General features: G+C 38.4%; 3 protein-coding genes across 6 annotated transcripts; 2 read left to right on the top strand and 1 right to left on the bottom strand.

Annotated features, from left to right (window-relative positions):
• The first annotated feature begins 84274 nt into the window (after positions 1-84274).
• On the top strand, positions 84275-93974 carry LOC121445585 (holocytochrome c-type synthase). 3 transcript variants are annotated; one of them, XM_041647723.1, is made up of 7 exons: positions 84275-84419; positions 84998-85153; positions 87448-87599; positions 87908-88056; positions 88922-89041; positions 91992-92078; positions 92648-93974. In XM_041647723.1, exons 2-7 carry the CDS (start codon positions 85039-85041, stop codon positions 92844-92846), a joined length of 822 nt encoding a protein of 273 aa, XP_041503657.1. In that variant the 5' UTR covers positions 84275-84419; positions 84998-85038; the 3' UTR covers positions 92847-93974. The 3 variants fall into 3 exon arrangements, with proteins under 3 accessions (XP_041503657.1, XP_041503659.1, XP_041503658.1); XM_041647725.1 differs by having other exon boundaries at positions 84300-84406; XM_041647724.1 differs by having other exon boundaries at positions 84336-84482.
• Positions 93975-101439: 7465 nt separating this feature from the next.
• On the bottom strand, positions 101440-188763 carry LOC121445588 (rho GTPase-activating protein 6). The gene is made up of 12 exons (XM_041647729.1): positions 188607-188763; positions 167671-167742; positions 159564-159820; positions 157640-157835; positions 148362-148417; positions 146167-146317; positions 145012-145160; positions 137913-138092; positions 121731-121828; positions 105751-106028; positions 104066-104146; positions 101440-103598 (listed from the first exon to the last, which is right to left on the bottom strand). The coding sequence occupies exons 1-12, from the start codon at positions 188743-188745 to the stop codon at positions 102934-102936; spliced, it is 2322 nt and encodes a 773-aa protein (XP_041503663.1). The 5' UTR covers positions 188746-188763; the 3' UTR covers positions 101440-102933.
• A 36612-nt stretch (positions 188764-225375) lies between these two features.
• On the top strand, positions 225376-234817 carry LOC121445587 (amelogenin, X isoform). Of its 2 annotated transcripts, none has more exons than XM_041647727.1 (6): positions 225376-225429; positions 227249-227296; positions 228688-228732; positions 229076-229441; positions 233041-233085; positions 234788-234817. In XM_041647727.1, exons 1-6 carry the CDS (start codon positions 225376-225378, stop codon positions 234815-234817), a joined length of 588 nt encoding a protein of 195 aa, XP_041503661.1. The 2 variants fall into 2 exon arrangements, with proteins under 2 accessions (XP_041503661.1, XP_041503660.1); XM_041647726.1 differs by having other exon boundaries at positions 229004-229441.
• Positions 234818-261971: the final 27154 nt, after the last annotated feature.

The following is a 261971-nucleotide window of genomic DNA, read 5'->3' as shown; positions in this document are numbered from 1 at the left end:
ATTAGGGAGCTGGGTAGAGGGTCCCCAAAGAGTAGAAAATAACATAAAATAAAACAACTATAGCCCCCCTTAAGTAAACCCATACTTCTTCAAGGTACTTTGTCAGGTATTTCGTCAAAGCAATGAAACAACTAACACATTATAAAAGGTAACATTAACAATGGTTTCATGAATTTGGAAAATGAGTTGAGATATGTGGTTTTTAGATTTTCCTATTTCAATTCATGGTCTAGGGACAGACAAATAGCTCAAATTAGAGATTGCCCTCACAGCTCATGAAATTCTTAAGAACATGTTTATGTGGATTAATCATGCCTATAATTTAATGTCACTGTGTGCTGACTTACAACTCAAATGCAAATACAGCTTTGCATGTTCAGATTGTTAGCTGAATTACCTATGACTTCAGTCTATGTTCATAAGGTACAAACTCTTCAGCCAAGCAAATAGGACCACCGCACTTACCAACTTTTTGCTATAAGCAAAGAATATTATGACAAAAATAAACAGAAGCATACAGACCTAAACCCATAAATTCTGTGGGCTACTGCTTTAACGAGCCGCATATTTGCTCAAGGACTAGGGGAGCTTGTCTAAAAGAGAACATGTCCTGGGAATTCTCTCTGAATGTGATCTATTTTTGCCAACATTCTCTTTCAGTTTAAACAATTCATCTACATATACTTAAATTCCTTTAGATGCTTGACTGTAAAGTTTTACTTCTGACGTACAGAGTTAATATCTTTAGTAAAATGGCAATAAAATACATTAAGACAACTTTCCTCTTTGAATCTACAAATCTCAGACAAATCTCACTCTAAATGTTAAAAGATTATCTGGTAGCATTTCTTTTGAGGTATTTTCTAAAGCATTTACAAGTATGTGTTGTATATACAGCAAACTATTGGAATGTCTGGTTTACTTTAAATGTGTTTTCTTTCCAAATAGTCCTTAACTTTTTGACAATGTAGGATTTTCTAAATTAAATTTATTTTTGTGGTGATGAGGCTTAAACTCAGGCCTTGAGCATACCTAAAGCTATGCCACTGAGCTACAGCTCAGATACATAAACAGTCCCCTTTGACAAATATTTGAAATATCTAATTTTTGTATGTGTACATGCTAGTATATGTCAATACATATTATTGTATTGCAAAAGTAAAATTTCAAAAAAACACAACTGGAAAATAAGGATATTACAGAATCTCAAGGCCACAAATGCAAACAGATATACGTTACCTTTCTGGCTTACTAAGGGGGACAACTAAAAATAAAAACAACCTTGCACAAAATTTGATCTCTGGTGAACATAGCAAAAATTGTTCATTCTCCAGCCCTTGCAATCCATTTTCCACATATCCATGTTTATCATCCTTAACCACCAGAAACTATGTAGTCAATAGTATAAATCAGGTTACTTCATATCCCAGGCTATTACTGAGTGCCCAGAAAGTCTCACATTATTTATATTTCTGTAAAATAATCTTGAGTTCCCACTAGGAGACAACTTTATATAAAATGATATAACTGCATTTTGGGATATAGATCCTATTAGTATATATCATATTAGTATATTATTCCTAATATGAAAATCTCATCTGTTAGTTTAATTCAAAGCTTTACTTTCTGCTCACTTGTAACTTACAAAAAGACATGTTGAACAAGTTAGTTATGTCAATACATGACTGTTAAACCCATGCATTACATTCCAAAAGGATTGAAAGAATATTTTAAATTTTCTGCTTATACTGCTGCTCTGTTAGGATCACTGATCCAATTAAAAACATTTGTAGACAGAACTGTAACTTTCTGTGTTATTTAAATGACAGAAAGAAGTGCACTTCTGGGTAGTTGTCTTGCAAGATTGGAGCTAACAACTCTTTTTCTTATAAATGACCTTAGTACTTTCAATTGGCAACCTAGCACCTACCAAAGAGCCATACCCCCAAAGACAGCACTGCTGTGGGAGGACCTTCGGCTCCTTCAGCGAATAGCTGAAGGACAGCACACTGTCTCTCCTTTTACTACCCAAGGAAACACAAAAGGAAGATCCACTTATTGAGATTGTTATTTGGTTTCTGCCCCATCCATTCCTTTCCCTGCCTTCTGTCTTCTCAGCCCAACCTTCTGTCTCCCGAATTCAGGAGATATGCCTGGTCACTTGGATACCTATTAATCTGTCTTAAATATAACTGGAACTCATTCTCTGGCACTCATACCTGGGTTTGCCCCTCCTTACAGACTTTATGCTCCAGGATTTCTCTACTTAGCCAGCGCATCCACCTGACTGTACCTTGTGATCCAGAGTAGAGCAACAATGGCCATGCCCTGAAGGCACTCTATGTCAGCTGTGGATGTATAACTCACCAATGGCTCCAAATCAAAGCTTTTATTATAGCTGATTCTACATGTCCACCATAGATGCCCTGAACTGCTCCAAAATGCCTTTACCTACAGGCTTCTCTTGTTGGAACATCACTGGCTGACAGACAACAAGAAGAAAATGTGACATATTGTAAATCAACTCTTAAAAATTTTCCTAAAAGAGATACCACATTTCATGACTCATCACAAGTCACATGGCCATGCTTCTTGACGCAAATCCACTCAAGTACCTGTAAAAACAAAAAAAAAAAAGACATTCCTAAGTAGTATTAAGCATTCACTGACACCAACTACAAAACCCTAATTTTATGAGCTTTTTATTCATGACATAGACTATTGACTATAATATTGGTCTATATCTGCTAATATTCACCAGTAGCTGGAAATAGCTTTACTTTTAAGTCAGATATAAAAGTAAATTGTTGATAAGTAAACCCTTAATAGGTAAATGTTGTCTGCTAGAAATACTGTAAACAATAATAATGTATCTTTATCAATAACAACTAATGTTTCATTCATGAGGCATTTTTCTATGTACCAGTCACACCTCTAAACGCTTTACCTATATTAACTCATTGAATTATCCAGAAACACAGTGCTATAAATAACATTTTATTTTCATTTATAGAGAGGAAAATTAGGCACCATGTTTTAAAAGGCAACAGTTCTCATGGTTTGCTTATTTCTATCAGCCTTAAGTTACTCTTTTTTGTCTGAATCTGTTGTCCACTTTACATTTTGTCTTTTTATAGAGTATTTCAAGGTAAGGATTACTGACATATGTTATTATTCAGGAATGTGATTTGCAAGCACTTTGTACAAATACACAGCTTATCTTTTCATTCCTTGAACAATGGCTTTGGACTGTTGGAGGGAAAGAGAGCCGCTTGTTCATTCCTGGCCACCTGGCTACCTTAAACCCAAAATTTAATTAAAGCACTGTCTGGCCCATTAGCTCTAGCTTCTTATTGAACATCTTAGTTTAACCCATTTCTATTAATCTGTGTATCACCATGAGGTTGTGGCCTACCAGCAAAGTTTCAGCATGTCTATCTCTAGTGGTGGCTCCATGGCATCTCCCTCTCCACCTTCCTTCTCCCGGCATTCAGTCCAGTTTTCCCCGCCTACCTAAGTTCTGCCCTATCAACAGGTCAAGGCAGTTTCTTTATTCATTAACCAATAAAAGCAACACATAGACAGAAGGACCTCCCACACCATTGGAGAAAGTACTTTAATTTTTATTAAAGTTATGCTTTCAATGTAACATTTATCAGGTTTATGAATGTATTTTTATTTTCCTAAGATTTTCAAGGGTTAGCACTTGCATGTAGTTCTTTGGTTTTTTTTTCTTTTTTCTTGTTTGTTTGATTGGGGTTTTTTTGTTTTTTTGTTTTGTTTTGTTTTGTTTTGTTTTGTTTTTTGAGACAGGGTTTCTCTGTGTAACAGCTCTGGCTATCCTGGAACTTGATTTATAGACCAAGCTGGCCTGGAACTCAGAGATCCAGGTGCCTCTGCCTCCAGTTGCTGGGATCAAAGGTGTGCTCCACCACCACCTAGCACATATAAGCAATGATGCAGTAATTTTTGAATAGGTATTTAAGTTAAATGGTTCTCTTTTTTTGATGAACAGTAGATGACCAACAGAAAATGAACTTAATGGTACCTTTGGAGGTTTGTTGTTTCATATTATCATGTCAGGGATTTTTCTATGTTTCCCTTTCTAATTCTGCCTTTTTATTTTTACTTTTTACCCTTTGTTATTATAAAAATATAATACGTTTATTTGGCTCTTCTGGTAACTCAGGGCTTCTGATGAGAACCTCTTGGTCTGTTATATTTAAAGAATGTCTCTGTGCAGGCTTAGGAGGGCACCACTTTGAGAACAGCTTAGAAAGAAAAAAGTTGCTAGAAATATGCTAGATTTCTGCTTGTTAGAAAAGAAGATGTGAGGAGAAAACACTATTTTCACCTAAGCACAAAGACAATCTTGAAATGCTACAAAATCCAAGTTGTACAAAACCAACGTGAGAATGGAGGATGCACACACACTCTGGGTGAACTAAATTTCAGAAAGCAGCAAGCCATCAGAGGGAAGAAAAGAGCAGAATGGTGGGTGACAAGGAAATCTATAAAGTACAGAATTTCTAATAACTGTTTAGTGGCCAAATGTGGTGTGAGATTGAGAGACAGCTTAGTCAAAAAAATGTTTGCCATACAAAAAGCGTGGGGATCTCTGCTTACCTTCAGAACCCGTATTTTGAGATTTCCCTGTATGGTAGTACGCTCTTGAAATTCAAATGTTGAGAGATGAGATAGGCAGACTTTGGGGCTTACTTGTCAGCCAGCCTAGACCACTTGGCAAGTTTCAGGTCAGTGAGAGATTTGTTTCATAAAAAAAGTGGACAGAGCTGAGTAATGACACATCAGGCTGACTTCTGTTTTCTATATGCAAATAAGTGTATGCGCGCGCGCACACACACACACACACACACACACACACACACACACACATAGTGGTAAGAATCTTAGCTACAGAACGACCCTACACTGACCTACCAAATCATTTATGGGTTGTCACTAAGTACACAAGAAATTTAGCCAAAGGGAGTTTTAGGCAGAAAAGGATTTTCTCTTTGGATAATTGGGGTCTTTCCCATGTTCAAGTTCTTCAAAACCAGAACTGAAAAAAATATATATAATTAAAGTACACTGGGCCTTGAGGCACTGCGGGTCTGTGGCTTGTCACATAAGCTAAGAAAAACCTGTCTGTAGCACTCCTCAAATTGTAAACGCTAATGCCGTTTCCTCAAATATAGATTGCATAGAACACAGTTAGTATACAACATAATCTCCTACTTCATTAGTTACAAGGGAAATGCAAATTTAACCAAAAAGTTTGAAGGCCGACAATATCAAATATTGTTAAGACATTAAAGGTAACTAGAACTTTCAAACACTTTAGGTCAGAGTGTGAAATAAGGAAAGCACTTTCTTAAGTTCAAATGGCCAAAAGACACTTAAGGTCATGCTCAACCTCCTTAGCAATCAGGGAAATGCAAATCAAAACAACTTTGAGATATCATCTTACACCTGTCAGAATGGCTAAAATAAAAAACTCCAATGATAGCCTTTGCTGGAGAGGCTGTGGAGGAAGGGGAACCCTCATCCATTGCTGGTGGGAATGCAATCTTGTGCAACCACTTTGGAAATCGGTGTTTCGGTTTCTCAGGAAATTCGGGATCAACTTACCCCTGGACCCAGCAATACCACTCCTGGAAATATAAACAAGAGATGCCCTATCATATGACAAGAGCATTTGTTCAACTATGTTCATAGCAGTATTATTTGTAATAGCCAGAACCTGGAAACAACCTAGATGCCCTTCAATGGAAGAATGGATGAAGAAAGTGTGGAATATCTACACATTAGAGTACTATGCTGCGGTAAAAAACAATGACTTCTCAAATTTTGCATGCAAATGGATGGAAATAGAAAACACTATCCTGAGTGAGGTAACCCAGACCCAAAAAGATGAATATGGGATGTACTCACTCATAATTGGTTTCTAGCCATAAACAAGGGTCACGGAGTCTACAATTGGTGATCCCAAAGAAGCTAAGTAAGAAGGTGAACCAAAGGAAAAGCATATAGTTGTTCTCTTGGCTATGGGAAGTAGACAAAATTGCCAGGGAGAAAATTGAGATCTTGGGGGTGGGGTGGGATGGGGGTAAGGGGAGATGGGGAGAGAAAAGGGAGAAGGGGAGAATCGGGGGAACTTGGGGAAAAAGGAGGATTGGGATAAAGGAAGGTTGGATAGGGGAGCACGGAAGCACAATTCTTAGTTAAGGGAGCCACCTTAGGGTTGGCAAGAGACTTGAACCTAGAGTGGCTCCCAGATGCCCAAGCCGAGGTCCCCAGTTAGTTCCTTGGGCAGCTGAGGATAGGGAACCTGAAATGACCCTATCCTAGAGCAATACTGACGAATATCTTGCATATCATCATAGAACCTTCATCTGGTGATGGATGGAGACAGAGACAGAGACAGAGACCCACACTGGAGCACTGGACTGAGCTCCCAAGGTCCCAATGAGGAGCAGAAGGAGGGAGAACATGAGCAAAGAAGTCGGGACCACGAGGGGAGCACCCACCCACTGAGACAGTGGAGCTGATCTATTGGGAGCTCACCAAGGCCAGCTAGACTGTGACTGAAAAAGCATGGGATAAAACTGGACTCTCTGAGCATGGCGAACAATGAGGGCTGATGAGAACCCAAGGACAATGGCACGGGGTTTTGTACCTACGTAATGTGCTGGCTTTGTGGGAGCATAGCCAGTTTGGATGTTCACCTTCCTAGAAATGGACGGAGGGGGGAGGACCTAGGACTTACCTCAGGGCAGGGAACCCTGACTGCTCTTTGGGCTGGAGAGGGAGGGGGAGAGGAGTGGGGGGGAGGGGGAGAAGGGTGGGAGGAGGGGGAGAAGGGTGGGAGGAGGGGGAGGGAAATGGGAGGCTGGGAGGAGGAGGAAATTTGTTTTTTTTTTCCTTTTCTCAATAAAAAAAAAGTTAAAAAAAATTATTTATTTATTTAACTTTCCACCCACACTTTCCCCTCCCTTCTCTCTTCCTAGTCCCTCCGTCCCTCTCCCTCCTTTTCCCCCATCCATGCCTCTTTCTTTCCTGTTTATGAAAGGGCAGTTCTCCCATGACTATCAACAAAACATGGCATATCAAGTTGCAGTAAGACTAAGCAACTCCCCATGTATTAAGGCTGGGCAAGGTGACTCAGTATGAGGAATAGGGTTACAAATCCAGTTAAAGTGTCAGAGACAACACGTGTTCCCACTATTAGGAGTCTCACAAGAGGACCAAGCTACACAACTGTTACATATACGCAGTTTTCAAATTGTTAAGCATCCATGTTTCCTCTGACTCACAGACTACACACTTAAGTAATTATTTAAGATGAATAAAGAACACATGCTCACAAAACTAATTGCTTGTAAATGATCAGAGAGCTGTATCTTATTCATCATAGTTCAACTACATATGCTCAGAAATGTGGACTTGAATAAAATTTTTTTGTTCATATAATCAATTGCTATTCAAACATTAAAAATATGGCATGTCTTGAAGCCTGAATATTCTCAGTAATATTATGCTGAGTGGAAGAAGAATGCAATAGAACATATCCATAAACCCATTTATATAAAGTTCTGAAATGGGCAAAATCACATATGATATGAAAATCAAAACAGTAGTTGAAATGACCAGAAAGGAACACAAGGGAGCTTTCTGAAATTATAGAAATTACATTTTATTTTGTTTTTGATAGATAACACACACAATTGACCAAACATATTTGAGAAAAAGATTTGTGCAATTTTTTTTGTAGCTGAATAATACCTCAGTGTAAAAATATAGGATCATATCATCACTAAGTTAGATATTGAAAACGACTCAGCTCTAATTTAGTTCATGACACAGAGTTAGAAGCCAGGTCCTGCAGGCCACCCAATATTAATATGAAAAAATAAGATCACAATTGATCAAATTTAACTGTTGAGCGAAGACATGACAAAGCTGGGTATTACAAAGGTACTATTACAAAGGTACGCATCAAGAGATCTTCTCCCTTTATCTGTCTCTAATATGTTATCTCATATTGATTCACTCAAACCTGGGATGTGTCACTGCCATAATCTTTCAGTGTCAGACATAATTGCTTAGGGTCAGCACTTAGAGCAGTGGAGACCCTCGTCCATTGCACTGAGCTTATCAATGGCAAGGCTTGCTAGAGCTGTGCCAGGAACTGCTTCATTTCATTATTACCAAATGCTGATATTATGGTCTTTCTGAAAGTCTCTGCGAACACTCTCTCATAAGACGCCTTGGAATTTCAATGAGGAATTTCAATGAAACCACTATGGATGACTAAGGAGAAAATGAACAAGTCTTCTAATGTAAACATTGAAATAGCACTTCTCACACTTTAATGTGCATTCAAGTCACCAAGGAATTTGTCAAAACCCAGATGGCGATTCAGAAGCACTGGAGTGGAGCTCAGGGCTCTCTGTTTTTAACAGACTCTCAAGTTATTGAGAGAAGTTGCCATTCCTTGGAGCATACTGTGAATTTTACAGAATGGATTTTTTTTCTTTGTGACTATATGCTTTGTATCCAGAAATCACCTTTCTCTGTGTGTAACTTATAAGTGTAAACTTATAAGCCAGGTTTGCACACTTGACAGTTTCAGCATCAAAACATACAAGCTGCGGTTCCAGCAGTGAACAGAGCATCTTCACTGTCAGCTTACCAAATGTGGAATCAGAGAGGTAAGAGATACATCTCTAGATGTGTCTATAAGGGTGATTCCAGAGAGATTGAGTTAAAGAGATAAGATGGATGGAGGTGGCTCCATACAATGAACTTGAGTTGTGGACTGAATAAAAGGGGAAAAGGAAAAAGGGGAGCTGAGCATCAGCATACATATCTGTTTCTTTCTATATTTTATGTGTATTAGTATTTTGCCTGCATGTATGTGAGCATACAATGTGCATACAGATGCCTGGTGAAGTTAGAAGAGGGTGTCAGATCCCCTGGAACTGGAATTACAGAGAGTTGTAAACCACCATGTAATTGCTGAGAACAGAAATTGGTTCTTCTGGAAGAGCAGCAGTGCTCTTAACCACTAAAGCATTTCTCCAGTTCTCATTTCTGCTTTGTTTTATTCTTTAAATACTGTATTTTTATTCTCTATACATGAGTGTTAAGCCTGCATGTAAATGTCTACATACCTTCCTGGTCCTCATAGAGATCTGAGAAGGGTACCAGACCATGGAGAACTGCAGTTACAGACACTAATAAGCCACTATGTGGGGCCTGAGAACCAAACATGCATTCTTTACAAAGGCAGCAAGTGCTCAGAACCACACATAGCCATGTCTCTAGTTGCTCATCTCTGAATCTTGACTACCAATACAATGTAACTCACTTTCTGTCCTGCCTTCCCACCATGGTGAACTCTATCCCCTCAAGCCATAAACCAAAATAAACCCTTCATTTCTTAGGTTGCTTTCATCAGTCATTTTGGTCAGAGCAACAAGAGAAGTAATTAGTCCAGCATTTGAGGATGAAAATCAGCATTTTGGAAATCCAGTCTAGGTTTTACCAAGTCAATATCAGTACAACTCTGCTCTGTGTCCATCAATTTGTGCATTACCAATGAAAATTCCATGAAGGACAGATTGTTGAATCTCCAGAATTATCTGAGACAAGAGCAGTTGAATATCAGCCCACATAGCAAGCAAGAAGAAATTGAGTGGCAGCCAAGGAATAATGCATGTCCAGAAGACCCTGTCTAGAATGATCTGGAATTGGCTTCCACAAACAAAAGAGTTTAAATTCCTAATGTCTCTGCTATGTGAACTGTTTCCTTTAAATGACATCAGGGAAGAAAATATTTTTCTTAAACTGACTTTTTGTGCAATGGCACAATAAAAATAATAGAATTATCACTGGGCAGTAGTGACACACACCTTTAATGCCAGTATTTGGGAGGCAGAAGCAGGTGGATCTCCATGTTCAGGGCCAGTCTGGTCTACATAGTGAGTTTTAGGACAGCCAGGACTACACCGAGAAACTATCTCAAAAAAAAAAAAAGATAGGATTACAATGACAGTGTGACATGGAAATATTATAGGGAAATATTATGAAGACAGCTCTTTCCATAAATTTTCAAGAGACTGAAAATACTATCTGTAAGCAAAAACCAGGCCTTTATCTCAAGAAAAATGCACTTTAATCCTTGAATATAATAATTTAGAATATTCATAACCCTAACCATTTTAAGCATTTATCACTTAAGATTTAACTTACCATTCACAGTGAAACTTTGTGGAAAGAAAAAAAATACTATATAAATGTACAAAAGCATAGAAAATAGTATAATAATATGATACTAACAGATAATGGTGACCCCTTTTTGAAGAAAAAAGTAGGATAGAGTGATTCATCAAGAAGTGTGGCTTTGTGGGATGTTTGGATTTTTGCAGGGAGAATGTGCTCATCATAAATTTACAGGAACCAAATCAAGGCACCTGAAAAATATTCTTGAGATACTTGTGACAATGTTATCTAAAATATCTTGCAGTTAATCGTAATTTTTCTCATTGCTTTAACCAATGCCTGATAAAAAACTAACTTAAAGAAGGAAGGTTTGTTTAGGATCACAGTCTGAGAAGATACAATCCATCAAGACAAGGTGACTGGAGCATGAGACAACTGGTCATTTTGGCCTCTTCAGCCAAGAAGCAAAGACATGAACGCTTGTGGTCACTTTCTCCTGTTTATTCAGATGTGGACGCTAATCCACAGCATGCCACCATGCTCATTCAGGGAAGATCATGCACATTTAGTTCCTTCTCTGTAGAAATGGTTTCTCTCACACACACATATAAAGATGAGCTCCTTAGGAGATTCTAACTCAAGTCAGAAATGATGATAAACCACTAAATTATATGTACTATAATTTTATTTACAAAAATCCTTCATATTTCTGCGGGTCATTTCCTGGAACTTTGAATTCCATGCACTGGTGGTAAACAAATTTTATTTATTTCATCCACTGAAAAGTAAAAACAGATTAGAAAGTCAACTTTCCAAGCACTACTAGTTTCAAAGAAACCCTAAGAAGTTTCAGAGATTTTTCTACATATCCCTCAAAAATGATATTCTTTTGTTGGAAGAAACAAAAGGAATCAATGTGAATGAGTGAAAAATACCCTAGGAGAATTCTTACCATCGGTTGAAATTAGATTCTGAGCCCTACTCTGTTGCTTGTACATATGTATCCTCAACATGTATATCAAGACACAAGATGGTTAACAAAAAGTTTTGTTAACTCCCAACATTGGAAATCCAGACTAAAACACAAAAAGATCTCCCCTGACTTTTTCCTATTGGTTCCAAGACAGCTTCTGCAATTCTAACTGGACACCATATCATGAGAAGACAGCAGCCCAAACTGATGAGGACTTTTTATTTATGTAGGCATTTATCAAGGAGGATTAATTTTCTCAGCCTCTACAAATTTCTCTCAACACTAAATGGACCAGATCTGGATTACATGTCCATTATTAAATCAATCACTAGAAAAGAGGTGGAAAAGGAGGTTTTCATTTATACCCAATCATATCACATACTTTGGGGCTGGACCTCCTTTCCTGAATACAGAAAAGCCAGCTTCCAGGATAACAACAGAAGAATTAAAAAATAAAATTACTACCCAACTGCCAAACAACTAAATTTAGTATAATTCATAAGTAAAATTACAAGTAGGATCAAATGACCTGCCTTTATAATATATACTTGAAATATAAGATGAGACCGCCAGTGTCAAGCACCCTAAGTGTTCAATGAATACCACATTTCTGTTTTATCTTTTTCTTCAACAACTGAAGTATATTTCAATCATTAGGAATCATTATACTAGGAAGAAAAGGAAAAAGGTTCAGAGGTGGAGTTTTCTCCATTCAAGTAGATAGACCAACCCAAAACGATGGTTCTCAATCTTAAGTGTGGATCCCAGTACCTGGAGTACTTGGCAAGTCCCAGATTTCTGAGCCCTACCCCTAATGGGTCTGAAGTAAACTGCAAAGGCATGCAATTCTAACAAGTTATCTAGTGTAGTGTGCTAAGAATGCTATTCAGAATCACTCTTCCAGAACCACTGCCCCAGAGGAATGCAATAAGCCAGAGAGTAATGTATAAGCCATGAGCGTGATGCATGAGCTATGGGCATATGTATGAACCACAGGCTTAAGTGATGGGATCATTTGCTTCCTGAATGCCCACCAGTGAACTCAGGCTCAGTCCAGCCAAATGACCTTGAAGAAAAGAGCTGTGAAATATATAGCATTTCTGACATTTCAGGTTGTTTCCTAGTTTCAGAGCCTCAGACAGGAAAGCTTCGTTCAGAGATAGACCTCAAAGATAAATCTGAGAGAACAGGAAGGCCAGTCACCCCCAACTAACTAGCTACCATTATCTCACCTGCCAACTCCACAACAAAGAGAAAGTAAAATAGCAGCCATTCAAATTTGAAATGCTTTTAAGGGCTTAGAAGTATTACAAATAAACCATCCTTCCTTTCTCCTGTGCCTGATAAAACCATCTAAACAGAGACCCCAAATATTTAGAGCTCTTTTACTTCTTTGCCAAAGGACAATTCTTCTTGATTCGGCTCTATCACAAAATCCAGAGCATGGCCCAGACAAACTGGCTAGACAAGTCTGCTGTCAACTGCTTTGCCAACAGTGGACCAAAGAAATGGATTGGAAACATTTCTGTAATTCAATGCAACAAATTTTTCAAAACAATATTTTAATTTGCATACCAAGCCAAATTCTCTCTCAGAGGAGGGATAGAACACATTCCATTGTGTAAGACAATACTCACTCATTCCCACACAGTGATGTCAGTGCTCGGCAAGAAATGCTCTTTCTGACATTCTTTGTCTGGCTTGTAAAGTTTCTATTATAAAATGTGAACCACTTCAGAATCAAGCACGATGTTGCAAATACTTCTGTTATCATTTTCGTAAAACCCGAGGAGACAAGGCTGTCACCAACTGTCTCGCGCGCAATTATTTAATGACTTTCCCCTCCTGGTATGAATAGGATTTCTGAAGTCTATTTTCACTCCCCAGGACTTTCTTCTCAGCGGAATTCTGATTTGGATAGTTTATTTTTGCCAGCTTTTAACAGCCATGGAGCAATCTCATTGTTTACTAAGATAAGAGGAGGTTTGTCAAGGTTGTAGGGTTGAATGCTGGGAGGGGTTTTGAGGTTAATGGGAAACACACTGGGCATTCTGTCTGGAGTACAGGACAGATCAATACATCAATGATGAAGGATGGCATGGAGAAGAACAGCCTGGCATGGACATTTTGGCAAGAGCTTATTTTCACTATTTCTTAAAAGCAAGTTAAAATATCTTATTGATCTCTACCTACCTGTGTACATATATACTGTGAAAAATTGAGAATAAAGAATACAGGCTATGCATTGTAGCACATATCTTTAATCCTAGCATTCGGGAGGCAGAGGCAGGTGAACCTGTATGAGTCTGAGGCCAGCCTGACCTACACAAGTTGCAAGACAGCCACAGCTGCATAATAGAGAGACTAAAAAAATACATGAATAAAAGATATAAAAAACAAACACAAAGAATAAAGAATAATTGAATTCCCATTGAACTATAATCAAGTGCTAGTTTGTTCACTGTAAAGAGTTAAAAACAGAACATTAAGGAAAATACATTTAGCAAATTTTAAATTAAAAGAAAAATATAGCAGCATGACAAAATAGAAATCCCCTTGTTTTGTCATGTATAGTTGTATCCTTACTACTTAATTTTTAGATAATCTTCCAATTATTTTACAACTTTGCTTAATATATATATTATACATATTATTATAGAGAAAATCGTGTATATTTCTAATAACTGCATATTGCTGTTGCTCAATAATTACAATACTATAGTTTGATTGTTTGCAGTGAATGTTGTATTTGGAACCTATCTACATAGATACATATGGTTGTAGAAAATTTTTAATGTTCTAATGGTGGTGTAGCATTCAATTGTAAGTAAGTAGGCAGAGTCAAGGAGATGCCATGTAGCTGTCAAAAGAGACAGATGCCAGACCCTTACTGATAGGCCACAGACTCGTTTCAATACACAGATTAATGGAGATGGGTTAATTTAACATGTAATAGTTAGTTAATAAGAAGCCTAAACTATTGATGAAACAGTGTTGTAATTAATATAGTTTCTGTGTGATTATTCAGGTCTGTGTGACCGGAAAACAAATGAGCAGTCTCCGTTTACAAAATGATGTCCAATGTTCGGCAATGTATATCTACATAAAACCTAAGAAAGCTTTTAAAAAGGGCTTCTAGATTCACAAAAATAGGAGCCAAGTACAGTTTCTTGGTATCTACATGTTTTTCTTTTTTTTCAGATAGGCTCTGTTTGCTGGCAGTGAGCAGAGGCACAGCTCTGTTGTAAGAAGGTTTCCTGATTCAGCATTAGCAGCAAAAACTGCTCAGCTTCTTTATGAAGCAGCTTCATGGATCATGCTGGCAACATGAACTCTGGCTCTTTTGGGAGGTCCTACACTTCAATGGGGTTTGTGAGCAACATGCTATTAGTTGCTTAATGGTGACATAAACCCACTGCATCCCTCCCTGCATCCCTGAAGCTGGGGCAGTGAGAATGGCTCACAGAGGAGGTGAACATCCCTCTGCTATGTTGGATGGGGTGGAGCCAACAGGCAGGGTTGCAGACTTGGTCCTAGCCATGCCTGCTTAGCATTTTTTAAAAAGGCATTTGTGGTCAGAAAATAATTATGGATATGCAATAAAGACATATTCAGATGGAAAAGACATCTAAATGGGTCACAATATGTTTAAAAATGTATGTAGGCTTGGGAGAGTGAAAAAAGAGTATAGACAGTTATAAAAAAGAAATAGTTTAAAAAAAATAAAACTAAGTCTTTAAAGAGTAAAAGTAATATAAAGAGTGCAGACAGTGATAGATTAAAGGAGTAAAGATAATAAAACAAACATTAAAAAGTAATAGAGTAAGAAAAGCCACATGAATTATAAAATACTGTATATTGTTGTGGGGTTTATTTATTTAATTTTTTGAATTTTTTGACTGCAGAGAGACATTTGATTCTGGAAGCTGCTAAGTTATGTTTGTTTAAACATAAAGGCACCTTGACTTCAAAATTTGGGTCTTGGGATATGCTGCTTTGGAAAAGAGGTTCTGCTTTTGTTTCCACAGAAGATGGGAACCTGTGTATTCTTTACAGGCTAATGTGCTTTGATGGAGCAAGGCCTCCTGAAACATCACTGTGAACCCTAAAAATACTTCATTCAACAAACAGCATGAGGTAGTTTGGAGAAAACAACCCCCAAACTCCCAAAATGATTATTTATATTCTTTTCATTTAAACGGGGTTGGTTATAAATAATTAAATGTTCAAAGTAAATATCTTTCTTAAAAAGGGGGTAAGGGGATGGGGCATGACATAGAGATAAATACTTTGTATTGATATGGATCTTGGTCTATTTATACAAATTTAAGGTTGATTAAGTTACACTGTACAGATTGGGGTGAGTTTCTGGCCCACGGCGCCAGCCTGGGACGGGGAGCTCAGGGGTTTCTTGGCCCCCTGTCCTGCTTGGGCTCTCTGCAGGGCCTCTACTCCCCGGGTGCTGCCTCTTTCTTCCTGGCCCACCCAGCTTCCGTCCAGAGCCCTCCCCACTTCGCCCCCACTGCCCTCTTTTGGCGCGTGGCATCGCCCAGCCCAGCCTATCTGGGCGCTGGGTCCGAGTACTCGGGGCTCCCGGGGGGGCAGCAGTTCCTTTGTTTCTGTGGCCTGCCTGCACCAAGCGGGGTAGGCGCTTTGTCTGCGAGCTGCCCAACCAGCACGGAGGCCTGATCTTTCGGCACCAGGAGACCCAGCATTGGGAGAGCCAACATTGGGGAGAGACAGCGTTTGGTAGGCAAGGAGACCTAATCCGGTAAAAGAAGATCCATAGGGAGCATTTGGAAGAAGAGATGGGCCGACGTCAAGGCAAGAATTCGCCCAACAAGCTGAAAAGCAACATGAAGCTACCAGAAACAAGCGACCTCACAACGGGAGGACAAGAACCCCTTAATCAAGAGGAAGGAGAAAAGATTGACTTCATGAAAGTGATTGACACCCTTAAACAGCATGTAAAAAACGCCCTTATAGAAATGGATGAGAAATATAACAGAAAGTTTGAAGAATTGAATAAATCAGTGAATGATACCCTAGAAAACCAAGGAAAAACAATCAAACAGATAATGGAAACAGTTCAAGACCTGAAAACTGAAATGGAGGCAAAGAAGAAAACACAAACAGAGGGCCGTCTGGACATGGAAAATCTAGGTAAACGAATAGAGACTACAGAAACAAGCATAACCAGCAGAATACAAGAGATAGAAGAAAGACTCTCGGATTCTGAAGATACCATAGAGAAAATAAACACACTGATCAAAGAAAACAGCAAGTCCAACAAACTCTCATCACAAAACATTCAGGAAATATGGGACACAATAAAAAGACCAAACCTAAGAATAATAGGAGTAGAAGAAGGAGAAGAAGGGCAGCTCAATGGTCCAGAAAATATATTTAATAAAATTATAGAAGAAAACTTTCCCAACCTAAGGAAAGATTTTCCTATGAAGGTGCAAGAAGCATACAGAACACCGAATAGGCTGGATCAAAAAAAAACATCCCCTCGCCATATAATTATCAAAACACAAAGCATACAGAATAAGGAAAGAATATTAAGAGCTGCAAAGGAAAAAGGCCAAATTACTTATAAAGGTAAACCTATCAGACTTACACCTGACTTCTCCATGGAAACCATGAAGGCCAGAAGGTCCTGGATAGATGTACTGCAGAAACTGAGAGACCATGGGTGCAAGCCCAGATTACTATACCCAGCCAAGCTTTCATTCACTATAAATGGAGAAAATAAAATTTTCCAGGATAAAAACAAATTTAAACAATACGCAGCCACAAATCCAGCCTTACAGAAAGTAATTGAAGGAAAATCACTAACCAAGGAGTCCAACAATGACCACAATAACTCAGACATCTAGAGACCCTTCACCAACACAAAACAAAGAAGGGAAACACACAAACTCTACGACTAAAAAAAAATGACCGGAGTTAACAACCACTGGTCATTAATATCACTTAATGTCAATGGACTCAACTCACCTATAAAAAGGCACAGGCTAAGAGATTGGATAAGAAAACAGGATCCAACATTCTGCTGTTTACAAGAAACACACCTCAACCACAAAGACAGGCACCTACTCAGAGTAAAGGGCTGGGAAAAGGCCTATCAAGCAAATGGACCTAAGAAACAGGCAGGTGTGGCCATACTAATCTCTAACAAAGTTGACTTTAAACTTAAATCAATCAGAAGAGATGGAGAGGGGCATTTTATACTCATAACAGGAACAGTTCATCAGGATGAAGTCTCAATCCTGAACATCTATGCCCCTAATATAAAAGCACCCACGTACATAAAAGAAACATTGCTAAAATTCAAGGCAGCCATCAAACCGCACACACTAATAGTAGGAGACTTCAACACTCCTCTCTCACCAATGGACAGGTCAATCAGACAGGAACCTAACAGAGAAATAAGAGAATTAGTGGAGGTAATGAATCAAATGGACTTAACAGACATCTATAGAACATTCCATCCAAATAGGAAAGAATATACCTTCTTCTCTGCAGCTCATGGAACCTTCTCGAAAATCGACCACATAGTCGGTAACAAAGCAAACATCCACAGTTACAAAAAAATATTAGTAACCACCTGTGTCTTATCAGATCACCATGGATTAAAGTTAGAATTCAACAATAATGCTACCCCCAGAAAGCATACAAAGTCATGGAAACTGAACAGTCAACTATTGAACCATACCTGGATTAAGGAAGAAATAAAGAAAGAAATTAAAGTCTTCCTGGAATTCAATGAAAATAAAGAAACAACATACTCAAACTTATGGGACACTATGAAAGCAGTCCTAAGAGGAAAGTTCATAGCACTAAGTGCCCACTTAAAGAAAACAGAGAAAGCTCACATTGGAGACTTAACAGCCCACCTGAAAGCTCTAGAAAAAAAAGAAGCAGACTCACCTAGGAGGAGTAGAAGACTGGAAATAATCAAAATGAGGGCTGAAATCAACAAAATAGAAACACAGAAAACAATACAAAAAATCAATGAAACAAAAAGCTGGTTCCTGGAGAAAATCAACAAGATTGACAAACCACTATCCAAGCTAATCAAACGGCAGAGAGAGAATTTGCAAATTAATAAGATCAGAAATGAAAAGGGGGACATAACCACAGACACAGAGGAAATTCAGAGAATCATTAGATCTTACTACAAAAGCCTATATGCCACAAAATTGGAAAATGTAAAGGAAATGGATACTTTTTTAGATAAATATCATATACCAAAGTTAAATCAGGACCTGGTGAACAATCTAAATAGACCTGTTAGTCTCGAAGAATTAGAAGAGGTTATCAAAAACCTCCCTACCAAAAAAAGCCCAGGACCAGATGGTTTCAATGCGGAATTCTACCAGATCTTCCAAGAAGATCTAACACCTATACTCCTTAATGTATTCCACAAGATAGAAACAGAAGGGTCATTACCAAACTCCTTTTATGAAGCCACAATTACTCTGATACCAAAACCACTCAAAGACTCAACCAGGAAAGAGAACTACAGGCCAATCTCACTCATGAATATCGACGCAAAAATCCTCAACAAAATACTGGCAAATCGAATCCAAGAACACATCCGAAAAATTATCCATTATGATCAAGTAGGCTTCATTCCTCAGATGCAGGGCTGGTTCAACATACGAAAATCTATCAATGTAATCCAGCATATAAATAAACTGAAAGAAAAAAACCATATGATCATTTCATTAGATGCTGAAAAAGCATTTGACAAAATTCAACATCCATTTATGTTAAAAGTCTTGGAGAGATTAGGGATACAAGGGTCATACCTAAATATAATAAAAGCTATATACAGCAAGCCGACAGCTAACATCAAATTAAACGGAGAGAAACTCAAAGCCATCCCACTTAACTCAGGAACACGGCAAGGCTGTCCACTCTCGCCATACCTCTTCAATATAGTGCTTGAAGTTCTAGCAATAGCAATAAGACAACATAATGGAATCAAGGGGATTCGAATTGGAAAGGAAGAAGTTAAACTTTCGTTATTTGCAGATGATATGATAGTGTACATAAGCGACCCCAAAAACTCCACCAAAGAACTCCTACAGCTGATAAACAGCTTTAGTAATGTGGCAGGATACAAGATCAACTCCAAAAAATCAGTCGCCCTCTTATACACAAAGGATATGGAAGCAGAGAGGGAAATCAGAGAAGCTTCACCATTCACAATAGCCAAAAACAGCATAAAATATCTTGGGGTACATCTAACCAAGGAAGTGAAAGATCTATTTGACAAGAACTTTAAGGCATTGAAGAAAGAAATTGAAGAGGATACCAAAAAATGGATGGACCTCCCTTGCTCTTGGATTGGGAGGATCAACATAGTAAAAATGGCAATTCTACCAAAGGCTATTTATAGATTCAATGCAATCCCCATCAAGATCCCATCAAAATTCTTCACAGATCTGGAGAGGACAATAATCAACTTTATATGGAAAAACAAAAAACCCAGGATAGCCAAAACAATCCTATACAATAAAGGATCTTCTGGAGGCATTACCATCCCTGACTTCAAACTCTATTACAGAGCTACAGTAATGAAAACAGTGTGGTACTGGCATAAAAACAGAGAAGTCGACCAATGGAATCGTATAGAAGACCCGGATTTTATCCCACAAACCTATGAACACCTGATTTTCGATAAAGGAGCTAAAAGTATAAAATGGAAGAAAGAAAGCATCTTCAACAAATGGTGCTGGCACAACTGGATGTCATCTTGTAGAAGAATGAAAATAGACCCTTATCTATCACCGTGCACAAAACTCAAGTCCAAATGGATTAAAGACCTCAATATCAGCCCGAACACACTGAACCTGATAGAAGAGAAAGTGGGAAGTACCCTACAGGAGCTGGGCACAGGAGATCGCTTCCTATGTATAACCCCAGAAGCACAGACATTAAGGGCAACATTGAATAAATGGGACCTACTTAAACTGAGAAGCTTCTGTAAAGCAAAGGACATAGTCAATAAGACACAAAGGCAACCTACTGATTGGGAGAAGATCTTCACCAACCCCACAACAGACAAAGGTCTGATCTCCAAAATATATAAAGAACTCAAGAAACTAGACTTTAAAATGCTAATTAACCCAATTAAAAAATGGGGCACTGAACTGAACAGAGAATTCTCAGCAGAGGAAGTTCAAATGGCCAAAAGACACTTAAAGTCGTGCTCAACTTCCTTAGCAATCAGGGAAATGCAAATCAAAACAACTTTGAGATATCATCTTACACCTGTCAGAATGGCTAAAGTCAAAAACACCAAGGATAACCTTTGCTGGAGAGGCTGTGGAGGAACGGGTACCCTCATCCATTGCTGGTGGGAATGCCATCTTGTGCAACCACTGTGGAAGTCAGTGTTTCGGTTTCTCAGGAAATTCGGGATCAACTTACCCCTGGACCCAGCAATACCACTCCTGGGAATATACCCAAGAGATGCTCTATCATATGACAAAAGCATTTGTTCAACTATGTTCATAGCAGTATTATTTGTAATAGCCAGAACCTGGAAACAACCTAGATGCCCTTCAATGGAAGAATGGATGAAGAAAGTATGGAATATATACACGCTAGAGTACTACGCTGCGGTAAAAAACAATGACTTCTCAAATTTTGCAGGCAAATGGAAGGAAATAGAAAACACTATCCTGAGTGAGGTGTCCCAGACCCAAAAAGATGAACATGGGATGTACTCGCTCATAATTGGTTTCTAGCCATAAATTAGGGCCACGGAGTCTACAATAGGTGAACCTAAAGAAGCTAAGTAAGAAGGTGAACCCAAGGAAAAACATATAGTTATCCTCTTGGCTAAGGGAAGTAGACCCAATTGCCGGGGAGAAAATTAGGATCTTGGGGGTGGGGTGGGATGGGGGTAAGGGGAGATGGGGAGAGAAAAGGTAGAAGGGAAGGAGGGGGGATTTGGGGAATCAGGAGAATTGGGATAAAGGAAAGGTGGATAGGGGAGCACGGAACCACAATTCTTAGTTAAGGGAACCACTTTAGGGTGAGCAAGAGATTTGACCCTAGAGGGGCTCCCAAGTGCCCAACATGAGGTTCCCAGTTAGTTCCTTGGGCAGCTGAGGATTGGGAACCTGAAATGACCCTATCCGAGAGCAATACTGACGAATATCTTGCATATCATCATAGAACCTTCATCTGGTGATGGATGGAGACAGAGACAGAGACCCACACTGGAACACTGGACTGAGCTCCCAAGGTCCCAATGAGGAGCAGAAGGAGGGAGAACATGAGCAAAGAAGTCGGGACCACGAGGCGTGCACCCACCCACTGAGACAGTGGAGCTGATCTACTGGGAGCTCACCAAGGCCAGCTGGACTGTGACCGAAAAAGCATGGGATAAAACCGGACTCTCTGAACATGGCGAACAATGAGGGCTGATGAGAACCCAAGGACAATGGCACGGGGTTTTGATCCTACTTAATGTGCTGGCTTTGTGGAAGCCTAGCCAGTTTGGATGTTTACCTTCCTAGATATGGACGGAGGGGGGAGGACCTAGGACTTACCACAGGGCAGGGAACCTGGACTGCTCTGTGGACTGGAGAGGGAGGGGGGAGAGGAGTGGGGGGAGGGGTAGAAGGGTGGGAGGAGGGGGAGAAAGGTGGGAGGAGGGGGAGGGAAATGGGAGGCTGGGAGGAGGTGGAAACTTGTTTTTTGTTTATGTTTTTTTTTCTTCTTTTCTTAATAAAAAAATTATAAAAAAAAAAAAAGTTACACTGTACATATGTATTTCTGCTCTTGTTTAAAGTATTGTGTTTGTGCAGCTCACTGAAAAAAATGTAATGTATAATTAAAAATTACAGATTAATAGTCATTTATAATAATCCAACTTTTAGTTATGTTAGTTAGGTTTTATAGATACATAGAGATACATTTCAAGTAGATAGATAATCTTCAATACTTCAAATACTTACAAAATATGGCATTTAAAATGTTTTACAAACTTAGACTTTTCTCAACAGTGAGACATGTCTGCCTCTGGCAGCACCAATTTCTTCAAGAGGAAGATGGGCATCAAAGTGTCTCCTTATACAGTTTTCTAGCCATTTGGGCAAGAAACTGCTTTTGTCCAGACTGCTTGATGGTATTCTGTATAAACTGGACATGCAGGATCCACAGAAATGACTGCTAAACTTGCCTAGAGGTAAGACAGTTCTTCAGGGTTCCTGCTTCATGAAAGAGTCTGCCAGATATTCTGTAGGACACAGAAGAAAGTGACTGACAAACTGTCAATACAGGCAGAACTGTTTTTCAAATTTCCTGCTTAATGGAAAAGTCTGCCAGATACTATAGGATGAAGATGGACGCCCCAACATTACAGAAGAACCTTGGGTGACTGCCAAGGCAGTGAGATGTCTCTGTCAATTTTACAGTTTTGGAAGTTGCTTATAATGAGCTTCTTGTTTACTTAGGTAATAATTTATCCTTCTGGGGTCTTTGAGAAATTGAAGACAGATATAACTAAGTTTTGCTTATTTATGATAAAAGATAAATTGGATATAAAACGTTAGACTCACAAGATAGGATAGATAATACAGTATTTTCCTTAGTTTGTCAAATGTAAACGGACTAATTATTGTAACTATAATTCCTGCTTGATGACTATTTTGTATATGTAATTTTACTATGTTAAAGTTCAAACCTTCTTTTTTAATTATACAGAAAGGGGAGATGATGTGGGATGCCCTTCTGTATATATGATGCTTTTATTGGTTGATGAGTAAAGCTGTTTCAGTCAATGGCTTAGAGCAAAGACAGGCAGGAAATATGAACAGAGATATATAGAGTAGGTGGAGTTAAGGAGACACCATGTAGCTGTTGAAGGAAACAGATGCCAGACCCTTACCAGTAGGTAACAGCCTTGTAGCAATATACAGATTAATGGAGATGGGTTAATTTAAGATGTAAGAGTTAATTAATAGGAAGCCTGAGCTATTGGCCAAACAGTGTTATAATTAATATAGTTTCTATGTGATTATTCAGGTCTGGGTGCCCAGGAAACGAATGAGCAGTCTCTGTTTACAGTACAATTTATCTTTTAGTCGATTGATGAAACCTTTGGATTTTTTTTTTGTTTTTTCAGGCTCACAAACATTGTAATGAACAGCCATGGCCATGTTTATTGAGGCAGTAATTGAAACGTTTTCTTGGAATTCTACAAAGTAGTCCTAACATCTGCACATTTTCAATGCTGTGAGTCATCCTCAAAGTGCACTGAGAAGAGAAATTACTGCTCCAAATAGGCAAAAATGTTTTCTGTCATTCTTGTCAAAACTCTAATTTAGCTGGGCCATGGTGGCACATGCCTTTAATCCCAACACTCGAGAGTCAGAGGCAGGTGGATCTCTGTGAGTTTGAGGCCACCCTGGTCTACAAGTTCTAGTTGCAGGACAGGCACCAAAGCTACACATAGACATCCTGTCTTGAAAAATAATAATTAACCCCCCCCCCAACTCTACCTTTCCTAAGCCACTCCTCACCTCCAATCATCCCTTAGAAAACATCCAAAATGAAAATTTTGCATACACATAGAATGATACTGTACTGGTTGCCTTTTTTTGCCCACCAGCATCCCCATTTCTTGAAACACTATGTCTATTTACCGTGGAAAATGGTCCTATTACACAACAGTGTTGTGGGTCAAACAGATATGGAGTGTCACTCTGGTTTCAGTGCTTCATTCAGAGTCTGCATCAGAACATTACCAAACAGAATTGTTTTTGGGTTTCAATATGGCCAAAGGAGAGAAAAGGGATCTCTTTAATGCACTTGAGAAATAAGGGCCAAGTTGTAATTGCCTGCTGAGGATTAAGCCAGGGAAAGAAAAAAAACAATAAAGATTTATAGAAATTCTACTTCTAGGTATACACAGCAAAGAACTAAAAACAAAGACTTCAACAGCTATTTGTGCATTGGTGTCCATTTTAACATAATGAACTTAGGTACTTTTCCTGTTGCTCTGATAAAAATACACTGACAAAAGCAGCCCAAAGGAGAAAGGAAGGAAAGAAAGGAGAGAAGTAAAGAGAGGGAAGACAGAAAAGCTGGTCTCTTTGGGCTCACAGTTTGAAAGTAACTTCTTGGTGACAGGCACGCAAGGGAGTGATGAATGCTGCTGCTCAACTCTTTCCTTATTATTCAGTCTGGGGACACAACTGCAAGGAATCATACCGCCCACATTTAGGGTGGGTTTTCCTATTTCAATCTAATCAAGATAAGCCCTCACAGGCTTCAAAAGAGACTTGTTTCCTAAGTGATTCTAAATCTTGTTCACAATATAAACCATTATTTACTATAGGCATAACATAGAGACTAAAAATGCCCACCAGTATATGAACAGGCTCACAAAAGTCCTCTCTATATATAATAGAATATTGTTCAGTAAAAGAAAGAAAATACTGGCGCCTTTCATAGTGTGGATGAATCTTAAAAACATTTATGGGTTTTCTGTGGCCTGCCTGCACCAAGCGGGGTAGGCGCTGTGTCTGCGAGCTGCACAACCAGCACGGAGGCCTGATCTTTCGGCGCCAGGAGACCCAGCATTGGGGTGAGTTTCTGGCCCACGGTGCCAGCCTGGGACGGGGAGCTCAGGGGTTTCTTGGCCCCCTGTCCTGCTTGGGCTCTCTGCAGGGCCTCTACTCCCCGGGTGCTGCCTCTTTCTTCCTGGCCCACCCAGCTTCCGTCCAGAGCCCTCCCCACTTCGCCCCCACTGCCCTCTTTTGGCGCGTGGCATCGCCCAGCCCAGCCTATCTGGGCGCTGGGTCCGAGTACCCGGGGCTCCCGGGGGGGCAGCAGTTCCTTTGTTTCTGTGGCCTGCCTGCACCAAGCGGGGTAGGCGCTTTGTCTGCGAGCTGCCCAACCAGCACGGAGGCCTGATCTTTCGGCGCCAGGAGACCCAGCATTGGGAGAGCCAACATTGGGGAGAGACAGCGTTTGGTAGGCAAGGAGACCTGATCCGGTAAAAGAAGATCCATTGGGAGCATTTGGAAGAAGAGATGGGCCGACATCAAGGCAAGAATTCGCCCAACAAGCTGAAAAGCAACATGAAGCTACCAGAAACAAGCGACCTCACAACGGGAGGACAAGAACCCCTTAATCAAGAGGAAGGAGAAAAGATTGACTTCATGAAAGTGATTGACACCCTTAAACAGCATGTAAAAAATGCCCTTATAGAAATGGATGAGAAATATAACAGAAAGTTTGAAGAATTGAATAAATCAGTGAATGATACCCTAGAAAACCAAGGAAAAACAATCAAACAGATAATGGAAACAGTTCAAGACCTGAAAACTGAAATGGAGGCAAAGAAGAAAACACAAACAGAGGGCCGTCTGGACATGGAAAATCTAGGTAAACGAATAGAGACTACAGAAACAAGCATAACCAGCAGAATACAAGAGATAGAAGAAAGACTCTCGGATTGTGAAGATACCATAGAGAAAATAAACACACTGATCAATGAAAACAGCAAGTCCAACAAACTCTCATCACAAAACATTCAGGAAATATGGGACACAATAAAAAGACCAAACCTAAGAATAATAGGAGTAGAAGAAGGAGAAGAAGGGCAGCTCAATGGTCCAGAAAATATATTTAATAAAATTATAGAAGAAAACTTTCCCAACCTAAGGAAAGATTTTCCTATGAAGGTGCAAGAAGCATACAGAACACCGAATAGGCTGGATCAAAAAAAAACATCCCCTCGCCATATAATTATCAAAACACAAAGCATACAGAATAAGGAAAGAATATTAAGAGCTGCAAAGGAAAAAGGCCAAATTACTAATAAAGGTAAACCTATCAGACTTACACCTGACTTCTCCATGGAAACCATGAAAGCCAGAAGGTCCTGGATAGATGTACTGCAGAAACTGAGAGACCATGGGTGCAAGCCCAGATTACTATACCCAGCCAAGCTTTCATTCACTATAAATGGAGAAAATAAAATTTTCCAGGATAAAAACAAATTTAAACAATACGCAGCCACAAATCCAGCCTTACAGAAAGTAATTGAAGGAAAATCACTAACCAAGGAGTCCAACAATGACCACAATAACTCAGACATCTAGAGACCCTTCACCAACACAAAACAAAGAAGGGAAACACACAAACTCTACGACTAAAAAAAAAATGACCGGAGTTAACAACCACTGGTCATTAATATCACTTAATGTCAATGGACTCAACTCACCTATAAAAAGGCACAGGCTAAGAGATTGGATAAGAAAACAGGATCCAACATTCTGCTGTTTACAAGAAACACACCTCAACCACAAAGACAGGCACCTACTCAGAGTAAAGGGCTGGGAAAAGGCCTATCAAGCAAATGGACCTAAGAAACAGGCAGGTGTGGCCATACTAATCTCTAACAAAGTTGACTTTAAACTTAAATCAATCAGAAGAGATGGAGAGGGGCATTTTATACTCATAACAGGAACAGTTCATCAGGATGAAGTCTCAATCCTGAACATCTATGCCCCTAATATAAAAGCACCCACGTACATAAAAGAAACATTGCTAAAATTCAAGGCAGCCATCAAACCGCACACACTAATAGTAGGAGACTTCAACACTCCTCTCTCACCAATGGACAGGTCAATCAGACAGAAACCTAACAGAGAAATAAGAGAATTAATGGAGGTAATGAATCAAATGGACTTAACAGACATCTATAGAACATTCCATCCAAATAGGAAAGAATATACCTTCTTCTCTGCAGCTCATGGAACCTTCTCGAAAATCGACCACATAGTCGGTAACAAAGCAAACATCCACAGTTACAAAAAAATATTAGTAACCACCTGTGTCTTATCAGATCACCATGGATTAAAGTTAGAATTCAACAATAATGCTACCCCCAGAAAGCATACAAAGTCATGGAAACTGAACAGTCAACTATTGAACCATACCTGGATTAAGGAAGAAATAAAGAAAGAAATTAAAGTCTTCCTGGAATTCAATGAAAATAAAGAAACAACATACTCAAACTTATGGGACACTATGAAAGCAGTCCTAAGAGGAAAGTTCATAGCACTAAGTGCCCACTTAAAGAAAACAGAGAAAGCTCACATTGGAGACTTAACAGCCCACCTGAAAGCTCTAGAAAAAAAAGAAGCAGACTCACCTAGGAGGAGTAGAAGACTGGAAATAATCAAAATGAGGGCTGAAATCAACAAAAAAGAAACACAGAAAACAATACAAAAAATCAATGAAACAAAAAGCTGGTTCCTGGAGAAAATCAACAAGATTGACAAACCACTATCCAAGCTAATCAAACGGCAGAGAGAGAATTTGCAAATTAATAAGATCAGAAATGAAAAGGGGGACATAACCACAGACACAGAGGAAATTCAGAGAATCATTAGATCTTACTACAAAAGCCTATATGCCACAAAATTGGAAAATGTAAAGGAAATGGATACTTTTTTAGATAAATATCATATACCAAAGTTAAATCAGGACCTGGTGAACAATCTAAATAGTCCTGTTAGTCGCGAAGAATTAGAAGAGGTTATCAAAAACCTCCCTACCAAAAAAAGCCCAGGACCAGATGGTTTCAATGCGGAATTCTACCAGATCTTCCAAGAAGATCTAATACCTATACTCCTTAATGTATTCCACAAGATAGAAACAGAAGGGTCATTACCAAACTCCTTTTATGAAGCCACAATTACTCTGATACCAAAACCACTCAAAGACTCAACCAGGAAAGAGAACTACAGGCCAATCTCACTCATGAATATCGACGCAAAAATCCTCAACAAAATACTGGCAAATCGAATCCAAGAACACATCCGAAAAATTATCCATTATGATCAAGTAGGCTTCATTCCTCAGATGCAGGGCTGGTTCAACATACGAAAATCTATCAATGTAATCCAGCATATAAATAAACTGAAAGAAAAAAACCATATGATCATTTCATTAGATGCTGAAAAAGCATTTGACAAAATTCAACATCCATTTATGTTAAAAGTCTTGGAGAGATTAGGGATACAAGGGTCATACCTAAATATAATAAAAGCTATATACAGCAAGCCAACAGCTAACATCAAATTAAACGGAGAGAAACTCAAAGCCATCCCACTTAACTCAGGAACACGGCAAGGCTGTCCACTCTCGCCATACCTCTTCAATATAGTGCTTGAAGTTCTAGCAATAGCAATAAGACAACATAATGGAATCAAGGGGATTCGAATTGGAAAGGAAGAAGTTAAACTTTCGTTATTTGCAGATGATATGATAGTGTACATAAGTGACCCCAAAAACTCCACCATAGAACTTTTACAGCTGATAAACAGCTTTAGTAATGTGGCAGGATACAAGATCAACTCCAAAAAATCAGTCGCCCTCTTATACACAAAGGATATGGAAGCAGAGAGGGAAATCAGAGAAGCTTCACCATTCACAATAGCCAAAAACAGCATAAAATATCTTGGGGTACATCTAACCAAGGAAGTGAAAGATCTATTTGACAAGAACTTTAAGGCATTGAAGAAAGAAATTGAAGAGGATACCAAAAAATGGATGGACCTCCCTTGCTCTTGGATTGGGAGGATCAACATAGTAAAAATGGCAATTCTACCAAAGGCAATTTATAGATTCAATGCAATCCCCATCAAGATCCCATCAAAATTCTTCACAGATCTGGAGAGGACAATAATCAACTTTATATGGAAAAACAAAAAACCCAGGATAGCCAAAACAATCCTATACAATAAAGGATCTTCTGGAGGCATTACCATCCCTGACTTCAAACTCTATTACAGAGCTACAGTAATGAAAACAGCGTGGTACTGGCATAAAAACAGAGAAGTCGACCAATGGAATCGTATAGAAGACCCGGATTTTATCCCACAAACCTATGAACACCTCATTTTTGATAAAGGAGCTAAAAGTATACAATGGAAGAAAGAAAGCATCTTCAACAAATGGTGCTGGCACAACTGGATGTCATCCTGTAGAAGAATGAAAATAGACCCTTATCTATCACCGTGCACAAAACTCAAGTCCAAATGGATTAAAGACCTCAATATCAGCCCGAACACACTGAACCTGATAGAAGAGAAAGTGGGAAGTACCCTACAGGAGATGGGCACAGGAGATCGCTTCCTATGTATAACCCCAGAAGCACAGACACTAAGGGCAACATTGAATAAATGGGACCTACTTAAACTGAGAAGCTTCTGTAAAGCAAAGGACATAGTCACTAAGACACAAAGGCAGCCTACTGACTGGGAGAAGATCTTCACCAACCCCACAACAGACAAAGGTCTGATCTCCAAAATATATAAAGAACTCAAGAAACTAGACTTTAAAATGCTAATTAACCCAATTAAAAAATGGGGCACTGAACTGAACAGAGAATTCTCAGCAGAGGAAGTTCAAATGGCCAAAAGACACTTAAAGTCGTGCTCAACTTCCTTAGCAATCAGGGAAATGCAAATCAAAACAACTTTGAGATATCATCTTACACCTGTCAGAATGGCTAAAGTCAAAAACACCAAGGATAACCTTTGCTGGAGAGGCTGTGGAGGAACGGGTACCCTCATCCATTGCTGGTGGGAATGCAATCTTGTGCAACCACTGTGGAAGTCAGTGTTTCGGTTTCTCAGGAAATTCGGGATCAACTTACCCCTGGACCCAGCAATACCACTCCTGGGAATATACCCAAGAGATGCTCTATCATATGACAAAAGCATTTGTTCAACTATGTTCATAGCAGTATTATTTGTAATAGCCAGAACCTGGAAACAACCTAGATGCCCTTCAATGGAAGAATGGATGAAGAAAGTATGGAATATATACACGCTAGAGTACTACGCTGCGGTAAAAAAACAATGACTTCTCGAATTTTGCATGCAAATGGATGGAAATAGAAAACACTATCCTGAGTGAGGTGTCCCAGACCCAAAAAGATGAACATGGGATGTACTCGCTCATAATTGGTTTCTAGCCATAAATAAGGGCCACGGAGTCTACAATAGGTGAACCTAAAGAAGCTAAGTAAGAAGGTGAACCCAAGGAAAAACATATAGTTATCCTCTTGGCTAAGGGAAGTAGACCAAATTGCCGGGGAGAAAATTAGGATCTTGGGGGTGGGGTGGGGTGGGATGGGGGTAAGGGGAGATGGGGAGAGAAAAGGTAGAAGGGAAGGAGGGGGGACTTGGGGAATCAGGAGAATTGGGATAAAGGAAAGGTGGATAGGGGAGCATGGAACCACAATTCTTAGTTAAAGGAACCACTTTAGGGTGAGCAAGAGATGTGACCCTAGAGGGGCTCCCAAGTGCCCAACATGAGGTTCCCAGTTAGTTCCTTGGGCAGCTGAGGATTGGGAACCTGAAATGACCCTATCCTAGAGCAATACTGACGAATATCTTGCATATCATCATAGAACCTTCATCTGGTGATGGATAGAGATAGAGACAGAGACCCACACGTGAGCACTGGACTGAACTCCCAAGGTCCCAATGAGGAGCAGAAGGAGGGAGAACATGAGCAAAGAAGTCGGGACCACGAGGCGTGCACCCACCCACTGAGACAGTGGAGCTGATCTACTGGGAGCTCACCAAGGCCAGCTGGACTGTAACCGAAAAAGCATGGGATAAAACCGGACTCTCTGAACATGGCGAACAATGAGGGCTAATGAGACGCCAAGGACAATGGCACGGGGTTTTGATCCTACTTAATGTGCTGGCTTTGTGGAAGCCTAGCCAGTTTGGATGTTCACCTTCCTAGATATGGACGGAGGGGGGAGGACCTAGGACTTACCACAGGGCAGGGAACCCGGACTGCTCTGTGGACTGGAGAGGGAGGGGGGGGAAGAGTGGGGGGAGGGGGAGAAAAAAGAAAAAAAATATATTTAAATAAAATTAAAAAAAAAACATTTATGGTACCTGAAATAAGATAAATTAAGCATAGCAAATGCTATACATTTTCTCTTTGATGAAATATCTAGAATAGGAAAATTCAAAAAAATAAAATATATTAGAACTTATCAGTTACTACTTAATGGGCACAGTTTTTTTTTTTTATTTTGTGACTTGGGCACAAATGCTATGGAAAAAGTTTTGAAAATAGTAGTGATATTTCTGCATCATTACAATGCAATTAATAATATTGACTTGCACTTAAAATTATGTAAATGGAATCTTGTTTGCACACACACACACATCATCACAGTAAAAACTGGAAAACAGCAATTGTCATCAGAGAGGCTTCTTCTAGCAACTGATGGAAACAGATGCAGTCTCACAGCCAAACATTAGGCTGAGCACAGAGAATCCTGCTCACAATAGGGAGGAAGGATTGTAGGAGCCAGAGTGGTCAAGGAAATCGTAAGAAAATCCACAGACACAACTAACCTGAGCTCAGTCTGAACTGATAACCAAGGAGCCGCATGGGACTGACCTAGATCCTCTGTATATATGTGACAGTTATGTAGCTAGGTCCTTTTGTGAGACTCTTAACAGTGAGAGCAGGGACTGTTTCTGACTCTTTTGCTAGTTTTGAGACCTTTTTCCTAATACTGGGTTGCCTTGCCCAGTTTTAATACAAGGGGAGGTGCTTAGTCTTGCTGTAGTTTGATATGCCGTGTTTTGTTACTATCCATGGGAAGCTTGCCCCCTCCTTTTTTCAACAGAAATGGAGAAAGAGTGGATGTGGGGGCAGAGGAGAGGTAGAGTAGGGGCTGAGAGGAGAGAAGGGAGGGGAAACTGTGGTCAGGATATAAAAGAAAATTAAAAAAAATACAAAAGAAGGGAGGGAGAGAGGGAAGAAACAGGGGAAGAAAGAAAGAACAACAAAAACAAAAAGGCAGAAAGCTGTTAAGATGATTCAGTAGTTAAAAATGCTTGCTGCTTGCCAGCAGGTCTGATGACCAGACTTCCATCCCTATAGTAAAAAGCACATGGAAGAAGGAGAGCACTGACTTCCACAATGTGTCCTTTGACCTACAGACATGTGCTGTGGCACATGTGAAACTACACACACACACACACACACACACACACACACACACACACACACACGCTTCTTAATTTTATTCTCTAGATCCCACTATACATAAAACCAGTACTGACTGGTTTGTCTTTAGTTATATAACCAATCTAGTTCATCCTTATTATGAATTGGTTTTCTGTTACGATGAACTGAAATAGTTTTATGTCATATAATATTCAGATATAATTGCTTCCTGTTTAGAAAGAAAATAATATAATCCTGACACCTATTAAAGTTATAAACTTTTAAACTCCTAATGTTTTCAGAGAATCAATCAAATCTTAGTATAATCTACTGGAGAGGGTTAGTAAAAGGTGGAAATACCTTCAATAAATATAATAATTCCCTAAGTTTCCTTAGCTGTTTGTTAAAGGTCTAGTCTAGCCAAAACTGTCAGATTTGAGATATTGTGTTAAGAATTGAGTGATATGTACAAGAAGATACATATGAAAGAGGATCCACAATGATGAGAAGATAGACAGTAAAAATGATTCATTAATTCTAATACCAAACTCCTAAAATAAATGTAATTCTGACATTTCAAGCACTAATATTGATCTGGAGAATGATGCTCCCTCCCAAGAGTCATTATTTTTTTTTTAGAAGAACCAGAAACTCCTTTCTTTTTGTTTTTTTAATAAAGGCATGTTTATTGCTGCTCTATTCACTATAGCTAGTAAATGGAAACAACCTAAATGCCTGTCAAATAATGAATGAATAATGAAAATGTGGTACATATATACTATGAATTGCTATTCGGCTGTAAAAAATGAAACAATGAAATTTACAGGATGGAACTATTAGAAAATGTAGAAAATACTACAGTGAGTAAGTAAGGTGACCCAGACCAACGTAGACAAATCCTACATGTTCTTTGGATAACCCAGAGTAATAGCAGAAACCAGGAAAATAAAAAGGGATCATGATTAGAAGGGAGGGAGCTCTAAAGAGGTAACTAGTAGGATACAGGCACTATAAAGTTGAAAATGGGAAGAACAAAGGTAAGGAAGGGCAATACAGAGGGAAGGAAAGATAAATAACATGAAGGATATTTCCAAAAGTCACAGGGAAACATTTCATGATTAGTTGAAAATATATAAAACATAAATGTTTTTGTATGTATGTATATATATGTGTGTGTGTGTATATATATATATATTAAATGCAGCTATACATTATGAGATAATAATGCATTCCATGAGAGCTATAGACTGTCTAACTAAAACCATAGTATCAGACATGGAAAATCTCACTTTAAGATGTTGGTCAAAGGAGTTCAAGAGACTCCTGAAACAATATAAGCTATTGCAATTGTCCTTGGTTGCCTCTCAGATTTTGAAGTCAACACCCTATTGCTATAGACACCACACACTTCAGACACATGAATTGGAGGAATGAAACAAGAAATGACCTGGAAGCCATGAGAAAAAGAAAATCTCATATCTAAAGGAGTTATACAAGTTGACAATGGAAAAAAGCAATTAAAAGTCCTATTTAGCTATAAATCACATGAACCACAATGAACAGTTAGTGTGCAGTAAGGATACTTATATCTTGATCAAAACTAACATACACCTAATTGAACTAAGTCCTACTCAATAGGAACTCAAACCTGCTACTGCAAATCTAGCCAGCTACCTGCAGCTTTAAGGCCATGAATCAAAAGAGAGTCAACTACTGCCACTTTCCTAAACAATAGAATTTCCAACTGTATTCTAAATATCTAGATAAGTTTAGCCCTCACTTCTTATCAAAAAACCTCTTTTTTGCAGAAGCAGACAGAGATCATCACAAAAATCCACAAATGTTCAAAATCTAGACAACTAAACATAGGATTCTTTAGGAAGATTTTAAGATCCAGAGACTATCTCTGCTATGAGATAGTGTCTTCTGTATACTACAGGAAGGCTGCACCCATGAACAACATGGTTGCTTAAGCAAGCCCTGTATAATGAATGGCAACACTAGTTGGCATACCAACATGGATAGGGGAAATCTCACAAGGCCCCAACCCAGTGATGATGAGCTATAGGGAATTAATAGCTGCTAAGAGAGCTACAATCAGTCTTCTCTAGGGAAAACCCCCAATAGGTAATCCAATCCTAAGTGTTATATCTAAACACATATACATAGGAGCAACACTAAATAAATTACATATTATATTATATGTAACATAATAATTAAAAGAGACCATGAACCATGAGAATAGAGGGATGTAAGAAGAGTTTAACAGGGGAGTTGGGTAGTACTAGCATATTAAATTCTAAAAACAAATTGGAAGTTTAATTAAAAAAAAGGCAGACAATGATTCTCACCTTGAGAATCTCATCATCTCACATTCCTCTGACTAGGATGACCCCAATGGGGTGAGGAAAGAGCTTGGGAGAAAAGAAAGGAGGAGAATTCCTTTCTGACTTTCATCTTCCTGTAGTTTGACATTTCTATTTTCAAATAAATTTGGCAAAAAACAACTAAAATATTGACAGATTAAAGAATCTAGAAGAGTTGTGAACTGAGATGGGTAATTTTATTCTTGAATATGTTGATAAGCACAATCATAATTTGAATCCAATAGTCTCCCCTTTCTTGGAAATTGCACATATGCTACACCCAGCTAAGGGGCCTATGATCTTTTTCATGTTATGATTTAGAATGAAACGAAAACTAAATTAAGTTCCTTTGCAAAGAGACAAGCCATATGTTTAAAAGTATTCATTGTAAAATTTCCCTAAGGATTTAATTATGAGTAGCGGACATCAAAATAGTAAAGGATCCCAGAATAATAAAATTATTGATAGAAATACAGTAGTCTTCAGGACAGGTAACAGAGACCCTGATGAATACAATGGGAAAATTCTATCCTAACAATTTATTTGGCTAACTCTTGGCAATGTTTTCAGGGTGATCACATTCAAAAGCAAGTTATATAGAATAAAAAAAATTAATTTTTTCCACATTAAAACAAAGCTGCAAAGAAAAGGTGGGAAATGAATACTACGGTATCAGAAAGTGAAAGTACTTCCCCCATGTTTCATTTGGCCGCCTCTGCAATAACTCTATAAGAGTTGTAAGTAAAGGAGGGTAAAGGAAGCTGAGGATATCCCAGAAACACAGCATTTCCAACACTTATTATGTTTCTCAGCATCATCCAGTTTAGCCCTTTTTCATTTTCTCAAATTGCCGATGTGGGTACTTTTCATGCCTCATTCTCCTAAGCAAAACACTAGGAACTATTCAGCATTGTGCTAACAACAGGGTGAGGAGACACAAAGCCCAGAGGAGCTCACATTCCAAATATTATGGCAGGGAGCTTCTGCCTGAATTGTTAACATTTCGGGTTCTGAGAAGGAACAGCTGGGTCCATGTGCCATTGGTATTAAAGGCCTTGCAAAAGGAGACAACACAAATGAACTAAAATGTACAGTCTACTCCTTGTTATAACACAATCAGGAAACTAGCTGATGCTTCCATTACACACACTTTGTGGGTTTTCAGAATGTTTCACCAATTGAATAAATAATGCCATAGGGGGAAAGATTACTTGGCAGAAACAAGGAAGGAAGAGAGGAGAAATAATTGACACAGAAAGTCATTGGATATTATCAGTTAAGTTCCAGCGTTGGGGTTTTGAGGATAATTAAAAAAAAAAAATTCCAAGACATTGGTTTGGAAAGTGTTTCTACAATCTGTGTTCTACTTCTATGGTGTTCCAATGAGTGGCATTCCAAATTATAAACACTTTGTTCAAACTGAAGTGTCTACAAATTGGCAAAAACTATAGCTTAATTGGATTGAAGAAAATCCGTCTAATATTGAAGAGGATATGTTTGTTCTGAAAATTTTAAAGGAACATCTATTCTGATTTAGTAAAATATAAATAAGCCATAGTTGTGAATAACTCATTGTATAAGGCAGTTGTGTGACACATTTGAGGGCTCATCTAAGACAGTCATTTCTGTTGTAACTTGGGATATAACAGTAAAGATATTATTAGAAGATGAATTTTTAGAAATCAAATATCCATTTTGTTCAGCTGGTCCTGATGGTGTATGTCTATGCTCAACCTCAGGAGGCTGAAGCAGGAGGGCTGAAGAGTTTGATGTCAGCCTGGGCTACAAGTTGAGACTCTGTCTGAAAAAGAAGGGGAATTTCCCACAGGTTTTTCAAGACAGTTTTTTTTTTCTGTGTACCCTGACTGTCTGGGAACTTACTCTGTAGACCAGGCTAGCCTCAAACTCAGAGTTGCAGCTGCCTCTGCCTCCAAGTGCTGGAATTACAGATGTGTGAAACCATCACCCAACAGGTGGTAGTCTTTTTAAGTTAACGTCTTTTGCATTTGCTTCTGACACTTATTTTCTCCTCATTGAAATAAAGGTTTCATCTTTATTTTGTTTATTGGCACACTGTTTAGAAGCAGAGAGCAATGAAATACTTACAAACCTGTTTCAGTAACTATCATTTAGCAAACTGATACTCTATTACTAAATTTAATTTTTAAGACCATGTTTTTATCTCAATTTCTGAGATAAGATAGTAAAATCCTGAGAAATAGACTATCTTGGTATAGGTTGTTTTTAGACCCATAAATGATAGATACCACAGCAATCTTCCCTGTGTGGAGTCTTCCATGTGTTATGCAAGCTCTAATTGAAAGATGCTGACAATACCAATCATCAAGGGGACTATATCCTACTTCCAACTAAATATTCATGGAGGATGACTAGAACACTTCATATCAGAAGAAAATTATTATTCTTTTTATGCCTAAAGTCCGGATCCCCAAAACATCACCACAAGACCATATCCAATGCAAAAACAAAGACTCATTATTGCAAATTAACTCAGGTTCCCCCATCTGTCTCAAAGGCAGTAGAAGCACTGGCAACAGCAGCATTAATAGGAACAGCAAAGGAGAGACACCCGCTCAGCAGCAAAAACAGGGGGTTTATATAGGGAAAGAGGCTTGGGGAATTGTAAGCCTGTGGGCTTGTGGTTGGTTGCCCTCGAACGGCGTGAGAGGAATTGCAAACTTCCAAGCTTGGGATGGGCTGCCTCCTATGATGTAAGAATATTTCTAGGTATGAGGGAAATTCCAACTGCCAATAACTGCCTGAGGAGAGTTTCTGAGCCTCTAGGGGCTCGGTGATTGGTCTGTTTTCTCTGCTCAGGGATTGGCTTGTTTTGTGTCAGGGGCCGAAAGGGCTCTGATTCTGGGGGCAAACTGTGTTTCTTTCTTTGATTCTTTTTACCTTTTTGACTCTAATTTTGGGACCAGGGCGAATATCTTTGGTATGCTCCGAATCTAAGAGCACAGTGCATTCTTTTGGTCCTGGTTTCAGGGTCCAGTGACTTTTATCTCTCTCTAGGTTCAGAGACAAATTGTTTCTTTTCCCTGGCTCTGGTCCCATTTTCAGGATGTGTTTCTTTCCCTGGCTCTCAATGCAGAGCCAGACTGCTCTGTTGTGCTAGGGCTACTGACTCACTGAATCTGTGGGGGCCTCCCACTCCAAAATCTTACAAATGCTTTAAAAATAATATTCTGGAATTATCCAACCTTAATCCTAAATTAATTAATCCTGTTTGTTGGATATTTCCTTTGTAGCTCCTGTTTAAGCCCTTGATGTCATTTCACTTTTTACTGACTTTTTGGTAAACATACAAAGCAAAGAGTTTGTATTAACGTATTTTAATACATATGTGTCAATATACTTTTTTGCCACCCCAACTGTACCCCCATTCCCTTTGTCCTTTTGTTATCATTTAAATGAATACAGTGGCAAGTACTCAAACATTCAAAGCATATACAAACTTTAATTTTTCATGCTTCCATTGAACTTGTATAGTATAGTAGTATACATAAGAAGGTGACAACATTCTTTTCATTATCCTTGTATGTTTATCTCCTTACTTATAAAAAAATACTTAGTAGTTTATCATTTGACAAACTGAGAAAGAAAAGAGTGAAATCGATCAGAGAATAATCATTTCGCCACTGCTGTTTAGAAGTTCCATTGTAGTTCAGAGAAGATGCTGTGAATACTTCAGTTATGCATTATAATACTGTATGGCCAACTTGTAAATGCCGAGTAAGTCACCTCATATTTCACAGGTATGAAAAGTGAAATTGAGATGTAGCTATCCCATACGTAAAAATGAGATGAAGACTTGTGCATCAAATTAAAAACCTAAAAGGGATATATATATATACACTTTTGATAGGGAAATTGGAAAAAGAATATAAATAAATATTTTCTTATGTGCCTAAAATACATAATACAATATGTCTTTTGTTTGTCCTTGGTGGGACCTCCAGATGAAAAGTTTCTGCATCTCATAAGCCTCTCTGCTAATGGAACAATACAAATTAGACCAAATCAGACTGAATTTTTAAAGAGCACAGGTTTAATGGATAAAAACACTGCCAGAAGATTTTCCAGTCCACCAGAGAGGAGACAGGAAAGGAAGACCGAAAAACTATGCATCTGTTTTCTGGGGGACAGTTCTGTAGGAGTGGTCTTGGGCATCTCTAGGGAAGGGGTTATCATTTGGTGGGTGTTCTGAGATGCATCAGGGTTTGGGGTAAGGTGGGGGAGGGGCATAGGATGGAACTTTTACCAGAACATTCCAGACTCTGGGTATATGGATACCAGGAGCTGGGGTGAAGCTTTCACCAGAACAATTAGCACATATTTTAAAGAAGATTGTCAGATATCATTATAACTTACATAATTCTAAGATGACAATTTTGTTGAGGATTATACTGTGTATATCTTCCCCTTCTCAAAATATAATACCAAAGAATTTATTATGTACATTTAAATCCCCTCTTTCATTTTTTGGCATAATATTAAAAAATATTTTACTATTACCTTTAAAGAATAAAAATGAGGTTAGATATTGTAAGAAATATGATAATAAAACATATAGATATAAAATATTCCAATTGTTTTAAAATCATACAGCTTTTCTTAAGATTTTGTTACTAACTTTTATAAGTCTTTGTAGACATTTTATTTTTTATTTCAGAAATAGGATTATATTGCTCAATAGTTTGCTTTTATTTTTACTAATAAATCATTCACATTCTTCTAACACATAGCAGTATTATAATATTTAGTGACTAAATACTTCATAGTATAATAGTTTGATCAGAAATTTCTATTTTCATAAATATCTTATCAATTTTTAATAATTTTCTTCTAAAAGTGATATAACAACAAATATTCCTCTTCTATTTTATACTGGTAGATTTATTTCTCTAGAATCAAGTCTCTAAATTAGGAACAAGAATAGATGCCCATGTTTAAATTGAATATTGCACAAATCAATATCATTTTATTCTTATCTTAATATAGATATGCATGTCCATAAATAAAAATATTTATATAGATACACACAGTTCAATTTATAAACACGACTCCTTTTTTTTTACTAACTGAGGGAGTCCAGTAGCACTAAGACCACCTAGCACCTAGAAGTAGGTTTCTAATATTATCTCCCAATAAAAAGATACAGGGAGCCTTTGGCAAATGTCTGAGCCTAGGTGTAGGGATAGGGCAATTACAGAAAGAGCCTGGAATATTTATCATGATCAGAATAAGAAAGTAGTGGGAAGAAAGACAAGTCATAATCACAAGAACATATCACAGGGACATAGACACTAGGAAAAGACCTCCAAGTATCCAAAGGTCAAACAATGAAAGCAACAATGTACAGGAAGCAGTTTTGTATCATAATTCAAAGTATAAAATACCTACGACTCCACCGTGATATGAGTAAATAATTGACTGGAGAGTAAGATAGAAAAAAAATATCTCTTCTGTAAAATTATTACAAATAATTTATGTGCATCAGTCACACTGTCCTTTTTAGAGATAGAGAATAATTCTTCACTTCTTAAGCGTGATCTGTATGTAAAAACTTCCTTCTCAATAATATGTGGAGAGGTACAAAAGAGCACCTTTAGAGTGGAGAAACTTGACAAACACAATATAGTCTGATGGTCAAGTCCATCACCAACAGTGAAGGTCATATGGTGATACTTTATCACTAAGAACTGACTGTGCCCCGGCCTTTAGTACAGGAAATTCACCCAGACAGTCATTTAATGTCCATCACAACTGTGAGTTCAGTATTTTTCAATAGTACTTTTCTCTTAATATTGTTGAGATTTATTCAATTGTTTAATTTTGTAATAATACTTACATGCTGTTGTGAAATATTTTATTTTGCAGTATAAAACAAAGAAGAAATCATGCTAATTGTGTTATAAAAAGATTTTCTAAGAAAAATAAAGTTGTAACTAGAAAATGTAAGTACAAAGCAGATATTGTTTGACTTAGTGATATTTAAACTATTTCATAAAATTTAAAAATATACACCTTATAATTGCTATCTAAGTTGCCTGGGAACAATGACTTTTCAGCAGAAATGCTCAGGTCCCTAAATTTTGACATGTAAGTCACAATTTTACAGTGCAAATCACCACAGCTCCTTGAAGAGATAGTCAGTTCCAGGTCTGATACAGGGCTCTGTGAGACTATGTAGGGGTAAAAGGAAAACAAACCATCTAAGAAAAACAGGATGACTTAAAATGGATACTGGAATTAGCTTAAAAAGTTTAGTCTTTAGTACTTAAAAAAATATGAGCATTCACAAGAATAACTGCAGTTAAAGATCCACATTTCAGAAGTAATCATTTCAAACAAAAGAAAGTGTGGTGGTTTGAATAAAAATGGCCATAGGTATATCTAATAAAGATCTTGTTGACTATTCCTTAAGTACCCTTGTGGTTACTGTTTTGTAATTGCCATCAGCTGGTTGCAACAACACTTTTCAGTTTGACCCTCCATAGGAACATAGGTCTTTCATGACATCACTTCACAAAGCCCTGCCATGACCAGACTTTATCCATAGTTTATATACTATATGAGGCTAAACACTAAAGAGTTGTATTGCAGAAGGAAAAACAAAACCTGACAATGGCCACCATGCTGTAGAACTGTGTCTCCCCATCCTGATAACTCCTTATCTTTGTAAGGTTTTTGGGTCTTTTCTTCCCCATAGCCAACCTCTTCTAAAACTCTGAAAGGTGAAACCAGCTTCGGGCTTTCTGTTGGAAGGATGCAAGTCTGGCCTATACGGAAGAAATTATTGAGTAGATGGTTAGAGTCATGGGTTACCTTTGTCATCCCTGCCCCACTATGACTAAAGAGCAATCCTCCTCAGTGGGGATTCTAGCATCTATCTCCACCAACAAAATAAACCAGAAGTTCAACACTAGTATGTCATTTTTCTCCCGAGGCTCAAATATCCCGGGACTAATTTCTGTAATTAAGAGCCAGGGTTAGAATTCCAAGGATTCCTTTTATCCTGATTCCAAAGTCTCAGTGAAAGGAAAGCTGTCCCAAAGCATGTGACCTATGATGAACAGATCACCCTTGATATGGAAGGAGGGGAGAAGAAGGGGAGCAACCAGGATAGGTTACACTTCAACTCCTGCTACCCATTCAAATGGTTCAATTTGACCCAAGAGTTCCACTTTATCCTGTGTTTCATCTTGAAAGCTTAGAAGGCACACTGATGTACTGTGACCTCAGGGTAGGGGAGACTATAGACAGGCAAGGTATTCTCAGCTCTCATCTGAAAAAAAAAATTAATTTCCTCCAGCCATCAGAGGCTCCCTGCTGGCTTACTCTTTGTGTTAAGATAGACAGATCACTCTTTCTCTCTCCCTGCTCCCTTCCTCCCCCTCCTTCTTTCTCTCTGTCTCCTAGTCTGCCCATCTGCCTACCGTTAACTTCAGCTTTAACTTGATCCAGGATTCAGTCAAGGAGAGGTTTTGTTTTCTCTCATAGGACTGGCCTCTGCCCCTGAAGTATCTATGTGGACAACCTTCTGTCTGTCCTCATCTGCAGTGTCCTCAGATGACATCAGAGGCAGCGAAGGGTATGCAAGTTAACTGGAGACATCTCCAGCATCCTAGCTTCAGCGTTATTTCCTCAGGCTCCATTGTAGAACAAAGGACCCATCCTAGTTAACTGGGAATCCTGACTCAGTTCTCTTCGTTAGAGTTCTAGGAGCTGACCTTTATCCTCTACTCTTTAAGTTCGAGAGGTTAACATCTATTCCCCCAACCTGTGATGATATACCTCTTTTTGAGGTTTTACTACCTTTGTAACTAGATGCATTAGCTAGATCTTTTTAGATTCCACAGTGAGAATGTCCCAGTGTTGTTTTGTGTACACCTTCACTCATACACGTGCTTATAAAAGTTCTAAATTAAGGCACACTGTGACAAGGATTTACACTTCTTTGACTTCTTGGAGTGGGTTCCCTTGTACTTGTGAGATCTTTCTAGATTCTCAGACAGCAATGTCTGTGGCATAGTATGGCCATTCATCTGAGTCACTATTGCTTGATGCTCTGAGAGGTCTGCTGAAAGGGGATGAGCTAGGAACACCCTCTTTGATTCTTTTTGTCATGTGAAATTTTATTTTCTGCCCATGGAGATGATAATAATTGTATGGGATTATAATTTTGAGCATTTTATTATTTTATCAATACTTGGCAGCATCAAAACTAGGAAACCACAGGTAAACTTGGTGTTTCTGCCATCATTAACTTAAAATCATTTCTAGTAGTTGATGTTATCTTTCCTTCTCAAACCTGGTCCTGTCTGTAATTTTTCTACTTAGCCACTCTTCAATTGTTTCTAGAATCAGAGAAAAAAAACAGGATGTAATCTAAGGAAGATAGTCAGTACGACTCCCAGCTGTCCTTACCTTATATCCAATATTCTCCCCTGAAGCCATGGACAATAACCCTCATTCTAGCTCTGTTGAGCTGCCTCAGGCTCCCTCAAACCTTTGGGTTTCTTTTCTCTGCCTCTAGACTTAGCCCTGAGAAGAAACTGACTATTTCCCTACACTGCTGCTTAACAAATGACTCAGGATATGGTTCAGACCACATGTCTAGGGAAATCTGTCTCCTTCATTAGCACTATTCCATTTTAAGGGAAATTTCCATGTCCTTATAACTCCACATGAGAACAGTACTGAGACCAGAACAGAGGCACTCAACAGACAAGTACTGAAAGAGTAAATGACTTCGCTGTGAAAGTTAGCATTATTTCACAGCCTAAATGAACTCAACCAAGACTTTATGCCAGATACTCTTTCTTCTGGTTGAGTGAAACATTTTGTCTCTGAAGTGCACTGGAATATAAATGTGAATCATTAGTTTATACTGCCTTGATTATTCAACAGCCCATATATGATAGATGTCTTGGCTATACAACCCTAGCACAAAGCAACAAGCACTTTCTGAAAACATACCCCAACAAGGAAGGGCAGCCAGTAAGACCCTGGTGGCTACAGACGATAATTCCGTTATGCTTCATAGCCTCCAAATTCCTATCTTACTTCTAAGTGATGAGGAATTTCAAGTCTCCAAGGAAGGCATATAACATGAGAAAACTTTTCAGGAAACTACAGGGCCCTGGGGCCAGAGTTTAGAAAACACTTATGCAGGTGAGGCCATTTTTAAGAAGTTTTGACTATATAAATTGCTCTTTGTCAGAGTTACCACATATTAGTCCAAGACAGTTATTACATTTTCTTCTCCTAAGCATGCATGGTGTTCTGCATCTGGCACACTTGCCAAATTGTAGATTTATTCCTATTTCTATACATCTGTTAAAAGAATGTGTATTCCATCTCATCAGGGAGTTACTTGAAGTCACAGGTTGCTAATCCAAATGAATAGAAACAGTGATTAATCTGAGAGATATCACTATTCATGTAACAGATGTCCATTATGATGAGTTACACATTTGTTCTATGTTTATATTAGAACATAAAAAAAGAAGATTCAAGTGTTTTGTAAAAGAAAAGAAACAGAAAAAATGGGGGTAGGAAGGTAGGGAGCTACAAATACTTGAAAATGTTTATTCAGGTGCCAAGTTGGATGCGACAAAGACGTGTAGTTTTCTGGAGGGCGGCAGGTAAAGAGTTGAGAGAAGGTTGAGAGCCAGGGGAGAAGGGGAGATGCAGGAATCTGTATTCTGGCTTCATTTCAGGGTGTGGATATTAACTCAGTCCATCTCACTTGGCTGACAGAAGTACTAATGCCAAAACCGGCAATTTCATCAGCATCAGTTACACAGAAGATGGGATTTCAGAAGAAGGCACGAGAAAAGGGAGAATGATGCATGTGATTCTATTCAAATAATTAAAAACAAAGTTGGCAGTCTATCTTCCTGTCAAGAATAATAAATATCAGACTATGGACTTGGAAGGAGAAGTGCAAGTGGCTTCCTGCTGCTCCATATTAACTTTGGTCCAATACAAGCTTCAGAGTTGACTCTTTGCACACACAAAAACCAGATCTTCTAAAAGATCTTCATATATGTTTTTCTAGCTACTCTGTGAGAAGAACAATAGATGAAGAGGCTATTAGCCCAACATAAGGGTAGAAAAGGACAGGTCTGGGCCACACTAAAGCTATATTCACTTTAATAAAAATAAGTGTACACCTGAGTTACTTCTTTATATCTACTGAAAAGTTTCTAAAATTGGTTTTATATCTTACTATTTGAATCTTGTTCTCATAAGCTCATGCACTAAAGCATGCCCTTACAAAGAAATGATAGACAGAGCACATGAATGTATACACAGAAAAAAATTAACAAATGAAATTGGGCTAGAACCAATGAATGAGGTGTTCACAGAGATATATATTATTAACCAATGGGTTCATTATCCTGTCTGTATGCTATATTCATAGTCAGTTTTTTTTTCATTACTGTGACCAAATACCTTATGTACTAAAGAAGCACAGGTGTATTTCAACTCACGGTTTCAGTGGACTCAGTACATGAGTAATTCCCCTGTGCACTTGGACACAACACCATAGTGTACAGGATACACACAGGGGAAAAGGACTGAGAACAAAGTATAACTTTGAAGATATATCCCCATTGACTGACTTCTACTATCTAGGCCTCACCACCTAAACTTTCCATCACCGTCTAAGAAAATGAAACAAGTAGATAACCAAATGTTCAATATACAAGCCTGCAGGACACATTTATATTCACACCATAACATTCTGTCTTAAAAGGCTCATGACCATCTCAGTGCAAAATGTATTTAGTACCTTTGTAAGAGTCCCCAGAGCCTTCGCCATCCCAACATAGTTCAAAAGCTGAAGTCCTGTCCCCACTGAGACTCAAAGCAAACTTCTAGCTGTAAGGTTCTGTTAAAATCCCAAACAAGTTAAATACTCTAATGGCACAGAAAAAAAAATCCCATTCCAAAAAAAAAAAAAACAGCATGAAAAAACAAAATAGCGTTGGTCCCACAGAAGAATTTTGGCCTGCATACATACTGCAATATCAGATTATATTGGGTTATTAAATAGGGTTACCAACAAATGGAGATGCAGATGTTGATATGGGTGTGGCACAATGGGGGTTGATGATCAAAAGCAGTACAGAATACTACTCTAATTTGCAAACATCTCTGATAAACTTTTCATCCAGTGATTTAATGGGCACAGGCAAAGGCGCTTTCTCAAGGCCTCCTTGAAAAGCCCCCTAATCCACATGTAACTGTGGCTAAATCTGAATATAAGACTTCATTTTTCACTTGAAAAGAATAGTTTGTGTTGTTCTCTTTGGAAAACTCAAGGTCACAGAGGGAAAGGGACTGAAGACATATAGTAGGCCAAATCTCTGCTGTAATACATAAGAACTCTCCAAAGTAGATGGTAGTCATACATGTTTGACAGTAGATAATAAACAGCAGTTCATCCTTTGTCCAGACATCATCCATGTATAGCTCTTTGTTTTAAACTTTCTTACAAGGTGCATAGTATCATACTTTTGTCCTAAGATGTAACTATTTCTCACACATCCAGAATTTATTCTTCCCCCACGACAAGCAAAATCACAAATTCCTATTGTTATTTTTCCTATAACTTATTAGTGTGATTTGCCTTCTATTTCCCCACAATAATTATTTGTTATCCTTCAATTTAACTGTTAAAATATTGTTTTAACTCACCCATTATAATACATAGTGGACAAAAGTAAGAAGAAATCTTATAAATATAAATGTGCATGTCCTTACCCAAACAAGTAAGAAAATACACATGAAAACCTCTACGCACATTGCTACAATGGACTGTGTGCCAATGCTTGCTATTTATCACTTTCTTATTAAGCATGTATAGAAATTACAAATACCCATAATACCCAAGTAGGGTCATCATGTGTTTGGAACACCAAACTCAGATCTACTACCATCATCACTTGGACTCCCCTTCTGTAATTTTTTTCCAGCTCAGAATTCTCCAATATCATGAATTCACAACAGAGACCAAAGTTATTCAAGTCATTCACTACTTGGCAACCTCTTTAACTCAAGAGAGGCATAGATATTGGGAATGTCAAGGAGAAGAGCAAAGCCCATCCATGTTGTGTTTTCTTATCTGTGTATTCTTTCCATTTCCCACCCATTCCATATTTTAACTTTTGAAACTAAATCCCAGACCTTCTGGTTGGCATAAAATTTAACTTTACTTTCTGTTTCTTTCTTTCTTTCTTTCTTTCTTTCTTTCTTTCTTTCTCTCTCTCTCTCTCTCTCTCTCTCTCTCTCTCTCTCTCTCTCTCTCTCTCTCTCTCTCTCTCCTCCTTCTCTCCCCTTGCCTCTCTCTGTCCTTTTCTCCCACTCTCACTCCTCTTCCAATAGAGTTTACAGTGAATATCTTCATTTAAATTATACCTAAAAGGCATGCATTAACTTTCTTTGATCTAAGCTGGGTAGCTCAGATGATTATAGACTAGGGTTGGCAGATTTAGAGTGTTCATGAACACATTTTGTTTTGGACTGAGGAAATGCCTATTTTCAGAACTTCAAAGTCTAACCCCTCCCTATTAGCCAGTTGTCAATGTGTGTTGCTTGTCAATGGTAAGTATAATAGATATGATGGTTCACTGCAATCTTTTCCCATCACCCCAAAACAATGAGGAGAACGTTTCTCCTTTAATGACAATCTTTAATGGGTAAAAGAAAATAAAATTCTTTTTTATTAAAAAGAGAAAATATGACCAAGATGTTAATATAATTTATATAACCTTAATTTAAAAAAAACAGTATTAAAACGTTCTAGAAAGAGGCAACCACTTTGTAGGTATTTTTCCTATCTTGCATGCAGATACACATATCACACACACACGCACACACACACACACACTTCTTAACCTCAATGCAATGAAAATCTCAGGATACTATTGTCAAGTATACTTGGAATAACAAGTAAAGCATTTAGGGGTCAGTGTTACTAAGACTCTTTTAATGACAAACATCAGTGACATATACATATATATATATACATATACATACATATCTATATCTATATCTATGTCTTCTGTGGGAATTCTGACTTGGTGGAATGGACGGAGTTAAGCGCTTCTATGGGAGAGCTTTAGGAAAACAGACAGATTTCTGGACTCAGAACCCAGGCACAGAAACTTTCTATGAGTGGGTTCAAGAAACTTTGGGTCTAAAATGTTCTTTGGGGTATTAGAAAATTTAAACCAACTAATTTAGTGTCTTCCCTTGGAGAAACAGCCAAGATTTTAGGATCAGTTGCTAGATTCTAACATTCATAAGCAAAAAGTCACTGAAATTCAAGCGGAGTTTGGGTTTTTCAGTAGATAGAAACCACAATGAAGGAAAGATAAAGAATAATTGCAGTCAGACAGAAGAAGACTCGCCCTCCTTATTTTTTTTTAATCCTCTACTCTTCTCTCCAAGCTGGCTATAGTCCTATTGGATTATCTAAGTAGTCAGCCAGGCCTTCAAACACTTCCCTTCGCCCAATTAGCCAGCTATATACTTCCGCTGGAGATGTCACTTTCAATTTTTTAAGATAAACATGACATTTTTCTCTTGGGATTTTATTTTGACTTTCCAAATTTCAGAAATGTTACAGGAATGGTAAAATAAAATGTCATATGCCCAAATCCATCCCTTGCTAATATTCAGTCTCTCCCCCAACTCTCCCTTTGCTCTCTTGCATATTTTGGACTGAGACTGGCATCACAGCCCTCTGCCCTAAAGAATACAGCAGATATCTCTTATGAATGTAACCACTTGACCATTTTCAAAACAAAGAATTTGATACTAACAAACCCAACAGTATTTAATGTTATGCTAAATGTTTCAATGTCACACTGTTCAATGCAAGTCTAAATTTATCCAAATTCTGCTCGTTATAGCCTTTTTTTAATCACCCAGGATTCGGTGAGGGGTTACTTATGCTTTGATACTAAGAGAAGTTATTTTTGAGGTCATCTTAGTTCTCTGCTTACCACAAAGGACATGTCTTTCCCTGGTAATACTCTGCCAAGTAATCTATTTTGTCTGAGATGAAGGTAGGCACTCCAGCTTTCTGAGTGGTTTTATTTTTTATCCATTCAATGTGATACTCCTTAATACCTTCAGATTCCAGGGAGCATGTAGCTGAATTGTGCATTTATATTTACTCTACCAATCTTTGATGCTTTTGTGAGTATACATCAATAGATATGTGGGTAAATACAAAATATTAAATTTCTACTTTGGGGAGCATATACTGCTCTTGCAGAAGATCTGCATTTGGCTTCCAGGAACCCTGTCAGTGGCTCACAATTCTGTAGGGAGCAGAGGAAGCCCTGAGTGAGTAAAGTCCTGAGTGGATATGTTTATTGTTAACATGAACCAGCCATGTCAAGTACCCTAGCCTCAGCCCCATGGGGAAATGGTAAAATCTCCCCTCCCCTAAAGGGTGAAGCGTGGATGAATGGTAAAGCTTTCCTCTGCTCTGAGTGACAATGTTGACTGTGTGTGCAAAAATGTCTACGTAGCTTTCTCCCCCTGAATATTTACAGCCTGAAGACTGCTAGCCTACAGAGACAGCTTCTGTTGAGATTAGCTAAACTTGCTTTCTTGTTCATCTGTATATAATAACCCTTGCTCCTTGTTAAGCTGTATGTAATAGCCCTGCTTCCTTGTTTATATGTATGCAACAACCCTACCTTTCTGCTCAACTGTTTATAATAAACACACTGATGTTACAGGTGCTGCACTTTCTTCGTCCCAGAACCCAGTCTACCCAACCCCAGCTTTCCTGTGTCTGTCATTTCCTCATTCCCTCATTGCCTCTACTGAGATCTATTCCTGGATCTGTAGTGTATGTAGCATAACTCCCTATAACTCCAGCATCAAGGTATCTGATACTTTGCTCTCTCACCTCTGTAGATAACTTTACTCACATGTATATATCCATGCTGAGGTACACACAGATACATAATTAAAAAAATAAAATGAAACATTTAGTTCCTGCTTTTTAGTTACACCATTTAAGACCATTTATGTTGAATATAATTAATTACTAGGGTGATCTTGTTAAAACATGTCATCTTGCTATTTGCTGCTTCTAGTCTTTGCTTTTTTTTTCCTTTTACCAGCATTTTGGTTGTTTGTTGTGATTTTGATATCTTTAATTTGTATATTAACTAAAATACTTTGTTTTAAGATTTGTATGGTACATTTGCTACCCTTCTAATCTAGGACATAAACCATTTCTTTCTTGTATAGCATATAAAATTTCCATTAGTACATTTCTATTTCTTCCCTTGAACCCCTTGAACTAACAATGTGATTCGTTTATTTTTCCTGCAATACACACTTGACATTGTAACTATTTTTGTCTAAATATTCAATGATCGCTAAAGATATATAAATAGAGCTGGATGGTGGTGGTGCACGCCTTTAATCCCAGCACTCAGGGAGGCAGAGGCAGGTGGATCACTGTGAGTTTGGGGCCAGCCTGGTCTACAGAGTGAGTTCCAGGACAGTCAGAGATACACAGAGAAACCCTGTCTTGAAAACAATAAAAACAAAACAAAGATACATAAATAGTAAAAAATATATATATATATCTATTCATATAGTAAAAATTTCCAATGGCATTTCCTTAGTGTATTTATTATTCAAATTGGTATGAACTTCCTTTTGCCTGAAAGATTTTAACTTTTATTATGGTGTAAGGGAGCTGGAGATAAGTTCTTTTAGATTTTGTAATTTTGAAAAATTATTTTTGAAATTATCATTGGGTATAGAATCCAAAGTTAGCAAATTCTTTGTTTCCTTAGTCCTTTACACATTGAAAATCTATTACTTTATTGCTCACATTGTTCCAAGTAAGAGATCCCTCATCTTTAGTTTTTTTTTTTCCTTTGTATGTCTCAATTTCTCTAGAAGCATTCATGAATTTCTCTATGATACATATAGACGGCAGATCGGGGTGTCATTGTTTTCATGCTTCTTATACTTTGAATTTACTAGCTACTTGGATATGTATGTATAATTACTGTTTCATAAAAATTAGAAATACTTTTGGCCATTTTTACTGAAACATTTCCCCTTTAATTTACCCTTTTCAGGAACTCCACTTACACACAGGTTAGGCTACACATATTAATCCAGATCATTGACATTTTGTTCACTGAAAAATTTCCCCCATATTTTATTTTATATACATTATATTTTCAAATTCACTGATCTTTATTCACAGTACCTACTCTGCCGTTGTTTCTCAGCAGTCTATTCTTGGCACAAATTTGATAGCTTTGCTCTCCAGGTGTTTTAATGAAGCCTTCCTGTATGGTCCATGTTTCTGCTTAATGTTTCAATCTTTTTGTCTTGGGATTAAGGTCTATTAGGCAGGACCAGACCTTTATTTAATTTACGAATAACTATAGACCACCAGTGAGGCAAGCCCCTTCTGAATATTGAATATTATATCCAACACTCTATGAGTGTGAGGTTTTCCAGGCTTTCATGGTGTAAACAGGCCCGACTTCCATCTTTGTGGAAGTGCTGTATTTTTTTTTTTTTGTACCTTTCCAGATAATTCTTCCTCTGGTCCTGAGTAGTTTCCTCTAGTGCACACCGATTAATACTTTATCAAATATTCTACAGCTCTCCAGTGTTCTTTCCCTGGGAAGTGTTCTTCTCTCTCAGGATTGTCAGCACAACTCTCTGAATCCAAACAGCTTATTGGGCTCTGACTTGCTTCTCTTTCCTGTATGGTGGCCTGAAAACTCTATCCAAACAGTAAGCTTGAGAAATCACAGTGCTTCCACAAGTCATTTCCCATGTCTCAAGGATCACTGTCTTAAATTGTCTGATATCAGTTTCTTATAAACCAGTACTTCATATACTTAATGCAATTTAAAAAAAATATTTATGGCAGAAAGCTAAGTCTGGTCCAGGCTAGTCTATAAGGGTCTGAAGTGTAAGTTGATTATTTCTTATCTTGTTTTATTTTAAACAATAAACAGAAATCTCTGTTTTATAACTTTATAAATAATACCAATCAAAATTTCTACTTCCTCCCCCTCCTCCCACCTGCCTCCTGCTCCCCCCACTCACCCTCCCTCTACCCCTCCAGTCCTAAGAGAGGGCATGATATCTTGCCCTGTGGGAAGTTCAAGGTCTTCCCCGCTCCATCCAGGCCTAGGAAGGGATGCATCCAAATAGAATGAGATCCCTAAAAGCCAGTAGGTGCAGTAGAGACAAATCCCAGTGCCATTATCATTGGCTTCTCAGTCTGCCCCAATTGTCAGCCACATTCAGAGGGTCCAGTTTGATCCCAGGTTCATTCAGTCCCAGTCCAGCTGGAGTTGGTGAGCTCCCATTAGCTCAGGCACACTGTCTCAGTGGGTGGACCAACCCCTCGTGGTCCTGACTTCCTTGATCATATTTTCCCTCCTTCTGCTCTTCATCTGGACCTTGGGAGCTCAGTCCAGTGCTCCAGTATGGGTCTCTATCTCTATCTCCATTTATCACTGGACAAAGGTCCTATGGGGATAGTCAAGATAGTCATCAGCCTAACTATAGGACAATTCCAGTTCAGGCACCCTCTCCTGCATTGCGCAGGGTTTCTTGCCAACCCTAAAATGGCTCCCTCAATTAAGATATCTATCTCCTTCCCTGCTCCCATATTCGTCCTTCCTCCATCTCAACCATTCTACTTCCCTAAGCTCTCCCCAAACCTCCCCTTCTCCTTTCTCTCTCCCCCTCTCTCCCCCCAAATCCCAACCCCATGTTCTCAACTTTTGCCTGGCAATCTTGTCTGCTTCTAATTTCCAGGAGGATCTATATATGTTTTTCTGTGGGTTCACTTTATTACTTAGCTTCTCTAGGATCACGAACTATAGGCTCAATGTCCTTTGTTTATGGCTAGAATCCACTAATGAGTACATACATATTCATATTTTGGGGTCTGAATTATCTCACTCAGGGTAGTGTTTTCAACTTCCATCCATTTGCATACAAAATTCAAGATGTCATTGTTTTTTTTTACCACTGAGTAGTACTCTAATGTGTAGATGTGCCACACTTTAATTATCCATTCTTCCATTGAGGGGCACCTAGGTTGTTTCCAGGTTCTGGCTATTACAAATAATGCTGCTATGAACAAATGTTTTTGAAGAATGATTGGGCATCTCTTGGGTATATTCCAAAGAGGTAGGTTGACTCCCAATTTTCTGAGAAACCGCCATACTGATTTCCAAAGTGGTTGCATAAGTTTGCATTCCCACCAGCAATGGATGAGTGTTCCCGTTACTCCACATTCTCTCCACCATAGGCTATCATTGGTGTTTTTGATTTTAGCCATTCTGACAGGTGTAAGATGATATCTCAAAGTTGTTTTGATTTGCATGTCCCTGACAGCTAAGGAATTTGAACATATCCTTCAGTATATTTTGGCAATTTGAAATTCTTCTGTTGAGAATTCTCTGTTCAGTTCAGTACCCCATTTTTTAATTGGGTCATTTAGAATTTTAATGTCTAGTTTCTTGAGTTCATTATATATTTTGGAGATCAGAACTTTGTCTGATGTGGGGTTGATGAAGATCTTCTCCCATTCAGTAGGTTGCCTTTTTGTCTTAATGTGTGTCCTTTGTTTTACAGAAGCTTCTCAGTTTTAGGAGGTCCCATTTATTCACTGTTGCTCTTATTGTCTGTGCTACTGGGGTTGTACGTAGGAAGTCATTGCCAGACTCTTTTTATGAAGCTACAGTTACCCTGAAACCAAAACCACACAAAGACTCAACCAAGAAAGAAAATTACAGACCAATCTCATTCATGAACATCGATGCAAAAATCCTCTATAAAATACTAACAAACCAAATCCAAAAAAACGTAAAATAAAAAAAATCATCCAACATAGTGCTTAAAGTTCTAGCAATAGCAATAAGACAACATAAGGAGATCAAGGGGATTCGAATTGGAAAGGAAGAAATCAAATTTTCGTTATTTGCAGATAATATGAGGGTGTACATAAGGGACCCCAAAAAATCTACCAGAGAACTCCATAAGCAAGTAAATACCTTCAGTGATGTGGCAGGATACAAGATCAACTCTAAAAAATCAGTAGCCCTCCTATACACAAAGGGTAAAGAAGCAGAGAGGGAAATCAGAGAAAAATCATCTTTCACGATAGCTACAAATAGTATAGAGTATCTTGGGGTAACACTAACAAAGGAAGTGAAAGATCTACTTGACAGGAACTTTAAGTCTTTGAAGAAAGAAATTGAAGAGGATTCAACAGCAGAAATTCAAATGGCCAAAAGACACTTAAGGTCATGCTCAACCTCCTTGGTGATCAGGGAAATGCAAATTAAAACAATTTTGAGATACCACCTTACACCTGTCAGAATGGCTAAAATCAAAAACACCAATGATAGCCTTTGCTGGAGAGGTTGTGGAGTAAGGGGAACACTCATCCATTGCTGGTGGGAATGCAAACTTGTGCAACCACTTTGGGAATCAGTGTGGCGATTTCTCAGGAAATTCGGGATCAACCTACCCCAAGATCCAGTAATACCACTCTTGGGAATATACCCAAGAGATGCCCTATCATATGACAAAAGCATTTGTTCAACTATGTTCATAGCAGCATTATGTGTAATAGCCAGAACCTGGAAACAACCTAGATGTCCTTCAATGGAAGAATGGAGGAAGAAAGTGTGGAATATATACACATTAGAGTACTACTCAGCGGTAAAAAACAATGACTTCTCAAATTTTGCATACAAATGGATGGAAATAGAAAACACTATCCTGAGTGAGGTATCCCAGACCCAAAAAGATGAACATGGGATGTACTCACTCATAATTGGTTTCTAGCCATAAATAAAGGACATTGAGCATATAATTTGTGATCCTAGAGAAGCTAAATAAGAAGGTGAACCCAAAGAAAACATATAGTCATCCGCCTGGATATAGGAAGTAGACAAGATTGCAGGGCAAAACCTGGGAACTTGGGGGTGAGGTGGCATGGGACTAAGGGGAAATGGGGTGAGAAACATGAGAAGGGGAGAATGGGGGGAGCTTGGGGAATAGGATGGTTGGTATAAAGGAAGGGTGGACACGGGAGCAGAAAAAAATATATCCTAATTAAGGGAGCCATCTTAGGGTTGGCAAGAGTCTTGACTCTAGAGGGGCTTGCAGGTTTCCAGGGAGACGTCCCCAGCTAGTACCTTGAGCAACTAAGGAGAGAGAACGTAAAATGACCCTATCCTATAGCCATACTGATGAATATCTTGCATATCACCTTAGAACCTTCATCTGGCGATGGATCGAGACAGAGACAGAGACCAAATTGGAGTACCGGACTGAGCTCTTAAGATCCAAATGAGGAGCAGAAGGAGGGAGAACATGAGCAAGGAAGTCAGGATCACGAGGGGTGCACCCACCCACTGTGACAGTGGAACTGATCTATTGGGAGCTCACCAAGGCCACCATGCACAAAACTCAAGTCCAAATGGATAAAAGACCTCAATATCAGTCAGAACACACTGAACCTGATAGAAGAGAAAGTGGGAAGTACCCTACAACAGATCGGCACAGGAGATCGCTTCCTATGCGTAATCCCAGCAGCACAGACATTAAGGGCAATATTGAATAAATGGGACCTACTAAAACGGAGAAGCTTCTGTAAAGCAAAGGACACTGTCACTAAGACAAAAAGGCAACCTACTGACTGGGAGAAGATCTTCACCAACCCCGCAATAGACAAAGGTCTGATCTCCAAAATATATAGAGAACTCAGGAAACTAGACTTTAAAATGCTAATTAACCCAATTAAAAAATGGGGCACTGAACTGAACAGAGAATTCTCAACAGAAGCAGTTAAAATGGCCAAAAGACACTTAAGGTCATGCTCAACCTCCTTAGCGATCAGGGAAATGCAAATCAAAACAACTTTGAGATATCATCTTACACCTGTCAGAATGGCTAAAATAAAAAACTCCAATGATAGCCTTTGCTGGCGAGGCTGTGGAGGAAGGGGTACCCTCATCCATTGCTGGTGGGAATGCAATCTTGTGCAACCACTTTGGAAATCAGTGTTTCGGTTTCTCAGGAAATTCGGGATCAACCTACCCCTGGACCCAGCAACACCACTCCTGGGAATATACCCAAGAGATGCCCTATCATATGACAAGAGCATTTGTTCAACTATGTTCATAGCAGTATTATTTGTAATAGCCAGAACCTGGAAACAACCTAGATGCCCTTCAATGGGACTGGGACTGAATAAGCATGGGATGAAACCAGACTTTCTGAACACGGCGGACAATGAAGGCTGATGAAAAGCCAAGGACAATGGCACTAGGTTTCGATCCAAATACATGAACTGGCTTTGTGGGAGCCTAGCCTGTTTGGATGCTCACCTTCCTGGTCCTGGATAGAAGTGGGAGGACCTTGGACTTCCCTCAGGGCAGGGAATCTGGACTGCTCTTCATTCTGGAGAGGGAGGGGGAATGGAGTGGGGGGGGTAGCAGAGTAGGGGGAGGGGACAATGTGTGTGAGGAGGGGGAGGGAAATGGGAAATGGGGAGGAGGCGGAAATTTTTTATTTTTGCAACAACTAAAAAAAATAAAATAAACAAAACAAAAAAAGAAAGAAATTGAAGAGGATACCAGAAAATGGAAAGATCTCCCATGCTCTTGGATTGGTAGGATCAGCATCGTAAAAATGGCAATTCTACCGAAGGCAATGTATAAATTCATGCAATCCCCATCAAAATCCCAACAAAATTCTTCACAGAACTTGAGAGAACAATAATCAACTTTATATCAAAAAATAAAAAACCCAGGATAGCCAAACAATCCAATACAATAAAGGAACTTCCGGAGACATTACCATTCCTGACATCAAACTCTATTACAGAGCTACAGTAATGGAAACAGCTTGGTATTGGCATAAGAACAGAGATGTTGACCAATGGAATAGAATTGAAGACCCGGATATTAATCCACAAACCTATGAACACCTGATTTTTGACAAAGAAGCTAAAATTATACAATGAAAGAAAGAAAGCATCTTTAACAAATGGTGCTGTCATAACCGAATATCAACCCGTAGAAGAATGAAAATAGATCCATACCTATCATCATGCACAAAACTCAAGTCCAAATGTATTAAAGACCTCAATATAAATCTGAACACACTGAACCTGATAGAAGAGAAAGTGAGAAGTAGCCTGCAATACAAGGGCACAGAAATCTCTTGAAGACCCTTAATGCGCATTCATGTCTTAACCATCTAATCTTGACCAATATTCTTTTAAATAAACCCATAAATACCATTTAAAATGTGTATTATTCAGAATTTTTTGCTATTGAGTAATTCGTCAAAATGGTGAAGTTTTGCTATAATACTTCACATAATCCCATGCAGAATGAGACAGTATCTTGATTAAGCATGAACTAATTACAAATAAGTCATACATGTGTACTACAACATTGTAAACAAAATCAATGAGTCACAACACTATGAATTAATTCAGTATTCCTGATCCCTGGAATTAATAACATAGTTCCCATATAACTTTCAGTGTCTATTTTAAAAGAGGCTGAACTTACTACAAACAGCATCAAATTGAAGAGGTGGGAATGAAATCAATTCAAACATTTGTGGCTTTTTCTCAGTTTTCTTCCCTTAAGCCTCAAGTCACTGCTGCCAAAGTCAATCTCCCTCCTTCATTTTTAGCCTAAGACAACTCTTACTTAGAGTCTGTCTTTAGCATAATTACCTACATCCTTCTTTATCCACCCCCCCCCTTATAGTCTGGTTTCCTTGCAAACAATGAACCAACCTTCTAGTATACACATGTTTAATAAAGTAAATAAAACACAATGAAATTCCTGATCAGACAAAAAAATTACTGTACCTGATACCAGCTTGCAACAATAATTATACTGTATTTGATTGTATTGCTAGTATATGCTGATCTGATTTTATTTAAGCAGTATGAAGTACATAGTAACCTGCAAATAAAATGTTATGGGACAGATCAATGTGGATTTTTAACTTGTATAAGGGAATGATTGAAGTTAAGCATCTAAAGTACATGGGTTCCACTTTTCCTCTATAATTCTGTGATAGCCTTATTATGTTATTCACCATTTGAAAGCATCAATTTCCTCATTAGTAAAATGTAGATAATTAAAACTTTGTTAAGAACAATTATCCAAATTTGGGCTAAAGTAGAACCAGGAGATCTTTAAAAATCTTACCAAAGTAGTACTTGTCCTTCCTAAAAACTATTTTATTATCTAGTATATATACCCATGATATGACTTTCTGTTTTATGTCTAATTAGAATTCAGATATTCAGGATCAATGTAAATTCAAAGATTTCTATCTGATAAAAAAGAAAATTCTGAATACTGTCATTTCATTACTCTGAAAGATATTAATAAATTTTGACTGTTTTCTTAAAAAACTTTTTCCAAAACTTTTATTCATCAAAATGCCTAAAGTACCAAATTCCTCAAAATGCTCCTGAAATTAGTTTAATTCCTCATGGTTCTCATCATCAATGAACTAGATAAATATCTGACATGTGTTCATGTTCAATTTGTATTTGAATAGTATTTATATTTTTAACTCCTTCTTCAGTATCTATAGGGTTCAGTATCTATAAATTTGACCAACTCTGAGTTTTAAAAAGTGTAAAAACTGCATGTGTACGAAGAACATATGGACATTTTTGTCACTAGGCTCTAAGCAATGCAGCTTATATAACAATTCTATATGTAGCATTTTTATTCTTTAATAAAATGGAGATGGCTAAATCGTAGGGGAAGATGTATTTTTGCTGCATGCAATGTGACACCATTTGATATTAGGGATGAGCATCCACAGATTTTTTTTTGACATCTTTGGGGGTCTGGAACCAATCTCCCATGAGTATAGAGAAATACATTCACATACATATGGAGTTGTCTGGAAGCATAAGTATGTCTGAGAACATCAGAAACATTTCTGACCCCCACATATTATTTCTTGATTTTTTAAAAATTCATTTAACTCTCCTTTGGTTCCCAGGGACTGAAAAATAGCTCAGTGTATTTAATCTGAATTTCAGTCTCTACATTCTTTTGTTTGCTTTTTCTTTTCTTTTTTTTTTATTCTTTTTAAATTTATTTATTTATTAAGGATTTCTGCCTCGTCCCCACAACCGCTTCCCATTTCCCTCCCCCTCCCCCGATCAAGTCCCCCCCCCTCATCTGCTCGAAGAGCAATCAGGGTTCCCTGACCTGTGGGAAGCCCAAGGACTGCCCACCTCTATCCAGGTCTCGTAAGGTGAGCATTCAAACTGCCTAGGCTCCCACAAAGCCAGTACATGCAGTAGGATCAAAAACCCACTGCAATTGTTCTTGAATTTTCAGTATTCCTCATTGTCCGCTATGTTCAGCTAGTCCGGATTTATCCCATGCTTTTTCAGACCTAGGCCAGCTGGCCTTGGTGAGATCCCTGTTTGCTTTTTCAAATGAGTGCAGTAGGTTTCTGCATTCTACTTCAATGTTTGAGACATTTCAAAACGATTTGATGATCCAGGTTCTCTGTGGTTTTGTGTACTGTGCAAAATAAATCCAAGTTCCACTTAGTTCTCTTATATGTGGAAAGTTTGAGCCCTTTCTTTCTGTGGATGCTTTTTTAAAAGAATTATTTTCAGACATTGGTGTAGAAATGAATTGCTTCTGAAATGCTGCTTCAACATTTATTCAGTTATTCAATTGATCCCTCAGGGCCAAAGCTTATTTTACTCCTTTGCTAGTTTCTATAAAACAAACTCAGAAAAAGAAAACCTAAAATCTACTGAGTTCTATTTGAGCAATGGCTCTCAACCTTCTTAATGCTGCAAAAATTTAATACAGTTTCTCATGTTGTTGTGACCCCACCATGAAATTATTTTCGTTGCTACTTCATAACTGTAATTTTGCTGTTACTAATCTTAATGTAAATATCTGATATGCAGGATGTCTGATATCTGACCCCAAGGGGATCATGAACCACCAGTTAAGAGCCACTTTTTTTGAGGATTTATAAACTGAAAAAACTATTTGAACATAAACAGCAAAAAAATTGCTAATGAGATTAGAGACAATGATCTCACTAAAATATTTATGGATTTAATTGTGTGTAAATGTTTGTGAACCTGGATTAGGCAGCAGATCTCTTGGAACCCAAGTTAGAGACAGTTGTGAACCGCCACGTTAGTCCAACAGGTGAGAGCAATAAACACTCTTAACCACTGAGCCATCTCTCCAGCCCAGAGCAGAGTTTTTTGAGGAAAATTACCACTGTTTTCAAGTGATAAACTACATGAAGGAAAACAGAATGGCATAATTATTAAAATTTTTTGCAAAAATAAATAAATAATAGGGGTCAGGCAGTGGTGGTGCCCGTCGTTAATCCCGGCACTCTTTCATATGGCAGAGGCAAGCAGATCTCTGTGAGTATGAGGCCAGCCTGGTCTACAGAGCTAGCTCCAGGACAGCTAGGGCTGTTACACAGAGAAACCCTGTCTCAAACCCCTTCCCCCCCAAAACAGGAAATAAAACACTGAAACCCTAAAAAATAAGATGAAACAGTAAAAAGATACATTTTTATATTCCAAGTTTTAATTTAAAAATTAATAGTCAGTACTTTTAAACATATTTGGAACAATTTGTACAAATGCCTATAAATACAGATCTAGTATTTCTGGTGGAAATTTAAAATACTAATTTTAAAAATACAACAATTGTTCGTTTTTCTCCCTCTCCTGATTTTTGAGACAGGGTTTCTGCTAGAACTCACTTGGTAGACCAGAATGGCTTCAAGCTGACAGAGATACACCTGTCTTTTTTCCCAAGTTCGGGTATTAAAGGCATGTGCTACCACCACCTGGCAAAATTACTATAATTGTAAGATGTGTACCAGATCTTAGGCAAGGGCCTACCACCCTCCGTGGGAACAGGCAAGACCCGACCAACCTCCATGGGAGCAGGCAAATCCCAACTGACCTCAGTGGGAGCAAGCAAGGCCCAGAAAACCTCTGGGAGCATCAAGTGACCTCAGGGAGTGCCGAGCAACCTCTGGCATGACCTGAAGCGTGGCTCCAACTCTACCACGAAGAATAACCATCTGAACCTTGTATCCACTGGCATGTGGAATATTTATCACGGAAAAGCAGTACCAACTATACCAAGTGGAGGAAAAGATGGGTAGAAAACACTGTAAGAACATACTCAACAACACAAAAAGAAACACAGCATCACCAAAAACTAGTGGCTATACAACAGCAAGACTTGAATACCCCAACATAGATTAAGTAGAAGGAAACAACTTAAAAAAAGTTTTGGGAAAATGTTTGAGGAGGCCCTTAAAAATAAAATGAAAATTTTCATCGAAGAAGTGGAGGAAAAGACAAACAAAAAAAATGGAAGAAATCAACAAATCCTTTAAAGAAAACCAAGAAAAAGCATTCAAACAGGTGAAAGAAATGATTCAAGACTTAAAAAACTAAAATAGAGACAATAAAGAACACACAAATCAAGGGAATTCTGAAAACTGAAAATATGGGGGAAAGGATCAGGAACTGAAAATGCAAGCATAAACAGCAGAATACGACAGATGGAAGAAATAGTATCAGGCATTGAAGATACAATAGAGGAAATAGACTCATTGGTAAAAGAAAATGTTAAATCTAACAAAATCTAAACACAAAATATCCAGGAAATATGGAACACCATGAAAAGATCAAATCTAAGAATAATAGGGATAAAAGAAGTCCAACTCAAAAGCACAAAAAATATATTCAAAAAATCATAGAAGAAAACTTTCCCAACCTACAGAAGGATATACCTATGAAGGTACAAGAAGCTTACAGAACACCAAAAAGACTGGACCAAAAAAAAAAAAAGTCCACTCACCACATAATCAGAACACTAAACATACAGAATAAAGAAAGACTATTAAGAGCTGCAACATATAAAGGCAGACCTATCAGAATAACAGTTGACTTTTCAATGGAAACTCTGAAAGCCAGAAAGTCCTGGGTCAATCATTATGCAGACATTAAGAGACCATGGATTCCAGCCCAGACTTCTAGAGCCAGCAAAACTTCGATCATCATAGATGGAGAAAACAAGATATTCTATGACAGAACCAGATTTAAACAATACCTAACCACAAATCCAGCCCTACACAAAGTGCTAGAAGGAAATCTCAAACCCAGGGAAGTCAGCTCTACACAAAAACACACAGACAACAGATGATCTCACAGCAGGAAATTCCAAAGAAACAAAAAGCATATACAATAATAACACCACCAACAAAAACTAAAATATCAGTACTAGCAATCACTGGTCATTAGTATCCCTTAATATAAATGGATTCAACTAACTTATAAAATACACAGACTAACAGATTGTATATGAAAACAGAATCCATCCTTCTACTGCACTACAAAAAAAAGGAAAACTTAAAAGAAATGGAAACTTTTCTAAACAAATTTCACTTACCAAAATTAAATCAAGACCAGATAAGCAAATTAAATAGACCTATAACCACTAAGGAAATAGAAAAGTTATCAAAATCTCCCAAACCAAAAAAGCCCAGGACCAGATGGTTTCGACACAGAATTCTACCAAGATTTTCAAAGAACTAATTCCAATACTCCTCAAATTGTTACACATAATAGAAACAGAAGGAACATTGCCAAACTCTTTTTTTTTAATTTTTTTTATTGCGAAAAGAAGAAAAAAAAACATAAACAAAAAAACAAGTTTCCACCTCCTCCCAGCCTCCCATTTCCCTTCCCCTCCTCCCACCCTTCTCCCCCTCCTCCCACCCTTCTCCCCCTCCTCCCACCCTTCTCCCCCTCCCCCCACTCCTCTCCCCCCCCTCCCTCTCCAGTCCACAGAGCAGTCCGGGTTCCCTGCCCTGTGGTAAGTCCTAGGTCCTCCCCCCTCCGTCCATATCTAGGAAGGTGAACATCCAAACTGGCTAGGCTCCCACAAAGCCAGCACATTAAGTAGGATCAAAACCCCCTGCCATTGTCCTTGGTGTCTCATCAGCCCTCATTGTTCGCCATGTTCAGAGAGTCCGGTTTTATCCCATGCTTTTTCGGTCACAGTCCAGCTGGCCTTGGTGAGCTCCCCGTAGATCAGCTCCACTGTCTCAGTGGGTGGATGCACGCCTCGTGGTCCCGAATTCTTTGCTCATGTTCTCCCTCCTTCTGCTCCTCCTTGGGACCTTGGGAGCTCAGTCCATGGCCTGCCAAACTCTTTATACAAGGCAACAGTAACCCTGCTACCCAAACCACACAAAGACATTACTAAGAAAAAGAATTACAGACCAATCTCATTCATGAACATTGATGCAAAAATACTCAATAAAATACTGGCAAACTGAATCCAAGAACATTTCAGAAAAATCATCCACTATGACTAAGTAGGTTTCATCCAGAAATGCAGCAATGGTTCAGTATATGAAAATCCGTCAATATAATCCACCATATAGACAAACTGAAAGAAAAAAAAACACATGATCATTTCATTAAATGTTCAAAAAGTCTTCAACAAAATTTAACACCCCTTCATGATAAAAGTATTGGAGAGAGCAGGGATACAAGGAATGTACCTAAACATAATAAAGGCATACAACAAGCTGGCAGCCAACATCAAACTAAATGGAGAGTAACTCCCAGTGATTCCACTGAAACCAGGAATAGGACAAGGTTGTCCACTCCCTCCATATCTATTCAATATAGTACTTGAGGTCCTAGTTAGAGCAATAAGACAACAAAAGGAGAATAAAAGGATACAAATTGGAAAAGAAGACGTTAAACTCTCACTATTTGCTAATGATACGATAGAATACATAAGTGACCCCAAAAATTCTACCAGGGAATTCCTACAATTCATAGACACATTCACTAATGTAGCCGGATACAAGATTAACTCTAAAAATTGGTAGCCCTCCTTTATACAGATGATTAACAGGCTAAAAAAGAAATCAGAGAAATATCACCCTTCACAATAGCCACAAATAACAAAATATCTTAGGGGCACCTCTAACCAAACAAGTGAAAGGCCTGTATGACAAGAACTTTAAATCTTTGAAGAAAGAAATTGAAGAAAACCCTAGAAAATGGAAAGATTTCCCATGCTCTTTGGTAGGTAGAATTAACAATGAAAATGGCAATCTTACCAAAAGCAGTGTACCGATTCAATGCCATGCCCATCAAAATCCCAGCAAAATTCTTCACAAACCTTGAAAGAACAATACTCAACATCATATGGAAAAGCAAAAAACCCAGGATAGCTAAAATAGTCTTGTACAATAAAGCAACTTCTGGAGGTATCACAATCCCTGACTTTACAAGTTCTACTACAGAGCTACAGTACTGAAAACAGCCTGGTATTGCCATAAAAACAGACAAAAGGACCAATGGAAATGAATTGAAGACCCAGGTATCAATCCACACACCAGATTTTTGACAAAGAAGCTAAAAATATAAAATGGAGAAAAGAATGCATATTTAACAAATGGTGCTGGCATAACTGGATATCAACATGTAGAAGAATGGAAGTAGTCCCATATCTATTGCCATGCACAAAACTCAAGTACAAATGGATAAAAGACCTCAACAGAAAATCAACCACACTGAACCTCATAGAAGAGAAAGGGGAAAGTACACTTGAACATATTGGCATAGGAGACCCGTTCCTAAATATAATCCCAGTAGCACAGACACTGAAAGCAACAATTAATAAATGGGACCTCCTGAAACTGAGACACTTCTGTAAAGCAAAGGACACAGTCAACAAGACAAAATGGCAGTCTACAGAATGGGAAAAGATCTTCACCAATCCCACATCAGACAGAGGACTGATCTCCAAAATATACGAAGAACTCAAGAAATTTGATGTCAACAGAACAAAAAATCCAATTTAAAAAAAAAAGTGGGGCACAGGCCTAGGCAGAGAACTCTCAAAAGACAAATCTCAAATGGCTGGAAGACACTTAAGGAAATGTTTAACATCCTTAGTCATCAGAGAATTGCAAATCAAAACAACTCTGAGATTCCATCTTACACCTGTAAGAATGGCCAAGATTAAAAACACTGATGACAACTTATGCTGGAGAGGTTGTGGGGTAAAGGGAATACTTCTGTATTGCTGGTAGAAGTGTAAACTTATACAACCACTTTGGAAATCAGTATGGCAATTTCTCAGAAAACTAGGATATAATCTACTTCAAGATCCAGCAATACCACTTTTAGGTATATACCCAAAGGATGCACAATCATACCACAAGGACATGTGCTCAACTATGTTCATAGAAGCATTATTTCTAATAGCCAGAACCTGAAAATAACCTAGGTGTCCCTCAATCAAAGAACAGATAAAGAAAATGTGGTCCATTTACACAATGGAGTACTACACAGCGGTAAAAATATAATGACATGATGAAATCTGCAGGCAAATGGATGGATCTAGAGAAAAACACATTAAGTGAGGTAACCCAGACCCAGAAAGACAAATAAAATATGTACTCACTCATAAGTGACTTTTTGACATAAAGCAAAGTAAAGCCAGTCTACAGTTCACAACCCCAGAGAACCTAGACAACAAAGAGGACCCTAAAAGAGACAAACATGAATCTACACAGGAAGGGAAAAAAAGAAGATCTCCTGAGTAAATTGGGAGCATGGGGGTCACCAGAGAAGGTAGAAGTGAAAAAGGGAGGAAGGAGGGGAAAGAAAAATGTATAGATCAATATAAATAGTGTATATATATATATATATATATATATATATATATATATATATATATATACCAGTCTCTAAGTCACAGGGCCAAAAGAAAAAAAAAGAATATATATACCAGATCTTAAAGACAGCATGAAAAACATTTATGTAAACTATACCATTGATACTTTATGGTGACTATAGGTTAAATGATAAAAATTCCACCAATATTGGGTTATGCCTTAATTTCCATGTACTTCCCATTTACTTTAAAAAAAATGTGACAGACTGTAGGAAATTATGGCCCCTATTCTATGTTTATTAGGCAATATTACTTTTTGATGCATGATTTTCAAAACACAAAATGAATACCTAGGTCCCATTCCCAAAGTCACTGTTCAACTCATCTTGAATACCCCAATGGAGTTGGAGGAGTGTGGTTTTTAAATTCTCTTTTGTGATTTCTCAAATGTTGACAACCATCTTGGGCTAATACATACCCATAAAAATGAAGCATTCAATACTGGACTCCCTAGGATTTGATAACCAATTGACAACATTTTAGTGGAATTCCACATTTTAGGGGAATTAGAGATTCTCTTTTGATGTTTATTTTGTCTTGAGACAAGATCTTAGTATGTAGACCCTGACTGGCCTGGACCTCTCTTTTGTAGTCTAACCTGGTCTACAATTTGTGGGAATTCTCCTACCCCAGTCTCCCAAACTCTGGGATTATGGGTGTGTGCCACCACACACCAAGATCAGTGGTACTTTTCTTAATGAAAAAATAAGAAGCATGATAGCAATAGAATGACACCTAATGACATGTTGCTATTCCCATAGATCAGTGTATTACTGAACTCTTGTCAGAGAAGCTACTTCTGGATAGATGGGAAGAAACACAAAGACCCATGACTGGACAATGTACATAGAATGAGAGACGCAGGAATACTCAGCTCTATCTGCGATGTCTTTATCAAAGTCAATCCCTCAAAGTGCAGGTATCTATATAGAAAAGGAGGCAGAAAAAAATTTAGGAGTCCAAGGTGATGGATGACTCCAAGGAAACATTGTCTTTTATATACAATGGCACTAGTACCTGTGTGAACTCACAGGCTATGTCAGCATGCACAAGTAAAACCAGACAAAAATCTCAGGATTGAGGGTGCAAGAGAACACAAATCCAACCACTAACAAAGAAGTTATTTGCAATTGATACCTGCTAGGAAAGAAAATATCAGTTTTCTCCAAAGGAGTGACACTTGGTAAATCAACCATACTATCAGGGAGGACCCACACCCTGGAGCAATTAACCAACAGAAAATAAAACCACTGACTTTTTTTTGGAATTTTTCTTTTGTTGGTTTATTTTTTATTTTTTCTTATTTGTTTTAGTTAGTTAGTTAGTTTGGTTGGTTGGTTGGTTTGGTTGTCAAATTTGGGGGTTTTGTGGGGAAAGGAAGAGAGAAAGAAATAGAAATAATGTGAAGTTGGGTGGGTAGAGAAGTGGGAAGTATCTGGGAGGAGTAATGGAAGGAAGAAAACATAATTAAGATATATCGATGAACATTTTTATAAAAAATCATCTAGCTAGTGTTATCTGTCTGGAGATTGGGGTATGTTAGTATTCTTCCTCAGCTTCAGACAGAATCAAACACACCCAATCACCCAACCCAAATGAAATCTGACCTCCAGAAACTGGTCCCAGTTTCTTCAGCAGTGAATCTCCTTAAGTGACATGGTAGATCTCAGTCATCTTAGAATAATCTCCTTTATAGGTGGTTTAAAAGATTGTTCAGACCTAACAAGCCACACAATGAGGTGATTAACTATCCTGGTTTGCTCAACATTGTCAATTGTTTGGATTTTAACACAAAATAATCCATAAATTGGGCAGGTGGCCATCCTATTTGAGGGAAGTGCATTCCTAACAAGCAGTCCAAGTGGCACTCAAAAATAGTCATAGGAACACGACCTGTGATAAATGATCTCGAATAATTTTTAGTGTTATTCTTCCTATATTAACCAACTGTCCTACCCACAAAGAGCCACTGAAATTATAGGGTCAGTCAGCTCAGCACCTGATTAGGCACATTAGCTTACTTAATCACATCATCAAATTGTTTCACTCTATTTATAAACATGAAGAAAGAGACTGCCTTGGTAATCCTGGTGGGAATGTTTACAAAGTCTGAAATTTAACAGACACCAGGGAGACAAAGTAGGCATGCGGCACATTATGCTAGTCCTGTCTTTAACCCAGGGCTTGAATCTGTTGTTTGCTGTCTGACATCACTCTCAAAGTTTCTTAACCTCTCTGGGCCTCAATTTTTCATATACAACGGATGAGTAATTGATATCTACACTAAGAGGTAGCCATGAGAATGAATAAAATACATCACATCTGACAAATCTCAGTTAGGGATAGTCTACAATGTTCCTGACCAAACTGTCAATGTCATCAGAAACAAAGAAAATCTGAGAAACTGTCACCACTGAGAAAAGCCTAAGGAGATATGATAATCAAACGTAAATGTGATATATTAGATGCAATTTCTATTAGGTATAAGCACAATATCCAGAAGCACAAGAGAGGGGAAGGAAAGTTTATATTGGCTCACACCTCCAGACATTTCAGCTCATAGTCAGTCTTGTCTTCACCGCTTCTGCTCTTCTGATAGAGCAAAATGCCATGGATAAATTCTAGTCACCTCTTAGTGAACAAGAAGCAGAGAAAGCAAATGCCTCCGGGAACAAGGTATAATCTCTGAAAGAAAGTCCAAGTGACCTGCTTCATGCACTACGTCCCACTTCCTAAACTTTCCCCAAGTATAATGTCCTTACCTAGTGACCAAGTGTTCCACAGATTAGCTCGTGGGGAACATTGTATGTTCAAGCCATAATGAGGATCCTGAAACAGATAAAGACCATTAGGTAAACATCTATAGCAGTGTTTCTCAACCTGTAGGTCTCGACTCCCTGGAAAACCCCTATCTCCAAAAAAATATTTACCTTATAATTCCTAACAGTAACAAAATTACAGTTATGAAACAGCAACAAAAATAATTTTATGGTTGGGGGTCACCACAACATGAGAAACTATGTTAAAGAGTTGCAGTATTAGGAAGGTTGAGAATCACTGACCTATTAAAACCGAAAGGCAGTATCGATGGTATATCAAAAACTTTACTGCAGCCTGGAAACATGGAGTGCATTTGATATTCATATGGGATAAACTCACTTACAGTCCCGGTGTTGGAAAATAATAAAGCAACAATTTAAAAAATAACAAAAATAGTTATTGCTTAAAACACATGCACTACCCTAATGTAAGTAATTAACAACAAGGAAAAATGTGTGGGAGTACATGTGGACTCTGTGTATCTGCATCCTTTCTGTAAATCTCAAACTATTCTGCAATCCAAAGTTTTCACAAAAATAAAATGCTTTAAATAGTAATGCCCAGCCCAGAACTACAAAGTTTAATATGTTAGGATTGTTGTAAACCGTACATTATGAATGGCACTGATATGATGAACATCATATTAACACATTGATTCAAGATGTTCAAGACATGCTGGGAGCTTCGAGCCAGGGAGTTTAGAGTGGAGTAAAGAGACTGGAAGGGAAGGTGAGGGAGAGATCCAGCTCCTTTTTTGTCTGCAGCCTGCAAGCTTGTTAGTTCTGTCAGTTTCCATCCTAGCCTTAATTATATTCTGTAATGACTTTATCCATTTGGAGTTCTAAGCCTAACTTCTCCTTTGCACTAACACATCAGCTCGCTGGCGGTAGAAACCTCACTTCTTGTTGTCATTTCTTTAGTCATCTTACCTGCTCACAGTACGGGCATCACATAGAGACTATGTGAATTTACCAGTTGAATAAATGACCAAGGAAGCATAAAGAGAAAACACTCTACTTGGACTAGAGTTGGAATCCTTTCTTGTTAGCGTCATCTGTAATAAGTTTGCTCATCCTGGTCTTCTCCAAGTTTCCCTGCCTCTTAAAGAAAAGAAAAGAAAAAGAAAAATAGAAGCAAGCAAGCGAATAAGCACATACATCACTCTATGACCAAGTAACAACCCTTAGCAGAAAAGAGAGTGCATCACTTAGATCCAGGTTTGCTGTCTTCCATGGAAGGCAGTATTTGCAAATATAAGAAATCAAGTAGAAATAGCTTAGTAATTATTTCTAGTATATCACACCGCACGGTTTCCATTTAATTTAAGCCTTGGGATTTTGTTATTATGTCAGGACAGCTAGATTTGTCTGTTTTGTTTTATCTCTATTTAAAGCATTTTTTAAGAAGAAAAATTAAAAAAAAAATTCGGTGGCCTCAGAATCCACACAGCTAATGGAGAAGTGCATTAATTTGCAGGAGTTGCTTAAAGTGCTACAGCGTGGGCCTGTTAAAGACGGAAATGCACCATGCCAAGCGTTGCAGAGGCTCAGAGTCCAAGAACAAGGTGTAAGACAGGTTGCTTTTTGGTGAAGGCTGTCTCCTGAATGCCCCATGCCCTTATAAAGCCATTCCTCTGGGTGTGTGTGCAGCGACAGCCACAAAGAATGGAGGAAGCACATTCTCTGATGTCTCTTCTTCTGAGTACACCAGTCCTATGATCTCATTTAACCTAAATTAACTATGTAAAGGTCAAATCCAAGTCCTGTCACTTGATGGGTGAAGCCTTTGGCAGTGGCACAGGGCAGCCGTTTCTAGGAATGATCTCTGACTAGGGATAAGAAGGTTAACTGGCAAGACGAGAAGAGAAGAACTAAGAAGTAAACAAAGGCCAGAAAACTACAATCACCCAGCCAAATCCACGGACTGTTTTTATTGGCAAATAGACTTTCCTGAAATCCCAACCATATCTATTTCCTATTCTTTATTCCTTGGCTGTTTTCCTGCTTCCGTGATAGAATTGGGTAGCTTCCTCAGAGACAATAGCCCTTACTCACCCTTCCCAGGAAAGGAGGATTGTGGGGGTGGCAATTTCTGAGGTAAATCAATGTGTGATTGTCTCTTTTATCCTCAAGAAAATGTCAGGAACTCAACATTCTGATCACTTCACTGAAAAAGAACCATTTAATAGCCACATCCACACAGCTGGCAGGAGGAAAACCCAGAGCAACAGCTTAATGATGCTCACCCTTCATGGCTGCTCACACAAGGCCTAGGGCTTTTCTCCTAGGCTGTGAATTGTATGTGGTGCAGCTGTCAGGCCAGAGCTCTGAGTAAAGCATTTGCTAGAAATGATAGTGTCTTACAGTCTCTTAGCCTTAAAGGCCAACTACTTTCACTCAAGTCAGAACATCCCAGTGGCACCTTCACACAGGACCGCATTCACACCTTTATCAACAGGACCTGTAATTATTATAGGTTCTAAATTTCTTCACACAGGATCGCATTCACACCTCTAAATTCCTTCACACAGGACCACATTCACACCTCTAAATTCCTTCACACAGGACCGCATTCACACCTTTATCAGCAGAACCTATAATTATTATAGGTTCTAAATTTCTTGAAAACTGGTTGCATTTCCTTTAGTGCTTTCTGCCAGGGCATGTGTTTTATATGACTAGGATTTACACAGAAATCAGAGTTCTTACGTTAAGTGAGCCTTGCAAATAATTATGTAGACCTTAAGGGATTTCCCGGGATCAGTCTGAGACTCTTAATCCCAAATGTGATTGTTGGTCCTTTTCATTATTGCCTAGCGTGGTCCCTTCTTGGTACTCAGTATTGATATCATGGTACTTTTCCTCATGTAGAGATAAAAGTGGCATGTAGCCACAATGTACATTTCCATTTATAAGCAGTGGTGAACAAAGGAATCTTTCCAAGACCCATTTTAGATTACTAGAGGCTTTTCTCAAATTAATTACCTAAGAATCCAGAACCTTCTAATTAGGCCTATAATAGAATCCAAGGAAGCAAAACTGCAATTTTATTATTGACCAATGCATTACTTATTAGACAGCAAGTTTACCTTCCTGTCCATACAGATGAGGGCGGTTAAGCTTGACTGTCATCCTGTTTGGATTGGGAGGCACCTAGGAGATTAAAAAAAAACACACGTCTGCATGTGTCATTTCCAGAGAGTACTAACTAGCATGAGAAGAGCAGGCCTGAATGTGGGCAGCACCATTCTCTAGCCTGGAGCCCAGCTGAAATAAAGAGGGAAAGGAGAAATAGAGCTACCAAGAACATTCTCCTTCTGCTTCCTGGCAGCTACAATTTGAGCCGGTCTGCTCTGCCATGGCATCCTCACTATTATGAATGGAAACCTCTGAAACCTTAAGCCCAAATAAATGCTTCCTCTTTTAAGCCATCTTTAAGGGTATTTTATCATAGCAACAAAATTCCTAACACGGTGACAAGTTGTTTGCCTACAGATTCTGGATGCTCCAGTCCAGCAGGCCTATGTTCTTCTGAGGAACATTCTCTCTGTCATTTCATGTGACGAGATGTACTATCAATCACTGTTATCTATATTTTGCTAATTATATTACTCTTTGTTCCATAAACACACTAGCTGATCCAGCAAGGGGAAAAAAGGCGACACGATCAGTGAAGTCTCCAGAACACTTAAACTGCTGGGAGAGAGTCCTTCTAGCAGTATGGTCTTGAACTGATGCAGACAAAGCTGAATTCAGCCCTAGACTGTCAGGGATATGAACAAAAAATTCCCCTTTTCTATTTAAATTTGCTCAAACCGGATTTCTCACTCAACCCCAAAATGTCTTTACTTTAGCTGACAACTTGTAGGTCTATGGATGTCCTTTAGCAGTATGTATCAACAAGTTCCAGAACACAAAATAATAAGCACAAGTTCCATGGGGCCTCATCTTAGATGCAATCATTGAAACCTTAGTTCAACCCATGCCAGGATGACAATAAGAAATGTACAGCCTGGGCTGCACGGGATGCACCATGATATCTTGGATCTATGGATGCCTTTCCTTAGGCACAGGAGTACATTCTAGACTTCATTTCATATCTCTGCCTTTTGTCCTTCTTGGAGTGGAATCAGGACAAATCCTTGTGCTGAAGACATTTTCTTCATAAAAATCTTGAAAAAGAAAAGAAGATCAAGTAGGATTATTAGTTGGTCCTCTGACACTGATGTTTCATGGAGTGTGCTGGCTAAATTCTGGTGCCAGAGCCAGACTACAATTCTGACACCTATTCCTAGTACAGCTGAGTAAATTTGGAAGAGGAAGTAAAGTTCTCAGAATTGCATCAATTGGCCACAAAAATTATTCCTGCGGTAAAGATGTATATTTTTAAAATTATTTATGTATGTGTGAGCCTGAGTGCTTGCTTCTCATCATATGCAGATGAAGAACAGAGGACAACTTGCAAGAATTAGATCTCTCCTTCCACCCCATGTGTCCTAAGGATTGAATGCATGTTGTTGGGCTTGGTGGCAAGTGCCTTTAACTACTGAGCGATCTTGCCAGCCCCCTAATTTTTGCTTTGTTTTTCATAGGGTACTTTTTTGAACCTGCCTAATTTCCCTTTATTAGAATTTTTAAATGTCCCAGAAGTGTTAACTATCATTCAGAATTCCTTATGACAAACTCTGTTGCTTCCCTACCTTCCCCAATGCAGTTACCAACTGAGGTCCACACACAGCCGCCAAGGCCCTGTTCCAAGTGGTGTCTTAAAGGCATTTAAACTGAACTCAGCGTGTGTTTTCAAGTAATTGTAAATAAGCACTCTTCTGTCCTCTCACTTCTTTGCAGTGTAAAGCGACTTCCCTTGTTTCAGACTGAAGGGAACTGAAGGAAATTCTAAAGACCTTCAGGGAAGGCAAGTTTTTGTGTTGAAGGTGGTCTCCCAAGGTGCTAATTCTAGCCTTGGTTTGTTCCCCCCGCCCCAGGACTCTGTTTCTCATCCAGGAACTGCCAAGAGCATAGTGGTTCACACGTCCAAATTCCAACTTTGAATAAATAAACCAGCAGAAGTGCTTGCTTGCCTCGAGATCGGCAGGGCAGTTTCTGAACTTCTATCGCCCCCAAGTGGCAACATTGGAGATTTTTCTTACTGCTGAAATTTAGGTTCTGGTTCTCCTCTCCAAACGTGTTTCTTTTTCTTTCTAGTTCTCCCAGGTGACATGATGAAATGTTTCTGTGGAGGTGTGTTAGTGGTGTGGAATGAACATCTATTGACTCATGGATGGAGCACATATAGTATATACTTTCATGGCTTGCAATATGAAAGGTTTTAAATCCTGTCTCTATCGTGACATTCAAGACTCAGAAAAGGGTCTAATAACCAAATCATTAAACCCTTAAAACTCTCGTTAATAGCATCAAAGGAACATATAAAACCAAGATGCATAGAGTAGAAATACTAAGCCTGCCTTCCAGTGCTAGTCTGTATCTTCTTTGGAACACAAAACATACATCCTGGGAAATTCAAAAATGTATTGAGCAATATAGAGTGTTTTTGTTTCCTACCCACAAAACACTTCTATGGCATGAGAAATTCACAAATTCATGTTAAAAAGAACATTCAGGGGCTGGAGAGATGGCTCAGAGGTTAAGAGCATTGCCTGCTCTTCCAAAGGTCCTGAGTTCAATTCCCAGCAACCACATGGTGGCTCACAACCATCTGTAATGAGGTCTGGTGCCCTCTTCTGGCCAGCAGGCATACAGACAGACAGAATATTGTATACATAATAAATAAATATTAAAAAAAAAAGAACATTCAGTGAGTTTTGTAGCATTTAGGCAAAGAAATCCAGAATACAAGAGTTATCTTCAACTTCAAAAACAGAAAGTGCTCAACATTCAGTCCACAATAGGGTTGATATTTAAGTTTATTTTTTTCCAATACAGCAAATCCCCTTGGTTCATCACCTGCTATGCTCCCACACCCTGCTTAAATCCCAAGCTTGTAGTCTTTCAAATAGTTCTAACCGGTTCTGAACATTCGCCTACACACCGAGTATTCTTGCCAATGCTAAATCCCAAGGGGAAGCAGGTGTGCTTTACCTTCTTTATTTCAACGCTTTTCCTGTTAGAATGGTCTTCATCTGAGGCTGCTTACTCATGTCCTCTCTGAAAGTCATTTTATTTTTTGATGTTGTTGATGAGATGGAAGCTCACCATATGTCATCCCAGCTGGCCTCAAATTCCTAAGCTCATGTGATCTTCCTGCTTTAGCCACCTAAGTGGTTGGGACCACAAGCATAGATAACGAAGGCCCGATGTGAAGACAACTTTGAAATCAGTTGTGTTCAAAAGTTATAAACTCCAGTCACTTGGATCCTCACTATCGATGCCAGAGTAGGTCTTTCTCTTTCAGTGTGTGTATAGCATAATAGCTTACAAATGGGAGATATTCAGAAAAAGCAAAGGAGAGGAAAAAGCAAAGAAATGAAGATGGAAAGAAAGCAAAATCATTCTTTATAATAAATTTTGGAGATCAGTCCTTATATCAGATGTGGGGTTGGTGAAGATCTTTTCCCATTCTGCAGGCTGTCATTTTGTCTTATTTACCATGTCTTTGCCTTACAAAATTGAGTATTACTTAGCTGTTAAAAAAAATGACATCATGAAATTCAGAGTCAAATGGATGGAACTAGAAAAACAAATCCTGAGTGAGGTAACCCAGAAAGACAAACATGGTATGTGCTCACTCATAAGTGGATACTAGCTGTAAACTAGGATAACCAGATTACAATCCACAGCTCTAGAGAAGCTAGGAAACAAGGAAGACCCTAAGAGAGAAACATGGATCATTATGGGAAGGGGAAATAGATGATATCTCCTGGGTAAACTGGGGGCGAGGGTGGTGGTAAAGGGAAGGGGATGGGAGATGAGAACTTGAGGGAACAGGATGGTCGAGGGGGAAGAGGGATGGAGTAGGAGAGCAATGAAAGAGAGATCTTGGTAGAGGTAACCACTATGGGGTTAGGGAGAAACCTGGTGCCACGGAAATTCCCAAGAATCCATTTTTTCATCCTTAAGAAATGTCCAAGATACATTTCAAAAGCTCTTTGTCAAGATTTTTATTTAACAAATACATGTAACCTATTATGGTCAATAATATCTTTCACAATAGTTCTTATGATATTCTGTGGGTTTGCACAGAGGTTTCCCCGCTTAAAATACTTGTCTGCCCAGGATTAAAATCATCAATTATCAGACACATGTAAATGAAAATCACAATGATCTATTCCTTAATACTTGGTTAAAATGAGCATCATGAGAAAGTCAAAAGATGACAAATGTTGGTATGAATGGAAAAGAAAACCTTGGTGTATTGTTAAATTAATACTACCATTACAGAAAAGAGCTTCTTCCAAGTGATGGAATCATATTTTAACTTCAAAAATTAAAATAAAAAGAGAATTGCCATATGATCCATCAATTTCATTACTAGATGTATAGTCAAAGGAAATAAAATAAATAATTAAAAATATCTACTTTTCCATATTCACTGAAGTGTTGGTCACAACAACCAAGACTGATGCATATATAAGGAAGTCATGGTTTATATGCACAGCAGAATACTGCTAAGCTCTTAAAATAAGGAATCCTGCAATTTGTGACTATTGAGATGAAACCAAAGGACATTGTGGCAAGGTATTGGCATGGCAAGACAAATAATACATGATCTCACTTAGATGGAGAATCTCTAAACTATATGAAGAGCAAAAGGGTGATGACCTGAAGTCAAAGGGTAAGTGAAATTGAAAGAGACGGTCAAATGGTACAAACGCTCAGTTATAAGAGGAATGCATATATAGGAGTGAGAGTATATGCCTATAATCCCAACACTCTAGAAATGAGACAAATTCAGGGCCAGCCTGGTATATATTGACTTCCTAGTTATCCATTTGCTGAACAGTAAAAACCTGTCTCCTGCTAAAATCTGTCCAGGGAATTTAATGTATAGCATGATGATTAATATGATGATCTTAATATGCGGCATACTTGAAAAGAAACTATGTGAGGTGATGTATATACTAATTATGTTATCATGGTAATCATCCCACAGTGTATCAATCATCTTTTGTAATCCTCAAATAGATTCTTGTTCTGTCAGTCAGTCCTCAGTAAACCTGAGAAAAGTCATGACAAATAGGTAACATTTAAACGTATACCTAACTACCAACATTTAAACAAAACTTATTCCTCTTGAGCCAATCATCTCAATTCTAAGAATTACACAAGTGCTGACCTAGTATGAGTGCTGTTAAAAATTAACCATTATACTATTATTTTTAATAGGATGGTACTGGAAGTTCATGACTAAGAGGCCAGTTATGAAACTATAATAATTCTAATAATCTATAACTGGCATAGCATACATTTATTAAGTACAAATGAAAAGGAACGATATATGTACTAATATGAAAGATATTTTAAGTGAAGAAAAACAATGCTAAAATGCTGTCATTTGTGGTTTTACAAAACGAATCCAGGGAGACAGTAGCTGGTCTATAGCATCTAGAAAAGTTTACTATCCAGGAATAACCCCTGCATTAGCCTACAAAACTTAGTTCATTGTGATGTGTATATAATACTGTGGATAGACTTAAAGCCACTGAATTGTTCAATCATAATGGTCAAAACTGTAAAATAAAAATGAAAATTCTGTGTTGGAGAGATGGATCTGTGGTTACTTTTGCAGAAGACCCATGTTCAATTTTCTGAGCCCACATTGTGGTTCACAGCTATCTTTAACTCTAGTTACAGGGGTCTGACACCCTCTTCTTCTGTCTTTCCTGGGCATGAAACATGTTCTCTCTCTCTCTCTCTCTCTCTCTCTCTCTCTCTCTCTCTCTCTCTCTCTCTCTCTCTCTCTCTCTCTCTCTCTCTCTCTCTCTCTCTCTCTCTCTCTCTCTCTCTCTCTCTCTCTCTCTCTCTCTCTCCTCTCTCTCTCTCTCTCTCTCTCTCTCTCTCTTCTCTCTCTTCTCTCTCTCTCTGTCAAAAGATCCATGCATGTTGCAAGGAGGTCATGCTTGTTTGCTCCCAGCTGCCTGACTAGCTTAACCCTGAAATAACCACACAGAAGCTGTATTAATTAAAACACTGCTTGGCCCATTAGCTCTAACTTCTTACTGGCTAACTCTTACATATTAGTCTAACCCATCTTTATTAATCTGTATATCACCACGAGGTCATGTCCTACCAGCAAAATCTCAGCATGTCTATCTCTGGCGGTGGGTCCATGGCATCTCACTGACTCTGCCCTTCTTCCTCCCAGCATTCAGTTCTGTTTTCCCTGCCATTTGGAACAGAATAAAGATGCACACTACATTTTCTTTACACTCCAACATATTTTTTATAAATCAACAACAAAAAAAAATGAAAGTATGTGACACTGTGTCTGTCTTGCTACCTGGAGTATTGATGAGCAGCAGGAAATATCATCCATGCGTGCCCTGGCCTCAGAGTATAGCACCACATCTAACACATGTCAAGAATTTAGGAGATGTTTGTCTGCAAGCCTGCGCCCTAAAGGTGTTACACTTGCTGGCCCCCATAATGGCTTGAGCCAATCCCTATAATTTATTTTAAAATACATATGTGTACACATGCATGTGCACATGTATCCATACCCACACATAAATGGTTACAAAGAACCCTGAAATAGTTGATAAAACAGATCTGGAGACAATAGAGTGTTCCTAAGATAACCTCATGGACAATGCTTCCCAATAACATTGTTACCTCTCTTTCAGAAGTAGCACAAGAACTATTGGCACATTGGTGTAACATGAAGGGGCCTGCTAGTTGTTGGGGTTTTCTGTCCCGCCCAGTACCCCACAACTGTTTAGGCTACTTCCAGCTGGTTGGGGGCGCTGATAATCTTATGGGGACCTAAAGAAAATTTAGAGTTATGATCAAGTCCTGACTGAAGTATCCTGTGAGTCTTGATCATCTCAAGCAGCAGTCTTTAATCTGTTCTGGATGTAGAACCCAGACAGCCAGGCCATCTGTTCCTACCGGAGATTTCTCAGGTGGTCTTCCTTGATCAAAGCTGATTTTTCTTAACTCTGAATAAATCCACAGCCTCTCATTTTCTGTGGAAACAAAAGCAAAATCTCTTCTCCAAAGTAACATATCTTTTGACTTCAATTTTGAAGACAAGGTATTTTCAAAATACCTATCTTGGATTAATTCTGCAGCATTTATAAGCAAATATATTTTAGCAGCTGTTGCTCCTTCCTCAGCATTCAAATAATTTAAAGACAGTATAATAGCATACAGTATCAAGAGTCTCTGTGTATTTTCCATCTTTATGAGGCTTTATTTTAACCTCTATTTCTTTTATTTTTACTTTTAACTTTTGGCTTTTTGAGACAGGTTCCCTGTATATCTTTGTCCTGGAATTCCCTCTGTAAACCAGGCTATCCTTGAACTCACAGAGATCCTTCTGTCTCTGCCTCCCAGGCTTCTTTCTTTCTTTCTTTCTTTCTTTCTTTCTTTCTTTCTTTCTTTCTTTCTTTCTTTCTTTCTTTTGTTTTTTTTTGAGAACTTTAATCTTTAGCCTGTATATATTTTTAACACAATGTAAACCATTTAGAGGTTTTGTTACTCTCTGAATCTTTCTTTACTGTATATCTCTCTTTTTCTGACTACATGGGGCTTTAATTTGCTAAGGAATATGGAGAGGTTTTTTTTGCCACAACTCTTATGGCGTTTTAAGGTCCTTGCCAGGAAGCAAGCTGCAACAGTGTGTAAACAACACTGAAAAGTTCCTATGGCATTTCAAGGTCCTTGCCAGGAAGCAAGCTGCAACATTGTGTCCAGAGCTCCATAGTCTAGACCACCTGCTTGAAAGAGTCGGAGTTTTCCCTGGCAGGATGGGCAAGAAAGGCTGCAGTTTAAAAAAAAACTCAGCTTTTTTCCTGCTACGGCTGAAAATTGAAATGCATTACTCTAGTCTTTACCAAGCTTTGTCAGGCTTTCTGTGGATGCAGTTATCCACATGGGCGCCATTCTGTAACATGAAGGGGCCTGCTAGTTGTTGGGGTTTTCTGTCCCACCCAGTACCCAACAACTGTTTAGCCCCAAAGAAAATCACACATAGGTCTCCATAAATTAGCTAACTCTAACATCTTGATTAACCCATTTTTCTGATCTATGGTAGCCATGTGGCTCAGTACCTTTTTTCAGTGGGGCAGATAACATCCTGCTGCTTCAATGATCTGGGCAGGAGTGGGAGGAATCAGCTTCCTCCTTCCCATAATTCTCCTGTTCTCATTATATCATTTCTACTTCCTGTCTGGTTTTCCTGCCTATATTTCCTGCCTGGCCAATCAGCGTTTATTTAAAACATGATTGACAGAATACAGACAATTTTCCCACACCACATTGGCAGAAAATTTCCAGAACAGAAGGGGAACTGGAATGTCTTAGCATTTCTTGAAACCATTTCATATATCATAATTTATAATGCATTATTTTGAATATAAAGTGTTATATTGCTATTGCTACCATATGTGTGTGTATGGGGGGAAGGGAGAAAAAGGGAACAGACAGAGAAAGAGGGGCCATTTGCTATATTTTGATTCTATTTTCCAAATACTTGTACCAATAACTTTTCACTTAAATATTGTATATATATATATATATATATATATATATTACTGCAGAGAATCTACACAATAGAATAATACCACAAACATCTGTGCCTATGAAGATTTGAGACTTAAAATATGAATTTCAATATCTCCCAAAGTTCATTTCTTCGGAAACCACATTTCATGTGGCGGTGGTAGAGAATGGCTTGTCATCTTGTCTTCTGTGGCTTTAATCCTTCGATCCTGCTTTAGAGTGGAGTGACTCCAAACCACTGGAGCACCGTCTCCCCTTTCCTCTATAGCAAATTCTACCTCACCTTCTCGATTTTCCTTCCACTTTAACTTATCTTCTTTCCAATTTACTAATTCACAGTGCTTATAATAAGAGGTAAAACCACCAGAGAAAAAAAGATATATTTAAGTTGGCTAGTGATGCAGTTTTTTTCCTAATAGGGAAACCAAACTAAAGTCATAAGGTTCTTTCGAATATGGAATGAAAACAAAGAAGACCAAAAGCCTTGAAGGATGGTGCCATCCATTCTTGTGGCTTTAGCATCCAACCATATGTGATGAGTTACATTTCCTTATCTGTAACCAATTGCATTCTTTTGAGTTCCAAAGGATATTATGAGCTGCTCTTCATATTTCTCAGCAACAACTACTGTTACAACTTTCATGGACTACTCAAACTTGATCTCACTCCACATATAAATCTATTCAGTTCTCAAAATTAGCAGTCAACTGTTTTGCTCCTTTCACACTATTCCACTCTTAGCTCTCTCATCTTTTCAAGAAAATTATAATTTCTGGCAACTGTAGTATACCACGATGGTTCACGTCAAAAGAATAAGCGAGCTTACTGGGAGGTAGCCACTGAAAATTCACAGCATCAAAACTGTCCCTCTTCTCGTGATCATCACTGAGCACTAGCAAACCTGATCTATCACTAAGCATATCCTCAGTGACAAAAAGATTGGATCTCCACTCCTCTAGGCAAAACTCTACTATTATTTCCACTTGGAGCAAGGGAAGCTTTAGTGGCTCTATGAGGTTCTCTCTGAAGCAATGCTTACTACATCCACTTTTACCAGTCCTTTTACCATGTTTTCCCACTCATATTAAATGCTGCCACCCATAAAAAGCTCATGTGCAACAACAAATGAATCCGCAACTTCATCATAAGGACATCAATATTAATAATCTTATTCCTAACCTACATACCATTTGTTGCCCATTTCAGTTTCATGATGACTGTTGTAATAGAAATAAGTTAAATTACCCCAATGTAGTTACCTAGTGTTTTTCTCTGTCTCTGTCTCTGTCTCTGTCTCTCACACCCTCTCTGTTTCTATCTCTTCCAACTGTGAAGGTCTATACTTCAGCTGTCAGTTTGGGTCCATGGATTTCTGAATCTAGTGTTTCTCCACACTGACACTGTTGACATTGGACAGACAAGGACAAGGGTACAGTGAAAGCCCTTTTTTAGTGAAGTGACTGTATGGAGGAGTCTCTGTAAATATTAGAGCTTGCCATCTGCTTATCAGCTGGGCCAGTTATAGAACAGAAAGGCGGGGCAGGAAGGAAAGAGGCTGAGTTTCTTTTTTTGGTCCACAGTTGGCCATTGCTAGGAATAACCAGCAAATTGTCAAAGAATGTTAGGTAATCCATAAACATCTTTGTTCTTTGAGATGAGGTTCTCACTATGCAGCAATGGCTTGTTTGGAACTCACTATATAAATCAGACCAGACTGGCCTTGAGCTGGCTGAGATCCACATACCTCTGCCTCCTGTATGCTGGGATTAAAGGCTAGCTCTCACCACACCAGGGGTCCTTTCCAAGGATCAGGAATCTAGGAAAATAAGCTATAGCAAGTTATGTAGGTTCTGGGGTGATTATTACTGTGGTTTCAAGAAACTGACATCATTTTAATAAAACTGGAGGAACTTTTCAAAATAGCCATGGTGGTGGCTAATAAACACATGAACCCAGATACTTCTCTATTACAAGATCTGTGTGCTTTGCGATATTCAACAGTATCCCTGGTTTCTTCCCACTTGATGCTACTAACAACCTCTGTCACCAGTATGACCATTGAAAATGTCTCCAAATATAGCCAAATGCCCCAATATAGGAGCAGCAAAAACAACTTTCAACTGAGAAGACCTACCTTAATGAGAAGCAGAACTTTGCTTATTATAATCTTCATACGTGTAGATTCCAAAAAGGAAGTTGGGCTTTTCCTTGTCATTTATCAGCAAACAGCCTTCAGCTTTCAGAATGGACCTGAGTTCAACATTAGCATTGATTAGTATCCACTTGTAAGGTAGACCTGAACTCAACAAATCTGTTGTAGGGTCTGATATTCTGAATTTGAAATAGCTCCAGATAGAAATCCCCTCTACATAGATCAAATTTTCAATAGTGGTGTCTCCCCCTCAGTCTCTGTCAAATAATATTTCAAATCAAATAACATGAAATTATATCTGTTTAGATGTATTTTATTGTTAGTTGACCTATAAGTTACTTAAATATAAATTCCTGAAGAACAAATCCTTTGCTCGGCATTTTTATATTCCTAGCAATTTTTACAGTACCTGATATATTATATGTTCTCCATAATTATCATTGAATTAGGGATATCGTTAAGGATTTACTGATTCTAAACTTCCAGATAATAGACTTAGTTACTGGTCCACATTTAGATAGGAATCTTGTACTAGGTAAAAGTCTCCTATATCACTAAGCCCTTGCTAGGGATGACATGTTTCATAGCAACACATTTGTGATGAAAGATGTAATAATTTTAAGTGTAAGCTCCTATCTCATAGGAGACTGATCATAGAGTGTAAACTATCACTCCCTGGTGTGACATATTTTAAATATAATTGACAGGATTTAAAAGCTTAATAAAGATATATATTCTAACTTCAGTAAACCCACATGTAGGTAAGAAAATTACACTTAAATGGAAAAGTAGAATTTTCTTTGTCAAGATTAATTATAACTAGGGCATGCTCCTCTTTATGAGCTCTTCCTCACTGATGCAACTTTCTTTTCCATGTCCTCATACCCAGGCCATATCATTTTTCTGTTCTCCGGCCATGATCCTGTGTGAGGTCTCCTGCTGCCTCTAATCTTGGAAAACTCTGGAAGTTCAGGACCCAGGAAAGGTGATAATCTTGCAATAAATTGTGAAAGAAAAGTAAGAACTGCGGGCGCTAACAGGAAATGGTGGTGAAGAGCTTGTGAGAGAAGGCAGAAAGTAAGAGAAGAGAGACTGGTGGAACAGAATGGATTAGTGTGATACAACAAAGAATTTCAAATAGGAATGTGAAATTTAGGAAGGGACTAGGGACCTGGAAAAAAGAAAAAAAATATTCTGAAAACGGGAAACTAACCATGTAAAATGAGAGAAGAAAGACTTGTAGAACATATGGAAAATCTTAAAAAGATATAAATCTATGTTATATAAAAATATAGTACATATTATCCAATACAACATGATTAGACCTGAAACCATTTACACACAAACTTCAAAAAAAGATTTGATGGGCTGGATTTTATATACACACCTTAGCACAATGGTTCTCGGTCTATGTACAAAATGTTACAAAAATGTAACGGGTGAAATAACTATCCCCCATCTTCTGGTTTACCACACACAAATTATATGAAAACTTATTTTACTTTATATGAAATATAATACTTATATGAAAACTGTAATTCCTTGATTACATGGAGTACACTCACAACAGCTGCTGGAGTCCTGAAAGGATTAGGTAAACAAAGTTTAAGCGTAGGTACTGAATTATAGTATGTTATTCCGTAAATCCACACGAATACTATGTGTCCATTAAAAGATACAAACTGACCTTTCAAGAACCTAAAGACAGTTAGTTGCTTGGGGGCAGTTTTAAAATATTGCCCCCTTTGGGGGAAGTATACCATGAAACCCATGCCACCATCTGGTGACACTTCTCCAAGAGACTGGAAACACGTAAGGACGCGCATAGTGACAGTGAAAACAAAAACAAAAACAACCCCCCAGCAATTTGACAACTCCAGGGCGCCCCCTCTGCTCCCTAAAGCACACACGCACAAGGAACAGAGTAGCTTTCTCCAGCTCCACTGCGGCCTAGCCGCCAGCCGAGTTGAAAACACCGCCCAGACCGTAGAGGCGGGGTCAGAGAGAAGGCGTGGACGGCTATAGGCCTCGAACCGGAAGGGGTGGGCCCCATCCTCCCTGACTGACAGGGCTTCTTCTCAGTCGGCGGCCTGCCCCAGTGCTTCCGGAAGTTCCGCCTTCGGAAAAGGAAGTCAAGGGCGCTCGAGAAAGCCGGCTGTGACCCGGGCATTAGCGGTGACCCCCTTTGGGATAAAGAGGAGGAGGAGGCGGCTGCGGCGGCGGCTGCGGCTGCGGCGGCGGAGGTTGGTCGCTGCCGTGAGTATCCGGCTTGGCGGTTCGACGCAGTGGCCGCCCGGGCCAGTCCGAGGGGAGACTGAGGTGCTGAAGGGCGTGCGGTGGGCTTTGGGGACCGCGGACTGGTTCGGGTGGGACGCACATGGACAGGTGAACAAGATCGGTGGCGTGCTGCCCTTCTTCGGTGCGCCTTGGCCTCCCAATTTGGTGACACTCCCCTGTTTTTTGAACCTCCCCGTCTTCTCTGAGACCGGGGGCCCCCGAGGACAGGGGTTCGAGTCCGGTTCCGTATGCTTCGTCTCCCGGACCCGTGTCACCCCCTCCCCCTCACAGGACCCCACCACCAGGTCTAAACACGTCTAGAAGACACGGTTTCACCTTACGTGTTTCCAGTCTCTCAGAGAAGTGTCACCAGATGGTGGCATAGGTTTCACGGTACTTCCCCTAAAGGGGGCAGTATTTTAAAACTGCTCCCAAGCAAGTGTACTTTCCCATCGGATGGGGAAGAAGAATGAGGTTCAGCCAGTGTCAGAATGACAAGGGGCTGATAGTCTGGTTGCTAAGTCTCTGCACTGAAATCGGACTTATTGCTTTGGCAGGTGGAAATTTGAGACCGGGAGTCATCCCTGTGGTTCCAGCCATGGGTTCCTCCACATCTACTCCTGCTGCTGCAGTGAACACCTCAGACGGTTCAGATCTTCAGCCCCATTCACCGCCTTCAGGATGTCCGATGCATGAAGCCCGGAGGAGGAAAGGTAGTTTGCTTGTTGGCTAGAAATTTGAAAGAGATGTAATGGTTCTAAAGGAAGAGGCCTGTAGTTTGCCAGTGAGGCTTGTAAGCCTGGGAGTAAGGCACCCTGGGACTGATCCTAATTTTGCTGCTCTTTAGCCATTATCATAAACAGCTTCTCTGTGTCTTAGTCTGTCATCTGTAGGTGTAATGTAATATTTTTCACAGGATTATGATGATGGGTGTCTGAGATCATGCCCGGAAACCCAGCAGCTGTTCCACAAAATGGCCTCTCCAAAGTTTCCCTGTGTCTCCATCAGGGGTTTTTAGTCGTGGATGAGGAGAACCATCATTCAAGGGGACATTTAATAAATAGTTTGCCTTTTTACAACTGAGACATATAGTGGGGTGGGACCAAAGATGCTGCTAAACATCCTACCGCCTTGGACATGGATGGAATCTTTGGTTGCTAAATAATAAGAAAGCCAGAGCTGAGAAAGCTCAGTCTAGCTATGTCTCAATAAACTACTCCCGTATCAGCTGTAGTCTTCATCTAGGTCAAAATAAGCCTTCACCAAGTGAATTTATAGACCATTATGTCAGTGCAAGGTTGGAAGCATAAAAAGTTCTTTAATTAGTGCCTGTCTGCTTTTGATAGTTCAGATTGGGGCAGTCGGTATGCTTATTGCATATTCATGTTTCCTGCATGCTCACGGATCCTGTGCCATCATTCTTTCTCTGGGTTAGCCAGCCTAACTCCAAGAGGTCAGCACTTACTCTCTCTCACAAGCAATGCTGGCTTTTGTTTCTTGACTGAGAGAGAAACAGCAATGCAGATTGTAGACAAAAATCCTTTGCCTGATAGGGCTTACATTCTCACCTTTATAAACCTGTATGGGGATTGATTTTCTGTTTTTTTTATAGTCAAGGAAACTAAAGCTCAGAGAAACTAACTTCTGTACTCCGAGTCATTTAGCTAGTAAGTTCTGAAGTTGGTGAAAATGTTGTGACCTTGGACAAGGACAGGTCCCATGCTCTTCCAGTATTCCTTCTTCTAGAAATTGAGAGAAAGCAAACAAAGCAAGTGTGGCTTGGCTCTCAGCTTCTGTTCTCTAGTAGTCCTCTTTATTATTTTATCTGCCACAGAGACTTGTGATCCTGCTTTATTTCTATAGTAAAGAATGTGAGTCTTTCTAGGAGACTAATGGGCCTCTAGGTTATATAATGTGGAAAGTATAGCACTGTTTTCCTTCTGATACCCACCTGGGATCAATGCTCTGGGAAGATTAGTGTTTTACTGTCATAGAGAGAGGTATTGCAGTTATGTTTTCACCCCTAAAGTGAACTGCTTGGGGTCTTGGAAAATGAAGGCCTGGGAGGAGGGGCTAAGGAAGTGAAAGAAACCGTCTTTTCTATGTATGACATCTAGCATTCAGCATATTTTGTATTTCCTACTGGTGCCTGGAACAAGGGAGGATTCCATGACAGAAGCAGCCATTATTCTGTGACATAGATCTTTAAGTACCTTCCTGATCACCTGATGTTTAAACAAGCTTCTCGGTCCCCACACCTGCCTGGATCCGCACCCTAGGAGCTTGGGCATTGACTGCTACTTGTGCCCCTCTGTTTATAAGACTCAGAAGCATGAGTCTCTCATGGTATATTTCCTTACAAGTCTGCTTTCTTGATGAGCTTTTATATCCGCTGACAAGGACTAGACCTCAGATGAATAGGGATTTTCTGTGGCTTACTTGAGTCTTTGAACAAACATGAGCAGAACGGAATGTTTTTCTTTTAGTCTTTGTAAAGTCTGCTCATTTTCTGCTCCTGTGCCCAATATTTGAGGGGGTATATCAAGAATAGATGCTTACATAGTGGCTGCTACTCCATTGACTTGTCAGGAACTAATGGCTGGAAGTCAGAGAGACCCAATAAAGTATGGCCAGCTCTCACTTAGGTTCCTCTGTCAGCTCCCAGCTGCTGGTCCAAGTAGGAACTTTGTAGGACATTGCTAATAATATAATGGGCAACACCCACTGTTGAATCTGCAGAATGATTTTAGCTTATTTTTTGCTGGGGGCATGATAGAATTAGAGAATGTACATATTTTTCTCTTAAAGGGAAAGTATATTTGTAGCATCTTGTCATCTTTAGAAAGTTAACTGGCTTAGTTCTTGGCATCTTTAAGTAGAAGAAACTTAGTTTTTCAACTGTGTTGGTCACAATTTTAGCTCTTTAAGGTCTTAACTAATAGTACCTTCTTCCACTGTTGGTATGTTATCTTAACAGTGATTGTTTTTTAATACTTGATTATTTCAGGCTGTCCCATGACTGCAGTAGCATCTGAACCAACTGGTGAGAGCAGAGCACACTCTGTGCCTGCCCACCAAGATCGGGCCTATGAGTACGTGGAGTGCCCTGTTACTGGTGCTGCAGCTAAGAATAAGGAGAACCTAGATCCTTCAAACCTGGTAATCTCCACTTATCTCTTCCAAAGGCATTTTATGTACCCCTGCATTCTCCACCATGGTCAACTGTGTCTTCTCAAACTATGAGCTAGATAAATCTTTCATAAATTTTTTTCTTGGTGGTTATTTCATCACAGCAACAACAACAAAAAAGTAGTATGACCAAAAATGTCAGAGGTTGAAAGTCTGATGTTGCTGGTTTAATGGGAATTTGTACTTCTTATATGGTGAATAACTTTCCAGGGTGTACTGACTATTTTTTGGTTTATATCATCGTACTGACCTTTAAATACAATACTGATTTTCCTTAGATGCCACCGCCTAATCAGACCCCATCCCCAGGGCAGCCATTTACTTTGTCTACCTCAAGAGAGGAGTCATCTATTCCAAGAGCAGACTCCGAGAAAAAGTGGGTTTACCCTTCTGAACAGATGTTTTGGAATGCCATGCTACGGAAAGGGTAAGTGAGAATATTATTTAGAAGATAATTTGCTTACCACATTTATCTCAGAATTAAATGTTAACGTTTTTTTTAACCTCCAAAAATACAGTAATTTTTAGTGAGTTTATCAGTTTATAATAGAATTTTCAGAGTTATCAGAATATAAGTACAAAGCTAGTATTCAAGGTCAGTGTTTTTTAGAAAAACATAAGTAACAGGGCAAAGGGGTGGTGGAGTAGGGGTGAAGTGTTTAGGAAGACATTTGTTATAAGGAATTGGTTCCCATTATCATGGATGCCACCAATAAGTTCCAAGATCTGCTGTCAGGTAGTGGGAGACCTGGGAAAGCCAGTGATGTGGTTAATCAGTCACACACCCTGAGAACCAGGGGATCTGATGCTAGAAGTTCTGGTCTGAAAATTGGGAAGCTTAAAATCCAGAAATAACTGATATTTAAGTTCAGGTTGAAAATCAGGTAAAGCCTAATGTTGTAGCCCAAGCAAACATTCAGGAGTTCCTGTTTGCTTATGGAAAGGACTGCACCTTTTTGTTATACTTAGGCCTATAACTGATTGAATAGGCTCTACCTGAGCCGGACAATCTGTTCAATTCATATCACAACAAATATATTTTTAGAAATATAAAAAGAAACTCTGTTATATAAAGTGCCAGGAAAAAGTTGGTAAATCATTTATCAATGGTACTAAATTAATAATGCTTTGGTGAATTAGTATGCTTGGAGAATTCCATGAAATGAGGTTAAGATGAACCATTAATCTTTGATTTCAGTGTGTAAAAAGTATAAACCATTTTATGAATACATGAAGTAACTATTTTGGCTTTATTAATGATATTTGATAAATTTTGGCACATTCTTTCTTAGGTGGAAGTGGAAGGATGATGATATTAGTCAGAAAGATATGTATAATATCATTAGAATTCACAATCAGAATAATGAGCAGGCATGGAAGGAGATTTTGAAGTGGGAAGCTCTTCATGCTCAGTAAGTATGTTATCTAAAAAAATTCCTGCTTCTTTCTTTTACTGCATATCAACTTTCCTACAGTGTTAACATTTAAATAATTTGTTAGTCATTTGTGTAATAGTGATGATTCTTATAGTGTAGACTATACTTTCTTACTCCCTGAGCTTTATGTTTATAGAGAATTTGAAGCAAAGATAGCTCAGCTGTGCTCCATGCTGACTTAGGCCTCAGATGATCAGGACATGATCAGAAATGGCTGCTGCAGAGCTGTGGGCTAGTTTCCTGAAGCCATGACCCATGAACCCCCATCTAGCAAAGGGGTACCTGCTCACAGTCTCTAAATGTGGCTGTCTCAGCTGCCTTACCTCACAGTGGCTAGGTTCCAGAGGCACCAAACAGAAGCCAAATCTCCTTTTCTGACATAGCTAGAAAGACTCAAGTGTTTCAAGCTTGACCAGATTGAAGGGGTAGGTGGAGCATCATCTCTCAGTGAACGAAGTATGGTAGGTCAGTCATTGAAAGCAAAACAGAGCACATCAGAAACGAGACTAATTTGCTTTGTGATCCAAGGGATATAGGAAAGAACTTATTTTGTTCCTTCACTATTTGGAATCCTTGTAAGGACTGACCTTAAAGGTCTTTCTTCACATGGGCCCCTTTTCTCAGAGAGAATAGGTCAGTTGAAAAAGTAGTGGTTCTCCACATCACCTGGTAGTTTTATTGCAACTCTGCCATCTGGACTTATTTTGGGGTGTGACCTGGTCCAGAATTGTCATAGGCTTGATGTTTATGGAATGATGTGACACTGCTGGTTGAGACCATCACCTCCAGAAGTGAAGCAATGGGGAGTATCTTCACAAAGAACAATGTCCTGATAGGGGAAGATACAAAATGATACCGCACTAGTTCAGAATTACGTATAATACAGGGTTATTTATTTAGGGGAGACTCACAGATCACAGTCCTAGATCACAGTCCTCTGCACAAATGGGAACATGAACAGACACTAACAGCCGGAAGTGAGAGCCGGAAGCAAGAGAGCCAGTGCATGCTTTACAGCTGCATTTATAGTCTAAGAGACCATGCCCAAGTGAGCTGCTATCTTAAAGGCTATTGGCTGAAGGAGCTTTCATAGCAAGGGCCTATCATAATCTGGCTTACATTTCAAATTCCTTCCAAAGCATAATTAATAATTTTTTTTTAGAGAAAAGCCACTTTCTGTTTTATTTTTATACTAGTCTGTTTTTGGTATTTGTACTGAGCATTTCAGTATGAACTCTACGTAAGTGTTGCTAGCTGGATGCCAGTTGGATAGACTTTCCTGGTGGTAAGTAACCTCTGACCTAGAGGAAAGACCTGACTGGCTAACTCAGATGTAAGTAGCTGTCATAACCTAGGTTAAAAATGTACTCTAATTAAAGCCACCTGCTCATTACTTGCAGTGTGATTTTAAAAACAAATAAAAGCTAAAGGAATTTCAGCTTGTCAATTCAGTTACCTCTAGTCATTTTGCAAATATCTGTCAAAATTAGCTAGGCCATAAAAGTTCCCTCTAATGTCTTCAAAAGAAAAGTTACATACATTGAGTTACTGCTTTTACCTGTTAACCTCTTGAGAAGAGATACTAGAAAGTCCACAATCTGGCTTTGTTGTACTCTGGATATAGATTCTTTTCTTTACATGGTGGGATTATTAGCTTGTTTTACCAATGGGAGCAGCTAACAAAATTAGTGGCTCCTGTCTTAATGGACCAGTCCTTCAGCCCACATCAGGGAATCAGGTTTGTGTCAAGGGCAGCGTCTTGAATATCCTCTGTACTCTTGTGTCAGTAGAGGACAGGCCCTTAAGGGAACTCAGTCATACTAACTAGGACACTGCCAGTGATCAGTTTACTTAAAAAACAGGCTCAGCAGTACGTACATTGGTTCCTAGAAGTCAGTCCCCATTCTTTTTTGCTTCAAAGAGTTTGTTAATTGGTTAAAATGAAACAAGGAAGTACTCCCACAATATTCTTGGATTGGTTCCAGGGCATCGGAAGATAACAAAGCCATGTATACTGAAAGTTCCTTATATTATTATTTCATTGCATTTTCATATAATGTGTAGTGTACATCTTCCTACATATTTAGACAGTCACTTATAAATGACTAAAATAATGTAAATATATTGTAAATAGTTGTACTATTTTATTTAAGGAACAGCGAAAAGGATTAAAAATCAGATATGCTTAGTGCAAATGCACAGTTTTATGTTTATTACTGTTTTTTTTTTGTTTGTTTGTTCAGTTGGTTTTGAGACAGTCTTTGTTTTTGAGACAGTCTTGTGTGGCCCAGGGAGACCTCTATGTAACCTTGAATTTGTAATCCTCCTTACCTTCACGTCCTGAGTGCTAAAATTACAAATATACATCACAGTATCTGATTTATGTGGTACTGAGCATTGAACCCAGAGCTTTCTGCATGATAGGCAAGTACTGTACCAACTGAGCTATATCCTCAGTTTTCAGATACAGTGTTTTCCCAAGTATTTTAGTGTATAGTTGGTTGAATCTGTGAAGGTAAAGCCCATACACCCAAAGAGCTGATTGTATATAGCAGCTTCTGTTGTTTCTGTGCAGAAATCCTAGCTGCTCTATGCAAAAGAGAAGGAATATACACAATACATCACAGTTTTTTTTGAGAGTGTGCCTGTGCCCTTTTCTCAAATGAGAAGGTCCTTTCTCCCGAATTTCGCAGGAAAGCCAAGCAGATGCCTAGAGAGAAACATATACAACCTAAAAGGAAAGTGAAATGTTTCCAACAAATAGGACCAATTTACTTGAATTCTGTTATAAGTTAATGTCCTCTGTAAATGTGGTAGTATAGCAAATAAATATAGGGAAAAAAGATATTACTATAAAACTGTAACATCATTCTGTCAAAGGAAAGAAAGTATCTTTAATAGACTGTTCTTATTTGGGCATTTTCAGTGAGTGTCCTTGTGGCCCATCATTGGTCCGATTTGGAGGCAAAGCCAGAAAATATTCACCAAGGGCAAGAATTCGTTCCTGGATGGGGTAAGTATCAGTATACAACTGCTGTTGACATTCTCACCACTGAAACTAGAGTGTAAGAAAGTGGTTCCACTTGTAAAGTATATCCAGCTTACATTTCCTTATCTCATTGAGTTTACTCATAGATGGGCAGAATTATGAGGGTAGAATGGCTGTCTTCCTACTTCATTCTCCAAAGACTGAATTGTGCTTTTTGGGGGGATCCTTAGAACTGTCCTTTTACTCTTCTTGTGGTCTTTATCTTGCCTCATTCTTCCCTTGTCTTTTGTGTAATTGGGTTACTTAGCATCCTAGATTTCTCCAGCCTTCTAGCTAGCCTTCTGGCATGGGTCTCTTTCCCATGAACCTTTTTCATTTATAGACAGATGATCTGACATAGACTCATCAAAGTTCTTCAATGCCACATTCTCTATGCACCATAGGCTTATTGCCCACGTCTCATATCCCCCGCTAGGCATTTGCATGTGAGATCAGGCATCTGAACATGTGCTATTTTTCTGATTGTCTTTCTGCTTACACCAAGAATCAACGCAGACCAGCACTTAGCATTCACTGTTGTGCTTTCATTCCAGGTATGAGTTGCCTTTCGACAGGCATGACTGGATCATCAACCGTTGTGGCACAGAAGTTAGGTATGTCATTGATTACTATGATGGTGGTGAGGTTAACAAGGACTACCAGTTCACCATCCTGGATGTGCGTCCTGCCTTTGATTCATTCTCAGCAGTATGGGACAGAATGAAGGTTGCTTGGTGGCGCTGGACTTCGTAACCACTTTTGTTTGTTATGAAAAAACTGAAACTTTTTTTTTCTGAGAAAGATGTTAAAACTAAATGCATTCATAACGTCACCATGGGTACTTTTCAAGTGTGTAATCAAACTTGATCTTTCATGCAAAGATGCTATGCTCCATTAAATTTTGAGCCACATTTTCCATTGTAGTTGATAGGTCATTAAATTTTTTTTCCTCATTTGGTGTAAGAGGAAAGTAGTCGCTTAGTTTTCCCATTAACTGTGGTATTTTGTGTTATTCTCTATAGACAGTCTGAAAAAAGAGTTCTTAAAAAAGCATAGAAAGCTGTTTTTGTCCTTATTGTTTTCTCAGGAGTATTTGAAAATGTGATGATTTTACCTGCCAAATATTTTAACTATATTCAATATAAAAGAAGCACTTACTCTTGTTTTAAAAGTAAGCAATATTTCTTAAATCCCTACAGTCTAAGTAACAACCTTGAAAAAATGCAAAAGTGAGCACTGAAAGTACTCTGTAAGACTAAGACATGCCAAGTTTTTTCTTCAGATTTGACCTTGATAGAAGTTTCAACTAGATGATACATGCAAATTTCAAAATACTTTGCTCCTCATTTCTGTTCTAATATATAACTATTAAGGAAAAAATCATTTCATTGTCCCTGAAGGTTGACAAATTACCTTATGTTATCACATCCCAAATCCATTCTCTAACCAGGAGCTTATTTACAGTAGCCTAATGTAAACCTGGAAAGCCTGGCTGCAGTCACAGGGCCTGCAATGTCTCTGTGAAAAATAAAGTTATATTGGATAAGTGTAAGAATTCACAAGAAGTGGTTTTTTTTTTTTTTTGTGGAATGTTTGCATCAATTCACCATCAATTTTATCTTTGTTTTAAGCAAGACTAAGTTTGCTGCTGAAAACTTGTTTTAATTTTAATTATAGCAGCATGTTAGAAATAACTTGTTTTCTTATGTGCTGATACAATGAAAATATAATTTATCCTAAATACTGTAGTATTAAATTAGTGGATGGTGTTTGTATCTTTGAGTTAGTAATTTGATGTAGATTTCTTTGTTATATGATGCTTAAAATCCAACATTTAAAAATATCTGTATTTTTTAAATAAAGCTGACAGTTGAAAGATTCTGAAACATCTCAGAGTGACTTTATAGTTATTTCTTTTTCAGGCACAGACTTCACTAAATGCAACAGTGGTCTCATGTGTTAATCACTTTTAAACTGCATAAGAATGTCATCACTGTTGGTCCTTTTCACAGCTGCAGTTGTTTGAGTATAGGATAAAGTATTTTGACAAATAGCATTATGACTGGAAACTGAAAGTTAAGCTGCAGGCAAGGATTCTTGCTGTTGCAGTGATAAGGTATTGTGAAAGTCATTTGTCAAGTAAATTACAAGATAAACAGTTTTATATACACTACACCTGCTGAACACTCAGAGTTGCTTTGTGGCTAGATTACACTTGAGTCTATCTAGGGAGTAGAACTCTGCTCTGATATGTTTTATATAACTTGAGATTCATTTTGGATCTTCTCCAATATTTTAAAACCTCTTGTCTGTGGGAAAGTTATTCAGAATCAGAATATACTTGTGTATCAGGCAAAGTATTAACAGAAAAGGTAAGTTCAAACTAGGTTACATATTAGCATTTAGTATTCCTATGAATTCACTAGCTGTCATTTATGTGATGTTGATGTCCACTCTACATCACACCCAGGACAGATAAATCTGCCTACAGAAGCCCAGTATCAGAGCTCATTCTGTAAACAAAATCATGGTATGGTAGAATTCTTATGTAAAGAATTCACTATGGGCCTTGTGGTATTGTCGCATGCCTTTAATCCCAGCACTCGTGAGGCAGAGCCATGTGGAACTCTGAGTTCAAGGCCAGCCTGATCTACAAGAGAACCCTGTCTCGAAAGCCCCTCCCCTTTCCCCCCAAAAAGAAAGAAATAAAAAAAGAGAATTCACTATGGTTCTAAATGGGTTAGGGATACACATAAGTACTTTTCAATATATTTAGTTACTGTGATGATTAGTGTAGTCAAGTTAACAGAATTCAGAATCTCTTGGGAAAATGGGACTCCAGGCATGCCTGTGGGGGACTGTCTTGATTGCATTAATTGAAGCGGGAATATGCAGCCATTGTGTGCTGCATGGTTGCTTCATTGGTATTCTGTATTGCATAAATGAAGAAAGTGAGCCAAACTCTAGCAACTATGTGATGTGGGAGTGTCATATATCAATCTGTTGATTTCATTGGTTAAGCAATAAAGAAACTGCTTGGTCCTCATAGGTTAAAACATAGGTGGGAGGAGTAAACAGAACAGAAGGCTGGGAGGAAGAAGCTGAGTCAGGAGTTGCCATGATTCTCCCACTCCAGACAGACACAGGTTAAGATCATTCCTGGTAAGCCAGTTCGTGGGCTACAGCAGATTATTAGAAATGGGCTAGTCCAGGTGCAAGAGCTAGCCTAGAAGAGGCTAGATAGAAATGGGCCAAGCGGTGTTTCAAAGAATACAGTTTCCTTGTAATTATTTCAGGTAAAGCTAGCCATGCGGGCGGCAGGGTGCCGGGAACGTAGCCCCGCCGCTCCAATTATTACAACTATGCATTCACCTGTTTCTAGATTGTGGGCACAAGGTGACCAGCTGCTTCAGGTTCTTGCTGCTTTGACTTCCCCACCATGATGGAGTGCCTTGGACTGTGAGCAAAAGCCCTTTCTCAAGTCACTTTTATTGGGCTATTTATCACAGCAACAGGAATAAAACCAAGAAAGTTACCAAATTCTTTGGTCCCTGATGTGTTTACCTTCTGGCAGAGTTACTGCTCCCTATCAAAATCAAAACATTCTGTATTTATCTCTTTTCCACGTGACTGTCAAAGCGATGTTCAATCATTTGTATTGCTGTAGACTCGAGGTTTTTGTTGATAAGAGGGCATACCGTGAAGGCTGGTGGCTTGTTTGAATGGTCTCTACGTTGCTTACTCTGTGACATTTCTGTCTCTGGGCCTCAGTTTTCATGACTACCAAATGAGCAGACCGAGTCGTTTTGTGAAGCAAATTCTGTGAAGTGATGTCTGAGTGCTCTTGGAGCAGAGGCCTGGGTGGAGAGAACTCAGTACCAGCCATCCCCACAGTTGACAGAGACAAAGGGGAAGTCAAGTTAAGCTTGACTTAAGGCTAAAAGTCAAGGTGCTGAGACACTCCACAGGAAGAATCTGGCAAGATCAGGAGGCTCTTCTGATTTTAAGTATTTCTAGGTAGATATATAGATGCTTAATCTAAGCAACCACGTGTTATTTAAAATGGCTAAAGGAATATCCTTTTAATAATACATAGACCTAAGGAGAGACTTGGTTAGCTTAATATGCAAGTCCCACAGGGCAAGCATGATTAAGCTGAACTTCCTAATGTAAAATGTAAACACAAACCAACTTCATAGATAGAAGTTCAGTACATCCTACAAGAGAGCCACTCAGAATGCTGCCATGAAGATGAGAAGGACTGGGAAAATAATCAGAGAAATTAGATTTCTTTCACAGTTTTGCTGGTTTTTTTTCTTAAATTCCCTGCTACAAATTGAACTGAAATAGTCAGTGATGTATCTTGTATATGGGTCATGTAAGGAAAAAAGGTTTGCTGGCACACATCACCCAGAAGAGCCAGTGGCCTTTGCTCCTTGCAGAAGGACAAGTGGATGATGCTGTTTATGGACTTTCAGATAAAATCTAACATGTAATCATTTTATAATTTGATTTTAGCTGTTTTTGAAGTGTGGCATGAAATTATTTAAGCAAAGTAGTACATGAGGGCATTATTTGAGATTTTTTTTTCTGCTTTTCCCATCTCTTGTCCTTGTGTTCTTTGTCCAGCCGGGCTGTTCTCAAGTTTCTGGAGATCAGAATTCCTTGGAAAGCTTGTTAAAATGCGGGTGCCTGGGCTCCCACCCAGGGTCCTTTATCTTGTAGGCATGGGACAGCTGGGGATTTACCTTCCTAACAACCTCTCAGGAGATACTGATGCTATTGGTCAAGTCACCATGTAGACCTCATTTTTCCCTGGATCTTTTGGGCTTCCGCCCACTCCCAACTTTGCAACTGTTTTTCCAACTGCTGCTTATTACCATAGTCATGTGCCAAAGTTATAAGGAGGAGATGCCAAAGCAAAGGTTAACTGGAAATACCAAAAATTTCCCGTTTTGCTTATTCACCTTTTCTTCCCTGAAGCCTGTCTTGTTCTCAGTTCTGAAAGGTGCTTCATTTATCCAAGTTCTGTTTTAATAACAAGAACTTTTCCTTGGAAAGTATCTCCCATGACTTGTAGGTGATCACACCAAGGCAGGATTACAGTCGGGTAAAGGCAGTGCACCAGACTGATGCAGAAAGCGCTGTCCTGCTTCTATGTGAATTGGTGGTGACCACTCCCTTGAGCAGGTGAAATGTTTGCTCTTGCTCCTAATTGTCTGACCTTTGCTCACCATCTTAGTTTGCTAGGTAGCCATAACCAAAGGCCACATGATGGAGCACCTTAAACAGCAGAAATTATTCTCACAGGTCTGAAGGCCAAAAATACAAGGTCTTGTTCCCTCTAGCAAAAGCAAAAGATTTGATCCATATCTTGCTTTTAGGTTCTGGATATTCCTTGGCTTGTGTAAGGGTAACACCTGTCTTCATATATATTCATTCGTTCATTCATTCATTCATTCTCTCTCTCTCTCTGGTACAGAGAACTCTGTTTTGGGAGAGATGTAAATATATGCCTCCTTATAAGTCTCCAGTGACAAATAAGAGTGCCGTTCCACTGAAGGCCAGACTCTGGTGAACCAAAGAATTTACTGGGCCTACAGGGCATGGCTGAGGGGTTATTTATAGGGTATAGGTGACCCACAAACAGCTGAAAGTCTCATTTCAGTGTTGATAACTTCTCACAGCTGTGTAGATGGAATTACCCACTTAACCATCTCACTATCCCTTAATATTTCCATCCGGAGCAGAGCGGCATCGTGGGTCGCTTTCTTTCACTGTCCCATATAGCACAGAGCTAGGGTGTCAAGAGTCTTTGCAGGGCAGTGTTTCTTTCTTTCTTTTTTTTTTTTTTTTTTGGTTTTTTGAGACAGGGTTTCTCTGTAGCTTTGGTGTCTGTCCTGGAACTAGCTCTTGTAGACCAGGCTGGCCTCGAACTCCCAGAGATCTGCCTGCCTCTGCCTCTCAAGTGCTGGGATTAAAGGCGTGTGCCACCACCGCCCGGCAGGGCAGTGTTTCTTAAAAGATGGTGTCTCCATGTTTGTCAGTCCCTTCTCAAAGCTTTTTCTTTAGAAAATGTGCACCTGTGTCTGCATTTTCAAGGAGCTGATGGCCTTGCATGGTTTGTTATTACACATGGCAAGTGTCTTAAAAACAACATGCCTATGTTCAGAATGCATTTATCAAACATATCCCAAAAAGATGTCTTATCTCTGCCTAGTCTAAAATGTACAAAGCTCAAAATCCCCATCCAGTTTAAAGACCTTCAGATAATGCTACAGACCATAATGCTAATGGGTAGTGATGCTTGACTGAAGCCTGTGCAAAGAGCCAGAAGGATCTTCTATTGATGTATTTGTGACATTTTAAGCTAATTTTGTTCAGAAAATGATGTACAACTAAATAGGATGGGTGAGGAAGAACATTTGAGGCCTATGGAAGAGAAATGTGACAGACATTGTGTCCTGTTCGTGAAAATGGGGAGTTTCCTGTACATATGTAGAGTATGGGTTTTTACACTACAAAGAAGTGAGAGTCTGCAGGTCCAGAACTGTGGAGGGTTGTTGCGGGATGTTTGTACGCTCTGTGAAAGTGCATTGGTGTGATTAGTGTAAGAAGCTGAATAGCCAATAACTGGGCAGCAAGAGGCTAGACATTACTAGAGAGGGCTGGAGGAAGAAGAAAGACGGAGTGGCTAGCCAAATGCGGAGGAAGCAGGATAGGTAGACAGTAAAGGGAACAAAGCCATGTAAAAGAATGTGGATTTAAAAAATATGGCTTTAAGTTATAAAACTAGTTAGGAAAAATCCTAAGCTAAGGCCAAGCTTTCATAATTAATAAAAAGTCGCCTTGCCATTTTGGGGACCTGGCTGGCAGGAAAGAAGTATTTCTCCCTTAAATTATGTCTGCTGAGTGTTTTGCCACAGTGATAAGAAACATGACGAATAGACCAGGTGAGGCTCCAGGCACAGAAGGAAGGAGCTCTCTAGCCAAAGATGTGGGGTGATACAAAGTGAAATTGGAGTTCAGGGTAGCACTAGAGATATATAGCTGGTCCTTAAGACCCATTGAGGCACTGCGGGACATTCAGTGAAAATTTCAAGCAAAGCATTGGGAACCAAGAATAATGTTAAGGCTAGAGATTAGAGATGCCGTCAGATAAACATAGACATTCTTTTTAATACAACTATATCTCATATAAAGCTTCAGGGGATGAGCCATTATTTGAATATAAATATATCTCAGATTTTAAGGGGACATACTAAAACTAATGTGATCTATTGTTAAGCCTTCAAATTGAGTAGACTCTGTGTCTCATTTGGTATGTGGACTTGAGAAGTCCCATGGTCAAGTGTCCTGTGTCCTCAGCCCATCTGATCCATTCAGATGGGAAAAAGCAACGGCTGGTTCTAAAGTTTGGGGTAGTCTAGTGCTAAACATGGCACAGCTGCTGCAAACTAGGATGTGTTGGAATCTTAAACTAAAGGGATGTTAGCTGGCTTGAGCTTACTGAACATTGGTTGACCGACCCTTCTGCCCCTTGGCAGATTGAGGGCTGTGTAAGGTGGGGATCCTCAATGCCAGTTCAGAATCTCTAGGCTGCCATCCTTGATGAGAACTTCTCTTTGGTTTGTAGGTTGTTGGCTTTTTTGTTGTTGTTGTTGTCCTGAAGAACACTTGCTGCTGTTTTACAATTCTGTCTGGTCAAGACATCCTGTTTGCGTCTCTTTTTGACTCTTCTGCAGACAAGTCCTTTCTTCTTAGTTCAGTGAAGTCTACCTCCTGCCGTTTGCTTATCAAACCAGCAGACAGCACAAGCATCCACGTTGTTCTAGTATCTCTTTATATTCCGTCCAAGTACTGCTTCTCTGCCAAACAGATGTGTATTAAAATGTGCATAAGAAAAGAAGCAAGCTGGATTTATTTATAAATTTCCTCAATTTGCACACCCCCTGTTGGCATCAGATGGTTGTTTTTGCTATCAAAACCCACAACAAACATATGTTAATAACTACTTAGCAGGATCAAGACAAATGTGTATTTGGCCATTTCTATCATCACCATTCTGGCCCCTTTGCCAAAGACACAAAAACAAAGTGATTGAGGATTTATAGACAGGGAGGCATCTGTGGCACAGGGCAGCTTTCTTCTTGCCCCTAGGATCGATCACTTTCCTCCTGAGGAATGAGTGGCCTGAACATCCTAATCAAAGTGTTTTCTCCAATTTGACATTTGGTTTCCTTGGCAAGCATCATATCACATTTTATACAGTATTAAAAATGTCCTCACTGCACAGGTTTGGGGTCTCGTGTGTTTTAAAAGATTTGTGTGTATGATGTGTGCGTTGGGGGTTTGTGTGGGTCACAGTACATATAGGAAGATCAGAGGACAGCCTTGGGTGTCAGTTCTTGGTCTCCACCTTGGTGGAGATTGGGTCTTTCTTGACACTCACTTCTGTATAGGTCAGGTTAAGCTGGCCCATGTCCATTCAAGAATTTGCTTGTTTGTACCTCCTATCACCAGTAGGAACACTGGATTATAGATAGCTGTGCTACTGTCTCCAACTTTTATGAGTTCTGGCACTTTGCTCACTGAGCCATCTTTCGAGGCCTCCTGTGTGTTTGAAAAGTGGCATATTTGCAATGAGATAAAGGCATCGAAGAAACAAATTTTCACCAAAGAAGTGAAGGATGTGGGCACAGAACAGAAATGAACAAAGAAATAGGGACATGACTATTGAGCTCTTTTCTTCACTGTCAAATTTAGATCTAGTAACTGATGGATATACCTTTCATATATGTGTATGCATATATGTATGTTCATTTGGTTCATTTGTTATAAAGGATTTAAGTGACATAACTTTGACAGTATAAACATGGTAAGAAGGAGGTCCAGGTATCAGGAAGTTCACAAGAGGAGAAAGAATTTGTCAGGCCGTGATCAAATTCAAGGGTTTGGAATAAAGGTGAGTGGCATAGAAAAGCTTCAAGAGTGCTACAGTCAAGTAGCATTTGCTGTAAGTCCTATATTTATCTTTGGTCTTAGTGGAGTCTATAAGGAATAACTGAGATCGTCAGACAAATCTTCCATGTTCTGAACCAATACCCAGTGTGCTGAGCCTAGTGACTGAGCCCAAAAATCATTCAACTTGTCCCCAGGTACGTAGCACCACACGCCGTATCTGGAACCAATTAGGCATCTGAGTCCTGTAGAGCAGACACAATTTTTAACAACCATGTTGAGATACACCCTACCCAGGAGGCACACAATCCAAGTTTCAGTCAGGTGTGAAATCACTTTCTCTGTGACAAGAAAACCAGACTTTAATTGAACTTATCACTATAGATTTCTACATATTTCCGTATCACCGACTTGATGTCCCCAGGCTACCAGCTATTTTTAAAACAAGCTTTTATGGAACTGCCAACATGTAACGCATTTGAACTTGTGAGTAGTGAATTATCTGTCTGAAATGGGTGCGTTCCTTCATTAGAGTTAAAGGCTGGTGACACTTTGCTTAACTTTTTTATTCATCATGGCACAAGATAGAATTTTAAGGAACACCACAGAAAAATTTCATTGCCAACATGACAATTAAGAGTAACACGTTATATATATATATATAACTCTCTTTGTTAACATCGTACACTGTTCTGATGGGAAATGAATCAGAAAATACTGAAGCAAACTGCCACCTGCTGGTCAAAAGTGGTTTTGCAGTTGTAACACTTCAAATTGCTGAAGTAAGGTAGTAGTAACACGTTACAATACACATAAAATTACTGAAGACACATTTTTCAGCCTTTGGCATATTGTAAGCGCGAATATGTAGCTGTTTTTTGCCCCCTCCCCCGATAGGATTTAATTTACAGAGAATTGTTTGTAATTGAGCTAATATAATAGGGCAGAGGGGGGAATGAGGTTGTATAATTTGAATGTGTATTCAGATTTTAAAACTTTTTGTAGTTAGATTCCAGTTTGTAGTTTTGAAAAATACATCAAAGTTCCACATTATAAATATGTATTATAAGTGGCCTATGAAGAATTGAATTTGATCTAGAATGGGATGGACATGTTCTTAAGTACTGTTAGGCACTGCTTTTCTCTCCTTTGGTTTGCTGAGTTCTTTCTAAACAGTTTCTAAAAATATATTTCTCAACGTATCAAATTTAATATTTCCTTAAAACTTGTTCACTATGAAAAAGCATTCAGTGTCTAAAACTTTTGTTTCTCAGTTCCGTACAAAAATATGGCTTCTCAGTTTCTGTTCTGCTTGGTTAGTATTGTTCTTAGGCATTGAAGGGAGGACTGTCCCGTGAAAAAGCGATGGCAAAAAGCACAGAAACCCGCTTGTGCATATTCTAGAATATTCTATAGAATTTTGCTGCTTAATATATCTCATGGTGTAATATAAGTGCAGTGATGTTTTTTAATTGTTCTGTCTTTTCGGTGAATATATCATATTATCACATCTAATCTGTTACAGAATACACAATAGTCAAAATTGAAGACACAAATACAATTAAGCTATATTGAAGCAAGAGTTTGACCTTATATAGAGCCAATGTGGGTAGTTTTAAGGTTGGGTATTGTCGTGTTTGTTTGTTTGTTTGTTTTCCTAAGGCTGGCTATGCAATAGGATTTTACAATAAATGGTAAGGGTAGGAGGGCTTTTCTGTAAGTGGACTGACTTTCTCTTGTGTTGGTTTTTCAACGTGTGGAAAAATAAAAAGAAAAAGAAAAATGAGTAATTGTCCAATTGTCCATCGGCAAGTTTCCCGGGTCTGGTCCGGAAAAGGATGGTTTTTGGAGGGTGGGCTTCAGCTGCTGGCGGGTGGGCTCATACCAGGGTTTCTGGGAGGGCATCGGGATTGTCAGTTGACAGGAGCTCCCAAATCTGCCACCGCTCTCGCTGCCAGTCGAGCCAGCTGGCCTCCTCCAAGTTCTGTTTGTCCTCCTGCTCACTGGCTGAGAGGGAATAGGCGCTGCTCAGTTTTTTTGGTCTGGCCGGATGCTTTCCTGAGGCCTGTTGGCCTCCTTCTGTGGCTGTTCCCGAATCTTCATGCCTCTGGAGCCTCCACAGGGGAGGCTCAGAGGGCTGGTGGGCCGAGGTCACGGCAGGCTTCCCTGATCCCGGGTAAGGAGGAGGGGGGCGCCTGTCATCTCTGCCACTCTCCTGAGGTCTCTGGTACACTTCCACCTCGCCCTCGGCCATGTCTTCTGTGCTGTTTAGGGACACGAATGGCTCAGACCTGGCTGCAGGCCGCCTGGACCCCCTGCCACCACCCAGGATGTGGGGAGTGCTGCAGACACGTGACACAGGAAGGTGGACACTGCACTGTGCCACAGTGGTCGCCGTCTGAGTCCTCCGAATGACCTGAGTGCTATTGTCCAGCCCTGTGGGGCTCCCTTGACATCGAGGCCAATTCAGGGATAGGTTCCCTTGAGAAAGGGAACAGGGCCTCGGTCGCAGGGAGCTACTTTCAAAAATGTCTCCATAGGAACCTGGAACCAGAAAAGCAAGACCTGGGGTTAGTTTGGACAATTGCCTTGAGCATTAGTGCCTTGCTCTTTTCTTTTTCACTGCTGCTTCTATTGCTGCAAAAGTACAGCAGCCTCTCAGCTACCTGGGAAGAAAATCTCCCTAGCAAGACCAGTGGCAGGTTCTTGTTGATAGTGGCGCCTGTTTGTGTGGCCACTCCTAGACTCTCCCAGGCTTAACTGAGCTGCCAAACTACATAAACTGCCCTGTTGACAATTTAGGCTTCAGGAAAAGAAGAGCAGTGGATTAGTGTCCAAGCTTAGCGATTGGGGAGGAGAGCCCAAGGAGAGATTTTTTTTGTCCTCTTTTTCCTCTCTTCAGTATTTTCTGAATAGTGGTTGGCAAGCAGTTACCACGAGAATAGCAGCTAAGAGTTAGGGATGATCCTTTTCTTAGGTAAGTGCAATGAAGTTGAAAAACGGTACTTCACCTGTCATTCCGGGGTCCTTGGAGCCACTTTTTAGTGTTGAATGCCAAGTTCCCCAGATATTGAAAGGCTCCTCAGACATATCTAGGAAAGCAGATAAAAGGGTGCACAACAGAAATAATTAAGCATGAAATCAAAAAATAATATCATTACATTTTTGGCACAAAATACCATATTCGAGGCTGTACTAGATGCAAAACAATACTATGTGGGCCTGCTTTCTGGGAAGTTTGTTTCTGTTGGAGATCGACAAAAGTGCTCTTTCTACATCATGTTTCTGAGAAACAAAATGAATATTCACTAAAGAAATCTATATCGTAACCCCCATAACCTTGAAAAATAAACTTTGCATACCCCCCTTGTTCTTGAGGATTACTGGAGGATCTGGGCAGCTCTAATATCATCAAAAGGGGTACCTATAAGAGGGAGGCGAGAGAGAAGATGCTGCTGTGTTGGTGGCTTCAGACATGGAAGGAGCAGGCCTGAGACTAGGCCTACAAAAGCTAGCAGAGGGCAGGAGACAACAATTCCTCCCCAGATCCTCCTGAACAGAAGGAAGCCCTGTGCACCCATCCTATTTCTGACACCCCAAATCATAAGAGGTCTAATCTGTGTGTTGCTCTCATTGTGAGTGACAATGGTAGTAGGGAACTCATCCATGGGGGCACTTGGTGATAGCCACATGGGCTCCGGCTACAGGAACAGACGTACAGGGACGATAGTGCTGGTTTCTGAATCCCCTTAGGGACACTACCCTACTGGCATCAGCAGATTGGTTCCTGTGTGTGTTTCTTTCTCCTCCCTTTTCCCCCAACCAGGGCATATGTAGTTATGGAGCAAGATGCTCTAGTAGATGTCTTAGCCAGCTCAAGTTTTCCTCCTTCCAAGGCTATGCTGGAACTATCGTTAGGACTTGGAATCAGAGGTCTACTGGATGTCTCCACATGTTTGTTAGTTTCTGGGAAGTATGCCTTGTTTCATTCCTTAGAGGAGATCATGAGACAGACCAAATGCATAGTAACAAAATATCAGAAGTGCCTACAAGGTTAGGGCGCACAGATTAGCCAGGGATTATTCCATGCTAAGTGTTGCCATAACAACTGCATGTAGATTCATTGATGAAATCCAACACATGAGATCCATAGGTACCATTCTTAGTTATCAGGAGTCCATAGGCCTCCGTGGAGATTGATTATTCTTTCAAGATCCTGCAAGCTAGAAGTGGCAGGACATTCTTTTGACTTTTAGTCTGGGGTTTTCGTCACTGCCTGGTTCTAGATATTGCATTGTTATGTGATAGGGTCAGAACCTTTTCTTTATGAAGGTGATAGAAATCAATTGAGTGACATCGTAGACCAGCAGCTATGCAATGCAAATCCACCAGCAGGGTCGTAGACTCCCCTGGATGTTAAAAGGAGAAAGTAAGTTGGGAAAATGAGTGGCTCCTTTGGGCATTCGCTCACTTGACAGATATTTGAGAATCGGAAGTTGTATAGACCTTCTGCAACAACATCGGGGCCACCATTCTTTTCTCCTACCTTGAGCATGTAGCAGACACTCAGTAAATGTTCTTTGAATTGAAGAAACATCAAACAAAGGCCCAATGAAGAAGGTCCAAATTGACCCACCCCATGTAACATGCCACAAGAGGGCAGATATTTGAGCTGTCACAGCCAGGCTTCAGTTACCTTTTCCAAGCCTTGGTCCTGGAGAACTTTCTCTTGACTTCGACTTTGGCGATGGCAAGTGGCCCACCAATGTATACTGCTCTGGCACTTTATAAAGTTTCTCCGAGCCCCCCCGGGCCCTGTCCTCTTGCATAGCCAGCAGGGAGCGCTCAGACAGCACTGGGGAGTTGTTGTCATAAGGGGAGATGTCTCCGCTGGAGGCCTTGTTGGAATCTGTAGATGAATGCCTCCCTCCCATGGAAAAGGAAACGTCCTCCGACTGCAGCATGTCAGGGCTCCTGGCATAAGACAATTAGAGGTCTGTAAGCATGGTCAGATTGAAACATCACTCAGCTGCCAATGGCAGATTCAAGCACATGGACATGGAGGCTGAAACAAGAAGACTTTGAGCAATGCTCCAACACATCTCCATCAATAATGTGAAAGCGTTTCCATAAGATGACCACACGATGGCACTAAAACACAACAATGTCAGCCTGCAAATGATGAACTAATGATCTGCTGTAGTTGCCAAAGCTCAACCAGCAGAGAGCAGTAAAACCTAACAAATGTTAGAAAACAAAGGTCAACTAGAAGGGTGGAGACACACAAGCCTGTGTTCGCCAACACTGCCTGCCAGTAGCCTTGGCGAATAAAATGTAACAGCAGTAAAATGTAACAGATTTAACAGAAACAGGACACAAACAGAGATGGAGCCTTGTCAACACCTTGCATTGCTACAGCGCCTAAAACGGAGTGTTGCCTGATTAAAGTTAAGAGTTAAACCCTGGGAAGGTCACTATCTATTAAACAAGGAAAAGAAAAATAACCCAGATGACTCTTTTTTGCCTTTTTCAGTCTCCGAATTAAAAGTAACCCAGACTTACAGTTTATTGTGGTTTTAAGAAAAACTTTTCTTTTCCTGCGGCATATTTAAAAAATCAATGTATTCTTCCTGTGATGAAGGCAGTGATACTACGAGTGTGACTATATGTTTTTGTATGAAAAGGCGGCTAAAAATATAAATACATGGCAGTCATTAAGAACCCAGTGTATTTAAATACACTGAACAGGAATTTGCAAGGCAAGAGGATTTCTGCTGAATAATCTATGGCATTATCTCACATACTATTATCATATGCACATATGAGTTGTCATAGCAACAGAAATAACAGTGAACATGTAAATGGAACAGGAAAATGAGAATACCAGGAACATGTGAACCGGGCAAAGTCTTACCTGGAACCATCTTTATTTTCTACCTTCCTCAAAACAGTGGCCCTGACATCTTAAAGGGAAATGATCAAAGATTGATTAAAAGTTTCACAGTGTGCTTCTGCCTCCCCCTCCCCACCCTATTTGCTTCTCTTTACTGCTCTTTGCTTTCCATTTGCTACAGTTATCAAAACAAGTACTTTGCGGTCCTAAAGAAGGTAAACACACAGTGCAATCCTCTCCTAGCCAAAATGGTTTTTGTCATGCAAAATGAAGGAAGTGGATTCATAGGGACCTTAGCTTTAGCTTAGGCTGCCAGCAAGGGTGAGTACCCAGGGGAAAAACATCCTGACACTTGTGATATGTCATGCCTGTCACCGCAGTAGCCAGACTCTGGCACTTTTGCTAAGGACATTTCCTACCCACATAGACCTCTGCCTGCCTTCTCTTTGAACTGATATCACACAATCTTATGGGCAGGAACCAAAGGACAGCCATGAGGATAATTTTCCAGACGTGTGGGCCTCCAGTAAATTTGAAGGGAAAAGCAATCAGAAGAACTTAACTATTTCTGCTGGAAAGGGGTGGTGTACACTAACAACCGCATATAATTAAAGGGAAAAATATTTCCTTAATTCTAGGTAGGGAAACACAAATTCAAACAGACTGGACAGTTGCTATTGTCATGAGACGTGGCTCTTCTTTGGAAAGGCTTGTTATACACATGAGAAGAAGTGAATGCATTAAGCTAACACAGACTTCAGCTCAGAATCAGAAGAACTATAGATCATATTATTCAGCTGATTTCATTAGTTTCCATTGCTTAGTTGATATTTTCTTTCCAGCCATTAATGAAAATGTCTTCGTTCTATTCGATCAGAATAAGTCATGGTTGTATACCTACTAGTGGAAAACCATAGTCTTTTTTTATGGGATATTTTAAGGAGTGTCCAAGTTATTGCCTAATTCATGAGCCCAACTGAAACAATGTATAACTTGGATTTTGCCTCCTCTTATTTGGAGGAGAGTTTTGGAAGTGGTCACATCTTAATTCACAGATACCATAAACATTTGGGCTCAAGTCTTACACATATCTTCCCAAAAATGTAGAAGAGAAAAATCCAAATGTTCATTCAGCCAGGAGTAACGAGCATAAATGAGAGAGCACAGGGAAGTCATCTCTCTCAAGTCTTCATATTGGGACGATTATAGGTTTCCACAGTAGGAGTGGGTTTTTCTTTTGCCCTGTGTAACCATGAGGTCCTAAGAAATAGTGCATTTCTGCCTGCTATGAGGGTTAAAAGGCTCGGAGGACATGGTGCCCCGTATGAGCTGCCACATGGACACTTACAGGGCATCTGTATATTTTATACCGCAAACTAAGCTTGTCACCCTTCCCATTGTTTGCCTTCTTGCCACCTCTCAGATTCCTTCCGAGGACGCTGTTCCACTATACATACTTTTGCAACATGCCTCTGACACTTGTAATGGACCTGGCGTGCAGGCGGGAATTATACTTACATTGCTTTTTGGGGGAAGTGCAGAACAGGCAATATCATGTTTAATGGTTTGGTGAAAAGAAAACAAAAGGGTGATCAAGAATAATTGAAACATTAGCTCCTGTTGCTCACCACTATTTCTGCCATGTTCATTGCTTTGATTGGATCTGACCAGATCAAAAGGAGAGGGGCCTTGTCCCTTTTTGGTTTACCCCCATTGGTACATTCCAGCCAGGGAAGTAGGTACCATAGAGGAAGTGGGTACATATGGGAAGCCCCTTGTAAAATACATGGTGTACTGCCTTGGACTGTAAAAAGAGTAACATCTATATTCCTTATATGGAAGGCCTTGCACGTAGGGACTCTAGACTGTCTTTGTTCCTGATCTGAGACCAGAAACAACCAAGAGCAACAGGTAGTTGGCAAAATAGCTTTCCGTCGAGTAGTCCAGGCAATAAGGTTTGGACTCCCTGTAAAATTTATTAAACTCATGCACTTGGTGTTGCAGATTAATAATAAAAGGCTATATTTTATACTTTTAGTTAATGACCATGTTGAATGTTTAAAATATCCTTTTCATTTTATTTTCTCAGCAGAAATGAGGGAGGTGTAGCCAAATTTGCTTAAGAACCCACCTCGAAAGAATTCTCAGATTAAGACAAACACCCTCCTCCTTGGAATCTCAGAAACAAAACGAAAGGGCCTCAAAAGTCTTGTCTCTGATTTGCATATAGGATCTTCACCTTTAAGAGAACTGTTCTAAGTAAGATAGATGTGTATTTGTTTACAGAGAAGACTTGCTTCCATGAGGGTTGCAGTTGCTGAGGCATTGTCTCGGAAACATGGTGTGGCCTTTCTATGTTCTTGAATCTTAACAGACTGTTGGCTGGACAAGTTGCTAAGTGATGTGGTTTTGAATCCAAATGTGTCTAGCTCCTATACTTTTCATAGGGGCTTTGAGTAGATGGGTTGCCAGACAACATGGGTTTGTCTCTAAGCTGGGAGATAATTTAATTAGATAATTAAATCCCAGGACCGACCCCAGCATGCATGGCCAGCCCTAGCTAACCAAACATGAGATGGACATGGAGAGGGAATCAACATTCTCACCCTTAGCTGCTCCCTCCAGGTCAGGGTTTAAGCAGGCCGGCCGGGGACTGCGCGCAAGCCTGCGCGCAAGCCTGCGCTGCAGCCGGCTTTAGAGAACTGGTTCTGTGAATAAAGGAAGAACTCCAGTTCAGCCCTCAGTGTGGCTGCCCAACCCACTGCTGAGCTAGCTCGCTGAGAAGCACAGAGATTTCAAATGTGTTTTGTCTTCATCCGCGGCTCAATCACTCAGTCAATAATCCTCAGACAGCTTGAATGCAAGGTTTGTATTCATCTCAGAAACTTATTAATTGCCCCAGGAAGTAATCCATTGTCACAGAAGCCCTGAAATTATGGAAATTCCCACATCAACTGTGCATAGGGCTGCAAAGCTTCCCTTGGGATAAAAGCACTGCTCCAAAGAGGTGCTGATACAAATCTCTCCTCTCTACCAGAGGGTAAAGTCAGTACTGGATGATAAATACCAGGCGATACCTCTCCCCCCTACTTTTTTTTTTTTTTTTGAGGCAGGGTTCCTCTGTATTTTTGGCTGTCCTGAAACTCTAGAGACCAGGCTGGCCTCGAACTCACAGAGATCAGGCTGCCTCTGGCTCCCGAGTGCTGGGATTAAAGGTGTGTGCCACCATGCCCATGCGCTACCATCTCACTTCGTTTTAAATCCTTATTAATATCCATTGTATGGTGTTATGGTGCCTCAGTGACAGGTGAAGGTACAATAATGCTGTCCATATTATTTTTAGTTAGAGCATCTTTGAATAAATATTTTTTTCAAAGTGTAAAAAGGCTAAAGATCTAAGTAAAGACATTAGGGATGATGGGAGGATGGGATAAAAATCTTCTTCCACCCCAGATAGCTCTATCCCTGAGACTTACTTCTATGTTCTCAAATCCTTCATTGGAGAATTTCATATTGCACTAAAAATTTTCCCTAAAACTCTGCTGGAACTCTGCTGGAAAAAAATATGCGGGAGAAAGAGGCTAAATGCTTCACAATTTCCAGGGCACTAGAATGAAGGGAACATTGAAGTCACTGGCTACTGCTAGACAATAGAATTCTTTGCTGTAATGCCACAGGTAAAGTCAGATTTTGGAGCATTCTGATTCAGCAAATTATAGAAAAAAAGGCAGAAATCATAACCTATGATGTGCCAGCTCACAGACTGGTAAAAGATGACTTTATTGGGAACACTGATTGGTTAAAATGAATGATCCCCATGGTTCTGATTTGATAAGCTGAACAAAATACCACAAAAGAAAACTCATCACCCTTTCTTTTTATTGTTTTTATTGAGCTATATTTTTTTCTCTGCTCCCCTCCCTTACATCCCCTCCCCTTCTGCTCTCTCCTATGATCCCCACTCTCCCAATTTACTCAGATCTTTTCTTTTGCTACTTCCCATGCAGATCAGATCCATATATGTCTCTCTTAGGGTTCTCATTGTTGTCTAGGTTCTCTGGGATTGTGAACTGTAGGCTGGTTTTTTATGTCTAACACCCACTTATGAGTGAGTACATACTATATTTGTCTTTCTGGGTCTGGGTTACCTCACTCAGTATGATGTTTTTAGCTCCATCCATTTGCCTGCAAAATTCAAGATGTCATTTTTTTTCTGCTGTGTAGTACTCCATTGTGTAAATGTACCACATTTTCCTTATCCATTCTTTGGTTGAGGGGTATTTAGGTTGTTTCCAGGTTCTGGCTATGACAAACAATGTTGCTATGGGCATAGTTGAGCATATGTCCTTGTGGCATGATTGAGCATCCTTTGTATACATACCTAAAAGTGGTATTGCTGGGTCTTGAGGAAGGTTGTTTTCTAATTTTCTGAGAAACCACCCTACTGATTTCCAAAGTGGCTGTAATAGTTTGCACTCCAAACAGCAATGGAGGAGTGGTCCCTTTACCCCACATCCTTTCCAGGATAAGTTGTCATCAGTGTTTTTGCTCTTGGCCATTCTGATGGGAGTCATTTGCATTTCTCTGATGGCTAAAAAAGTTAAGCGTTTTCTTAAGTGTCTTTCAGCCATTTTCGACAGATTCTTCTGTTGAGAGTTCTTTGCTTAGGTCTGTACCCCATTTTTTATTGGATTATTTGTTCTTTTGATGACCAATTTTTTCAGTATTTTGTATTTTTTTGGAGATCAGCCCTCTGTCCAATGTGGGGTTGGTGAAATATTTTCCCATTCTGTAGGTTGCCATTTTGTCTTGTTGACTTGTATTCTTTGCCTTACAGAAGCTTTTAGTAAAAGGGAGGTCCCGTTTAATGGTTTCTCTCAGTGTCTGTGCTACTGGGGTTATATTTAGGAAGTGGTCTCCTGTACCAATGCTTTCAGGTATACATCTCACTTTCTCTTCTATGAGGTTCAGTGTGGTTGGCTTTATGTTGAGGTCTTTGATCCAGTTGGATTTGAGTTTTGTGCCTGGCAATAGATATGGGTCTATTTTCATTCTTCTACATGTTGATATCCAGTTATGCCAACACCATTTGTTGAAATGCTTTCTTTTTTCCATTTTGTATATTTTGCTTCTTTGTCAAAAATCAGGTTTTAGTTGGTGTGTGGATTGATATCCATGTCTTCAATTTGATTCCATTGATCTTCCTGTCTGTTCTTATGCCAATACCACACTGTTTTCAGTACTGTAGCTCTGTAGTAGAGTTTGACCTCCAGAAGTCTTTTTATTGTACAGGATTGTTTTGGCTATCTTTGGGTTTTTATTTTTTCATATGAAGTCGAGTATTGTTCTTTCAATGTCTCTGAAGAGAATTTTGCTGGGCATTGCATTGAATCAGTGGATTATTGCTTTTAGTAAAATTGCCCTTTTTACTATGTTTATTCTACTTACCAAGAGCATGGGAAATCTTTCTATGTTCTGGTGTCTTCTTTATTTTCTTTCTTCAAAGGTTTAAAGTTCTTGTCATACTGGTCTTCCACTTGTTTGGTTAGAGTTACTCCCAGATATTTTGTTATTTGTGGCTATTATAAAGGGTGATGATTCTCTGATTTCTCTCTCAGCCTTTTTATCATCTGTATATAGGAGGGCTACTGATTTTTTTTTTAGCTAATCTTGTATCCTGCTACATTACTGAAGGTGTTTTTGAATTGTAGGAGTTCCTTGGTTGAATTTTTGGGGTCATTTATGTAAACTATTATATCATCAGCAAATAGTGAGAGTTTGACTTCTGTTCTGATTTGTATCTCCTTGATCTCCTTTTGATGTCTTATTGCTCTAGCTAGGACCTCAAGAACTATAATGAATAGATATGGAGAGAGTGGACAACCTTGTTTTGTTTCTGATTTCAGTGGGATCATTTTCAGTTTCTGACCATTTAGTTTGATGTTGGCTGTTGGCTTGGTGTATATTGCCTTTATTATGTTTAGGTATGTTTCTTGTATTCCTGCTCTCTCTAAGACCTTTATCATGAAGGGGTGCTGTATTTTATCAAAGGCTTTTTCAGCATCTATTGAGATGATCATGTGGGTTTTTTTTCAGTTTGTTTATATGTTGGATTACCTTGATGGATTTTCGTATATTGAACCATCCCTGCATCTCTGGAATGAAGCCTCCTTGGTCATGGTGGATGATATTTCTGAGGTGTTCTTGGATTCGGTTTGCCAGCGTTTCGTTGAGTAATTTTGCGTCAATGTTCATGAGTGAGATTGGTCAGTAATTTTCTTTCTTAGTAGTGCCTTCGTGTGGTTTGGGTATTAGGGCAACTGTAGCCTCATAAAAAGAGTTTGGCAATGTTATCTCTGTTTCTATTGTGTGGAACAATTTGAGTAGTATTGGTATTAGTTCTTCATTAAAAATTTTGGTATAATTTTGAGCTGAAACCATCTAGTCCTGGGCTTTTTTTGGTTGGGAGATTTTTGATAACTTTTGATTTCCTTAATGGTTATAGATCTATTTACATTGCTTATCTTGTTTTGATTTAATTTTGGTAAGTGATATCCAGAAAATTGTTCATTTCCTTTAAGTTTTCCAATTTTGTGGAGTACAGGTTTTTGAAGTATGCCCTGATGGTTTTCTAGATTTCCTCAGTGTGTGTTGTTATGTTCCCCCCCTTTTTTTCTTATTTTGTTAATTTGAGTATTCTTTCTCTGCTTTTTGTTTTCTTTGGTAAAGGTTTGTTTATTTTGTTGCTTTTCTTGAAGAACCAACTCTTTTGTTTCATTGATTGTTTGTATTGTTTTCTTTGTTTCTATTTTGTTGATTTCAACTCACAATTTGATTATTTCCTGCTATCTAGTCCTCCTGGGTGAGTTTGCTTCTTTTTGTTCTAGAGTTTTCAGGTGTTCTGTTAACTCACTAGTGTGAAAATTTTCCAGCTTCTTTATGTAGGCATTTAGTTCTATGAACTTTCCTCTTAACACTGCTTTCATTGTGTTCCATAAATTTGGGTATGTTGTGTGGTCATTTTCATTGAATTTTAGAAAATCTTTAATTTTCCTTTATTTCGTCCTTGACCCATTGATGATTTAGGTAAGCATTGTTTAATTTCCATGTTTTTGTGGGCTTTCTGGAATTAGTGTTGCTGTTGAATTCTAATTTTAAGACATGATGATCTGATAAGATACATGGGGTTATTCCAGTTTTTGTACCTGTTGAGATTTGCTTTGTTACCCAGTATGTGGTCAATTTTTAAGACGGTACCATGAGGTGCTGAGAAGAAGGTATGTTCTTTTCTGTTTGGATGGAATGTTTTATAGATATCTGTTAAGTACATTTGAGTCATAGCATGTTAGTTCCCTTATTTCTCTGTTAATTTTCTCTTTGACAGACCTGTCCAGTGGTGAGAGTGGGGTGTTGAAGTCTCCCACTATTTGTGTGTGGAGTTTAATGTGTTATTTAAGCTTTAAAAGTTTTTCTTTTACATATGAGGGTTCCCTTGTATTTGGGGCATAGATGTTCAGTATTTAAATTTCCCGTTGATGGATTTTTCCTGTGATTTTAGTTTGAAGTCTATTTTGTTAGATATTAGGATAGCTACACGCACTTATTTCTTAGGTCCATTTGATTGAAAAAAATTTCCCAACCCTTTGAAGTGTGTTTCTTGTGTGTAACAGAAGGGTGGGTTTTGTTTTTGTACTCAGTTAGCCTGTGTCTTTATATAAGTGAGTTTAGTCCGTTTATATTAAGGGATATTAATGACAAGTGATGGCTAGTTCCTGTTATTTTAGTTTTCATTGTTGGTGATAATATTATGTGTGTTTTTGCTTTCTTTAGGATTTGCTGTTGTGAGATCATCTATTGTCTGTGTTTTTGTGGATGTAGCTAATTTCCTTGGGTTGGAGTTTTCCTTCTAGTACTTTGTGTACAGCTGGGTTTGTGGCTATGTATTGGTTAAATCTGGTTCTTTCATGGAATATCTGTTTTGTCTGTCTAGGTGATCAAAAGTTTTGCTGGGTATAGTAGTCTGGGCTGGCATTCATGGTCTCTTAATGTCTGCATAACACTTGACCAGGACCTTCTGGCTTTCACTGTTTCCATTGAGAAGACGTGTAATTCTGATAGATCTGCCCTTATATGTTACTTGGACTTTTTTCTTTGCAGCTCTTAATATTCTTTTTTAATTTTGTATGTTTAGTGTTTATTATGTGATTATTATGTGGCAAGGGGACTTTTTTTTTGGTCTAGTCTATTTGGTGGTCTGTAAGCTTCTTGTATCTTTATATGCATATCTCTCTTTAGGTTAGGAAAGTTTTCTTCTATGGTTTTGTTGCATATATTTTCTCTGCTTTTGAGTTGGACTTCTTCTATTTCTATCCCTATTATTCATAGGTTTAGTCTTTTCTTAATGTTCCATATTTCCTGAATATTTTGTGTTGAGATTTTGTTAGATTTAATGTTTTCTTTGACTGGTGAGCCTATTTTCTCTGTCATATCTTCAATGCTTGAGATTCTCTCTTCCATCTCTGCATTCTGCTCTTTATGCTTGTATTTGTGGTTTTCCATATTTTCTTTTTCCAGAATTCCCTCAGTTTTTGTTTTATTTTCTCTATTTCAGTTACAAGTCTTGAATTGTTTCTTTCACCTGTTTGATTGCTTTTTCTTGGTTTTCTTTAAGGTATTTGTTGATTTCTTCTAATATTTTGTTTCCTTTTCCTCCATTTCTTTGAGAGAATTTTTCATTTCCTCTTTAAGGGCCTCAAACATTCTCCTAAAGTTATTTTTTAGGTCATTTTTTTGGGTCATCTGTATTGGGGTATTCCAGTCTTCTTGTTGTAGTGCCACTAAACTTTTGTTGGTGTCGTGTTGCTCTTTGTGGTGTTGAGTATGTTTTTACCTTGCATACCCATTTTTTCCTCTGATTTGTGTAGTTGGGTCCATGTCTCTGGTGATCAAATTTCCAGATGCCAGTGGATCTAAGGCTCAGACGGTTGCTCCTCAAGGTGGATTCAGGGCAAGGGTTCCAGTCACCTCAGGAGGTCACTCTGCATTCCTGAAGGTCACTGAACATTCCTAGAGGTCTTTTGGGCCTGCTCCCATGGAGGTCACTTGCTTGGGCCTGTTCCCATTAAGATGGCTCACTTAGACCTGCTTCTGTGGAGGTTGCTGTGTCAGACCTGGTCCTATGGAGGCGGTTGGCTTGGGCCTGCTCTTGTGGAGATCACTGGATAGGGCCTGTTCCAGAGGAGGCCTCTGGCTAGGGCCTGCACTGATTCAGGTCGCTGGCTTGGGCCTGCTCTGGCGAAGGTCTCTGGCTAGGGCCTGCTTCCACCGAGGTTGCTTGCCTGGGCCTGGTTCCATGGAGGTCGCTGGCTTGGACCTGCTCCTGCGAAGGTAACTGGCTCCCCAATATTCTTTCATACTGCAGAAAGTGGATTTATGATTGGGGCTAACTTCCATCTATGAAGAGCAAAGTTTGTAACTATTTTCTTTTAGAATAAATAGAGGTCTTCATCCATAGTCTTGATGTACTTGTCACTATTTTTTAATTTCAATTACAGCTTTGTGAAAGACACTAATAAAATAAATCACATTGAAATTTAGAGATAGATACATATGGGCTTGGTTCATTTGTGTCTACTTTCTCCCAAATTACAGTTAAATTTGGCTTGCTTTCCTTTTGTTTCCACATGTGGGTAGGAATGAATGCTCTGTCTAGTTTGGTTTAATTACTATTATATTTCTGGGACACCTATAAGGATAGGTAGATGAAAAGAAAAATGTCTTTACTGTGCTTTTTTGTTTGCTTATTACTTTGAGACAAGGTCCCATGTAATTTGTGGTGGCCTCAAACTTACTATCAAGGCAGGACTGGCCTTGATGTTCCTGATCCTCATGAGTACTGAGACTACATGTCTGGCTCCTTAGGTTTTCTGAAGGCTGTATTTTAAAATGACAAGAACTATTACAAGAATTAATTTCCATGCCACAGATAATCCTGAGCTCTACTGGGCTCTCTCTCTCTCCTGAACTGTATGTTGATTTACAGATCATGTTCACACTGATTTATGCTCAGTTCTACCAAGCATTCCTTACGCAGAGAGTCAGGGGTCTGAAGTACCTTTGTGAAAAAGAAAACTGTGCACTTTGATTTAAATAATTTTATGTAAGGATAATTTCTCCCCTTAGAATGTTAGAGAAGTAAAGATACTACTAAAAATATGAAAAATAGGTGTATCGGAACCCTTAACACTGGATTAAGATTAAATGCATCATTTATAACAAACAATGTTATCATTATCTAGTTTCAGGTTAATTTAACTAAAAATAATTTCAGATTGTCACTTTTTTCAACTGTCACACTTAGTAATAGTAAATTAAAAAGAGACAAAGACAGGGGAGGATGTGAAACATGATTGATGGGCTGCGTCTATTAAGGCCAGGCCCACACATTTTGCTATCAACTTGGCATCTTCAGTGGCTAAGTATGACAACTCATCTTTAGAAAATATTTGTTTTCTGCCTTTTCATTTTCTGGGGGAGGCAGGGAATCAAATGTGATTTTGTAAACTATTACATTACAATATAGTATTCACGACTGAGTTCTTATTTCCTTAAATTTTGTGCCTAGGTATCTCCTTTACCTCACACTAGCCCTGACCCTGCTATGACACCTTTATTTTGTAGAGGTCCTCATTCAACCTACATTGTCCTTTTAGATCAGCTTTCTGCCATCTTCCCCTATATTGTCACATTCCTGAATCAGAGAGGCTGGTCTCTTTTAAGGACTTCTGAAGAAAAGAGCACATAATTCTAGCAAGACATGCTATTCAAAACTGGAAAGCCTGGCAACTTTGGTACTGAATATCTCTTCTAATCCCCCTTTGGCATGCTCCTTTGGTGAAGGCTAAACCCTAAAGTGGACAAGCACATGAAAAGATAATGAATTCTCTCTGCACTCACCCAACTCTGTTGTTGCACACAGAAGGCAAAAACACAAATCAAAACAAACACCAAGTTCCCAAGTATCATGAAATGTTTGTTCTTTCAAAACAGAAATAATAATACATATTTTCTCATTCTGGGTTTTACACTCTTTAGAAAATTTATTTCGTTTCCCCTCCAAATTAAATCTTGTGGCATTTCCACTTGGCCTCACAGGAATCTAAAGCTTTACTTAGGTATGTGAACTGGGGAATGGAGGTTTCAGGGGAAAGAAAATCAAATCAAAATCAAAAGAAAATCTCCAGGGCTGAAGGGGCACTGCTTTTAGACCTGATGATAGCTCGTTCTTATGGACTATATTTTGTGGCCATCTACTGTCTCATAGATGTCAAGGGACACAGTCACAATGCTTCATATACAACAAGTCTCAGGTAAGTAGTTGTAAATGAGGTATTTGGTGAACTTCACAGGAACACAATAGTAACTGCTAAATCTACAGTTAACATATGAGGAAGCCGAGTCAGAGAGTCATCGATGAGCATACTCCATGGCATAAAAAAAATAGCAATAGGGGTGAATTTGGACATAGGAGATCTTGATCTCAACTTGAAGCTAGAAAGCGGTGTCATAAATTAAACAGACACAACTGATTGATGGTTAATTGATATGGGTGCCACTGTAGCCAGCACCATCTGTCACTTTGGGGTACTGTAATTTACAATCTCTATAATCTATAATTACAGGGTTATTTTGTCACTGTATTCCTTTATCACTACTTTCTGATTTAAATGTCACCTCACCTTACTCCACCCTGCTATTTTAGGACATCTACCTAACTTCATTATCCTGTCCCCAAAGAGATGGTAACTTTGCTGTATTGACCACATCCAGGACTAGCTATCTGAACCACCCAGACTCAGTTACATCTTTACTCAGCTTCCAAGTGCACTGCAAGTCTTCCTTCCCCCCAGAAGCCATTATGAGACTGAAAATGACATCTCCCTCCTTTCTACAAGCTCCATGGATTTATAAGCCAGAACATTTGTTCTGCTCCTTTATCAACACAACGACACATGTAAAAGGTCACAACTCACCCCACCCAAGTCCCCATGGGATTTTAAATATAGAGAATCCAAGTGGTAGATCTGAGTCAGTCCTTTGGAGTTTGGGTTGCTTATTAGAATCATGTGGAGAGCTTTGCAAATCCCGATGTCTGGACTGCAAGCCAGAATAAATGAATAGGCACCACGGTGATGGGGAGACTCACTGCTCTTCTTTACAATCCCCAGGGATTTGTACTGGGCAGGTGAGTCTGAGACCATGTCTACTACCTGCCATTTTGCATTCTGCTGTACACTGAGTAACACACCTCTGCCATCAGGTCAGAATGCACATAAAGTTAAGAAAATGTTTTGGTTTTTTTTTTAAGCTTTCTTACTCCAATTGTGGATCAAGGACCAGTAGCAACAATACTACAGGGAGCTTGTCGGAAATAGAAATCTCAGCCCATCTCCCAATCCTGCTGACTCAGAAGAAGCACCTTCCCAAGATTTGAAGAGCTCCATATACTTCAGGAGTTCAGGAAAACATGTTTATGGCCCAGAGTGACTGCCTACAGATCAAGCCCCAGAAGGCTTTTTTTTCATAAATATCTATAGTTTACTTCATGGAATTACTAGCGACCTTTTGGACTGTTCTTTGCCTGTACCTAGCAGAAAAGAAACAAAAAGAAAAACAAAACTAATCTTCCTTCTATTCACTTCCCTAAAGAGTCATTAATACAAGGATAAGGAACAAAAGAGGCTAGAACAATTGCACAGCTAGGCGTGGGCTTGATACGTGCGTTTTGTCCTTCCTAGGAGGAGAGAAAGCAAGGTTCTGTTCTTACCTTGGCATTTATATACCAGAAGCATGCTTGCAAATGGCATTGCATTCCTGCTAATGATTCTTTCAAGAATAAAATGTACCAATCTAAATAATGCCACACAAAATAAGACATTTGGACAGTCAAAATTTCATAGTTTTTTGGGGGGGTATATGTTTTCTATATTTCCTACCATACAGCAACAAAATGTTATAAACAAAGAGTAAGGAGGAATTTATAAATAGAAACATCACTGTGTTTCTTGCCCACAGGAGAGACACAAGTACAATTATACGAATTCTCATAGCATATGACTGTTTGGGGAAAATGTGAATTTATACCTTGATGAGAGTTAGAATGCTAGGGGAAAAAAAAATAAGTGCAGTTCCAATTCCCTGATATAAAAGCAAGACCATGAAATGCAGGTCCATTTGTATTTTTTATGTATTTGCATTTACTTAAGTTTCTTGGAATTGAATCCAAGCAAAGCATCTTACTTGAACCAGAAATTGCCTTGATATTGATTGGCACACAAATAGTCTTTTCTTAACGTGCATTGAAAGGGTGATCTGATTATAAGACCTTCCCTGGACTACTGAAATGGGAAGGAAACTGAATTCAGTAAGGGTCTTAATGCATTAGCCTGGAAAGAAGGGCATTAAACAATGTGGAATTCCTTTTCATTAAATTTCCCTAAATAGTATACTTTTAAAATCACCTGAAATAATTTAAAATGAAAAGCAACCACATTTGTTACTAGTCTATGGAAATAACTGAACATGTCTTGTTTCTAAGTTACATCCAAATAAGCCCTGTTTTTTAAAAATCTATGGCTGAAAAAGAAAAAAAGTGCCATGAATTAAGCTTAGGCATGTCATTGGTTATAGGATTAATCTCACTTTTGAAGTCATTAGAACATGGACGAATGCATCCTAGACTTAAGTCTTGAAAGCATAGCACAATGATACTCTTGAGAGAGAACAGCATCAACTATTCCTGTCCTAAATTTAAGGTTGGGTGTTTGTGTGGCCATGTGCTCCTGGCTAATGTGGCAATGTCATTCCTTTACCTGGCTTTTCCAAATGTTATAGCACCATCAAGCACTCTGCCTCTGTAGCAGCTGCTGGGACTAAACATAAAATCTGAACAACAAACTATTCTGCCCTCCTTTTAGGGCAAAATGGTGGCAAGTCACAACTGAAAGCATGCCTTGCATGTGCCTCACTGCAAACTTGGCTAGTATGCATTTTCTTCGAGACAATACAAGATGTATATAATGAAAGAGCTGGCAAAGTACACACTTCTCATTGCAAATGGGCACTTAGGTCTCAGCAAAGGTTGCTCTTGTGGTTTAGAGATGGATTGCTCCCTCCTGCAAATTTGCACAAGGAAGATGCTCTCCTTGCCCTCACCCCAGTGCAGGCTCCAGGGCATTAAGTGTTGACCATGACTCTTAACGGACATGCTTAGACTTTTAACATTGTGACACAATATTGTCAAGGAGGTGATCAAGAACTGTACAATTGAGTTATAAAGAAAAATGTTTATAACATTTTTTATGAAGTTTGTGATTTTTTTGTTGGGCTGAATTCTTAGATATTGTGAGGTACATGTGGCCTATGGTCTACAGGTTAACATGCCTAGACTCACTTATCCACATTTTACTCCTCTGAGCTTCTTGCCAGTACTTTAGCACTTTTTCCCTGTGAACAGAGTCAGAACTTCCTGAAGGTTCTAGAGAAAGTTGAAAACAAACAAGAAAAGTCTGGAGAAATGGCTTGGATTTTGGGAAGTCAGTAAGACGAAAATAATTTCTACTTGCGTGGATCGATCAGGATTACAAAAAAAAAAAGTTGTCAAAATGCCACATGGGTCACTATGTATGCAACGATAATCACCACACAAATTCTTTAGAAATGAAGCTAAAGAGAAAAATTAATTACCAGTGTGACTCTAGGAGCCGAAAAACGGGCATACTCACGAGGATTGGGAAGCCTTTCTTCTGAGCAGATAGTCCACGACATCTGGATCTGTCTCCAGAAGGCTGATCAGCACTTCGTTCTGGAGATCCGGGGAAACCTGCAAAAGCCAGTGGTTGAGGCCTAAGCAAAACCTTCTCCCGCCCCATCGAAGACGCAAAACATGACCTCAGCCACTTTATGTCAGCATATACCAAGCCTTTGGATCCTTAAGAAAGCAAACTAACCTATTAGTTCAAACCAAACGTATACCAACACATATAGCATGTTTAATTCTCAGGAGAAACTAGAAGATTATCAAAGAATCACATTCAATTCAATTTGTCATATGTCTGAAAATCCTGCCTGGTAATTTGGATGCCTCTGTTGCACAGACTAGATTTTTTTTCCTGGTTTTGAGTAAGCAAACAATCATGGGTAAGAGGAATAATGTTCAAAATTTATATCCAAATGAGGATACTTTCTAGAGACTATATTTGAACTATGCTGAGAGAATGGGCATTAATTATGATGTTCTGGGCATACAATAAACTGATTTAAGTGCTTATGTCCTTGAGCCATGCTTCTTAAATCCTAGCTCCACCATTTTAGTTTTGGGACTTTAAACATGATACATTAAAAAGGATGTGTTGGTCTCAGTTTCCCCATCTGTACATTGAAATAACAGTATAAATGACTCATTTTTCTGTTTCTGTTTTCTTTTTTCCTTCCTTCCTTCCTTCCTTCCTTCCTTCCTTCCTTCCTTCCTTCCTTCCTTCCTTCCTTCCTTCCTTCCTTCCTTCCTTCCTTCCTTTCTTCTTTCTTTCTTTACAAGGTTTCTTTCTGTAACAGCCCTGGCTGTCCTGAAGCTTTCTTTGTAGACCAGGCTGCTCTCTCAATTGACAGAGATCCACCTCCCTCTGCCTACCGAGTGCTGCGATTAAATGCATGTGCCCCCACCCCTCCAGCTTAAATGACTCATTTTGTGTTCAGAATTTGTAACAGTACCTGGTCAATGATAAACACTCCAAAAAAGCAAAACCAAAACCAAAACAAACAAACAAAAATACCAAAACAATGCTGATACTTTTCTGCACAGGCTATGATGATTCAATGTCTGTCCTTCATTTCTTATGTCCAAGACCTATTAATTTTTTCTTGTTTCACAATTCCATGAACAATAACAAGGGCACATTACACATGAGTACTACACTTCTCCCAGTCTAATCCATAATGCATTCAAAGAGAGCTTAAGTCAGTCATGCAGAAATGTTCTCTGGGAGAAGATTGAACCCAGCTCTAATGGACAGTTTTCTATTCCATAGACCCTGCTAGCTCAAGCAAAAGCAATGCAGACTACTGGGAGAAAATAAATTTTCTCACACGTGAGTTCCAAGAGAAGAGTTTTCAAAACCACAGAGACAAGTCTTCTGAGAATAAGTGGTTGGTAGAAGAATTTGCCTTCTGCCTCTTGCAGTATTCAATTGTTCTTGAGTTTGAGAAACTGGAAACAATCTTATTAACAAAACCGGCGATGAGAAAGCAAGAGAATGCCTTCCTTCTCTTGTAAATCTGCTTCTCCTAATTCATCCCGAATCTTCATGAATGACATTGCCAAATTCTAGCCACATAGCTCAAAATCTCCAAGGTGAAAGCAAGCCTATGTCCTGTCCACTCCCAGTCCTCGGCAGGAGGTCAGCTTGACTTCCTCTGTTTGCTACTTCCCTTCTCTTCCATTCCAACTGCAGGGTCTGAAGTTCAAACCTTCATTACCCCTTTGTAGTGCTCAGCTGTTAGCCATTAGCACCCTCCATTCCCCTCTTCTTAGAAAAGTTCTATCCTAACTCCTCTCTGGAGAACCAGCTACTCTCTAAACCTTGGCTCAAGGGTGAGATGTATCTTAATTTAAGTTGACCAATCATTCTATTTCCTGAGCTGCACATCTGCCTGAGAAATAGGCAAGTGGCTCTGCAAGAGTTGACACAAAGACATGGTACTCTCTGAAAGGCTTCCGAGAGAGACCAGAGACAGCTCCCACAACCACATTTAGCCTGAGCTTTGTGCTGCTACTCGAACAAATAATGGCAGGGGCAATTGGTAGATCTTGATAGCATTTGAGTTCTGGATTAAGCTATACCCAAAGTCACACTCAACTTGCATCTATCCAGTCATCTGAACCCTCAAATTCCTTAAACTTATTTGGGTTGCTAGAGCAAAAGGCATATATACACTTGATGGGCCTTTCATGTGGTAGCTCAATAACTTGAAACCTATTTCCTTAAAATGTACATCCAAATTGTCAGCATGGTTGGAAGATATTCACTCAAAATTCATTATATGCCACCCCCAGCTGAAGCCACATCTTGCTTGCTTTCCTTAATAAATAGTTCCCTCCAGAAGTGGTTTAGATATGCTTTATTTCATCACCACTGTTTCTGTCTCTGGCATTCTCCCAGGACCATTCTTTTCATTTATTGCATTGGTATTTGTTCAGTTCTTACAGAATACAAGGAATTTAGGGATTCAGCTACAAACCAAACAGATGAAAATCCTTGTATTTGTGGATCTGGTAACAAACCAAGGAAGATGGGCATTTAAAAACTACACAAGGAAAGCATAACATCAGGCCTGTAGAGAACAGCAAACACAGTGACAAGTGATGGGGAAAGAGGTGCAATATTAAATGGGATGATCATTTCATGAGAAAATGAAATCTTCAAAAAATCAAAGCTGGAGAATATCACACAAGGCAGGAGACAAAAAAATGTTAAAATTCTTGAGTCTGGAACAGTGAGAGTCTAGCAAGACTGCAAGAGTGAGGAAGAAGTGGGTGGTAAGAGGGAAGCAGGTAGCCGGGCCAGATGTTGTCGCATCCTGTGAATCATGATTCAGACGTCTGCACTTGTTCAGAGTGAGTGGGGAGCCATTAGAGACCTTGAGCTGATGACTAACACAACTGTTAGCACTTCGACTTGTCAGTGAAGAGTATATCAAAAGGAAAGCGAGGGCTGAATCAAGGAACACTAATGGGGCAATTGATGCATTCCAACCAGTAACTGTGCTGCTGAACCAGGACAGCAAGATGCTGACAAATATTTAGGTCTTGAACACAGTGAAGACTCGGGTGGCAATGCAAGTTAATTTATTGCCAGGAGAGGAAGAGTATGAGAGGCAGAAAGAGAAAAGATGGTTTCAACGTTTGTGCCTTGGGAAATGAGGATGGAGAAGCTGTTGATTGAGATGCTAAAGGAAGAGAAGGCTGGGTGAAGTTCAAGAGTTTGGCTTTGATATAATAATGATGGAAGGTCTGTGAGACATCCAAATGGAAGTGTCTACTGTGCAGCCAGAAATGAGGACTTGGAATTCAGTTTATAGATTCTGGCTCGGCATAGAAATGTGGAAGACACATATACATAGCAGTTAAAGCTCTATGAGAAAAAGAATGATCTAGGAATTAAAAGGGAGAGAGAAGAAAAAAGGGTGGGGATTTTAGAAGAATGATAGACTGCATTTTGTTACTATAATAGATAATTAAGCAATTAAAAATTAATTTATCTTAACTGCATGTTTCAATTACCATAGTCAAGCAGTCATACATTACATCTATTTTTAAAGCAATACATAAGTGGTAAAATGAAAAATGGTTTTATTTATTGCATTTTTATATATTCAGTTATTTAATGTGTGTGGGCATACATGTAGAGGTCAGAAGACAAGTTGTGGGAGCTGTCTCATTTCACTACATGGCTCCTGAGATTTGCACCTTTACCCACTGAGCTGTCCTGTTAGTCCTAAGAGAGAATATGCATACACACAAATGAATGTATAAACAAAATGAATAGCAACTTGGCATTATGGCAGGTATCTGTAATCCTAGTACTTGGCAGGCTGAGGCAGAAGGCATAAGTGTGAGGCCAAATGTGGGCTGCATAGTAAGACCCTTCATCAAAGAAGCAAGGAGTAGGAAAGCTCAGTGGAAGAGCGCTGGCTTTGCAAGGGTAAGACCCTAAGTTTGATTCCCAGCGCTGAAAAAAAAGTTGAGCAGAGCAAAATTAATATAAGCCAAAAACGTATATCTTGAACTTTTAAAATAAGAAACATCGAGGGGCAAATTAGGAAAATGCTTGCATATTCATATAGTTAATTCAATTTTAAAATTTGTTATGCTTTGATATGTAATACAAGTTTTGCTCCAAGCATCAATCTGTTCCCATCGAAAAAATAAACATGAGTGCATGTCCTTTGGAGTGATAAAAAGTACTTCAGTCCTAATTTTCTGACACTCTATGGTTTATCTAATGATAAATTATCAATGTGGAGAATCAGAATAACTTGCATTATTACAATAGGTTACAGAAAGTGTTAGTGTTTAAAAGATAAGTTGCCATACATTTGGTTCAACTATCTTGCATTTTTAAGTTTTTACTTATTCAACTAGGCTCAACTGCCAAGAAATTATAATTGTTGAGGGCTATTTTATGTGGTATACGTGACTTTTACTTGGTAACAAATACACATAAAATGGGCCAGGGCTATAAATCTATATATAACTTCTTTGTGGAAGTCCCAGGATAGCATTTTGGCTTGGAGAAATGATTTACATATACATACAATAATATAGTTAAGAATGTGGATCCATGACTTAAAGGAATATTCTCTTATGTATTCTGACAAAATTCTCCTATGTATTCTGCAAAACTAACTTGTGTGCATAGAATTTATTAACTGCATTATTTCCTTTAAATCCCAATTTTGTTTCAGAGTGATTTAAAGAACCTTCCAGAATTCATATGATAATACCACATTTTATTTTCTCAGGAAAAAATGGATCTAGTGGGGAAAAGAGGTAAGAAGGTAGAAGTAATGTCTTGAACTGATTTTCAAATGCTCACATTACAAGCTGCAGCTAGCATTCTTTCTAGTGACTCCTCATTTTCTATATTTGTACCATTCAATAGCTATTATTTAATAAAAATATTTAAGCTACAGGCTCAATTCAATTGGATAAACATTACTTTGCTATTAATTTAAGGATGTAATAGAGAATCAAAAGCCCAGTAAATACACTAACAGGCAACATTCACTTAAAAGAACAGTGTGATACCCAGCCTCCCTACTCTTGGAAAGGAACACACAAGACAGTGCCATTTCCTATCAGTTTATTTACTGGACTTTTGTTTATCTATTAAGTCCCTAAATTAATAGCAAACAAACATTCGTTCAAACTAGTCACTTTAACCCACTTGCACGGAGGTGGAGTTGCTGTCTAAGAAGTATCCGACTCCACATCCGCTGATGTCTGGTCCTGGCTGTGTTGCTTATAATTAAGGCAAACTGGGACATGTCAACTGCCTTCCTTAGAATCCTGTGCTTGCATCTGCAGCTCTGGCATGCTCACCATACTAATCCTGTTTTCCTTTAGGAACAAGTCATCACCAAGGCTAACACATCTGAAAACACTATATTCATTGAAGGGAGGGCTAGTAGTGAAAAGGCTTCATTAGAAATACACGAAATAAGCTAAATATTTATATGAAAAGGTACATGCTGATATCACAAAGAAGAATAACATTTGTTCTGACATTGTCTTTCACTCTTGTGGGTATGCATGTGCATGCTAGCATGAGTGCAAAATTATGATTGTGTATGCGTGTGTGTGTTTGCGCGCGCATGCGTCTCTCTCTCTCTCTCTCTCTCTCTCTCTCTCTCTGTGTGTGTGTGTGTGTGTGTGTGTGTGTGTGTGTGTGTGTGTGTGTGTGTATGCTGGAGGAAAATCTCAGGAGTAATTTCTCCGGAGCTGTTCAGCTGTACACTTTGTTTTGTGAGACAGGGTTTCTAATTGGCCTGGAGCTCATTAAGCAGGCTAAGCTGGCCGGCCCGCAAGCCCCAAGGGTTTTCTTGTCTCTGCCTCCCTAGCTCTCTAATTACAAATGTGTGTTTGCACTTGACCTTTTTGTCTTTAACATGGGTTCTGGGGATTGATCTCAGGTACCTCATGCTTGCACTATAAATACTTTACTGAGTGAGAAATCTCATCAGCCCTCCCCCCACCCCCCTTTCGTTTTGACTAGCAACTATGAATCTGTCTGTGTTTCTCCACTTGTCCACATAGAAGAATCCCTCTCTTCTTTGCTTAACTAAGTAAGGAGACTTTCTTAGAACTTTTATAATTCCCACCCATGACCTCACAGCCCTGCAATTGCAGTGATGTTGAAGCATGTACTTTTTTTCTCCCCCTTACATTGCTTCTCTTCCATCATACCATGTCTTAGTTAGGGTGTCTGTCACTGTGACAAAACAATATAACCAAATTCAACTTGAGGAGGAATCCAACTGAGGGAAGTTAGGGCAGGGATTCATGGTAGGTACCTGGAGGTAGACATTGAAGCAGAAGCCATGGAGGAGGGCTGTTTACTGGCTTCCTCGGTCTGCTTTCTTATAGAACTCAGGACCATGGGTCCAGAAGAGGACTGGGCCTTCTCACATCAGTTGGTAAATGATCCACACGTCAATCTGGTGGGGTTATTTTCTCAATGCGTTTTCTTATTTTCAAGTGACCCTAACACGTTTCAAGTTGACAGAAAAGCTAACCAGGAGAGACCGTAGGACTTTCTGCTGGGCCATCCTGAGATGGCACGTCTCCTGATAGCAGGGATTGTCTCAGCTCTACAGTGGTACTGAGACAGGCTCTGTTAGCTACTCTTGCTCAGCACTAGGGAAAGATCATGGGTACAATCCTGATCAAGCTCCCGAAAGCATCAGCTTCTGGAAAAGGTTTTTCCTTTATATGAAAACTGATACATGAGAAAAAAAATGTTCGTCTTCATCAAACAATTCTATATGTTGAAATAAAAAAAACAAAACAAAAAACAACCAATCAAATAAACAAAAGACCAACTAGTCCAAAGTGATCATTTAATTAATTCATTGTTTGCCGTCAAAATCTCTACTGTATTTTAGTCAAGGATTTGGTAATTTTGGACATTTTCTAGGGGTACCATTTATGGTTGTGTTTATCTGGAGACTGAACTCCTTAGATTTTAATGTGCTATTTCAAAGCATGATGTTATTCCAAAAATCAAAAGAACTTTGTACTCCCTTGCTTCAGAGAAAAATGTAAACACTGCACATATGAAGGAATAAAACTGTCACAATTAAAATCTGCCCTATCAAATTAAAAATGAAACCTTGAATGATCGCCTAGAGTATAACTGCTATGAGGTAGTTTATTCCATAAACCACTGAGAGGGGAAAAAATGGTACAAGCTTTTTCTCCATAACAAACTATTAGGTGCTCTCTGAACAGCAGTTCCCAGGACCCAGCCCTACCATCTACGCCAGTGGGTGTTCCGCAGCAATCCACCACTTTGCCCTTGACCAAGAAGAATGCTTTGGCATTTCAGATTTTCACCACTCCCGAGCAAAAGTAAATGCCACTGGAAATCATGACGGTACATTTCAAGCTAACACGCTAAAAGGAATCACTTTGGCTTGTTAAGGATTGTAAAATGTCAAACAAGGTCAAAAATCAACCGGAAACCTTTTGTGTGGCTCTTTTGTGACAGAAAGTTCTTTATTTTAGGAGGACCTGGGTGTATGTGGAGGTTCAAGAGGAAGTCAATTGGTAACTATTTCTTTGCTTTTCATTTTTTAAGACAAGTTCTCAGGCTGCATGTAGCTCAGACTGGCCTGGAACTCACCATGTAGTCCAAGGTGACCTCAAACTCATAGGAATCCTCCTGATGCCGTCTTCTGAATGCTGGCATTAAAGGTATAATCCACAATGCCCTAACTCCAAAGAATATTCCTTGAAGTTTTTGAGGGTAATTGAAGAACTTTAGTGAACAAATACAGTGGAAAATCCAAAGGGTTTCTCTGAGGATGACTTAAGAAAAAAAAAAGGAGGAGGAGGAGACACCTGCCTGTAAATGATGCCAATGGAAAAATGTTGTGGCTTTGCAGATAAGGACAGGTAAGCAAAGCACTAGCAGGAACTCGGACTAGCTATTGGACATACATGCTGGCTTGAACATCAATTTGGAAGATACTGCAACTAATTTAGAGATATGGAGATTGTTTAGGGTCTCCTGACTCCCCACGGTCCCTTTCTTAGTCTACAAATGGCCTCCCTATCCAACATACTGCATCTCCAAGTACCTCTGTTACTTTTCCCCTGTGGGGAAGCATTATGCTTTCAAATAAGCTACTTGATCATGGCCTTCCTTGGGCACACAAACTTGTCTTACTCCTCCCAGGCCGTAATATCTAGAGAAACTGATGTGCCTAGCTTTAACCCGTGCCACATAAACAGTGATTGTTTAGTCCTCTATTAGCATGGGAATGGAAAGCATATATAATTAGAGGTATCCATGGCTCAGAGTGAGTTTTTGTTTGATGACTTGGACGACTGCTTGACCCGCTTTGAATGGCATACAAAAGAGATTCAAAAGAAAGGCAATCCACACTGGGGAATGAAGGAAACACAAAGCAAAATTTGCCTCCCAGCTGAGCTTGTGCAAATCTCACAATAGCTTCTGATCTTTTTTATTATTTTTTTCATTTATTTTGCATACCAACCACAGTTTCCCCTCCCTCCTCTCCTCTTCTTCTCTTCCCTGACCTCCCATCTACAACCCCATCTATTTCTCCTCCGTCTCCATCCAGAAAGCTGACCTTTTTTAAATTAATTCTTTCATACGATATATTTGAAAACTATGGCTCGCTTCATAAATTTGCATGACTTCTGACCTTTGCTGCTAGTGGTGCTCATTTGACATTTCTCAAGTGCCCTTACTGGATCTCCAGCTTGGGCTGCCAAACAGTGCAATGAGTATATGCTTCCATCCCGCATCCCCACTGCGCCCTGGACCTCTTCACTACCTTCATGTGGTGTCTTCTCTTCCTTGCCCCTTTCCAGAAAAGCTGTGTGATGAACCATGCAATATCAGCCCTTAGCACAGCTGACAGCTTTCTCCACGCCACTCTGAAACTCTCATTAATTCCAAGGGTAAGGAGTTATTTTCCCTGAGAGTCCACCATCACTCACAGAAGAGACAGCTTGCAGACCAATTAGTGCGTCAATGATTTCCACAGTGAATACTTTGTTCTTGGAATACCAATCTACAAACAAATGATTCTTACCTTCTATTTCTGCTGTTTTCAGAAAGTATCATTTTATGCTAACCAGTTTTAAAATTGTTGTTGACAGAAATGGAAGGTCATGATTTAGAAGTATGGGAATTATAGAGCTATGAGCACAGAACCAAAACAGCAACAAAAATACATTTTTTTTCTGGCAGTATAGAGCCACAGTATTGAAGACATAATTACTTAATTTTCTGATGTCAGCTTCTTTCTAAATGCTGTGGGTGTCAGTGTATAGAACAACCTAAAAATCTCTCTTTTCATCAGGTTCAATAGTGCATGCCTGCATTCTTAGCACTGGAAAAATGACACAGGAGGAATGTGAACTTGAGGCTAGCCCAGAGTATGTAGAGATACACTATCTCAACAGGTAAACAAACTCCCCGCCATTATAAGAATTGTATTCTATTTGGTTTCAATGATAATAATAGATAAGTTAACTATGTAATGAGTTAAAAGGGAACCAGTGTTACGGAAAGAAGGAAAAGAGGAGTGAGGAAGGGACTAGGAAAATTTGCACATGCTAGCTGATGACAGTATCATTCACAACAGCCAGGATGGGATTTTTATCCAAGGCAGCACCTGGATGTGTTTGATAAAGGAGGAATCATATTATTTGAGTGTCATGATAGCAATTCACTTTTTGTGCCCAGTATATGTTAGTCTTTTGCTACATGCCTTTTCTAAATGACATGTGTTACATGGTATTTCCAAGTTTCAAAACAGTCATACAAAATGGGTCCTTAAATGTCTTTTTTTTTTACAGAAGAAAAGCTAGGGCTCAGAGAAGATAAACATAGGGTCAGAGGTCATATTCCAAATAAATAGCTTGGAGGGAATCAGGATTTTGATAACTAATTCCAAAGCTCATGGTCTTTCTCCCCAATCTGTGTTTCCCAATCTGTGGTTTCCCTAGGCATGATAGGAATCTAGTTAAAGCTTCTGAAGGGATTCAATAGAAAGTGTGGATTCCTGGGCCCTTTGCTATTCAGTTCGCTCTTCTGGAGAGTAGTCTAGGAATCTAAATGTCCAACAAATTTCCTCGTAAACTCTGCTGCACAGTGAGGTTTGAGAACTACCATTATCATCTTTTTTCTTGGTATTTTTGGGGAGGCAGGCTTAGACAGAGTCTTAAACTATAGACCAGGCTGACCTGGAATTCACTCTGTAACTCAGGCTGACCTCTAGTTCCCTGAGATTGTCTTGCCTCAGTCTCCTAAGTAGTAGGATTTTAAACATAAGCTACTACAACACTATTGTCTTTGCCTGTGACCATGAGGGTTGTTATCAGGATCCATTTCCAGTTCAAAGATTTCCAAACAAGTGCCTAATCTGACTCCCTAAAAAACAGCTCTCATGGTTTAGGGGATAGAATCCAAGACCTCATACATGCAGGGTAAGAACTCTCTCACTAAGATATAGCCCCAGATGCTAGTTTGAATCTTGAATCATGTTATCCTCTGAATTTAGGTACCTTTTTAATACTGGGCCAAAGCCAGGTTCTTTCTTGTCTTTTCCTATTTTCCATTAACTCAGATTATGGTTAGAAAATGAACATCATTAAGAACAATGTTTAGATCATTGCTAGGCTTCTTGGGGTTTCTAAATTTTTCCCACCAGTTCTTCTGTGGAATGACTGATTCCAGGGTACTTTGTGCTTTTAAGGAAAAGCTCACAGCCATTGCTGCTAATAAGTCCTCATTTGTAGTGTCTGTCAATGGTAATGGTTTATCCCCTTTCCAGCTTAAAAACCTTCCTAGAGACTATGAAGAGACCCAGAGGCTAACTACCTTTAGTCAATTGGCAGTTTCCATCTGTCTAGGTTCATCACTCTTGATTTGCAGTAGTAATTATTCTAGAAGCATCTTAAGAATGAACATACTAAATAAAATTTTACACACATAGCTGAATTTTTACCTACCCAGATGCATGAACTTCCATGATACCCGGTATAACAGAAAAGATTCTGAAAGGCTGAACATGCCCAGAAAATAAAAAATTGTGATGAAATTATTTTTTTATATGCTTTTAAGTAATACAAAAGTCAGTTCTGAAGCACTGAACCACACAGATGTTAGACTTTTAAAGGATCTTGGATAGCATTCACTTAAGACTATTCCATGATAACTAAAGAAATGGAAATCAAAGATGAGACAGACATAGCAGAGACAGATTGTAGTCAAATTTTTTGGTTCCTCTTTAATTTTTCAGAGTCTGGTTTGGGAATCTCTGTCTTTCTCCCCTTCAATTACTTCCACTGTTCTTTTCTTTTTCAGTATAGTTCTCACAGTCCATCTAAGGAGAGCAGACACGATTACACCGGTGGTTAACTTATGCTCAGAAAAGTATACTTATTTCCTGCATGCCCTAACTTTTCCCACATGTAAGAGTAAGGACTTGTGAGACAGAAATCATACATCACACAGCTACTATCAAGTCACTCATGAATCTAACCAATGTTTATCTTGTTTCTACCATGTCATTGGCACAGTAGTAATGAATGCATGGACCAGAAAATAATACATTTTGGTGAGGAGAAACATAACTAAAAAGAAAAATTAGCAAAATTCTCTATTAGTAGTGGTGAATTCTAAGGAGAAAAAGAACAGAGTGTTAATATGAAGTGAGGATGTGGTGTGTGGTGTGGTGTGTTTGTGTGTGTGTGTGTGTGTGTGTTTTATCAGGAGTAGTAGGAGTCATAGCAGAAATAGTAGAGTGAAGTCAGAGACATTAGATTTTAGACAAGGTCATCAAGATGGGCTTCTTTAAGAAACACAAACCATAACTTATGCACATAAATATTTGTTAGTGCACAAGAGAATCTCAACATTGACCTCTACAGAGAATGATAAAAATAAAGCCAGGTTTGGAAAAGATCACAAGAGATAGAATACTGATGTTTTGCTGCTCTTCTAACTATTCCAGGTGGCAGGAAGTAGAGAGAAGAGGGATGACATAATTACAATGACCTCTGCCTTTCAAGGAGATCAGGAAGCATTTTGTTAGGATCTGAGGTGAAAAGAAATTCCTGATGGTTTGTGGTTTCATATAAAGGAAAATTTTGCATAAAATACAGAACTTAGAGAATAGAAGATTGATGAGAGATATTATTTTGATAAAAAAAATCCAGAGAACATGAAGTAATGCCAAGACAACTTGGCAAGATGATATGTGACTTAAAATTCGATGAAAATATTGAAAAGTTCAGACATTTGATTCATCCAAATATGTAATTAATTATGAGAATTTGGACTGAAGTGTGAATTTATATAGTTGATGACTAATTCAACATTTTTGAGAGCTTTCCATGTACAACACAGGGACAATGCTTCAGAGACATAATAGGGAACAAAATGCCACTGTTAGTCACTGTGGTAAATGCATTTCCTCTTCCATCTGGGCATCTAGCCAAAGTAAAATTCCCAGCCTCCCTTGCTGTGGGACAATGGTCTGTACCCTGTCAATTATATTTTAATAAAACGCTGATTGGCCAGTATCCAGGCAGGAAGTATAGGCGGGGCAACCATGCAGGAACTATAGGTGGCGCAAGAACAGGAGAATTCTGGAAAGAGGAAAGAGTCAGTCTGCAGTCGTCATCCAGACACAGAGCAAGCAAGATTTGACTGCCTCACCAAAAACAGTGTTAAGCCACATAGCTAAAACAGACAAGTATTATGGGCTAATATTAATTCTAAGAATTAATAAGAAGCTTAAGGTAATAGACCAGTCAGTTTATACTTAATGTAGACCTTTGTGTATTTCTTTGGGACTGAATGACTGCAGGACTGGGTGGGCAGAAACCTCAGTCAACAAATGGTGCCCATGTGGACAACTGCATCCACAGAAAGCCTGAGAGAGCTTGGGAAGTAATTTTAGACAAAAAAGAATAGAGTTAAGCACAGCTTATTGATAGCAGCACTTTCTCAGGTGGGCTCTGTTTGTTAGAGGCATGCGCTCTCATTTATGAGAGGTTTCTTGATTCAGCTTTAGCTGTAAAACCTTGCAGCTCTTTTAAGAGGTCCTGCCATGAAACACTTAAATGGTATTGATGAATAGCTGACCACATGCTTTTTGGTGGTGGCAGGGGCCTTGTAAAGCCATAGAGTTGTGGCAATAAACATGGCTCCAGCCAGTACCTCTGCCATGAGGCTAGAATCCCAGAAAGCTAAGGAAAGGGCTGAATATAGCTGTCAAAGCCATGGCTTTAATCCTAGCCATGTCACTTAGCAAATTAAAGACTCATATTGTCAGAAAAAGAAAGATACAGTAAAGATAGAGAAAAACCTATAAATAATTTATAGTGTGTTTAAAAATATATGTAGGTTTGTGGAAAAAAGAGAAGGATAAAATCCTTAAAATAAAAGAGAAAAATAGAAAGTAGTTCGGTGTGGTGGCACACACCCTTAATCCCAATATTTGGGAGGCAGAGACAGACAGATCTCTGTGAGTTCTAGGTGTGGTGGCATGTGCCTTTAATCCCAGCATTTGGGAGTCAGAATCAGGCAGGTTTCTGTAATTTCAAGGACAGCCTGGTCTACAGAGTGAGTTACAGAACAGCCTAAGATACACAAAGAAACCCTGTCTCATAAAGCCAAAAATTAAAAATAAAAAATAAGAGAAATAGAGTTTAAGATAAAGCCACCTAAAGATGAAAAATACACAGAAAGTCTGGATACTGCATGTTATTGTGTTTTTTTAAAATTGTTTGATGGTTGAGGAAGGAGTAAAAGCTGCTAAAAGATACTTGATTATAAATGCTGCTGGATTTTTGCAACATATATATTTTGAAAATGCTTTCACTTCAAAATTTAAGTCTAAAGATATGTTACTTTGGAGAAGAGGTTTTGCTTTTGTTTTCACAGGAAATGAGAAGCTGTGGATTCATTCTGAGTTAAAAAAAATCAGGTTGGATCAAGAAAGTCCCCCTGAGAAATTTCTGATAGAAGCAGATGGCCCAGATGTCTAAGTTCTATATCCAGATCAGCCTCAAGACTGCTGGCTAAGATGATCAAACCTCACAGAATATTCCAGCCAGGACTTGACCATAATTTTAAATTTTCTTTAGGTCCCCATAAGATTATCAGCACCCCCAATTAGCAGAAAGTAGCCGATAAACTACACCCACATTCCAAAAAAATGGATTATGGATGTTTGCCTTTGTTTAGAATGTTGATTACAAGTTGTTATGGATAATAGTCAGGAGAAAAACTAAAAGGAGATTCAATTCAGAGTTCTTGTTGTTTTTTTTTTTTTTTAAATGGGGGGCAAGTGCTGTGGGACAATGGTCTATACCCTGTCAATTGTATTTTAATATAACACTGATTGGCCAGTAGCCAGGCAGGAAGTATAGGTGGGGTGAGAACAGGAGAATTCTGGGAAGAAGAAAGAGTCAGTCTGCAGTCGTCACCCAGACACAGAGGAAGCCAGACATAAAGCAAGCAACATGTGACTGCCTCACCAAAAAAGGTACCAAGCCAAGTGGTTAACACAGACAAGTATTATGGTCTGATATAAGTTATAAGAGTTAATAAAAAGCCTTAGTTAATAGGCCAACCATTTTATAATTAACGTAGACCTCTGTATATTTCTTTGGGACCAAATGACTGTAGGACCAAGTGGGACAAAAACACTCCCTTTCAGTTAAATATGATCTGTGGGTAAGTTCTGGCAATAGAATTCAGTGCATATGATGGACACACCTTTTCAGTATACAGTAAAAGCTCAGGGATAGCATCTTCTAGTACAAGTATTTGAGGTTCTAAAGTCATCACCTGTGAGGCAGTCTACCAAATGTCTGATAAATATGATACCTATGTGTCTGGTGTTAAAATACTGAAATTCAAGGAAGCCCATGTTGCCAAGCTAATGTAATTATTAATTAGCAATTGGACAGATATTTCTGGTCTGTATAACTCATTCTCATAGCAAATTATTCTGATCGTAATTTTAAGAATTAGATTTTTTTCATTTTACATGGGTCAAATTAATGCTTATGGGATATTGAATTACTTGATCACAATCAAATAGGTAAGATAAATGGAGAAGTTATTCCAAATCATTGACATTTGAATATCCAAAATAAATGAGTATAGAACAAGCATGACAATAAATCTACTACGAAGAATTTGATAAGTATAGATAAACTCTGAAGGAGATTCAGAAGAGGTAGCTAGCTAGTATTCTAGGTTGAAGTAGCCACAGAAGGCCCCAGTGTAATATGCAGGCTTTATTGCATTTGCAAATGATAAGAGAAATATCAAAAGAATCATGGAGAGCATTTCTGTAAAAAATGATGTGCAATCCGAGTAGAAAAGAGAAATAGAAGAAAATTGGCATTTGTTCTGTTTCAAGGGAAGTTTGAGCAAGCAATGCAGTTTTATGAACGAAAACAGGAACTGGTAATTCAATACAAATCAAAAAATATTTACTGGACGCCTAACAAATGAAGGACCTTCCAGAAGTGTACAGAGGATACGATGAAGCAATACCAAGGACACAGTCCTTGCTTTAAATGCATTTATAATCTACTAAAGGAAATGGCCGTACATGACTACAACACAAGGCTGAGCAAGATAAACATAAATAGAATGGTCATGGGCTTCAGGGGATAGATAAATGGCATGGGAAATGACGTGGGAAGGGCATAGGGCAGAAAGGTGAAATTTCATACAGGAGGTGCAAAGTATAGACTGACCTTGGAGAAATCATGTCACCATTGTTGGTTATGAACATGTGAATTTACTAAGATTGCAGGATTCCAAAGAGGTGTTTTTATTAATATTTTGAACAAGAACTCCTGCTCCATAGGTAACTAAATCTTAACATGTAATTATTTAATTAATTATGTGTGATTATTACTATTATTAACAAAATAAAATTTATACTTCTGATATACTAAAACATGACACCAGAGTATTTTGAACAAAATTGCCTGGCTTCCAGTGAGTTCACTTATGACCAGCACAGCAAACCAGAAAGTGGATAACCTGAGTTTCATTATATCAGCAGAGGCAACCAATAAGAAAATCATCGAGATGTCTCAGTGCTGAAGGGCCACTTACCATGAACAGGGTTTCATAGTTTTCAATCATCTTCTGTACCACTGCGATGATGGCTGTGCTCTCTTCAGCTCTGGCTGAGCTCTGCACGGAATATTCTTTGTCTGATGACTTCTGTTTGTGGAGCAGGTTGGGCCCAAATATGGTGGCCAAGTTCAGAGATGTCATTTTGTTCCCAGTGATCTATGGGAGAAGAAAACACAAGGACTAGTCTTAAGTTGCTTTTTTAAATGCTGGGAGGTTCAATAAGCCATGAAATATTTTCATTAGTAATGTTTCCTTTCATGGAAAGTATCACCTTTATCAGAATCAAGGAGGATGTGGTAATATGTTTTTGCTTCATATTTTGTGTAGAAGATCAAAATTCAATGGTTATCTCATTAGCACATTGAATAAAATGTTGCATTTTGAAGTGTTTATTCCCAAACTCTTACTATTCAACATTTTCAGACAATTTGTACTTCAAAAATTTACCCTCAGCAATACATATATCAATGTGGCTGTTCACACATCAATCCATAACATCTCCACTGATCCATCCACTCAGCATATTGCTACTTGATATTTTTCATGGGTCAAAATTATTTTTAACACTTCCAATGATAATCATTAGAGCACAATCCTTATTTCAGAGGGCTCACATTCTAGGAAGGAAATACACTTCCCATTCTCAGGTCGTGAGTACAAATAATGGACCTTATCCATTCCAGAGACCCTAGAATTTGGAGGTAGCAATATTGACCATACAATCTGGAAAGAAAGAAAATGTTATTTCTGGTGCAAAGCAGAGTATCTTTGGTCAGGACCATTTTCACAGTGGAGCACACAAAAACATGTGGAATATATTTAGGGCATCTGAACAAGAGGATTTTGTATGGAAATGGAATGATTTGCCTGTTAGAAAGAGCACTCTATGGCCCCAGAAACAGCAGTGGCGTGCCAACACATGGGAAGCGTACACAGTCTAGGTTTTAGCAGCTAGCTTCTGAACTATAACAGAATAGGGGGTAAAGCATAGTGTTCCAATTGTCATGTAGATTGTCAATGGCGAGAATGAGGGCATCATGCTGCGGGTGAGGATTGCATGTTTAAATAACAGTAAGAGAAACCGATTAGGAATAGACAAGGAATATAAAGGGTTGAGGTGGGTTGAACACCCTTAAGGAACAGCTGATAAAACAGACCAAGAAGGGGCCAGATATTTGGAGAAGAAGAGGAACATGTGCTGGGAAGGAATGCTAGGAATGCTAGGGTTGTTTCAAGTGTGTGATCTCCTGTGACAGATGTTCACCATGGCATTCTACATGCCCCTCTGGGTTGGATTTGAGGGTGGTCTGATGATCTAGATCAGAGCCTTTGCAGGGTTTCAGCAAGCAGTGAGAACAGTGAGTGCAGATGCATCTTCAAACACTCTCACAAACAGGGATAAAGAAGAAAGACACAGAGTGGTCTGGGCTTGGCACTATCAGGAAGCACAGAATGAAGGCAGCGAAGTATTCTTTAGGTGAAAATATTAAAAAAGAAACACACACACATGTTCAATATTTTAATGAATAGAAAGCATGGACAAGCATGTAAAAACGAAACAGCTTTCATCTATCACTCCCCAGATCCAATTGTCCAAATGCTTTCTTAAGGGCCTATTTGCACAGAGACGCGTGGTACAGTTTTTTTTTTTTTTCCCTGAAAGCTAGAGTCTCACTCCTTAAGCTATTTTGTAACTTGCTTGTTGTCTCTTACCAACACGTTGCATTCATCTCCCAATTTCAAACAATTCATCACTTTTTCTTGGCCATTAGTAACCGTTGCATAAACTGATAATGATTTGCTTTAAGCACAGCCAAATGACACGCATTTGTGTCATTTTCTCTCTTCTCTTGCTATAAATAATGTACAGAAATAGCTACATAAAGGCATTTTATGTGATTGGCTGAGCACTGTTTTGGGAGTCATTTCTCCAATTTAAATTGTTATAATAAGGAATATGAGCAAGTTTAAAAGCTTGGTAATCCTTTTACTTGCCTTCTTCACACAGGAAAGAAAGATTGGCTGAATATTTCTAAACTAGTGTTTACCATGGCAGTGGTGAAATTTGTGGCCGACTATTCCTTGCTGCAGCGACTCTCCTATGCAGAGTAGGATAGTAAGTGGCCTTACATCACTAATTTCTAGTAGTATCCCTCCACACCCAGTTGTGCCAACCATAGATGTGTCCACACAGGGCTCTGTGGACCTTGTAGGGCAACATTTCCCACAGTGAGAGCTACTGGTCTGTGTGAACTTTGATTCCTCATGCTAGCATTAGCTAAGAATGCTGAGGACTGTCAGGATAAAAATGCACCCCCATCCCCAGGAAGATCCACACCATCTTTGAGACAGTATGTGGCTGCCTAGTGTAGGATTCAGGAATCCTCACAGAATAGCCTAGTTGACTCCCTCTAGTCTCCCCTTTACCGTGTGAACCTCTGAGCTGATGGTAGTCTTGCCCTGCAAGCTTGCTGTAGAACTAGGGTTTCTTTTTTGTTGCTAAAGGATGAGGCTGTTTTCAGATAAACAAGTCAACACCAGGGGAAAGTATTATTCCATGTGGTAAACTTTCCAAATAGGAGACAGTGCGTTTTCTGCAGGACCTTTAGTTATTCGGTCTTTGTCTTATTTTGTTGACACGAAGCTCCAAAAGTTTTCATTCTATTTTCAATCCTCTTCCTGGAAATTTATGGTTACGGGGAAAATAAAATATGGGTCCTTTTCCAATTCCTCCATTCAGAACTTGAAGGCATCTGGAAAGCTTCCCCAACCCCCTTTAAAGTAAAATTGGAGTTTTCTCCCTTTTTTAAGCATGAAGAAACTGAAGATTTTGTTTTTACTTAAAAGAATGTTTAGTACAAGGACAATCCAGAGCTCTGTTTCCGCTCTCTCCTTCTCTGGTTGCTATTCTGGGAATGCAATCCTATCCGTCTGTGAGATCGCACATGGATTCCAGCTGCGGCCCAAGCTGCTCTGCTTTGTTCCCATTTTATGTTTTGGTTTGCTACTTGTTCAGTTTGGAAGAAATCTTGTTCCTGGACATCTCCCACCATTGCTTCCCCATGTTTTAATATATACACATAGGCCATTAGTTAGTTAGTTAGTTAGTTAGTTAGTTAGTTAGTTAAGTATATATGGCCTGTCTAGGTGCTAGGGACACTCAAAACTGGCAATGACTGCATGATTTAGTTAGCCAGTCAATTCCAGGAAGTCTTCTCTCTTCACTAAGTAAGCCTCTCAGATAATTTCAAAGCACTGTATAAATAGCATGTGTTAAAAGTCCAGTGTTTCCAGACATTAACTAGGGGCTTTCCATAGACTTTTAGAGTTCTTTCTCCAGAAAAGCTTATGTGGAAAGCAGTTGCTCTCATGGTCATTATTTTATACATAGTGGGGCAGTAAGGCCTAGAGCCAGGAGGAGGTGAAGCGATAGGAAGTAAAGTCATACAGCTGTGTTGGTGCCAACCTCTTTGTACATCCATCATACGGGTGTACCTCCTCCTGTTCACTCTTGGTTGGCAGACCTTATAAGAGCAAGCAGAGATAGGAAAATGGCTCTAAATAAAGACTGGAGGAGGCTGAGGAAAGGGAGGCAGGATCCTCCTGAAGCTCTAGAGCTAAGGTAAGGTAGACCATGCCCTAGAAACAAGCACCTCCTCAAATGGATGCATATACCTTTTAGATCTATCTTCATGATCTTACTAATGAAGGGTGCACTGAGTTTTTAGCACATATCAGGAAGGACATTATGCTTTTACTTTGCAGATGAGGAAATATAGGCCTTTCTCAGCATCTTTCACATAGACAAGGCTCTGGCAAAGCTTTGTGAGCCTCCAGGCTTATTATTATTATTATTCTCTAATCTGAGTCAGTTTTCTTCCACGCGGCAATCCTTAAGGAAGTGATGGCCTAACAATAGATAGGAGAACTGGAGAAATGCTCTGTTATTTGTCCATAATTTCTAATGTAGTATTTTGCCTTTCTCTATTCTTCTGCCCATTCTATGTTCCTTCATCCTACTAAAATATTTTAAGCAAAGACCCTTAGCTTCTATTAGAGGAGTTTAGCTAACCCCTAGTTCTATGCCATGTTTATGTAGTCCGTCTACTCAACCTCCTACAAGGCTTTGTTTTGATATTCTCCATGGTGCTATTTGCAGATCTTCTAGCTCATGTCTATCCCTTCTTCTATGAATGTCTGTTTGCCTTTTGTCTTCATTTCCTCCGCCTCTAGATTCCTGTTTTCTCTACTGTCATTGATACAAAAACTTCATAATAATTCTCAATTCTTTCTTTCGTTTGTTCGTTCATTCTTTCTTTTTTCTTTCTTCCTATCTATCTATCTATCTATCTATCTATCTATCTATCTATCTATCTATCTATCTATCTATCTCCCTCTCTCTCTGTATGTGAAATTAATCTACACCATAGATTATATAATCTTTTTCTCTGTGCTCCCAAAGTTCATATCTTAGCAGGATAGAGATTCTACCTGCAGACACTTTCAGTATTCTATGAACATGGCCCAGTTTCCTGCCACCCCCTCAGTACTCTCTGCTCTATAGCCTTAAGTCAAACATGGCTGCTTGCTTATAGTTGCTTCTAACATGTACAAGGAAGTGATGTTGTCCTCCCATTTTCCCTACTGTTTTAACTGAGTAATTTAGACTGGCTGTAGTATGAAGGACAGCTGCATATTCTCTAGTTGCAGAATCCATATGATAACTAACCAGTATGGTGATACATATGCATTGATGAAAAGGACCCTTCTGCAAGAGCTTTTTACTGTTCCTTCAGGGTTACTCTACTAATGACTTTACAAATCTACAGTGACGAGAGGGTATACAGTGCCTCTCCAGAGTTGTAAACTCTACAAACTTGCCAGTTATATTGTCATAAGTAGAAGTTCCCTGGGGGACATGGCTAAGTTACCTAAGCACTGTCTTTCAGTTTCATTCCATGAAAAGTGGGCACAATAACATTCGCCTTGCCTATTCAAAGGATTAGGTACTATGGCACAGAACCAACACATGATAGAGTCATAAATGGTAGCTAGGATCCTGGCAGGCTAAGATAAATCTGCATTTTCATCTAGGAATATTGTCTTCTTTGGAGCATGAGTAATGAGGCTTGTTGAGCTTTGAACTGAAGACTTGGTGTCTGGAAATTTTTCCCCAAAGGTAATATGGTAGCAAGTTGGACTGGACTTTTTGCTTTCCTCAGTGCCTTCTTAATCACCCAAGACTCAACTTTCTCCTTCTCAAACAGTACTTAGCAAACACCAGAAAGGCAATTGGCATACCTTTCAATCAGGGCTCTGTTTTCACGCAGCCACAAGGCTCTACAGCTTCCATTATCTCTGTAGTCCATAAAGGCTGACACCCAGACGGATAATGTAACTATGCAACAATTATGAGAATTATAGTATACCAGTGGAAGAGCTGAAGTAAGGTGTCAGTACCATATGATGAAACCTGAAGCTGGGGGGGGGGGTAACTAATTATAACTCCTACAGAGAAAAATGGCTACCTTGGGAAAGTTCAAGTTCCGTTCTCACACTCCTGGTGGGAAGGAGGAGGAGAAATGCAGAATTGCTTTTCTGAGCCACCATGTGGTTGCTGGGAATTGAACTCAGGACCTTTGGTAGAACAGGCAATGCTCTTAACCTCTGAGCCATCTCTCCAGCCCCAGAATTGCTTTTCTGAACTACTTAAAAAGGAATTACATATGTCCATGCCCTGTGGGAACTAAATCTGACAAGCACAGAAGTCCATCATATAGCTGAGCTCTGCTTAATAATTTAAATAGCAGCATATGTGGTTAAGTAAGATTGGAACACCTCTGGCTCCCTTTCGTTGATTTAAAGTACATACTAACCTATTAATGGCTCTGAGGCCTCTTGGGAAAACCAGCATCAGAGAGAAGTACGGCTGTGTGAGATCAAAGAAAATGGGGTCCCTTGTGAGACTGAATATTTAATAGGGTACCAGCTAGCAGGCTATGTCTTTTGACCAATGATGAAACTCTTAAATATTTGAAAGAATGAGTATGACTGAAGAGAACCATAGCTCCAAATCTCATGTGGGAGGAAGGATAATACTAGCCCTGAATTGGGACCAGTTTCAACTAGAATATACCTAAACAGTCTATAGAACTTTAGCAAATGTGCCTTTAACAGTTGATCTTCAGTTTCAGTATCATTGCTATATAACAGCAAAGACCAAAACTTCCAGTCCCCTCCATACTCTACTTAAAAGCAGCAAATTCAGCAAATGCCTGTTTTGAAGAAGTGATTTAAGGAGTGAAAGGAACTTTCTACACTGAAGCCAATGAGATAAGAGGAGCTGTGATATTTGCTTTCCAAGTCAGCACAAGAGATTTGGCCAGTTACAACAATGGCATCCTTCGCTCACTCTGCACTCTATTTTTACACCTTTTCAAACTCTGCTGTAGCCAACTGTCTTATCTTCCCCTCCCAAATGGAAGTTTAGTCTTGAGCAAACCGTCTTTTTGGAAAATAGGAGTTTCATTTTGAGGTGTCATTGAAAATATCAAGAAGATCAACAGTTTTCATGTTTTCAGAAACCGAGCCTCCAAGAGATACAACTATTACATAAACATCTACGTCAGAGAAATTGTGATTGGATTTATAATGACTAGGAAAACAAATCTCTCAGCATGTCAGTGATGTGTAATCTACACTAGCTGGAGGTGGGAAGACCCATTCTAAATGTGGGTGATGTCATCCCCTGTCCTGGGGTCACCACTGAATGAAATGGAAAAAGTAAGCTGGCTGTCAGCAGTCCTCTCTCCCCTCTGTCTCACTATAGACACAATGTGACCACTTGATGCTTGTTCCTGGCACCATGACTTGTTTCTCATGACAAACAAACTCCTCCTTCCTTAAGTGGCTTTCGTCAGGTATATCGATGATGTCATGAGATGAACAACTAATGCAGATGGCGAGGCATTAAGATTTCCAGCGAAATGTGTGATCACATTGATAGTTTGTGCTTTACCAGCTAGAACAACAGACAAACAATAGAAAAGAAGTCACTCTAGTTATGGCAGCATACCTCTTGTCCATCGTTGTTGACACTGTCATCGGCGTGGCTGGCCACAATGGAGAGGAACTGTAGGAGGCGGTGGAGGGTGTCGCAGTTGCAGGGAGGTAGAAGGTAAACGAGGAGTTGCAAGGTGCCCAGTTGTTCCTCTGGCTCCAACACTACATATGGCAGAGAGAGGTACTCTGAGTAAGACTGGCAGAGCTGACACTGTTTGGGCACCGAGGTTGGGTTTCTTCTCCACTACTTTAAGAAAGAAGTTACCCAAGCCATCTCTACTTCGTGACTTCCACCATTTTCCCATTACTTCAGCAGCTTAGCCACAAAAATCTATGAAACATCTAGAGAACAGTTGGACTGCAAGAGAAATCATAGGAAAGATAACCCATTTCCCTTATTTCCATCAGCCTCCATTCTCTTATTTTATTACTCTGACTTAATGGGTTTTAGTGCACACTGGTAAATATCCACTAACAGTGGCTGGGAATTGGTGAATGGTATGAAATCTTTTATAATGTGTTTAAGGGCCTTTCTTCTTGAACAATATACAAGGTATGGTTTTGGGGTTTTTTTTGGCAATACCTAAGGCATGTGACAAACACACTGTCTTCTTTCTTAGCCACAATCCCAATGGAATTGGTGCTTTGTAGGAAGAAACGTGTGCAGACTGATACATCTCTGACATTTTTTTCTTTCCTCTTCCCTGACCTTTTCTGGGTCTGTGCACAGTCAGACACAGCTCCTTTGAAAGTACTGGTACTGGGCTATGTCATTTGACTTCCACTGAAAATACTGTTGCCCACTTTCTTACTCTGGGTTTTTTGGTTCTTCCTTCCTGATACCAGATGCCAGGATTAATTTTTAGGCACAGACTCAATGCAAGTTCTTTCCAGCACTTTAAAGCATCAACTTATAGCACTTTCTACTTTCCTGGGGTCATTTGAAAACATCTGAAATTCTTGGCTTTTCCCATTTATTTTAGCCCAGCTTTTTTCTTGCTAGTTTCCCCAGGGTATATCTCAGAAAATCCCCCAAATAGCCCATTCATTAGAGACCAATAAAGGCAAAAGCAGTTATCGGGAAACACACGCACAAGATTTTCATGAGTGTGCTGGACATCCTGCTATTCCAGGGATGCTTTCCCGAAAATCTGGCTTTATTACGTACAGAGAGTGTTGATGAATGCTGTGTAGAGCTCCCTGGTGAGAAGGGGGTCAGGCATGTCCCTAAGGAACTCCTTCAACAAGGCTGCCACATCATGAACACTGTGCTCCTCTTCCAGACAGACATCAATCCCACGGTCAAATTCCTCACGCAGCTGGAAAATCAACGGTTCAAGTATCAGTTACATAAGATTCAGAGGGTTAATTTGACAAGAAGTTTCATATAGTCAACGATACCTTAGAATCATCTAACCTCTGTGTTTACTGATCTCCCCCCAAAATGTTTTTGAAGGACAACATCTGGTATTAAGTCTGCACAGATCACAAGAAGGGAAAAAAGGAAACAGAATGCATGTGAACATGTGTGTGCAGGTACACACCTGTAGAGGCCAGGGAATAATGTTGGGTGTTTTTCTTTATTACTGGACTTTTCATGCCCCTGAGGTTAAGATCACTCACTGAACTGAACCTAGAGTTTCCATTTGTTGGTTAGGCTGGAGGCCATCAAACTTCAGGGATTTTTCTATCGCTGCTTGCTTTCCTTCGCCCCTAGTGCTGACTTCATAGGTATGTCATCATGCCAGGCTTTTTATGTGGGTGCTGGGGACCGGAATTCATGCTTACACACCAAGAGCCATTGTCCCAGTCCTAGCTCTTACTTTCTAAAGAAAAAGTGCAGGGTATGTAAAAGTTACATAAAAACATAAAATAGTGAGTAAGTTAAAGCATATTTCATACTCAAATCTAGTTCTAAGTTACCACTAATTACATCTTATTGAGTGAGTAATCCTTAAGTAAATCCCTATGCAAAGATATCTCCCTTTTTTATGGATCCCCAAAATGTCAAAGGATAATTGCTGGAACTCATCATCTGTCCACTTGATGAAAATACCAATCACTGTCCTCAATTGCTCACTGATTTCAGACAATTTTCCATCAGCATTTACAAGACAGCCAAAATGAGGAGTTCACCCATGGCACTACTGCAATCAAGCTAGTTCAGACGCACCATGATTCTTTCCTGAGCACATGCAGATGACTTAAAACACATATGCAAAAGACACACACACACAGACAGAGGTGGACCACTAAAGGAGCTTGTTTAATCACAAGATAATGAATTAAATTTCTGAATTTCTATAAGCCTGAAAAGAAAGCGGTGAAGGGGACTACAGCTGGAGGGCTGAGTCAATAAGATATTATTAATAAAGATATCCCTTAATTTTATATAGGTGTGAAGCCTAGAAGATAGTTTACATTTTACAGGTGTCATGGTGAATTGTTAAATGCTGTTCACTCATTTTGTGTGATTATTGAGAATACAAACAAACCAATCAGGACAAAAAAAACAACTTTGATTTTTTTTTTATTTTAACAATGAAAAACATACATGATAGGGTATTTACTTCAACATATAAATAAATAATTCTTTAACTTCAACTAAAATTTTTACCTGGATTAACTTCTAGATTGTAGAGTTTCTTATTTCCCTCTGTTTCAATCAATAGGAGAAAAATGACATTGCAACCTTCTTTTGCTATCAAAAGGGTTCTGTTTGTTAAAGGATGGTTTGCCTTTTATGAAGCCATCACAACCTATCTGATCAAAGGAAACTACCTTGGCAATCTAATATCAAATTTCTGCCAGAAGCATGTAGTGCAAGGTTGGCACACACACACACACACACACACACACACACACACACACACACACACAAAATCAAGAATTACATTTGATCATGAAAAATTAACCAGGAACCAATGGTTCCATAAGATCTTATAAAGCATTTATTTCTGCAAAAGTAAATAAATGTAGCACCAGATTAGATGAGGGTGTTATGGCATTTTACATTTGCATAAAACTGGCCTCAGTGAAATTATGTTCTATTTTCTATCACTTGCTGATTAAGCATTTTTTCTGAATCTTCCACTTTTCCAACTTCAGTGATATCTTTATCAAATAGTTTCTTTCAGTGGAGCATAGAATGGACATGTCCAGATCCATTCTTTCAATCTTTTCACCCCAACTCTACTTTTCTAACCTTCTGAGTTGTTTTTCATTTCCTGGGATTTAATTATACTATAATCGGATGGTTGGGAAAATATAGTCAAAGGAGATTTACATAAACTTGAATTTTCCCTCTAGTAATTCAATGAAATGTCAAGGGAAACAGACAACATAACCTTCATTTTCACTTACTTGTCTCACTCTCTTTTTTGAACTTCCAACTCGAAATATCCCCACTGTCTGGAGGCCTGTAAATAAGCAAACAAAATCAGCAGGCTGTTTTTTTTTTTTTTAATGCTTGAGACTCTGAGTGAAATCAACGTAGAAACAGTGCAGAATGCTTGTACTGAGCATGCAGAACAGCAGTGACTTCACAGTATTCGGTGGCTCTTTCATATACTATATCATTCACCTTCCTCAGGTACATAATTGACCCTTTCAACTTCACAATTATTTGACATTAAATGTTTGGGGATGAGATATTTTTTCCTGGTGTGACTACTGATGTTATAGGTCAGAGAGATTGTTTTTATAGGCTTGGCCCTATAATTCTACACCTATGACACGATTCTAAGATGATCAAAAATGTTAACAAAGGCATGTACACAAAGGAGGTCAGAGTAGGACCATTTATAACAGAAAAAGTTGTTTATTTGGAGCTAACTGGGGTCCACTCACATGACAGACTACTTGGCATCCTTTTTAAATGATATTTATAAAACATTTTTATAAACATGAAAATTCTGTGGCCTACCATCCATTTAGATCAGTGACATTCTCTTCATATATGCATGCATGTATGTATGTATATATATATATATGTGTGTGTGTCTGCATGTAGTATCATTTCAAATAAGTGATATATGTATATTTTTAGGGAGTTTTAAATGCTAAGTAGAAATAAACAGAAATTTAAAGTGATTGTTTCTTTTTTGACACAGAGTTTCACTGTATAGCCTTGGCTGTCCTGGAACTCACTCTGTAAACCTGGTTGGCCTCAAATTCACAGAGATCTGCCTACTGCTGCCTCCCAAGTACTGGGATTAAAGGTGTGCACCACTACCACTCAGCTGTGATTGTTTCTTATCCAGTGTTTAATTGTTCTACATTATATATATTTTTTCCTTAAGAAGTATATTTTCTTTATGATCAGAAAAATAAACATATCTATTTCAAATTTGATAAAGAGCAAAAGTTCCTATACAAATCATGTTTTAAAATTATTTAGAATATTTAAAAAGTTATAATATATTATTCCTTGTTGGAAAATTGAAGGTGAAGAAATGGCTCAGTTGTTAAAAGCACTTGCTGTTCTTCCACAGGACCCTGGTTTGTATCCAAGCACCCATATGGCAGCTTGCAAATCCTTGAACTTCACTTTTAGGAAAATCAACAACCTTTTCTGGTCTATGAAGATAGCTTCATGCATGTAGTGTACAAGAATAACCTTAGACCCACAGACAGGCATAAAATTAAAAAAAATAAGTCTTTGAAAAATTGGTCTTTAACAGTGGTTACCCGTCCACTGGGGTGTGGCCTCTTATACTACATAAGCTGATGTAGAACATGTGTCCGCTCTCATTTTCTGGCAACGGGATTCGGTTTCTGATCTCCATTCAGAGGATTCTGACTTGTGAGTCTACCCCTAAATAAATATCTGTTTCTCAATTCTGAGCTAGTGTGGGATTTCTTTTAATTATCCTTCTTCATTTGGCACCCATGTGGATTCAGACTCGGGACTACTGGGTGGATGGTCTAAAGACCTAGCCAGGCCACGGCCCAGGCACTCAGTCTCCCAACCCTGCCCACTTTGCTTGCTTTTACTTAAGCATTTTCTTTTGTAGAATCCCTGCCACAGTGGAGTTTACTGCATGTGGCAAGTGGAAATTTCCCAAGCACAAGCATGACTGCTACATTCCCTGGGTCTATTCCTTGCCGCATGGCGACTTCTGCAGCTTCTGGTTTCTGCTCCCTACCCATGAGTTCTGATTTTTTTGCTCCGTGTATGTAATTGATTTAATTGCTTTTAATTTGTCAAACAAAGCATATTTCTCAGTATTTAACCAGTACCAAGGCAGAAAACTAAAGTGGCTTGGAAACTAAAGGAGTCCAGGACCATTCCTGTCGCCACCAGTTGCATTGCTTCTAGTCGCAACTCTGCAACCATGACATCTGCTGGACAATAAAGATTACAGTTTACCATATCACATAACAGGTAATTAATAAATCAATATGGCAGACTTCACACTATTGCAACTTTTAGTAAATTTTGCTAATACTATGGGTTGTATTATGTGAGGCTTATATGGTTATGGTGATATTTCAATTTATTGGGTATTGAGACTCAGTTTTCTTCTCCATATTCTATGATTAAGAAAGAATATGGCACTTTTAGGAATGATACAATCTTTACAGACTAATAATGAACTGCTAGTTGACAGGATTAATACCATCAAAAATTAAAAGTTGCCTGAAAAAAATAATACTATTAAAAAGGATAACATTAATTTGATAGACAAAATTGAATCCATATCTAAGGATAATAAGAAGTTATTTGAAAGAATTTATAATGTTGAATTTGACAATCAAAATTTGTCAAAAAGTTATGATAAGTTAGCAGATAGACTATCTCTCCAGTATGGTAATCTGCATGCTATTCATGTAATGTCCAAGGATGAGATGTTATCTTTAAAGGAGAAACTTCAGACCTTGGAATTGCATGTGCAGAATGAGGACCAGAGGCTAGGTGCCTCAATGAAATCACTAGAAATATATACAGGCCAGGAGATTCGGGCATTACAAAAGACAATAATAAAAAGATTTGAAATAATTGAGGAAATTATTGGAGCTGATGAACAGTGAAAGAAGGCACAAAGACAGGATTCAACATCGCCAGTAGCTGTCAAAGATGATTTACCCAGGGTTTTAGCTTCCTACCCTGTAATCTACTCTGACAAAGCATCAACTTCAAAAGGCCCCAAAGGATCCAAAGAAGGTAGATAGATACCTATAGGAATGAATGATCTAAAAGTAATTAAGCAAGCTATTGTAACTTATGGCTTGCATTCTGCATTTATAAAGGAGATGATGAAGTCATGGTCTTCTAGCATTAAAGCAATGCCACATGACTGGATTCAGTTTGTTTCAGGAGACCTGGATGAGAGACCTTAATTAATGTTTAAAATTTATTTCAGAGAAGAGGCAAAAAATTTGGAACAATAGGGAAAAGCAGAAGGTCTTGAGACTTCCCAAGATCAAATTCTTGGTAAAGGCCCTTATGCTGACCCACAGGTTCAAGCTTTTCACAATGAACAAATTTTGTCCTTATGCCACAAATGCTTGGGACAGGATTCAAGAACTAGGAAAAATAATTGAATAATATACCAGGGTTAAACAGGACCAGAGAGAACCCTTTATTGACTTTTAACAAAGATTAAATAAGGCTGTAAAAATAGGAGTAACAGACCCAGATGCTAGACAAGTACTTATTGAATCTCTGGCTTTTGAAAATGCCAACTTAGAATGCAAAAAGATACTTGGCCTTTAAAGATTAGATCAACACCTACAGATGAATGGATCCTGCATACAATGAACATTGAGACATTTGACTATAATACTGAATCTTGGTTAGGAGAAGCAATTTCCAAAGGAATGAGAAGACATCAAAATGCCAAATATTTTAATTGTGGTAGAATAGGACATCTGAGAAGGGATGTAGAAAAGGAATTCCTAGGAATAATATTATAACTTTTTCAATATTCTAAATAATTTTTAAACTTGATTTGTAAAGGAACTTTTGCTCTTTATCAAATTTGAAATAGATATTCATTAAAAAAACATAGATGCTGATAAAGACTTGAATAGTCCCAGAAGTGGAAAAGGAATTGACAATTGTTGAGGAGAAATTACAGGAGGCACATGTGGATAGGGTGAATCTAAATCTTAATTGCATTCTAGTCATATTGCATTCCAGAATTTCTCCTACAGAAATTTTAATGCAGAGGGACAATATTATCTTAGAATGGATCTTTTTACCATATAAACAAAGTAAAAAATTAAAAACTTATGGGGAAAAAGTCTCTGAATTAATTATAAAAGGTAAATTGAGACTTCATCAATTAGCAGGTATAGGCCCAACAGAGATTATAGTGCCTTTCACTACTGATGAAATAAAAAAGTTATGGGAATACAATGAACCATGGCAAAGATCTTGTGCTAATTTTTTTTGGAGAAATTAAAAGCAATTATCCTAAAAGTGATAGACTTAATCTTATAAAGAGAACTTCTTGAATTCTTCCCTGAATTGTATGTGATGCTTGAATAACTTGAGCCCATACCTTTTATACTGATGCAAATGATCAGGGAAGGCAGGATACAAATCAGAAGAATTAAGTAAGGTGGAACAAAGCCCTTATAATTCTGTCCAGAACGCAGAGTTATATGATATTCTCATGGTGCTAAGGGATTTTAAAGAACTTCTTAATATAGTTACTGGTTCACAATATGCAGAAAGAGTTATTTTGCATATTGAAACCACTAAATTTATACCAGATGATACAGAATTGTCTTCATTATTTATCTACGTGTAAGACATAATCAGGAATAGGTTTTGTCCTATATACACAACACACATCCAATCCCATATGTGTCTGCCAGGTCCTCTAGCACAAGGCAGTGCATAAATTGATCAATTATTTATTGGAAGCATGTTGCAGGCCTCAGAATTTCATAAAAACCATCATGTCAATCGCAAAGATGGTGTAGGAGGTTCTTCTGCTCATGTCTTGCTTTAACTGGTTAATGAATAAAGAAAGTGCTTTGAGCCTGATAGGGCAGAACTTAGGTAGGTGGACAAGATATAACTGAATGCTGGGAAGAAGAGCAGAGTGAGAGATGCCATGGATCTCCTGCCTGAGACAGACACTGGTTAGAATCTTGTGGGTAAGCCACAGTCATGTGGCAATGCACAGATTAATAGAAATGGGATAAATTAAGATGTAAGAGTTAGCCAATAAGAAGTTAGAGCTAATGGCCAAGCAGTGTTTTAATGAATACAGTTTCTGTGTGGTTATTTTGGGGACTAAGCTAGCCAGACAGAAGGGATAAACAAGGGGCCCCACTTCTTGCAATGCAAAGGTTTAAGGAAAAATTTTCTATTACAAGGAAACATGCTAAGGAGATTATAAAGAGATACCCTACTTGCTCTATCTATAACCAAACACCGCTACCTGCAGGGACTAACCCAAAGGGCACTCAAAAGAATGAAATCTGGCAGATGGATGTGTTCCACTTTGCTAAATTTGGAAAATTAAAATATGTACACCACACCATTGACACTTATTCAGGTTTTCAGTGGGCAACTGCTTTAAGCTCAGAAAAGGCTGATTCAGAAATCACACATTTATTAGAAGTTATGGTCATCATGGGTATACCTGCACAAATAAAGGCAAATAATGGTTCAGTTTATGTCTCTAGGAAAATGAAACTTTTTTTGCTTATTATAATATTAAGCATGTTACAGATATACCATACAGTCCTACAGGTCAAGTAGTCATAGAAAGATCAAATTGAACTATAAAAGATAAGTTAAACAAACAGAAAGGGATGGAAAATGCCTCCAGAAATAGATTACGTAATGCTTTATTAACCTTGAATTTTCTTAATGCTGATGAGAAAGGGACAACAGCAGCAGAGACATATTGAGTAATAGAAAAGTCTTCTGAATTAAATCTACCAGTTTATTTCAAGGGTGCTGACCTCACAATGGAAGCCAGGAGATGTGCTGCTTTGGAGAAGGGGTTTTGCTCTTGTTTCCACAGGAAAAGAAAAACCATGGATACCATCAAAATTAATAGAGATCCAGTTTCAAAAGGAGAAACCTCTTGAAAAAGAGAAATGACAGCTCATCCACAATGGTGAAAACCATAAAGATGGTAAGGGAAGCTCATGAGGGTTGGGGCAGGGTTCTGTTCTTGTCTTTGCAGGAAAATGCTCATCTTCAAAAGTTCAAGAAACCCTGGATGTTTGGATGCTGACAGCAGGAAAATTTTGTAGCCACTAAGGATCATCAAGAAAAAGGAATCCGATTTATGAGATCAGGTAACTGATACACATACATTTAAACATATGGAAAAGAAAAAAAACAACCAAACCAAAAAAAAAAAAAACCAAAAACAGGATAGCCAAAACAATCTGTATAATAAAAGAACTTCTTGAGGCATCACAATCCCTGACTTCAAACTCTACTACAGAGCTACAGAACTGGAAACAGCCTGGTATTGGCATAAGAACAGACAGGAAAATCAATGGAACCGAATAGAAGATCCGGATATCAATCCACACATCTTCAAACACCTGATCTTTGATAAAGAAGAAAAAAATATCAAATGAAAAAAACAAAGCATATTTAAGAAGTGGTACTGGTATAACTGGATATCAACATGTAGAAGAGTGAAAATAGGCCCATATCTTTCACCATGCACAAAACTCAAGTCCAAATGGATCAAAGACCTCAACATAAAGCCAGATACATTGAACCTTATAGAAGAAAAAGTGGGAAATACACTTGAATGCTTTGGCACAGGGAACCACTTCCTAAATATAATCCTCGCAGCACAGACACTGATAGAAACAATTAATAAATGGGACCTCCTGAAACTGAAAAGCTTCTGTAAAGCAAAGGACATGGTCAACAAGACAAAACGACAGCCTACAGAATGGGAAAAGATTTTCACTAACCCCTCATCAGACAGAGAGCTGATCTTCAAAATATACAAACAACTCAAGAAATTAGAGACCAAAAGAATACATAATCCAATAAAAAATGGAGTACAGACCTAAACAGAGAACTCTCAACAGAGGAATCTAAAATGGCTGAAAGACACTTAAGGAAATGTTCAACATCCTTAGTCATCAGAGAAATGGAAATCAAAACAACTCTGAGATTCCATCTTACACCTGTAAGAATGGCCAAAATCAAAAACACTGATGGCAACTTATGCTGGAGAGGTTTTGGGGAAAAGGGGACACTTTTGCGTTGTTGGTGGGAATGCAAGCTGGTACAACCCCTTTGGATGTCAGTGTGGTGATTTCTCAGAAAATTAGGAAACAGTCTTCCTCAAGACCCAGTAATACCACTTCTAAAGGATGCTCAATCGTGCCACAAGGACATGTGCTCAACTATGTTCATAGCAGCTTTGTTTGTCATAGCCAGAACCTGGAAACAACCTAAATGCCCCTCGACCAAAGAATGGATAAGGAAAATGTGGTATATTTACACAATGGAGTACAACACAGCAGAAAAAAAATAACGACAGCTTGAATTTTGCAGGAAAATGGATGGAGCTAGAAAACATTATTTTGAATGAGGTAATCCAGACACAGAAAGACAATTATCACATGTACTCACTCATAGGTGGTTTTTAAACATAAAGCAAAGAAAGCCAGCCTACAAACCACAATCCCAGAGAACATAGACAACAATGTAGACACTAAGAGAAACATACATAGATCTAATCTGCATGGGAAGTAGAAAAAAGACAGGATCTCCTGAGTAAATTGGGAGCATGGGGACCTTGGGGGAGGGCTAAAACGGGGAGAGGAGAGGCAGCGATGGGAGCAGAGAAAAATGTAGAGCTCAATAAATATCAATAAAAAAGGAAAAAAAGAATTGAGAAGGCATTTGAAGCTATATATAAGTGAGGAAGGGCTGAGTACATAAATACAAATGGAACCAATAAAATTTTTCAAGAACCATTTTTGCAGAGGCTGGAAAAAGGGTCTCTGACAAACGCTTAAATGACTAAAGTGACAAATGTCCTCTACCTACTCTTTTCAAAAATTCAGGCAAATAAAGTGTTAGGGAAGAAATGCAGAAATGCTTTTGATGTTGTTTGTCTCACATAATGTGACCCTGTGTCAAAGGAAAGCAAGAAAAAAATGATAACGTCTAAAATACTTTATAAAATACTATCTTTGAAGTTTGGGGGTCATAAATCCGATATCATACATTATCAATTTATACTATGATTCATCACAGTAGCAAAATAAAGATATGAAGTAGCAATGAAAATAATTGTATGCTTGACGGGGTCACCATAGCATGAAGAACTGTGTTTAAGGGTCACAGCATTAGGAAGGTTGAAAACCACTAGTTTAGAATATTAAAGTTAATATCTATTTCAATTTGAATGTGTATCCTATTATTCTGGAATCATAGATATATTATATGATAGACATACATAGATATAAACTGATAAAAGTACTATGGACACTTGAAATACAGTCAGGACCTTGGATAATTGATTAGCATAAGCCTTGTCTTTAGGTTTAAACTATGCATTAAACATTCTGTGTTGAAAACAAAGTCTAAGATTTAAATACATTTATTTTTTAAGTCATTCCATTATCCAGTAATTTTTATTTATATTGAATTAATTAATTTAAATGCATATTTAATATTTTTTCACAAAATTCTGTTCTTGTAATTAGGAAAAAATGACAATGTTCACAGTTTGTTTTATCCTTACTTTCTCTCCTGTTTTTTCTTCTTGTAGGAATGATATTTATCCTAGGACATTATGCTATATCAAAATGCATCTCTGACAATGTTACCCAGGTTAGCTTGAATTCACCTTGAACTTGAAATCTTCCTGCCCAGTCTTCTAAGTAACTGGGATACAATGGCTATATCAATAGGACCAACAGTTTCTTAACCTTTTTGCTTTAAAAATTATAATAAAATTCCAGAACTTAGGAGGCAGAGCCAGGCAGATCTCTGAGTTCAACACCAGCCTTGTCTGCAGAGTGAGTTTCACTACAGCCAGAGCTACATAGAGAAACCTTATCTTGAAATTACAAGACAAAACTAAAAAGTATGATGAACATATTATCTATAGAGCAAATAAACAATTAAGGAAGTTCCTCCAAATCCATAAAGTGTGTGGTAAATCTATATATAGCAAATGAAGATATGTGATAGATAAGGCATTTTATGAGCCAAATATCTAAATTACAGAAAATAATTAAAGAATTACTCATCATATGATAGTCATCATGTTAAAAGAAATTGAGCTAAAAAGAGTTAGTTACAGACATTCAGAGTAGGGATTCCCCAAAAAGCAAACCTTTGCTTTTGTCAAAAGAAGTGTTGTAAGGAACCTCAATGTATAAAAACATCCAAGGGACTTGGTTCTGTTTGAAGGGGGTTCTATTCCAACACAAGTGATCCTTTCCTAAGATGCTTGGTCAGAGCCTCCTCTGAATATTCTTGAGATCTGAAGACTCCAAATAGCTTCATACCTATTAGTCCTATTGATCCCAGTAGTTTCTTAAGTCAACACTTATATTGGTACACTTTATTTACCCAAAGAACTTTGGTCTAGTTCTTGCTCAAAGAAACACATAATTGAAATTGGGTACATAGAGGGATGATACTTGGATCATGGATGGCTGATTACAAGTCTACTTACCATATTTTTCCAGATGCTGGCAGCAGCTGTCCACCAGCCTGGGGACCTGCCTGTAAATAGGATTCAGACTCAGCCTCTTATCTCTGGCCTTTTCTTTTTTATTATGAGCGTCAGCAGGCAGGGAGAGTTGCAAAGCTTCTAGGAGTCGAGAGTGGTTGTCATCCAGATCCGTGATGGAATCCACTGACATGGCACCCTGCAAGTGATATGCAGATTTGAAGATCACAGGCAGCAGAAAGAAAAGCAGTTGCTTGCAGAGGCTACCCAGTACATGTTCCTGGAGGACTATTACTCTCAAAAGATATTGCTGCTAGATTTTTGTTATGTAGTTTACAGATGTTTATTGCTGATGTATTCGGAGGAAAGACTAAATGCCTTTTGAAAAAGCTACAAAATCTCTACAAGTATTGTTAGTTATGATTTCAATACATATACTTTTCCTAATAGAAGACAAGATATGGGAAACATATAATTAAAAGTTTGATTTAACCATTTCACTTTTGAAACAAAAAAATGAATACTCAATGAATGAGGTAAAGTCATAGAAGTCTTTTGAATAAAACAAATCCTCAAATATAGCTCTGAGAAGTAGACTTTATACATAGGAAGATTCAAACTGGGCATGCTGGCACATGCCTGTGACCCCAGCATGCAGGAGGGTAAAGCCATCCATCCTGGATGAAGTGTGTGCTAAGAAGTCAGCTATTAGAGTCCTGGTAGGGCTTGGACAGAGAAAGAAGTCCACTGCCTAGGTCCTAGATAACCAGAAAGCTCAAATTTAGAGCTTCGGTGTTACTGATATTGTCTAAGACAATTACAGGCTTAGAAGAACAAATTCATCTGGAAAATACAAAAATTCCTTAATTTTGTCATTTTTCCACTTTGAATCATAGTCAATATCATGAAAAAAAAATAACAGGGCTTTAGGTCTTGCAATACCTTGGAAGAAGTCCTGAATGCTGATAGCTAAAAAATGAGAGTTATAAATGGAGGTTTGGTTGTATATTTAACAAGGACAGTATTTTGTGGCTGGATTGGCTAAGATTTCTAGCCCAAAGCTTAGAGAAAGGGACATAGGAATTCTTAGATCTGCTTTGCAGTGACCATGCTGACTCCCATCCAGATGGCCTGAGAAATGTAGGTTTCTAGATTTGGACACATAAGAACACAGGACCTAGAACATAGTGCCCTCTCCATCACTGGCATCATATTGCTATCACATGAATATGAAAGAGAGTGCATACAGGATTACACAGCTCTATTTGAGAAATGACAAGTGCCATTGATAAGGAAAAGCTAAATTGCTCATTGATTATGAACAACTGTGGCTAATTCACTGATCCAGGCACATTCTAAGAATGACATTGAAAAAAATTATCAGAAACACTGGATATTGGCCTCAAAACTCAGCTTCTAGCATAAGGGTGTCTAACCTGCAGCCCATTTGTGCAATATATACATACATATACATAGTATGTGTGACATTGTGATAGTATGATGTCATCTATAAAGTTCATGCTATAGAGCTACACAACTGAGTTAGAAAACAAAAGGGCCAAAATAATTCTCATAATGTTCTACATAAGTTTACAGATTTGTGTTTTGGCATGTTCATAGCTATCCTGTTATGCACATGGCCCATAGGTTGAAGGTTGGGCTTTTCTGTTTGAGTAGGAAGTCTAGTGAGATGGCAGGAGATAACAAGAGACCAACATCAATGGCAGTAGTGCAGAATATTTGAGCACCAATTTAACTAGGAGGGAAAGGTTGGAGGAAATGCTAGCTGCCACATGCACAGTACTGGTTATTGCTGAGTAGAAGAGATATCTACTATGTGTCCAGGTTTCACTTTAATAGAGACTCAAAGGACAACCTTACTAATTTTCAGTTTTCTCAGAGTCAGAGAAGATCTTGGCCAACTCACCCTTCGCCTAACCCGAGGAGCCAGTTCCGGAGTATTAGGTGATACGGACTCATTTGGTGTTTCTGAGGTTGAGCTGAGAGATGAGTTACTGCTTGAGAGTTCTTTGTTTTGTCTTTTATTCCCATATGGAAGGAGGAAAGACCCAAACTCAGATGTATCCTTTTGCTCCTCCCTCTGCATGTCTTGTTTTAGCTTATATGCGCGGTCATTAGCAATGACTTGGGATAAGGGCATCCCAAACGCCTGTGGAATAAATTCTGCAAGGGAAAAAAAAAAAACAGATATTTACATTCAGAGAAGACTCAAACAGGAGAGGATGCTCATTCATATCACATCCATAAAAGCAGACACAGTCAAATTAATGATTCCTTAATCAGCTACTGAGATGGTTTTGTCTTGTTGAACAAAATGTCCCAAGTTACCGTTTTTCAGTAAAGGAAGTTAGTAGGTACAAATACACATTTTAAAAATGTAGGTCTCTAATCTTTTCCCATCTGCTGAAGTCTGTTTTAAAGGAAATAACTTTGTAAAAATAAGTATGATATTTGGACAGACTATAAAAAATACTTTATGCTCATGATCATACATCTTCATAAACCATTACTCTTCAATTTTTATCCTTTAGAAGTCTTTGAAGGCATGAGAAACCACACATATCCATTCAATCAAGAAATATTTATTGAACACCTACTAATTGCCATGTCAACTTTTATAATGGAGGGAGCTATAAAAAAATCTCAAGTTCTTTCTCATGAGATGTGGTGGGGATGTGCAGAATCAGACATGTAAATAATTATAACAGGGCGACTCTCATCTGAATAATAGAGAGATGAAGAAATCCAAGGATGAAATTCAACTGATATACTTTAAAGATCCTAATAAAGGAGGCAATATAGGAAGTAATAACCTAAGGGTCAGAGGAGCAATTTAGGAGCACCTTAAGAAGAAATCTTTACTTTTTCTCCCTTTTGTTCTGTGTTTCTACTGCCTATCTCCAGCTCTCTGGGTTACACATGCCTCTTTATGATCTATATTCAGGCTCTCTGATGACCACATGCAGAAATGGGCTTGAACATGATATAGCTTGTGGGAAGCCCAGGGTACATTTTGTTAAATCTTTTTTTTTAAATTAGGTACCATTTGAGGAAGAGACAGAACAGAACTTTTTGGCTTCATTTGGCAATATATATATATATATATATATATATATATATATATAGTTGTTTCCTGCATCATTGTGATCCATGTATGTTCATATATGTTAGTTCCTCAGAAATAGACATTTTATTAGCAGCATTTTAGATTTATGCTGAAAGTATTAATAATTCAATTAAGTAAATTATTCTTGTTAGACTCAAAATTACATCTCTTAGAAGTCACAGCATTTAGCCCTTGTTTTTTACAAGTCCTGTGAATGAAACTGGAATGATCAAGGGAAAATAATTCTAACGTTATTTGTTCTTTGAACAAAAAGCTAACATTAAACCAGGTAGAAAGAGGTTTTAAAAGGTTTTCCTGCTTGATTCGTGGCAACATTTTAAACTAGGCTAATAGCCAAGTCTCCATTAAAAGCAGAGACGGTATTTTAAAGGCATATACCTCTGGTCCCATCAAAAGATGCAATTTTTTTTGAAGTATAAAGTTCTAAGTTCATCTGGGGATTTTTCAGAGGTGCTTGCTCTGCCAGTGAACTATGGGACATATGTCAGTCAAAAAGTTCTGCTTTTCTCCTTTGAGGTTAGACTAATACTGTAAAGAGCAGTTTCAGGTTATAGTTGTCCACTTGAAGGATTTCTTATAAGAATCAGGACATAATCAGATTTTCTTCAAAACATTTGGACATACACATGGCAAGACTGACAGCCACATAGAATATACAGGTATGTGTGGGGATAGTAACAACAGAGAGAACTTTGAAATAGATCATGTGATATAGGTCGGCTAATGTAGGCACATATATGACAGGGACTTGTTCTATACAATGGTGGCTCTTCAATCCTCTCATAGCCATGTTTCTATATAAAAAAAAACTCAACCAGACTTATTTAGAGATTTCCAGTTTCTCTGAAGTCAATAATTTAAAAGAATATTTCTTTCATCTTTAATTATGTGTAGGTGTGTGTCTATTTGTAGATACATGCATGTGTGTGTGCAAGTGCCCACAGAAGCCAGAAGAGGGTGTTGGGTTCTCTGGAGTTGGATTTACAGTTGGTCTTGAGCCGTCATGGAGGATCTGGGCACCACAATTGAGTCCTCTTGCAGGAGCAGGTCTCCATCTCACCCTAATCCAGAATTTTTGAATCCTGAAACTCCATCAGTGTTTGTAAACTCTAATAACCGGATACAAATTAAAGAGGAACCGTATGGATTCATTATCTCCTACTAAAAATGGGTTTCTGTTTCTCTCTGGTATGGTAGGCTTCTGTTAGGACTGAATTTATTATTTCAAAGCAAGAGTTTCAATGGGTTCTCTTTATTTTCTTGCTGCTTTTCTCAAAGACTATTACAAGCTTCAGAGCGTAGAGTCCTCTAAGCTCCAAACATCGCATGTTGTCTTGAGGTCTTTATAATATTCTAGGAAGGATCCCTGTGTATTTTTTCTTCTTAAAATACAGCTATTGTGAAATCAAGAACTTACCAAATTTCTATTGGGCAAAATTATCATTTATGTGGCAATAAAGTGTTGGGTGCATATGCCCCTTTTCTGTGAGGGGGTGGGGTCACAGAAATCTAACGATTCTTTGCAAAGACAGAAGCTAATAAACTTGATAATAGGATTTTTAAATGACAAAGATATTACCTAAGGCTCACTGTGCTACGACTAGGGGCAACTAGTAATGTGTTCTAATCAGAGCCATGCGTTCCACCAGGATATTTATTATCAGTGGTTGTCTTTACCTTGTCATGAAACACAGGGTAAAAAGGTGATGAAATTTCTTCTCAGCCCCCAACTGTTCCCTTTAGAGCCCCACTCTCCCACCTGTGGCAGAAGCTTGCCCTTGTCCTTTACTTTGTTGTTTTCTTCTATTATTGTCTTTGAATCACCATTAAACCACCAATCTCACATAAGACTTGGTGACTTGCCAGTCCATCTTAGTGGCTCACATGACTCTCTCTTCTCATATTTACTCATCCCCTTTCTCTCTTCTGACCTTTGGCTGTATACCACCTTTGTCACTCACTTCCTTAGTCCCATGCAGTACCTTCTTTCCCCCAGAATTTATACTTGATTTCCATCTTATAGTTCTCATTTGTCCTCCAAGCATGAACTACGTCTTGTTTCTTTACAGTTATATGTTACTAAGGCATGCTTCATTCCAAGTCTTTCCTTACCACACCTTGCTTGGATTGCTAGGGGTGTCTTGCTTCATGGGCTAAATATGACATTAGAAAGTCATACATTAATACTTCTTTTCATGCCTCATTTCTATTCCATCATCTTGACATACTACCCTCAAGTTATTTTCTGTTTTTGATCTATTCCTCTCCGCCTCTGCCACAATCCTCATTCCATGGTACCATTGCTTAGCTCGTAGATTTTATAGCTTTCAAATGGCCCTTCCTCCATTCCTTTGTGCTGGTGTCAGTTCTACTCCAAGTTCATATAGTACAGTGTAGCACAATAAAGTATTTGAAAACATCACTAAGTCATCCCTTCTTACTCTATTTTGATGATGTCTCAATGTTGTTATCATGTAGACCAAAAGTTGTGTTGTAGTCCACAAAGTAGTCTTTGAGCTAACCCAAGCTCCTTCCTGCCTTTCTTGGAAAGTGCATACATCTTGGTCATTCTCTTTTCCAGTAATGGCTTGTGTGTGTGTGTGTGTGTGTGTGTGTGTGCATGTTATGTGTGCATGTTCATGTTACGGGGTTCTTGGGGATTTGGATTTGCATACGCACATGAGGAGGTCAGAAAACCGTGATTTCCCTGCTCAGGTACTTACCACCTTTTATTTGAATCAGAAGTCTCATTGGCTTGGAATTTTGCCAAGTTTACAGGCTAGATGGTCAGTAAGCTTTCAGGGATCCACCTGTCTCAACCTCCCATTTCATCCTTTCTGGGGTTATAGGCACACACCACTAAATCTGGCATTTTTATGAAGGTTCTAGGGGTTTGATTAAGGTTCTCACAGTTGTGTGTTAGCTACTTTACCTACTGAATGATGTCCTTAACCCATAATGTTGGATTTTTATGATACTATTGAATCTATCTTCTTGAAGAATGTCTACACGTAATTAATTCTTAATTTTTCTATTACTACTTAATGTAAAATAAAAATGGAAGTTGCAGCAAATAATCGTTTGTAGTTTTACTTGAGAGCTCCCATATAGTGACCTGGACAGTGAGTAACCATAAGACACGACACAGGAATTTGATACCAAAAAGGGTACCACAATTGAACTAATCTTCTTTTCATGTTGATACCCTGTCTGTGTCCTGGTGGAAAGTTATGCCATAGTAACACTTTGTCCCAATGTACCTTGATTAAGGAAACCATGGAACTAGATCAAAATGGTTTTTAAACTGTTTATTTATTTATTTATTTAGCTTTTCCACAGACTGCTTTGTTTTGTTTTTGTGAGACAAGAAAGAAATTTTCTGAATTTCTGAAAGTTACTTTTGTTTGCCAAATAATTAAGCTACAAGAGACTAGGAACTTGGAAAGCTTTTGTTTGAAAATATGTTTTGCAAACCAATGTCAATCTTGAATTAGTTTCCATATGGTAACCAAAACTTAGATGAGCTTTGTTTAAGTAACAGCCTGGATGCAAGAATGTCATATGATTTGTTATATATTTTTATATCAAAAATTAAATATCATGCAGGATATGTTTCATGCTGATGGAATAAATTAATAAGGTAGCATATCAAAGATTTGTGAATCATTTTTTTTTATTGGGAGAGCAGGTCAACCGTGAAGAGCTGCTCTCCTTTATTTTTAGATGGCCTAACCTAAGAGGTCATTCAGAGTTTCCTGTTTTCCTTCTTTCCCTCCTGGATTTCAGAACTGACCGTTTTTCACATTTACCTCTGTTGTGAACTCAGACAATAAGATCGAAAGGGAAGGAAAGAATGTGAACTGATTACAAATGTGTCACACCGGCACACAGCCATCCCCAAGTTCCGGTTCCCAAGATAGTCTAGTAATGGCTCCCTGTGTTGACATGGACAAGGCTTTATGTTTTGAAGAGTTGTCAAGAAGTAACTCTTCAGTTAAGCCTAGACTGCCTTGATTTTTACCCACTAAAGCGAATTCATGCAGAGCAAGCTTCATACAGTGAAGCTTGGTACTTCTCTCCTTAGATAGATGGATGGTCTGCCTTTTCATTGGAATCACCAAGACCTTACTTCATTTCTCCACTCATCTTCTCTTATGTCAATACTGAATACTGTCAAGCTTTTACTGGGTATACATTAGCATGAATTGGTCTGAACCATTGCTATGTCCCAGAGGACACTAATTAGTTTTTTACTTGCTAACTCTTACTTCCCTATTAACTCATGTTCTTTCTTTCTGATTTCTTTATATACAATATGAGTGTATGCGCAGATGAGTGTATACACACACACACACACACACACACACACACACACACACCCATCCACCCCGCATCCCACACACCAGTTTTAGGAAATACAAACATCAATTTTCCCATGCCAAAAAATAAAAATTCATTCTAGTACTCTGAATTGGTACTTTCTAAAGAATAGGCTAACATCTTTATTGTGTTTCAAATCCTAGAGCAAAGCAACTTGAAGCAGTAACTAATTACTCGTATAGTTGTCTTCACTTTTAAGTGTTCAGTTACTCACAGAAAACTGTAGTAAAATTAAGTGGAAAATTACCAAATAAGAAAGTCATTTGTTTTAAATGGTTTTTATTACAGCATATTATAATTATTGTCTTATTGTCAATTATTTTGGTTAGGCTTCTAGTTTGCCTAATTTATAAATTATATTTTACCATATGTATGCATGTATACAAAGGGAAGTATACTGTACATAGATTTACTATTAGTCAAAATTTGAGTCATCCATGGAAAGTCCTTGGATAGATCTCCCATGGATAACTGTGGGACTGGTGTAGGTAAGAGCCCAACCTTAAATGACTCATCAATTTTACCCCCTCTAAAGTCACGGGGACATTGAGAAATGTAGTAAGGGGACAAGTTAGAAAAAGAAAAGGATTAGCAGGAAGAGATCAGAGGAGGTGAGAGGGAGTGGATATGATCACAATACAATATACAATATACTATAATATACTATATACAATATAGTATAATACATGATGACAATATAATATACTATAATACATATTCATGAAATTGTCAGAGATAAAACACAAAAATTAAGGGTTATAAAACATCGGTTATATATGTGTAATAAAATTTATCAGACAGTGGATATGCAGCTAGCCCACCCTTGATCTTCATTATTCTAGCAACAAATTCTGCTGAAGTTGTTCATATCCTACTGAGTATCCTGGTGAATATGATCTCAGTTCTCATGTTAGAATGTATATAGTGAGAGTTTTTATTTGTAAACAACAACAACAGTTCATGCCTGAGATATTTTTGCCTAACAATATTCAGATTCATTGCAGTGAGGATCTGCCAATTAGGTGTTCTTTGGTTTGTATTGGGGGGGGGATGCTGGGCACAGAACATTAATCTTGTGTATTCTGGACAAGTATTTTACCCTTGAGTTACATTCCACAGCCTTTCGGCCTCAGGTTATTTAAATATTACAGCTATAATTCTTTCTTGCAGCAAGAGGTATGGATTCCTAACACTTTTATCTCTTTTTTGCCCAGCTAGAGGTATACATTTAGAAGGCTGAGCACAGTCTGCCTAGAGGCAATGCTGCTAGCATTTAGCAGGGGCTAAGGGTGCTGCTAAACTAGAAACAGTGCTACTGGCACTTAGCTAGACCAAGAATGCTGTTAAACTAGAGGCAGGGCTACTGTCATCTAGAAGAGGCCAATGATGCTGCTAAACTGGAGGCAGTGTTATAGGCACTTAGTTAGCAGAGGCCAAGGATGCTGCTAAACATCTCCCACTGTGAATTACAGCATATGCCACAAAAATTTTCCAGTCTACATTGCTACTAGCACCAAGGAAGACAAACACCACTGGAAGGGAAGTAAAACAGTGAGTTTCCATTCCTTATGTCCAAATGTCATGAAGCTTAAAGCACACTTGAAGCCATGTGTGTGTAAACTGGTGTCAGCGTTGGAATAAGGCTTGTCTAGTACAATTCACAATGCATTTATTTTAAAAGTCATTGTTTTCTACTGCAAGCATAAATGCAGTCACTAGATATATGAGAACGTCAAAATGAGACATGTGTCTTTCTTCATTCAACTCTCACTCATCGCGGCACATAAAATGAACATGCATTCACTCAATCACACCATTCAACAATCAGTTCATATAATTCAATAACAAGTCATAAAAATTACACTGTGTTAATGGGGTCCAGGTGACCCTTACAACTAAAGAATACAAATTCAAATTGACCACAAATGTCTCTGAAAGACTGACTTAAGTGTCATTTCCCTAAATAGCCATAGAAATAGACACAAATCAGTATGATGAAAGCCAGTCATTGCCAAAAACATTTGGGACCCAAACCAAGCATTCTGTGATCTAAAAAACTTGCTGAGGATGACCTATCTTCAGTAAGCCATGAGATGAAGATTGTTTCTTTTCTGTATTCATAGTGGATGAATCTAAACTCTTTTTCATTTAGTTAGTCCTGCTTAATTGTCTCCATTTACCAAACAGCTGGTTAGTATTAGGCATGTTGTCCATGGCTACTCAACCCTGGTCGTCTTTAGACATAGCTGATTGGACAGAATAATTGGAACCATAACATTGGCTATAGTTGCCCACTGCTCAAACCAGCTGAACTCATCAGTTCAGCCTAAGGATACTAAATCACAGAAAAGTAGACCTACACCAGCTCTCAATGACATTCCATTACAGAAATTCGGTTTACATAATAGAACCCAACCCTGTAAACTGATGTAATTAAAAATCTCTACCCAATCAAACCAGCATGCTCCCTGCAAGATACATTGGTTTTAGTTATTTGGCCCTTTACCTTTGTCTTTGTTCTTCTCCTTCCCTAGGGAATCCAGTTTCTTTCTCAATGATTTCTTTCTCTTTTGTCCATCTGTAAATATTAAAAGAATAAGAAGTAGTAAAAATTAAGTACACCAATGATTTTCATATTAAAAACAAATGATTGCAGTTGACTTCTGTATTGACTCATAGAACTCAATGGTGTAAACAGAGAAATAGCTCTGTGAATACTAGAAAAATCCTCACCTTGTAGCACATGAAACCAGCCTTAAAATGCGCTCTGAAATGTTCTCTCAATCATGGGAAGAGCTAGAAACAGCCCTCATTCGTATGTAATTCAGTTTTGGCATCCAGATGTGTTTGTTTTGCTATTACATAAGGCTTTTCTCATTTTATGTGGTTATATAAGTCACCATTCATCTTGAACAAAATCTCCATGACAGAATCAACTATACACACATATAGCTTTGACATTTATAAGCTACTGTAATGTAACTGGAAAGGGAAATGGATTTGGCAGCTCACAGAATTCAGGCCTTACTATTACGATACCATTTACAACCTGCAGTGCTTTGGTTAAGACTCGGTGGTTTTGCATAAATAGTGAGAATGACATGCTTTTGTCATAGGAATTAAATGAAACAGTGTATATAAAATGCTTAATGTGGAGCCTAGTAGAAATCCATAAATTCAGATCTTCTTTCTTCCTGTGGCTTGCATGTTATTCTACACAATGACTGTCCCATAATTTAAGTATTCATCCACTGGTGGATGTTGGAGTTGTATTGGATGTGTCACTAAAAGTGGAGAATATTCCCTTTTGCATCTAATACTTCTAACAAATGTACTTAGTATTCTGCTTAAATCACCAAATAGTAAACATAACTCTCATATCAGTCGGGAGCTCCAATCAAATTCCTGGGATGTCATCATAAAATATTGGCATTTATCATTGTCAGAACATGCTTTGGGATTATTCAGCTTAATGTGTAGGGGATGTAGAACAGGATGCCACACTGGGTTCAAATAGAAAAAAAATTTTTTCATACCCAAGGGAACTGTTTAAAAAGTGGATTAAGAATTGTTTCGCAGGATATACTAAAACATGTTGTAAAAAGGCAATACCACAAAATAAAATTTACAAAACAAGACTCTGATAGCAGTAAATGACATAGTAAAACCTCTAGATGAAATGAGATTCCTGGGATCCTCTAGGGGCTACAGTTGTTCCCAGCTCCTCCTCTGCCGTGAAGTCTTGGAAGTGCAGGAAAACCCCAATATAGTTAACAGGCACATTTAATACCGCTTCCCTTCCAAAATCCCGCCCAAACCACTTTTTTCCCACAAAATGAAAATAGTAGGATTTTCTGCCTTTGGAGTCATGAGATTTGTAAAATGAGAAAACCGTGTAAATCAATTGTACAGTGGCCAAGAGCCATTAATCTCTTTCATCCCTGGTGTGTTCATATCTTAAAATCTAAGAGTTGATCTAGCTACTAGGGACTGTTGTGACTTGTTATATATATACACAGATGATAAAACTCACTAACTACACAAGATTCTAATCTCTTCTCTAAATAGAATTGATGGTGCTTTTACTTTGTAATGCTTTCTTTATTGCTAGTTCATATCACCAAATGTGTTTGGTCAGTGATGACATTCCCTTCTAAAAAATCCTCTAATTCCTTAATTTATGTATTTGACTGAATAGAATAACTAAACAATACATCTTTAAAGCCTAAGAGATTTTTCTCTGGTGCTAGGGATGGAACCCAGGACCTTGCATATGGCAACCAAATGTTCTATCGCTGAGTTCATCATGAGAAGCCACAAGTTTTTTTTGTCTATTTTAATTTTTTGTATTATTTTGGTTAGTATATAGGCTAATGGAATTTACTATGATGGTTTCTACATATATTTCATTATACTTTGATTTCAAACATTCTCCTCTACCACTGTTCTATCCCCATGCACAAATCCTTCTGGATGGTGGTCTTCCTGTCTCATTATGGGTATACGTGTTCTGCTCTAAAGTATATTCCTCAAGATAAGCCTTATATGGAAAATGGAGAAATTTGACTTTGAATCCAGGCCTCACTACCTATCAGTTCTTTGACTTGGAGAGGTTTGTGCTTTAACTTTTTGATTCTCAGTTCTGGTAACTGTAAGATGACTAGATTTTCTGTGGATTGCATCATAATGCATATTAGATTATATTACAAAACATGAATTTTAGTGACATATCAATGATGACTTGTGCTCGTCTTCACGACTGGTTAAAGGTTAAGATTATTGTGAACTTCCCCTACTTCTCTAACTTTCTATTACTTCGGGCATGTCAAGATATATGTCTGCTCTCACAGGCTCATCTTTCAAATAGGCACTTTATTTTTCCCCTGCCACCTAGGCAGATATGGAGAGTACTAGCTTTGACATTAGAGAGTTCTGTAACACAGGTTTTGAATTTACCACTTCCCATAGATAAGTTCCTTAATCTCTTAAAACCTCAGTTGCCTCACCTATAAAATAGGAGACATATATAGTCTTGATGGTAAGAACTGTTGCCTGGCTTAAATAAGGTTATAGATACCATGTACTTAAAGAACAGCACATGCTCAATAAGTATTGATTATTCATTGATCTATGCACAGAGTAGAGGTGGAAAGATGAGATCACAAATATTCAGATATTCAGAAATGGTAAATAGACAAGAACTTTCTTCCTTACATCTTTTTTTGTTAATTTTCAGTTTCATTTAGTTCATCTCTGAAAACATTAATGATTACTTATTTTCATAATACCTGGTGAAAGGAAGGTGCATGGAAACCAAACCTGAAAGACTCATTCCAAGAAACCTTTCATGGGGACATGTTGCCCAAGTTCCTCTTCTATGTAACTGCTATCTCTAAGATAGCATTCACACCAGAAGTGTAGCCCTGCCACTGATTCTCTCACACTGGAAAAACATTTTTATAGATATGTATAATTGCGAGGCTTTATTTCTCTTAAATCCTGCTGAGACTTGATTGGGTGTTTCCACAAAAGCATGTGTTGGGCCGGGCGGTAGTGGCATATGCCTTTAATCCCAGCACTTGGGAGGCAGAGGCAGGCGGATCTCTGTGAGTTTGAGGCCAGCCTGGTCTACAAGAACTAGTTCCAGGACAGGCTCCAAAACCACAGAGAAACCCTGTCTCAAAAAACTTAATAATAATAATAATAATAATAATAATAATAATAATAATAATAAAGCATGTGTTGGAAACATAGTTCTGATTACAACAGTGTGAGAAAGTGAAGGCTTAATGAAAGGACCTGAAATCATGCATGTACCCTTGTGAATGGATTAATGCCGATTAGAAATGCCTTGAAGCTATTCTTTCTCTTTCTCTCTCTATAATACCTTCTACCACACCATGAAACATGAAGACCCTCACTAGATGTGGCCTTTGATCTTAAACTTACCTCCTTACCAGTTCCGTATAAACTCCCATTGCTTATATATTATTGAACAAGCTAGGACTTACCTTCATCTCCACTTCTCTGCTTGATATGGTGTAAGCACTTTGTCTACTACATGCTCCCTACAATGTTGGTCTGCCTCATCATACGTTGATATTAGATAGGCCTACCATCATTAAAGTCAATCCACAGGTGGAAATCTCTAAAATTGTGTGCCTCTTTAAAATTTTTTTTAGTATTTAAAAAATATTTCTTTTTTTCTCTTTCATATATATTAGTGTTTTCCTTGAATGTATATGTACTGTGTACATGCATGATGAATGCAGAAGGTATCTGATCCTTTGGAACTGTAATTACATATAGTTGTGAGGCATCATGAGAGTGTGGTGCTGTGGGACAATGGTCTTTTATCCTGTCATTTGTATTATTTTTAATAAAGCACTGATTGGCCAGTAGCCAGGCAGGAAGTATAGGTGGGGTGACCAGGCAGGAAGTAGAGGTGGGGCAATGAGAATTCTGGAAAGAGAGAAGTTTCAGTCTACAGTTGTGACCCAGACACAGAGGACACAAGATGTGATTGCCTCACCGAAAAAGGTACCAAACCACTTGGTTAACACAGACAAGAATTATGGGCTAATATATGTTATGAGAGTTAATAAGAAGCCTGAGATACTAGGTCAATCAGTTTATAATTAATGTAGACCTCTGTGTGATTTCGTTGGGACTTAATGACTGTGGGAACCTGGCAGGACAGGAACCTCAGTCAACAGAATGGCCCCCAACATGGGGCGCCAACTGTAAAAATTAGCTTGATTCAGGAAATAACCAGACTGGCAAAAGTATAAAGCAATTATATTTTTATTTATTATAAGGGGAAAACTCATTTAAACAGGAACGAGAAATCCAAGCTCAGCTGTGCCCCCATGGGAATGAGAGAGAGAGAGAGAGAGAGAGAGAGAGAGAGAGAGAGAGAGAGAGAGAGAAAGAGAGAGAGCACCTGGGCTGTGCACCTGTTTTATTCCCTGTCCCAGAAAGCCACACCTTAACTTGGATCCACCTCTTAAAGATAATTGGCTAACAAGGCTTTCACATCAGTGCGGGAACTGAATCTGGGTGCCATGCAGAAATAACAAATGCTCTGAAATGTGGAACAGTCTCTCTGGCCCCCTTTTGGGTATTTGGTAAGAGTGATGAAAACTGACTAACACAAGAGAAGGGGATACATATACATAATGATGAAATGAAAGCAAAGAAAGTATTAGTAGGCACCTGCTGCCAGGACCAAATGTCTCCTTTGGTTCTATCACAGATATAGTCAAGAATATAGATCAGTGGGCACAAAAAAGCCACATACAGTCCGCTACTGTTCACCTGGACACCAATGTACAATGATCTTTAACAGCTGAGAACTGCTGTAAAATCTGGGTTATTTCCCACACAGATCTGGAGTTTTAGCCTCTCAACAAAGGCAGAAAAGCTCTATGGCTAATATTCCTCATACCCACCTAAAGTCAGCATAGGCGCCTGACCCTGAGCTATTACACTCATTTGTAGTATCTGGCAGGCACTGAAATTTTCAAACCCTGAAAAGGTTGAAATTTTCAAAAGCCTGAAAAGGAGGTTCTAACTTGTTTAGTCCTTTAGAACAATTTCTGCTGAGAAAAATTTGGCAGGATGATTTTGGCACTACCTCCCTTGTTTCCCAGCCATAGCTGCATCACTATTTAGTTGAACCAGAAAAAATATACTCTTACAGAAAGTAAACCAAAGGAAGTCATAGGCAATGTGGAGAACTTAGTGGGAAAAGTGAGGAAAAATATAAAAAGAGACTTGTGGGTGGTAAAGTAAGACGTGACCCTTTAGAAAGTACACATAGTCTTTGCCATGGGTTCTCAGTCTGAGCACTAGTGACATATGTAGCAAGGTAATTTTTTATTGTTGTCAACTGTCCTGTGTATTATAGGTTACATTCCCTGCCCTTATTTACTAGCTGCCAGACCATCCACTCATATTCTATTGCAGCTACCAATGATGTTTCTGGGCATGACCACAGGAAACACAATTTCTGTGGTTGAGGACTACTGCTTTCTTAATAATTCTATGTAGGGAGCACAGAAATATACACAGACAATATAAAGGAAACCTTCATGTTCTCCAAAAACAAATGGCACCCAGTCTCTACTTCTGTTTTAAACAGAACCATATCAAAATATTTACAAATTATTATTGCTTTAACTATTGGGTTGAATTTAAGGAAGAAGAGCATTTCCCTTCCATTTATAAAGAAATGAGAATCTGCCTATAGTTAGTGATCTCTGTACCAAATGCTTAAAGACTATAGGTTTTAGGATTAAAACAAGTCCCTGGAGGAAATAGCCTTCTAATTTCCCTTCCTTACTTGTGTAGAAAGATGCGGTGTGAAAGTACGTATGCATTGAGTGGTGGTATGCTACTCAACTCCCAGGAAAGATACCAGAGTGCTTTTTTCAAAACCACATAATGCTATTTACAGAGGCTATGTGGACCGAGAAAAGTTGTTTATTTAAAACAAAGAAAAGATGCCCAACTCAATGGAATGCAGTGCCACGGATGCTAGCAGAAAACTGACACAAATATTAATCAAGCCTATCATCTTGTTGATGGCAATATGTCAAAGTTGTTATACTATATTATTGGGGGAAACAGGCAGAGGCTCAAAATAAAGTGTTGTATCATTTTGTAACTTTTTGATTGTGTCAAAAATTATTCAAAAAATTAAAATGGCCTTTAAAAGTCATTTTCTCAGATACCAACTCTTTTGTGTAAGGTCTTTGAGTAAAGGGTGAAACTTTATTTGTTAAGTGTGAGAAAATGGAGGTCTGGTCTGTTTCTTGAGGTGTTTCACAGAATTGGGAACTCAAATTTGTGGCAAGAAGGGAGATGACTCACAAAGCCATAGTTCCTGACCTGGTTGAAACTATGGAAATAATCTGCTCTTGCCATCTCCCTCATCTGAAGAAAAACATGTGTCCAAGCTGACACAAAACATTCATTGTGGCTTCTATTTTGGTGAAACATACTTGCTAAAAAGGGAGTGGCCAGCTAAGAGTCACAGTCTGTTTTATTTTTATGGTTCCAGTCATGGTTTCATAGGTGGCTGACTAAACATACAAATGTTATCTTTTTCACATGTTCTTTTGAACTCCAATTTCTACAGAAATATTTGTAATCATCTTACATCTATACTGCTAACCAAATTATTGCCTTATATATACATATAAAACACATATATTTATGTATATATGGATTTGTGTAACTACAATTCAAGTGAGTTATATAAAATATGATATTTTCAAATATATTTAACACACGCTGGGTGTGGTCATGCACATGTTTAGTCTCAGAACTTGGGAGGTAGAGGCAGGTAGAGCTTTGTGAGTCTGAGGCCAGCCTGGTCTATGCAGTAAGATCTGTCTCAAAATAATTGTTTAATACTGTTTTATTCTTTACTAACTTGAAAATCCATGGTTTCTTTTCCTCATGGGGTAGACCTTTCAAAACAACGGAGAGGCAAAGACTAAAAGCTGTATTTTATTTATAGTGTGCAACAGCAGTATTGTTAAAGAAGTAATCATGTTATTAGTGGTCCCAGAGAACCATTCATTGTATTCATGCTCAACATCTGCTACTTTCCAATGATAAACGTTATACATGTAAGTTAAATTTTCCTGGTAAGTCCTCGCTGGAAAACAGAGAGGTGCTGATAGGAGCAGAGCAGCCAACATTCCAGGGAAAGCCAGAAAAAAATGAGACAATGGAATGAATTCCAAACTGCCCTTGTACTTTATGTTGCCCTCTCTGTATTTAAAGCCCTTACAAAGAAACAGAAGGAGAGCATCTCTGGCAGCGAAGGGGAATCAGCTGCCCATGAAAGGGAGATTCATGGGACCACTGGCAATGCTGTGGTCCAAGAAATGGCTTAGGGTAACGCCTAGATATTTAGGAAAAGAGCTAACGTAGAGGTGTCTCTTCCATTTTAACATAAAAGTTTTTGTTTTAAATTTTCTCCAGGTTGATCCTAGCACATAATTAGTCTTAATGGCTTGGGAATATTATTTACGGCGTAATACTTATATGTTTACATATCATCTTTTCTCTAGACAGCGGATTCATCACTCATCCTTTTAGTCACCCACCCATTCATCCATCTGTCCACTCAACAGTGATTAGTCACACACTGTTGGAGAGGCTGAATGCTGAGCTTTAAACTTCGATGTTCTTCTGAGGGATTCAAGGGTTTAGTGTCAGAGATAGAGCTGGGAAAAGCTGACTAAAACCAAACAAGGAAATGCTTTCGTGAACATTTAACTAGGTGTTAGGACGGAAGAGTGAAGGATGACCCCAAGTATACCTGCAAAGGCTAGTGTTTACTCCCATCCTCGGGGGAAAAAGTTACTCTTTTCAGGACCCTTTCAATGTTGGTGGTGTTTTCCTCAATAAATCACATGGTGACTAAAGGGCTTAGGAAATCCTTTTTTTTTTTCTGGTTCTCCTACTCTCTGAATGTTTTCATTTTAGTAATATAACCCTTATTTCAGTGGTTCTCAACCTTCCTAATGCTAAACCCTTTAATTCATTTCCTCATGTTGCGGTGACTTCCAACTTTGAAATTATTTTCATTGCTGCTTTATAACGGCAATTTGCTACTATCGTGAATCATAAAATAAATATCTGATTTACAGGATGGTCTTAGACAACCTTTTTGAAAGGGTCATTTGACCCCCCCCCCCCAAATGGTTGTGACCCATAGTTTGAAAACCCCTGTTTTATTGGATAAGCCTTGTATTGGTGAACAAACATGATAATATAACAGATTCCAGAGTGTCGTGTAGCTCCTTCAGTGGGAACCAGAGTTCTGGAGAGTGAAAATAAAAATACTGGAAAAGAAAAACAGCCTACACTAAAAATATGAAAAAAAAACATTTAAGTCCAACATAGCTCCACCATGTATTCAAAATTGTCTGAAAATTGGGCATGTTTGTATGTGCCCAGGTATGGCATCATCAAGAAATTTTATTTCACAAGACATATCTTTCTCTATCATCCTATCTTCAGAATATCAATTATAATTTAAACAGAAGAAGGCATGTTGGAATATGGGCATGGTGTCATTTCTCTTGGCAAAAATTCTACTGAATTAGGCTTTGTTTCTTCATCCTTATAGTACCATGTGGACTCAGATTTCCAGAATCTGTTTTCAAAGTGTCTCTATTTCCCTGGAGGAGGGAGTATTTTATGATATTCTTAAGCAATAGAGATGCCTCTTTTTAGAGTGCAGGCTCCCCCAAGCACTTGTGAAATGTACTGACCTCCATAGTTTACATGCTGAAGTAGTGGTAAAGTTAACAAATCTGTGGTCACAAAATAAGAACGTTCCGTGAGTTTCTTACTGCTGTAATGAGACTGAACTGTTGGAGGTCACCATGCTTTTAGCTCAATTAAATACTAAGAAAAGAAATCCTTTTCTGTTTTGTGTGAACTATTTTGCTAGGACAATTAGTTCTAAAATTTTTCTTTATAATATTCAAGAAGGACAAATAACTCCTGCAGATTCTTGGATCTCAAAGCAAGTGTTTTCCTATTTTACAAAATCGTTAAGAAATTTGAGTTATTAAGCATGTCTCCTCATTTGGTCAAAATGTGAGGTAGGAAAGCTGCTCTTAGGAGTTGAATGTCAGCTTAATAGCCCAGCTATGGTTTTTTCTTAATTAGGCATTCTTTGTAATTACTCCTTGCTTCAACAAGTGGTCGTGATCAAATTATACCCTAGAAGGACCTTTTTCTCACTATCATTTTTTTTTACATTTAAATTCTATGAGTTTAAAAAAAAAAGATTAAAAAAAAAAACCAAAACGTCATATGCACATATCCAAAAGGAGAAGGCTTACTACTGTCTTTTCCAAAGCTGGGAGCTAACCTATTCTTTGCTGCTTCTCAATTTGCATCCTTTATCTCATTACCCTCACAGAGAAAAGGATACTTACTAACTTAGTCTAAGTAGACACTTAGTTTTCAGATAGAGAAGTTTCTAAACATCAAACCAAAAAAGGTTTTATCAAATCATTTCTTTTGGCCCTATTTCTTTCCTGGACTTTAAAAGAAGGGGAGTAGGAAGGAGACCACAAGTTAAAAATATCGCACTCATCTACAAAGACACCTTGAATTGTTAACTCAAGAGAAGAAAATCCAGGGGTAGGGACTGGGGATGCAGCTCAGTTGGTGGCTAGGATTCATGAAGCCCTGGGTTTGATCTCCAGCTAGTAGAAAACCAGAGGTGTTGACACAGGCCTACAATTCTAGTACTTGGGAAGTAAATAGAGGAAGATCAGAAGTTCAAAGTCATCCTTGGTTATATAGGGAGGGAGACAAACCTGGGTTACATGAGACCCTATGTTTTTTTTTTAAAAAAGAAAAAAAAAGAGCCCAAGTTATAGAATTTCACCATTATTTGTGTCAAAGCCAAAGCCTGTAGTTCACAATAATAAAATGGAGTCTGAGAGTTGTGCCTATTTGGAGTGTGATTTTTTTTGACCTATGTAAGAGACTAATTCCTCCTACTTTGCTTTTGTTTTATAATGGACAAGCCAATCAGATATCCATAAGCCATGAACATTAAATCTTGGCAACTCCTAAGAATTTCTGCCTGTTACTCCCATAAAAATAACTCTCTTAGATAGAGTAACTGGAAAGATGACACAATTGTATAAAAATTTAGACCAATTTCTTCCCCATCACCTGGATGCAGAGCTAGATGATATCATTACCAAATCAATGCTTACCTTCTTTCCTCCACTCTCTCTAATTCATCCTTGCCCCATTTTGTTACTTCATGCCTCCTGGGATGATTCTTCACTCCAGCCTCAGCAAAACACTCTATAAATTCAAGCTAATCCCTATGATATAGTCCTGATTGCCAGTACCTAGTAAGGAACCTGAAGGTATTTCAGTTCTTGGGCGTAAGAAGGGAGAGAAGTCTACTAGGGGACAACAGTAGAAAAGCTTCTCCCTTCTTAAAAAACCCCTCCCTGGGAAGTCAGTACCCTTCCTGATCACTTGATGCTCCTATAAGCATAACAATGCCAGAGGTTGCTGCAGCCATTCCAAGATGCTGAAAAAAGTCAGCTAAGCAGCAAGGGGCTCCACTGATAACAGCAAAGATAGAAAGCCACTCAAGACGTGGAAGTAGCTTATCCCTGGACTCTTCATGAAGTTAGATACTACTTTAAACGATTTCTAATTGAGCTTTTATGACTTGTAAATAACGAATCTTAATAGGGGGAGATCTTAATAGTGGGAGTTTTGTGAGTTTCTACTTCTAGGCCCATCAGACATGTCATGCTGGGTCTACTTACACAGATGTTTTGAATTTGTGTGTATTTGACATATGGTAGGTAGAAGGAGGGAGGTCAGATTGCCAATAAATCTAAATCTATAAATAAGCAACCCTTTTCAGATAAATGTTTCTATATTACCAGCCATAAAATCAGATAGTACTAATAAAATTATAATTAATCCATATTGGAGATTATCTTTTTATTAATATCATCTATTCAATACACTATTAATATGTCTATAAATATATGGCGCACTACTTACATATATATGAGTATATGGTAACATTAGTTGTTTAAGAAATTCATAAAACTGGCCTTGGCGAGCTCCCAATAGATCAGGCCCACTGTCTCAGTGGGTGGGTGCACCCCTCGTGGTCTTGACTTCCTTGCTCATCTCCCTCCTTCTACTCCTCATTACTGTGACTGAAAAAGCATGGGATAAAACTGGACTCTCTGAACATGGTGAACAATGAGGGCTGATGAGAAGCCAAGGACAATGGCACAGGGTTTTGATCCTTCTACATGTTCTGGCTTTGTGGGAGTCTAGCCAGTTTGGATGTTCGTTCACCTTCCTAGACACGAACGGAGAGGGGAGGACCTTGGACTTTCCACAGGGCAGGGAACCCTGACTGCTCTTTGGACTGGAGAGGGAGGGGAAGAGGAGTGGGGTGAGGGGGAGAAGGCTGGGAGGAGGGGGAGGGAAATGGGAGGCTGGGAGGAGGCAGAAACTTTTTTTTTCCTTTTCTCAATAAAAAAAAAGTAACAAAAAAATTAAAAAAAAGAAATTCATAAAACATTACTTTTGTATTTAGTTCTACTAAAGAAGTGACTATCTCATTTTGGAAAAAAAATCTATTTACGTGTATAAACACTAAAATCTGAGAATATAAAGTTCTTACCATTCAAAACCACCCAATTACAAAATTAAATTCAAATAATGAAGAAGTTAAACTGAATAGAATAGGATAGTTGAACTACACAGATAGTAGCTATGAATTACTATATCAAGTTAATAGTAACAATTTAAATCAAGGGTTGTCAAGATTTTCCTATTAAGGTCAAAACAGTAAACATATTTTTAACTCTGTGAGCCACCCAGTTCCTGTTGAACCTACTTAACTCCATCATTGTAGCGTTACAATGAAGTCACAGACAGTAAAGGAATGAATGGACATGTCTGGGTTTTAACAATAAAACTTTATTTATACAAACAAGCATTGAGCTGGTGGCTCATGAGCTATAGTTTGCTACTCTTAAAAAACAAGTTTTTAAACTTATTCTTCCAGAGCTTTCTCTTTGTAAACATCTTGTAAATACTAAGTAAAAAAAATTAAATAATCTTGAGACTTTGATCTCAAATGTTTTAAAATGTTTAAATAGTTAAAGAAACAGCAATTAGTTTTAATGGATACTTATTTAATTTTATTTTACCCATGAACTCCACATAAATACGGAAAATCTTGATCATATTTCAAGGATGGAGCATTGTTTGCAATTATCAAATTTACTGTAGGCAGTGATCACAATGTAGAGAACAAGGCAGCCTTAGAATCTTTGAAAAATGCCAGAATATTTTAGAAACTTCAGTGATGAGAACTTTGTTCAAGATGTCAAGACTTTGTCCAATGGTGGGTGATGCTCCAGCACACATATATAGATGTGTGTTATTGTGACCAGTAGAGACAAAGCCTTGATTGGAAAAAGATATTGTTTCAGAACATGAAAGAATATCTGTGAATACTAAAGAACAAAGCATGTGGCTTAAAAAATCAGGCACCTGCTCATTACTGGTACTGAGTCATACAGAAGCACGTACTTGAGAACTATATACGACATGACAAAGGTCTTCAGCTCTTATGAAAAGCATCCAAGAGGAAAGTTACAAAAACACCTTCAAGAAACTACCTGTCATTCTTGGCCTTTAGTGGAGTAGACGGAAGAGTCAGCTTCTTTCTAAATGAGGCTTCTAAAGGCAATTTGATCAGAGTTAATATTTTAATATACTTTATAGATTTGCCTTTTCTCTGTTTAATGACCCGGGGCACTTAGAGGTCAAGGATAGCTTTGGACATGGCTAGCCATATAGAGATATGAAAATAAACCTAAGGTTAGGAACATACCTTAAACAGCTAAGGACAATCTGTGGGAGTAATCCACCCCCTAGAGAGTTTTCTATACTGCTTCACTTCTTTCTTTAGTTTTCTATGCTGTATATAGGTAAAGCCCACAGGGAAAGATATCCTTTAACCTCTCTATCTTAAGATACATACACACATACATGCATACATACACACATACGCGCACATATATGCATACTTCAAATACCAAATATATACAGAACCAACACTTCTGAAAATACCTTTTCATATATATACTGGGCATTACATAACATGTCTGCTAGACCTAAAAGTAGGAAAACACACCTTAGGGTAGAATCTGGATTATCTATTGTTAAAATGCACTTAGATAAAAATTATGGAATTTCAATAAAACGGCTTAAATAAGAACTCTTCATTTACTTTATAAGTAACTTAAAAGCAGGCTAGTTTTATGCTTCGTTTATTTTATGAATTTCCATATTTTCTCGCTTTATCTTCAGTGGGTTACATATCTATCTCTCTTGGGCTATGTACCAAGCTTGTTACTACTAAAGAGAGTGGGAAGACATATAGAAAGTCTCCCAGGTATCACTCCCACTGAGGGCATGGTTCTAGCCCTAGCTTCATTTACCTAGCACTACAGAAATAAACTGTTCCTTTTGGTTTACTAAGTCCCCTAGAATCACAGCAAAGAACAATTAAAAGTTATTCATATTGATATTTTTCTTATTTTCCTCCTGATTCCCTGTTCTCCCTTCTATTTGTTTTCTACAAATGTGTGATGGTCAAACTGTAGGGCATAAATCTACATTGATCCAGGAAAATGTACATTAGGAAGAGACACACAATTAAAGAGAAGTGGATATTAAAGTACTCTATAAGAAGTTAGTATTTAAACTTATCTGTGATAGAGAGAGCACTGTTTGGTTCACGTGTTTCCCAGGATGAGATATAAAGTGTATTTATTACTCAATGTAGATTTTAGACAAATGTTAAAACTTTCTGTTCCAAGAGCATAAACTTAAATCTTTGGTTCATCATCATCATAATAGACTGTTATCTAAATGGGTTTCTTCTTTTATATTAAATAGTATTATAAACCATTTCAACAGTGAGATAAGTAGGCACCAGGAAACTTTGAGACTGTTGTTTTTTTTCAATAAAGTAGAAGCTTCATGGTTGATGATTACTCTGGTGGTTTTAGGTGTGATAGAACAGTGTAGAAATCCTGAATTAAAGAAAGCAAACATAGGCTCATGACTATAATTAAGATGAGATATAGGGTTGAGGGCAGATGCATGACAAAGTGATAGAGCAATGTTGACAATGATAATTATGCTGATGGAGATAGATAGCTTTTATGGAGAATGTATGAGATGCCAGGAGATGCTTTCAACTCATTATGGTTGTTACTACATTTAAACCTCACATTAACCCATGAGACTATCAATTAAAGTTGGAAAATGAGTACAGGGTGAAGCTACAGGAAATCATTAAGGTAACTTCAAACCCATTCCTGAAGATATTAGGGAAGAAGAAAGAAGGGTGATGGATTTTGTTTTTGCAAGGGTAGGGAAGAGTAAAGGGATAAGCTTAACTTTAAAGAAGAGAATGCACACGTTCACTCACTTCTCACAGACTTACACGTGTACTGTGCCCTGTATCTGGTGTTCTAGATTCAAAGGGATATGATATATAGTTCAGTCCCATGAGAAGTAATGAGCTTCTGTGGGAGGACCACAGAAAGGATGGTGGACACAAAGAAGGCACCATTAGTTCCAAAACTCCTTGCAGCAGAAACCCTCTTTGAGGACTTCCAAGCCTAGAAGTCATACAAATTTGGTAGTGCTGATTCCTTTGGAATTATTTTTTTTCTTTTTTTGCAGATTTTGGATTCTGGTCCATGATACAGTTTGGGTTTTATGCACACCAGAAATTTCTACAGGGAGATTGAACACATACACCTGGATGTTTCCAGCAAAGATAGCATAACACAGAGCAGGAGACCTTTGCTATCCAGATAACTACATGACAAGCTAAGCCATTGGTTCTCAACGTTCCTAAGGCTGTGACTCTTTAATATGTTTCCTCATGCTCCAGTGACTTCCAGCCATAAAATTATTTTTGCTGCTATTTCTTGACTGTAATTTGCCACTGCTATGAACTGTAGTATAAATGTCTGTGTTCTCTGATGTTCTTAAGTAACTCCTGTGAAACGATTGTTAGACTCCTAAAGGGGGCACAACCCATAACTTGAGAACTACTGAAAGAACTTTGCTTCTCTTATATAACCATGATACTCTAACTTTCTAAATCAACATGTAAGTCACAAACTGAAAGCAGCCACGGTATTCTTGGCATACCAAGAACACACATTTTTGTTGTTTCATTGAGTTGCATATTGGGTTTTGTAAAGGATAATGACAAAGATATGCTTCATAAGGTGGCCAGATAATTGAGCCATTTTGAGGTGTTACGGTGCTTTTTAAAAAAATTTGGAACACTCTTTATTAGACTATTGTCTTCAGATTCTTAAACCATTAACTATTTAATACCATTTTTAAAATTCATAAGCAAAATCTTTCTCAATTCTTATACCACATAGTAACTGAAACAAGAATGAAAGGAAATAAAAATTACAAATTAAGCAAATTAATTTAAGAAAATGAATATGCAATTTATTTCTTATGAAAGGATTTCTCTTTAAAGACTTAAATACAATGAGGTTAAGCCACCCCACCTACGGTAATATCCTATACTGATTGTGGAAAAAAAAAATCACCTAGTTCCTTTCATTTTACCTTCAACTAAGCATCAACATTTTTTTCCTATAAAGGCTCAAATAGCCATTATTACTGCACATAAGATATGGTTTTGTTTGATAATAGTATAGATTACTTGTACAAAATAAGGGGTTTCATTTTGCTATTTCTATACAAGAACATTATATACTTCAATCATATTTATCAACTCTGCTATTTTAGTTTTATTTTATTGGGCTTTTCTTAAAGCTTGGTTTTATTTTTTAATTAATTTTTTATTTTCATCCTGGTCATAGTTTTCCCTCCATCCTCTCCTCCCAGTTCCTCCTTACCACCTCCCGTCTACTCCCCCATCCACTCCTCCTCCTCCATTTCAATTCAGAAAAGGGCAGGCCTCCCAAAGATATCAGCAAAACATGGCATATCAAGTTTCAGTAAGACTAAGCACCTCCCCTTGTATTAAGGCTGGACAAGGCAAACTAATACAAGGAATAGATTTCCAAAAGTCAGCAAAAGATTCAAAGGCAGCTCCTGCTTCCGCGGTTAGGAGTCCCACAAGAAGACCAAGCAACACAAATGTCACAAATACAAGTGTATTGTCAGAATCTGACAATTGTGTGTGTGTACCCACAGAGGCTAGAGCAGTGGTCAGATCCCCCAGAGTTGGAGTTATAGGCAGTTGTGAGCTACCTGACATAGGTGCTGGAATCTGAACTCAGGTAGTCTGAAAAAGCAGTAAGCATTCTAAGCCACTGAGCCACCTTTCTAGTTTTTATTATAACCTCTCAGCTGTGATGTGAAGTAAAAGCAGTCATGCATGCTATGCAAATGAATGAACATGTCTATTTTCCAATATAACTTAGTTTACAAACCTGAGCTATGACTTAGGTTGGACCCACTCTAGTTCACTTGCCAACTCCTGCTTTGACCACTGCTACTAAGAAGCTATCAAATATTCATTAAATGTAACATACTACATGGTATTTAAAATCTTTCCATATATGCTTCCTGATTCTAATAGTGAAATCTGTGTTATTTATAGACTCGTTAGTCTGATTAAAGAGACCCCACAAATGTAGTGATCTGAACAGTCAGAAATCATGCCTGGTTGCTTCTATAGTGGCAATCCCTCTATGTCTGATAGAGAAAAACCTGATAAATATTATTACTGCTGGAAACTCTCTGATGAAAGCCACTAAAGATTTCTTTATGTTCTCTAGGCTTTTTTTAAAGCTGCAGCATCTTAAATATTATATTTAGAAGCTGCAATATCCTTTTTATAAAGGTTATGAAAATGTGCGTTGGTTATTTAGTATTTTTAATCTCTACCAGGTCAGTAAATATAAGGAAGGGACAGGCCACAGGATGCAAGAAGCCTGCATCTGTGTAGCTGCGTGGAGCAGAATCAACTTTTCTTGTTTCTTTGACAAATCTCCCTTGAATGATGCTTGAGCAAAAAAAGACATTTTTTGGAAGGCATCATCAAGCTGTTAGCCTCGCTTAGCTAATTCATTGAGTATATTAGATACAACCAATGTTGTCAGAAGAATTGATGTGCCCTTTCAAATTGGAATGTCAAATTGGAATTCAATATTTTACACCCCTATCAACAGTGTATGAAAAACATCCATTTACCTATGAAATACAGTATCCAACTTTTTGGATCTGTGACAGTTTGAGAAAAAAATCTTACTGTTGAGCTTGTATGTCTCCAATAAATATAATGGTGCCTTTTCATTCTTTTATATTTATTGCACTTTTCTGTGAGCTGCGTGTAATTTATTTGCATTTTATCTAGATTTTTTCTTCTTTTTAAGTTATCAGTTAACATCTAATTCAGCAAATGTGTGATGAAAACTGTATGTATTTATTTGGCACACAAATGATTCTATTTTTAAGAGTAGAATGCACGTGCAAGTCTGCATGCACATGTGTATGCTTGTATGTGGAGATTAGAGGTCAGCCTTGAGCATCTTTCTCAACCACTCTCATCCTTATTTTACTTTTTAAATACAAGGTCTCTTTCTGAAAATGGAGTTCATATTTGCCTAGATTGACTGGCTAGAAAACTCCTAGAGTCTTCTTGTTCATGCCTCCTTGACATTATGCCTGACTTTTATATGGGTAGTAGGAGTCAAATCCAGGTTTTCATGCTTTTGAGGCAAACGCTTTACCTACTGAACCATCTCCCCAGCCCTCTGATTTTTATGTTATGGGTTTTATTTCTCTCTGTGTTTTCTGAGTGGTCCCTTTATAATATAACAATATTCCCTAATGTTTTCTTATCCATTTATACTTTCAATTTTTATATTCAAATCTTTCTTTTACATCAACTCATTCTGGTCACAATCCAACTTTATTTCTTCAGTGATTGTCTCATTGCCTCAAAATAACACCATTCTATAAGTTCCCCCTAATAATAAAAATAATACATGCTTGTCATATAATAGAATCTCATACATGTTTTGATTCATTTTAACTGTTATCTCGTACTTACTTACCACTTTTTGTGCATCAGTTGTAGTATGTTTTTAACTGCTTGAATTTCATGGCAAACGTTAACAAATGAACAAGGATAATCTGTTAGGTTGATTAGATCTCCCTGACTGTATTTATACAATTAGAGACTTCAATTATCTTCAGACCAATTTTGTGAAAGTTCCAAAATTAACATTGGTGCTACTATTTGAAATCACATTCTATTTATAGATTATTCATGGAATAGTTGGCATGTTTATATTATTGATTATTTATTTCAACAAAAAATGTTTGCTATTTCCCTATTTTGATTCAGGAGCTTGCTAGGTAGCCCAAGCTGGCCTTGAACTCACAATCTTCCTACCTCAGACATCTGAATATTGGTATTACTGACCACAGCAAACACCCTAACTTCCATTCATATTCACTTAAACCCCATATTCTCTTATTTTAATGATTCCCTTGGATAATATTTTGGTTTTCTAACACTGCTGTAACAAATGACCCCAAACTTAGAAATAAACAACTCCAATTTATTGCTTTGCAATGCTGGAGTTAAAAATCTGAAATGGATCTCTGTGAGCTAAAATCAAGGTGTCGGAAGGACTGAGTCCTTTGGGGCATTTGAGGAGAGTATCTATTCCAATGACTTTTTCATCTCCCAGGGCTACATATGTCCCTTTAATTACCCCTCCTTTGTTTCATCTTCAAAGCCAATAGCATTTCACTTCTCTGACCTTTCTTCCCCAATCCTTTCCTTCCTAACTACGACTGGGAAAGTTTTTCACTTACAATTTTTTTTGTGTGATTAGTCTGGGCCCTTTCAGACAAGGTCAGAGAATTACCTTATCTCAAGGATGTTACTGTACCACATTTGCAAGATTCTTCCTGTCCTGTGGGATACTATGTTAATCATAGGTTTAAGATGCAGACATCTTTTGAGTGTCATCGTACTGCAGATTATGCACACATTTTAAATTAGTTATGGATCTTTCTCCTTTCATTAAACTCCATTCTAAAATTAATTGAAGGAGACTTTGATTAACTAGGGCTAAGGGATTTAAATAAAAAATGAAGTATATTTATTTTAACAATGCTTAAATGTCAGGAAGTTTGTTTCACATTCGAAATTTCCAGCTACTAATTGCATATGGATCTTCAACTTCTCTGAAATCCAGCATTATTGCTGGTCCATTAGAGAACCCATTTCTTCCATTTTTCTTTCTCTCTCTGAGACTTCTAAGACCTCCTCTCCATCTTTACTCATAGATAAAACTGCATCTGACTTCATTGGAAGAGCAGAAGCAAGATGAACTGAAATTCCACATGGTCCTCTCCCTTCTTCTAACTCACCTGAATATTTGCCCATATAACCAATGTCTAGTCATTATGGCTCTAGCCCAAGGTAAAATTCTCCACTGTCATTCATTGTAGGGGATTATCTCAGTGTCTCAGTGACTTCCCAACCCCCATGAACCTCAATTTCTTCCTTCTTTCTGATGAATTCTGAAGTTATAGAGTATGCCAGAGTATCTTTATCTGAGACCAGGAAGCTGTAGTCTCTACAAATCATCCCACACAATCACCCCCAAAAGTGACAGGAAACGGAAATGTGAGTTTGAATGGGTTTTTATGCCCAATGAGTCTCCTGTCTTATCAGGAAAGGTATTATTTCTTTCGGTTCCAGACACTGGATGCTGTGTTTGTTTTCCTTGGGGAATTTATTCACATAGTGAATCTGACACTGTTTAGAACTTCTGTTTGGGGGTTTGCCTAGGGATTAAGAGGCCACATTCATCCTATAGATGTCATCGTTGCATAGGTTAACCTACTGGTAAGTGTCAGAGCCCTTGGGATCCAATCACATTCCTAAAACCATACCTCAGCAATAGGGATAAAGCCTTCAACACATGAACGTCTGGGGAACTTTAAGATAAACTATGACACACATGTATTCATGGACTTATTATCTAATGGATAAATATTCACAACATGTCTATCTTTCAGAAACTTGCTGTCCTCATTCTGCTTTTGCTTTTATTTCAAACACATTAGTCAAAACTCCTTATGAGAAAGCTTACTATAATCTGCATAATGAATTATGGATTCCATTCTGTATTTTTTTTGCTACATGCAAATATAAAAACTGCCTTTACAGATTATGACAACCATTCAGAGAGAGACTTCTATGAACTACAAGAATCCAGGTGTCCCATTCTCAGCTTTAATGGGAACCAGGCCCTATGTCAAAACACTAGCAAGCAGGTGTGCCTGTGCTCAAGTGTCATAGCAGCAAAGTAGTGCCCAGGCACACCAGGAAAGACTGGCTGCAAAAGGAGTTCACATCCCTGCTATCCCTGATTCTCTGTTTGCATGATCTCAAACCTGCAAGCTTAAAAGATCTGAGGCACTCTTCTCAGATGCTCATTTTGAAATCAAACTGAGATAGGCCCAGTTTTTCCTCCAGACCTTTTCGTTGATCCCTCTGTAAGCTTTCTCCTTGGTTAATGTCAAGCCACGAAGACTTTTGAGATCTTCTCACTTAACTGTTTTTTGTTTGCTTGTTTGTGTGTTTGTTTGTTTTAACTAGCTGGCATGTTCACCGTCCCGCGTGGACATGTCTTTCCAAACAGACAGGGATATAAGCCTCCCACCAAGAAGCTGTACTTTCCATTCTGTGTTAATGCCAGGCGTGAGAGGAATCTGCAGCCTGTGGCTTTGGCAAAGCAGGTGGCTGACTTCAGAGCCCCCACAGAAAGGCAGAACGTGTGAACAGGGCCTTACCTTTGGGGATGGTGATCTGACAGCCCAGGTCACTGTCCTGTTGCAGCTGAGAATAAGCCACTTCCTGCAGCCGTGCCCGCTCCAGCTCCGAGAGGCTCTGGATGGGGACTGACCTCAGGCGCACGCTGCGGCCAGACATGCTGTTCCAGGTGAAGTCACCCTGCAGACCGAGGGAAAACATGAAGCGTTACACAGTTCCCTCATTTGTCACAGACTTCCTTCTCTCTTAGACAGTGACAAAGGCAAACACATTTCACATTTGTGTTCTACAGCTGGTTCTCTTGTCCCCAAACCAAGTTCTGTCTTAGCTTAGCATGAATTTTCTTAGTTGGTTGCAAAAATCCAATTCGCTAAAATGACTCCTGGGTCAAAAACTCTCGTCTGAAGAAAACCACGAGGAAAGAGGTCACAAGGGGGCTATTTTTTTCTTATAGGTATATATAGAAACTGATTTTTTGTGTGTATTTTCATAACAGGTAAAACTGCTTGTCCTTGCTACCATGTGTGGCTCATATAGGGGACAAATGTGTTTTGAGAGAGAACTGTGTATCATTGTTTGTACCGTGTGTTTTTTAGTCCCTCTACCAACTCACTGGGGTGGCCAACATCTTTTACTTTATCAATAACATAATGGCAGCATTGAATAAATGATATTGCTAAATTATCCTATATAACAATATAATTTCTACTTAGTATCCAGTGGAATCTACTTCAGCAGTCCCCATGGATTTTAAAATATATAGATGCCCAAGACTTTTATTTTAAACTTTCAGTATTGCCATATATATCCTCTTGTATGATTTGAATAATTTCTAAATTTCTTTTCCTACCTAGCACAATTTAGATAATGTATAAATCATTGTTACAATAATGTATCATTTAGAAAATCATGGCAAAAGAGAAAGATTTGTATATGTTCAGTACAAATGTAAGATTTTCATTTTAAAAAATATTTACTGCATGGTCAATTCTATCTGTGGATGAAGGTCCCCCAAACACAGTACTGGGCATTATTTCAACATTGAACACTTATGTAATATATGCTAAGGAACATTATATCACTACGGTAATATAATACCAACAATTATAATATGGTACTGGTACAGGAGATGAATATATATCTCTTTACATATAGGTTGAATAAGTTTCACAAAATTCTAAGGAACAAGCTAACAGTATATGACTTTAAAGTCTATGGCAAAATAGTGACCACCATTTCTACTTACAGCACTTTCATGAACCATGTTTTTTTAACAAAATAAGTACAAACAGATGATAAGTAATGATTCAACTTTATAGAGATATTTGATTCTAATGTGCTCTACACCAGTAAATCTAGGCATGTTTTCCTACAACTGTAAGGGCACATTTTGTGTGTACTTACACACCTCTGCTGTCTGAGGAGAGTGGTGCCTCCTAAGCACACCGGATATTGGGAGAATGTGGTGACCCATGAAAAAAACTACTTCCCACTTCCCACTCCTCTGAAACTCACCATCCCTTGCTTCCGAAGAGGTTATTCTCAAATCATAGATAATAAACACAGTGCCATGGATTCAAAGAGGCAGCATTTCCTCCACAACCAAGAGGGCATTTTGTTGGTAGTAGTGGTTTTGACTTTTATGAAGAACGTCCAGTGGCTAGTAAGCACTCACATGTTCTCAGCAGGTTTTGGGAGGGTGATGTGGGGAGAAGAATAAAGTGGCAAATATACCCCCAAGAGAGTAGGCTACTGACATACCCGGTCAATTGATGAATAGTACAAGGCCAGTATATTCTTTTCTTTCCTCTGTCTATTGGAACATGCTCAATTTTAGGCAGTTAAGATCTGGGGACTCAGGTTTTGGTTGTGCCCCTCACTCACATCCACAGAGGTGTTATGTTGTCTGTGAGTTGCATTTTCCCCAGATGAGAAATCTTAGATGAGTTTGTGAGATTAAATTTTGCTTCACAATTGTTTGCTGGCATGTACACATGCGTGTGTGTACAGACACAAGTGTGTCAAAGAATACATGTGGAAGTCAGAGGGCAACTTATGACGATCAGTTTTTTTCTTCTATTCTGGGGTTCCTTATGTTGAACTCATGTTCCTGAGACAGTATTAAGTACATTTACTCCCTGAGCCATAGTGCTGGCCTATGTTTGTGCCTTTTAGATATGAGGTTTGGATAGCTAAGGAAACTGGTTTTGATCTAAGTGTCAAAATGAAACTACAGACCCTTTTTTAAAAAGTATTTAAAAATGTGACCTGTAAAGGACTCAAGTACCAATTAGCTGAGATTGGCAAACCCTTTCTGTCAATGGTCAGACAGTAAATATTTCATGTTCTGTAGGCCATCTTGATCTTGTCTCAACAACTTAACTGCCTCTCGGGTATTTGAGTAGCCATAGATAATTTAGAAAAGAATGCATTGCAGCATATTTGCATAAAACTTGTTTACAAAATTAGATATGCAGGCTGCATTTGACTGGTAGCCTACATACAGTCTCCCAATCTCTGAACTATAGTTTCAAATGAAATTCACTGATCCCTGCGATCATATTTTGTTTTTATTTACTCTATCCTCCTGGTAAATTCAAACAATATTCAGAAGCATGTACTATATGGTAAGCACTGTAGTAGGCTTGAGTTTATTTAGGTGGCTGCACAATCTTTGTCTTCAAAGAGTTAACTTTCATGTAGGAAGAACACAGTCTAGAAAGTACACAGATTGTGGTGTTAGAAATAAGCATCACATAGCACATCAAATGCAATGGGTGCCTGAGGACAGAGCTGTACCATCTGTCTGCAGATCAAAGAAGGATTTGTAGATAAGGTAATGTTTTGATGGAGACTTGAAAGTTGACTAAGAGGGATAGGGTTTTTTTACAGCAGAAAGTCAAATTTGAAGCAAACACTAGTTGCGAAGGTAATGAGTTTGAAGACACAAGCTTATTACAGGCATCTGGAAGAATGGAAATAGCAGTGGGTAAAGGCCAGCAGAAGACAGGGCGTAAAAATTCTCTGAAGCCTTCTGTGTGAGCAATGCATAGTAGATTCATTTTGTTTTTCTGAACACGTAAATGCCAGTATATCAGGAACACTGACTAAAGAGGAATACAACCAGATTTGCAAAGGAAAGGATGGTGCTAAGAAATTTCTTAAAGAAACCAAGGAGAGAACAAGTCAAAGATGAAGAGATAAGAAATGCAGAGATGTTGGGCATCAGGGCATGACGGTGCATACATGTGAGCTTAAAACTGGAAACATAGAGTCTAGAGGATCTTGAGTTTGAGGACAGCTTGGGCTATGTATATATTATCCTCAAAAGCCAAACACACGTATAGAGAGGGGGAGGGAGGGGGAGTAAGAGAGAGAGAGAGAGAGAGAGAGAGAGAGAGACAGAGAGAGAGAGAGACAGAGAGAGAGAGAGAGAGAGAGAGAGAGAGAGAGAGAGAGAGAGAGAGAGAGAGAGAGATGTCAAATTAGGCATTTTGATTCAAACTTGAAAAGACATTTTAATGAGCCAAATAGAATTGTTAGTATACAAGTATAAAAGATAAAAGTGATTATATGTGATCCAGGAAGACTTCATCTGTGGTACCCATGCCTACTCATCAGATCTCATGGAAAAAATAAGACATAAGCACAAAACTCAGTGATAGCACAAAATTACAAAATCATTCCCAGAACGATTGAATGAAAAGGAGATGTGTGTGTGTGTGTGTGTGTGTGTGTGTGTGTGTGTGTGTATGTGTACGTGTGTGGCACATGTGTGTGTTTCACTTGTATGTGTATTTGATACCAGGAGGGACACTACAAATTATCTCCTAAAGCACAAAACACTTTGCCATAGTAAATGTCTATCTGATTCAAAATACTAATAGTTCAGAGGGTGAGTAACCCTGACAGAGTATACATTAGGCCTGCTGTTAAACTTAAATTACAGAGAATCCTCTTAAAATGATGGTGTCAGGAAATCCTAACAATCATTTATACATTTTGTTTATCACCAGAGGCACAAACTATATATTTTATGCATCTTATGTAGGACTCTGTATATTATGCACGTAAGTAAAACCTTAGGACCTATTTTTGAACCAGCCTCAAGAAATGCAAATGCCACAAACCAATTTATAAAAGGCAAACAAAAGTCTCAATAAAATAGAATTTTGATTAACTGGAGAGCAACTCACCAACAGCTTTAACTAGAGAGATATCTTTTTCATCAGAAGTGTATGTATCAACATTTAGGCAAAAAGAATCAAAAGGCAAACCCCAAACCCAATATTTATGTTTTATTCAGAAAGGTCGTTCTTCTGAGCCAGTCTGTGTGCCTTTACAAACAGACTTGATTTTTCCATGAAATAATATTGATTGAAATAATTTTGGTTTGAGCCTCCACCACACTGTTTTGTTGTGTGTTTGGGTTTGGACTCTAAATTGGAGTATATCTCTTTAACCACACCCAAGAATAAACTGTCCAGACCAAGAAGGCCAGAAAAGGATTGGTGTAGGCCTGCTCAAAATATTTTCTGTGGACCCAGTATTTCAGAATCAGCGGGGGCAGATTTTCACTATCAAATTTGCACATTCTTATTTATGGCTAGAATCCAATTATGAGTGAGTACATCCCATATTCATCTTTTTGGGTCTGGGACACCTCACTCAGGATAGTGTTTTCTATTTCCATCCATTTGCATGCAAAATTCGAGAAGTCATTGTTTTTTACCGCAGCGTAGTACTCTAGCGTGTATATATTCCATACTTTCTTCATCCATTCTTCCATTGAAGGGCATCTAGGTTGTTTCCAGGTTCTGGCTATTACAAATAATACTGCTATGAACATAGTTGAACAAATGCTTTTGTCATTTGATAGAGCATCTCTTGGGTATATTCCCAAGAGTGGTATTGCTGGGTCCAGGGGTAAGTTGATCCCGAATTTCCTGAGAAACCGAAACACTGACTTCCACAGTGGTTGCACAAGATTGCATTCCCACCAGCAATGGATGAGGGTACCCGTTCTTCCACAGCCTCTCCAGCAAAGGTTATCCTTGGTGTTTTTGAGTTTAGCCATTCTGACAGGTGTAAGATGATATCTCAAAGTTGTTTTGATTTGCATTTCCCTTATTGCTAAGGAAGTTGAGCACAACTTTAAGTGTCTTTTGGCCATTTGAACTTCCTCTGCTGAGAATTCTCTGTTCAGTTCAGTGCCCCATTTTTTAATTGGGTTAATTAGCATTTTGGTTTCTAGCCATAAATAAGGACCACGGAGTCTACAATAGGTGAACCTAAAGAAGCTAAGGAAGAAGGTGAACCGAAGGAAAAACATATAGTTGTCCTCTTCGCTAAGGGAAGTAGACCAAATTTCCGGGGAGAAAATGGGATCTTGGGGGGGGGTGGGATGGGGGTAAGGGGAGATGGGGAGAGAAAAGGTAGAAGGGAAGGAGGGGGGACCTGGGAAACGGGAGAATTGGGATAAAGGAAAGGTGGATAGGGGAGCACGGAACCACAATTCTTAGTTAAGGGAGCCACTTTAGGGTGGGCAAGCGACTTGACCCTAGAGGGGCTCCCTAGTGCCCAAGATGAGGTTCCCAGTTAGTTCCTTGGGCAGCTGAGGATTGGGAACCTGAAATGACCCTATCCTAGAGCAATACTGACGAATATCTTGCATATCATCATAGAATCTTCATCTGGTGATGGATAGAGATCGAGACAGAGACCCACACAGGAGCACTGGACTGAGCTCCCAAGGTCCCAAGGAGGAGCAGAAGGAGGGAGAACATGAGCAAAGAATTCGGGACCACGAGGCGTGCATCCACCCACTGAGACAGAGGAGCTGATCTACGGGGAGCTCACCAAGGCCAGCTGGACTGTGACCGAAAAACCATGGGATAAAACCGGACTCTCTGAACATGGCGAACAATGAGAGCTGATGAGACACCAAGGACAATGGCAGGGGGTTTTGATCCTACTTAATGTGCTGGCTTTGTGGGAGCCTAGCCAGTTTGGATGTTCACCTTCCTAGATATGGACGGAGGGGGGAGGACCTAGGACTTAACACAGGGCAGGGAACCTGGACTGCTCTGTGGACTGGAGAGGGAGGGGGAGAGGAGTGGGGGGAGGGGGAGAAGGGTGGGAGGAGGGGGAGAAGGGTGGGAGGAGGGGAAGGGAAATGGGAGGCTGGGAGGAGGTGGAAACTTGTTTTTTGTTTATGTTTTTTTTTCTTCTTTTCGCAATAAAAAAAAAATTTAAAGTAAAAAAAAATTTGCACATTCTTTAGCTTTAAGGCAGGCTTCCAAATTTAAGGTACCAAGCCTCGGGGCCAACTATATATGAACTTTATGATAAGACTCTGAACATCCTTGAGCCTCATCTTTCTCAACAGTGCATGAGGAAAGAGGAAGAATTAACTCTCAGGCATGTGTGGATCACACAAGACAATGTAAATGAACTTCTTGTGGAGGGCTTATTAGCTCCTGACAGGCTGTGAATAAGTGGTAATTTAAGTTATAATTAATATTAATCATCACTCTAAATTTGCATCTCCACCTGAAGCCTGGCAATTTTAGTGATATGAAAATCTCTTAAAAGAAACGTGTGCTGAATTTCTGAATAAGTAGTTCCACTATTTGTTGGAGTGGCTTTCTGTTTTCTAGGTGCCGGTTGAATCGTGGGTTCTTGAAGCCAGGAAGCCCAAGGTAAGCTTAGGAACTAAAGAATGGTCTGCCATTTAGATCACATATGTCACGAGTAAATCTTTTCCATTTTTCCTAAGGTGGTCAGTGTTGTGTAATAAGCATTAGCAAAGGCGCTCTTCCCGGGTAATCACAATGCAGCACTGAAGCATAGCATAAGTTGAAATACCAAGCCCAATAACCAAACGCTTTCTGAAAAGGTCTGCCTTGATCTTTATAACTTCAAAATAAACACACCACAATGACAGGAAACCTCCTTCTTTGTGCGCACCTGGGGAAAGCTGAGAGCGTTTGTATGACTGTTACACCCCTGGCTGGACTCACCGAAGAGACTGCTCTTTTATGTACTCACCAGGAAATCATCTTTCAATTGTCTTCCCTGACTCTAGTTACTCCTCAACACACTGTTCGTTATGGGGCTTTAATACCTCTACTATGTCACACACTTTTCAAAATGCATTGAGACCGGACTTTTTAATAAAAATGTCCTATTTTATCTTGAGCAGGAATTTCAGAAAATTAGAAACAGTTTGTAAAAACAGTAGCATACTTTGAACTTTTGCCTTCCTATATTACGGTTACTTGAGAAGTGTCCAAGTCCAAACACACAACAAACCTGTTGCTTCAGCAAGCACGAGCTGGGGGAATTCTATAGGCCAGGAACTCTTCGAGGTACTTAAGATTCATTAGTGAACAAAAGAGACAGCTGATAAACACGTACAATGACTGAGTAACTCACAGGAAGTTACAAGATGATAAGCACTAGACAAGCAGGCAGGGCAGGGCAGAGGAAGGAGGATTACTGTGGGAGCTTTTTGGACATCTTGACTGGGAACACCGGATTTGAGAAGGCGCTTATGGAGATGGTAAAATAACCAGGCAGAATTCAGGAGCCCAACATCCCATTGGTTGACATGGATTAGTTGCTAAAAGCAATACCTTCCTAGACTTGGGTCCCAGTTTTACTGCTTGCCAGTCATGTGGGTTCTTAGCAAACAACTTGCACGCCCTGTCCTTCACTTTTCTCACCTGTAAAATGGGAATACTAAGTATTTTGCTTGTAATAAGTTGACTAGGCAGGAATTAGCAAGCTGCTGCCCATGAGTCAAATCTGAAAGGTTTCCTGGAGCACAGCTGCCTTCACTCACTCAGGGATGGCCTAGGCCAATGTCCAGGCTTCGCTGGTAGGTCTGAACAGCTTGTAATAGAGACTGCTAGGTGCACAGAGCTGATTAATTTTATTTCCTAGCCCTTCCAGAAGACATTTGCTGACCACTGCATCAGTTTAAATGTATTAAGGTAGTTTATGTTTAGAATTAACCCATCGGAGCAACATTTTCTAACTCCAAGACTGTACACAATATTGTACAACTATTCTTTGGAATATATCCCAAAGAGCCCGTAAAGAAATCATACAAGATGGTTATAGCTGAGATACTGGAAACATATAAACGGTAGGGCGAAATACAAGGGCCTTTCTAGGGCCATCAGCTGGTGAGATAGGTCAGTGGGAAAAGGCACTTGTTGCAAGCCTGAAGACGACCTCAGTCATTCTGAACCCGCATGGTATAAGAAGAGGACCAACTCCAACTGCATGTCTTCATACCTCCATGGGCATGCCATGCCATGTACAAGAACACATGTGTGCACACATATATAAATAAATATGTGAAAAAAGTTAAAAGAAATGGTCGTGTGTGGATTAGTGATAAACCCAAGAGAAAGAAACAAGCATTGTCAAACCTGGAACTGAACTAACCACCATCTGGGAAAAATAAATGTCATGTACATATTTTCTTGCAGGAAAAGCCTTGCTAATGGCTAGCACAGAGGGGATACATTAACATATTCAATGCCCTTAAGCAAAAAGATGTCAGACCGAAAGGCCATTTTCACTTCTGAATCTCTCCAGTTGAGCCGTGAACTTGTCTAGTACCCATAAATTCGATTCTTAGTTTTAAAAGCTTTGCTCAAATGACGGAAGCAAAATAGCCTGCATGGAACACAGGCTGTAGAAATAGCAATAACCTGCATGGATTAGAAATATCTCACAACAGGGGTAACCTTCAACAGTTCTTCTTGCCTTTTCATAATTGAATCAGTTGGAACAATTGACCCTTAGCAATGAATTAGGCCTTGAAAATTCTGCTCACAGTATAGATGGTTGATTGGCTATGAAGTTCTTTATGTTATCTCACACAATGATTGCAACATCCTTGGGGGGCAGTGGCACAATTATCTTTGTCTTTGTAGATGGAGAAACTGAGGCACAAACCTTATATAACTTCCCCAGATCATAAAATGAATAAATATCAGAGTTAGGATTTGAAGCCAGGTTTCAGGATGTATAATTTAGTCTGATAACCACTACTATACATGCGTGCAATCATCTCTCAGAAGAAACCAGCCCAAATCCCTCACCTCATAAATAAGTAAATCAACAACTATTAGTAAAGTTACTCTTACAGCAGGAAAGTAGGGCCCTGAACACTGGAATTAAACTGTCCTTCTTTCTACCACCAAGCCATGTCAATAGCAGATTCTTCTGTTTGTTTTGTTTTCAAGACAGGATTTTCTCTGTGTAGCCCTGGCTGTCCTGGAACTAGCTCTTGTAGACCAGGCTGGCCTGGAACTCACAGAGATTCGCTTGCCTCTGCCTCCTGAGTGCTGGGACTACTGGTGTTCACCACCACTGGCTGGCTAGATTATTTATACTTAGCTAACCCAGACAGTGTTTCCAAATCCAGTAGCTTAAGATCTCCCTTTTTGATTAAGTAACATGCCGATTTAGCATTAGCCTTATTTCCTGTATAAATTGTTCTCTGAAGTCTGTATCTGTCTTTGCCTCAACAGGTAAGATGCTGCAGTACATGCAAGAAAGTTGAAAGTAGAAGGTAACACCTCTGGCTGGGAGACCTCCAACCAACTGGTGCCTGAATCTTAGAGCAATCACACTAATGATGCTGCACCCGTTAATTGCAGAGCCCTCCTTCCTGCTGCAGTTCGCATATTTCCCGCTGCTTCAGCATCATCAATCAGTCTGGAAACGAGCTGTGCTCATAAATCTCTATCGGCGCAAAGCAGCTTTTAGCAGCCACACATCCCACATGCTGATCATTCACTTTTCTTCCCAAATCACAAGCTAGGAATGACAGAATTGCTATCTTATCATAATCATCTTCTGCAAAAGAAATAAGAGTATAGATATATAGATTTGGTGCTTACCCATGAATCCTATTCTTGGCGTCTGTCCTGTCCTCTCTAATCTAACCAAATTTAGCTTAGACTAGGAACTTGACTCTGTTTTATTACAAAAAAATAACTTTTTGGTGAAAAAAAATGAATCTTCAGACAGAAGATCTTATCAAGTGTGAGAGAAACCACCCAGCTGGCCCTCTAATGACTCCGGGATACTTTTTGTTACTAGATATATCCTCTACCCCATGAATCTTGGAAGAAAAAAAAATCTTTTTACCAGATCAGTGAGAAGTTTTGCTCCTTTTGAACACAGATAGGCTGTGTCACTGAGTATGTAAGTGAGATTAAGAGAAAAGTAAGGAGGGAGGGAGGGAGAGGGAGAGAGGGGGAGCATGCTTGCTGGGGAGGAAGTAGGAGGGCAGGACAAAAAGAGAAATTGAAACTGGATTTCTCCGCTTTGTATTTTAATAAGACTGTTTTGAAAAAAATACTGGAATTAATAGAGGATTCCACTTTAATAATACCCTGTCCATAGGAAACTACAAATGGTAATTGAATCATACTGCAAAGTGTCCTTATTAGGAAGTCATCAAAGAAAGCTGAATGCCTCTGGGAAACCCCCAAGAGCATGATAAAGCACAATACAGCCCATAGGATGCCTTCTCAGCTTAGAAAAACTTCTCAGTTGTTAAACTGTAGTCTAAAACCCCAACTTTTTCACAAGTATTAAAAACCAGAACAGATTTATTCTCCTTTATAATGAAGCATAACACATACTTCTTTGTTTTATTCTTTGTGGAAACAAAACTCCTTGAGAAGTTGTTCACTTTCTGAGCAGAGGGGGTGCAGGTCCAAGTAACTGTACCCAACTGACTATGATTAAAAAGGTACGGGAGCAGGGAAAGGTGAAGTGTAAAATCCATCGAAGGCAGAGAAAAAATAAAAAAAAAACTAAAACATATCTTTTGCATATATACATATAACAACAATCAATTTTAGAAGAGGCCATAAATATAAAAGAGATTATGCAAAGGTATAGGGAGTGTCGGGAGAGAGTAGGAAGGGGAAAATGATGTAATTATATTATAATCTCAGAAAGAAAACAAAAAATTCCTGATCACTCAGTATCTTCATCTCAATGAATTCCACATGGCACCAAACCAAACACAGTTCAAAAAAGCATCTTTGTTAGCCTGCTGACATGACGTTGTAAATCTCTCATGGATTTCAAGTAAATTTCAACAAAACAATTGCAGCGGTTGTATTGGACTGAGCAATGATTTTAATGGATGATCCTTCTGACTCCAATGCAGGAATCAGTGTAATTTTACTGGAATTCTGTAATGTTAATCATGGAAGGCACACACAGTCTCTGTTGGTGTTATTTATTTAGCATGAGGAAAGAATTTAAAAAAATAAAATGTCACCTGGTATTCCTTATTAGAATGATTAAAGTTGAAGAGAAAACCAGGATAAAAGCTACCTGTTCTTGTACATACATCCACCTCCATCAACCTCAAATCTCAAATGTTGAAAGTGCCTTTAATTCTGGCTATATGTTTCACATAATGGTAGATAATCCTTCATAAATGTTAGATGCACATTTAAAGTTGTTTAGTATTATTACATCACGTGAAAATAATACATCTGTAATTTCATTTTTTATCATTAGTCACCTTATTTAATTAATTACTTAATTAGTCAGATTGTGCCATGCACTGTCCTAAGCATTTCATGGCCACTAAGTCATTTACTTGTGAAAGAAATTCTAAGCAGTAAGTTAGTGATACTTTTATTTCCCATAATGGACATAAAAAGAATCTCTGACACATTAAGTAACTTGCCCAAGGATTCACAGCTCTTCAGTGATGCAGCTGTGATCCTAATCCCTATGGCGCTTACATATTAATTAGAAGACAAAGTCACTGTCTATAATCATCAACAGGAGAAGCTGTTTTATAAGTGTTCAATAAGAAATGGTGATTAAGTAAAATCCAGCATTTAATGTCAGAGTGATCTCTTAATCTATTATTATTATTATTATAGATTTATTTTTATTTTATATTTATGAATATTTGCATGAATGTATTTGTGTGCACCACATACATGCAGTGCCCGTGAAGGCCAAAAGGGGGATTATGACCCTCTGTAGCTAGAGTAATAAAGGCACTGACCACTATGCCTGTCTAATAGTGAAATCAGAAAAAGGCATTTTATTCAGTGTGGGTACATTGACAAGAGGGACAAAGCTACCCAACCCCATCCTCCAGCCAAGTCCACATTCATAGCTCTAACAAAAAGTTATTTTTAAATATGTGTATTGTCATGTCAGTGAATATGCCATAAGAAAGTAACTACTTCTTGAAGTGAATAATCTCATTATCAAGAAACAATATCTTGTGAAATCAAAGTTTATGGGTTGAACAAAATCAAGCTTTCAAAGGAAATACAAAAATGATGGGAAAGTTGGGTATTTGGCATTTTGGGATAATACAAAAGGTGAAGATAAGGAGTCCTCTTTAAAGTTTAAATATCACCACTTTGAGTAGAACCAGTAAAAGGTCTAAAAGCCTCCAACCAGCCTTGTAACTGAAAATCAGAAAAAAAGGTAAAAAGTTTTGATTTGTGGGAATTTTGCTAATCAGAAAAATATGCTGCAAACACAACAGTCTTCTTCCACGTAGTCCTTCATTGTCAACAGTGTCAATAACAATATACAGCCTTGGAGTCCATGCATTAGCACTCATACTGCCTTCTAGGCTTTGCTTCTGTTTATACAATTGGTGACATTTTACACATTCATGACAAAACATTGTAAGAACCACTTTCTCAAGCTTCTTGAGTAGGCTTCTGTTCATGCCAGTCTTTGACTCAAACTAAATTTTTCATCATGACAGCTAAGAAAATGTGTGTTGACTTAAAAAGAATTCAAAACAACAAATCATCATGATAGTAGAAATTAACTGAGCATAAATACAAGACGGCAGTTGATTGTATCAAGCATTTCCTAACACAATTCCATTTGACAGAAGAGGTAATGGAAATCCAAATACAATGGCTGCTCACAAAAATCTGTAGCCTATAATCCATGAGAATTCCATTAGACTTCATGTCCTAGTCTTACTTGTGGTTAATAATCATATGAGTGGGCTCTAGCCAGTGGAATATTGGAAAAAATGTCTGGGACAGACTTTATTTTCAGTCCTAGTTCCTAAAACCCTGGGCAATCCTCAAAGGCATGCATGGTACTCATAGGTATGGGCCATACCTCACAGAATGTTTGCTTGCTGTACTTCTTTGTCCTTCATTCCTCATTGGTCTTGAAATTTTCTTTAACTACCCAGATATGGTAGAAGGTGGTGCTGTGACAAGTCTGAGTCTAAGGTATAAGAATTCCCAACAAGTACCTTTCCTTTCTTAGGGCCCTTAAGTCTCCATAACATAAATCTAACTACTGTGTTGGAGAGAACACATCAAAAACAGCAAAAACTTGCTTGTCCCAATGTCTTAACTAAACCCAACCCTAACTAATCTTCCAGATGAATGAAGTCTTCTAGTGAACACTGTCAAGTACCAAAGAACTATCACGTTGAACTCAACTCTTGGTACAGAACCAGTGGTGGATGCTTTAATCTGCTAAAGTTCGGAGTGGTTTGTTTTTTTTCATATTCCTACATCACCAAATCAGTAATAGCCTGTGTTGAAAATGGAAGAGTCTGTCTGTGCCTTTAAATCTTTTTGTCCCACTAATCATGATTACCTTTAGAACTGAAATGAGGAATAAATTTTCATTGAGAGATCTGGATATGTGTCTGATGGATCTAACTACTACTCATGCCGTTCTTTGTCCTCATAAATAACAGGCTTTTCTAATCTGAGTCTGCAGTAGCCCTTCCCCATATATCTTCCCCATGGGACTATGATGTAGCTCATTCCATCTCTTTTAGTATTTCCTTGGAAAGAGAGGTAAGTAGATAGTAAAATAGAAAGTGATCTTTATGCATTGCTTTCCAGAGCATGTGGGAATTCCTTCAGTGACAGAGCAGATAAATGTATTTTGGCATCCTTCAAGATTTAAACAAAATAAATTCAATTTTTAGAAATAGATAATGCTTTTATTTTTCAGAACTAGAACTGAATCCCAAATTGGTGTGATGAAATTCCATTTATATTACACCAATTATATCTTTTGTTGGTCTGCCTAACCTCCTTTGACAGGCAGCATTCAGTTGCCACTTACTTCTGAATTATTTTAAGACTATACCTAAAACTATAAATTGTGAAGGATATTTCCATTTATCTATTCCTTTAACGAGCTCAGTGAAAATGAGGCGTCTTTTTGGTTAATCCTCCGGATTGCTGAGAATGTCCAGAGGCTTTGTGACCAGCAAAAGGTCCGGAAGACTCTGCTTTCTCTCACTGTTGACACTTGCTTCTTAAACTGTACCTGCTTGTCCTCTCCTCATTCCAGGCACCCTGACTTTGACCCTATTTCTAGTATCCTCCAGTGACTCTTGTGACTTATCTACAGGAAGAATAATGGTTAGCTGTTTCAGATAAAATATGCCATTAAAGTAAACCATTAGGTAGCTGGAACACTACTTAAGAACATGAATCTGAAAGTCAAAAGCACAATAAAAAGGCACAAAGTTTAGTGAATGTTTACCACCGCCATGAATATTTTACCTTCTAGACAGTGATCAAACAGGCAAAACAAGGGGGAGATTTCTTCTTTTTTTCCCCCGACAAGATCTCCTGAATATATTGGGAGCATGGGGACCATGGAAGAGGTTGATGGGGAGGAGAGAGGAAGGGCGGGTAGCAGAGAAAAATGTATAGCTCAATAAAATCAATAAAAAATGAAAAAAGGCTTTTTTCAAGTAAATATTGGATCCTAGAAGGTCAGAGTGGCTTGTTATATTGCTTCATTTAATTTTTTTTCAAATGAGAAATTTTATATTTTCAAGAAGAAAAAAAAATTATTTATTTTTAGTCAAAGGCTAATAGTTAACTTATTAAAACCCTTCTTGGCAGAGCAACGATGCAGCTATCTTTCTAGACTTCAGAGAAGTCTAGCTTTTTTTTTTTTGAGGCAGGGTTTCTCTGTGGCTTTGGAGCCTGTCCTGGAACTAGCTCTTGCAGAACAGGCTGGCCTCGAACTCACAGAGATCTGTCTGCCTCTGTCTCCCGAGTGCTGGGATTAAAGGTGTGCGCCACCGCCTGGCTTTAGAAGTCTAGCTTTTTAAAATTCTTACTTACTCATTTTATGTGGAAGGGTGTTTTGTCTGCATGTATGTCTGTGCACTTTGTGTGTGCCTGCTGCCCACAGAGGCCAGAAGAGGGCATCAGACCACCTAGAACTGGAGTGACAGATGATTGTGAGCCATCACGTGGGTGCTGGGAATGGAAAACAGGCCCTTTTGATGCTCTTTACCACTGAGCCATCACTTTACCCCCAAAGGCTAGCTTTAAGAATGCTCTCAAAAGAAATTCCTAAAGCAAAATTTTAAAAAGTTGAAGCAAAAATAGTGACACATTTTCAAAGGGAATAAGAAATTCACATTTTGCCTTATGAACCTGAGAGGGTATTCCTAAATAAGGTCAATGCCTCCTGGTTTTCACAGAAAAATTTGGATGTGACAACATTCATTCTGATAACATAAAAAAGGGCATTTCTTCTATAGCTGCTCTTTCTGATCCCTATTTCCATAACAAACACCTGAATCTAAGATTGGATTCTACAGGATACTCGGGATGATGCCGATCAATGAAGGACACTCATTATAAATATGATGTCATATGACCTCTCTCTCCACAGAGCAGAGTACAGGGTACTTATTCCAATATGGGCAGATTCACTGAACAATGAATAAGTTTGGAAAAAGACTAAGAGATACAAAGATGCTGAAATTATGTTCCTTTAAACTTAAGAACCCAGTGACCAAAACAGATATTTACCAATCAGCGTGCAATTAAACAAGCCTTAAGCATAGCTGAATATCATATCTTGGAGACAAAACTTCACCCTGAAAATTCATAAGTGAAACAAAACAGGCTAAACAAACAAACAAACAAACAAAAAGGCCACTGAAGTAGATTCTTTCCCATCCTTTATTTTTAGTGGTACATTTGATGGCATTTTTGCCTTTACTGCTTCACAAAAAGCCTCCTCCTGTACTAAGAAGTAAACAACTTCTTCAAATTTACAGAAGATTTAATGAAGCACTAAATCAATGAATTAATTACAGGTATCACCAGAAATACAAATTTCTATCGGTTCGAATTTGTTGCTTAAATGTGATCTATTGACAACACATCTCTTAATTTTGGTTTAAAATCATTGATCTTATTAAATGCTCTTAATTAAGTTACAGCCAGAATAAACAGTAACACTTTATTTAAAGTAAAAAAAAGCAACATTTGTAGTCGAAAGCTGGCAGTTAATTTATCTAAACTTCCACTTGTAGAGCAATTGACCAAGGGAACTTAAAAAAAAAAAAACCTAACTTTTTAACTTTTTATTGATACTTTGGGATTTTCACATCGTGCACCCCCAATCTCACTCATTCCCTTGTCCTTACACATCTGTCCTTCACCCTTGTAACCTCTTTCCCAATAGAAAAATAAAAAAATAAAATCAAGTTAAAAAGAACAAAAATATCAAACAAAACACTCTACCAAGCAGTCTGGGCCTCGGTGATAACTGAGTTGGTTAACCCAGGTTTCTGCCTGCCCCCCATTTCCGTGAGGAACACAACCAGCTCTCCTGCACCCTTGTCATTAGGGCCATTTCTCCCGTGGTGCCCCAGTAAGGGGTGGGTCAAGGGAGTATTTTTTTTAATTTATTAATTAATTTAGTTCTTTGACAGTTTCAAAAATGTTTGTAATATTATAATGCATTGCTTTCTTCTTCCCATCCTCGTTTATCTCCCTTTAACTGCTATCAACAGCCATCTCCTCTTTACCCGTCCCTTTCCTAGATTCATGCCTTTCAGTTGTCCGTTTGGTTTAATTAAGGCCATCTGTGTGACCACTGGATAGGAATTATCCTTTGGAAGCTGATGGGGTCACTGGTAGGTGCACCACTGAAGGCAGTAACTTCCCCTCTCCCCAAATCTATCCATAGGAAATACTTCATCGGTGAGGGGAGGGCACCTTGAGTTTCTCCTTCATCCATGTTTGGTTGTTGATGGTCCCACTCCCATGTAAGTCCAGTGCATACATCCATAGTTATTAATAGCACATGATTGCATGTCTGTGTTTTGCCCAAGAATCACCTTTCACAGACATTCTCCCTATTGTTAGGCTCATGTCTCCGTGACGCTGTCCCATCCTTCCAAATATGGTGGCCTAGTAGAACTTTGAATTTTTATGGATATATTTGTTATACTTACTATCTGACAGTGTAGTTACTGGTTACTCATAGTTGACAAGCATCTGAGATTGGACTAGTAAAAATTATTAACTAAATTTAAATTTTTACTTAAACTTAGTTGCTTTTTAATCCAAATAAGTACAAGTAGCTCATGGCTACTGTGCTGGACAACATCAAATCAATCAGACTCCTTGGAATTGGGGATCAGGCAATAATAGGTATACAAGGCTTTCTTTTAATGGACAATCCAAGTTGAGAACCAGTGTAAAGGCTTGGATAATCACAATAACTATTGAAGGAAGTGAATTCCTTAAACCTTTCTGGGAGGTATAACTTATTTTCTAAATTTCACCAATTATTTGTTTTGAATTTAAGCTTCTCTTTGTCCAGCCTCTACGACTAACTTCTTGTACCCTTCCCCTCATGTGATGCGACATGTCCCTATGCATTCAGCGACTGATCTTGGCAAATTTCTCCCATACTGTAGGCATAATAAGACTGACCTCACTTTGAAATTGAAAGCCAGAAACTCTTGCATCTCCTCCATAGGCAGCAGAAATAATTTAATGACACTACTAATTAAGACAAGTCCCTAAGCTTACATACCCATAATTTAAGTTTTTTTTTCCACATATGCAGGATCGCTCTAGATCTCGACTATTTCTAGTGGTATCCATTAATCAATCATCTGCCATCTAATTTTCTCCTTTTAATTTCCTTTCTTTGTTTTTCAAAATGGTGCTGGGTTGGTTAAACGCAGGGCCTTGTACATACTGGCAAGTATTATACCACTGAGTATACTCCAGCCCTCATCTGCTCCCTCTGTGATTGCTACTTGACTATGGGACTCATTTGTAGAACATGTTGCAAGGAGGGCTCTGAGGTTCTAGTTTCCAGCTTTGAATTCCAACTCAGTCTTTCCTGATTCATCTATCATTCTAATGGCCAGTTACTTGCTACATAAAATGTAGATAAAAATAGAAACATGCACACAGTTTTTATGGTAAGTGAAAAGAACTGCATATTCTCCTCAGTCCAGATTTTTATCTCTCTCTCATATTACACAAAATAAATAAATATATGTAATTTTAAAATTTAAAATAATAGTAAGACTCAGAATCTAGAAATAAGAATAATGGTTGATATTTAGGCATGCCATCACTTTATTGACATACTGAAAATTCCAACTGTCACCCCTAACATTCCCCCATGATTACTACTGACTTGTGCATGTACACATTCTCTGCATTGTTATTTGATGTTTTCCTTGTCACCAATTCATCCATGGGTACATTTTTTTTTCACGTAAGGAACTGAAACATGACAAGCCATTAGTGCCATGAGAGTTTAAAGACATCACGACTATTCATAGTATACAGCGAGGATTGCTCATCAGTGACTCATAGCAAGGATAAAATAAGTGGAGGGCTGTGTATACTCCCAGGGGATTGAGATTTCTGGGGAAACAACAAACATCTTGAGCACAGAGCATGTACCCACTGTTATCACTAGCCTTTACTGTGCACTCACAGCTTTCACCGCAAATCTATTTTACAAGGTGAAGTCTATTAACATTCTCTCTTTTATAGATGAAGAAATCAAGGCAAAGGAAGAACTAGTAACTTGTCCCCAGGCAGAATGTTTGAGACTTGGCTAGGATTCAGATGCCTTATCCCACTATTCTGTGTTGCCTTCTCATGTTTTTCTCTCCTACTCAAGACAGTTCTTGAGAATGACGGGAAGTGTGAGGGTAGCTCTATGTTCACCTTCAAATCTGTTTCCCTTGGCTTTCTTGTAAAGTCAAATTCTAGTTTGTGATTTACCTCTATCATCAGAAATATGTCTAACACATAGACAGAGGCATTGGAATGGCAACTGTTTTCCAGTTAACAAGCTCCAACCCTTGCCCTCTTCATCCCAAAGGCTTTTGTGGGGGGTTGTTGTTGTAAATCAAGCTTTATTGGAATACAAATAGACCCACTCATGTATGTATTGTCTGTGGCTGTTTTCCCAATATAATTGCAGTGTTAGGTACACAATAAAGCTTGTCTGACTTGCAACCCTTTTGCTGACCTTTTACTGAAAAACAATCTAAAATCACCAGACATATGATAGAGGAGATGGATATTCACATTAGATGGCTTGTTTGACTCTTCTAAAAGCAAAAGAAACCCATCTTTTAAAATTTCTATGTTCATAAAAGCAAAAGGGCTAATAACATTAAAGACTTGGGTATTTCATATTAGGTCATTCATTAGTAATCATTAGCTTTCATGAGTGGTCACCTATGTTGAAGTGGAATTTTCAATGACACAGTTGCCTTTGAGTTATCAATGCTATTATAAATAACCCTAATAAACAGAATGTTCATCAAGCTCAACTTAGAAAGAATAATTTCATTGGCATATTTATTATTAGTGCTTTATCTCAGATAAACAGGCATTTGTTCATGTCTTCCATGAAAAAAAATCATACAATATTCCCTACAGAGGAACATTACAAATGAAACAGAATGGAGCATCAAATAAACAAGCAAACAATACTTTCTAGAATGTAGTTATGTTTCCTTTAGATCCTATAAGAAATGAGTAAAAACATGGCCATGGGAATTCTACTTTGAATTAAAGAAGGTAAATTTGGTTTTTAGAAGATCTGAAATAATAGGTCTCAAACCTAGACACAACATATGTAGACAATTACCTGAGGTGTCTAATTTCGGGAGGAAAGTGGAGGGCAGGGGATATTGAAGTGTCAGCTCTTTACCCAGAAGAATCTAACACCATAGATACCACCTCCTATGTAAGCATCACGTGTGCTCCCAGTTCTCAAATTTCATCTATTTGCTCAACTCTTCAAACACAGGAAAGTTGTTTGACTCTCTCAATCTGTGCCTTCTCTGCCTGGTCAGGATGGAGACTCACAAGGCCAGAAACAGTTCCTAGAAGCAAACAGCTTTTACATTTTGTGCCTTTGAAAATCTGTTGGTTGAAAGGTAGTTTGGAGGAGTACAGCAATTCTACATCTGGACAGAAAACTATTTGTCCCTGTTACATGGAAACAAGGCCAGCAGGGAATATTTGTATTGGGGACATTTGCTTCAAAGTAGCTAAAACCACTTCCAGTAAAAAATGAAAAAAAAAATCCTTGCTTCCCAGCTTCTCCTATTAAATGTCAAACATGTAAAAGGGGAAATTGAAAAGAAGAAAGCAATTTACAGAGTCACACCAAACACCAGGTAAGACATAAAAACAAACTGGCTGGTTTTTTCAGTTGCTATTTTTTTTTTTCTGGGATTTTCCCCACAATATACTAGTTTTGAAATAATAAATTAAAATGTGTTTCACAGAGCTCCCTAAGCCCTTCTGTTTTGATATATAATGTATCCTCCGGGCAACAAAATATGTTGTATGTTAGATTTTAAAAAGCAAACTGTAGTAAAATAAGACAGGGACTTGATGAGTTGTAATTAAACTAATGAAAACAATTTCTTGAGGTAAAAAATTACACTTTTACGTTGTGCAATTTACTGTCTTGTTAAGCATATTTAAAGATATATGTGAGCAGCATCAATTCTGAAGCCCCTTCATCACCTTAGAGAGAAAGTTCATACCCATTATTAATCACTATTGATGGTTCTCTCACCCCAGTACTTGGAAAACATTAACATATTCACTATCATTATGCACCTGCCTAATTTGGGCACTGAATATAGATGGAGTCCTACAATATGTTTGCCCCCTTTATGTCTGGTATCTTTCATAGAGCATAGTTTGAGACCTTTCGGTGTTGTACCATTCATCAGCCCCCAAACTGTTTCTTACAGTGAAATAACATAGACCATAGCTTGTTTATCTGTTTGTTACTTGAGGAGTTTTTCAGCTGTTGCCACTGCTTGGCCATTATGAATAACACTATTGTGAATACTCCCAAACAAGTTCTAGTGGAAGCATGGTTTTGATTAGCTTGGGATGTTTGATTATCTAAGAGTGGTATTGTTGGATCAAATAATAACTGTACATACACCCCAAAACAGAAAGGGGGAAACAAAACTTTAAACAGCATGACTCTAAACATCAAATATTAAAACTATATTTTCTACATCATTGCTTGAGATGTAGAGATCATCAATATTGAGAAAACCCATAACGTCTCTACTTCATGTGTATTGGCCCCTAGAGCTCTAGCCAAACTAAGAGAATAAACAAAATCTTTCGGCTTCCTTTTGTTTTCATATACTAATGACCATGAATGACTTGCAATTTTAAAATATTTCCAGTGTCCACTTCTTTAAAACGTGAGCTACATGTTGGGTACACTAAAATAACAGGTAAGCAACTTTTACTTTAACACCAATAAGTTGGTATTAAATTTTATAGATTAAAATGCAGTTCAATTCTAGCTGAGCTATTATTCCCTATATTGCTGCAATAACCTTGTTTTGTTTACTCTCCTGCTCTTTGACTTTATTGCTCTTTGAATGAAGGCAGAACTTAATATTGCTTACAAGATAATCATTTCATAGAGTGACGCTTGATAGGAAGAGAGTCAAACAGCAAAGGTAATCACTGGATGTCTGCCTCTGTGGAATATCACCAATTTTAAGAGATGTCAAAAACCCAGTGAGACAAATAGTGTAGAAGATATCTATGGGTGGATTCTCAGAACCTAGGAATCTAGGAATGTGTTACCTTGAACGGCAAAGGGGACTTGCATATGCTTACATTTGCAACCTTGAGATGTGGAGAATACACTAGATTATCCGGGTGAGCTCACACTAATCACATGAGTTCTTCACATAGGCTAACCTTTTCCAGCAAAACACAAAGGAGAAGATATGACTACTAAAGCAGGGTAAGACAGACATGATATTATTGGCTTTGAAGATGAATAAAGAGGTACAAGTCAGGGAATGGAGGCTACAGAAGCCACCCACATTTTCTGGTTTTCTGGTGCCTCATCTTATGAAAGTTAGACCTCTAGTGGGAGAATAGGGTATCAGGTAAGCTACATGCCAACAAAACCAAAGGCAACGTTTTCCATTCAACAATAAAAATATGGTTTCTTCAGCCTTGAATACACATTATTATTTAAAGTGAAAGTGTTTGGACAACTGTTTATTAACTTCATATTATTATCAAGAGTAAAAGATTCTCTACAGTGACTGTCTTCCAGATACCACCTAATTCTGCTACTGAACACCATTTTCTACTACTTCTTCTTTCTATAAAGTCTATTGTGTGAAAAATATAGATAGACACAACCAAATGCTGCTGTCTGTCTTTGGAACATTCGATAATGCTTTATTCTTACCATCTCCCCACACAATACAAACTGGATATCCCAAGAGCTCTGAGAACATTGTATTTGGAAATTTTTATACCCACATTTTCAAATAATTTTCTCTAATATGTGAGTATATTTTAACTCTTCAGTTTTTTAATAATAATAAGGATATATTACAACTAATAAAACAAACAATTTTGTATACTTATTTAATGCCAGACCAGGCTAAGTGCTTCATGTTAAAAATCTTAAGAATCCACAGGGATGACCCCAGCTAAGACTCCTATCAATAGTGGAGAGGGTGCTCAAACTGGCTTTCTCCTGTAATCAGATTGGTGAATACCCTAACTCTCATCATAGAGCCTTCATCCAGTAACTGATGGGACCAGATGCAGAGATCCACAAACAAGCACCAGGCCGAGCTCCAGGATTCCAATTGAAGAAAGGGAGGAGGGAATATGTGAGCAAGGGAGGACAAGATCATGATGGAGAAATCTACAGAGACAGCTGAAGCAAGCTCGTGAGAACTCATGAACTTTAGACTGACAGCTGTGGAGTCTCCATGGGACTGAACTAGGCCCCCTGCATGTGGGAGACAGTGGTGAAGCTTGGACTCTCTGAGGGGTCCCTGGCAGCAGGAACAGGATCTATTCCTGGTGCATGAGCTAGCTTATTGGAGCCCATTTCCTATGGTGGGATGCCATGCTCAGCCTTAATGCATTGGGGAGGGGTTTGGTCCTGTCCCAACTTAATGTGCCTGACTTTGTTGACTCCCCATGGAAGCCTGTACCATTTGGGAGGAGTGGATGAGGGTGGGCAGGGGTACACAGGCAGGGGTGGGAGGGAAAACTGTGCTTGGAATGTAAAATGAAATTAAAAAAATTAAAATTAAAAAACTCATACAGGCATCTTGGGATATATGTATGTAACAACAATTAATTTAATTTAAAAAAGAGGTTATGGATTTGAAAGAGAGCAAGTAGTAGTATATGAGAGGGTTTGGAAAGATGAAAGGGAAAAGAAAAATGTAATTATAATCTCAAAAAATAAAAAAAAATATTTTCTAAAGGATCTCATTTACGGGCTGGACCTCAGGACCTGGGTTCAGTTCCCAGCACCCACATGGTGGCTCACAACTACCAGTAACTCCAGGTCCAACACCATTTGCCATCCAAATGTAGACCCGGGAAACTTATGGTGCTCTACCCTTAGATGAATAGCTACAAGCAATTAACACTGCCCATAGAAGAAGCATTAGTTTTTCCAGGGATGAGCTCCCAACCCCGACTAGTTATCCAATATCAAGTGGTTGACCCTAAAATATATACATACAATCAACACTGAATTGATTCAGCAGGTTGTATTTATATGTTTATTTTTTATAAGTATATGTAACAACAGTGGTTAAAGGAGGGCATGAATATAAGACAGAGTGGGAGGCATGTATAGGAGGGGTAGAGGGAGGAGAGGGATGGGGAAATGATGTAATTATATTTAATATAATAAAAAGATGCCCCGGCATCTCAGATATACCGTTAGGATGTTCTGCCTTTTTAGGTCACCTGAGAACGGCACTAGTTCATTAGAGAATGTCAGAAAAGTCATGTAGAGAAGACAGTGATTTTCCTTATTCTTGCCTGGTACTTTAGAAGGCACACAACAGCACCTGTGCCACAGAACTACAGTCCTACCATAAAATTTAAGATATTTTCAAGTAGCAGTTCTGCAATGCTTACTCAAAATTTAACTCTCTTCTGTTTCAGCCTCCTGAGCGCTGGGCACTCTGCGTCCATAGACTCAATGAAACTTAAGTCAAGCTTCTAGCCATAACACCTAAAAAGGCAAATGTACCACCTTCCATGCCGAGAAAGACATAATCAAGCTATGTTCTGTACAGCCCAGACAAGGCCTTTCAACATCTTGGTGCCAGTTAGGAGTAACTAAAACTACGTGAGCATACCACCACATGCACCGATCCTAAGTATTCAAGTTATAAGACTGCATATAAAATAGACAGGATATATTCACAAACATATTCACTTCAGAGTTAGCAAGATGGTTCAGAGGGCTAAAGCATTTGTTGCTCAGGACTAATGACCTGAGTTTGATGCCAATATCCTACATTGGAAGGGCAGAACTGACCCCAAAAATGTGTCCTCTGACACACACATGGACCATGTCACACGTGTGTTCAACTCACAGATGCATCACTCACACACACACACACACACACACACACACAAAATGAAATAAAAAAGATGTTAACTCGAACAACATCTTCAGTAGTGAAAATATCAATAATTCCAATCCCTGTCTGCAAAAATAGATCCAAGAGCATCACTAATTTCATCCCTCTAAAACTCTCTTCTACTTTGGATAGCTAGTGAGATGCCCCTATAATGATGACAACAAAACATAAAGCCCCTCTCCTAAAAATCAATGGAAATGTGTGCACGTATTCTCCACAAGATGCATGGCAGAATGTTCATAGCATCATTATCCACAATAGCCTCAAACCATAAACTAGAGAAATGTCCATCAAAATAGCAAGGATAAATTGTGGTCTATCCACATAACGGAAAGCTACATGGCAATGAGAACAAAAAAAAAAAAAAACCAACTTCAACCACTTAAACCAATACACATGAATCCCACAGATATCATGTTGACACCAAAGACAGCATATGAGGCCATACATGCAAAGTTTCAAAATAGTAGAAATCAATCTAACGTGTGAAAATAAATAGGGGTTATCTTTTATTGGGAGGAGTGACTGGAAAACTTTAGGTTGCCTTTTCATCTGAAACACATAGGTTCATTTTGTAGAAGCCATTTAGCTTATAAACTTGCAAAATACATGTACCTTATGTTGGGCATATTAAACTCTACCAATGTCTACCATACAGTACTAATACATGTTATAATAAATAACTATGTTATATTTCATTACATGTTTAGAGATATCAGCAGTCTACATGTCTATCAAGTTGCAATTAACTAAATAAACTCTGGGATATCTATTCAATGTAATTCTGTGCAAGTATGAAGGCAAATTAAAGTCACTATTCCTGTATTCACTTGAGATGTCAACTACATATAAAGTTAACAAGGTTGTAGAACAGTGTAAGTTGTCTAGAACAATTCCTCACAATGATCAGGCATTATCTTCTCAGATATTAATAGTTGCTATGCTTTGACAGTGAGATTCTGTGTTTGTTTTTTGAGACAGGGTTTCCTCTATGTAACAACTCTGGCTGTCCTGGAACTCACTCTGTAGACCAGGTTGGTCTCGATATCACAGAGATCCGCCTGCCTCTGCTTCCCTGAGTGCTGGAATTAAAGGCATGTGCCACTACCACCCAGCTGACAGTGAGATTCTTAAGGGCATTCTGCCTAATGCTTTTTTTATATCATAAAGAGTCTATTTACAAACATGAATTATGTTTGTACTAAGAAATAAAAGCATACAAAAAATAAGGACAAAAATGTCCCAAGTTTGAGTTTCTTATTGTCTCATTTGTGAGGATTGGATTTTTGATGGATGGAGGAAATGACAATGGAATAAACATAGTGCCTTGCCTTCAGGGTTGCTAAGTGAACCCAGGGATAGAGGTCACATGGGTTGGTTGCTGGCAATCTTAACAATGGATTCAAATTAGCACTTGTTTGCTCTACATTCAAAACTAGTTGTGGTGTGGTCACCGCAAACAGGACTCCTGGCCACACAAAGAATGTGTCTACAAAATGGCAAAACAACTGAATTTGTTTGATTAAATGAACAAAACCATGTACTCAGAGGGAGGGAACAAAAATCAAAACAGCTACACCCAAAGTAACACAGTCAGATGGATGGTTCATAAAATGCACCATTTCATTGAATCAACATGTTAGCAGTCTAACATGGACTGTGAGAAATCCAGTTTCAAATGAAATATTTCTAATAGACCAAGAGGCCGCAAAAGACACATTTTATCCATCACTCAGCAAATGCTGAGTGCTCCTTATGGATTTGTCATTGTGTTACAGGTCTGAAGATAAGGCACTACTTTCATAATCATCAATGATGCTTTTTAGATGCTCTTATTTTAATTGATTGCACTGAATGATAATTCATATAGAAGATTAAAATCATTGGCTTGGGCAAGACTGATAGAAAGCATAGCCTTCCATATGAAGTAAAGGTGTAACAGACAAAACAGATTGCTCACAATACATTGCCTTTATGAATCTCAACTCTGGATGCACATTATATTCAACAGAAACAAAACTTCCAGAAATAGCACCTAGTCATCAATATTTTTCCAAGCTCCTCTGGTTACTGAAAATTACAATAACAGATAAAACCGGTGCTTGGCTTAATTAAATGAGAAATTGGATGGAATGAAACCAAGACAAAAATGTCTTCAAAAACTCACCAAGTGGTTCTTAAGTGTAATGAGTATTGAAGATCATTACTTCTAAATTATATTAGAAGTCAAGTGCATAAGAAGTGCTTTGTAGAGACCCAGTGCTACCCAACTATCTATCCCTTTGTTCAGTTTTGCTAAATATTCAACTATGTTTTAGTCTCATGTACTGTGCAAATTACCTAAAATGGTGTTATATTCTCTTAAGTTTATCATAATATGAAAGTATCATAAAAAAAACTTTGATACACATAGCCTATAAAATATTCTAGCCCACCCTACCTTAAACATGTTTAAAAAATCATCGCTAGCTGAAGCCTACTGGCTCATTTTATTCCTGGGCCTGGTTTTAAGGGTATGACTTCTAGGGCTGTTCAGTGTAGAACTCTTATACATCATGTTTGAAGCCCTAGGTTCCATCCCTAGCACCATGACAGGGGAAAAAAGGGAAAAGGAAAAATGAAGGGAATTGGAGAGAAAGAAAAGGGTAAAAAAAAAAAAAGGAAAGGGATGGGGGATAATAGGGAAGTGGGTGAGGAGCAAAGGGGAGAGAAAAGGAGGGGGAGGGAAGGAAAACTAAAATGAGGACATATTCACACATGGACTTTCTGAAGTTTCTATGGCCCAAGCACTTCCTGCCTTTCCTACATTCCTGAGACTACGTTAGATTAGGAGGATATGATCAAAGGGTGATTGCCCACTTGTTTTCATTAGCCACGGTATAAATCAAATCTCATGCTTCCTTTTGCTGTTCAAAGAGTGTTTATAGAGCAGAGAATGATTTAAGCTAAGCTCCTTTAAAGTTATCAGCACACTCTTACAGCTGTAGCATGGGAATGCTCAAATGCTCATTTAGATTTTTTTTTTTTTTACATTATTGACTCCACAGTTCCAGTCCTTTAAATGAAGTTAAAAACCACAGGCATAGATCTGCTTAATTCTATCTTAAACTAATTTATTTGTATATTTTTTCATTTAAAACTGTATAAGACTTTTGTTTATTGTTTTCTTTTGTGTTTTCATGGACGAAGTGTGTGTCACAGTGCGTGCATGAGGTCGGAGGACAACTTGTGGAAGTTGCTTCTGCTTCCGAACATGTGGCTCTTGGGACCATCAGACTTGGCCAAGTGCCTTTATCTTACTTATATCAGCAATCTCACCAGCCCCAATTTATTCATTTTAATTGAATCTTATTATTTTTCTGTTTATAACTTTTCAAAAATTGAAACTAATATTTGACAGTTTCATAATGCATATTCTTCCCATCTGTACCAATTCCTAAACCCAAAAATTTCTCTGTTTTTTTTTAACAGACTGAAGATTAGATGATTTTTATCTTTCAGGTAGTTTTTGAACTTTTATGTCCCAGGTAATTTTCATTGAACGAATTCTTTACTTGCTTTTCCCCATTCATCTTTCCATTTGATTTTAAATAATAGAGAATCTTATTTACTTTTTGACAATTTTATACATGGAAACTCTTGGTTTATTATTTTTTTAAAAGAAGAAAATCAGAATTTTGAAAATGAAGGTTGGAAGTGTGGAGTTTCTGGAACCCTGAGACATTGGTCTCTTTGCAATAACACAGGGGTCTAGGTCTCCAGCCAACTTCATACCACCCTATATCCAGCTCAGTTTATAGACACCATCAGACTACAATTCTCTACTTAGAACAATTAGGTTCTTTTGGATGTGTGGCCTGTCTGGAGACAGTTTTACCTTGACATATTTTGGTAGTGGGGAGTGGGATAAGGTGGGGTGTGGCTACTGATATGTAGGGAGAAGAGCCTAGAAATGCTGCTGAACATACCACAGCAAAGAATTGGTTAATCCCATATGTCAAGGATGCCAGAGTTTGCCAGAGATCTGTTTTTCCAACATGTATTATATAACTCCATATGAAATATTAAAAACAGGAAATCCAAGGAGACAAAAAAAATCTATAGAGACTGAAAATACATTGCTGTTGGGGGCTCAAGAGTGGAGGCAACTAAGAGTGTCTGCTAATCACTATTTCCAGGTAATGAAAATGTTTGAAAATTAGATTATGTTGATAGTTAGAACCTGGGTCAGGATACTAAGACTGCGCATTTTGAGGTAAATTTGAAGGTATGAAAATTACATATGAATAAAACATGTTCAATGTTTTTAATGTTTCATTTGATTTTATTTTTGAATAAACAGGAACTCATTTTATAGAGTAATATCTAGGTGACTTGAACAATAAGATCTCTAGCAAGAGATCTCATATGCTGCCCTATATTTAATATGAATATCATTAACTGAACTCTTTACTTTTTAAATATATAAGCTATCACTTTGTCTAGGAAACTGACATATGCGAAGTGTATATGATATATCATTTCTGTCCAAGAGCAATGGAAGAAAACCCTATATATTAAAATATGAGTAATAATATCCAACCTTTTGATTATTTTTCCTTTGTTTCATTGAATTTTCTCCCTTTCCTTTCCTTGCAATTGCTTAAATTGTCACTCTTGAACAGGTCCTGATGGTGCAGCCTTTTAATCCTAGCACCAGCAAAGTAAAGACTGAGGAAAAGGTCTGAGGTCATTAAGAACTATGTATCAAGTTCCTGTCTAGCCAGTAGTATTAAATAGTAAGACCTCATCTCAAGAAAGAAAAGAAACAGTCACTCTTACTTTTGCAAAACATATTTAAGATTGAATATTATTAGAAACGCCCTACTTAGGAATGCCCATTTGCCAGCAAAGTATTCACGAATCTGGGCCAGGCACAATGTATCAATGGCCCAAGCATAATTATGCCCTAGTCTGTCCTCTGCCAAAGAGCAAATTTCTTGCTTCCCTTGACAGTATAGAGACTACTGGCCAATGTGTGTGTTTATTGGACAAAAGTAGGATAGCAAAATGAATTTTGGTGCATTCTGTCCAACAAACTTAAATCAAATCTCTCGTTTTTCCATTACTGTGTTACCTCTGTTAACACAGGTATAACATTTTCACTCCTGACATTACCAGCTAATTATAACCCAAACAACACACGGCCACCTGCATATAATTTCCTTCATTGAAAGGTGTTCCACCAGATACTTAGCAAATGCCTGCAGACTTTCCAAATTACAAGCTATATGAATTCTTTCTGTGGATACTTATATTCCTAAGGTATTATCTATAAGTAATCAAAAAGGCCTTTCTCACTTTCAAAGTACTGTGCTTTTATCTGAACTTTTTATTCAACCTTCCGCCATGCCAAAGGAATGTTAAATAAACCCAGGCTCTAAGAAAGGGTTAGGCATATCTTGTACTCATCAATCCTGCTGAGCATGAATGAAAAAATACTGTGGCCCAAATGTCTTATATTTCTCCTGGGTTTATTGAATTTACAGATTACCTTAAAGGATGAAATGAAATGCTGGCTACCCAGAAGTGTTCAGGAATGGGTTCCTTACATAACTACTGTTAGTATTTTGGTAAAACATCTGCACAAATTAAAATAAGAAGGAAAGGAGGGAAGAAGGAAGGAAGGGAAGAAGGGACAAAGGTAGGAAGGGCTCTGGAGCCAGGAGCTCTTTCCCAGTGAGTCAAGTATTTCACCTAAATTACTGCAGTCTTTGCCTATGAGGAATTCACACTAAACAACACTATTTTCTATATTTTCACAATATCATGAATAATTTTGACATTTTTACCAATCAACCATCTAGCACCTACTTTATATAAGTTACAAAAAGTACCTCAAAGGAAATATAAGACACAGTACATTTCAAGGGTTTCTATGGGTCAAAAGTAATCAGTGTCTGTCACAATCAGTAAGTGGTGACATACCTAAGTTTGGACTCTATATTCCAGAAAATATTCATCTTAGCAAATGGTATTTTTTATTTTCTTAGAAAAATAATTTTCAAGGATTTCTTATATGAGTATATTGTATTTGGATCTTTTCCACCCCATCCCTCTTCCAACTCTGTGTTCCCCCAATCACATACTTTTGAGTTCATGACTATATTAGTCCACTATTTTCATAAATTTAGGGCTGACTCCTTAGGATTGGGCTTATGTCTTTTAAAACAGGAGAAAAGAAAATACTGCTCTTCTTTCTTTAACAGTCATTGTCATTGTCTGTAGCTCTTCTCTTAGGTGTGGACTCTTGTGAAATTTTCCTCTATCTATATGGAAATTGCATTTCCTTATGAATGAATTCTACAACCAGATAATTTCCTTTTCTTTTTTTAGATTGCTTTTATTGAGCTATATATTTTTCTCAGCTCCCCTCCATTTTTCTCCACTCCCCTTCTACCCTCTTCTATGGTCCCCACGCTCCCAATTTACTCAGGACATCTTGCCTTTTTCAACTTCCCATATACAGTAGATCCATGTATACCTCTCTTAGGGTCCTCTTTGTACAACTAGATAATTTGAAAGCTAACTTTAATTCTAATTACCCAAAAGTAGTTAGTCTTGGAATGGTTTTAGAATATTAGTCAACTCTGAGTCTGCTTTAAGAGAAGGCTTGAGAATTGAGATACTATACAGCTGATATGAAAGGGCCGCAGTATTCACTTTTCTAATGACCATTCTCATAAATCAAAAGTGGCTGAGACTCAGGAAGTAAGCTAGAAGATAGAATTATCAAGCAGTAGTAGAAAATATCCTCCCTGAAGCCACCATCTCCATCAAATGCTATGAAAATGAATCTTTTGGGCAATTCTTACAGGTGACCCCGAATGCCATGAGCAGATCATGTTGTCGGAGAGAGTTCCTTTGCTTGAAGTTGATAAAAATCTCTAAGTAACTTGGTTATATGGCTTCTCAACAAACCATGAATCAGAATCAGCTAATTTAAAGGGGGAAACTTGCTAGCATAAGCATCCTGGGAACCGCAAAATGTGATGGGTTGCAAATCAAACAAAAGAATAACAACTACCAAAAATGACAAAAGAACTATTTTAATTCAGAAGGGCGTTTAAATTTATTCACTTATCACTTCCAAGGACAGTGTTTAGAAGCAGTAATAAATTCACACACTTTTTGTTCTCTTAATAACAAGAACAGCCTGCAGTTCATATGTAGTCAGCACAAATATATATAGTTACAGATATGTGAGATGAAAGTAGGAACAAATAAAAACACATTTGGGATCCATATCATTACACTAGTCTTAGAGACATCACGTACAGGAAAATATCTTATGCTTAAAATTGTTTTAAATACTGATTGAAAATAACAAATAATCGACTTCAAAAAGAAAGAGAAACATGATTATTCTGGAAATGTTATGCACTCTATATAAAATAAAAAAAATATTTTTGTAAGTTTTGTTTTCCAAAATCAACTTATGCAAAAATGAAATAATTGGATTCAGGCAAAATTTTAATTGAGCTTTGATTTTTTCCTAAAACACTCAGTAATTTTATGGATTTTGAGTTTATTGTGCATATTTTTAGAGTAGAGTGTGATATTCAGAATTACATGATCATATCAAGCTAATTAACATTTTCTGAAAACTTGTTTCTAGTTCTATATTCCTTTACTGGAAATGACAGGATTTCATCTTTATTATAGGACAATAAAACAAGATTGTGTACATATACACTTATCCGTTCATCTGTTGACGAGCATCTATGTTGATTCTGTATCTTAGGTGCTATAAACAGTACCACAGTAAACCTGGGAGTACAGATTTGCCTTTGAAGTAATGAATTCACTTTCTTTGGGTGTATACACAGATATGGATCTCTGGATCATGGTAAAGATCAATTTTTAGTGTTCTGATGGCTGAGTATTGAGAATTTATATCTTTACCAAGGCGTGTAGCACTTTATTTTTCTTTAAATATTTGACAGCCTTTGTTACTTCTTATCTTTGTGAGAGTAGCCATTTTAACTTTGGTAAGATAATATCTCATCATAATTTTGATTTGTATTTTCCTGATAGTTAATGACAGTGAGCATCTCCACGCATTTGCTGACCACTTGTATCCCTTCTTTTTGACAAATGCCTATGTAGATCAGTTTTCCATTTTGAACTGGACTTGAGCATTTCTTTGGTAACAATTTCTCACTCTGTAGCCCAACTGTACTGAAACTTACTGGCAGACCAAATTGTTTTCAAACAGTGATGATTCTCCTGCCTCAACTCCTAGAATGCTGAGAATACAAGTATGAGCCACCACATACGGTTGTACTTCACATTTTTTAAAATTATATGAATGGTAGCTAAATTAGTGGAGAAAATTCCAGATAAAAATCAATATTTTAATATCCAATAATTTAGGACATGACATAGAGGAAAAAAACAGAAATAACTGTCTCATTTCTGTGGAACTGGCCATCAGTGTCTGATCAACTGCTGTCCACAGTGAATGCACAGTAATTGCCTTAGTCAGAAAATAAGTGTTATAATAAGAACACATCTGTGGGTCACTGTGACTAAATCTATCACTCTTTCATTCTTGAAAGATAAAAAACAGTAATGAGATACACTGCATGTGGCTGTAAGGCCAAAAGTAATCCATCAATGTCTTTATTAATTAGGTCTTTCTTATTATCTACAATTTTGTAAAAGAAAATATGTACCAAATCTTTTCAGGCTTAAATAAATTGAGTGGAAGATTGAATGAAAATATATGATCAACATTTTTCTTACTCTATCATTTTACAGCTTCCTTCAGAGTGAATATGTCTTTCATCTGATATAGATGATTCAGCAATAAACATATTCATAAAAGTGCAAACCTTTGACATATTTTTAGGGTCATATTCTGTGTTCATTATGTGGTAAACATTAGGCTTCTTATGCCCTTCCACTTACTATGCTGCCATTTTTTCTCTTCGAAATTGAATGATCTACCTTTCCTCATGATGTTCAGTTGTCTTTACTAATTTATTCTCAAAGATAAACTTTGATCTTAGCCCACCTTAGATCTTAAGTATTATTCGTATACTTTAAACACTTAACATTTTCCAGGTAATAGGAGTGGTATGGGCAACAAACAACTTTCAGTTTCCCTGTGTATGTGTCTCGCCTATTTTTTACACTAATTGTCTTAGGTAGACTGACTGTATTATTGTACTCTTCCTACATATGAGGAAACTGTGACTCACACATCTAAGTAATTTCTCAATGTTTCCTCTGTCTGGGGTGAAGCAGGAGTCAAGATTAACATTGTCTAAATTCAATATTGTCATGAATACTATACATTACATACTCTTATGACTATTTTCTCCTTGTACTAATTTATCAATTTGAAGGGTCTAGGAGTTATGCATACTTGTGGCAATAGAAAAATATGTATATGTGTGAAAGTTTAAAAACTCTATAAGTATTTGAAAGATCTAACTATAACCCCAATTTATTGAACATCATTTAATACTGATACAAACCCCATTAGTCCCTGTCATTAGTTATAAATTTATGTCTTAAATGATCATATTGTAGAATAAATTAAAGCCAACCCATACTTTATTAAGGCAGAGAAGTATATTGCTCGTAAATTCAATAGCTAAGTCAGAAGTCCTCTTACAAAGTGAATGGACTTGCTTTAGTAGTGTTTAAGTAAAGGTGAGATTGGTGAAAACATGGAGGCAATGCCACTAAAGGGACAGTTAATAAGCACTTAAAAAGAGATGTCAATTTCAGTTTTCAATATGAAACACTGGACTGGGTCAGTGCTGGAAAAGTCGAGAGCGGTGGTTGTCATCCTTCCCTTGTGAAAAGGTCATCTGAATCATGAAGGGGTAGTGACCCACAGGTTAAGAAATGCCAACTGGCTCTGTAGTAGAACCGGGGCAATATCTCCTGTTACACATGTTTCTAAGTATTCAAGTATATTTCCAAGAACATTCTCTGGAATGTGATAGGTATTTACTTTGTCCCTCAGGGAGTGCATTAGAATAAGCATTGTGATTGGAATAGTCGTGATGTCACGGTAGTTTGCAGGGCAGGTACTTTCCTGGAAAGGGTCAAGAAGGTGGACATAGGAGTGGTGCTAAAGGACACAGGGGACAGAGAAAATATTTTTAATAGAAGCAGAGAAAGAACACTGGCAACTGGACAATTCTAAGAGAGCTTTGGATTTTATTTTACTAGAATGAGATAAGAATCTATGCCTCCTGATATGAAAAGTCTGGAGAACCTTACGCGGTTTCCAAAAAAGGACAATGTTAACTGCTAGAACTGAGTAGTAGATGATGGAATAGAACTGCCTTAAAAATGAATTCAAATATATCAGCATATGCAGTCAACTCATTTGCTGACTTGAAGAAGTCTTCCAAACCTATTATTGCCTGTAATGAAAGACTATATGCACTAATCATAACATGCAACCGTAACAGTGCTCACAGCATCTAAAAAATCATGATACAGGGATTTTTCGATAGACTCAGCACATTTTGCATTCTGAAACCTGATTGGCTGCTCTAGATGCTCTGGATGATATAAATTGGGGCCCAGAGTTGGAAGAAGTCAAAGGATCAAGCATCCCTGAGCTTCAGACAGAAACTCACTCAGAACACATTCAAAGGTATGTGGAGTTTATTCATAATTTACTATCTTAATTGGGGTCATTTTTTCTCTGAATTTTATGTTTCAAAGGTGTGAATATATTGCACATTTCTATTACTCTGTGCCATCCACAACATATGTGCTTCTTCAGCTTTACATAATTAAATTATAGTCTCTGATCATTGAAATGAATGTTCAACTTTGTGGTACAGCAATGCATCATTTCTGTAAGTTTTAGGTCAAGGATTCCAAAGCTTTTATGGAGCCAGATTTCACACCAAAATGTTTATTTGCTTTTTTAAATTAGGATAGTGCTTTAACAGGCTATGACCTACTTCTTTACAAAGCTTTGTTTAATTATATCAAGTGTAAATGCTTTTTTCTTATTAACTTAACCTCTGTAAAAAGAATAGATTTAGAAGGTAGAAAATCTCAATGTACTTTTCATAGCCAGCACCATTACATGTTACATTCATATCTTATATGTACTTCATGGTGTTGTCATAAAACAATGTACATTTTTGGGGATGGCCAGTTCTTGCTTAATGTCTCAATAACATTCATATGTAGGATTCCACTGTTGACAAGCTAAAGATGATGTTACTGATGAAAGACAGAATTTTTTAGGTAGAATTCATTTAGAACCATTAAAGAAGCAGAGAATGGTAGCACTGTGTCCTCCCTTTAGTTTAACCGCATCTTTTGATTTCCACCTGGAACTCAAAGGTGTTATGAGAGATTCTTGCCTAAAATTCTACAGATGGTGACATCTGGACCTAAACCAACTCTTCCATTAGTCTATTCTGGAAAATTACTCAAAATTTTCTCAAATAATTAGTTTATGCTTTTAACAGTGGGCTGTACCCAAAAAGAACATTTTCATGTCTTCTTACAAAAGCATAAAATTACATTCACTTTGATTACCTCCTCAACTTTCTATTTGATGAGGTTCTTTTAATCATTATTTATAGATCATTTACCTCCTATGAATCTATAGGCTATATATATATATATATATATATATATATATATATATATATATATATATACACAGAAAAATGGCATACAAATTCATTTTGGTAGATAACTTGTCTTCCTATAACTTTTTAACCTTTAGCTAAACTGAAAGGCCTCTGTAGCATAATTACAATAGAGAAGCAATGCTATGGGTTCAAAATGGGAATCACATATGAATGAAGTCCTTTATCAAGAAGAACCCCATCTTTTTATTATCAGTACACTAATGTGGACTATATAAATGTATGAAACATAATTATGTTTATTCCTATAAAAATACATTTTTAAATGGCTGGTGTTAATTTCCATTTCAGAACCATCAAGAAATGGGGACCTGGATTTTGTTTGCCTGCCTCCTGGGAGCAGCTTTTGCTATGCCCGTGAGTAAAATACCCCTTTTATTGATTGTATCCAATTTCACAAGCTTGGAAATATAAATTTGCCCCCAATGGTTGGTGAATTTCAGGGTTTCATTCAGCACAAGATCTAATATCCCCAAGTGTCTAAGTGTTGAAGAATCCCTTAAGGAACTTTTAAAAAAGAAACCCATGAATGTCTCCACCACAGATTGTGACTCAGTACAGCTGAAATGGGGCCAAGCACTCCACATTTTAACAAGCATTTTAGCCTCAGAGAACTCTGCCATAACAATTAACTTGTAAACACCACTGCTGTCTCCACAAGGAGTAATCTTACTTGAAGGAATCCTTGAAAGGCTTCCAGAGAAAGTGTTTACTCAACCCTAGGCAAATGTGACATCCAAACAATCTCTAAGACTTAATTCCTCACAAGTTTCAAATTTTCTTCTTGCCTTAAGGAGGTAACATTTCTATATTTGATACTCCGACTTGCACCACCTCACTCTTCCCCAAGGACCTCCCACTCTGGTGCATTGATTTACACCTTAGGTAGGACTTGACCTTAGCACGTTTATGGAGTTCTGCTTATGCCAAATTCATAGATAGCAAGCAGTTATAGTAGAAGGTCTGTACATTACTGTTCAAATGTACCAAAGACCAGGAAGCCTAGCCCACTCTCCAGACACAGGTACATAATGTCAGGAAGCTAAGAACATACAGTAGCAAAGCTTTTGGTGGTATAAAGAATATTCGGTACAACAGAAGCCAGTAAGCTTGTATACCTGCCTCTCTTCTCTCACACAAAAGACCAAGATTTTGTGCTATGTGCTCTTTAAATCCTGCATTTTGATGATTCCTTGTACTCTGAGAAGCTGACATTTATAAATTCATCCACTTTTAATACTCCAGTCTCAGAGAGCTTATATCAAGATAAAATAAGGAAGACAGCTACCTAACTAATGTTCATTTGCATTCAGATGAGAGTGAATAAATTGGGCTGCAAAACACAAGCATTTTGGAAGAGTAGATTTGAACTGACCTTTTAGTAGCTTTGTGTCTGAGTGAGGTTTTCTGCTTTATGCTCACACCTTTCTGTCTCCTGCCCCCCCACCAACCAGAACTCCCTAGTCAGCTGACCCCACTTTGAGAAGCACAGACAGTTCTGGTTTAGAAAATTGTCCAGGTTGCTTTTTATTTGGAACTTCTAAATTTCTGTCATAAATCATTTATAGAATAATAAAAAGGGTTGGCCTTGATCTTCAATACATCAATTATTTTATTGTTCAGGGGATGGATGTAGGATGTTTATATTTTATTACTCTCATCTTGTTCTCACATTGAACAATAGAGTTAGGGTGTTATTTATTTACTTTGCATGTTAATTACTAGGAAGCCCTTTGATACTTCAACACTTAACCAGCTCATCTTTAAAGGGACCCTTGGTGAAACGATTCCTTGCTTGTTGCTATTTTTCAGTTGTGTAATAGAAATATACCTCTTTCCTAACACAGAGGGAGTTTGATCAACAAGTAAATGGGTGGCTGGAAAGGGGTAGGATTCTTTGACTATAACCCCTGGGAAAGTCATTTAGCTAATCAGTGCCTCTTTAAAATGAGAAGGCTTCTCCACCACAGTATACATGCTCAGGCTAAAAGTAGACCTCAAATACATTCTGTACTATGTATATATTTTTTTTTTTAAAAAATAAAGCTTTAGACATCCTTAATGTGAACAATTGATACTGACTTAATTTCTTTCTTTCTTTTCCTCTTTCTCCTTTTTCTTTGTCCTCCCCCCCCTTTTTTTCTTTCAATCTGCCCTCTTCCCTTTCTAAAAAAAGCTACCACCTCATCCTGGGAGCCCTGGTTATATCAACTTAAGCTATGAGGTAATTTTTCTATTTACTAATTTTGACCATTGTTTGAGTTAAAGATGTCCTGAGATCTGTAAAGAGTGGTGTATTGATTCTTCATTCAAGATGTTTCTCAAATGGTCACACTTTTTCAGTTCCCACCAGCAGCTTTAAGCCCCGACTGATGGCCTCAAATCTGCATTTCCCAGCACCCTTCTACCCGATCACTCTGACTCAGCCTCTACTTTTAAACCTAGTTTTAAATGTATCCACCATGAACTACCACTCAGGAAGGCTCCATGATAGGGCAGAAACTGAACTCGGCTTCAACAGTCTTGTTCTATGCCAGCCTATAAAATTCGAGGAGTAAGTAAGATGTTAAAATCTTTTCTAGCTGGAAAAATTGATGATTCAAAGACATCCACAAGCGGTGTGCATTTCTCACTGGCTCTGCTAAGTGATCAAGGAAAAGTGGTTTCAAAGAGTCTCTTCAGAGTGACAGAAAGCAGAAGAATTTTAGAAACAGGGTTTGGGGGTCTCCTCAAAGGCATGCAAATTCTATAACCTTGGGAAGATCTATTTTTCCCCATGGAACTTTGGTTTCCTCATCTAGAGAAGGGAGACAATGATAACTACATTTCAAAAATATTATTTGGAGAATAATAAAGGGCATGGAAAGAGCTATTCCACTCATAACTTGAGTGAGGTTAATAGTTTTTTGTTGTATTGATTAAATGATGTACCATACAAGAGAGTTATAAATCTGAGTCTAACTAATAAGGCAATACTGTCTAGAGAGAAATGAAATTCTTTATTTATCTCACAGGTTCAGATAAAGATATGAATCTGTTTACTTATATAAACTGAAGAAAATTGCTAGTAGGAATCTGAGGCAAATTTTACTGTTTAAAATGTTGATATATTTGATCAAGAAATCTATGTCTTAAGGATGAAAGGAAAGGTTTCCACCTGTTTTCTCCTTTGTGATATGAAATAAGAAAGAATCAAATGAATATTATATCACATTGTTGTGTCATAAATTTTTAATTGTTTGTTTTGCTCTTTCAATGAAGAGCAGGAACTGTGGAATTAAATCGAATTACTACTTTTGTAACTTCAGCTAAGTGAATGAACCTACCTGAGTTTTCATAACATTACCTATAAAAGTGAGGGTGATACCTGCCTCAGATCATGTGAGAAAACATGAAAAGTGGATGGGATGGATATAACACAGTACCTGACACATAGGAAACATCCAACAAATGTTTACCTTCTTCTTTCTTTTGTAGAAGTCACATTCTCAGGCTATCAATACTGACAGGACTGCATTAGTGAGTCTATATTTCATACTGCATTAGTGAGTTTAGTATTTAGTTCTTATGTAGTTAAACACAATCAAATGCATTCTAATGTCTCTTTCTCTTAAGGTGCTTACCCCTTTGAAGTGGTACCAGAGCATGATAAGGCAGCCGGTATGTAAACATTTTGTTCTTCATTCCCTTTAGAGAATAGGCATGCATTTTAATTCCCTTTTTAACTGAAATATCATGTCTACTCCATCTACAAACACTAATGGGAATTTTAGTTTGTAAAAGGTCATATCTGTGTACACTGTTAGAAATTCTTGCAAAGGAAAAAAATGACTAAAATATTCATAAGGTCATAATAACAAACACTACTGCTACTTCTCCAGTTAGAAATCAATTGAGCCAATGGTAAACCTGACTCTTTGTTTCTCACCAGTATCCTTCCTATGGTTACGAACCCATGGGTGGATGGCTGCACCACCAAATCATCCCTGTGCTGTCTCAACAGCATCCCCCGAGTCACACCCTTCAGCCTCATCACCACCTCCCAGTGGTGCCAGCTCAACAGCCAGTGGCCCCCCAGCAACCAATGATGCCAGTTCCTGGCCACCACTCCATGACTCCAACCCAACACCATCAGCCAAACATCCCTCCATCTGCCCAGCAGCCCTTCCAGCAGCCCTTCCAGCCCCAAGCCATCCCACCCCAGTCTCATCAGCCCATGCAGCCCCAGTCACCTCTGCACCCCATGCAGCCCCTGGCACCACAGCCACCTCTGCCTCCACTGTTCTCCATGCAGCCCCTGTCCCCCATTCTTCCTGAGCTGCCTCTGGAAGCTTGGCCAGCGACAGACAAGACCAAGCGGGAAGAAGTGGTGAGTATACCTTGAAGCCAGAAACAGACAAATCCTAGGAAAGCGATTTCACAGAATTGGCCCCAGAGTTCTGAGTTCCAAAACAAATCAGACCCCAGAGTTGCAGACACTTAAGGTCTTTGCTTCTGTTAGTCCAAGCATACATTGTATCTTTTTCCTTCTTTTTTACAAATGATTTGCTGACATGTCTTGGTAATTAGCACCATGGATTTTGTGGTAAATTTAAATTCTAATCATTGAATTATCAGCAGACTCTGCATTACTGAAATGTAACCATTTAAGAGTAACAGAACAGGTGAATATCATTTTTTCTAGCATTTCAAAGGGTTGACTAGTTTGAAGAGGCTAAAACTACAGGAAGACTATAAAAGGAGTAATTTTTGAGAATGAAGAGAACCAATATTTGAACAAGCTGAAAGAAGTAGAGGGGAACTATCTTTCAGGACTTATAGGAAAATTGCCTGTCTAAAGTGATCATTCAACTTAAAAGTGGCTAAATTAGTGAGACTGTTAGGTTCTTCTTCAGTACCAGGACTCCACAGACTAAGTGTTTGACAAGAGGTTGTCACAATTTAGCATTAAATGCTCTCGTGTTACAGAAAGCTCTTACAAACAAGTGAGAATAGTTAATGAAATGATCCTTATGCACACAATATTGGTTATATATATGAAATGATGTGATTATACTATGCACATGGATTCAAATGTGATAAATGCTATTAAGGATTTGCTTCTAAGAATCAAAGAGAAGTGAGGCAGGAGTGACCTAGATTCTAGTCCTAGCTTTTCCCTCAAAAAAAGAAAGTGGTGGTAGGGTACCAAGTTACTACTATTTTGGAGGTGATTCCCTTCTTCAAAACAGGAAAAGGAAAAAACAGACAACTCTAAATAGTATTGCCATAGTTTCCTTATAAGAATACTGTCATGCATGACTTCACAATTCTATGCCTGTTTATGAAATGAGATAGAGCTTTTAGTAGTTGACTAGAATTCAATAACCTGGTAGCTATTTCTGATTATCATAGACTAAGTACATGTTCTCTGTTTGCATGCAAAGGTGGTTTATTTGTGTCTTTATTAATGATTAACACCGTGGATGTGATCATGTGTTTTTATCTTGCCCAAACTATTTGTGGAAAGGTGACTTTGGGGAGGTAGTATGAACTTTTTAGACTCAGTTCTCTCCTGCTTAAAATTAGAGAAAAAATCCTGATGATTGCCTAGAGTTGCCTTATGGAAAATGAAATAAAGTAATGAGATTACAGCAGGCAACACTTGATGCAAGGTGGCAGCTACTATTATATCATTAAATAATGTCTTAGAGGCTTGAACATAAGGAACTTCTACTTAATAGCAAGATGAGGAACTTCAGAAATTACAGAATCAAACTCAATGGTTGTACATTGTTTTACAAAACTGAAGCCATAACTTATTATTGTAAATAGTATTCACTAGGACTGTTTGTAAATTATGTTAATTGTTCCTTTTGCTATATTTTTTCAGGATTAAAAAATTCAGAAAATGAGAGAACCGAAGTGGATACTTCGGTTGTTTTTAGGAATAACTCAAGAACACAATGATTTGTGCCTACAATCACTTAGTAAATTCTGTAACTAAAAATAAGTATCATTAGCAGATAATAAAATGTTTTAAAAATCATTCATGTCTTTGTGTTGAATTAAATTTAAAATTTCCTATCACTTGAGAGAACTTATAAGTGACTATTTGTGAATAATGTAGGGACTGGTCATTTGCTCCTACAAATTGACCATTTAGCAGGCAAATAATGACTATATGTCTTCTTAGAGAACCTTTATAGTATCTCAAATCTTTTCTTAAAAATAGAAATTTGTACATCATTAACAAATAGCTGAGGAAGCTAAAGAAATTTCAGCATGGTAGTCATTGAACCTGAACCAAATGAAAGCCAGTTTAGAAGAAAAATTCTTTACATTGAAAAGGATAAACTTTAAGAATCGCTTATATTCTAAATCAAATTAGGACTTGGAGCTCTAGCTTTATTCTTCACACCACATTAGTAATCAAAATCTGGTCTTTTGAACTCATTTTACAGAAAAAAATATTTTCAGTGAAATTATGTTATATGTAGAGTATTTCACTGAGTTTGAAATTACTGAAATAATCATTTTGCCTAAGAAAAATTTAATAATGGAGCTTCAAACAGAGAACTGCAGTGATTTTATACACAAGTCATTTCTTTCACTTCATAATCTTTAAGCTGATGAAGCCTACCGCATTGTCTTCAAAACGTTAACAGATGCATAAAATGGACTTAAAAGAAGTTTTCTTTCCCACTCATATTTATATTTGAATCATTTTTTCCTCTTACACCCACACAAAATTGTAAACAGTCTTTGCAGGGTTTATATTACACAGCATCCATAGTAACTTTATTCCAGTACCTTCATGATTTAAGGTCCCTTAATCATTTTCTGGAATGTATAAACATAGCTTTACTGGGAAGGTATCAATATGCAGACAAATAAGTTGATTTTTAAAAAACTGAAATGCAATAAGAAAGGTAAGAAAACATTTAATCAATTATCATAGGCCACTTTTAATCAATTGACTAAATATTTCTCAAGCACTCAGTAGATTAGGTACTATACTATATGTAATAGTAAAAACAGTAATTGCCTATCCTTACAGAAAGGGATGCAATAAGATAGCTAATCAACAGTAAAGGATGCCCAAATGGCATTAATCCTATGGCACATAGCAGTCACAATTAGAAGCTGTTCATCAGCTTGCTTACAACTCATTCCTCATTGACAGAACTGGAACTGATCCCAACATATGGCCTTCCACCTACTCATGAGAGAAATGTGTCTTCTCTACTGCCCAGGGAGAGAAGGTCCATTCATTTACACCAACTATGGCATCAGTTACCATAACTTAATACTGCTTGTCTCTTATTAGTTGAGGGAAAGGTTGTAGTGGACCATGAATATAAAATGAGAACAAAGGACAAGTTTCTGGGAAGAAAGAACTCTTAGGGATTAGGAATCCTTTTATCAAAGGATGTATAGCTACACTCTAGGAAAAAAGGGTGTTGTTCTTTTGATCATTTGTCTGGAATTTGTGACTCATGGAGCTGTGTCTGCTGTCTTGTGATCAAAAGTTGGAAGCAGAAAAATAAAAACTCCTGAGGATATTGTTGGCACCATTGTGTCCTGAAATTACCCATCCCTGGGACCACCTACAGCAACATGTTTTGATATTTCAATGAGAAGCATGAGCCAAGGAGCTTAAACAGAATTACCATTTTTGTAGCTGTGTTATATAAATTGACTCTAACTCTTCATGACTATCTCTAAAAGATGAGGGTGATTGTACTTGGCCAGACCATGGACAACAACTTGTAGAATGTGCTGGATTGTTAGTAACATAATACTTGATATAGGAGCACTGGACATGTCTTTAGCTTCTTTCTTTTGTAGAAGGCACATTCTCAGGCTATCAATACTGACAGGACTGCATTAGTGAGTATATATTTCATACTGCATTAGTGAGTTTAGTATTTAGTTTATATGAAACTAAATTAAATCAACTGCATTCTAATGTCTCCTTCTCTTAAGGTGCTTAACCCTATGAAGTGGTACCAGGGCATGCCAAGGCATCCGGTATGTAGACATTTTGTTTCTTATTACTTTAAGTTAACAGGCATGCATTTATAATCTCTTTTTTCATTCAAATATGTCCACTCCAATGTGTACGTTTAGTGCTAGCATTGATAAAATTCTGTTGGAGTTGAATTGGCTTCAAATGGCATGGAGGTCATAGGCATATGACAATGTTTATAAGATAAACCTTTAAAACTTGAGGTTTTACAATATTTTTCATATTAAATAACATCCTAATTTCAATAAATGCCTAATATATTGCTCATATGTACCTCACAAACTTTACTTTTGGGTGCCTATGCATTTTTTCTTGAATGTTTTATGATATTGGGTTTGTACCATATTGAAGAGTTCAGCTTCAATAAATAATGGCTATGATTAGTAAAATGCTCATAGTTCACATATTCGAAAATATGTTTAAGAGCAAATACTGAGGATAGATATTGTAAAAAAAATCTGTAAGTAATTATTATTTATCAAAGAAAATAATGGCTGCCATACTACTCAAATCAACATGTAGATACATAGAATTACAATGCAATGTGATGTTTCAAACTGCACACACATATTGGGGCATTTATATCATTTAAAATTCAAAAGAAATAAAATTTAAAACTCAGTTTCTTGGCCATATTTTATATTTTCTAAATGTTCAGCACCCACACTGGGCAAAAGACTCCCATATTGGGCAACACAGATCTAAGACACTGCTAATAGAACTTAAAATTTTATCAGTGTTCCTCTATACAATACTTTCTGAGGCAGAACCAGCTTGTTTATTAATTCAAGGATTTGAGACAAAAGATGATACAAACCAGACTGACTGGTTAAAACTGAAGTTCTCGCTAAGAGGCTATTTCCTAAGCAGGTCAGAGATCATAATCTTAAAAGAAAGTTTTCTAAGAACTGGAAAATTCTCTTTCTTTCTTTTGTTAAGCAATTATACACTACAACGGTTTCTCCTCTAGTTCCCTTTCCAAACAGACAAATCTGGAATTGAAATAAATTCCTTTCCCTGCTCGTAATAGAATTGTTTTGACACTAAAGGAATGGTTTCAGACCCTGAGCCAGCCACATCTGGACTGGAGGTAGGTTAGGTCTGCCCTGGACCTAGAACTTCGCTGGAAAGAGGTGAAAGTTTAAGCTGATGAAAAAGTGAAACTAAGAAAATTATTTTGCTCAATTTTGATGGAGACTTATTGACCATAAACTCCAGAAAAAAAACCTCCATTATCTTCTGTTTTATGATTCAGACATTACAGTGTTATTAGGGCATATACATGTTGTACATACACAAGTCCATTAGATTGACCTATAGTAAAAGGACACATGTGAAGATATGTACCATTTGAGCAACTTGAAATATTAAATAGGTCTTCTCTCCATTCCAACCACCTAAAGAATATATAGTGATGGCATTAGCTATTCCTACCAAGGTACATCATAGTTTATTCACTAAAATTCAAGAAAAATATTTCAAGTTTCTCCTTTTTTTCAAGAAACACGTTTACACCTCCTTTCCTAACTCAATACAAAATGGAACTATAGACCCCCCCCCCAAAACCTGATGTTTGCTCCTTGGTAGCAAACGGTAGCAGGCAATACCAAGAATGAACTTAAGCACCAAACATAAAAAGCTATGTGAGATAAAAATAATTGTGGTGTTTTTTAAAGTAATGCAATGTTCTACTTTTCTTAACAGCTTAACATGGAAACCGCAACAGAAAAATGATTTTCACCAGTCTCCTACCTTTCCAGAACATAATGGCATGTAGTAGTGTTCAATATTGCTTTAATAAAATTCTCATCGGCTTACATTTGTTGTGAAGTTCTTGCAACTTGTAGTTTTCCTTTGGGGTGATATGTTTGTTAATCCTATCCCCCTTTTTAAAAAAAACAATAAGAAGTGAGTAGCTTTATGAGTAGGGGTCTTTGGCTGAAATTTAGTTATTCAAAATGCTTTATGAGAAGAGTTCACAAGAGATTCATATGAAACAGCTGACACTTATAAAAGATATATAATTATTGGGAATTGTGGGATGGAAGAGGTGAGGGGTAAAGAACATGGTAACAACAGTCATTTTGGCCCCCAAACATTTACCATAGTAAACAATAACTGGATCCTTTATCTAAAAATTCAAAATCAATAAATCCCTCTTACAGATATCCCTGTCCTTTAATGGAAAAGAGAAAGGAAACGAGCGAATGGAGAGATAAGGAGAGGGAAGAAAACACCACAGGCTTAAGTATTTACCTTTCCTTATGAGCCAAAAATATCTCAAACAATATTCAATTATTTCACCATAAAACATCCAAATCCTGTATTTGAGTGCGGAATTTGGGTGCTCTGAGGCCAGTCAAGTGTCTACACAATTTCAAAGATGGTTCCCTGTGTTGTGAGTATGGATGCTGGTATTCAGACATTACAAACAGAACTTCTGGTTCATAATCATGATCATAGCTGTGGAAAGTTTTACAAATCTCTCATCCTCTCTGTATCTCAATTTCCTCATCTATAAAATGTAGTGATATCATTCTTTGAGTCTTTTTTTTTAAACTGAAAATTGATTCTTCTATTTGTTAGATTCTACCCAATAGTGGAGAGGGTGCCTTAACTGGCCTTCCCCTGTAATCAGATTGATGACTACCTTAATTGTCATCATAGAACCTTCATCCAGAAACTGATGGAAGCAGATGCAGAGATATACAGCTAAGCACTGGGCCGAGCTCCTAGAATCCGGTCGTAGAGGAAGGAGTAATAATATGAGCAAAGGAGTCAAGAACATGATGGGGAAACCCACAGAAACAGCTGACCCGAGCTAGAGGGAGCTCACTGACCCCAGACTGACAGCTGGGGAAACTGCATAGCACTGAACTAGGCCCTCTGAATGAGGGTGACAGTTGTGTGGCTTGGGCAGTTTATGTGGTCACTGGCCGTAGAACCAGTATTTATCCCTAGTGCATGAACTGGCTTTTTGGAGCCCATTCCCTGTGAAAGGACACCTAGCTCAGTCTAGACACAGAGGGAGGGCCTTGATCCTGCCTCAGTGTGATGTGACAGACTTTGTTGACTCCCCTTGTGAAGTCTCACCTCTCTGAGGAATGGATGAGGTGTGAGGTGGGGAGATATTGGGGGGAGCAGAAGGAGGGGAGGGAGAGAGAACTGGGATTGGTATTTAAAATAAAAAACTTTGCTTAAAAAATAAAATAAAAAAGAAAATAGATTCTTCTCTCATACAACCCATCCTGACCACAGTTTCCTCTCACTTCACTCCTCTCTTGCTGCTCCCTCTCCAACCTCCCCTCTCCCCCCAACCATGATTCTTTCCACCTCCCTCCACTTCTCTTCAGAAATAAGCTGGCCTCTAAGAGACAACAACCAACACAACAAAACAAGATACAATGAGGCAAGGAAAATGCCCTCATATCTAGACTAGACAAGGTAACCCAATAGGAGGAAAATAGGTCCAAAGGCAGACAAAAGAGTCAGAGACATACCCATTCCCACTATTAGGAGTACCACAAAACACCAAGCTAACAGCCATAAATAGCCTCTAAATTCAATCCCTGCTGGATGCAGTCATTTGTAGGTTTTCAGGGGAGGTGTGTGTGAGTGGGTGTTTGTGTCTGCTGCATGTACATGCTTGAATGCTTACACATTTATATGCGTGTGTGTGTATTCAAGCATCTGCAAGCCAAAAATTGATGTCTTTATTTACTGCTTTCCACATTGCTTGTCTTTGAGACGAGGTTTCTCACTGAACTGGAAGCACACCAATTCTAAAGACTAGCTGGCCAACAAGCTCCAATGATCCACCTGTCTCCTCCTCCCCAGTGCTCCAGATTCCAGATACCCACTCTCATGCCTTTCTATGTGGGTGCTGGGTATCTGAATTGAGATTCTAATGGTGCCCGGCAAGCATTTGATAAACCGAGCCATCTCCCCAGACCCCAGACACAATTCTTATATTCACAAATGGGGTCTCTTGACTGTACAACGCAAAGGGAATACTGCACAGTTGGAAGTAGAATTAATTGACTACAAATTTTTTATATATCATAAAAGTTTTCTATGCAACAGGCTCCAATGTGGAGATCTGTAATTTTTGACATTATTGCCACTGTGATCCTGTATGATACCCACCACTTCCTACCTGATATTCTAGATGCTTTAAAACGTGTACCTCCAATACCAACATCACTTTCCACGCCCCACCCTAGAGATATCAGGGCTATAAATTTACCAAGAGTGTATAGTAAACAATTTCTAAGCATTTTGCTGTGTCTACCCAAAGAAGCTTATCATCTATCGGGAAGAGCACAGAATTTGTTTGATATAGTACTATTCACAACACATCTTGGGAAAACCTCTTAGCGGAGAACTAAATCTCCCTCGGATGAGTGAGAGATGGCCTTTAGAAAAGATCACGTAAGCTGATGTACAATGATGGATGCTCTCCTGATACATGGTACACTGAGACGAGTAGAGAGGGTGTTAATTTCACTTTTGGGAGTATCTTGAGTTCTGGACAGGCTCCTGTCTCTTTTGATTCCAGTGGTTAAACTGAAACAAATGCAAGAACAGTTCTCAGAGGAAACAGAAGGAACTGTCTTTCTTTCATTGGTTAGTTCTGAGAAAGCTCTTGTGTGGAATCCTTATATGCCATTTTAAAAATGTTTCCTTTCCCCTTCCCAGGCTTCCTTCTGCAGGCACATGCAACACATATTTAGAAGCCTTTAAATGATTCTCTGAAATTCACTAGGATGACTATAATGAAAATACCATTTAAATGTCCCTAGCATGATATTTAATCATAACTAATTAGTTTATATATTCTCTCTCTACCTGGAATTTAAGTGCCTAGATTAAAATAGATGAAAAAGTTCAAAGATCTAATGAAAACATGTACATGTGCGCATGCACGCGCGCACACACACACACACACACACAGAGAAAGAGAGAGACTTAGACTTTGCTTCCTGTTTTGCAGCTTCCACAAATGTTAGTTACTGAGGCAACAGTCCAAACTGGCTCCTTCTACTGGGTTTTGACTGGAGAAGGAAAGAAGGAAATGTTTGCAAATTTGCACAGCTGCATGCAATAACAAATCCAGTCTCTACAGGTTTACAAAATCCCATTTTCGGCCTGTGATGAGGAACTTGGCTTCAGCCTGGTTTCTACAAACGATTTTTCACATCCAAAAATAGGTACAACAGAAAACTTCAAAATCTATTTCCTTTTCTTAAAAGACAGCACCCAGTTTTCAAATACTTATAAAATATCGCTGCTAAAAGGTGCAGTTTCTGTCCACAAGATTTACAGAAATGGTTGAGAGAGAAAAACATTTTCTGCCTTTGTGGCTCATTCAGGTAGAAAACAAGTGTTCTGAATGAATAATAATAGTTAAGCAAGAAACTAAATGGACAAGTTGATTTAGTTGATGGCTGTTATTATCAGTAATCAGAAACACAATAGAAAACCTTTTCTGGCACTTGGAAACGTTCAACAAATTGCATAAGATCAGAATTTAAGAGCAGTAAATTTTCTTCAGAAACAACTTATGTAATAATCTTTTTGTACATATTTAAAGTATGTATATAGTATAGTGGCCTATGCACGTGATTGAGAAAGGGAACTCTATAGAAACGAATCAAAATGCTCACAATGTTTGATGTCTTACATAGCCAACATTTAGAAAAGTTTGTGATGTCACCAAGATGGTGTGAAAAAAAATCACCAAACTAATACTTACTGGTACTTCAGGGGAGACTCAAAGAAATTTTCATATATGGGTATGGGATAACAGCAAGAAGCTTAGCTTTGTGAACATTTTGGTAACATTCAAAACTAAGAAAATAATAATTTTAGATATTTTCTCTGATGTAAGAAGAATAAGACATATGGAAATAATGAGGCCTAGTAAGGTATATTGCCAAGGTTGCCTTTGTCATCTGTAAACAGCTTATGTTGTTTTATCAATCAACCACTGCTTTCCTTTAATGGGGTAGCCATAAGGAAGGTGACATGCATCATTTTGGGGTTCCACACCAGTATATAATGAAAGTTCATAATGTCTCAAAGTCAACAGCATCTATGGCAACACCCTCTCTTGTTGCCTGTTGTCATTATATATAGTACTCAAAGAATGAAGCTCAAAAATGTCTCGGCAGCAATGATACATGATGTCACATCTGTTATGGACCATTCAGGTGACACTGCCGAAGTCTTATCCACCGGGACTCTTGTTTCCTTAGTTGTGACAAAAATAATATTAAGCTAGAAGATCACATGGGCACTCACATTATTAAGCCATGTGTATTTGAAAGTCAAGTTTCAAATGCTGAAGAAATAACTCAGAAGAGAGGTAGTGGATCCTTCTTAAGATGTGCTTCTAGTTCGCAACAAAAATATGATTGGTTTCAGCAATGACATTTCATTTCAGTTAGCCTGGCTTGAGGGCCCCAAGCCCTCTTTAAGTGCAACAGTTCTCAACCTGCGGGTTGCGACCCCTTTTGGTGGAGGTGGAGCAAATGATCCCTTCACAGGATTGCATATCAGATATCTACGTTATATTTATAAAAGTAACAAAATTACAGTTATGAAGTAGCAACGAAAATAATTTTATGATTGGGGTCACCCCCAAATGAAGAACCATATTAAAAGTCGCAGCATTATGAAGGTTGAGAACCACTGATGTGTTGCAGGAAGGGGGGCCCCTTGTTCCGTCCCGCCCGGCTAGCTTACACGTGAAATAACCACACAGAAATTGTATTAATTTAATCACTGCCTGGCCCATTATCTCATGACTACAAACTTGACTACTATAAATGATTATCTATTAACCTGTATTTCTTAATTATACATTACAGATTTAAATGAGCTACACCATCACAATCCCTTAATCATGATCAGAATATACATATAACAAGATTGACCTTAAATTTATATCCATAAAGCAAAATCCATACCAATGCAAATTATTCATATCTATATCACTGATGTAGATGTTCCAGAGTAACAGGAGGAGAGACATCTTAATGGCCATCCAAAGAAGATGCAAACACAGGATGCAGTGAACTGAGTGAAAACAACCCATCCAGTATGACTCCTTTCCCATGGTTTCCCCTTCCTCCCCTTCCTTCTATGGGGTCATTCATTTCTGAAGCTTTCTGTATCATGCTGGCTCTGGCCTTAGTGCGCTTCTCACAAGCGGTACAACATACATATTCTGAAACACACATATGATATCATACCTCTCTGGGGCCCTTACATCTCAGTAGCAAAAGCAGCTTCAGATACAACTGATCCCCCCACCTTCAAACACCCCACAGAGAGCTCCTAAGGAGCCAGCCAGCCAGTCTTCCCAGCTGGAATGCATGACAAGAGGCCCTGGGAGGGAGAAGGCCTTGGGTCACTGTGATTCTCTGAGTCAGAAACCCTGGGGATCTCTCTGCTCTGAAAGGCCTTCCTAGGAATACCAAGTCAAGAGATGCAGAGTGCTCTCTTAGGGAACTATATTTAAAAGTTAAAATCTTGAGATAAGTGATTTTATCGACATCTGCCTGTTTAGAGGAAACACTAGAAATGCAATATGAATGTCAGACGAGGGACAAACTGTCTAGAAGAAATGCTCACACACGTTCCTGGTAAGGGGCTCCTATACAGAATATATCAAATCATTCTTCCAACTCAATGATAGAAAGAAAAGTGCCCAAGAAAAATGGGTGAAGGATCTGAACTGTACAAATGCACGAGTAGCCAGTAAACTTAGGAAGAGGTGTTCAGTATCACCAGCTATCAGGGATCTGCAAATCAAAACCATGGGGGATAAGCATCACGCAGAAGAGTGGGTGAGGATTCGATAGCCTTCGACTGCACTGTTTAGTGCGAATGGAAAATGCTTTGGCAAACAGTTTGGTGGTTTCTCAAAATGTTAGGGCAGAGTTCTATGACTCAACAGAACGGAGAGTGTAAATTTGTATCCAAATGTGCAGGTGCGTGAACAGACAACATGATGCCGACTGAAAAGTAGCCAGCCCAAAAAACCAGATTGTGTGATTCCATTTCCAAGAAATGTTCAAAGCAGGCACATTTTAGAGCCACAGGTCGGTGGTTTCCAGGGATTCAGGGGATGAGCAGAAGACAGTGATGATGAAGGAAGGCAACTCTATTTGTGGAGGGATGAAATGGTTCTACAACAGAGTGTGAAGTGACTCCCTGGAGATATCATTGAGTTATTCAGTTTAAATGGGCAAATTATATGATAGGTGAATTTTATTTAGATAAATCTGCTTCATTAAAGAGAGAATGAAACGCTGATTTTTATCCCCTGACAAGAATCCTTGCCTAATGATGGAAGGCCCTGCTGAATTTTCCATTACTCTTGCCAATTTAAGGACCGCAATGTAATCAGGCTTCTATTTGAGAATAGAACTAGGACCACTGTCTTCTAGAAGAAGGATTGGGGACCTTCTTCTGCTCAAGCACCAGGGTACAGTCATGATCCTCCCTAACACTGACCTGCTTGCAGCTCCCATCTCTGCTTGCTCATGGCCTCCTCTATGACAGCCCTTCAGAACATACAATTGTTCTTGAATTCCACTTAATCTGTGAATAAATGCCACTTAGTGCCACCAGAAGAGCTCAGTGTATTCCTCATAATTGAAATTTAGCACCTCATTGTTGCCCTTTACAGTGTATTTATTTATTAGAAGGGAAAGAATCTAATTTAAAATTGTTTAAATTTATTTATCGTGTATGTGCACGTGCAAGCGCACAGACATGTGTGAGCTCATGTAGGTCAGAGGACCCCTTATGGAAGTCAGTTCTCTCCTTCCACTACATGGGCCCCTTGGCTCAAACTCAGATCATCGGGCTTGGCAGCAAGCAACTTTATCAGCTGAGCTATCTCACAAACCCCAAGAATCTATTCTTTCAAGTATTTTTTAAAAGTTAGAACAATGCCTCCAGGGGCCAATGTCTATTTTCACAATTATAAGTAGAAAAGAAACTAGCACTAGGTGACAATGAAGAGAGTGGTCACGGAACTCAGAAAAGCCCTGCCATTGTTATCGAACATCCACTGGAACAAATGCAGTAGAATTTATGACACACTTTATAAAATTATATTAATTACACTATGTTTATTACTATTACTGGTTTGTTTTCTATTCTTCATCTCTTCAAAAGATTCTTGGGCACGCAGGATCACTGCCTATAAATATGAGTTTATTAGTGCCACTATGTGCATTCTACCTTGCACTTAAGATTTTGTTTAAAATAGTGTGTTCTGCTAGTCACTTCAGTTAACTACAAGGCAAAGCTTCTGGCACTTACTATATTCATGCAATAGCACTAATACATAGCTTTCACCTCTTCTGGATTTGTCTTAAATGTTTCCAACATAAAATTACTTGATATTATCTGACTTTTTAAAAAGATGATGCCATTGCATTCTAAAAGATATTGGTTGGTGTGAGAAGTAGGTTTTCCCTGAGGAAGGCTATCAAGCAATGTTTCCAACGGTGTCCCTCTGTGTCCTTGTTTTTTACTGAAGCAACCATACAGGCTTCTTCTCAAGCAAGCCAGAGAGCTGTATAATAGATGCTGAACAAACTCTGAGGCACATGCTTCTTACTTTTTAAGGGAAAAATAGGGGAAAATCAAAGAGTTTAACAATCTTATTCATTGGCATACATTCAGCGCCTCTGAAATTTGGCCTGGACTTGGGGTTTGCAAATTTCTATGGAAAATGAGCTGGGTTTGGCAAGCTTTGTGAAATTTGAAACTGATAAAAATGCTTCATGCTTTCTCAAGACCTTATGCCACTAACTGTGTGGGACTGGAAAAATATTGTTTAAAAGTCCATTTGAACACCATCAATAAACAATTTTCTTTATCCATCTGAATTAATGAAATTCTGTTGATTTCAAAGCATAACTTGAGCAGAGCTTCTTTGAACTTTGATTAGGAGATGGTGTTCCATAGACACCACAGACATCGATCCATCAGGTTCGATAGAGTTCACTTCAAAGCCAAAACTGTTGATAGAGTTTTTTATTTTACCTTGTGGAGAACTAGCTGGAAATTCCAATGATACTTAGGTTGTTAGGAAGCAGGTCTTGAACTCAGAAGAAAAGATTAAACCAAAAGAGATAAAAAAATATTATTGTAACATCCCAAGCCGTTATATAAAAGAACATGATGATGAATTCCATTGCAAAGTTCATGACTCTCAAATATTATCATCTCTAAGCCAATCGTCTCTGATTTTTCTACGGAGTTGTCTATCCAAATGCCTTTTTGACCCTCTCACCTGCCATCTCAGGTCATATCAAAATTCACTTATCCAGTATCAAAATCCTCACTTTTCTTTCTGGCAAATTTCTTTGTACCCCACCCTCCCACATCTTGAGACATGTTGATTGTTGATAAAGCATTTTTCACTGTTCTCCTCGATGATTATGATGATCACTGAAAGTAAAAGGAGAATGATGTTTTCCACTGAGTTTGGTCAGCCAGATACTATACTGTACTTCTTTATTCTTTTCTTGAACTTGTGCCCCACATTTCCTTTATTGTAGAGTTCTATCGACTCTCTCTCTAAAACAGTTCAGGAACCTGGCACTCCTCTCTGCTGCTCCTCTTTTACCATCACCCCATTTCTAGCCTCCATTAAGTCAACTTAACAATCCACTCTTGCTCTTGCTTAGCTAAGTTTTCATAGGAGAAATCAGAATGGTCTCAAAGACAAGTCTTCCTTTTATGATATACGCATAATGTGTTGTGTGCATATTAAATACACTAAACCACATTAATAAGAGGTACACTTCCATTTTATAGGTGAGTAACTAAGCAAAGCATGGTTGGTACATGTTGAAGATCACTCAAACATAATTTACACCCTGTTCATCTGGGTTTAGAGTTGTGTCCCACTACCACATAAAGGAATATGCCATTTTACAACCAAAAACTGTCAAGAATGGAAAGAGTCAATGGGTTCTCATTGTCCTTAGAACAAAATTCATCTATACAGAACCTCCTGGACGAAAACATCTGGCCTGCTTTTCAACCTTTCCTCTCCTGCTCGTCTTCCCCCTTATTCTCTAAACATTAGGGCCAAGGCAAGCTCTGGCCTGCTTAGGGATTTCCTCTTGTCCTGTTTCCTCTGCCTGGGCTGCTCTTCCAGGGCATTTTCCCATGGCTGGCTCCTCCTTCATTAGGTCTCTGCTTGAATCTCATTTGCTCAAGAAAGCATTCCCTGACCTCCCCAGTCTGAAGTCAATGCTCCCTGGCTTCTCGATCTCAACCTTCTGTTCATTTCTTCCTAGCACTTATCTCAACTTATAATTGCTTTTTATGATTGTGCATTTGTTTATTGCTTTCCCAATTGTTTGGAAGCTTCACAGTGGAAAAGATTCTCACCTCGTTTTATTTCTACCCTATAACATCTTGCTTTGCAAAGAGTAGGTGCTGAGGATTTTGGGAAACAACTGAATGAAGAGAAGAATATTTTGGTGATGGGCGCTATAAAGTTCTCCAAGGGTAGATACAGCATCAGACTCAATCAACGGGGCAAAGATCTGCATTGCTGGGCTTACTTCGGAAGTCCATTACTTCTCTCTTCAAATATTTTTACAATTTTGGTTTTGAGATGATTTGGCAACAAGTAATTGTTAGGATTCCAAATTGGTCATCACTTTTAAGTGTTCATGGTGCACGTGCAGGAATACTATCTAATAGCACAGAATATACGTTAGTAATAGATTTTAAAATATTAGCAACAGTGAAATGGAAAGATACTATGATTTGATATGCAGGTAAACAGTTACATCAATTAAAAGTGAAGACAGGAAGAATCTTCCCAGATTGATAAAAAAAAAAAAGACACTGTTTTGTTTTTGTTTTCCCTTTTAGGGAAATAATCCCTATTCCTGAATATGACAGGAGACCTTAAGTTAAAATAAAAGCAACAAGAAAACAAGTAGCCATCTCTTTGGAGTCAGGTAAATAAATGTATCACTTAGCCAAGCTCCTGTCCAAAGAACAAAGAGATCTGATGAGAACTTATGATGTTTTCATCTCTTCCATATATACCCTTATGCCCCCTAGCACTTACAGAATTTTCACCATGAGCCTCTAAAACAAGTTTCTATTGTTTGTTATGATGTTCCTGCCTTTAAGTACCTTCCATCACTGTCCAGCCCTTGGCAGGTCAAATAAGGCCTTCAGTAGAATATTGTAGCCTTGCTATGGCCTGAACCCAAACCACCATTCAAACTCCATTTTATGCTCTTCCTCCAGGAAACCCTACATTCCAGCCAAACAGAACTTCCATATTCTGTGGATTTTCATCTTACCTTTCTTTTCTTTCCAACTGTGAAGTTCCCTCTTTATCTTCTAGCTGGGAATTTTTCTCTTTCTCTCCTTATTTAACATAGAACAGCATGCTGAATATTAGATATTGAGCTCACTATGCCTTATATTCCATTTTGTTTACTCAGGGAAATCAATCCCGTTATTGTCTTATGCACCGTCCATAGTCTCACTTCAAATGGATCTGGCTCATCAGCCTATGCTGTGATATGTCCCATCATACAAAAGTTCTTGCTGATACTTTCAGTGCCACCATCTCACAGTAAAAATCCTTTTAAAAAGTTACACACACACACACACACACACACACACACAAAATCTTCCATGTCCAGTCTTCCTTAATGCCCATTTCTTGAGCTCACTTCAAACTTCAATGATTCTTCTGCCTCAACTTCTGTTTTTCTTTTAGCAAGTAATGGGGACTGAACTTTTGGCCTCATTCATATGGACAAACTCTTTACCACTAAGCTACACTCTCGGCCCTACCACTCACCTGATTAAGGGTACCCAACAACCTCCACATTACGAAATCCAAGTAAGCCTCAAGCTGCCACCTACTTGGCAGAGCAGCAGGGTAACTACATGATTTATGCAGACCAGAACTCTTCAAAGAATGTGGGGAGTGCTGTTGATAATCATATTGATTGGCCATTATGCATTATCCAGGTCTGTATCTGGCCAACTGAGGCATCCTTTCACCTACCCACTCATACAGATGCTGGTCATTGCCCACTCATACAGATGCTGGTCATTGCCCACTCATACAGATGCTGGTCGTTGCCCACTCCCTTTAAAACCTTGCCATCACTTGGCTTTCTGAATACCCACTCACTGCCGCTCGTTCTCCCTCTGCTCTCCTGACTTCAAGCCCCCGAATGTAATCCAGTGTCAGCTTTTCTTCATGTTCTTGGATCTCCTTTACTTTACTTTATGCAGTGGCTACTCAAACCTTCCAGTGTCTTCAAACTTGGTTTCCATGTCATCATGTTCCTATATCATGTTCCATAGGCAATCTGTCAATAAATTCCATTGTGCTACCTTCAAGCTATACCTACGTCTGACCTTTTTTGGCCTGGTTCTTTGTTTCATCCTGTTCCAAGCTAACACTATTTCTCACCCCAATTAGTAATATAATTATCAAGTAAGTCAATATAGAGAAGCTTGATTAATACTTTATTTAAAAGTTGCCATTTTGCCTGTTTGAATATGATTGTAAAAAAAAATCTGATTGTTAATAGGCCCATGAGTCAACATTTTTTTTAAATCTGTGAAAGTCTTGAGTCAGACAAAACAGAAAAATACAGGAGCAGAGGGGCTACTCAAAAATCCCACAGGAAGGACTTAAAATGCTAACCAAGAGAGTGTTTATTCTTCAGCGGTTCAAAACACTGTTAATGATTCCTGAATTCTCCTTTCTCTCTCATAAAGAAAGTAGTATGAGTATAAAATGGTTATTTGCTGTTCTTGTTGACAGAGTATAGAGTAGCTACACCCCAGGCATTTGGGAACTTAGTAAACTAATCTTGGAAATATTGCCTCTTCTGCCCACAACTAATCCTCAAACCCAGGCTTAATGCCATCAGACCTCCCTTGACTCACTTGGAGCCGCCAGTTCACAGGGAAATCATGGTTAGAGGTTTCTAGAAAATGTTTCCTTAAACTTAAGCAATAAATACAGAAAATGACACATTTCTTTCTCTCTACCAGTATTCTCCAACCTCACCACTATGCACATTTGTAATTTGAGAGTTCTCCTAAAACTTGTAGAAGGTTTACAAGGATTTCTGTACTCAAATATCAGATTACATTAACATCTCCATTAATTAGGAAATGAAAAATTATCTTCCAATATTTGCTAGTTATCCCATGTAAGAATCCCCACAGTGCGCAATTGTTGATCGGGACATTGGCACGTTTATGTTCGAATTGCCTCACCTTCTCTTGCTACTAGCCTAGGAACAACACTTAGAAGAACATTGTAAAACGTGGGAAAAATGGGAAAAGCTATGTGTTTTCAAAAACATAAGCCGCCAAATCCCTAATTAAGCGAGTTTTATTTTTATTTTTGTTATTATCGGTCAGCGGCTTCAAAGTGACCCAGGGCATATCACCACACCCCACAGCATCTGAGCATTCCATATCTTAGAGAGAAATAATTGAGGCACACCATCTGTTTTTGCCTGTTTCTTTGTTTTTAATTTCATTTGACATTCCATTCACAGTTCTCCCCCTGCACCCCTCCTACTGCCCCCATCACCTTCCCCATCTCACTCCCTGTCCACTCCTCTCAACAGGTAAAGGCTCCCATGAGGAATGGGCTCTAACAAGCTAGCTCATGCAAACAGGATCCTGGTCCTAATGCCAGGGGCCTCTCAAGACCATATTAAGGAAAGTTTTACATGAGAGAGATCAAAATCGTAGTTCTTTTTCATTTGATAATTATTGATCAACACTCGTTTAGAATATTCAGAATTTTAGAGCTAGAAGGAAATGTATGGAAAAAAACTAAAGCCACTGACTATGTTTATCTTCAAAAAACAAAGAGGTCTTCAAAAAAGCTTCAAGCCTCATGCCTCTAAATGCTAAGGAAACTGCCATTATCCACCCTTAAACACTTCCTGAACACAATAAATTACCATAATCTTGGGTTAAAATAAAGAGAAACATTTCCTTAAAGCTATAAACTCTTAACAGTCCCTCATCCCTAAATAGGAATGCTCCATAGTTTAATGTCAATCATCTGTGTGCAGCAGGCTTGCTCACCCTCCAAAGGGGAAAGCCACCATTTCATTTTATCACCAAAAAAGAATTGCTTTAAATGTGAAAACTGATTAAAAGAAAGCCATCATAACAGGTAAACAAGTAAGTTCAAGATGCAGTGTGAAAATGGAGAAAGTAATTTATAATCCATTTATTTTATTGTTCTTATCATTTTGTAGTTCTTAATTTGTACTGTCTTTGGTTATTGTAAGAGTCACGCAAGCAAAATGAGTGATATCAAGCCTTATTCTCAGAATCAAGCTGAATATTTTCTTGAGCTTTGAATTTTTTTTCAAATAATATATTACTTTGCAATGAACTATACTACGCTGTATTTAAATGTGCCTCACATTAGATATTTAGCAGTGTCTTATTCATCGCCATTATAAATAGTGCTGTATGAGTGGTAGGCTGAAAGTAAATTATGCATGCTTAAAAATGAACATTAAGGGGCTGGAGAGATGGCCCAGAGACTAAGAGCACTGGCTACTCTTCCAGAGGGCCCAAGTTCAATTACCGGCAATGACATGCTGGTTCACAACCATCTATAAGGAAATCAGGTGCCCTCTTTTGTCATGCAGGCATACAAGCAGGCAGAACAGTGTGTACATAATAAATAAATAAATAAATGTTTTAAGAAATGAACAATGAAGGGGTGGGAGAAACCAACACCAAGACATTCAGACAGCATGAACCAAACAGTAAGAATCATACATATGCAGTCATCAAAACCGCCAGACCTATCAACAGATGGAACAAGGACAGAGAACAGCATCACTAGCGGGGACAAAGCTAAGTGAAGTGACCAGTCTTTTGGTACCAGAAACTGTCCCAGTAGCAACTTGATGGGCAAACACTTTAGATGAGCTTAATTGGGAGGCAGACATCAAATAAATTCTAAACCTGTCTTCTCAGTTTATGAGTCAATAAAGTCATTGAAATGAAATGAATGAATGAAATTTATGCCCTGACAATGCTGAAGCATGTATTGACAGCCCATATATAAGTGGTTCATGGTCTAAGTTCCCTAGAGAAAAATAATAGGTTTTATCTAATCATACAATAAGTTCACAAAGTAATTTGCTCCTCTACAAAAATCCTGCAATAACAATTCCAAATATCTATCTAACTGCATACATATATATATATATATGTATATATACATACACACACACACACACACACACATATATATATATATATATATATATATATATATATAAAACATTGTTCCCACATACACACCTCTACCTGACCATCTATCCTTTCACCCACTCTCTCACCTACTCACCTGTTCATCCATTTACTCATATTGAAGCAATTCTCAAATAGGAATGTGCATCCAAATTCCCTAGAGGGCTTTTTAAAATGGAAGACCTATCCCAGGATTTCTGATTCAATAGGTTTCTCAAATGACCCAAACATTTAAAATGTATTTACAAGTGATACAGATGCTGCTTTTTCAGGACTGACACTTTGAAAACCATTGCTTATACCTATACATGCACCTTTATCACTGATTCCCATTTCTCTTTGAATAAGACATGCTTCCATCACGTCATCTATTGGCGACATTATGTTATGTACCATAGTGTCACATGGTACACAAAATCCATATTGCAGCTGTTTAAATGTTCTCCTCTCTTAATAGTACTAATTAAAGATCAAAAATTGTAATCATGCATTTTTCATTCAGTACAATAAGTTAAATTTTGGAAGATCTTTTGATTTTACTTGGTTTTCATTGCCATTTGCTTTTGAGTTGGTGCATTTATGTCTCAACCACTCGGATTTATTTTTCAAACACTAACATGAAACAGGGACGACTCAAAGGCAGCTTCATTTTGAAATTGGCTAGGCTTTTGTAAACAAGCTTTTGACAGAGCAATTTATGATTCTCTAAACAGCTGTAGGGGATATCACACAGAAAAGCAGATGTTAGTCTTCTACCATCTATGTTTGGGGTCTGCACTCATTGTCTATAGTGCCGTGTTCACTGCATCACTTCATGGGAATGCTAGCTTTTCTATATTTCAACCACATTACCCATCTGGGGAATCCAGGTCAGAGAACAAAGCTTCTCAGAGACAGTGCTGGGGCTTGTTTTCTCATGTTAGTTTGACAGCTCTTGATTTAAAGACTGTGCTGGTTCATATTTGCAGTGTGTAATAGGAAAACAGTTCTACAGCGGGTGACATTAACCTAAATAAAAGCTAGACTCAAGTTAACGAATATGGGCTGTACTGTCTCAGACCTTAGTGGGTTCCAATCAGTGACAGACAAGACATGAACACAAGGGTATGTTATCAGTGATTTTAATGGATAAACAGCTAGACTACTGGGGAGTGGGGTAAAAGGAATCTGTTTGCAGTGGTGCAATTGGAGAAAGCATCATAGTTCATTTGTTCAAATCTTGAAGAACTAAAATTGTTTCTCTAGAAAGCCAAGAGTAGACACTGAAGTCAAAGATATTTTTACAAATGAGGTGAAAACAAGGACTATTGGAAACGTGAATGTGTGACTAGAAAAGTAATAATGTTCATGGATTATCAACTGCATTACCGAAGTGATTATGAATTATACTGTTCTGTAACCCATCGTGAAGCCAATTGCTTTCATTGTATCAGAACAGAAGAGGAAGGGCTATGAAAAGAACAAAAACAAAACAAACAGCACAACAAAGACCAACCCTACTTGTTCCCTACTGAGAAAGGGAAACTGCATGTTTTGATCAATTCAAAGAAAATATCTCCTTTGTCCTTTGCTATGTATTCTACATTCAGAGAGAACATGGGCTATTTCATGGAAAAATTTTAATTAAAGTCTTCTTGTTCATAGCACCATTAAAATACACAAACATTTCAATGCAAACATTTCAGCTAATGACACTGAATGAAAGATCTAGTTGGCAAGTGTTGAAATAAGGCTTTCCCATTAAAGATTCACAGAAGAGAAAAATATGTTGCCATCATTTAAAAGCATCTTCACTTAAACATCTATAGAAATTTCAATATTTAATATTTAAATATAGGCATTTGGCCATAGCCATATGTGCATGCCTGGTGTGTTTTTTGTGTTAGGTAGGTATTCAACATTTATCAAGCTTTTTCAAATTGGGCCACAAAGAGAACTTATTGTAAAACAATATAATAGGGTAAATGAGAACTTTAGCTTGTGATTCTAAGCAGTTTAAGGTTTTATTTAATTAGAGCTAGATGCCTTGTCTCAAATTTGTAGTCCTAAGGACTGGGAAGATAAGACACGATGAATTTGAGGCCAACTGAGCTACATAGTAATTTCAAAGCTGGCCTGGGACGAAGAATGAGGTGTGTCTAAAGAAGTGTAGGAAATGGAGAAGGAGGAGGAGAAAGAAGAAGAACAAGAAAATGCTAATGCTTATCTGGGCACAAATTCAATTGAACAATTGAAATCTGATGTACAGTGGTCCAAGGAGTGTCCAGGTGTCCAGGGAGATGTCCCCAGCTTGTTCCTTGGGCAGCTGAGGATGGGGAACCTGAAATGACCCTATCCTAGAGCAATAATGACGAATATCTTGCATATCATCATAGAACCTTCATCTGGTGATGGATGGAGATAGAGACAGAGACCCACACTGGAGCACTGGACTGAGCTCCCAAGGTCCCAATGAGGAGCAGAAGTGGGGAGAACATGAGCAATGAAGTCAGGACCACGAGGGATGCACCCTCCCACTGGGACAGTGGGGCTGATCTAATGGGAGCTCACCAAGGCCAGCTGGACTGGGACTGATGGAGCATGTGATCAAACCAGACTCTCTGAATGTGGCTGACAATGAGGGCTGACTGAGAAGCCAAGGACAATGGCACTGGGCTTTGATTCTACTGCATGTACTGGCTTTGTGGGAACCTAGTCTGTTTGGATGCTCACCTTCCTAGACCTGGATGGAGGGGGGAAGACTTTGGACTTCCCACAGGGCAGGAAACCCTGATTGTTCTTTGGACTGGAGAGGGAGGAGGAGAGGTGTAGGGGGAGGGGAGGGAAATGGGAGGAGGTGGAAATTTTTAATAAAAATAAAACAAAAATTAAAAATAAAAAGACAAAGGTAGAAAAAGTGAACTCAAAATAAATATATATACTTTTTAAAAAATGTTAGACACAAAGCAAAGTATAATACAACTCACTAGTAACCCCTTGATAAAATTATGTTTATACATTTAAATCTGTTAGTTGATAGAATTTGAGTTGATACTACATGCATGTACATACATAAATCTATATGTGCATTCTCAAATTCAATACAATCCTGTAAAAAGAAGTCATAGCAGTCTATCATCCCTAAAGTAGATAGCTTAACTGTAGCCAGAAGAGTACTTTCTATAATGTTCATCATAAATCAAAAGCACAAATAAATGCAGAAGCAGTCATTTCAAAATATTTGCAATAAAAATCAGAAACAGGAATACCACAGGAGTAAAGCATAACTTTTTACTTTCATTGTTAATCGAAATTGACCGCCAGGCAGTGGTAGCACATGCCTTTAATCCCAGTACTTGGGAGGCAGAGGCAGGAGGATCTCTGTGAGTTCGAGGCCAGCCTGGTCTACAAGAGCTAGTTCCAGTACAGGCTCCAAAGCTACAGAGAAACCTTGTCTCGAAAAACCAAAAAGGACCATAAATATTCTAGGTTATGATATCCCAGAGAAATTTTTAAAAATAAATTATACCTGAACTGACAGCTCTAGATGCTGAGATAATGGGCCAGTTATGAGACCATACTTTTCTTTGTGCTATGGTAAGACATATACAAGAGTAATATGGTTGACATACCACTGACATGACATATCACATAACATTACAGTTGCAAAATGACCTAGACCCAAGAAATATCCCAGGAACAGTAGAATAAAGAAAAGATTTTAGTGAATCTTCTCTGTAGTAAAGGATATCTCAGCCTTGGCATTCTTGTTATTTGGAATAAGACCATTCTTGGTTGTAGGGGTTGTGCTGCACTCTATAGTATATTTAGCATCATATCTGGCCTCTAACTAGATGCCAGTAACAAGGCAACTTCTTCCAAATGTGACCATGTACACCTTTCTAGTATTGTCATATGTCAATTGGTATGTGTCAATATTCCACCAATGAAAAACATTGACAAACCACAATTACATATCATTTGGTTTAGCAGTGGGCCGAGCTCCATAAGTCCAGTTGAAGAGAGGGAGGAGGGATTATATGAGCAAGGGGTGTCAAAATTAGGATGGGGACACCCACAGAGACAGCTAACCCATGCTCGTGGGAGCTCATGGACTCTAGACCAACAGCCAGGGAGCATACATGGGATGGACCTAGGCCTTTTGCATGAAGGTGACAGTTATGTAGCTTGGTATACTTGGGGTGTCACTAACAGTGAGACTAGGATCTGCCCCTAGTACATGAGCTGACTTTTTGGAAACTATTCCCTATGGTGGGATGCCTTGATCAGCCTTAATGTAGGGGGAGGAGCTTGGTTCTGCCTCAGTTTGATATGCCAGGCTTTGTTGACTCCCCGTAGGAGGCCTTACCGTTTCTGAAGAGTAGATTGGGGGGGGGGGATATAGAAAGGAGGTGGGAGGAAGGAAGGAAAACTGTGGTTGGTATGTAAAAATCAATTATTACTTTAAAAATATAGCATTTGTTGTGATAAACATCACCAAACTGGCCACACTCTTATGCCCATATAGAATTGATTCTGTGAGCTTAGTCAAAATGTTACAATTCTTATGTCTAAAACCAACCTTTTGACAAATCTACATGACTGTTTCTTAGGTATAAAAACTTTTTTTCTGAACAAGGTTTTCCTATGTATCCCTGGCTGTCCTGGAACTCATTCTATAGAAAAGGCTCTTCTCAAACTCAGAGGTCTGCCTGATTCTGCCTCCCAAGTGCTGGGATTAAAGGCATGTTCCACCACTGCTTGAGAGGTATAAACACGTTTGAATCCCACTAAAATGTATTAGCTGAGGTTTCTATTGCTGTGAAGAGACACCATGACCACAGTAACTCTTACAAGGAAAACATTTAATTGTGGTGGCTTACAGTTCAGTCCATTATCATCATGGTGGGACATGGCAGCGGGCAGGCAGACATGGTGCCAGACAGGATGCTGCTACATATTGATATGCAGGAAACAGGAAGTGAACTGTCACACTGGGTGTGTCTTGAGCATATATGAGACCACACAGCCCACCTCCACAGTGACACACTTCCTCCAAGGCCACACCTACTGCAACAAGGCCACAATTCTTAATAGTGCCACTCCCTTTGGGGGTCATTTTCTTTCAAACCACTATACACGTTCTTAAAAGTTTCCTGGGACTATTCATGTAATTTTAAAAGTAGGGTAAATTTTAATTTAAAACAATACCTAAAGTCTCTGGGCAATACTCTAAAATGTGGTGAACCCTACCGAGTTACACACTTCACTGGCACACAGTGATGAGAGGACTCTTTAAAAGGTCCACATAATTTTATACCAGGCCACCTGTATTCAGAAGTCCTTGCTGAAAGGAGGACACTGAGCCAAAGAGGGAAAGAGATGAGCATGAGGTCAGACTGCAAGAGACACATGGGAGGGGCCCAGAAATCGGTCATTCCTCTATGTAATTTATGATTTGTAACTTAAATTGTTATCACTGTTTTCTGTAATATTATATATGTCATATTTTAAAAGGACAAGAGCAGCCTGTTCATGTTATTTAAATGTAATCTTTGAGTAATATTGCTAAGTACAATTTGCTCTCAAATTCTGAAGTATGATATTAGCTATCTGAATTATCTAGCTAAATTTTGGTATTTTATATTAATTACTCAGGAAGTAACTGGAAAATTTCTTTGTGGGGCATTCTAATTTCTTATTTCTTATCTGTTTTCATGATAAAATACCTTGACAAAAGGCCACTTATGGGAACAAGTTTATTTTAGTTCACAAGTCCATTATAGAGGGGAAGTCAATGGCAGGAACTTGAAGCAGCTAGTCACATCACACCCTCTGTCAAGGGCAGAAGACAATGAATATGTGCATGCTGACTACTACTGAATTTACTTTGCCCAGTCTTCAGGACCCAGTCACAGAAATAGTGCTGCCCACATTCATGGTGTGTCTTCCCACCTCAATTAATCAATTGAGAAAAATCTCTCATTCGCACACCTAGGTAACCTTACAATAGTAATATCAATTTGGGAGAACTTGCTAGCAAACAGAACCAAGATATAGTGTGAGAAGCACAAAAGTGGATGTGGATTTACAATTTTGGATTTTGGAGACAGTTCTCTTTTTGTAGCCTAGGGTGACTTAGAACTCACCATCCATGGGCACTGATAAAGTATGCCTTTAATCCCAGTACTTGGGAGGCAGAGGCAGACAGATCTCTGAGTTTGATGCCAGTCTGGTCTACAAAACAAGAACTCATCATCCAGCTGACAAAGCCTCTGGACCGGTGGTATAACTAGTGTGCACTTCCATGTGGGAACACTTACAATTTTGATATCTAAAACATTAAAATTCCAAATAAGGGAACCTGGTGCATTTTCGCTGTTGTCTGTTTTGAAATGTGACTATATTGTTTAATGAAAATAAAACTGGAGATCAAGTGCTCACAAATAACTATGAAAATTACAGGGCACTTACTGACAATTCAGAAGAATTACTCAAATTACCCAAGAAATGTTGGTAAATTTTAAGACTAATTATTGGGTAAGTCAAATGGGAGCAAAATTCTTGAGCTTGAATAATACAAATCAAATATGAAAACTATTATTATTTTTCTCAATTGCTCATTCTTTTATGTAACTGTCTAATAAAGATGATTCATTTATCACTAAATATAATCATATTATCATAGCACTAAGAGACATTTCATAGAACTAAACATACAAATCATAAAAATATCTTTGCTAATTTATAAATGATACAAATCATTGTTTCAGAACTTAATGTCACTATGGTATTTACACTCTTATGCAAATAACTGTATGATATGATATCTAAAATTTGTCTTCTGGAAATTATTTGACAGTCATTACTGAAAATATAATTATCTAAAATATGCATCATTTGAAGGAGAAATGTATTCTACATCAAAGTCCTAAAAGTTATGCTTTTCTTGATAAATTATTGTTCACAGCTAGGGGGTGACTTTCCACCCAGTGGGAAGTTTAGAGATGCCTGGAGATCCTTTGATTCGTCGTTACTGGCACTGAGTTGTTGGCTAGAACTGTGGTTAACTGTCCTGCAATCTCCAGGGCAGAAAGAATGATCAGGAGCAACATGTCAATAGAGGTGATGCTGAGAAAACTTCTTATAGGTTAAAAGAATTGCATCCCAGTTAAACATATACAACAAGCCAAGGAGCATTCAATTCCAAATAGTACAGAAAAATCATCCATTTAGAAAGCTATTTTATCTGAGAGATGTTTCGTCTTCCATGGCAAGTGGAATTTAAAAGCACTCCCTCTTGTTCTTTTTGGCAGTTCACTGAACAAGAAATACAATGGAAGGCTGAAGCATAACATGTTGCTTTGATATTGAGTCAAAGTAACACCTTTACTGCAAAACAGCAATCAGTTGACATGCTATGAAAAACCCATCATAGGAATCAATACAGCTAAAGTTAGAGCTACAAGGTTGACTAATTCTCTTTTTTCCCTTTGATGTCAAACACAAAGGATAGTCTGTATTGCTTAGGAGTCACTTTTAAAATCAGAGTTTTAAAAGGAAATTGAGTAAACACTTTAATTTTCCATAAAACTGAGTAACGGCAGGGTAATGATCACTTGCAACTGCAAATACCCCCCTTTTTTTACAATTAACAGAGTTGTTAAATTTGCATTAGATTTCTCTTTAGTGACTTACAGTATCTTTTTTAAATATGACTTTTTGCACATGTTATTAAATAAAGCCATAGTAGATCACTTTATTTATTTATAATCATTGTAGTCAGGATCTCTGTGAGTTTGAGGCCTACCTGGTCTACAAGAGCTAGTTCCAGACTGGCTCTAAAGCAATACAGAGAAACCCTGCCTCAAAAAACAAAACAAAACAAAAACCAAACAAACAAGCAAACAAAAATCATTGTAGTCATTGACCAATAACACGTGGATCACATGGTAATTACACATCAGGTAAAACGCACATTACTCAATATAAATTGCATTATATTTTTAATAAGGGAGTAGCATTGTGCAAATTGCTCATTTTACTAAATCTGAAAGTAAAAAACTTCATGCTAGGAAAGAAAAAACCGTTTCATGTGTATTTAATTATCCGATTGTCTAACCATGATTTTCTTTACATTATATACTATCAACATTTCAGAAGAGAAATGTCAAATTTTTATAGTGGAGCACACTAACAGATGTCTTGGTGGGACAGCCAGACTCAGATCTCAGATTATCCCTTCCTTCCCTTCCCTTCCCTTCCCTTCCCTTCCCTTCCCTTCCCTTCCCTTCCCTTCCCTTCCCTTCCCTTCCCTTCCCTTCCCTTCCCTTCCCTTCCCTTCCCTTCCCTTCCCTTCCCTTCCCTTCCCTTCCCTTCCCTTCCCTTCCCTTCCCTTCCCTTCCCTTCCCTTCCCTTCCCTTCCCTTCCCTTCCCTTCCCTTCCCTTCCCTTCCCTTCCCTTCCCTTCCCTTCCCTTCCCTTCCCTTCCCTTCCCTTCCCTTCCCTTCCCTTCCCTTCCCTTCCCTTCCCTTCCCTTCCCTTCCCTTCCCTTCCCTTCCCTTCCCTTCCCTTCCCTTCCCTTCCCTTCCCTTCCCTTCCCTTCCCTTCCCTTCCCTTCCCTTCCCTTCCCTTCCCTTCCCTTCCCTTCCCTTCCCTTCCCTTCCCTTCCTTCCCTTCCCTTCCCTTCCCTTCCCTTCCCTTCCCTTCCCTTCCCTTCCCTTCCCTTCCCTTCCCTTCCCTTCCCTTCCCTTCCCTTCCCTTCCCTTCCCTTCCCTTCCCTTCCCTTCCCTTCCCTTCCCTTCCCTTCCCTTCCCTTCCCTTCCCTTCCCTTCCCTTCCCTTCCCTTCCCTTCCCTTCCCTTCCCTTCCCTTCCCTTCCCTTCCCTTCCCTTCCCTTCCCTTCCCTTCCTTCCCTTCCCTTCCCTTCCCTTCCCTTCCCTTCCCTTCCCTTCCCTTCCCTTCCCTTCCCTTCCCTTCCCTTCCCTTCCCTTCCCTTCCCTTCCCTTCCCTTCCCTTTCCCTTCCCTTCCCTTCCCTTCCCTTCCCTTCCCTTCCCTTCCCTTCCCTTCCCTTCCCTTCCCTTCCCTTCCCTTCCCTTCCCTTCCCTTCCCTTCCCTTCCCTTCCCTTCCCTTCCCTTCCCTTCCTTCCCTTCCCTTCCCTTCCTTCCCTTCCCTTCCCTTCCCTTCCCTTCCCTTCCCTTCCCTTCCCTTCCCTTCCCTTCCCTTCCCTTCCCTTCCCTTCCCTTCCCTTCCCTTCCCTTCCCTTCCCTTCCCTTCCCTTCCCTTCCCTTCCCTTCCCTTCCCTTCCCTTCCCTTCCCTTCCCTTCCCTTCCCTTCCCTTCCCTTCCTTCCCTTCCCTTCCCTTCCCTTCCCTTCCCTTCCCTTCCCTTCCCTTCCCTTCCCTTCCCTTCCCTTCCCTTCCCTTCCCTTCCTTCCCTTCCCTTCCCTTCCCTTCCCTTCCCTTCCCTTCCCTTCCCTTCCCTTCCCTTCCCTTCCCTTCCCTTCCCTTCCCTTCCCCTTCCCTTCCCTTCCCTTCCCTTCCCTTCCCTTCCCTTCCCTTCCCTTCCCTTCCCTTCCCTTCCCTTCCCTTCCCTTCCCTTCCCTTCCCTTCCCTTCCCTTCCCTTCCCTTCCCTTCCCTTCCCTTCCCTTCCCTTCCCTTCCCTTCCCTTCCCTTCCCTTCCCTTCCCTTCCTTCCCTTCCCTTCCCTTCCCTTCCCTTCCCTTCCCTTCCCTTCCCTTCCCTTCCCTTCCCTTCCCTTCCCTTCCCTTCCCTTCCCTTCCCTTCCCTTCCCTTCCCTTCCCTTCCCTTCCCTTCCCTTCCCTTCCCTTCCCTTCCCTTCCCTTCCCTTCCCTTCCCCCCTCCCTTCCTTCCTCCCTCTATGTTTCCCTCCCTCCCTCTTTCTGGCTAACCTGCAACTCCCTAAATTCTGTCTGCTTCTGCCTCCTGAGCGCAGGGATTAAAGGCATAGACACTTGACGAAAACTCAAATTCTAATCCAGTTACATTATTTATTAAATAATGTATGGGAGCAAGCTGTTTGGTAAAAGTATAATTTTTACAATAGCTTTGATTTTGATGAGGATTAAGCTCTATGGGAATGTGTGCCTAGTTCTTAGTGCATAACTGGATGTTGGGATCTGTGAACCACCACTCTTTTCTATGAAGTATCAGGGTGTTCTGAGTTATTGGCTAAAATCTAAGGAAGGCTCAATATTTCAGTTAAGGGTTAATGACATGCAAGTCCCTGATCCATAGAACGCCTACTCTGTCTTCATAATTTTTGAGTACTTTTGAGAAAAATCTTCATTTCTATAGCTCGTTTTGAGATATTTTATTTCATTACCTCTCAAAAATTTTGACAAACTAATTTCTAGGTTTAGAGCTGTGGTTCTCAGCCTTCCTAAGGTTGCAACTCTTTTTAATTCTTTATGTTGTGCTGACCCCAACCATAAAATTATTTTAATTGCTACTTCATAACTGTAATTTTGCTACTGTTATTAGTCATAATTTAAAAATATGATATGCAGGATATCTGATATTTAAACCATGCAAAAGTGTCTTTCAGCCCACAAAGGAGTCATGATCCACAGGTTATGAACTGCTAGTCTAGATGAATATTAATACCTGACACATTGGAGTATAAAATTCTAACTTCAATTCAATTTTCAACACACTCAGTCCTAAGAACATTATCTTCCATATGCTGTTCATCTGAGAGCTAAGTGTAAAGATTTAAAATTTTTAGTGTTATGAAATAGCAAATTTCATGAAGGACAATTTGATAATCATAAAAGCATTCCAGTGACTCATTAGAAGAGGCAATTGTTAGAAATGAGCTTTCCCTCTAAATGCCAGTTCCATCATCTTTATCATTCTGCTGATCCCGTTACACCTACGTGGGAACAGAGCCCCAACTTTAATAAGTAATGAACTTCATGGAGGCTGAGAAACCTGAGACATGTGAGCCCTAGGATTATGCGATCATTACAGGAAGTTCCTGGAGCTGATGGTGAGGAGTGATTCATTTGCTCTCTGAAGGATGGTAAAAATTGTATGTCTTGACCCGAAAGCAGTTATCTTTTGATAGTTGGAATGTTTGAGTGGAGTATTGCATAATTAAGTATGATTAGTAGCAGGAACAACTTTTTAGCACAGAAAAATACATAAGAGAGGAAACTAGAAAATGTCAAGCCAATTTTCCCCTCAATGAGGTAAAATTAAGGAGTAAAAAGAGGGTAGCTAGTAAGTTAACTCTTTAGTGATTAATCAAACTAGCCAACTCTAATCTCTGTCACCAACCCCAAATTCCTTCCAACAAGTTGCTCAAGAATCACATTTCTGTTAAAGGGTATTCACACGCAGAGTCTGACCATGATTTTGTAGTAACAGTAGCAACCTCAACAGCAATCTCCAAAATGAAAGGTGGCAATTATTCGAAACTTCTTAAGCACCAACTGCTGTTGTACACATCTCAGAGTGTTCCACTGCTCTGATTAGAGAGAGGCTAGAAGAGGAGGATAGTGCAGTCAAACAGCTGAGTGTCCGAGTTTTACACAGATCTGCTGCAAATATAGCTAATGACAAATTTGGATGCATTTCAAACCCGGTAAGAGTGAATGCCAGTGTTTTCATCACAAAATAGAAAATATTGGAGGTGATCAGTATGTGCACTACCTTAATTTCATTATTCCCCACTATATCCAAACTTGTTGCATCAACTTGTGCAATATATATATAACCAATGTGTGATCTTTAGAAAAACTCTCACTGAATGTATTAGCTACTTTTCTAATCTCTATGCTCCAAATATCTAAGAAGCAAGTTGGGCGGTATTTTGGCTCCCAGTTTAAAGGGATAAAGCACATCATAGTATGGGAGGCATTACAGTAGGGTATTAAATGAACTCAGGAGTGTGCAATGCCTTGCTTACGTTTGAGAGGAGTGGGAAGCAGAGAGAGAGAGAGATGAATGCTGATACTAGGCCCACATAGCATCCAAGCACCAAGCCCATGTAGTGATGTCACATTCAAGGTGGGTCTTTTTTCTCAGTTAACCCTCTCCGAAGCACCTTCATGACATTCTGAGAAGTGTGCCCCAATCTCCTAGGTGATCCTCAATCCAGTCCAGATGGCAATAATAATTAGGCATAACAGAAGAGATAGAAGATGGCTTAATGGTTAAAGAGATACTTATGATTCTTAGAATGCTTGCTCTCTTCACATCTCTGAAAAAGGTGACCTCAAATTGAAAACAAGTAAACCTGTTCTTTTCTGTGATCTTCAAATACTAATGAGGAGGTCTTGGTATCAGGTATAGTTCTGTGCTATATATGCACCTATTCATTGTATCTTCATAGCAACACTGACATTTCCGTTTGACAATGAAGGATGTGGAGAAATCTGCTTACAGACCCATAGCAAAATGGCAGAAATAAAATGGAAACTTGAGACTTAGGCAATCATTCTGATTCATGCAAAGAATAGTGGCACTATCCAGGCACCTAACAAGAAAGCTACAGAAGCCTACCCCCTCTCTGGTTCCCCTCTGCAGTCCTGTCCAACTCTCTTGAAGGGATTT

Source organism: Microtus oregoni, unplaced genomic scaffold (assembly GCF_018167655.1).
Source record: "Microtus oregoni isolate MIOR12 unplaced genomic scaffold, Mior012 000216F_ref0000361, whole genome shotgun sequence".
Taxonomy (NCBI): Eukaryota; Metazoa; Chordata; class Mammalia; order Rodentia; family Cricetidae; genus Microtus; species Microtus oregoni.
Note: the sequence above shows the minus strand (reverse complement) of the source record. Positions and strands in the feature narration are given on the sequence as shown.

Excerpts from the sequence above, each read along its gene's own strand:
- LOC121445588 (XM_041647729.1), bottom strand. The coding sequence starts at position 188,745 with ATGTCTGGCCGCAGCGTGCGCCTGAGGTCAGTCCCCATCCAGAGCCTC. Across the intron at positions 167,743-188,606 it reads TCAGATCACCATCCCCAAAG|ATGGACAAAAGAGAAAGAAA; the intron begins GTAAGGCCCTGT and ends TAATATTTACAG. Across the intron at positions 138,093-145,011 it reads TCAACAACGATGGACAAGAG|ATCACTGGGAACAAAATGAC; the intron begins GTATGCTGCCAT and ends CTTCTCCCATAG.
- LOC121445587 (XM_041647726.1), top strand. The coding sequence starts at position 225,376 with ATGGGGACCTGGATTTTGTTTGCCTGCCTCCTGGGAGCAGCTTTTGCT. Across the intron at positions 228,733-229,003 it reads AGAGCATGATAAGGCAGCCG|TATCCTTCCTATGGTTACGA; the intron begins GTATGTAAACAT and ends GTTTCTCACCAG. Across the intron at positions 229,442-233,040 it reads AGACCAAGCGGGAAGAAGTG|GTGCTTAACCCTATGAAGTG; the intron begins GTGAGTATACCT and ends CCTTCTCTTAAG.
- LOC121445585 (XM_041647723.1), top strand. The coding sequence starts at position 85,039 with ATGGGTTCCTCCACATCTACTCCTGCTGCTGCAGTGAACACCTCAGAC. Across the intron at positions 88,057-88,921 it reads AATGCCATGCTACGGAAAGG|GTGGAAGTGGAAGGATGATG; the intron begins GTAAGTGAGAAT and ends ATTCTTTCTTAG. Across the intron at positions 92,079-92,647 it reads AGAATTCGTTCCTGGATGGG|GTATGAGTTGCCTTTCGACA; the intron begins GTAAGTATCAGT and ends CTTTCATTCCAG.